General features: G+C 37.5%; 4 protein-coding genes, 1 long non-coding RNA gene and 1 pseudogene across 16 annotated transcripts; 2 read left to right on the top strand and 4 right to left on the bottom strand.

The window, feature by feature from the left end:
* Positions 1–25,110: 25,110 nt before the first annotated feature.
* On the bottom strand, positions 25,111–173,500 carry PLSCR4 (phospholipid scramblase 4). Of its 7 annotated transcripts, none has more exons than XM_047727206.1 (11): positions 173,385–173,500; positions 70,158–70,206; positions 46,289–46,525; positions 45,684–45,711; positions 44,280–44,390; positions 34,884–35,119; positions 32,146–32,188; positions 30,939–31,165; positions 28,141–28,302; positions 26,665–26,823; positions 25,111–25,794 (listed from the first exon to the last, which is right to left on the bottom strand). In XM_047727206.1, the coding sequence occupies exons 4-11, from the start codon at positions 45,688–45,690 to the stop codon at positions 25,747–25,749; spliced, it is 993 nt and encodes a 330-aa protein (XP_047583162.1). In that variant the 5' UTR covers positions 45,691–45,711; positions 46,289–46,525; positions 70,158–70,206; positions 173,385–173,500; the 3' UTR covers positions 25,111–25,746. The 7 variants fall into 7 exon arrangements, with proteins under 7 accessions (XP_047583162.1, XP_047583119.1, XP_047583129.1 ...); XM_047727163.1 differs by lacking the exon at positions 173,385–173,500 and adding an exon at positions 70,666–70,795; XM_047727173.1 differs by lacking the exon at positions 173,385–173,500 and adding an exon at positions 70,666–70,795 and having other exon boundaries at positions 46,289–46,536.
* LOC125098418 (uncharacterized) lies at positions 70,911–106,575 on the top strand. 2 transcript variants are annotated; one of them, XR_007126820.1, is made up of 5 exons: positions 70,911–71,041; positions 80,870–80,912; positions 94,716–94,837; positions 101,943–102,063; positions 106,381–106,575. It is a non-coding gene; the product is annotated as an uncharacterized LOC125098418 (long non-coding RNA). The 2 variants fall into 2 exon arrangements; XR_007126822.1 differs by lacking the exon at positions 80,870–80,912 and having other exon boundaries at positions 70,935–71,041.
* LOC125098410 (phospholipid scramblase 4-like) lies at positions 122,926–173,465 on the bottom strand (annotated as a pseudogene).
* A 33,237-nt stretch (positions 173,501–206,737) lies between the features above and the next one.
* LOC125098425 (serine/arginine repetitive matrix protein 1-like) lies at positions 206,738–210,470 on the bottom strand. The gene is given in 3 exon segments (XM_047727251.1): positions 206,738–208,417; positions 208,420–209,694; positions 209,697–210,470. Coding segments are annotated over 3 exon segments (2,754 nt in total). The 5' UTR covers positions 210,442–210,470; the 3' UTR covers positions 206,738–207,683.
* A 40,869-nt stretch (positions 210,471–251,339) lies between these two features.
* Positions 251,340–252,421, top strand: LOC125097706 (protein FAM3D-like). The gene is made up of 2 exons (XM_047725671.1): positions 251,340–251,699; positions 251,923–252,421. The coding sequence occupies exons 1-2, from the start codon at positions 251,340–251,342 to the stop codon at positions 252,190–252,192; spliced, it is 630 nt and encodes a 209-aa protein (XP_047581627.1). The 3' UTR covers positions 252,193–252,421.
* Positions 252,422–252,483: 62 nt separating this feature from the next.
* LOC125098434 (phospholipid scramblase 1-like) lies at positions 252,484–281,005 on the bottom strand. Of its 5 annotated transcripts, none has more exons than XM_047727262.1 (9): positions 280,874–280,988; positions 277,407–277,433; positions 274,536–274,616; positions 269,652–270,022; positions 268,003–268,045; positions 265,947–266,167; positions 264,384–264,545; positions 255,958–256,119; positions 252,484–253,647 (listed from the first exon to the last, which is right to left on the bottom strand). In XM_047727262.1, exons 2-9 carry the CDS (start codon positions 277,417–277,419, stop codon positions 253,609–253,611), a joined length of 1,092 nt encoding a protein of 363 aa, XP_047583218.1. In that variant the 5' UTR covers positions 277,420–277,433; positions 280,874–280,988; the 3' UTR covers positions 252,484–253,608. The 5 variants fall into 5 exon arrangements, with proteins under 5 accessions (XP_047583218.1, XP_047583226.1, XP_047583234.1 ...); XM_047727270.1 differs by lacking the exon at positions 280,874–280,988 and adding an exon at positions 280,577–280,717; XM_047727278.1 differs by lacking the exon at positions 280,874–280,988 and adding an exon at positions 278,547–278,600.
* Positions 281,006–288,358: the final 7,353 nt, after the last annotated feature.

Raw genomic sequence — 288,358 nt, forward strand, 5'->3', positions numbered from 1 at the left:
GTTCTGACCATGCAGGTGGGTCAGGGGATGTGAGGCCTACAGACTTTGTATACAGACCTTTAACCAAACCTTTTGTTTGTACCACTCAGTCTCGCATTCCGAGGTACTTGGCAGCTCCAAATTATGAGCCTTTTCTCCAGCGAGAACTGTTTTCTTTCTTGTCTGCAGGCACTCAGGTTTCAGCTTTCTCCACTCTGCTAAGAGAGTTGCTAGGGATCTATCTGCTTTACACGTTCCCATAATGTACTGATATCACTTACTCTCATCCTACTCATATTATCTTTTGGGTTTACCCACTTTGTTTTTATACCTTCCTTTATATTTTAGCTGGACTTTTGGAGAAAGTAGACAGGAATCCATGTGTTTGATCTACTATATTTGACTAGGTATTTTTTAAGCTGCATTAAGCCTCAATTTCGCCATCAATAAAATGAAAATGTTAACAGTACCTATCTCATGATATGTTTGATGAATTAAAGGAGCAAAGCATTAAAATTGTTAGTATATTGCCTAACATAATAAGCAGCAAATGAATATTTATTATTATTACAGTTATAAAACAAATATACACATAATCTTTATATGCAAAAAATAATTCACAAGAAAATGTGTTCCATTCTCTTTATTTTATGTTAAAAATTCCATAAGAATAGAAATGTTGCCTGTTCTGTTTATTGATTACTACCTATTTCTAATTAAGTTGGATTGAATTTTTCATACTTGCATTCAAGAACTTACTAATTAAATAAAACATCTTTGTAGTTAAAATCATGCATTTCACAGATGAAGACATGTAGGCCTACTATGCTGAAATCATCAAAATGTGAACTTAGTGAACCCATTGTCAAAGATATATAGTGATGACTTCCCTGTCCCCCATCCCAACAAATAATTATCTCTTTGTTTTGGTTATACACAATGATATTTTTGTAATCATTTCCTATGGGCAAACTATTGGTGTGACTAAGATGATTTAGGGGAGAGGGGGGTGAGTGAGACTTTAAAATGGATTTATAAATATTTCTAATATTTCTAATTGTCAAACTTCTGTTAACCAAATCTGAGGGACTTCCATATGTTACCTGATAGAAACTGTCATCACTACAGACTACATAAAGTCCAAGTGATCAAAATATTAGAGGTCTGTTCTTTAAAAAACTATCATCGGGGTGCCTGGGTGGCTCAGTCATTAGGCTTCTGCCTTCAGCTCAGGTCATGATCCCAGGGTCCTGGTATCAAACCCCACCTCTGGCGTCCTGCTCAGCAAGAAGCCTGATTCTCCCTATCCCACTCCCCCGGCTTGGTTCCCTCTCTTGCTGTCTCTCTGTCAAGTACATAAATAAAATATTTAAAAATAAAATATAAAAAAAATAAAATAAAAACTGTATCATCAGGGTGGACCTAGTCACTAAGAATAAATTTAATAGTGTCTGGACATTCTATAAAAAAAAGAAAGCAGCTAATCATTTTATCACTAAAGGACCTTGGTCCATGTTGCTGCAAGTACCCCACCTTCTCTGCCTGTCTGGCATTTTGCCTGTATCCTTCATCACACTTGCCAACTCAGAGTATTTACTTCCTCACACATGGGTTGTATTTTCCTTCGAGACAGGGCTGTACCTGATTCATGTTTGTATTCCCCAAAGCTTTGAAAATTGCAGGCATGCCATAAGTATCTGAAGAATGAATGAGTGCCTTTACTATTTTCCCCCTTTCTGTCGTAATATAAAGACCCAATTCATTGTTTTCTTTTTCTAACCAGTATTTCAATAATGGATATATACTTATTTTACTTACTATACTGAGATTAATAAAACAGGGTATCAACCCCTCTTATATAATTGTATACCACAGCCCACTCTATAAACTATTACAGTTGTACTTCCTTGTTTTTAATTGCTTTACTCTTTTGCATCATTATACCTGAATCTCCACTTCTTCACCTCTTTTTGATTCAGACGTTAGGAAGCTGGTGTTAAGTTTACTAGCATGTGCTCTCAGTTTGGGAAGAGCGACTGTTGAACATGGTACTTTTTCAGACCACTGAGAGATGTTCAATTGAGCCATAATGTTTTTTCATGTCAGACTGTAAAGTTACATCATAAATGAAACATCATCTTAGTTAGCTGTCTCATATTGTGACCTACTGTGAATATTATCAGAATTTACCTGAAAACTGGCATTTAAAAATATTTAAAAACTAGTGTGATATATTATCAGATTTGAAATGATAATAATAATGTGATAAGAACAAAATGTTTTCTATAGGAGTTCCTCTTCCATCAGAAGTCCAAAGGAAAACAAGAAGCAACTTACAGACAAGAAAACTAGAAAACTGTAACTAGTCAATAAAACTTTTTCTGATTTTTTTTATTGTACATTTTTTTTTTGAGAGAGAGTGCACAAGAGGGCAGGTGTCAGGGGTGAACAGAGGAACAGGGAGAGAGAGAATCTTAAGCAGTCTTCATGCCCAGCATGGAGCCCAAAACCAGCTCTTAGGACCCTGAGATCATGACCTGAGTAGAAATTGAGTCAGACACTTAACCAACTGAGCCACCAAGGTGTCCCCAAACCATTTCTGATTTAAAAAAAAGTATTTACTAGTATTTTGCAAGGTCAGTCAATCTAGACTGGAAATCACTAATAACATGGTGTCACATTGGTTTCTTCAGAAAATACTCATTTTTATAACAACTGTTCGCTATAATATATTTGTCATTTCTCCAAAGTGTTTAATTGTGGAATTTTTAAAAGACAATAAGTGTTTTGAGGACTAAGCAAAGTTTTATTTGAGGCCATGTAAATTTGTTTAAACATACGCTTTCTTTCCTATTGTATAGACAACTAGGTCTGGTGTAACTCTACCAATCTTTGCATATATGATCATCTAATTGATTGCTTTATAGAGTTAGAAATTCCAAAAAAATCAGTACAGAATTGTCTGTTGGATGAAATCTGAAAGAATAAAACATATTTGGAGACATAATTTTTAAATTAACAATATTTCTTGTATTTTTAAAATAATATTTTCCCATGTACATGTCTCCAAAGCCTGAGGGCTAGCATTTGCTGAGTGTCATGATGGGGGTGGGACTCTAAAGGCTGAGGTGAAAATTTGGCTTTTTGTCTTTGATCATTGTCAAGATGATCCAAACTAATATTGTCCCCTTCTTGTCAGTTGTTGCTGAGACTTTCATATTTCCCTCTATAAAAGAAATCCATGTGTCTTTTTGCTGCATCATTTGAAGAAAGTTTGGTTTTGATCACATGGCGGTGTGAAGAGGTTGTCACTGAAATTGAGACATAGATTTAACATTTCCCTGAGTCATCTCAAGGCTCTGCTAATACAATTTCACATCATGGATGGTGTCACTAATCTTCTTGTGTACTTAAGCAATAAAATATTTGCCTTTCAGAGGGATTATTAAAAGTAGGATTTTTTAAAATAATTTTTTATTAAAAGTAGGATTTTAAAAAAAGGGATAATGCCATAATGATTCTTCACACGAGCTAAGCACAGTATGAATGATTAATATTCAATAACAACAAAAACATTCGTTAAATTCTTCCATGGAAAGTTTCTGGAATTTGACAGTTTATCTGTGAGCATTTGCCAGCATAAGACTAAATGTTCCTGGAAAACTTTCTCCCCTATTCCTGTAATAGTTTGTAAAGTTCTTCACTTCTTTCCTAAGATCCTCCATACAATCTCAATTTTTAAAAAAGACTTTATTTATTTGACAGAGAGAGTGAGCACAGGCAGGTAGAGGGGCAGAGGGAGAGGGAGAAGCAGGCTCCCCACTGAGCAGGGAATCCCTATGCAAGGCTCAATCCCAGGACCCTGACCCTGACCCATGACCTGAGCTGAAGGTAGATAGATGCTTAACTGATTGAGCTACCCAAGCACCCCTACAATCTCAGTCTTAAAAGAACCATTTGCCTTCTGCTTAATAGAAAAAGTGGAAGCCATCAGTATAAACGGTATGAACTACCTTCCCTCCCTATTCCCATTGCTGACTCTTGATCTTGAACTTCCCAGCCTTCAAAACTGAGAGAAATAAATATTTGCTGGTTAAGTCACCCAGTCTAACATATTTTGTTAAGGCAGCCTCAACTGCCTAGGACAGGTCCCAAAGATGTTTTGTTTGTATGGGTTGTATTCATTGATATTTACCATAACCAAAATCAAAACAGACTTTTAAATAATATTTATTTAATTTTATTTAATTGATTATTATTTAAATAATATTTAATTTTGTATATTTTATTATTTAATTTGCTTATTCATTACATGTTGTAGTCACTATGTGTTAACGTAATAACATATTTTTATGAAAAATATATTTCCATAGGAAGAGTGGTAAATTTTTAAAATATTTGCTTAACAGAAAAAAGCTGGATTCTCTTATCTTCTACATTCAACTGGTTGTAATGTTTTGGTTTTTGTTTGAAGTATATGAACAATACCTAGTATCATACAAATATGTAGACAGAAAAGACAAGATTATTGTAATAGACTTTTTAGACAATTGTGGGTATTCTTCTTTGATGCCACATCAAAATTTGCATCTGAAAGATTAGTTGCAAAGTGAATCATGTCAATGAAGGTTTGGCATTCTGTTACATTAAAATTCACTGGTTTATTTTGCACTTTGAATGGATCTTTCGCTTCTGTATGATGTTGTAACTTCTGTATGATGTTTCGCTTCTGTATGATGTTGTAACACGCTTCTGTATGATGTTGTAACACTGTGCATTAAAAATGTGAAATATATTGGCTCATTGAATTATGCAGTTCTTCCAAATACACACACATGAGATAATAGGAGTACAAAAAGTCAAATAAACTCAATATTACTGTGAAAATAGTTTTGACTATTTCTAGACAGTATGGTCTAGTGGTTAAGAGGAGCAGGATCCAGTTTTAAACTCCCAACTGACTCCTGGGTATGATTATCAGCCATACTGTGGAAAATCTGTGCATCCATTTATTATAGGACTAATAAAAATACCTTCATCGGGGCGCCTGGGTGGCTCAGTGGGTTAAAGCCTCTGCCTTCGGCTCAGGTCGTGATCCCAGGGTCCTGGGATCGAGCCCCGCATTGGGCTCTCTGCTCAGCAGGAGCCTGCTTCCTCCTCTCTCTCTGCCTGCCTCTCTGTCTACTTGTGATCTCTGTCTGTCAAATGAATAAATAAAATCTTAAAAAAAAATACCTTCATCATTAGGACTGCTGTTATACTGAAGTGGCATAACAGGTGTAACTACTGGTGCACAGTCAACAACCAAGAATGACAGTTCTTTTTATATTTCTTTCTGTTCCTAATTTCATCCTGTGCTTCCAGCTGATATCTGTGTTCTATACTTTGACTTCATTTCCTCTTCTTATCTCTGACATTCAAGGTATATGTGACCCAGGTCAAGGCTGAAAAATTTTTTCAGAGATTAGAATCTTCAGCTAAATCCAAACTGGAAGGCAAGGAGACAGGTGAGGGCATGTTTTTTAGGAAGAGAGAAGATTTCTAGAATTTTAAGAGGTATAGAAAATGAGTCCTTAAATCCCAAGGATCCAAAAGTTGCACAGGTGAAGGATATAATTTATTAAGGATATTTCCTTATTAAGGAAAGGATATGATTTTTAAGAGGAGTTGCTATTCCTAGAGCCTCCTTGGGCTTCTCTATAATAGGAAGTGGAGCTTCTCCTTCAGGCTGCTTGAGTTGTTAAAACATTTGGGAAAAGCATTATGTCAACCTAAAAACAAGGGTTTGTACTCAGCTCCTGGACCATGGAAAAATAGCTGACTTCAGCTCTTTGTCAGAAGTCTGACTCAAGTTGGGTTCAAGTTTCCTGCTTTGGTTACTATTGCTGTGTAACAAATTACCCCAAATGGCAGTGTAGTTTAAAACAACCATTTTATGAAACTCACAGATTTTACCATCAGTAATTCAGACAGGGCATAGTATGAAAGGCATGACTCTGCTTCTCCGTGTCTGGGGCCTCAGCTGGGAAGATGCAAAACCCTCCAGAGCTGAGATCATCTGAAGTCTCATTCACTCTCATTGCTGGGCTCAGCAAACCTAAACATGGTCTAGCCATGGGGCTGAGGCTAACTCATAACATGGTAGCTTCAAGGTAATCAGAAGTTACACAGTGGTTTAGGTCTCCAAATGTGAGTATTCCAGAAAACAAGTTAGAAACTGCATTGCCTTTCATTATCCAGCTGCATAAGTCACATAGTTTCACATAGTATCATTCAACCAAATTAAATTGGTTGAAACAACGTCACAAAACATATATAGTAGGATGGAAATGCTTCACATGCATGCTCACACAAACACACAGATGTGCATGTGTGCATATACACACACACATACACTCACTCACTCACTCACTCACTGAAATTGTGAAATTCTCACTCCCATACACGCAGATAACAACACTGAAAGAAACACATCAAAATGTAAACTCTAGTTCCTTCTGGGTGGTGAGTAATTTTATTTTCTTTATTTCTACTTTATTTTCCCATTTTCCTTGCCAAGCTTTCTCTTTCAATCTCTTCATGCCAAGCTCTGCTACCAAAGAAAACTTGATCCTTCTCAAGCTCAGACCAGCCAAGCCCCAAATTATCCAAGTCTACTTCTGACTCACTGGACTCTGAAGCCTTTTGTTTATTCTCCTATTCATTCTTTATCACTGGGTCTATGCTCACAGCGTAAGACAATTCTTTACTTTAAGCTCCAGAGAATAGTTTCATTGTCTGGAACTCGGGTAGTTTAAAATGTGGCCACAACATTCTTTGACATTACTCCTCTCCTCTTGAATATAGGCCCTCAAATCAAGGTTTACTTTTCATTGTCATCTTGCTCTGAAAAGATTTATATTTCAGCTTTATTCGCTTCTACTGAGTCAGCCAAGTGAACCTTGATCGAGTTCCCTGGTGCCTAGGTTTCTGTGCCCAGGTGCCAGTAGTCTGGCACTGAGTTTTTGTTGTTATTGTTGTTTTTCAAGTATTTACCAATTTGAAGAAGATTTCCCAACCTAGAAATGAATAAAGTCACTAACTACTCCTGTCTATAATAAATATAAAGGTCTAGGCTCAGATACAAGAAATCTTCTGCCCTATAAACAAGCCCTTGTTATCTTTTATTAATATGCCATTCCTGATACAACAGCAAAGAAGATAAGAAGTTCTATTAACAACCATCCCTCCTCCCTTCCAGAAACTATTGACAGAGCCTCAGGTCGACCATTGACCAACTGGGGTGTCCTTGTTTTCTCTTTGTAACAAATGTCCAAAACCATACAGTAAACTCCTATCTCCTCGACTGGTAATCATCTACTAGCAGTCAGTTGTTCTGAGATGGAAATGAGTCCAACTAACATCTCCCAGGCTCCCAGGCCTACTTCTGAGACATCTGTTGGATTCCTAACCATAGCCTCCAGACAGGGCTAGCCAGGAAAGCCCTCTCCAAAAAAAAAAAAAAAAAAAAAAAAATGGTGAAGAGAAAATTATTCTTGGATTTATATCCCAAGAAAATCACCAGAAGTTAAATATCTCTTGCTAAAGGCTTAGAAGACCATAAGAGCAAGGAGTCAAGCTGAATATATATAATTTGCTATATTCTTTTTTTTTTAAGATTTTATTTATTTATTTGTCAGAGAGAGAGCACAAGCAGGCAGAATGGCAGGCAGAGGCAGAGAGAGAAGCAGGCTCCCTGCTGGGCAAGGAGCCTGATGTGGGATTCGATTCCAGGACCCTGGGGTCATGACCTGAGCCGAAGGCAGTGGCTTAACCGACTGAGCCACCCAGGCGTCCCAATTTTGCTGTATTCTTAAAGAAAAATCTTCTTTTTTTGTCTTATGGTTAATGGATATTTCTGAATAAATAATAAACTTCCTTCAAAGTAGCCATCAGGGCTAGGGACACAATTATTCTAATGATGCTATTCTAATCCATACCTTTTAAAATTCCTCTTTTGGAATTATCTTTATAGAGGCCATGTTATTTTGCCTATATTCAATGCCTCTAGTTAATATTTATTTAGTCCCTGCTTCTTGCTAGACACTGTTACACACAAGGAAGATATAGTGGTAAACATGAAACACAAAATCCCTGCCTTCTCTGAAACTATTATAAACAAATAAACAAACAATATTTCTGATGGTGTTAAGTGCTGACAAGAAGGAGAAAGTGGAACTTTCATCAAAGCCATCTATGAAAAACCCACAGCGAATATCATTCTTAATGGGGAAAAACTGAGAGCTTTTTCCCTAAGGTCAGGAACACGGCAGGGATGTCCACTATCACCACTGCTATTCAACATTGTAGTAGAAGTCCTAGCTTCAGCAAGCAGACAACAGAAAGAAATAAAAGGCATCCGAATCAGCAAAGAAGTCAAACTCTCGCAGATGATATGATACTTTATATGGAAAACCCAAAAGACTCCACTCCAAAACTGCTAGAACTCATACAGGAGTTCAGTAAAGTGTTAGGATATAAAATCAATGCAACAGAAATCAGGTGTATTTCTATACACCAACAGCAAAACAGAAGAAAGAGAAATTAAGGAGTCAATCCCATTTACAATTGCACCCAAAACCACAAGATACCTAGGAATAAACCTAACCAAAGAGGCAAAGAATCTGTACTCAGAAAACTCTAAAGTACTCATGAAAAAAATTGTGGAAGACAAAAAGAAATGGAAAACCTTCCATGCTTATGTATTGGAAGAACAAATATTGTGAAAATGTCTATGCTTTCTAAAGCAATCTACACATTTAACACAATCTTTATCAAAATAACAACAATTCTTTTTCAAAGAAATGGAACAAATAATCTTAAAATTTATATGGAACCAGAAAAGACCCTGAATAGCCAAAGGAATGTTAAAAAAAGAAAGCAAAGTTGGTGGCATCACAATTCCAGACTTCAGCTCTATTACAAAGCTGTAATCATCAAGACAGTACGGTACTGGCACAAAAACAGACACATAGATCAATGGAACAGAATAGAGAGCCCAGAAATAGATCCTCAACTCTGTGGTCAATGAATCTTTGACAAAGCGGGAAAGAATGTCCAAGTAAAAAGACAGTCTCTTTAACAAAGGGTGTTGGGAAAATTGGACAGCCACATGCAGAAGAATGAAACTGAACTACTTCCTTACATCACACACAAAAATAGCCTCACAATGGATGAAAGACCTCAATGTGAGACAGGAACCCATCAAAATCCTTGAGGAGAACACAGGCAGCAACCTCTTCGACTTCAGCGGCAGCAACTTCTTCCTAGAAACATCACCAAAGGCAAGGGAAGCAAGGCAAAAACGAACTATTGTGACTTCACCAAGATCAAAAGCTTTTCCACAGCAAAAGAAAGAGTCAACAAAACCAAAAGACCACTAACGGAATGGGAGAAGATATTTGCAAATGACATATCAAATAAAGGGCTGGTATCCAAAATCTCTAAAGAACTTATCAAACTCAACACCCAAAGAACAAATAATCCAATCAAGAAATGGGCAGAAGACATGAACAGATATTTCTGCAAAGAAGACACCTAGATGGCCAATAGACACATGGAAAAGTGCTCAACATCACTTAGCATCAGGGAAATACAAATCAAAACCACAATGAGATACCACCTCACACCAGTCAGAATGGCTAAAATTAACAAGTCAGGAAATGCCAGATGTTGATGAGGATGCAGAGAAAGGGGAACCCTCCTACACTGTTGGTGGGAATGCAAGCTGGCGCAACCACTCTGGAAAACAGCATGGAGGTTCCTCAAAAAGTTGAAAATAGAGCTACCCTATGACCCAGCAATCGCACTACTGGGTGTTTACCCTAAAGATAACAAATGTAGTGATCCAAAGGGGCATGTACACCCGAATGTTTATAGCAGCAATGTCCATAATAGCCAAACTATGGAAAGAACCTAGATGTCCATCAACAGATGAATGGATAAAGAAGATATGGTATATGTATATGTGTGTATAAATATATATATGTATATATATAAATATATATATATATGGAATACTATCCAGCCATCAAAAGAAATGAAATCTTGCCATTTGACATGATATGGATGGAACTAGAGGGTATTATGCTAAGCGAAATAAGTCAATCAGAGAAAGGCAATTATCATATGATCTCACTGATATGAGTAATTTGAGAGGCAGAGCAGGGGGTTGTGGGGGGTAGGGAAGGAGAAAAAGAAACAAGATGGGATCAAGAGGGAGACAAAGCATAAGGGACTCAATCTCACAAAACAAACTGAGGGTTGCTGGGGGGTGGGGGGTAGGGATAGGGTGGCTGAGTCATGGACATTGAGGAGGGTATGTGCTATGGTGAGTGCTGTGAAATGTGTAAGCCTGATGATTCACAGACCTGTACCCCTGGGGCAAATAATATATTATATGTTAATAAAATAAATAAAATAAAATAAAATAAAGAAGGAGATAGTGATTTGGGAGACTGGAAATATTTTAGACAGAGGGGTCAAGCCATGCCTTTCTGAGCAGGTGAAATGTGAAGAAAAGGAATAAGCTTCCTTAAGATCTGGGAAGAATGATCTAGGGCCCTGAGAGAAAACTGAGATTGCTTCGTAACATATGGATAAATGGAAAGCTACTGGAGGATTTTCAGAAGGGGCGTAACTTAATTTGGTTAATCTTTGAAAATGGATTTGAGATAAGTGGGTGAGTTGGTGAGCCATTCAACTGAGTCATAGAATTTATGGTACAGACTGAATTTTGTGGCTGGGGAGTCATTTTTAAAATATGATTTCCAAAACTGTTGTTAGCAACAGAGGAAGACCTTAGAAGATTCTCCACACTAACCCTACCCTAAGTCCTTATGAAGAATAAATATCTTGTTAACAATGAATATGTATATAAGGGCAGTTAAGTTTGTAAAGAATTTGTCTAAGAATTGAACATATGAATTATATAAAATAGATAATAGAGCTACTTAAGTTTTTTGTTTGTTTGTTTTTTAGGAGGGTTAAATGTGCTGTTTGATTTTTTTTTTTTTTTTAAAGATTCATTTATTTCAAGAGAGCACACGCCTGAGCAGAGGGAGGGGCAGAGGGAGAGAAGCTCAAGCTGACTCCCCGCTGAGCATGGAGCACTACTAGGGGCTTGATCTCACAACCGTGAGATCATGACCTAAGCTGAAACCAAGAGTCAGATGCTCAACCAACTGAACCACCAAGGCCCCCTTATGCTGTTTCATTTTTTAAAATTTTTTCATGAAACTGTAATAGTACACTTGAATCTAGAGCTTGTCTGAATAAACACATACTCAAAATTAGAAGAGCCTAACATAATGCAGTCTCCTTGAACCCTAAAAACAGAATTTGGTCTGGTTCATAAGGGGAACTTATATTAAATAGCTAATCTCTCTAGACATATGGAAATATGACATCCATACACATTTTTTTTCCATTTCACTTACTTTACCACTCAGACTTTGGGAATCTTCCCGTAAGTTGTCTATGACTCATCCTTGCATCAGATGACTTAATGCTTCCATCTGACTAAGAGAAGGGAACATGATTATTTAAGAAATCCACCATCCCCACTCAGGATGCCAGGAGCCTCTATGGGGCCTAATCTTGTGGCTTGGCCCTTTTCATCTTTTCTTTTTCCTTAGAAAATCAGTGCTTACAGTTGGCCTGCTAACTGGCATTTCTTTTATCCCTTGAGGGTATTTCTGGGTCAGTATGCTTTGATAGTGTATAAAAGACTATAGAAGAGTCCAGCTAGATTTCTTTGTGCAGAGCAAAACAAACCCTGTTCCTCCTCTTCCTTCTTTTCTTTTCCCTAGTAAAATTGCTAATGTTTGGAGTAGTCCAGTCCTAGCCACATAATTATCTCACTGGAATTTTCACAAAAACACTTATCAAAAAAGAAAAAAAAAACACTTATCAAAACAAGTCAGGCACTGTCGTTTCAATTTTACAGATGGAAAAGTGGAGACGCACAAAAGCTTCATTTCAAGCCTCAGGTCACTTAATTATCAAGGGCAGCTGCTAAGCTCAAAGCAAAGTCTGGGCCCCAGAACGTCCTGTCCACTCTTTCTGAAACACATCTCTCCAGAAAACATCTAATACTTGCTGGAGACTTGCTTCCTCACCCCAACTGAATATTGGACACGGATATGGTGTAAGCCTTCATTGTTCCTGTATACTTGTTATCTATAGTGGTGATTTGCGTGGTTAATAACCAATTCTAGGCATTAGAGTTCTCAAGTTGGTAAAGAAAAGAGTACTTCTTGATCTTTTTCAATAGACCATTTACTGAAGGAAAGTCTGTGGTTTATGTTTGAAACTGACACTGAAAGCAGCAATTAGAAGACACATTTACCTAAATTCCTAGTTTAACACTGAGAGGATATACCCCGAAGTTTACATTCCCACATGAATAAAAGCAGGATGATACCTTTAAGAAAAAAGAAGGTCTTAAGAGCACACACACACACACACACACACACCCACCCACACAAGGCAATCCAACTCTACATTTCCTTGGTTTAGAATCTTCTCTGTCTGGTTCAGAAAAAAAGATGATCAAAATCTTAAAGTAGGTTGCTTTAGTTGGCTAGAAGGAAAGATTAAGGGTGGAATGGGAGAGATAAGAGCAGGGTTGGGGAGTTACTTGCTTATTCATTGAGCTGGGCAGGGGAAATTGGCAAAGGAATTGAGCCAGTTATAAAATCTAGGAATACTGGGGAAGAGAGAGAAGGAATGACAATTTGTAGATTGTTTTACTGGGCATTTGTGAGGGGATCTCTCTTCGCATCTTCCTTAAGTATTCAGTCTTCTTCTTCTTCTTCTCCTTCTTTTTTTTTTTTAAAGAATTTAATTTTTTATTTGAGAGAGAGAGAGAGAGAGAGCATGAGCAGAGGGAGGGACAGAGGGAGAAGCAGACTCCCTGCTAAGCAAGGAGCCCAGTGAGGACTCTGGATCCCGGGACCCTGGAATCATGACCCAGGCCCAAGGCAGCCGCTTAACCGACAGAGCCACCCAGGGACCCCAAGTATTCAATCTTCTTAAAGCTCCTTTACATATAGAGAAGTCTATAGTATCCTTCAGTGATTTTTGGAGTACTGTTTTTACTTTGCTTGTAAGGTTGCCAGATTTCACAAGTAAAAACACAGGTAGCCCAATTAAATGTGATTTTCTTATAAGCAATGAATATTTTTTTATGGGTGCAAGTCAAACATTGCATGGGATGATCTTCTACTAAAAATTAATATTTGCAATTTGAATTTAACCAGGCATCCTGTATTTCACCTAAAAACTCGATTCATTTGGCTAAGACATAGATAAACAACAAAGCTTATTTTATCAGCTTGCTTACAAATTGGAAAGAAGTTTCCAAGAGGTTTTTGGGCAGTAACAGCTGTTTCCAAACTTAGCTGCACCTTGCAACCATCTGAGGAACTCCAGATTCTGGTGATTTTGCTCGGAAATATAATCAGGGCATAAGATTTTTCAAAGCATTCCAGGTGACACTAATGTGCCCTGGTGAGGAGTTGGTGACTGATGTCCAATGGTTCTCACCCTGCACTACACACAACAAAGACCTAAGAGACTTTTGGAAAGTACCCATACCCAGATCTGACCCAGCAAATAAATCGGGGGGAACAGGGAAGAGGGATGGGTTCCCTATGATGAGATTTAGGAAAAGCTCCCAATGAATGCTGTTCCTTCAAAAGTGAGAAAGTCCTAAATTAGAGACTAAAATATGGCATGCAAGAGAGTACAAATATAGGAAACAGTTAAAAGTTTATGTTTAGTATTTTACATTATGAAATTAATATTTATTATAATAAATTCAAGCAATAAAGGAGCATGTAAAATAAAGATGACTCACCCAATTCTACTTTCCAGAGGTATCCACTGTCAAAGCCTTGATCTGATTTTCTTAGGTCAAGCATAAAGGGAGGAGGAGAGGATCAATGAGAAACAAATGATATGTGTCAATTATTTCACTTTTAATGGACTAGAACTTTGTCATGTCACCACTTCAGGGAAATGCTGTGTTTCTTCCAGGCTTCACTGTGAATCACTGAAATTGGGAGCTATATAACATAAGGGGAGAAGGGGAAGAGAGATAGGAGAGGACCAGACAACCTCTACCACAATTATATTCCCGTCTGGACATCCCCATGTAATGGCAGTGGCCTTAGCACTCCTGGCTGTTCCATCCTCTCATGCACTGGCCTCAGAGAGTAGGAACAACTAACCCAGCCACTGAGTTGGAAAAAGGAACTGGGTCGAAGTGTCTCAGTCTACTCTTTTTGGGTCTCTTTGGGGAGGCAGCTTATCTTGCAGAAGGCACACATTCCTAGCTCCTCTTTGGGGTATGTTTTACAGGGACAAGCTTCTACCAGGGATCACTCTGGTTTTCTAGCTCTGCCTGAGACAGAGAGGGGTAATTCTGATTCTACACCATTCTGTAAACCTTTGCTGCAGAGAACACCACATGTCCTTAAAATAGCCTTATCAGAATAAAAATACTTTGTATTTCCTTTCTGTGTCTATCTTGCAAGTGGTTTCATTCACAAAGTAATCTCTCAAAACACCAGCAATATATAGTTTCCCTTTGAAAGTTACAGAGCTATCAGTAAAGAAAACAGTGTAAGTTCTCCCTGATTTTCATGTCGGGCAGGTCTCATGACCACATCTCAAACCAGTGGCATGAACATGTCATAAACAGAAAATCACAAAACCAAATAGAATGGGGAGAGATATGCAAACATATGAAATGCAGAGAAAAACAAAATTTTTACTAGTAGAGAAAATAATAGCAAAGCAATCGAAGGGAATAAAATAGACACTGAAATCTGACAGGAATATAGCTGACTGTCAACTTGTATGCCTGATTCCTGAATAAAATATTCCCCATCAAACCATGTCATCTGTATGCCACCTGTCAGGCCAACATGAAGCTACATTAGGTCCCATCTAGGCAAGCGTGTGCTCAATTTCCCATTAGCTGTATTAGGTTTCCCTACTTAGGGTAATGGCCTCATTGTCTTTGCTGGACTGACACTCCTTTTGAACTGACAATAACAGTTCTTCAAAGCAGGAAAATCTAGCAAACAAATAATAGCCTTTTACAAGTACATATATACACAAATAAATGTGCATATACACATGTCCATCATTGTATCAATGGATGAATACATAAACTTTTATGTTCCCCACGACGTAAACAATTTAAGTATTTCTGTTGCTGTTGTAAGACGGTAATTTAGTTTCCTCTTTATAGTTAGACTGTGAAATTACTCTGGTTTATTGAGGTAGACTATAAGTATGTGCTTAAAACCGCGTTGGAACATTAGAACACAGAGGGCAGCGGCCGCCAGATCCGCACCATGGTTCCAAGCCCGAGGCTCGCGCTGTTCCTGCAGCTCCTGGTGCTGGGACTGGAGCGGGCGCTCCTGAGCGCCTCCGCCCAGGAGCAGGTGCCAGGCACCAGCCCAGCCCTCGGGACAGCTCCTGGAGTGCAGACCTACGCAAGTTCACGGACTGCACGTCATGCCCCGCCAGCGACTTCACAGTGCCTTCTGCCTGGGCTTCTCCGCAGCCCCTCCAGCTTCCTGTGGAGTTATTCTTAAGAAAATACATTGCAAGCCCTAAGGAGTAACTGTGCAAGCAGCTGAAACGTAAGCCGCATTCCTGTTCTCGGGCTATTGAACGCAATGGCCGGGTTGGGGCAGGATCCCACCATCTCCATGACACACGATGCCCAGGGACGGGGCATAAGCTAGGAGCTATGAAAGGATGTGACCCTCAGTCCCTCCTTTCTGCACCTGGAGACTGCTAGCCCAAACATCCTGCTCTTCCCTTATCCCAAGACTAACTCCCTGCGTTCCTACGCGTAGGGGAGAATGCAAACCTGCTTTAAAGATATTGCCGTCCTGTGTACTCCTTTGCCACGCTTTGAGGCATCTGTCCTTGCTTTTCTGACACACACACACACACACACACACACACACACACACACACACACACACACGCAGCTATGTGCAGGATTCAGCTGCTGCTGCTCTTGATCGAAGAAGCAGCGTTGCACGGCCGCTCGGATTGGTGTAGGAGAACTTTCAGTGCGCGACTACACTTCCATCCCGCTGCTGTGGCCCATCTTGTAGCGGGAGAGGTGGGGTGGGAGGTAGCCTAGCCCTCCCGCTGGGTGGGACTGCTTTCTGGCTTCTTGGTCTGGAGTTGGTGCTGCAGGAAAGTGAAGTTTACTACTCCATCCAGGAGGCCGGTGGGAGTGCCTTACAGAAAGGACAGGGACTGTCCCTCCGCGCAGGCCAGCAGGAGGCCCCACCCATTTCATCATTCATCCAGTCATTCTTTCATCTAGGAGCCAGCCCCTGCCCCTCAGTCTGCCCTCCAGACAGCCAAAGCCAGACTCTACCAAACAGCGGTGTGGAAGGATGGGGGCGGATATAACCTTTGTGAGGCCTGGGTCTCTGCTCAGAGGAGCCTTAGAGGGTCTGCGACTACCCTGTCTCTGGTTCCAGCATAGAAAAGGAGACTTGCGCTGGCTCACACCAGACAGTTGACACTAAGAAACCTCAGCATTCGCACAAGGCCTCCACCTCCAACACCACGCCCAAGGTTTGAGGGCCAGGTTGACACAAGGGACAGGCACACCGCCAGGCCCCACCCTCTCAGATGTGCCGAAATTCCACCCCAGCCCCTCAGCCTGAGGGATTAGGCACCAGTTCCTAACGCTAGGGGACTGGCCCTTAGATGCCCCCCCACCCCTTCAAATGAGGGGATATTTATTTGGGGGACAAAGTTTGGAGGGGAGAGAGAACATATTAATAAAATCAATTTCAACTTTAAAAAATGATTTAGAACATTAGAACAATTTGAAACAGTTTTTTTTTTATTGCTAAGATTCCAATGTTATGAAAGATGTTGCATCACAATGTTTTTAAATCACTGTTAAATTTTTGGTGCGGTGGAAGGAAACTGGAATATAAGTGGAGATCTGTACTTTTACTTTTGGTTCTAAGTATGAATTCATGGTGTAACTTTGGGCACTATCTGGGCCTCTCTCAGTTTCTTCATTTATACCATAGAGTGTAGACAGTCCTTAGTGCCCCTTTAACTCCAAAATCCCTTGATTCTATTTATTAAAAGTTCTAGATTAGTACCAATATATTCTTGGCTGAAGAAAAAAACAATGAGCAGAGTTTACTGAAGAGCCCATGAGCTGGTGCTGCTCCCTATAGTAGACTGACAAGGGTTGGGGGGCGAAATCAGAGAAATATTTTGTCATTCAAATTGCTTCTCTCAGTCTCTCTCTACGGGCCTATTCCTTCATAGTCAAGAATTCTAAAACAAAACAAAACAAAACTCAAAACCCAAAAAACCAATTTCTATTTGTTTCTAACAGTTATAATGAAAAGAATTAAAACTCAAATAAATTATGTTGGATAACTATTAGCTAAGACAATTTGAGCAAATGTGTTAAAACTACTCAAGGCGAGGATTGTTTCTATAATTTTCCAAAATAAATTTATCTGAGCCTGGATTGCAGGAGAGATGGCACCATTTTAGGAGAATCTCTTTTTATCTAACAACAGTATTAGAAACATTAAACATTATGGATATTGGGGAGGGTATGTGCTATGGTGAGTGCTGTGAAGTGTGTAAACCTGGCGATTCGCAGACCTGAATCCCTGGGGATAAAAATATATGTTTATAAAAAATAAAATAAATAAATAAATAAATAAATAAATAAATAAAAATTAAAAAAAAAGAAAAAAAAGAAACATTAAACATATTTTAAGAGAATCTGGAATTCGATAATATGATAGAAAAATAATTAATATACATAATTTCAAATAGAAAACAAACATTTAGTTGTAGATTAGGTCTACACAAATACTAATAATATGAAAGTTCAAATTGTTTTAAATTTTGTGTTTACATTAAAGCATTATCCCCTGAATATTTTATTTTATAATAAAATTATGTGTTGTTAAAAAATAGATCAGTTCCATTGCTGGCAATATTGCAAGATCATCTTAAAACCTAGCATGCATACAAAGTCTAGCTAAAGTATAACCAAAAGCTATGGAAATGGAAAGTGAAGCTCCTAAGAGAGTAAGAAGATTTAGTAGAGGTCAAAATCAGGCACAATCTGAAATTTCTGACTATTAAACACAGGCTGACACTTGCTCTGGCATCCCAGAGAAGAGTTACCAATCCTTATTTGCCGTGGCTCAGATTTCAGCTGCTAGGATGAGACAGGAGATGAGCCATGGGCTGAAGCAAAGATGTAGTACTGGAACAGAGATTAACAATAAAATGGGAACTTTCAAAGAGATACACTTCAGTATAAAGTGTGAGCTAGAAAAAAAAATTCCACTGGCAAATAGAGCTCAAGAGAAAGTTTGACTGTTCAGGCTTGTGCTACAGGTAAAGAAAAAAAAAATTGCTCACTGAGAATTTGTAACTTTGTAAATTTGTAACAAAGACTTATCCTCATTGTTTTGGTTTTCCTATTTAAAATGCATACATCCATTGGGAAGCAGCATAAAAGTGGTCTTCGGTCAGAAACACCACTGGGATACTAGCAGAAGCAAAAGCACATCTCTAGGAGAGAGCATACCCTTAGACAAAACCCCTCGAAGCTGTGTGGGCGTCCCATCATAAACCTCAACTTGAGAGAACACATGAGGTAACATACCACCATCTTCCTTTATTTCTGTTTCCTATATTTCTGAGTTAACACACAATGACAAACCACATATCGCACAGAGATGAAAGAAGCACAAGGCATAGTGGTTTAGAATGTAGCCTCTGGAGCCACGTCAAATAATGGTTTTGTGGACATAAGCTAGTTGGGTTCCTTGGTGTAAGATACTTAAACCTCCCCTTTTTAAAAATTTCATCTGTAAAATTGGGGTTTTTATAGTAATCTTATCTCACAGGATCATGAGAATTGAATGAGTCAGTACATAGGAAGTCCATGCAATCAGAATGGTACCTGCAGTATAGGAGCACTAGAAAGAGCTGGCTGCTACCACCACCACCACCACCACCACCACCACCACCATCATCATAGTTCGTTAGTTGCTCACATTATACCACCTGTCTCATGATTAGGCTCTTTTTCCTCCACAGGTGCCTGGATTCTTATTCATCTATGCTGGAATTGAATCTTGAGGTAAACCCAGCAACTGCACATCTCAAAATTGTATGAGTTCCTATGACTGGCTCCCTTGTGGAGAAGCAGCAGAACTAAGAACCGTAAGAAAGTTTAATGGGCAACCACTAAGCAAGGTAATTACAGAATATTTTAGAATCCACTGCTTACTTTTTGTTTAGATAGTATGTGAAGAGGCACCACCACCACCACCTCAACCTTAGCACCCACCCCATCTCTGCCACAACCTCCAGTGAAGACGCACCACCACGCCATTCTGGACCATTGGAAAATGGAGTGAGGAGATTAGACTGCCTGATTAGATTTCTAGCGGGACTTTGAGACTGGGCACCTCTCCATGCTCTTCCATGAGCTGTGCTGTCTTCCAGGAGCTGTCATGTGAGAAACCTTTTATCCAACATTTCAATTTTCCTTCATTGCAATTACAACAGGGAGGGGGAAATTCCTTAGCATCCCATCTTTTACCATTACCTCTTGATGAAGTTTCTTCCTCTGAAAAAGTGGTATTGATGTTTATCTCATGATGCAGATGTGAGAATCAAGTAAAATATATTTTCAAACAGAATAACTTTTATCTTATGTAATAATTCTTTAAATCTGTGCTGTAATTGCATACTTACTGGCTTTATCCTTGCTGAGGGATAGAGGACTACCCTTCATTTCTGTCTCCTTTAACACCTGGCATAGTGTCATGCATGCATTAGAACTATTTTCACTCATTTGACAAATATTTGTTGAAGATCTCAGATGCACCACTCTCTTGGGTTCTGTGTTTAACTGTAATAAACAATCAACTCCTGCTTTGCTTGATGAAAATTTGCTAAATTGATCTTTTCAGTTGTACTGACCATGTATTCAACTTATAGACAAGACTGTAAAATGCATCTTATTCACCTCCAGCAGTGCCAGGAAGTGTACCTGGGCAAACGACACAACCAGCCAGCCTAAACCTTCTGATTGAAGGAGACAGAGATACATTAGATGGCACCTGAGATGGTGCGAGGGACACGGTCTTTACTGAATGTGCCAACATACCATTGAACACATGTCCATGTGGTGCTCAAAGATGGGTATTTTCTTTAAAAGTCTGTCTCATCCATAAGGGTAGTATTTGTGTATTTTTTACCTTTGCATTACCCTCTGCCTTCAGAAATAGTTCAATGCCTGAATTTAGGAGGTGCTCAATAGAGTAATTATAAATAGAATGAAATAGTGGAGAGAGGGTATATTTTTTAAACAGTAAAACTTTTTACTGGTTACTATAACAAATATTTAAAAAATATAGCCACTGACTGCTTTGTTATTCATTGCGCAGATACTGAATGAATGCCTAAGAGGTACTATTCTTAACCATGCTAAGTGTTATCATGGATAATACTGTGCTATCTCACTGATACATACTACATTGGAATGTATTATTCTGTTTTTCTCTTTTCTGGGGTTTCTAAGACATCTAGAGGCAAATAAATGGGAAACAGGTTCTGTGAAGATCAACCAAATTATGGGAAAGATTCACTTTCAGTGTTTGTTATCACTAGCCAAAAAGTTGTATTTGGTTTAGTTTATTAAATCCATACCTATGGATTTTCCAAGTTTGCATCTTCCAATATAAGTTAAATTAAACCTTAAACACTGGGGCAGGGGGCAGCAGGTCCTAAAAAGCAGCCAGCTGTCCCAGCAGAGCAGGCTGCTATCCCTGAAATCACTGCTCATTCTATACTTGAACTTAATTTAACATCCAGCTGGTTGAAAAAATTAGACTGGTAACCAGCTTATTGTATACTTTTTGGGAAATCTTGTCATTAAAAATTGTTTTAAATGCATCCTTTACTGACAGTTATAAATTCCGGCAGCTTTCCTGCATGACACACTACTGCTGAAACCATACCTAAATTTTAATGTGTCTTAAGTAAATGGATTAGGAATAAGCATTTATAAATAACTTGGTTATATCAGAAAGCTAGTTACTACTATAAAACACTACAAAAATGACTTTATTGGAATTAAACATATAAGAAAACAAGGATCCTGAAGGAACTGATATATATAAGAATTCCTTAAAAAATCCCTTGAAGAAAAGTGTTTAAAAAAATAACTGTCTTAGTCCATTTTGGCTGCTATAACAAAATATTATAGACTGGATGCTTATAACAGCAAATTTATTTATTGCAGTTCTAAAGAAGTCCAAGATCAAGGCCCAGCAGATACTGTCTGTGTCTGGTAAGAGCCAACTTCCTGGTTCACAGATGGCTATCTTCCTCACTGTGTCCTCATGTGGCGGAAGGGGCAAGGGAGCTTCCTTACCTTCTCCTTCATAAAGATACTAATCCATTCATAAGGGCTCCACCCTCACATTCTGATCATCCCCAAGTCTCACCTCTAATACATCACATTAGGGGATTAGATTCCAACATACTAATTTTAGGGGACACAGACATTCAGTCGATGGCATTCACCCCTGGTCAGGACAAAATTCATTCATTTCATCCTAACAGCCAAAAAGTCTTAACTTGCTCCAAACTCAAAAGTCTGAAAGTCCAAAGTTGCATCTAAATCAGATAGGGGTAAGAATCAAGGTATGAGTCATCCTGAGGCAAAGTCCTCTCCATCTAGGAACCTGCAAGACCAAACAAATTATGTGTTTCCAAGATAAAATGGTGGCACAGGCACAGGACAGACATTCCCATTCCTAAAAGGAGAAATAGGAAAGAAGAAAGGAGTGACAGGTCCCAGGTAAGTCCGAGACCACACAGCACAAACAACATTAAATCTTAGGGCTTAAGAATAATCTTTGACTTAAAGCTCTGTGTTTTGGGCCCATTGGGATGGCCTTGCACTCACAGGGCTCAGCAGAATGGCCTTCCCTGCAGAGACTCTCTACCTGGGCCCCGTGGATCTCCAGGACTGGGGTTCAAAGCCCAAGTTTTGCCCAGATGGCCCTTTTTGAAACCAAGGTGAAGGCAGCCATACCCCCTTGACCTATGCACCATGAGATAAGGCCACATGGACCTGCACTCTCTGGACAGGTGACCAATGAAGTCCACGCCATACCAGGGCACACAAGAGCCACAGCTGGGGTGGCAGAAGCGCATGGCAAGAGAGTGCAGAGAGCAAGGGCCGCCCATGTGAAGTAGTGCCAGGTACTGTGCAGAAAGTTCCCATTGGTATTGAAGGCCCTTCCTTTGAACCACTCAGCCCCCTAAGCCCTTGCATTACAGGCCTGTCATGGGAGAGGTGGCTCTGTTGACCACTGATGTGCCATCAGGGTCATTCTTCCACTGTCCTGGAGAAGAGTTCCCCGGCTTCTGTTCAGAAGGCTCACTCACACTGATCTTCTTATCAGTACTTTGGCCATACCCTCAGTGTTCTCATTTTTTGCTATATGGATCGGCTGAAAATTTTCCAAGTCTTTACATTCTGCTTCCTTTTGCTTGACAATTCTGCCTGTAAGTCATTTCTCACTGCTTGCATTTTACTGTAAGTCAGAGGAACTAACTGCAACTTCAACACCCTACTTAGAACTCGCTTCAGCTAAACATCCAGTTTCATCACTTGCCAGTTCTGTGTTCCACAAAACATGAGAACATGAACATAATTCAGCCAAGCTCTTTGCCACTTTAAAGAGGGCCTCTCCTCAGGAACAAGTTCCTCATTTCCACCTGAGGCCTCATCAGAATGGCCTTAACCGTTCACGTTTCTACCAACATCCTGTTCAGGATTACTTAGCTATAAGAACACTGAGGCTTCCTCTACAGCTCTCTTTTCTATCGGAGCTCTCACCAGAATCATCTTTAAAGTTCTGTTAAGATATCTAGGCTTTCTGCCATTCTGTCCGCCTGTGCTCGCTCTCTCTCCCTCTCTCTCTGACAAATAAATAAAATCTTTAAAAAAAAAAAGATATCTAGGCTTTTTTTTTTTTTTAGAATGCAACTCAAAATGCTTCCAGCTTCTCTCCATGACCCAGTTCAGTGCTGCTTCCACATTTTTAGGTATTTTGGACAGCAGCACCTCCAATTTCTGACTGAATACATTTGGGTAACTGTATGGAAATACTGTGGACTGGGTGGCTTAAACAACAAGTATTTCTCTCTGACTGTTCTGGAAGCTGGGAAATCTAAGATCAAGGTGCTGGCAGGTTATAAGGACACTCTTCCTCCTGCATGACCCAACACTGCCCCAACATCATACACTGGGGTAAATTCTTAAGTTTGGGGTGTGGGGAGGGATACAAGCATTCTGTCTACAACAAAGACTCAATCCCAAGTCAAAAAATAGAACAGTATTCTACTATAAACCAGATTATATTTATTTAAAAGCCAAAAACAATATGAAGCACGAAAACATACAAATTTCAGAGAAGTTTTTGTTTTTAGTCAATCTGATCAATTTTACACAATGAAATACCATTAAGATATACATAGAAACCATAGTATAAAAATATAAGACACATTGTATTACCTTTTTTTTTTTTTTTAAAGATTTTATCGATCTATTTGGGAGAGTGAATGACCACAAGCAGGGGGAACAGCAGAGGGAAGGGGGAAGTAGGCTCCCTGGTGAGTAGGGAGCCCCATGCAGGGCTCGATCCTAGGACCCTCAGAATCATGACCCGAGCCAAAAGCAGATGCTTAACCAGCTAAGCCACCCGGGCACCCCAAGATACATAATACTACTTTTAAAGAAAGTGGAATTATAACTGTAAGAGACAACTTAATACCACAAAAACTTTAAGCAGAAATTTAAAATGTAATATGTTAAAAATAATTTTTTTTTTTTTTTTTTTTTAGTATTATGCAGCAGGTCTTGGGATGTAGGGATATGGGCAAGTAAAAAGAAGGTTTATAGAGATAAACTTTCTCAGTACTATTTGTCTGATTTCATACATAAAATGTAAAACATTATTATAAGAAATAATATATATGTCTAAGACTGCAATTATACTTTCAAATATAATTATTTTTTTAGAAAGCAGCAATTTTACTTTTTTTTAAGAAAAAGCTAGTAGTAGCACCTAAAAATAAAAATGACCAGAAACTGAGTAAAACAACTTTACTATGAAAAGATAAATATAATTTAAAAATGAAGCACCTTTCTTTGACTTCAAGAGGAACTATGGGCAAACGCCCTCATCTCTGAATAATCCCACTGGAGAACACTCAGGCTTGTTTTACTTAACAAGAAGAATACATTTCATTCAAAATACTGGCTGTGTTGAAAGAACACAGTCCATGTCCAGATAGGAAGGTAGAATGCAAAAGAGGCAGGTTGACTCATTAGAGTTTATTCACTAATACACTATGCTTTTAAATAGATAATAAAACAAGTACATACTTTAACTATGGTGATCCTACATAATTTTACCAGTCAGCTACAGTTCACAGAGAAGCAGCATGTTTGCTGTGTTTTATTCTTTTCTTTGCATAGATACAGATTTATCATCTAAATAAAAAGCAGCTAAGAAATATTAAACAACATCAAGATTTAGAGGTTTTGCTTTTCCAAAGTGCTACACGGAATGTCACATTTCAAAATTTAGGAACAAAACCCTAACTCTTGCTATTAAAAAAACATAGTGGTTATCAGGGATCTTTTTGGAAGGTTAAAAAAGAAAAAAACAATTATCTTCTCTGTGTCACATCAAATGAGAAACAAAGGTTCAAAAGGCAATCTTAGAGATTTGGCCAAACATATTTTATATATAAGGCATTTGTGACCAAGAGTAATGAAACAGATTACATGCAACCTCCTTATAAGGGTGCTCATATCTCTAAGATGCTCAGAGATCTAGACTAGCTGTAGCCCTTGTCACACCTCTTTTCCTGAGAGTCTGACCCTGACTCCATATACAGGCAGGTACTGACTGACCATGCTGATGAATGAGGGAGTATGCATGGAAAATACAAATCTTATGATTTAAAAAAAAAAAGTTTTATTTGTTAAAAAAATGAAAATTTCCAAGGAAACTTAGAAACTTGCAAAACAGGGTTTTGACACATATGCACAAGTAAATGTTTCCTTGTACAATAAACACATAGTGTTTCTGTCTGTCTTCCTTTTTGTTTTTAAAGATCAAGAGTATCATTCTTTTCACCTGGAACCAAATTTGTCTCCCGTAACAGGACAAGAGGTAGGAGAGGGAGGACAGGGTTAGGGATAAAAGCTTTATTACTCTATCTCAAAGATTGCTCTAAAAAGCTCACCATTTCATGACCTATTAATGTGAGAGCTCTGGGATTCGTTTTCCCTTATGTCATGGTAAAGTGTTTTTAAGCTTACTGTAATGTGTTTACCTGGTTACTGAGTCATAGCTTTTTCAAGGTGAACGCCTAGTCTACCAAGAGGACAAATGGGCAGATAAAATCAATTGAAACATGTTTAGATTGTATTCTTGCTCTTACACTCTTAGCCTGTTAGAGCTAATACCCAGTGGAAAAAACCTGCAGAAGCAGACACATATAATTACAAATAATTCAGGGGATTATAAGCCCGATCCAATTTTCTACTTTTTTTATTAGCCATAATTGCTGATTTGCTGTGTCCATTTATCTTGATGAATGTTGTGGTGGAGACCTTTCAAAATACATGAAGTCCTGAAATTGGAAAAATAATTATAGATACATATATTTATATATATCTTATATATAGAGAAAGATAACTGTATGTATATAGATACATACATAATTAGATGCAAAGCATGAAGTATTATCCTCATAATTTATCAGGTGACCCCGATTCTAATTAAGAATAAATAAATCTAATAAAACCTTTATGAAAAGGACCTAATATGAAGACCAGCAATTACAGACTTGGAACTGTTGGTAGCCAATAATATCTCCCTTTGGGGATTCCGATTAACAAAATCTTCATTGTTAAAAGGAAGAAAAACTGGACAATCAATATTAAATACGTTAAATATACTAACTGCAATATGTTAGCTACATTTTGAAGGTAAATATATCCATTTTATTTCCACGTAACCACTGATCAGTCAGGGTTACAGCAAGGGAATTGTACCTAAATAAATCGAAGGAAGATACAATACCAAGGAGCCCACTGACAGAGAGGTAGCGGGGTGGGGGGAAGGGACATTAGCTTTGGGTTATTTATTTCATTAAGAAGTCATTGGCTAGGCATCTTTAAGTAATGGAAAAGACAAACAACATGCAATGAGGACAAGTATACCCATTGGATGCCCCATATTCTCCAAGTACTCTTCTGGCCCCCCTACTCCTATGATAGCTCATGTTCAGTGCCCTGAACAACGTAAGTATTTTTATCTCCATTTTATAGGTAAGGCAAATGAGGCCTGAAAGTGCTAACCGCTTTGCAAAATACACAACTAGTCAGCGGTAGAGACAGACACTGTCCTAGTTTCAAAGTTTATTGCCTTTCTCTTACACTATAACTGCATCTCATCATAAAGAGTGATTCTCTCAAGACAACTCAAAAGCAAGACTTACAATGAGGAAGCAAGCTCCAAAAATCATGGCTTTCATCTTCACATCCAGGTCTAACGGGAAGTGAATTTCAAAGTGGTCAGCGTCCCCCATTGCTGATAAGAGACCGTTCCACTTCCTAATAATACTGCCGATGCTGGACATGCCATCAAGGGATTTGACCTAGAAAGATAAGAATGTGACTTTAGGATGACTGAAAAATATTATAATATATATTTCACTCTTCTACTTAGAAGCAGCTTGCACTGCCATAGCATAAATACAGGACAGGAAGTAATAAATTACTGTAAAGTAATAGGGAATCATGGCCAAGAAGGCTTAAGTGTCTTGCAACTGGTTAATAACTGAGCTGGGGTATATCTGACAGTTTTGGGGCTGGTGATCTTTCTTCATCCTCAAATGAGGCATGATTTGAATTGATTCTGAAGTTCTTTTTCAAACAGTAAAGGGTGGGAATTGGGAAGGAGTCCCTACAGTCTAGGGAAACACATAAGCAAAAGTAAGGAAGCACGGTTCTATGTACTTCACAAACTTCAAATGATCATTCAAGTTTCTGTGTGCCAAATCCACCCTGTCTTCTTAAAGCATGTAAGAATTCCGAGGGGCTTCAGCTTCCAGAAGGGGGATTCTGACTCTTGCCAGAGGGACAATACCCAAATACTAACTTTGGGTGATCAAAATGACCCTATACACCTGTCCCTAAAATCTGGCTTATCTATATTTTCTATTTCTCTACAATGGTCTTTTAATAAATAAGCAATACGTAAATAAAAAAAGAGTTTATTGGTTGTCATAGGAAATATATGAATGAGCAAATTTAGATAATGAGGCTTGCCGAAATTGCAAGGCATTCAAGAAGGATTCTCTAAGAAGCTCAGGAAATATTTCTAGGAATCTCCTTTGTCAGATTTGTAAGATAATAGGCACTCATTTTGGAGTCACTGGGATACAGGCAAAACAAGAGGATTTTTCATTTTCCTGAGAAAATATAACCTATTATGAGTTTTATCCTTGTTATCAATGTTATCCTATCTCATAAGGACACAGACAATTTCTACCATGCAAATAAACAATGTGTACAATCTTGGGGTACTCCAAATGTCCTGTGATATGTGGGGTACTTTCATCACTCAGGACCTACATCCCAATCCTGCAAATCGTTGATAAAAATGGTTAATTAAATCTAACCAAGAAGAAAGAAATGGATTCAGTTGGGCTATTTACTTTCAGGTTTAGTGTTTTAAATGGTTTCTTCTTATCTTTATCAAACACTGAAATCATAAAAAAAGTAGCTCACACTTTGGAAAACTGTAAGCAATCCACGAACAATACATTGAAAATGATTTGATGTCAACCAATAACCCTTTCCTCATTCTGTTTTATTCATTCACATGAAAACATAATCTGAAACCAACTCATTCCCAGGTCTGTTAGTACATGTAGAAAAATAGTAAAATTGTCATTTTTACATTTGTTTACCTCAAAAACCGAATCCGAACCACAGCCGTAGGTTGAACATGGCCCACGCACTCTCATCACATTGTCTTTCTTCTCATTCTGGATGCTGTAAACTGCCCTACACAGGTTCCAGTGTTCCGCAACAAAGCCAATGGTGACACCGGGAGGACACTGCACCTCCAGCTGCAAGTGAGGAAGTGACAGAGGGGAGGAAGCTATGCACCAACGTATACGTGGACACACCACCTAGATGTGCTCTGAAGTCTTTCAAGGACTAGAAACAATGTTACTGGTAGAGAGTCTTCCATTTTACCCAGGCTCGCTCTTATGGCTGTAGGTGAGAATAGCCTTGAGAGCTGAGGTCACCTTTCCCATGGGAACAAAAGGACTGCTTGCCATAAAGGACAGTTCTCGAAGCTCAGTTCGTATGCTCAGCTGTATGCAGCACCTGCTTGGGCTCCTCTGATTCAACCCTATAGACCTTGGGAGCAAGGGGACTGACCCCACATACTGCTCATGGCACTCATGCTGTTTACTGTGCTGTAGTAACGTTCTTTGTCTCGGCTCTAGGTGTCTCACGTCTTCTGGCACAATTCATGACAAAGTAGCAAGGTAACGTCTTAGATTTGAATCTCAGACAAGACAATTATAAGAGAAAACAGAAAGAGGCATTCTGAAAACTGAATATTGTGAAAACAACAGAATGTGTGAGTGAATATATAAAGCCATTTTATTTGTTTATTTATTTGACAGACAGAGAGTACAGCAGAGCGAGAGGGAGAAGCAGGCTCCTCACTGAGCAGAGAGCTTGATATGGGACTGGATCCCAGACCCCAGGATCATGACCTGAGCCGAACACAGACATCTAACCTACTGAGCCACCCAGGAGCCCCTATAAAGCCATTTTAAAAAGAGTTTCAAAATTGTTCATGGCTCTGTTTTAGCTAAACATCTTTACAATATTCCTTTGTGAAGAACTAAGATCTTCATATTTATTAATAACAAGAGTCACAAAATTAAATTATTTAGTAAAAGCCCAGAGTTAAAGTTCTACTGGTAGCTTTTCTGGTGTCATATATAGTTTTCTAAGAGTTTTGAGTCCACTAGATCTCAGCATGGGGCAGGACTACATAGCTTCATGAACTGTCAAGTCAAGATATAATGTTTTTAAAAAGTGGGGCGCCTAGGTGGCTCAGTGGGTTAAAGCCTCTGCCTTTGGCTCAGGTCATGATCCCAGGGTCCTGGGATCGAGCCCCACATCGGGCTCTCTGCTCAATGGGGAGCCTGCTTCCTCCTCTCTCTCTGCCTGCTTCTCTGCCTACTTGTGATCTCTGTCTGTCAAATAAATAAATAAATCTTTAAAAAAAAATAAAAAATAAAAAAGATATAACAGTTCATATATATACATTCACACATATACATAAGCATACACATTTGATAGCTGCCTAGCATTAAGATCTTATACAAGTATAGGCCTAAGAGCTAAAAAAAAAAAAAAAAACCCACAAAACTGTATACAAATAAATTACTTAAAAGATTTATTTGAAGGACGCTTGGGTGACTCAGTCTATTAAGCATCTGCCTTCGACTCAGGTCATGATCCCAGGGTCCCAGGATGGAGCCCTGTGTCAGGCTCTGGCTCAGCGGTAAGCCTGCTTCCCCCTCTCTCACTCCCCCTGCTTGCATTCCCTTTCTCACTATGTCTCTCTTTGTCAAATAAATAAATAAAATCTTTAAAAAAATTTCATTTGAGAAGAAAACCCAACTCATGAATATGAAGAATTCCTAGTATATCCCAAAGGACTAAGAATTAAAGGTGAAGATTCATCTCAACTATCAGGCCATTATTACAAAAACAGTAATGATAGAGGAGGAAGACACCTGGGAACAACGTTCCCTGAGCACTGTACTATCTGCCAGGTACTGTAATGAACAGTTAACATTTATTTACTACTTAATCCTCAAAGCAATCCTGTTTACAGGTGCTATTATTACCTCCATCTTACAGGAAATCAAAACACAGAAAAGGTTGTAAATAAATTAACATTTAGTATGTGCTGGCACTTACTATGTCTTTTAAATATCCCAGGAATCCTATGGGGTATGTCGTGCATATTTATGTACCAGAGCACTGAGGCCCAAAGAAGTTAAGTAAATTGCACAATTTAAGTAGGTGACATATCTGGAATTCAAAATTCTGGTGGACCTCTCACTAAAGCTGCTTCTTTCCCTGCAGCAAACAGCCTTCTTGAGCCACATGGGTTGTAGACAAGGAACCCAACTGTAACTCAGAACGCCTGCTCTGTAGGTCCGGCCCTCAGGGGACTGTAACCTCACCAGGCACTTCATCTTTCTGAGCCACCCCTTCTTTATCTATGGCAAGTGTGGACTGGGATGGGGAGTATAAAATCATCCAAGGTCTCTTCCAATTCTAAAAGTATTCGATGATGTCTAGCGACATCTTATCTGCAGATACGTAGCTACATTTAAACAAATGTGTGTGACTTCTGTTTTAGGTCATAAATACATTTCCAATTCATTAGACACAACTGACAGAATTATGGTCACTGAATAAATAACCCTAATTTGTGCTTGACCCCCCCAACTAGCACTGGAAGGCAGGAATCCACAAGAAAAAGCCCTCTGCGCTTTTCCTTGGGTGAGACAATGTGGCCTGCCTCCCTGCCCCCACTCTCTTCTTTCATTCTGATCATCAGAGCCAGTGAAAATCCCCTCCTGTGTCATTCTGGAAGGAGCACAAGCATGCTGTGAAGACTTGGATCAGGAAGAAACCAGGGATAAGACCTGCATTCTCTGACCTCTTGCCTGGCAGAGGGACAACAGAGGCAACAGCAGGTGCATCTGAAAGGTCTCTGCATTGTCATGATTTCTCGGCCCATACAGTCGGTGACCCGGAGGACGAAGGGCCTTAGAGTCCGATAAGCATTTCTGGTAAAGTCGTCTGTGTCTTCAGTTACGATGTAAACCATTTGGTCCAGATTGTTTTTAATATCATATCTATTATTGGTTTCAAAAGATGTCATCACTAAAAATAATAAAATGAGAAAGACACTTTAAATTAGAAGCAGTTAAAATGGGCCTCAAGAAGTCCTTCTGTAGTATTTCTTAGGGGATTAAAGCAAAATAGCTTTTTAAAAATTTAAAGTGAAATATTACAACTGATTAGGTCACCAAAATAATTCAGACACCCAATACGTATTTAGTAATTTTGATTACGTATTTAGTACGTATCTAAATACGTATTTAGTAATTTTAGTAATCTAAAACATTTCTTTTAAGGAGGCAGTATAAAATGATTTTTAAATTTTTCCACATAAATGCAAAGACTAAAACTATATTCCTGGAGTACCCGAATTTAGAAGACTTTAATTATAAAGCCATTTAAATGAAATTATACATTTTACCATCAAGTAGTCAGCTCAAGAAATATACTGAGACTGTCAGAGTCATTCCTAATTGCAAATAAGAAAATGAACCAAGGAAGCTCTGAGGCTCTGTGTGGTGGTCAAATGAATGTGCAGATCTGGTGGCAAAGTGAAGGTCAGGAATCCAGTGACGACGAACTGAGATCAAACAGTATGTTTACTGTGATTTCTTTTTATTTCTAAACCAAGGGCAGTGGACCAGAATTTAGCAAATTTAGATTCTATTTCCAGCTCTACCACTGATTAGCTGACTGTTGTGCCCCTGGCTAACTCATTTAGTCTCTTGGCTCCTTCTTTTCCTTTTCCATGAAAGATGAATATGCAGAACAGAGTGTTGGGGGAGGGGAGTGACCAGATAAAACGTCTTTTCAAGCCTAAGAACTTATTAGGTATGATACATAAATAGATACAATTATACAAAATAATTCCCTTTATACTTTCTTGAAGAAAGAGTAAAAGAAGATAGTCTTTTCTCTTTGAACCATTAATAAATGATCTATATTAATAAGGAACTAGATATGGGGTGATGCAAATTTCCACCTGATTCAAATACTGCTGAACATTATGAAATTATACATACTTTCCAGAGGCTCAAAATGCTGAAGGACGTGTATGTTGTCCAACTGTTGGGATAGAACAAAGAAATTAGGAAAAATAGAAATAACATAACTAAATCCAATCAGTGTTAGAAAAGAAGCTGATGAGATAGGTACAAGAATGTATTAATTGATACCAAGATATCTTTTTGAAATTGAATGGAATAAAAAAAGTTATCGAGTGAAATTAGTCTATCTGTATACCTGGTCAGCAGAGCTGTCCAAATAGGAATACCACTTTTCTCCAGTTCTATTTCAAAAGGTAAACAGTTGCAAAAAAAAAAAAAAAAAAAAAAAAAAAAAGAAGATAAGGTTGCCTGGTACATCAACTGTATGGAAGAAAATCATCTTCCTGCTACAGTAACAGCATCTAGAACAAGCTGTGTTGGCACAGATTGTTTCTAGCTCAGCCCCTACTCACTGATCTTGGACATGTCTGTCACTCACACTCACAGCCTGGAGGTGCTCAGGAAGTTCGGGACTGTTTAACATGGACCAGCCACAGAAGCAGCTTTTTCTCAGAGGCTTACAGAGAGCAAATTCGCCAGCCAGGGACCTCACACAGGAGTATCCAGTTTTATTTTCACAGGTACCTCTGGAAGATGTTCACACACTGATTTCCATTCACTTGAGCTACTAATGCCAGGGTCTTCCCTAGGTGCATACTTTAATAAGGAGAGGGTCCATAATGCTGGAAGCATGTGATTAGGATTAGGATAAGGGAGAGGAAACATTTTGGGATGGGATCTCTTAAAAAGGGTGTCGGGAACACCACTAGACACACTAGTATTTTACCTTCACTTAGGAATCACTCTAAAGAGAATTTGATGGGCTCATTACCTGACATTCTTGAGAATATTCTAGCAGACAAGAATAAGCCTCTTTGAGGACAGAGTAATTGTATCTATATAATTTTAGATGATATAGATCATTTGTAATCCCTGAGCCCAGAATATTGTCTGAAATGTCATATTTCACCAAATATTCATTGACTACATTAACTAAAAAAGTACACGAATAATAAAGAAATAAAGAAAGTAAAAAATAGCTAGACATAAATATTTTGTGGTGTAACTGACTACAAGAGGGTATGGGGAAGATACAATCCTTCCTTCATTAAAAACGTTTTCTTACATGAAAATACAATCAGGTGAGGAGGTCTAAATATGTCTTATAAAATTCCAAAACTGGCCACTAAGGTGGTTTATAGTTCCTTTAAAAATCCAGAATGTTGAAATCTAGAACTCAAAGCAAAAATATTAAAAAAATATTCAAAAAAATATGCTGATAAAAGCATCCACTGCTGAGCAAAATATTCTAACGAAAAAAGACCTGTTAATGCCAAAGAAGTTCATCCAATCAGATACTATGGCTACTATGACAAACTGACAGAGTCACTGGCCAAGCCAGTACTCTAGAAATAATAGAATCCTACTACTTTGAACGCTCCAGGATCTTGACAGTCCTGATAATGATGCATGGAATCTACACCAGAGATTGAAAAAAGACTAGGATAAGGAAAATGATAAAGCAAACGACTGGTTCTGTCTTCTGTTGGCATACAACGTGTTTCACCTAATAACATCCACAAGCTACCACCCACGGATGGACCCTGTGTGCCCAAAATAGTAGGCACACTATAAAGCTTAGCTCTTGAGAAATTCTCCTAACAACCCAGTAAGGTATGTATCGCTAGTACTACTTTATTGTTGAGGAAACTGAAGCACCAACAGGTTATGAAAGTTACTGAAGTCTGCTGAGTGAGGAGGGAGTACAGCTAGAATTTAAAACCAAGTTTGTCTGCCTCCATGCCTATTGGTTTTGTTTCATTTTTCACTTTTTTTTAAAATTCAAAACATCCCTGAAAGAGAAAACAGAATTCATAAAATATCTTCATTTAACTCCCATTAAGAGTAAGAGAAGAAATTTAAAAACTAGGCAAATTAAGAAAACTGACAAGTCCCTTGCTTATAATGTATTTCAACATCTCCTTTTTCTAAAACCAAACATGATTCAATAGGTTCTAAGGGACTTTCAGAACTAGCTTCATCTTATTTTCATTAAGCAATCCTTTCGGAGTCTCTGACATGTGGTTTTCAGCAATACCATTTGGTACATGGATCTGACATACTGCCCCAGTTTCTGACCCAGATTTCCTGGTGCCTTCAGAATGTCTATATAAATGGAAAGTAAGAATCCACTGTGTTATGGGAAGGGGGTCCCTGGAAATTGGCCTGAAGCAAAGCCCTTGGTAGTTCTCCTCTTTTTATTTACATTTTATGTTGGAGGGTGGCAGGAGTGGTTAATGAAAAGTGTGTGTAATGAGAAAAAGGGATGGGCAGAGGCACTCAGTGACTCACAGTCTACTGTTCTGTTCTTCGTGTTGTTGTTCTTGGTGTTAACTCTTTACTTCTATGCAAACGACACCTCAACGAGCATCTTCAATAGTTTCTCCTCTGTTCCTGTTCTTTAAACTGCCTTCCACAGGACACCTTGCATATCTTAAAATTCAACATATATTCTTTAGACAGCCGTACCAATCCCTGCACTCATCTTCCCTTCACATTTCTAAAATCAGGACCACCACTCCTACGGTCTCATAAACAGGACCTCTGTCATCACTGACCCATCACCTTCATCCACTCTGTCCAGCTGTGGATCTCTTTCTGTCAGATCCCCAGTGATACTTCATCAGAAAATTATTTGGACTTGTGTGGAGTACCTGGGTTAAGTATTCCAGACCAGGAGGACAGTTCGGCATAAGAGCAGGGCCTGGCATCCATGTGATTGGAACAGGCTGATTTGGCATATGATATTTGCCAGGCTGGTACTGGATAGGATGGATACCAGCTGGTAGCTGGTATGAGGGGAAGGCACAGGGCTGCTGCGGGCTGTAGTATCCCACAGGCAAGCCTCCTGGGTAGCCTGCAGGTACAGGGATAGCTGGTCCAGGGGGTCCTGTATCCAAGAACAATGAAAGCGTTAGACACTATTAACACTACAACACATTGGAAGTTAGAATGACCTTTTACATGAAAAATGTATGTGTCACACAACATCCACTATAACATGACCCATTTTCGGAAAGTGTACCATGCACCAACAACGTACTAAGGAAGGGGCTTTACATATTAACTCATTTAATCCTCTGAAACCTTATTTCTGAAGGTTTGAAACATCGAATAACATGTTGGCTTCTCTGTATTAGGTTTCTCCCTTGGAGATAATAGTATACCCACCCACTGCACTAGGTTGTAGTGGGATCAGCACAAGACTTAGCAAACAATTAGCACTGTACACTGATGTCATTATATTCATGTTTATTGTTATTATTGTTTAAGGTCACAAAGACAGTAACTTCAAAGGGATGTTTTTAATGATGGCTATGAAATTCCAGACCAGTTTTATCACTCCAGAAAGAAAGCCCATATCCATTAGCAGTCATTTCCTATCATCTTCCCTGGCCCCTGGAAACCACTGTCACTGCAGAGTTCCCTAACCTGGACATTTCCTATAAATGAAATCATGTAACATATAGCCTTTGTGCCTGGTTTCTTTGATTTAGCATAATATTTTCAAGGTTCATCTGTGTTGTAGCAAGTACTAGTATCTCATTTCTTTTTATGGCTGAGTAATATTTCATTGCATGGACATATCATATCACATTTTATGTATCCATTTCTCAGTTGATGGGCATTTGGGTTGTATCTACCTTTTTGCTATTATTTATAATAACACCGCTGTGAAATTAGTGTACCAGTTTTGGTGTGAACATAAGTTTTCAACTCTCGAGTACGTACTTAGGTATATAGATTTTTTTTTTAAAGATTTTATTTATTTATTTGACAGACAGAGATCACAAGCAGGCAGAGAGGCAGGCAGAGTGAGAGGAGAAAGCAGGCTCCCCGCTGAGCACAGAGCCCGATGTGGGGGCTCGATCCCAGGATCCTGAGATCATGACCAGAGCCAAAGGCAGAGGCTTAACCCACTGAGCCACCCGGGCGCCCCTCGAGTACTTACTTAGGAATGGAATTAGCCTTAATGTTTTAAGGGAATGCCAAATTGTTTTCCAGAGTGGCTTCTCTGTTTTACACTCCTACTGCTGAACTCATTTATGAGGGCTAGTTGTTTGTACGTGTGTGTATTCCTTAGGGTTTTCTACATATAAGATGATGTCATCTGCAAGCAGAGATAGCTTTGCTTCTTCCTTTCCAATCTGGATGACTTTTATTACTTTTCCTTGCCAAATTTTCCCGGCTAAAACCTCTAGCACAATGTTGAACAGAAATGGCATGAAGAGATATCCTGTCTTGTTCTTGACTTTAGGGGGAATGCTTTTGGCTTTTGCTATTGAGAATGATGTTTTTCATAGATGCCTTTTATTAGGTTGAGGAAGTTCCCTCCTAATAGTTTGTTAAGTGTTCTGAATCATGTGGGATGTTTCACTTGGCCAAATACTTTTTCACTTGATCAAATATGATCAATAATATGATCATATGATTTTTGTACTAATCCCATTAATATGGTACATACATTGACTGATTTTCATATGATAAACAGACCTCTCACACTTGGGACAAACTGCACTTGGTCATGGTGTATAATTCCTGTTATATGTTGCTGGATTTGGTTACTACACTGCTGGTATTTTGTGAGCATTTTTGTCTCTGTATTTATAAGGAATATTGCTTTATAATTTTCATTTCTTGTGATGTCTTTGTCTGATTTTACTAGTAGGGTAATACTGGCCTCACAGAATGGGTTGGGAAGTAAGTGTTCACTGTTCTTACATTTCTTATAAAGGACTGGTATTAAAATCTTCATTAAGCACTTGGCAGAATTCACTAATGAAGCCATCCAGACCTGGGCTTTACTTTGTCAGAAATTTTTAAATGACTAATTCAAGCTCTTTGTTTGCTATATAGCTCTCTTCAGAGTTTCTTCCTGGAGTCAGTTTCAGCTGTTTCAGTCAGTTTCAGCTGTTTGTGTTTTTCTAGGAATTTGTCTATTTCACCTAGGTTTTCCAGTTTGTTGGTATACAACTGTTTATTGTATTCTCTTGTGATACATTTTAATTTCTGTAAGCTTGTTAGTAATGTCTCCATTTTCACTCATGATTTTAATACATTGAGTCTATTTTTTTCTTGGTCAGTCTGGCTTAAGATTTCTCAATTTTGTTGACATTTTCAAAAACCAACTTTTGGTTTTGTCAGTTTGGCTTATTTCTTTTCTTTTCTCTATTTCATTTACTCCTACTTTAAATTCTGTTATTTCCTCCTACTTGCTTAGGATTTGACTTCTTTCTAAGGTGGAAAGTTGGGTTACTGATTTGCAGTCTTTCTTCTTTTTTAATGTGGGTGTTGATAGCTATAAATTTCTCTTTTGCTTCTTTTTAGATTTATTTATTTGTGAAAGTGAGGGGAGAGGCGGTGTGGGGAAGGGGAGAGAATCTTAAGCAGACTCCCTGGTGAGAGCAGAGCCTGAGTGGAGCTCATAGCCAACTGAGTCACCCAGATGCCGCTCTCTATGCTCTGTTTTAATGATTTTTTATTTATTTATTTGACAGAGAGAGATCACAAGTAGACAGAGAGGCAAGCAGAGAGAGAGAGGAGGAAGCAGGCTCCCTGCTGAGCAGAGAGCCCCATGCGGGACTCGATCCCAGGACCCTGAGATCATGACCTGAGCCGAAGGCAGCGGCTTAACCCACTGAGCCACCCAAGCGCCCCTCTATGCTCTGTTTTAGCTGTATCCCATAAGCTTTGGTATACTGAGATTTTTATTTACCTCGAAAGTATTTTCCAATTTTTCTGTTGTGATTTCTCTCTGCCCTTTTGGTTATTTAAGGGTGGGTTAATTTCCTCAGATTTCCCAACTTTTCTTCTATTTTTATTGATTACTAATTGTATTCCATTGTGAAATATATCTGATTTTACTTGTTTTAAGTTTATAAGACTTGTTTTATGGCTTAATCAGTAATCTATCTTGGAGAATGTCCTATGTGCACTTGAGAAGAAGGTGTATTCCACTGTGGTTGGGTAGAGTGATCTGTGCGTGTCTATGTTTAGTTTGGTATTTGGAGTATGGTGTTGCTTACGGCTTCTATTTCCCTTTCGACCTTCTGCTTAGTTGTTCTATCCATTACTTCTGCTTAGTTGTTCTATCCATTACTATCCATTACCAATTTCCAATTCTTATTTACTGAATTGTCTATTTAACCACTGAATTCGGTATTATATATAATTGTTATGTCTTCTTGATGAATTGACACTTCTATTATTGTAAAATGTTCTTCATCTCTAATAACAATTTTTGCCTTAAGGTATATTTTGTCTGATGTAAGCATAGCTATTTCACTAATTCTTATCAACAACGAAGTTTGAGAAACATTATTCTAATATAGTGTTTTACAATCTGTACATACATTAGTGGTTTATGAAATCAATTTAATGATTCACAATTAAAATTTCTTAAAATTTACTACACTAGAATAAATAGAAAAAAAAATCAAACTGTATTGCCCATATGCTGTTTACTCACTATGCTGAGTATTACTTGATGAAATATTACATTTAGTATACATATCATAAATATATATGAATATTGTTTTATATAAATATATACATACATATATATATTGTTCACTGTGGGTCATAGTAGATTGTCATTAAGAATGTTTAGGGGGTCATCTGGCTGGTTTAGTCAATACAGCACATGAATCTTGATCTTGGGGTTGTGAGTTTGAGCCCTACACTGGGTGTAGAGTTTACTTTAAAAAAAAAAAAAGAAAGAAAAAAATTAAATAAAAAAAGAAGTTTGAAAGTCGGGGACTTAAAGAGCCTTTTGTTTAGCCAATGTAAAAAAGAAAAGATCCTATTTTAAAATGGAAAAGATGGAGAAAAGGTCACAAAACTGTGATGCATAATCACACAGGAGTTTGTTTTCACCATAGTTGTAAACAGTTTTATTGGAAACAAATCTTACCTAAATATAGGTTAAACTGAGTTTCTTTCTAAAAATTGCTATTTGTTCATAAAATTACTGTTTATAATGTGCGTATGTGCATGTATCTATGTTTTCTTATACTGGGATGTTGGTCCAGAAGACAGCAAGGGGGGTCAAAAGCGGAGATTCACCTCCTGTCTAAGTAAGTGCACGGAAGGGAGCAGCGGGGATGGCTGTAGCATGGGCTGTGATGCTGAAGCTCCACAGAGGGGTCCTACTTCCTGAAGCAACCCAGGCTCTGGGCCTGCAGCTCTACAGTCTGGGAATCTGGTCTCTTTTTATAATCGAAAAGCAATGCCACACAGCTGTGTAGGGTGGGGACTGACACTTCCTGACAAATGTGAACAGTCCAGTGGTGGCTGTTTTTTGAAAATGTCACTCCTGCAGAATGGAAAAAGACCTGAGACAGGGGGTAAGGTGGAGACAATGCTCTCTCTTGGAAAACCCAAAGAACTGGATCCCAGACACCGTGCAGAGCAGGAAGGAGCTCCTATTAAAGAAAGCTAGGTTTACTATATATGACAAAAAAGGTGAGAGTTAATACTTGCTGAGCTGTTAATATGTTTTAGGCACTGTTGTAACTACTTTACAGATATTAAATCTTGTTAACTAAGTATAAAACTCATGTGGTAGGGACTATTATCATTATTATCCTTAACTTACAGTGGGAAAAAACGGAGGCACAGGAGGATAAGTAACTTGCTAAAGAATCAATAGTATCAATATGTGACAGAGTCAGAATTAAAACTCAAGCATTCTGACTGCGGGGGCACGTTTAATTAAATTAGGCTAATACTGCCTTTAGATCAGAGGCTAGGAACATCTAAAATAGGACTCTGTGGATGGTGCTGAAACTATAGACTAGAAGAGCAGCTCTAGCTGGCAACTCTTTTTGTAAGGCGTTAAGTTTTGTGTGCACACACACGCACGCGCGCACACACACACACCTCCTATAGGATGTCACGGTACAGAAAAAATGGCTCAGCAGATAGAAAGCTGGCTTTGGAAAGAGAAAGCAGTTACCAGCATACAGGTAAAGCAGTGGTCTGGGGTCGGCCAATGCTGAGGAAACCAGCCACTACCAGGAAGGGATATTCTCTAAGACTTCCAGAAGTTGTCTGGGATGAGAAATAAAGACAGACAGCACTTCCTTTAAGGCAAGCTGGACGGAGGGTCAGATTCCAGTGATTTGGGCATTAAAGGTAAGAGTGGCTTTTGACGCTCATGAAGTCTGGGACATTTTGGTTACTGGTTACATTTTGGTTTTCAAAATCTCACTCAGGAGCATATGAATTGTGGAACCCTTTCTTCTAATACTGTCTGAGAACAAGGACAGGAAATAAATCAAACATCTGTCTATTTGGAAAACATTCCACAATGCCATTTCAAGGACCAGCTACTGTGTTTGATGCTAGACACAGAAAGATGTAGAAAGATATGTCTGAGGACATTCAGTTCTGCAGAAAATACACAGATTTTTTTTTTTATTAAGTGAATGGCTATCATGAGGCAAGTAACTCGTGGGATCAGCGGTAGATTCATAGTGTGAGAAGAGATTAGAGAGGAAGGGTGCCCAACCCAGGCAGAGGAGGATGTTAGTGCTAACACATTAGACCCAGCCAGTGCCCCCACAACAGGCAAAGGTTTTACAGGGAGAGCAAGTGCTCAGTATTGCAAGCGGCAAGGCTATGTACTGAGATTTAGCAGACAGGCCAGAAAGGAAGATGGGGAGGGACTGAAGGTTAGGAAAGATCTATACTTTGTGCAAAGAGTAAGCTGCATGCCAGTAAAATAGAAAGTGAAGCAACTGGACTTACACTTAGACCCTTTATGAATGAGGTTCAATTAGGAAAGTTAATTACAGGAGTAGAGATGGAAGACAAGTTAATCTATAATGTAAGGAGTAGTAAGAGGAGCAATAAGAAGGAATATTGAAGAGACGGTCCTGTCTCAGTAATAGACTGGATATGAGGAAAAATTCTCAAGTTCTGAGACAGATCCCTGAAACCTCCAGAGGAGGGAAAGAGTAGAGGGTATGTGTTCTGGTGCAACAGGCCAAAGTTGAATTGCAGACCAATGAATTTGATGTCCAGGGCCCTTCTGGGAGAAGTGGTCTATAGGCAGTTGGAAATGCAAGTTCAGAGCACAGGAAATTGATATGGGTGAGTGCTAATAGATCCTTAAATGGTTAAAAGTAGTAAGTGATCTTACAAAGATCACTCAGGAGAGTGTGTGAAAGGTTAGATGAGTGAATAGGTGGAACAGGGAGACAAGGCAGGGCAGGGGAGTGACTCAACCGTGGGAAATACTAGTTCCTGAGGACAGAGGACATACAGGTTTTGATAGAGACTGAGTCAGGAGAGACTAAAGGAAACATAACAGTAACTAGAAACAATGTCAAATTAGAGCTACATGAGAAAAAACAAAAACAAAAAACCCTAATGTCCTTAGAACAAATGGAAGAAATTCCATGTTTCAGTTTGTCATGAAGAATATACTTCAGTTCCTTTAAGAACTGTGTTTAAGAGCACCCAAATTAGACTGGAAATCAGATATCCCTGCCCCCTTTTTCTGAACTACTAAAAACAATGCAACTAAAAGTCCTATAAATAATCTTAAAAATACTGTTTTATCACTTCAGTGAGTTGCTTAATTCTTAAAATATTAGCCACATGATTTTAAATATAAAAGTACCTCATGTAATAAAAATTGGGGATCATAAATTAGAAAATTATAATTTAGATTATGGGGTTATTCAGTATAGATTATATTTCTAAGAAAAATTATATATATGTTTATGTAATCAAATGATTTCAATTTCCTTCTTGTGCATTACAGGGCCACAACTGGCACCAATCATCATAAATAAATATATAGTTCAGCCACTAGGTGGCGATCATAGTGAATTTTTTGTTAAAGGTATTTTTTTTTTTTTTTAAGATTTTATTTATTTATTTGACAGATAGAGATCCCAGGTAGGCAGAGAGGCAGGCAGAGAGAGAGAGGAGGAAGCAGGCTCCCTGCTGAGCAGAGAGCCCGATGTGGGGCTCGATCCCAGGACACTGGGACCATGACCTGAGCTGAAGGCAGAGGCTTTAACCCACTGAGCCACCCAGGTGCCCCTGTTAAAGGTATTTCTAACTGAAAATTCAGTTCTATGCTCTGCACCATGATGTTTTTCAACTTATATAATAATTTGATTTGAATGATACATCCTATGCTCTTGCTAATTTTTTGAAACGAGAGGAATAGACACTGTCCCAGACAAACAGAACATGACTTATAACCAATGTTACTTAGAAACCTCTGTTCTAGGGACACCTGGGTGGTTCAGTTGGTTAAGCTAAGCGGCTGCCTCTGGCTCAGGTCATGATTCCAGAGTCCTAGGATCGAGCCCCATATTGGGCTCCCTGCTCAGTGGAGAGCCTGCTTCCACCCCCCCGCCTGCTGCTCTGCTTACTTGTGCGTGTGCATGCTCTCTGTCAAATAAATAAATAAAATCTTTAAACAAAATTTCTGGTCTAGTGGAATCTAGATTCTTGTATATAGGTGATCCATGAATATAAGATAGATTATGTGGATCATGTTGACAGTCACTGAAGTAAATTTAGAAAAATGGTCAAATACAGTGTGATTATAATTTAGGACTGTTAAGACCTTGGATTTAGCAGGAGTTGAGCCAATAATGAGGGGTTATATTGGACCAGAAATGCATATGTATGGGGAAAAGGGGGAAAGGAAGCCCTGCTGTTTTCAGAAAACACTGCAAAGGCAGAGGTTAACTGAGTTCTGCGGATCTTATGTCTAGAGCCAAAACAACATTTTTACCATTATCCTGTGAGTACTGGGGCTTTTTCTCCTCTTTCCAGACTAACTCATTGGTTTCCACCTCTAAATATACACTTAACTACCTATTTAGAGAAATGTTGCTACACCTTATCTATCATTTTCTAGGCCACTAAAATGTACTTGCAAACAACCCTGATTATTTCCTTCCTTACTTCAAGTCAGTGTATTTCTAATTTTAAAAAATTTTACACATTGCCTACTTTTTAAAAAGACAATAACTCAAATTTCCACTACCTTTATGAGTATCCATTTCACTGCATCACCACCAGTAGTGCATTCAGACTTATAAAAATATTTGTATAACTCCTTAATCAGCACTCAAGGCCATTCACCTCCATTTCTCCCATGAATGTCTCCTATCAGACTTTCATGACCTTGGGATTTTTTCTTCTTTTTTTTTTTTTTAGTTTAAATTCAATTAATTAACAGATAGTGTATTATTAGTTTCAGAGGTAGAGGTCAGTGATTCATCAGTCTTATATATTACCCACTGCCCAAAACATCACATGCCCTCCCCAATGTCCATCAATGAGTTACCCCTCATTTCCCCACCAAACCTGTGGTTTTGTGTATACAACTCCTTCTGCCAGGGGTGAGGGGTTGTTGGAGGGAAGGGGGCGGGGTGGGGGTGGTGCTTGAGGGGTAGAGAAGGGAAAAAAATGAAACAAGATGGGATTGGGAGGGAGACAAACCGTAAGAGACTCTTAATCTCAGGAAACCAACTGAGGGTTGCTGGGAAGTGGGGGAGAGGGATAGGGTGGTTGGGTGATGGACAGTGGGGAGGGGATGTGCTATGGTGAGTGCTGTGAAGTGTGTAAGCCTGATGATTCACAGACCTGTACCCCTGGGACAAATAATACATTATATGTTAATAAAAATAATTTAAAAAAATACAGTTTCTTCTGCCAGAAAGAAGTCCCTTCCTCCTTTTCTTTGAGTGAGAAACTCCTTATCAAGCCAGAAAAATCTGACTTCCTCAGTTATATCTTCTCTCAAATCCCTGGTGGAGTCAGTTACTGTCATGTTGGCCCTACAACATTCTTTTCATATTTTCATTATAGTGAAGAGAATGCCATCAGTGTTTAACTTCCTTCCTCAGTAGCCTACAAATATATTCTAATGGATTTCTAGTAAATTATTTGGCATCCTATAGGCATTCAATATTTATTTACTAAATCATTCAATTACACTAACTTTTAAAAGCAATCTTAACTATTAGTATGGTTTTCTGAAGAGGAGAAATAATCTTTCTGATTATTCAACCCACCTGGTATAAAATGGGAATTGTAGTCAGGAGGAGCATCAGGGCTTGGATCAGGAGATTTTATTTGATTCTCCGTTTCATCTGTAGGTTGTTCCGGGGCTGTGGGGACCACGCCTTGGGAGGACAGGTAAAGGGACATAATTCACAATGGAAGTGATAATGTGATAAGAGAATATATTCATTTTTTTCTTATCAAGGAATACAAGTAATATGAAATACACATATTTTTAAAAGACACATAATTCATCATGTATATGGGCTAATTATATTAGCCTATTAATATATATTGATGAATTTTCAGGCTGAATATAGGCTTAAAAAAAAAACTAAGCAATTATTTATATTGTGCTATGATCAAAGCAATACACTTTCATGCTAGTGGTTCAGATGACTTCATGCTGATTCCTACCTACATAAACTCCTGGCACATTTGCAAAAATTATTTTCCCCACTATATAATATGGAGAACATAGTCATATGTAGAGTGAATCTTATTTTTTCCCTAATCCTTTTTGTAAAATGACTGTCTTTAAATAAATTCAAAACATCACACAATAAATATGTAATGGCTTAAAACACAGTGGTGCCGGGGCACCTGGGTGACTCAGTCATTAAGCGTCTGCCTTCAGCTCAGGTCATGATCCCAGAGTCCTGGTATCAAGCCCCGCATCAGGCTCCCTGCTCAGTGGAAAGCCTGCTTCTCCCTCTCCCTCTCCCACTCCTCCTGCTTGTGTTCCCCCTCTCTCTGAGTCTCTGTCAAATAAATAAATAAAATATTTAAAACAAACAAACAAAGAAAAACACAGTGGTGCCACAAAGAACTCAGAGGCAGTTTAATCTAGCTCTCCAGTGAAAGTGATCTCGGTCACTGTAATTGCTGCAAGAAAGGGACTGAACTCACTTTGCATGATGCTATCTCGCCCCCTTGTTGAGATCAGAGACATGTCTCCGTGTACTCACTATAAGGAAAAATTCTGATTCTCTTAACTGATTTTTATCTCTGAAAAACACAGATCCCACAAATGTGGTGTTTCTCTCCTATCATCTCTTGCACTGCTTGAAAATGCAAGACCTGATTCTGAGCCCTTCTCTCAGTGAGCAGGCTGTCATCACAGGCTTCTTACTACTCCTGTCCCTCTTTGCAAACTTACTTTCTTACTTTTTCCTTTATTTAATTCTCCCCACATACTTTAGAGATCTTTTAGTACATATGTGCCAATATAATTCCCTTTTAATCCTTTTCCGTTAAAGATAGAAATGTTCATATATATAAATAAATACATATATGGTTTCTCAAATGCTAAACAATAAAAAATAACTTCAAAAGGAAATAAAACTCCAATTTTTACAGAAAATATCACAAAATTCATAAATAAAGCCTACTGAAATTTATTCATAAAATCTTACCTGACATTTTGGAGAATTCCACCTAGTCCTGAAAAATAAAACATTTTAATACCTTGAGATAGATATATATGGTTACTATTATTACTTAGTGATACATGTAAGATTCTGTAATCTTTTTAGCTGCTAGTTGCCTTTCATTCATTCCCGCATTATGTCAATAAATACTTACTGAGCACTTATTAGGTATCAGGCACCAACACAGATGTTGAAAATACAGTAATAAACCAGAAAAACAAGTGCCCATCAAGCTGGAGATTTTAATTTAGAGGCATGAGATTAAAAACACATTAACAAATATTTAAGATTAAATCTACATTCTACAGTTATAAAGGAAACAAAGTAAAAAGTTGAGGAAAGACATGGATGGGGTCCAGGAGGCTCAGGGAAAGTCTCTCTGGGTCATAAACTTTGAGCTGTTTGAACCAGGAGAGGAGGCACTATACTACAGATGCAGGAAGGGAGTTCTAGGAAAACAGGCAATATGTGCAAAGGTCCTGAGATAGCACTGAGCTTGGGGTACTCAAGGGTGAGGAAAAGGTCAGATGTGACTGGGACCCACAGACTGAAGAGAAGAGAGTGAAGAGATGGAGAAAAGTTGATCATACCTGAAGACCAAGGCAAAATGTCTGGGATTGGCTGTAATTGCAGCTGGGAAGTCTTCGGAGGACTTGAATCAGTGGGGAGATGAGAGCTGAGTTATACTTTCTCTTGAGGGGGCACAAGTGGAAGTACACAGTGAGGATGGGATGGCAGCCGTAATCCCGGTGAGACCGAAGCTGGCTTAGACTGGGGAGGTCCCCCTGGAGAGGTCCGGGTGTGGTCAGGAGCAGAAGCTACAGGAGCTGCCGATGGACTGAGGGAAAGAGAGGAGTCAAGGATGAGGGTTGGGTTTTCAGGCCAGTGTATTGGAGTTGATGATAGTGCTGGAGAGGAAGATGGTGGGGAAATGGTAGGGACTGGGGAGGGTGGGAATCAAAAGCTCAAACTAGGCATGTTTTATTTAAGAAGAGGCCAGAAGAAGTATATTTTATTTTATTTAAATAGACAGTATATATACGTAAATATTATGAGTGTAACTCAAGAGAAGTAAACCAGAGGTTGAGATGAGATTTGAAACAAGGGGTGGGGGAGAGATTTCATTCAAGACTGAAAAAAAAAGTTATTATCGAGAAAGGAATTTTAGGATTTCTGAGTTCTGGATGATAACAATGAGCAACATCAACAAAGGCTATAATTTAGTGGATGCTTATCTAATGTCAGGCAACAGGTTGAATACTTTCCATACCTTAAATTACATTATCTCTCTCATATATAAATAGCCAAGCTTGCTAAAATCAAGTAATTCTAAATTCAAAGTTTCTTTCAGATTTTCTTTCCACTGTGTCATCCTGCTTATCAGATTACAAAATAGGGTCACTTGTGTAGTCTGAGCGAGTAGAAAGTCACCAATATGGATGAGGTGTGTCAAAGAAACTTCAGATTACCATATAAGATAGTAGTCAATATGGATACTGAGTTGACTCAATGACCATCACCACGACATAAGCCAGTATGTAGATTTCCAGCTAAAATGACTGTCTTGCCAAGCACCGATCAGAACCCCACCAGTCCGGCAACATTTCCACTCATTTCTGGAACTCGAGCTAGTTGTACAAAGTCCTATGTGTCTTAAAGGTTAAAAAAGTATTCTGGGGTGGGAGTGCTCCTGGGTGGCTCAGATGGTTAACCCTCTGCCTTGGGCTCACGTCATGACCTCCAAGTTTGAGATGGAGCCTCATGTCGAGCTCCCTGCTCAGTGGGGAGTCTGCTTCTCCCTCTCCCTCTGCTTGTGCTCTCTCTGTCTCTCTCTCTCTGAAATGAATGAATAAAATCTTAAAAAACAAAAAAAGTATTCTGGGGCACATCAAAAAGTTGGATCAAACTGCAAGTCAATCAAAGGAGTAGTACAAGGAATGGATCCTACTCCTTCAAGATGGTAATCTCTAGTGTTTAGAAATGAATGTTTCTAGAACCTTAAATCCTGGACACTCTTAGGAATACACCCTCAAGTGACTCTTGTACATGTATACAGAAGATACGCCGACACACTGTTCATATTAAAAGACTCCAGGAAACAAACTGAGGGTTACAGAAGGGAGGGGGATGGGGAAGGGTTGGGGTAAATGGGTGATGGGTATTAAGAAGGGCACATGTTGTGATGAGCACTGGGTGTTACATGCCACTGATGAATTGTTGAACACTACAGCAAAAACCTATGATGTATTATATACTGACTAACTGAACATAATTAAAAACATTTTAAAAAATTAAAAAAAAAAAGAAACTGAAAATATTCCCAATGTCCATCAATGGTACATTGAACAAGTAAATTCTGGTACATACCTATGATGCCAGTGAATACCGTAGTGAAAACAAATTATAGCCATGCACATCAAGAGAGATGAATCTCAAAATTACAACACTAAACAAAAAGGTAAAAACAAGTCATTGGAGAACACATATTATCCTTTAAGAATGTCCAAATGCAGGAAAATGAAACAGAACATTTTTTTCTGATATATACATGGGGGAAACTTTTAAAAAAATTAGGGAATAACACAAAATTCAGGAAAATGGGTACATGTGGAGATAGGGTGTGGGGCAAGTGTTTTGTCATGGCCCACAAGAGCTTGAAGTTTCTCCTAATGTATAGTTTACAGGGTGGTGGGTTCTCACTAGTCTTTAAAAGGTACATATATGTTAAAGATGCATATTTATGTGCCTGACATGATTTCACGATACAAAAGAACTGTTTGACAATTCCATGTTATGTATAACTTTCTAACTAATAAATATCTGTTATTCTTCTCTACATTAATCCTGGGAACAATGAAGAAACCATGATGGAAACAGTTAGAACAGATGATCCAGTGCCTTCTTGAAGAGGAAATTTTCCACCCATGCACCCATCCTCTACTCAACTATCTACAGTGGCAAATGGTAGAGTATAATGCAAAAGTGGCACATGTGAACAACTGCTTTATTTAGGGAAAGATTATAGGTTTGAATATTTTTATGTTCAAGGTAAACACTTGAAGAAGTACAGATTTCTGGACCCTAAATGTGAGGTAGTACATCTGGGGTCCAAGCCTGGAAATCTGTACTTTCAATATAACCCGAGTTCAGGCATGTTTGAGGCTGATCTCATGTAGAGAAAAATAACAGTCCTCAACCACGCCAGGCAAAGCTTTTCAAATCTGATTTAAGTGATTGAGTAACAACTTGAAAAAATATACCAAACTTTAAATTTAAAAAAATTATAAAAATGTTTTAAAAAGCAATTAACATCAAAGTAAAATATACCTACACATTGCCACACAGGCTGCAGGTGTTTGCAGGATTTGTTTCCCTCCCCCTCTCCTTTGAGGTAATGGTTTCTTTTCCTTTCCCACCTCAAATTCTCTTCCCTTGGTTATAAAATTTTACCATATAGTTTTATCCAAAACGTTACATAAGGCAGGATAATTTCCAGCTGGTACAGCATGAATGTTGTAACTTAATCCTCCCTTCGAATCCAGTAGATTGTTTTCAGATTTCCCAATCATTCAGCAAGGACAGAAAGTGCCATAGGTTGAAAAGGGACTGGGTTTTGGCTTTACAACAGATGGAATTCAGATTAGAAAACTGAACTGAGTCTCCACAACAAGTTAGCATGGTATGGTTCCAAGAGCTCTTAATTTCAAAAGTCTTCTGCATTTTTAGGGCTTAATAAGCTGCACAGGGGAATCTAAGCCAACTGGAACCTAATAAAGAGGGAAAGGAGACATGGGCTGGAGAGGATGAGGTTGGTGAAGCTGCGGTCTGCTGCTTGGCAAGGCAGCCCCAACACCGTAAATTGCATTCCACAGCAAGAGAGCATTTACATGGGACACCCCTGGCTGCTTCCAACCTTGCAGCTGTGCTGTATCTTGCTCTTCAATTCCACTCCTGTAAACAGTGACATGCTAGCAAAGTTCAGTGAAACCAGACTCTGGAGCCACACCATGGATATTTGAAACTTCAATCACAAAACTGAGAATGGTCAGTTTTTTGCAGTTGAGTATTTACTGGAATGTGTCCTGGCCTCTTGGCAAGGGGGCTTTTGGACATGTGATAATCTTGAAATTCTCTAGGCAGAAGTCTTGGAGATCTGCATTTGCAAACTAAAACCTTGGGCTTTGCCTGTTTCCAGTGCCTTCCAACAGTGAGAGGACAGAAAAGAAAGCAGGAGGTCACTGTACAATTCCTCTGCTTCTGACCAAGGGCAGGAAAAACAGCTAGGTCCTGTAAAGTCCTAGTCCATCTACCACAACTGGCCATTTGGGCTTAACATGGAACTGCTAGGAGATGATATCCTTTGTACAGAAGGTGGAATACTTGGAGGAGGGCAGACTTGGTGGCTGCTAGGTGATGTATGCCAGCACACTTCAGGTAGTATGAATAGTGGCTCAGATACACGGATCCCAGGTATCCCTAATGGCTGTGTGACTTGGGAGAGACTGTTCTGCTACTGGGTTATCTGTTGTGTCATGGGCAGCATAATTCACATTCTGGATCATGACAGACCACAGGACAACATACTTTACATACTTCATAGAACTGTTGTAAAGATTGACATGGTACACTCAGATAGCACTTTCATTTTTTAAAATTTTAATTTAATTTTATTTTAAAGAATTTATTTTATTTATTTGACAGAGAGAGAGAGAGAGAAAGCACAAGCAGGCAGAGCGGCAGGCAGAGGCAGAGGGAGAAGCAGACTCACTGCTTCTCTTTGAGCAGAGAGCCCAAAGTGGGGCTTGATCCCAAGACTCCGGGATCATGACCTGAGCCAAAGGCAGACGCTTAACTGACTGAGCCACCCAGGCGCCCCTAAACCCCCACAGCACTTTTAAAACAGTGCCTGGCACCCAGCAAAACCTGAACAAGCACGCACTATTACTATAATTTCACTAGGTAAAATAAACCAGCTGGTGAAGAGACCAAGAATAAATGTCTGTCTTCAAGTGTCGCATAAAAAAGAGCTATTTGCCGTTCAGCCATTTAACAGTCATCACTAAGCATCCCTGTGAAGACTTCATCCTGGGGTTTCAAGCTGACATCAATAACTCCTCATTGTCTACCAGCAGTGAGTATCGTTCTAGCAGACATGATTTTAGAAGTGCTGTTGGTAAAGAGTTTTAAACTGGAAAGAAATAGGAGAAAGAAAATGGAGGCATTGCTGGAGGGCTTTTTCCTATTCATAGCTAAATGAAAGACACATGAGTTAGAGCATTTCTTACATGTCTACAGGATTTGCTTTTAGATTTTAGTAGGAGTGATATTAATTATGTTATTCAGATGAATGGATTTATCTAGTAATGGACTTTAAAAATTGCAGACAATTATAGCTACATTAAAGATACCTCCTAAAAATTACAATATTCATTACCTCTCCAAGATATAAATATTGAGGTTTTTTTTTTAATTATCCTGCATTATGAAACATTGAGTACTTATATTAGTGTAGTACTTCATGGCATATATTCAAATGAGATAATATATAGGTAATATTACATTTGGTTTATTTGAAAGCCTTGATGAAACTCTTAATAAATGTAAATGGTATTTTTCAAGCACATTTTATAAACCTCTTATTTCACAAGAATCCATGCTAGGTAAATATAAGTTAATGTGCTAATAGTCCCGGGATTGTATACAGGCCTTGCTTAAATTAAAAAATACTTATTAGGTAGGATTTTATTAATCTCACATGTATTAATCATTTCTTCCATTTCCATAGGAAGCGATGGGTACTCAATTTCAGTGGTTACATGTAACTTAGTGTTAGTGTATATGGAAGATTTTGTCTAGCCTTTGTCCCAGGCTTTGGGGAGAAACTTCTGAACCCTTGGGATTTTCCAAGTGATGGGAGTGTCTTTACTAATCATGGTGGGCCCTTGGATCACCCCTCAATTTATGCTAAGGAGATGTCACAGGTTGGGGGCTGATCACGCCAAAAGATCACCATGTGAATTAAGAGGGTGATATTTTGGGGCACCTGGGTGGCTCAGTGGGTTAAAGCCTCTGCCTTCGGCTCAGGTCATGATCCCAGGGTCCTGGGATCAAGCCCCGCATTGGGCTCTCTGCTCAGCAGGGAGCCTGCTTCTCCTGCTCTCTCTCTGTCTGCCTCTCTGCCTACTCGTGATCTCTGTCTGTCAAATAAATAAATAAAATCTTAAAAAAAAAAAAGAGGGTGATATTTTGAGCTATGTTATATTTTACTTATCTCTTATCCTCTGGGGAGATGAGAGTGGCTGGAGACTTAGTTCAGCCACTTGGTTAAAGAATCAAGGAACCATGCCTCGGTAGTGAGACCCCAATAAAAACTCTGGCCAATGAAGCTTGGGTGAGCTTCTGGATGGTGAACACATCAGTATGTTGGGAAGGGAAGTTTTCTGACTCCACAGAAAAGAGGCATGAAAGTTTCAAATCTGAAACCCTACCAGATCTTACCCAATATGTCTCTTTCCTTGGCTGGCCCTGATTTTAACATAATAAAACCTGCGATGTAAATGTAGTACTTAGAATTCTTTGAGTCATTCTAGTGAATGAGAGCATGATGAGAACCCCCACATTTGTAGCCAGTTGCTCAGAAGTGTGGGTGACCTGGGGATCCCTGAAACTTACGGCTGGTGTCTTCAGTGGAGGCAGTCTTACTGGGGACTGAATCTTTAAACTTGTGGAGTCTGTGCTAATTTTGGGTGGTTAGTGCTTAGATTTTTGAAAGAGTTGCTAAACTATTACAAATAGAGGTAAAGATATATATTTCTCATCACAACAGTAAAACATCGTCATTTGTAAAACCTTGGTGAGTATAAAGAAATGAACATAACTCTTAAACCAACTTCCAAAAATAAGTGTTCTTAAAATATTGGTGTCCTGTGTGTGTATATGTGTGCATGACTTTATGTTTCTGCGTGAATGCATGGGGGGTTTTATAATAAATATTAGAAATACTGTGAACTAACAAATGTACGTGTTTAAATGCAAGGTACCAAAGACTATCTTCACTTATTCAAACTATTCCATTTTTATTGTTCACACCTTTCTAGTACTGTGACTAATATTATAAAATTTCCATTTACATAAATGTTGGTACACACACCTTATAATTAAATAATTTAAGAAGGATTTGTGTTCTATAGGTGAATGTTTTTAAAACTTAGGGAACACTCTGCCAAATTATTTTCTTTCTAGCAAGGCTCCTTCAGTTTAAACCCAAATCATGTGATTGACCATCTCTGTGTTAATACATATTACCTCCCTTTAAACTTTGCCAATTTGCTAAGTGAAAAGTTTCTTTTGTATTACCATGCCATTAAACATAATTCTTAATTCAATAAATATTAAAAATACTGTGTTTCCTCAAAGAGAAATTTTAACTGATATGGTGCCTTACAGATTTTAGAGAATCACTCATGTGAAAATATTACAAAATAGCAGGTACTCACACCTGTATGGAAGGAACTTTTATTTACACATTCAAAAGGATTGTTGATTCTTCCTTTTTTAAGTGACCCTTTAAATATCTCTTGGTAATTAAAACATAAAACTTTTATTCACTTCTTTGAATGAGGCAAGACAAAGACAAATGGAAATTTGAAGGATGCCCAGAGAAAGAGCCCCCCAAATTGGAGGTTTAAAGGCAACAGGTGCATTGTGTTTCTATTTCGCTTGCTTATGGATTCTGGATTGAATATTAAAATAGCTCTACCCTTCTGAAAGAAAATCCAAATTAACACACATGTTCAGGGGTCGCCTCTGGGAAATCACTGCTGGTGAACAGACTAATTCAAATCAGATTTGACTGGACTATCCAAAAACATGGCTGCTAAGTCTCCCTAAATCTTACACATTTAGAGTTTAGCTATATTTTTTGCAGTAAATTCACTAAACTTATTATGTGTTCCTTTGCTTTTTTTTTTTTTTTAACCTTTTTAAATCTCCCATTAATGGATGAAAAAGGCTGGGATGTCCAAGAACTGATTATTATTTTTATGGCTAATATACCAAATCAAAATCTGATCTATTATTGATGATCTCTTTTTTCTTTAAATTGTATTTAATGAAAACACTTTAAAGATATCTTCACAGGCAGTATACAGATAGTAATTTCATAAAAAGCTTTCTAAAAGAGGTACTATAACAGAGGTGGAAACTGAGGCACAGAAAAGCTTTTCCCCAAGGTTGCACAGCCATTAAGAAGTACTGTCAGCAACTGGCCAGTAATCCAGTTCCTCCCAGGCTACAGCATGTTGCTGCTACACCCGTGCCTTCCTCTTATCCATACCTGCAGCCACACCAGAACTCTTCTGGTGAACCCCACCTCTGCAGTAGGGTGGAGTGAAGAAACAAGAGAAAAAGAAATAAAATCTAATGAGCTACTTTTCCCTGTTTCTGGTGATAGACAGTAGAATTAACAGGCAGAAACAACTAGTTCAAATATGCTTCTTCTTGAATATGAAATTCATTTCATAAATAGGTGGGTGTGATCTTTGAAATGTTCTTACAGTAATGGTGGTACATTTATATTAATCCATCTATTTTGGCTCAGCTAAAGTTTTGTGGATTATAAATACACTAATGCATATGTGTGATTTCCAAGGATAATGTTAGCTATAAATGTGAAACTCAGTCTACTTATTTAACTGAATATGATAAGTGAAGAATTCATTTCACACAAAAAATTCAGCAGTAAGATGTCTCATGACATAAATACAGCCAAGGAAGATAATGCTCCCTGCGAAACTGGCCCAAGGGGAGATCATGTTTCTAAAAGGAAGTACTGGGGTCTCAGCTATTCTACTGTGGCCCAAGAGACTTGATGGACCAAAAAGAAAACACTTTCTGTTTTGGAGGTGGTGGCATGTGGTGGAGAGTGAAGAAAAGCAGGTAGGCTAGTTGAGAGTGAGCCTCCTGGTAAGGAAGCTTAGAGAGAACACAGAGAGAAAGTTAGCAGGAATCACAAGCATAAACAGTTTTGGAAAGATAAGGGCTTTAAAGAGGATTAAATTTTGGTGGAAGCCCTAACTAGAAGGTAAGTTTCCTAAAGGAAGAAATTTCTGCTTATATTAATTCCCTACATATTCTGGATCATGACAGATCACAGGGTAACATACTTTACATACATCAGTTCCTCTGGATTAAAAAGAACAGGCTGTTGTGTATTCTAAATAAATTTAGAATTAAATTAAATTTCTTTATGTAAGGGCTTTTTGAATGTTAGCTGACCCACATGGAGATAGTTCCCTTAATATGCACGTTTTTGTCACTTTTGCATTAGTCTATATTATTACATTGTTCTCATAAATTATAAAATGTAATTCTCTTGACCACATATGACATCTACAACCCTGCTACATAGAAACAACTGAAAATGGTAAGTTTTCATACTACTTACCTACACTGTATATATATTGTATACTCTCATCTATTTATATGTTATTTATATACTTAAATATATCATAATACTAAACCACAGAGCTGGAAATAAGCAAACCAGTCATGTTTCCAAATTCTCAAACAGATAAGCCATCATTACATTCCAATGTAAAACAAACTGGAATGAGGCCAAATAGAAAATATGATTCTTTTTAATTGAAAAATTTTTATACTTTTTAGAGGAAATTTAAGGTACTATTAAAGAAGCAGTTAGCTGTAGAGAACTGAGAGGTTACCACTGATTAATTAAGACCCCAAATAAACCAATATAATATATTTAAAACAGTTTCACTAGGTTACAATTTTAGATATCATTTACTAATTATCGAGGAGGTGCCAGGAACTTTGTATATTTTGAGTGAAGTGGATATTATGACTTTCATTACACAGGTAAGGAAAGAGAATCTCAGAGTTTAAATAACCTGTTCAAGGTCAGTTTTATGACCTGGGGAAACTATGGTTTCAAATACCCTCATCAGAGGCCGGATTACTTTTCTAAATCCCATTGAAAATTGCCTTTTGTATTCTTGCTGCGCTGTCTCTCCTATCCCACCACCCTCACATTGCTTTCAAATTGCCCAATTCTCCTATTACTGCATTCTATAATATGAAAATAGGCCCTTCTACTGAGCTCCCTCTCACCTCCCATTTTGTAAGGTTTGGGGAATATATGTATAATTTAGAAAGAAATTCTGAACCCAGAGAAAAAAATTCATAACAGATCACCTGTTTCAGGTCTGGGTAAGATCTAGTAAACCTACAGTATCCTGTCTCTCCCAATGGATGCCATGACTTTAGCCGAGACAGAAGGATTAGGTAGCTATTTGAAGACTCTAGAAATGCCATGCAAGAGCATGGCAGAAGGCCGGAAATGGAAGAACCATAAACCAGAATCAGGTTCCTAATCTTCTTCTGGTATCCCTGCCCTGACAGGTTTTAAGGCAGTCTAAAACACAGTAGGTATGGTAAGCACCAGGGGCAGAGAAAACTCCAGAGGAAGCAGAGGGTAGGGGAATTTCTCAATATTTTTTTTCTTTTTTCACTTTCTCATGTCCCAGATCCTGGCAATTCCACCGTGGAGAAAGGAGTGATTGTATCCAAGGAGGCTCACAGATGCCTAGCAGAATCTTCCTCTGGATACAAGGAGCTGTGGTCCCAAAAGGATGGGGAGAAACTCTTTCCTTTGTTTCTTTTTTCTCTCTGTCCTCCTATAACTGGGTCTCGTATACAAATTAATTTGTGGGAAGTACACAGCAACAAAAAAGTAAATAAAACATTTTTTTCTGGCCCAAGAATTGAAATGGAGAGGCCCAGAAAGCTAATAAGGAGATTGGAGTGAAGAAGCAGCTCCAGAAAGTGTCCTAGTAAAGTTATTTATAAACTTCTGGGTTCATCCCTAAGTGATGCATGCATGGATCTGATCTTTTTTTTTTTTTTCCCAAAGATTTTATTTATTTGACAGACAGAGATCACAAGTAGGCAGAGCAGCAGGCAGAGAGAGAGGGGGAAGCAGGCTCCCTGCTGAGCAGAGAGCCCGATGTGGGACTCAATCCCAGACCCTGGGATCATGACCTGAGCCAAAGGCAGAGGCTTAACCCACTGAGCCACCCAGGCGCCCCCATGGATCTGATCTTAACAAAAACTTTGAGAACTGAAGAGAGACTGCAGTCCAGGTGTCAGGTTGGCTGCTGGACTGCAAAAGAGATCTAAATAGCATGACCAACGTTTCATAAAAATGAAAACTGACATTCAAATCACAACATACAGAAGTCTGGCAGAACCTATGACCTGAACCCAAAGGAGTCAACTGCCTGCCAATACAATGAGAAAATCAATTTCCTGCATAGCTTCTAAATAAGACTCTGAATCTTTTAACATAATATTCAAAATACAATATCCAGGATACAGTACATATGTACAAAAGACCAGAAAGGTCTCAACTCATGTGTTGAGAGCCACCACTAAAAGCACTACTCAAAAGATATAATCCAGAACATAATAACAGATTAAATACTATAAAAAGATTGAATTGCTAAAAAAAAAGACAGGAAATGAGACGCAGAAGACTGAGAAAGAAAACAAGCAAGTATAAATTCAAATACAGCAATAGTTACATTAAATATAATGTACTAAACATACTGAAAAAGAGACATATATTATCAAAATTGATAAATGGATTTTTTAAATGATCCAATAACATGCTCTCTAAAAGAAATTTATTCAAATGTAACGACAAAGTAGACTAAAAGGAAAAAGACAAGACATACCAAGCAAACATGTAAAAGAAAGATGGAATGTTAAGACAAACTGAAAACAAGTAACAGCTGAGTTTCCATCAGTAGATGAATGGATGGAGAAGATGTGATATGTGTGTGCGTACATGCGCGAGTGTACACACATGTGTGGTACCAGAATATTATGCAGCCATAAAAAAGGATGAGCTCTTGCCATTTGCAACAACATGGATGAACCTGGAAGGTATGATGCTAAGTGAAATATGTCAGACTGAGAAAAATGAAAACCATATGATTTCACTCATATGTAAAATCTAAAAAACAGAACAAATTAACAAAAAGCAAAATCATACCTATAAATACAGAGAACTGATGGCTGCCAGAGGGAAGGGGGATGGAGGATGGGCAGAAATGGGTGTGGTGGAGGGGGAAATACAGGCTTCCAGTTATGGAATGCATAGGTCACAGGAATAAAAGGCACAGCATAAGGATATATAGCTAGTGATACTGCAGTAGAGGTGTGTGGTGACAGACTGTTGCTACATTTTTGGTGAGCATAACATAACTCATAGAGATGTTGAATCACTGTGCTGTACACCCAAAACTAGTGTAACACTGTGTGTTAATTATACTCAAATTAAAAAATTTAAAGAATATGTCTGACATAAATCCTACCTTAATAGGCATGGGTTAAACAATTCAATCAAAGGCAAAGATTGGCAGGATGGGTATAAAAGGAAAAAAAAAATGGCCCAACTATATGTAGCATATAAGAGGCACAGTTTAGATTAAAAAAAAAAACAAACAGGTTGAAAGTAAAAGAATCAAAAGGTAAATACCATGTGAGCAAGTGCTAACCCAAAAGTACAGTGGCTATAGACTTTAAGACAAAAACTATTACGGGAGACAAAGAAGATATCTCACACTAACAAAAAGATCAATTCACCAGGAAAATGGAACAATTATATATACATGTGTACATAACAAGAGGGCCACAAAATACAAAAGCAAAACTGGTCAGAAGTGAAGGAAGAAACAGGTAATTCAATGAAAATAGTTTGAGACTTCAATATCCCATTTTCAATAATGAATGGACCAATTGGGCAGAAAATCAATAAGGAAACAGAAGACCTGAACATTTTTATGAACTAAACCTAATACTCATTGACAGAACACTGCATCCAACAATACCAGATGACATACTTCTCAAGTGTACATGGATCATTCTCCAAGAAAGATCATGCATCACTCCATGAAACAAATGTCAATAAACCTTAAAAGACTGAAATCATATAAAATCTTCTCTGAAAACAATGACATTAAATTTAGAAATAAAAAACAGAACAAAATTTGGCAAGTTCACAATACATGGAAATTAAACAATACGCTTCTCAATAAGCAACAAATTAGCAAAAAATTCACAAGGAAAATTAGAAAATGCCTTGAGATCAATGAAAATGAAAATAAAAAATGCCAAAGACTTATAAAATGCAGCTAGCTCCATGCTTAGACCCAAATTTATACTAGTTAATGCACATGTTTTTAAAACAATGTTTTAATAACCCAATCTTCCACTTTAAGAAAATAAAAAACAATTAACAGATTAAAACCAAAACAAGCAGAAGGAAAAGAAATAGTAAAAATTCAAGTAGAAAGAAAAAAATAGAAAATAGAAAAAAAGGTGAACAAAAACCATTTTTGCTTTGAGAAGATCAACAACACTGATAAACGTTTAGCTGAACTAATGAATACAAAAAGAAAGACTCAAATTACTAAAACCATAAACAAAAGGAGGCATATTGCTATCAACTATACAGTGAAAAAGGAATTATAAAGAAATAATATGGGGTGCCTGGGTGGCTCAGCGGGTTAAGCCTCTGCCTTCAGCTCAGGTCATGATCTCAGGGTCCTGGGATCAAGCGCTGCATTGGGCTCTCTACTCAGCAGGGAGCCTGCTTCCCCCTCTCTCTCTGCCTGCCTCTCTGCCTACTTGTGATCTCTCTCTGTCAAATAAATAAACGAATAAAATCTTGGAAAAAAAACCTGCTAAAAAAAAAGAAAGAATATGAACTACCATATATCAAAAACTTAAATACACTAGATAAAATGGACAAATTATTAGAAAGATATAATCTACCAAAACTAACTGAAGAAGAAAAAGAAAACCTGAATAGAATCATAACAAGAGATTGAATTAGTAATCAAATTTCAACACAGAGATCTCAGGAACAGATTCACTTTGGTGAATTCTACCAAATGTTTAATAATAAATATTAATCCTTCATAAACTCTCCTAAGAAATAAAAGTGAACATATTCCACCTCATTCTACGAGTCACTATGACCATGATATGAAAGTCAAAGACCTCACAAGAAAAGAAAGCTTACTAAAATCCCTTATGACTATAGATACAAAAATTCTCAACACTAGGAAACCAAATACTGAAACATATAAAAAGATTTCTATACCATGACCAAGTGGGAGTTATAACAGTAATAAGACACTGGTTTAACATACAAAAATCAAGGAATGATTAAATAATAAAAAATAAAAAAAAAACACAATCAGCTCAATAGATGCAGAAAAGTATTTGACAGAATTCAGTATCTCTTCTTTACCAAACAAACACCACCAGTGGACAACCTAGAAATGGAACGAACCTTCTTTAATCTGATAAAAAGCATCTATTAAGTGCCTCATGATTAAGATTATACTCCATGGAGAAAGACTGAATGTGCTCCCCCTAAGACCAAAGAATAAGACTAGAACGTCCACTATCACCTCTTTAATTCAATTGTACCAGAACTTCTATTTTTTTTTTTTTTAAGATTTTATTTATTTGGGAAAAAGAGAGAGAGGGAGAAGTAGACTTCTCAATGAGCAGGGAGCCTGGACACAGGGCTCCAACCCAAAACCACAGGATCATGACCTGAGTGGAAGGCAGATGCTTAACTGACTTAACTGACTGATGTACCCAAGTGCCCCTGTACTAGAACTTCTAGCCAGTTAGGTTAGAAAAAAATAATAACAAAAGGTATTGAGATTGGGAATGAAGAAAGTGACCGATCTTACACATAGACATTTGCAAGGAACTGCTAAAAATTATTAGAAGAAAGAAACAAATTCAACAATGTGGCAGGACATAAAATCAATAGGCAAAAATCAGATGTCTTCTATTCACTGGCAATGAATCAAACAAATAAACCAATTCCATTTACAAAAGTATCAAAAAATAACATGCAGGAATAAATTCAATGAAAAAGTATAAAATCTGTGTATTGAAAACTAAAAAATAATGTTGAAATAAATCAGATTTAAATAAAAGTACAAAGTTGAGATGGCAATACTCCACAAATTCAACTATACATTTAACATAATCTCTATAAAAATCAAAGTTGTCTTTTTTAAGGAATTGACAAGCTAAACATAAAATTCATATGAAAACAAAAGACAACTATAACAAGCCAAAATAATCTCAAAAACAAAGAACAAAGATGGAGGATTCACACTTCTTGATTTTAAAACTTACTACAGTTTTTCCAAAGAGACATCCAGATGGTTAAGACACATGAAAAGATGCTCAACATCACTCATCATCAAGGAAATACAAATCGAAACCACAACAGATACCACCTCACTCCTGTCAGAATGGCTGAAATTAGCACAAGAAGCAATAGATGCTGATGAGGATGTAGAGAAAGGGGAACCCTCTTACACTGTTGGTGGGAATGTGAACTGGTGCAGCCACTCTGGACAGTGTGGAGGATCCTCAAAAAGTTAAAAATAAAGCTACCCTATGACCCGGCAATTGCACTACTATTTACCCAAAGGATACAAAAATACTAATTTGAAGGGGCACATGTGCCCAGATGTTTATAGCAGCATTATCAACAATGACCAAATTATGGAAAGAGCCCAAATGTCCATTGACTGATGAATGGATAAAGAAGGTGTGGTATGTATATATGTGTGTGTGTGTATAAAATTACTCAGCCATCAAAAAATGATTATCTTGCCATTTACAATGATGTGGATGGAGCTAGACTGTATTACACTAAGCAAAATAAGTCAGTCAGAGAAAGACAAATATCATATTATTTCACTCACATGTGAAATTTCAGAAATAAAACAGATGAACATAGAGGAAGGGGTAAAAAAGACAGGCAAGCAAATCATAAAAGACTCTTAACTATGGAGAACAAACTGAGGGTTGATGGATGGGAGGTAGGCAGGGAATGGGCTAAATGGGTGATGAGTATTAAGGAGGGCAATTGTGTTGAGCACTGTGTGTTATATGTAAGTGAAGAATCACTAAATTCTACTCCTGAAACCAATATTACACTGTATGTTAACGAAATAGAATTTAAATAAAAATTTGAAAAAAAAATTAAAAACAAACAAACAAATAAATAAATAAAACTTACTACAAAGCTACAGTAATCCAAATAGTGTGGTACTGGCCTATGTTAGACATGCACACCAGTGAAACAGAATTGGGTGCCAAGACTATTCAATGAGGAAGGAATAGTCTTTTCAACAAACTGCTGGGAAAACTGTGTACCTATATAGAAAGATCAGATTTGGATCCCTACAACATACCACACAAAATAATTAAGCCAAAATGGACCATAAACCTAAGTGTAAAGGTAACTAAGAAATTTTAGAAGAAAAATGGGAGCAAATCATCATCACTTTGAGTTAGGCAATGGTTTCACAGATATGACACCAACAGCACAGGCAACAGCAAAAAAGAAATAAGTAAACTGGACTTCATCAAAATTTTACAAGTTTATGGTTCAAAGAATACCATCAGGAAAATAAAAAAAAAAATCCACAGAATGAGATAAAATATTTGTATATCTGGTAAGGGACTTTTATCTAGAATATAGGGAGAACACTCAGAACTCAATTAATAAAGACAAATAACCCAACTAAAAATAGGATTTGGACACTTTTCCAGGGAAGATACATGAATGCCAATAAGGAAATAAGAAGATCCTCAACATCATTAGCCATCAAAGGCATGCAAATCAAAACTACCATCAACTTCTCACATCTACTACGATAGCTATAATAAAAAAGACAGACAATAACAAGTGTCAGTAAATACGGGGAGATACTGGAAAACCCTCATTCACTGATGGGGGAAATGCAAAATGGTGCAGTTGCTCCAGAAAACAGTCTGGCAGTTCCTTGAAAGATTAAACATAGAGTTTAATATGGTTAATACAATTAAACACATGATAGCAATTCTATTCATACTCAAGAGAAATAAAAACAAACATTTTCGCAAAATGTGTACATAGCAGCATTATTTGAAATAGCCCCAAAATGGAAAGAACCCAAATGTCCATAAACTGCTGAAGGAATAAACTTTGAAAAGTGGTATATCCTGACAATGGGATATTGTTCAGCCGTAAATGGTAATAAAATCTAATACATACAACTTGAATGAACCTTGAAAACATTAACCGAGTAAAAGAAGTCCATCACAAAACACCACATACTGTCTGATTCCTTTTACATGAACTGTTCAGAATAGCAAGTCTATAAAGACAGAAAGGAGATTAGTGGTTCCCAGGGGCTGGAGGAGTAGTGACAGGAATGAGGAGTGACTGCTATTGGGCATGAGTTTCTTTCTGGAATTATGAAAATCTTCTAATATTAGACTGTGGTGAGGGCTGCGAAACTCTGTGAGTACAGTAAAAAGCAATAAACTTCAGGTAAGTGAATTGTATGATATGTAAACTATATCTCAGTAAGGTCAATAAAAGAAAAAAAGCTGATTAATATCCCACAAGTAGATTTCAGAGCAAATAAAATGATCAGAGGGCCAGCATTTAAAAATAGGAGTCAAACCAACAAGATACAGTGATCCTAAACATCACTGCACCTGAAAGTATGGCTTCAAAATCCATGAAGCTAACACTGACAACACTGAAAGGAGAAACAGACAAGTCCCCAGTTATAGCAGGAGACTTGAACACTTATTTCCTTCTTCAGTAATCTATAGCACCAGTGGAGAGATAATCAGCAATGATACTGAAGAACTAAAACATCAACCAACAGCAATATTGATATAACACTCCACTCAACCACATCAGAATACCCGTTCTCTTCAACACATGGGAACTTCACCCAGACAGACTATATTCTGGGTCATAAAACAAACCTCTAAAAATTACAAAGAATTTTTTTTAAAAATTACAAGGTGGGGGCACCTAGGTGGCTCTGTGGGTTAAGCCTCTGCCTTCGGCTCAGGTCATGATGTCAGGGTCCTGGGATCAAGCCCCGCACTGGGCTCTCTGCTTAGCGGGGAACCTGCTTCTCCTTCTCCTTCTGCCTGCCTCTCTGCCTACTTGTGATCTCTTTCTGTCAAATAAATAAATAAAATCTTAAAAAAAAAAATTACAAGGCGGGCGCCTGGGTGGCTCAGTGGGTTAAGCCGCTGCCTTCGGCTCAGGTCATGATCTCAGGGTCCTGGGATCGAGTCCCACATCGGGCTCTCTGCTCAGCGGGGAGCCTGCTTCCCTCTCTCTCTCTCTCTCTCTCTCTGCCTGCCTCTCTGTCTACTTGTGATCTCTCTCTGTCAAATAAACAAATAAAATCTTAAAAAAAAAAAAAAATTACAAGGCACCTGGGTGGCTCAGTTGGTTAAGTGGTTGCCTTTGGCTCAGGTCATGATCTCAGGGTCCTGGGATCAAAACCCAGTGTGGGCTCTGTGCTCAGAAGGGAGTCTGCTTCTCCCTTACCCTTTGCCCCTTCCCCCCACTCTGCAGCGTGTGCTCGCTCACTCTCTCTCAAATAAATTAAATCTTAAAAAAAATTACAAAAGATTAAAATCAATCAAAGTGTGTTTTCTGACGAAACTATAATGTATCCGGAAATCACTAACTGAAGAGTAATGGGAAAATTTCCAACCGCCTAGAAATAAAAACAATACACTCCTAAATAATCCATACTAAAAAAAGACATCTCAAGGGAAATAAGAAAATATTTCGAACTGAATGATAACAATAGGTCATGAATGTGGTGAACTCCCAGAAGTATATATATTTTCCAAGGATTTTATAAACTGAAAGTTATTCATATAGCAATTTCCCCAAAGAACGACCTCATGTGTGGGTTTCAACTACAGTTAATACAACTTCCTCAGGTAGCTGAAATACTACTGATAACATATTTTATTATCTACTTGCAAACTGACTGATTTACATTTACATTTGGAGAACCACTTCACAATATTAACAATTTCCTTCTCCCCTTAAAAATGTGATTGTCCCATGGTAAATTTATCAAAGTCAATAGCTTTCTGGGATTTAGCTATTGCAATGATCATATATTAGATTATGTGTGGGGTCAATTCTTCTCACATTAATGAAATATTCTGTAAAAACACTGCATACATAGTTTAGGTTAAGGACTTTCCATATGCATCACAATGCAAACAGTATCCTGAATCCAGCAAAATCCGCCTCATCGTGCCTCAATAAAGTCATCACCTGTTTAAAAATATCTTATTATCCTTCCTTGGATAAAGGCCTAACACTGCCATCAGAAAGAAAAAAAAAATTAAGTAAAGGGATAAAATACATTTCTACCAGGAATATTTAATTATTCAAATATAGAAACATAGAATGCATATGCACATATTACAAACAACTAAGAAAATGATTCCAAAAATCTGGGACATAATCAAATTTGCATATCCTTTATTTTTTTTCTACTGGGAAACCTTTTCAAAACTTTTATGAGCACATAAACCTCCAACATTAAAACAGTAGAAAAACAACTGAGATAATAAAATTGAAATAAAATTAACACTTTCTACAATTGAATACAATAGTGGTGTTTTGAGCAGATTTTTTTAGCTGGATTGAGTTGCTAAGGGTATTTTTAAAGTAAATATTCTTAGATTATGACATTAAATAAAGTTTTTTTAACTTTTGCTAAAATGCTACTCAAAGTTACTTGACATAGTAGAAATTTTTTTTTTTTTAAGATTTTATTTATTTGTCAGAGAGAGAGGAGAGCGAGCGAGCACAGGCAGACAGAATGGCAGGCAGAGGCAGAGGGAGAAGCAGGCTCCCCGCCAAGCAAGGAGCCCGATGTGGGACTTGATCCCAGGACGCTGGGATTATGACCTGAGCCGAAGGCAGCTGCTTAACCCACTGAGCCACCCAGGCGTCCCGACATAGTAGAAATTTTTAAAAGATTATATGATATGCAATTTTCCTACAAAAATTTTCCAAATACTAAGTCATCATTTGATGTTAACATTTCCAAAATAAATGTAGAATTTCTCTGCCTTCTTAATCCAATATTAACAATATTTAAGAAGGTCAAATTTGCTATATATGTTATTAAATAATATGGTCCAGTGTGTTCTCGTGAATGTAAATATTATAAAATTTTCATCACTTTGAAACTGAAAAAACTATGCAAATATTTTTTTTTTAAGATTTTATTTATTTATTTGAGAGAGAGACAATGAGAGAGAGCATGAGCTAGGAGAAGGTCAGAGGGAGAAGCAGACTCCCCATGGAGCTGGGAGCCTGATGTGGGACTCGATCCCGGGATTCCGGGATCATGACCTGAGCCGAAGGCAGTCGTCCAACCAACTGAGCCACCCAGGCGTCCCATATGCAAATATTTTATAAAGAGAACTTTAGTCACATAGAACACATACAAATAAATAAAAATGTGCTAGATATACAAGCATGAAGGTTTGAGCAAACTGATTTCCAAAGTTCTTTCCCACACAAAAATCTGTAGCTTAGCAATCAAGTACAATATTCTTAAGGAGGAAGGAGGGGGTGATGCCTGTGTAGCTTAGAGGGTTAAGCATCTGCCTTTGGCTCAAGTCATGATCTCAGGGTCCTGGGGAGGAGCCCTGCATTGGGCTCTCTGCTCAGTGGGGAGTCGGCTTCTCTCTCTGTACTCTCCCTCTCTTTCTCTCAAATAAATAAATAAAATCTTTAAAAAGAAAAAAAGGAGGAATGAGCAGGTGTATAAAAGAAATTTGGAACCATTCCAAATATGCCATATAGCATATCAGACCAGGTGATGCTGACATTGCTAATTTAGTATCACACTCTGAGAACCAAAAAGCTAGGGGACTTCTTTCTCTAAGTATATGAGGCTTGAAACCACTTCCCAAGTGATTCTGATACATCCCTCACCACACTTCCACCCATCTATAACTACAGATCTATGCCCTCTCTTTCCCAAGTAAAAATCCATCTTCGAAAGGAATCATATCTTAATAAACTAAATTAAATCTTCAATTTACTAATGCAATACCTACCTAAATTTTTTCTCAAACCTCATTGGTAAACCTAATTAAATCTCTTCTGAAGTTCAAAAGAAATCCAAAATACGCTGTAAAATTTTTAAGTGATACATTCTCCTTCTTGTATAAGGAATATAATCTAATAGATTTTATAATCTGAACTGAAAAAGAATAAAAATAAAACTGACAACATACTCTCTTGTAATGTATCTGTAACTATTTAGTTCACCAAAGTTGAAATATTTTACACACACTGCCAAGTCTTTATAGACTTTAAGCCAAAATCTTGGCTCTTGTAAGTATGTATAATTGTGTTGATTAATTTTTTTGGGTTTCTTGGTTACTAGGGAACTGGATAGTTGAGTGGGCTCAGTATGAATGAATTAAAGTCCAATGACTGTGAAGAATTTAGTCACTTTCTGTTCCACACTGTGGCAACTTAATAGGTTGCTGTCACACAGCTAGAGTTAAGAAAACTATCCTACTCAAAAAGCTACTACAGAGGTACTTACTTCTTGTAGTCCAATTTTATTTTTCCTTTTAAGCATCTCTCATCCTGAAGTACTGTAAAGGTTAATTTTCATTTTAGTACACTGCGGCTGAAATACATAACGAACATGAACACTCCTGCATTTTTTTGTTTGTAAGAAAGTTAACAGACTGTGAAATCCCTCAGGCAAAAGTTTTCAGTTGTGTGTCTCTAAGAAACATCATAGCACTCAATATTAAGGAAGGAGATAAAGGAAGAGATTTTCAAAGGCAGAAGCTGAAAGAGGACATTAAAAAATAAAGTAAATAAAGAGAACAATATGGAAAGCTTTATGAAAGAAAAAATATTTTTTCTACATTGAATGACAACTAATATATCCAGAAAGGAATTATTCTATATAAATTACTATATACTTCCAGGATCTTTATTATTTATTATTTTATTATTTTTCCTATTATAATAACATCACTTTTTCCTTAGACACATATATATTATAGAAGAACATGGAAACATAATATAATTCAGTCTAGTTCTACATTATTATTTACAAAAATGTTGTTACTATATATATTCTATTTTTATATATACTGTTTCAGCTTGTTTTTTATGTTCCAACGAATATTAAAATTTGGACATATTTCCACTTTAGAACATTTAGAGCTATCAAATGTTTTAAACTATACATTTAACCACCTTTGGATGTACCATAAATTATGTAACCAAATCCCAACCAATGGTTATGAAACTGTTTCCAAGTTCTCTGTATTACCAACAATACTACTGTGAACATCTTTGACACAGATTTTTACTTGCATGCTTAAGAGAATGATAAATTCCAATAACTGAGTATTTGAAAAGTTTAATAGTTATCACCATAAAAAAGCTTTATCAATACATTTCCACTGAGAGTTTGTTAGACTGTATTTGTCTTATCACATTATCAACAATACTGAATATTATCAGACTTTTAAAATCAGTAACATACGCACAAACTCTTACTTTAATTGCACTTAGGATAATTAACCTGGCTACTGCTTCCCATTTGCATTTCTCTTGCTTTGAACTGACTCTTTATGTCCTCAAATTGACTGTTGATTTAAAAAATCTTGATTAGAGTTCTAGGCATACTAATATAATTAGCTCTTTTTCTGTTAACAATTCCCCTATTTGTATGTTTTCTGAATAAGAATTGTTAGTAAGAATCATGTCCCTAAATAGGCTGTAGGTTTTTTATCAACCTCATTACCCACATGCCATGTTCACAAATACTCATTTAGGTTTTCCTCTTTTACTTTTAGGTTTCAGACCTTTAGATTAAAATTAATAAGTCATCTAGACTACATTTGTGTGCTAAGAGTAAGAAAGTTCCAGTTCTATTATTAGTTTTCTCAAATAAATACCTGATTATTTAAGCATGATCAATTACATGTCATTTCTTCCCCACCACATGATTTGAAATGTTTATACAAGATGGGATTGGGAGGGAGACAAACCGTAAGAGACTCTTAATCTCAGGAAACCAACTGAGGGTTGCTGGGAAGTGGGGGAGAGGGATAGGGTGGTTGCGTGATGGACACTGGGAAGGGGATGTGCTATGGTGAGTGCTGTGAAATGTGTAAGACTGATGATTCACAAACCTGTACCCCTGGAGCAAATAACACATTGTATGTTAACAAAAATAATTTAAAAAAATAAAATGTATGTTTATAAAATGACAGCATTCCTTTATTCTTAAATCTATCTCTTCAATTTCATTGTCTTGTCTGTTCTATTCCTTATTCCATTGTCTTTTAATCACTATACCTTGATAATACCCTTTATTATGCAGTAAAACATACTACTGTTTTTCCACATGGCCTAAACAGTTGACTTAGAAACAAAAAAAATTCAATTAGGAATCTATTTAATTTATATATTCTCTTAAAGAATTATATCTTTACAAAAATATATTTTATTGCATTTTTACTTACACATTCATTGTATTTTCACCATCTAGTTTAACCTTTTTCTAAATACGTTTTCAATTTCGTGTTGTTTCAGGATAAATTAAATGTTTAATTTTGTTCTATTGTACTTTTTTATGTAACATCTATTGATATCTGTTAGATGCAACTGGGCACTTGACTGAATTCTTTTTCCAGGATATTTTTAATTGCTTCCTATAAACATTCAAGATACATAAACACATTATGTGTAAAAAGAGATAATTTCGTTTCTTTTTTTCCTAGTCAGAATGTTAATGTGTTCCCTTGCGTGATACCACTGCCCTATACAATTAACAACAACATCACAGAATGTCATGAGGGGCATTCTTGGCTTTTCCAATCTAATGGAAATGACGCTAGTATTTCAAAATTAACCAAGACCATGGAGTAAAATATTAAATTCATACTTTTTAAAAACATTTTTTAAAATTTTTATTTATTTGAGAGAGGGACAGATCACAAGTAGGCATAGAGGCAGGCAGAGAGAGAGAAAGGGAAGCAGGCTCCCTGCTGAGTAGAGAGCCCGATGCAGGGCTCGATCCCAGGACCCTAAGATCATGACCTGAGCTGAAGGCAGAGGCTTAACCCACTGAGCCACCCAGGCGCCCCAAATTCATACTCTTAAGTAGGTGGGAAATCAATCTTTTATATATGTGTAAATCAATCTTAATGCCTAATAGCCTCACCTGTACTCGTTTTAGTAGCTACATTTTAAATATATAGAATAAAGTATAGAATAAAGAACTCAACTGAACTGTAGATCCTAAGATAAGAATACCGGAAAATAAATGAAAGAAAAATCCAAGTCTTGAAACACAAACGTTTAATTTTTACAGAAACATCATAAGTACACCTCAGAATAAATTACACCTCCCCAGTTTGTCTGCATTTTTTGAATGAGAGCAGGGTTCTCTCCCGTAACCCCCGCACCCCCGCCCGCCAAATTCGTAAAGTAACCGCAAACACTCTTACCTGCGAATCCACCTGGAGGGAGTACCTGAGTGCAGCGCCGAGGGAATGCCTGCGAGAGATGCAATGGGAGTCGGATCAAGCAGGACCCGGCCTGCCGGACAGAGACTCTCGGGTGGGGAGGGCGGACCCCAGCAACCCGCTAGAAAGAAGACGGGGAGGGCTGGGAAGCGCAGCCAACTCTTCCAGAGCTCATTTTTGCTTTTGCAGAACGATCTTTCCAACAGCTTTCACTCCGGGGCCGCAGCCGCTCACGTCCAGGGGGCCCCGACCCCCAACCCAGGGCTGGAAAGAGGCTCTGTCTGTCCCGCTGCGTCTCCCTGCAGACGCGCGCCTGGAGCCCGGCAACTCCCGCACCACCTGAGGATGCACCGCGCGGCGCAGGGGGCGGACGAGCGCCAGCCCAGGACGCCACGCGCCCCCGCGTCCGTCAGCTCCGGCCTCCCCTCACCACCCAGGCGGCCTCCAGCCTCCCGGACCCCTTTCCTCGCCCGCCCCCGGCTCCACTCACCGCGGGCCCGATGCCCTCTCTGCACCCGCGACGCCAGGCCGGGAGTCTAACTTTCCCGGTAGAGCGGAGTAGAGAGGAGGGGTGGGGGAGGAGGGAAGGAAGAGGAGGCCTTTTCAAAGGGAAAACAAACGAGAGCCCCGAGGGGAGGGGGCGGTGCGGGGCTCAGGGGCGTGGTCCGGCTCGCCTGGACCCTCCCCCGGGGCGAGTGGCCGCGCGGGCCTCGGACCCCGCCCCCCGCGCTTGGCCCTAGGCCGCCGCGGGTCGGTTGTCCGGGAGGCGCGGGGCGCCACCTCTGTGGGCGTCCAAATGAGAAAGGACGGAGAGGAGGACACGGAGAGAAAAGTTGTCAGAGCTCTAGTGTGAGGTGAAGAGAAAGGTAAGGGCCTGTCGACGTTTGCCTCTAATCAGGGAGGCAGGTTCCACAGCCTGTGACAGAGATTACTGTGTGCGGAAAGGAAGAGAAGAAACCACTGTTTCGCAAGAGCCCGGTTAATTTGCATCCGCTCCCACCCCTCAGCCCCTTGGCTTGGAGAATTGGCCTTGGCAATGCAATGCTCCTGGAAACACTCAGGCGCGGGCCCAGGCATTCTGTTTGCTTTTCCACTGGGCTGGAGGAGGCCGATTTGATGTTGGAGGGAGGGAGTCCAGGAAAAAGAGAAAGGGAGAAGTGTTGCCTAGTTTTTTGACCTTGGTAGAAAACTGTCATTCGTTAATACCATTGTTGAGCACAAATGCTTTTTTTTTTTTCAAACTCTTGGGGTTCAGCTAGCGTGGTCCATGGGGAGAAGCACAGTCCACTGACTGGAGCTGGGGAGTCTAAAAAGGTCCCTGACGTTATAAAAAAAATCAGAGCTGGGCAGAAATAAATTAGATGAAGCTCTGAAGAGTACTTGGCAGTGCTCCACTATGGGAGAAGTTTGGATAGGGGAAGGCATATGGGAATGGAGTTCTGGAATTTTCCATTTTTCTTTGTATGTATGCTATTTGTTAGTATGCATGTAAGAATAGGTTTTAAAAATTCATATTGTATTTCTCAGTAATAATTGTATTACATACATACAGAAAGAAAGTTATATGGAAAGCATAAAAGAAGCTGGTGCCAAAACTGCAGCAAAATAATAATACTTTTTATTAGCTTTGTTCTGAATTCATGAATGATCAAGAGATTGAGCTTATGAATGCAAACATTCACAATGGCCACATGAAAGATGGCAAAAAAATTCAAAAGCAAAATATGTCTTGTGAAACATACTGCTTTGAGGGGGACAGGAAAAGACATTAATGGCAGTGCCTTTTATGCCCAAATCAGAAGTTTTGAGGGGAATAAAAATTATTCAAACCCATGTCTTTCTGAGATTCCTGATTTGATGACAGTTCTACTTGAATAATTCAAGGGATGACAAATTCATTATTTCTTTGTACTAGTCCTATTTTAGTTGCTTTGCTTCTTAGCTACATCTCTTTGTATTTTGTTTTTACTGGGTGTGCTTACATTACCACAGTCTGCTTAGAGTTAATACTGTATTTCTTCATATAAAATGAAAAGATTTGCAACAGGACTTTTTGGTTCCTCAGTACTATGTGCCATTGCTCTCATGCTTTACATGCATTCAAATTATAAACTACGTAGTAAAATAATGTTTTGATAAAGCAGTTGGTTGTCTTTTACAGATATTAAGAGAAGAAAAAAGGTAACTTTTATATTTACCCCCATATACATAATGGTTGCTCTTCATTTTTTCTTGTAGATACTTATCTCACTTCACTTCAGGCTGGAGAATTTCCTTTAGTATTTCTTATAGTCCAGAACAGCTACAGATAAATTCTCTTCGCTTTTTAAATCTAAAAATATTTTTATTTTATATGCATTTTAATGATAACTTCTTCACTGGATATAGAATTTTGGGTGCACAGATTTTTTTTTCTTTCCCTATAATTTTAACTTCTATTTTTATCTTATGGGATTCATATTATTGATTTTGAGATAAAATTTTTTAGCTTTGGTTTTCTGTGGTTAGTTTATGATGTGTGGTTTTCTTTGTATTTCTCCTACTTAGCGTCCTTTAAGTGTCATAGATATATGTACGTTGATCATGGTAAACATGTGGTAAACAGTGGTAAACATTCAGCCACTATTTTTAAATTACTTCCCAAGCCCATTCTTGCTCTTTCCTTTCCTTCTGTGAATACAATTAAATGTTTCTTAGACTACTTAATGTTGCCTCATAGATCACCAAGACTTTGCTTACTTTTTTCTAATTTTTTTCTCTTTAGGTTGAATAATCTCTTTGGATAGCTCTTCATAATATACTGGCCTTATTTCAATCTGCCGTTAGGCCCATTACCAATATTACACTTTCAATTCTAGTATTTCTGTTTGGTTCTTTTTCACAGCTTCTGTTTACCTGTTGATTTCGCATACCTGTTCATTCATGTTGACCATCATTTTCTTTACATTATTAAGCATATTTATAATACCTGCTTACTACCCTATTCCAATATGTGATTCACCTTGGGATCTGTTTCTGTAGGTTGTTTTTTTGTTTTGTTTTGTTTTGACAGAGTACAGACACCCACAATTTTCTGTTTCTTAGGGTATAGATTAATTTTGTACTGTCTATAAGATGTTAAGGATAATATATTACAGAGTTTCTGATTTTTGTCTTCTTCCTCTGACAAGAATTAATCATTCTCTGACATGTAGTTAAAGGCAAATCATCTTTAACTTCTGGAGCCTTTGGTTTATACTTTAAGACCCGTCGGTCAAATGCCTGAGGGTTTTACCAAGCCCTTCTATCCTTGGCAGTACTCATATTCCAAATTCTATTTCCTTGCCACGAACAGCAACTGAAATTTCTGTCTAGTCCTTTCAGCTGCTACTTGCTGCTGGCATCACTGGAGTTTCTCCAGCCCATCTGTAGTTCAATGGTCAGTCAAGGATTTTAGAGCTTTTTATAGGCAGATACTAGTGTTCTTCCCTCTGTGTCACCTACTCTCTCTTCTTACCCTCAATATGCTGCCTGAAATCTCTTCACTGACATCACAAATCAGTGGAACTAAAGTATTCTACTTGAGGTCTGGCTGGCCTGCACCTGAGGACTGGGGAATGTCTGCAGGGAAAAGGCTGTATAAACATGTGTCTCACTAAGTTATTATGATTCCCTTCTTTTGCTGGTCAAATCCCCTAGTTTTGGTCAGCTTTTGATAGCTCTCCAATATCTTCAAATAGTTGTGAGGCTTTTTTTTTTCCAGATTTATTATTCTTATCAATGGAAGAGTTATCCCAGTACAAGCTAACTTATCATTATTGACATTTTAATTCTCACAGACTCAACATTTTTTTTTTTAAAGATTTTATTTCTTTGACAGACAGAGATCACAAGTAGGCAGAGAGGCAGGCAGGGAGAGAGGAGGAAGCAGGCTTCCCACCGAGCAGAGAGCCCGATGCGGGGCTCGATCCCAGGACCCTGGGACCATACCTGAGCCGAGGGCAGAGGCTTTAACCCACTGAGCCACCCAGGCACCCCCAGACTCAACATTTTTAAGCCGTTCATTACTAGATAAACCAAACTGTTAGAAAGCTCTTTTTATTAAACAAAATCTATATCCAGAAGACAGTCTTTGTTTTTTCTTGAGTCTATAGTTTGTTCCAAAAGAGAATATATTTCTAACTTTAATAGCTTTTAAGTTTTCATAAGTTGCTATCCACTTTTCCTTAAATATTTTCTTCCTGAGATTGAACACCTTCTTTCTGCTATTTCTGTTTGTCATGATTACAGATTCCCTACATTGAGATAACCTTCCTTGGAGTTATTAATTGCTTTCTAACAATTGGTCTGATACTTATGTAACACAATGAATTATCAATAGGGCTCTATTAATGAGCCCAGTTACATTAGCTTTATTAGTATATTAACCATTTCTAGTATATTTGTGGTGATTAAACCCCAACATTAGTTACTCTGCAGTTAGTCTGTCTTTTCACTGATACTAGAGAAATTTTATTTATTAGTATTTAGTAGATAACCTCAGTTCTTTGGTAAGGTCTGTATAGAAGGGATAAGGGAAATGGAGCCCAAAGAATTTTAACAAAAAAGTAAACAAAGATAACAAGAAGTGAGAGTAGGCTGAAGCTGAGGGTGGAGGGAGATGAGTATGGGAGTGCAGCTCTTCCCAGCAACTAGAGTAATAGCTTCGTGGTTTTGCCAGCAAACATAAGGTGAACTGCCCAGTTTTCGACAATAACCCTTGCTACTCTCAAAATTTTTGGAGTTGAAGTATTCCATGGCTCTCACAGTCTTCATATATTATAATATTGACCCAGAAAATAAACTTTCCTTCCAACTAATGAGTGTATTTTCAACAATGGGAAATATTTCTATTTGCGTGCAGCATTAGATATGAACAGGATGCCAGCAACAGTATGCTTCAGGGTAAAGTTCTTCATTGTCAGCTTTCTCCTTATGGATGGACTTGACATAAATGTTGTCTTTCAAACTAATTTCTCTGGCACATTAACCAGGAAAAGTCAGTAAAAACAGAAATCCCTGTGATGAAATCGTTTCTCTCCAGACCACATGTAATGGAAGTTTTTGGAATTTTACTGGCTCACTTAGGGCTAATTTAGGGAGGTCTCACCCAGAAACCCATTTAAAAAAAAAGAATTTATTTACTTATTTAAGAGAGAGAAAAAGAGAGCAAGCGCAAAAGTGGAGAGGGAGAAGCAGATTCCTCACTGAGCAGTGAACAGGGAGTCCTATGCAGGGCTCTATCCCAGAACCCTGAGATCATGACCTGAGCTTAACCAAGTGAGCCACGCAGGTGCCCCATCATTTAATGACAATTAAAGAACACAATCTGGTTAGCCATTTATAGGTGATATCATCAAACCACCTCTTTAAAGCTATAGATATGGTGTCTATATAGGCAACTGAATTTTTATTTTAGAAACAAACTCATATTTTGCTTATATAATTTCATCTCCTTCATTAAACCCATTTGGCTCCTCAGCCTTGTGACTAAGATTAGATGTAGCTTATCAAGGTTAATTGAATTTGTATTCTGTTAGCCTATCATGTTAGATTTTTTTTAGATTTTGTTATTAAAATTTGACTTTTTATGTTTGTTCTTTTTATGTCTACATTCATATCATATATACAAATGCTGAGATAAAGAATCTGGTAGTCATTACTAGAAGCTAATCTCAGGATAACAGTAATCAGTAATCAATACTGAATTTCTGTAATTGTTCAATCGGCTAAAAATCCACTTGGACTGTCCTGTTATGTAATCACTTTTTTTTCCTTGCCCAAAGCAATTAAAATGAAAATTTCTGCTACATGTATTTAAAAACAATGTTCATCATGGTGTTCTCACGATCTCTTTACAGTAAAGAGCAGGAAAGGGAAATGTGTCCATTTTATGAGTTTTGACATTTGAGAACACAAAATGGTTAATGTGGTTCACCACTCCTTTTGCTAAGTGCTTGCATACCACTATTTTAAAAAAGTACTATAAATCTGCCTGAAATTGACATTGCAGTATATTATGGGTTGAATTAAATACCGTAAAAGATCACCTACTACCCTCACCCTTGGTACCGTGCATGTGATTGGTCTTATTTGGACACAGGGCCTTTACAGATGTAATTAAATTAGAATGAAACCATATTAAATTGGGGTGTTCCTAATCCAATGACTAGTGTCTTATAAGAACAGGGAAATTGGAACACAGAGGCAGACAAAGAGAAGTACCATGTGACAATGCAGGCAGATATTTGAGTGAGGTATGTATAAAGCCAAGGAGCACCAAAGATTACTAACAACTACCAGAAGCTAGGAGAGGGGCATAGAAATGATTCTTCCTGAGTCCGCAAGAACGAATCAACCTTAATCACATCTTTTCTTCAGATTTCTAGCCCCCAGAACTATGACAGAGTAGAATCCTGTTATCTAATGTGATCTAGCTGGTGGTAATTTGTTAAAGCAACCATAGAAAATTAAAATAGAATATGTGTGCATGTGTGTGTGGGGGGGGCGTGCTCATGTGTGATTTCTACAAGTCAATATTTTTTCTTTTTTTTTTCTCCTGGAAAATTGGATTTCCAGAATTGGAAGACTTTGCCATTAACTAGTTTTCTGGGTCTTCACATATTCTATGATGTTGAAAATATAATTTATAGTGGTTTCAAAGGTACATTTTCATGTTATTTTGTGCCCATGGATGGAGTTTATATGATTTTAAAAGCTTAAATTCATTTATACCATTTGGATCAAATTGCCTTTGATACACGAAGTAGAAAGTGAGTTGTATCTCCAAGAATATAGGAATAAAAAATTAAAAAAGAGTAACTGAGTGTTTGGGGAACACATAGAACCCTAATCAAAATGATTTCAATATCATCTCAAGGAGGCATAAATAGGTATGGTTGATCAAGAAGAAAAATTCTTTCTGAAGTAAAATTATACTAAAAAACATGGGGTGATTCTTTGCTAAAAAGATATCTTTGCTAAAAAGATATCTTTGCTAAAAAGATGTGTATATATGGACATATGTATATACATCATGCATAGATGTATGCATATACTAGATATGCTCATGTATGATTTATGAGCATGGAGAAAAAAATAGAAGAACAACACACTGTTATAAACTTGGGCTCTCTGGGAATGTGGAGTGGTGGAAAGATGGAAGGAATGAGAAAACTGTGGCTTAGAGACGATAAAGTAACTGGTCCAGCAGGTAATAGGATTGAGACCTGAATCAAAACCTATCTTGAGGGCGCCTGGGTGGCTCAGTTGGTTAACCAACAGCCTTTGGCTCAGGTCACGATCCTGGCGTCCCAGGATCAAGTCCCACATCAGGCTCCCTGCTCGGCAGGGAGTCAGCTTCTTCTGCTGACCTTTCTCCTCTCATGCTCTCTCTCTCTCATTTTCTCTCTCTCTCTCTCTCAAGTAAATAAATAAAATCTTTAAAAAAATCTATCTTGAATCTTAAGACTATTGTCATAGCTTTGTTCTAAATGTTATGACATTCACTTCAATGTAGAAAGGGACATTAGAATACCTTTTTTTAAAAAAGTGTGTTCTGTTCTTTAAATCTAATTTTATTATATTTTGTTATTTTACCTTTCATAGAACATATTAAATAATTTTTCTGTTCATTCATATAGGTATATTTAAAACTTACTCTTTTTTTTAATCTAACACTTATTATTATTATTATTTTTAAAGATTTTATTTATTTATTTGACAGAGAGAGATCACAAGTAGGCAGAGAGGCAGGCAGAGAGAGAGAGGGAAGCAGACTCCCTGCTGAGCAGAGAGCCCGATGCGGGTCTCGATCCCAGGACCCTGAGATCATGACCTGAGCGGAAGGCAGCGGCTTAACCCACTGAGCCACCCAGGCGCCCCAAATCTAACACTTTTTAAAAATGTTAGGTCCACTTCAGACTGATTCTTATGTATATGTGTGTCTATGAAAGGTATAAAGATATTTTTTAATGAAAGTATATTTCTTAGAAACTATCAACTAGGTCATGTGATCATCATATATTTGTGCATGTTTGCAAAATTCCAAAATGCCCAAAGCACTTCAATAAAAATTTAAAGAACTAGGAAACTTTAGAGGTCAGCACTCCCAAAAGCAAAAAGGAGAGAAGGAAATACTTCTTAAGCTCGGAAAAATATTTAACTATATGTGGATGACAATGATATTTCAAATTCAGTTTTTTACACATGGCAGTCCCAAATGCCACAATTTCACAATTATTATGACATAAGGGTTTCGGACTCAATGAAATGAGTGTTTATGTTGTGACTAAAGACTGAAGTATTGGCCTTTGTCCTTAAATGTAGACAGATAATTCATTAACTTATTAAGAGAGCATCTTTTTGTATAGTATTTATAAGCAAGGTGAATTATTTACTGATTTAAAAGTTTTTGGCTGAATCAGAGCTACTGATATTTTATAAATATATTCAGAAATGTGAATTCTTAGGGTAAGCTGCATACCTCTTTTGAGAAATAAGACTTTTTTTTTTTTAAGAGCAGTTTTAGGTTTAGAACAAAATTGAGAGGGAGGTACAGATATTCCTTGTATTTTCTCTGAAGCCACACATGCGTAGGTTTCCCACTTTTTTTTTTTTTAAAGATTTTATTTATTTATTTGACAGAGAGAGATCACAAGTAGACGGAGAGGCAGGCAGAGAGAGAGAGAGAGAGAGGGAAGCAGGCTCCCTGCTGAGCAGAGAGCCCGATGCGGTACTCGATCCCAGGACCCTGAGATCATGACCTGAGCCGAAGGCAGCGGCTTAAACCACTGAGCCACCCAGGCGCCCAGGTTTCCCACTTTCAATATCACTCACCAGAATGGTACTTTTTTTTTTTTTTTTTTTTTTTTTTTTTACCAAGGATGAACCTACACTTGCACATTATAATATCCCAGATTCATGGGTTACTTTAGGGTCACTCGTGGTGTACACTGTTGAGTTTGGATAAATGTATATTGACATGTGTCTATCATTATGATATATTTTTACTGCCCTAAAAATCCTCTCTACTATGTTTATTCTTATCCCCCTTTGCCCCGTACCCTGTCCTAGGCAACTACTCATGTTTTTACTGTCCCCCATAGTTTTTCCTTTTCTAGAATGTTACAGAGTTAAAATCATGTAGTATGTCGCTTTTTCAGATTGGCTTCTGTCACTTACTAGTAGGCATTCAGGATTCCTCCATGTCTTTTTATGGCTTGACAACTCTTTTCTTTTCATCATCGAATAATTTCATTGTCTCGATGCATCACAGTTTGTTTATTTACCTACTGAAGAGCATCTTGGTTGCTTCCAAGTTTTGGCAATTCTGAATAAAACTGCTATTAACATCCAGGTGCAGGTTGTTGTAAGTACATAATTTTTTGACTCATTTGTGCAAATACCAAGGAGCCCATGTCCTGGGTTCTAAGACTATGTCTAGTTTCATAAGAAACCAACAAACTGTCTTCTGAAGTGTCTGTACTTGTTTCCATCCCCATCAACAATGTATGACAGTTCTTGTTGCTCTTCATCTTTGCCAAGAATTTGCTGTTTGTTTAAAAAAAGCGGGGGGGGGGGGGGGCGCCTGGGTGGCTCAGTGGGTTAAGCCTCTGCTTTCAGCTCAGGTCATGATCTCAGGGTCCTGGGATCGAGCCCCGCATCAGGCTCTCTGCTCAGCAGGGAGCCTGCTTCCCCTCTTCTCTCTGCCTGTAGCTCTGCCTACTTGTGATCTCTGTCTGTCAAATAAATAGATAAAATCTTTAAAAAAAAAATTTTGTTGTTTGTGTCCTGGGTTTTGGCCATTCCAGAATGTGGTGGTATCTTATTGTTTTAATTTGCATTTCTCTGATGGCATATGATGTGGAACATCTTTTCATGTGCTTATTTGCCATCTGTCTTTCTTTTTTAGGTGAGGTGTCTGTTACCGTCTGTGGCGCATTTTAAAATTCGGTTATTTTTTATATTGTTGAATTTTAAGAGTTCTTTGTATACTTTACATAACAATTCTTTATCAAAAGTCTTTTTCAAGTATTTTCTCCCCATATTTTGCTTGCCTTCTCATTCTCTTAACAATGTCTTTCACAGAGCAGAAGTTTTTAATTTAAGGAAACTTGGCTTATCAACAATTTCTTCATGGAATGTTTTTGATCTTGTATCTAGAAGGACATCACCATACCCTAAGTCATCTAGGTTTCTCCCTAGGTTTTATTCAAGGAGTTTTATATTCTTTTCCATTTATATTTAGGTCTGTGATTCCTGCTTAACATAAAACAAATTATCAGCATTGAAATTCTCACAGTGATATTATATCCTGCAGATTTCTTTTGTGATTATGGTCTATGGTGTGAATATGTGATGTTTTAAATTTGATATATATTTCAACCAGCTGTATTCTGAAATGTTATCATGGTTATACATAGCAATGCACATGATACAATTATAAAAGATGCCATAATTTCAACTGACTCTGCAGGGTGTTTTGCAAGAAGGTAGAATCTAGAATCAGAAAACTAAAAACGTGGCATAAGTTTTGAAGTTGAATTTATACGGTGAAGAAAATAAGCCCATATTTGTACATAATTTGGAAAGCTAATAAATTCAGCCTTTAGCGCTCTAATGAAACAAAAGAAGCACACATCAAATTGTTACTGTGTTATCATTTCATTCAACAGATATCTATCCTGAACAATCTGTATGGGTTCCTTGGGAATCAAGGTAAGGGACAAATAGTGGAATAACCCTTCCATTTGAAAGCATCAAACTTAAATTTAAAAAAGAAACATTTTTTGAATGTTTAAAGGATTTTATTTATATTTATTTGACACAGAGAGAGATCACAAGTAGGCAGAGAGGCGGGCGGGGGGGGGGGGTGGGGGAAGCAGGCTCCCTGCTGAGCAGAGAGCCCGATGCAGGGCTCAATCCCAGGACCCTGAGATCATGACCTGAGCCGAAGGCAGAGGCTTAACCCTCTGAGCCACCCAGGCACCCCCATTTTTTGAATGTTTTTAAAAAAAGGAATAACAAAACCGATTCAGAAATGTGATCTCTGTCTTACACTTAGGAAAGCACGGGCAAAAGAGACTCTGGGTTGGGTACAGGTGATAAAAATTTGCCTTGTGATCCCAATAATGCAATCATTACTGCCTGCTTCCTAACTAGCCACCACTTGCTCCCACCACACCTCTATTGTGGGATGCTATTCACTCTCATTATCAGTTCCTAGTTTCACATCTCTTCCATATTAATACTTTTCCACCTCTCTACAAAGCTTCAGGGATTAGGTAAATATACCATATCTACAAATAAAAAGAAAAAAATAAAAGAGAAATCCTTGACCTGTAAAAGAAAAAAAATTAAAGAATTGAGATTACTGTTATCTTTCATTTTCTAACAATACCTCAATCCTACTACACTTTCTGGTAGAGAAGGGCAGAAGAAGGACAAGGAACTGAGAAGCGATGTGACTCAAGGTAGCCTAAATAATGTTTGTCCAGGAGTATATAGTTGCTAAGTGTCTACAGTGGCAAAGAGTATATAGTTGCAAAGTGTTTCAATATAAATGAAAATCTACAATACAATTTGAAGAAGCAAGTCTTATTAAGTTAGTACATTGATGTGTTCATTGGATTGCATATGAAAAACTTTGGAAAGAGTAGTCTATTATATTACAGTGGAGTGGAGATAAAACATGCATGTTAGGCCAAAGAATTAAGATTTTTTAATGCATGAGAAGTAGGTTGAACAACACCACAGAAGGAGGAACACTATAGCCTCATAAATGTAGAGCCAAAAGACTTCGTGACTTTCAGTTTAATTCGTACAGAGTGTACCTGTCAGATGTACCAGAAGATGAAAACAAGTTTTAGTGGAAGTTTTAGTGGAAAGAATATGCAGAATATGCAGCTGGGCTGCAGAACATCTGTGCTGATTCTCTCATTAATTTGGAAAAAGTCTGAGCAGAGCCAAGTGTAGTGCTTGACACATAAATAGCACTAAATTATTTGCAGAACAAAGGAATGAATCCAAGTAAGGAAGTAAGGAGGGTCACCCATTGCTAAAATGTCTCAGTTTCTTGCTTGGGGAAGAGTTTATGAAATAAGCCACCAAGTTATATTAATTCAAACTGTAAATTATTCAAGCTAAAAAGAACAGAATCTGAATTGCATCAGTTAAAAATGCTTTTTCCTGCTTTAAATTTCATTTACTATCTTGACAATACATTTTTAAAAATTACAACAAATTACATTATTATAGTTTGGGGGGGCACCAAAAAAAAAGGGATACAGGTATTTAAGTTTCAGTTTGATCTATGACAAACCATTAAATCTTTGTCCTTATTATTAACATATTAATTTCAACCCTCCTATATCAAAGCATCTTTCGATGATTTAAAGAGGTAAGAGTGCAAGTCCATCAGTACAGTTTCTTTACTTCTGAATCTCTAAGAATCAGTACAGTCCCAGCACAGTAGCCAGTTAATAAGTACTTGCTGAACATTTCACAGTTTAATAGCAATTCAAATGAGACTTTCTAGCAACACTGAGAACACTTCTCTTTTAGCTCTTCCTAGCTTCCTGGTTTGATTAATTCTTTGTTTTACTTTTTCAGATTACCTGGCCATCATTTCTGAGCTGATAGGATAAAACATGTCTGCCAAATTTGCAAAACAATATTTTCTCCCAGTGGGACAGTACATTAAAACATTCCTTGCTATATACTTTGGATATGTTCCTCTCCTAGGCTGTTTGGAAACAGTGTATCTGTCCACCTATAAGAAAATGAAAGAATTCTCTACCTTTTTAATCAAAGAGTTCTCTATCTCCTAGGAAACAAAAACAAAAATGAAAGGTTTGCAGATAACCATAAATTTTTTTTTTTTTTTTAAGATTTTATTTATTTATTTGACAGAGAGAGATCACAAGTAGACGGAGAGGCAGGCAGAGAGAGAGAGAGAGGGAAGCAGGCTCCCTGCCGAGCAGAGAGCCCGATGCGGGACTCGATCCCAGGACCCCGAGATCATGACCTGAGCCGAAGGCAGCGGCTTAACCCACTGAGCCACCCAGGCGCCCAAATAACCATAAATTTTTGACTCATTGAATAGTACCAAGAGAAATTTCAGCCAATGGAACAGTAGGACACAGTGAAGAGAGAGGTAAGAGAAAATGAGATTAATTCTGAGGTATGAATAATTAGGATGTGTCAATTAAACACAATGATAGAACAACTAAAAGGCAGTTATGCTAAAAGAACATTTTGGTAAAAGAAGTAAAATTTGTTATGACCCCACTTGTTGAATTCTAAAAAAAAATCTTAAGAACTTAGTGAACAAATTTTGATTGCTCTATTTTAGGACAGATCCAGAGAACTGGAATATCCTGTACAAAAACAACTAACCAAACAAGTATGACGTACAAAAGCAATGCTTCAGGCAGGGAACCACTAACCGTGATCTAAACCACTCTGATGTCTAGGGACACAGAACCACTAAACCACTCTGATGTCTAGGGAAATGTTGGTAAGTCATGAAGATGGTCAGAAACACAGTCACAGCGGGCCTTGAAGGAAGTAAGGTGAGTGGCCCCTGCGTGTCAACCCAAGAAAAATGAACACCATCATCCTAGAATGAACACATGGTGATTTTTTTTATTGTTTTCATTAAGGGAAATATTTGGATTCACAATACTTATGTTTACTTTATGACGAACAAATTGCTGGACATTAATAGGCAGAATCTAAATTATGTGAAGATACCCTTTATGAATATAAATCTTTATCTCCCTCAGGGATAGATCAGGAGACATTACGGTAACAAAACTGAGTGATGCAAACACTGCTTCTTCTTAATTTGGATGTAGAGAATTAGGTACCAAGTTAAAGAGAAGGGTTTATAGAAATTAAAAAAGAAAATATGTCTCAGTCAGGTTGAATCTTCTAGTACATGAAGTGCATATCAAAAATCTAGAACAAAAACCAGAAGAAATATGTGAAAAACTAATCAAAAAGCAATAAAAATTTGGCCTCAGTTCTGAAAGGGGGAAAATAAGGGACCAAAAGAAGTTTTTAAGAAAATCTCACAAAATCAACACTTTGAAGATTTTACTTTTTATGTAAAAAAGATAAAAATTTCATTAATTTTGGGTCTACTTTTCTACAGAAAAACTTACATGTTTCCTATTTAAAAGGTAGGTAGAGATGATGAAACATTTTCATGAACATCTGCAAAAGCTGTTAACACTTAGGGAGTAAACTGTAGGCGTTTATCTCTGGATGAAGGAATCTGGGAAATACCGCAGTTCTTACACTCGGTGTTGAAAAGCATGAAGGTGAGACTCCTACTAAACCAATGCAATTACATATATTTTGCTTTTAACACTGAAACTGCAGACCTTTACTTTTTTTTTTTTGTCCTCTGGTCAAAAGAATGACAATTCAGGGGCGCCTGGGTGTCTCAGTGGGTTACAGCCTCTGCTTTGGCTCAGGTCATGATCCCAGGGTCCTGGGATCGAGCCCCACATCGGGCTCTCTGCTCAGCAGGGAGCCTGCTTCCTCCTCTCTCTCTCTCTCTGCCTGCCTCTCTGCCTACTTGTGATCTCTGTCTGTCGAATAAATAAATAAAATCTTAAAAAAAAAAAAACCATAATCTGGTTTTCTTTTCTACCTTGGGCACTTAAGCCTACACATCTGCTTTCATTACTCTGCTGCTGGGCTTATGGCAATGCAGGGAGGGGGGTCGGCAGTGTCACAGCCTTCCATGAACATTAGAAAAGCACTCATTTTGGCCCATGCCAATCATAGTGGTAGCCATTGGAGTTAGCACCCTCAACAAGTCCCTACCTGGGAGTTGTTCCCAAAACAACTTGGTTTTGCTATGATAAACAAAATGTACTGGTAAGAAGAACGGCAGCCCTTCGAACACAACTACAATGTGCTGAGACCTTAAGGGAGTCTAATTATCCTGACTTGAAGTAACTAGCAAACTAAGAGCATCACCCCGTCTTCCTTCTCCCCATCTTTGTTTAAGAAACATTAACTGACTTTGAAGCATTTCTGTTTAAAAAGTCAGCCACTCATCTTACCCCCAAATCAGAAAAATTGTTCTCTTCCCCAACTGAGGTTGAAATAAATATCATTACAGTTTATAAAAAACCAATTTTACTTCTTTATAAGCAAAATACCAGTTGCTACTATTTTGTTTTATATATCTGTAATATAATTGCTGACCCCATTTCTTGTCAAAAGTCTTTCAGCAATAAAACAGTTGGGCAAAAATCACATGAAGGAATGAAAAGGAATAAATGAAAAGCCTCTCATACTAAGTTTTTAAAAAGCAATAATAATCACAAGGCCTTTAAAAAAAAAGTTTTATTTATTTAGTGGAGAGAGAGAGAGAGCACAAGCAGAGGGAGTGGCAGAAGGAGAGAGAGAAGGAGGCTCCCCATTGATGAGGGAGCCCAACTTTGCAGGACTCGATCCCAGGATTCCAGGATCAGACCCTGAGCCAAAGGCAGATGCTTAAACAACTGAGCCACCTAGGTGCCCCCACACAGATCTTTACAAACTCCTTTTGTATACTTTATCTTCTTTTATTTTATTTTATTTTTTATTTTTTTTAAAGATTTTATTTATTTATTTGACAGAGAGAAATCACAAGTAGGCAGAGAGGCAAGCAGAGAGAGAGAGGAGGAAGCAGGCTCCCCGCCAAGCAGAGAGCCCGATACGGGGCTCGATCCCAGGACCCTGGGATCATGACCTGAGCCAAAGGCAGAGGCTTTAACCCACTGAGCCACCCAGGCGCCCCATATACTCTATCTTCAATATTTATCAAGCTCAATATAAATATGAGAAAACAAATTGAGCGGTAAAAAAGTAATTTTATGAGTTTATTGTATATCATTGAATGAGTTCACGAATCTTGTTGTAGGGATTCAGTCCAAATACTCTGACTTCAAGTCCAGTGCCCTTTTTACTATATCATGTGACATCCATTTAGAAACAAACAAACTAAACCCAATTTGTAAGCCACCAACATTTATGCAAAATAAGCAAAAATCTAAATGATTCGGTAGACTCTGTGCTCAGTATGATTCAGTCATCTCAAGTGGGTGGATGGGAATTTAATCTACATTAGCAGATGTCCAGTGTCCAAGCAAGGAAGGTCACACAGAGTTTTACTGTTTTCTGCAATGCGAGGAACACATCTGAAATATCATTTAGTGCCTGGGGCCTCGTGTCAAATAGAGTTGCAGAACTGAAGGTGTCTTAAAGAAGAGTGAGAGTTCAGCTGGTTATAGCTTCATTTGAAAAGCAACTAAAACTGGAAATATTTAGTCCAGAAAAATAAGGATTTAGGAAGAGGGAAGTGTGGGCTGGTAGTTTTGAAGTATTTGAACGATGTAAAAGTAATTTTGCATCTCAGTGTGTTAGAGCTAAAAACAAGGAATAGGGGGACAAACGATTTTCATTTAATGTATCACTTTCTAGTCATTACAGCTCTCCAGAAGCTTGAACACTTTACAAAGGGAACCTGGCCAGCACATTGTACAGAAGATTCCAGACTGCATGGCTCCTACCCAGCCCCAAGCAGTTTAACCCAAGAAGGAAAGACTAGAGTGGTTCACTTTTTAGTGCAAGAGTGCATATCCAACACTTTGAACATGGAAAGTGTTTGTCTACAAATACTTATAATGATGATTATAATAATGCTGTTGCTGATGATAAAGATGATAGTATATTACACCAATCATGTTTTTTCACATTTGAGAAGCTGAGTATAGCACGTTTACTCTCTTGCTCTTTATCATTTTTTTTTTCCCCCAAAGTAATACCCTTCCAGGTTCAGGAGACAGACTGAAAAGCAGAGGCTCAGCTAATGTGCTCAATTTAGAACTGCATCTCCAAGACAGAGTGCCCTTGAGCTAAACATGTAATTCTTGGCCTGCAGCATCCTGGCAGAGATTAGAGCAGACAGCTGTGCCTGCACACTGCTCTCTGTTGAAAGCTGTGTGATGCTCGCCGAAACAAGTCTTGAACTGCTCTGCTTCCCTGTCTCAACAGGTTAAGTGGAACTGAGGATTTTTTTTTAAAAGATTTTATTTATTTATTTGACAGAGATCACAAGTAGGCAGAGAGGCAGGCAGAGAGAGAGGTGGAGGCAGACTCCCTGCTGAGCAGAGAGCCCGCTGTGGGGCTCGATCCCAGGACCCCGGGATCATGACCCGAGCCGAAGGCAGAGGCCCAACCCACTGAGCCACCCAGGTGCCCCAGAACTGAGGATTTTGTAATACAGCTTTAGGTCTTTGCAAATGCTGGGTGTCCTTTAAGTTAGATTAGCTTTGTAAATAGGGACATACCAGTAATGCTTCCCACACTGGCTTGTTTGGAGGAATCATATGCATAAAGGATTTAGCATAATCTATAACAAATAATAAGAGCTTAAAAGATATTAGTTGTTTTAATTATATTCATACTCATTTCAAGCAAGAATGATTCCACAGTTGTAGATAGTTCTGTGAAGAGTCCAACTACAGTCCTGTTGTACTGCTCAGACTTTCTGTCTGTTGCTTACAATAAAGTATGGTTTGGTGAACAATATCATCTGTTACACAAAAGTCATTGTAAGAAATCAAATAAATACTTATAATAAATTGTATGTATTGGGACATAGATATAACTTCATGTTAACTTGTCACTTTTTAAATTTTATTATTTTCCGTGAAATATGGGAAGATGAGAATGAAGAGGCAATGTGGAATTGGACCAAGATGAATCTAGTTTTGGATTCCGAAGCAGGAGATTCTGGGAGGGTGATGACTGGCAAAGAGCTCTCTTCCCTCTACCACCAAATCCTCTGGGTCTATTCCTCCTGAGTCCAGCGGATGCTAATGTCTGCGGATGTCTGTGTGCCAGTGAGGCACTGTGTTCCATGGTGGCCACGGTGTGGACCGCTAACGCACAATCATAACTCTTGCACTGCATGAGTCCCTGAAGCGGGGTTCATTTAGTAAAGCCACGAAGAAACTGAATCATGCACAGATCCCTCCTGCTTCGTGTGGAGGAAAATAGGAAGAGAATGGGTCATCAAGAGGTTTACTTGAGGTGCTTCAGGAAAGAGAGGTTGACCTGCTTGCTTGTATTCTAGCAGTCTTCTCAGAGTAGAAGCCATAGACCTCACATGACCCGTATGATCCAGCAACTGTGTTCTCATCTCCCATTCCTCTCTCTCACTTGCTTTCACTCCAGTCACGCTAGCCTCTTTCTGACCCTTAAATGTCAGAGTCACACTCCTGCTCCAGGATCTTTGCAATTATTATACTCTCTGTCTTTCTCCAATACTATGCAATATACTTATTTTAAATTATTGTATTTATGAATGCATTTATTACATTTATTTTCTGCCTCTCCCAAGCCATATTATCTTTATCAATCCTAGGGAAAGAAAGAGTTTTAAAAAAATGAAATTCCATGCACAATAGAGACAACTTTGGAATTTAAGGATAAACTTAACAAGAAATGGATGGAGCCTTCATGAAGAAGACTCAATCTTCTTCAGTGACTTATCACTGAAGTTGTAATTTCAGTGGTTGTTATAAAATAAAGGAAATGAGTAAACAATGCTTTTGAGTGGAAACACTCAAGATTTTAAAAATCAATACATTCAAGATTCAGACATTAATTAAATACAAAAGTCCTAAATTTAAAAAAACTGGCTAAAATGATCTTCAATTATATGAGGAAAAAACTAAATGCTCAAGAATAGCCAGGGAACATGTTGGATATGTAATTTAAGAGTTTATAGTTATAAGCTATTGAATATCTTTTTACATGACTCGATAAAAAATGATTTTGTAGACCATGTCTCTTAGCCTTCAGAATCAAAGTTATTTGTGCAACTCACTTGTATGTACTCATAAAGATATGACAACTATTAAAAGTTTGTTAATCTATTTTCTACTCTGCTGCTGTTCAGTCCCCATAATATATTTCTTCCTATCATAATTACACTGTGATGAGTTTTAAATCTGGGGGACATTAGACTACCAAAAGTGGGTTTGTTTATAGCCTCTAAAAATAAATAATACAAAATAATAGAGCATTTAAAAATGTCTGGTTACTTCCAGTGAATATGTAGAACTTGTTTGCTTTCAATGTTTGTGTATATATTTCTGTTTAAGTGTATGTTATCTGTGGATTTAAAGCCTTCCAATATTACAAGAGAGAAACTGTCCATTCCCATTCTAACCCACTGAACTTAGATTTTTTTTTGAACTTCTATGTCTCCAGTCCATTGATTCTTGTTAGGTTCATATAGGAAATATTTTCAATGTTTTTCTGATTGTGAAAATGATCCATATATATTATAAAGATAGAAACAACAGAGAAGAGAGGGAACTGGTCTGTCACATGAAAACACACACTTAAAAAACACATACAAATGAAGGACAGAGGAGCAATTCAAGTCATTCTTAATTTCAAGGGTGTATTTACCACACACAAAACAAATAAATCCAGGCTGGAAATATGTGAAATTCAGATGTGGCAGCCTGGTCTGGTTGACTGCATTTCAATTAACCAACCTGTGCCGATATACTGTGTCAACGTCTGGACCCCAGGCCTATATATATTTCCTTTTTGGATTGAGAACATGCACCAGACACCATCTATCTTCCTTTTACCTCCTTTCTCTTCTGTCTGCTCCCATCGTTTTGAAATGACCATGCTGGTATCTTTAACTTCTTTATTTTTATTTCTGCTTAGCCACAGTTTGGGCTTATCCCCCTGATCCAAAAAAAGTAATCTCTTTTTTCCATTTCTCCCATACACCACGGAGATTCTTCTCTTCTCTCCTCAACGGAAAAGCATTTCTATCTTATTTTCCATTTATTTCTCAACTGCTTGCAATCTGGCTTACTTTCTTAATTCTCCATGGAAATGATTCTGGCACAGTTCACCAATGACCTCTGTATTTCCAAATTCAATGGAAACAATTAAGTCTTTATTTACTGACCTTTCATGGCTCTCTACTCCCTGACATCACACCCTCCTGGTTCTCATACTTCTGTAGTTCTTTACCTCTTTCACAACTTTTTTTTCCACATAACCCCTAAATGTCCATGTTACTGGGTATGTTACTAGGACATGTTACTGGGTATGTTACTGGACAAATCCTTATTGGATAATCTCACCTTTTAATTGTTTTCGATGACTACCCATGTATTGAAATTCCCAAACCTCTTGATCGCACAGAGAATTCTGTCCTTAGCTATAGATTCACATATCCTGTCGCTTCCTCAACATATCCATCTGGGCCTGAAAGTGGTATCTCAAACTCAACAGATTCAAAATAAAATTGGTATTACTTCAGGCATGTTTTTGGTACATTCCCTTTTTTGACACGGTGGCACTATAATGCACTTAGCGAGAAATCAGTTTTCCTTGAAACATCTTTATCTTCCATGAACTTATTTATTTATTTATTTATTTATTTATTTAAATCTATTTCGAGAGAGCAAGTGAGGGGAGGGGCAGAGGGATAGAGAATGTCCAGCAGACTCCATGCTGAGCATGGAGCCTGATGTGGAGCTCAATCCCACGACCCTGAGATAATGATCTGAGCCAAAATCCAGAGTTGAATGCTCAACTGACTGAGCCACCCGGGCACCCCCACTAACTCACTTCTAAGCAGTTGCTCTATGTGTGTAGATCTTGCCTTTCAAGTGACTTTTTTCTTTTTTCCCCTTTAATACCACAAAGGTATTCAAACCATCTCCACTGTATACATAGTCCTAATTATGTAACCAAAATACATTTCAAACCACATTAGTCCCCTGTGTAAATCCTTCAGTGCCTCACTCACACATGCAGAATAATGGCCAACCTCCTCCTAGAAGGCCTCTCTGTCATCCCTTCTCCCATCACTTTCACTGCTGTGTTCATCAGAACCCATTGCTAGCAAACTCCTCATATACTGTGCTATTTGTCATTCCTCTTCCTCCTTTCACATCATCTCCTTTTTCTGGATCTTCTTCTACTCATCCATCTTCTATTTCTTTTGTTTACCTGGGCAACTCCTATATAAGACTTGGTTCAGGCCTTATTCCAAAAGCCTTTCTAACCCTTCTCTTTGCTAGTCTTCCTTCATCTCATTAGTTTAAATACTTTTTATGGATTCTCCAGTGCCTCTCCTTATCATCATCCTCCACACAGTAAATACAATTAGGTTTGCAGGCTCACAGGCAGACTGTGTCCAAGTTGGCACCCATAGAATCCTTGTTCTCGGCACAGTGGCTGGCACATGGTTGGATTCAATGCATATCTTGAATGGACAAATGCTGGTATCTTTTACTAGATTTCTTGAATGGAAAGTAGCATAGGCATTGTGGTCAAGGACATACTGTTCCATTTTTCTGATTTTCACCTCTTTTCAATTATATTAAGATCCAAGAACATTTGAAAATGTTCTGAGAACAGATCAACGATACACTGAAAACAAATTAACAATACACTGAAGACATATTTGTTAAGTTAAATGTTTGTATGTCAGTTGGTGGTAATTTTTTCCTCCATTACTTTGGTACAAATCCAAATAAGAGGTTAAAACCATTGTTTTATTTAACCGTGTTTACACATTCCTGTTCCTTTACCTTGCAGAGATTTTCAACAAACTTAGAATGTTCTTGGACATGCAACTATGATACAATCTACCACAAAATTAGCTATGAGCTGGACATGGTCTAGTAATATCCATTACATGTTTATTTTACATTTTAATATATATCTGTGCTCTGCTAGGCCTGAGCCAAGTCCTTAATAATTTGCTTAAATGATTGCCTTGAGTAAATTGAGTCATGACTGAGCTTCATACTGGTAAGGAAAAAAAATCAGAATGTATTGTCAACTACATCTCACATGTCTTTAAAATTAGCTGTAGAACAAAACCATTTTAGATGATTTAAAGAAAGCACTTCATGTAAATCTTATCATTAAATTCAGAAAAATATAATTTTTTGGAATATGCCTTTGATATTCCTGATAACTCTGAATTCCTCAGACTAGAAAATAAACTCACTTTCTCATACCAGCGGGTGCTAACATCATGCTTTTCAGATGGAGAGAACTACATAATCCCTCCGCTGCTCCCTTGTGCTCCCTTGGATCTATAGTGTCTTAATAATATCATCATTTGTGATTATGCTGGAAGCCAAGGCTGGGAGATGCAATTTCATTTTCAGTTCTCTATATCCACAAAAATTTTGTGTTAACATCTAAGGAGCTTAGGTATACCGGTTCCTGTCACATACTTTCTCCTTGATTTTTTAATGTATCCCAACATACATTTTAAAAAACAGACTTATCTAGGTAGATTTTACATACCATAAAAATCACTCTTCCAAAGAGTCCTGTTCAATAGTTTTTGGTATATTCAGAGAGTTGTGCAACCATCACCACCGAGAGGTAATAATAAGCCCCAAACACACACTTTGGTTGTCATCTCAGACCATCCCTATTCCTATGTTCCTGGCTTGCTAACTCTTAAATTCCATCTCCATCTGTTTCCTGACCTTTGATCCTTTCTCTCATTTAACACTTGCTTCTGCCCTGGGGACTTGGCATTTATATTTCCTCTCTGATTTCTGACAGTCATTAAAGATTTCAACTTAGAATTGCTTACCAGATTTCTCTCACCAGTTACTCCTGGGAGTTCTGCGGCCTTAGCTGTTCCTTAAAAATCTATCCATGCATACAACGCACCCGAACCACTCCAGACAGTTAACTGTTTCCCATTAGAGGGTCATTGAAACATTTTGCTTCCAAGTTTTGTTTTTGTGGACTTCAGTCCTTGATGAAGCTATAGCAACATGAATAAACTCAGATCTCTCTTACATGGCTTGTGAATCAAGAGGTGAGGGAATAAAATAAGGATCTTGATTAGAAGAAATCTAGAGCATGACTTCGGAAACTGGGAATTGCTTCAAAACCAAGCACATAAAGATATGAGGTACACCCAAGTGAGGCACAGATGAATTGTCTGTGGGTCCTAATTTTAGATTATCCTTCAAGACTTTGCATAGATACATACAGAATGAACCACATCTCAGTGTTCATATTGGAAATAGGTGTGGGTGTTTAGGGAGAGTTCATGATTGTCACCTTGAGAGAAACAATTACTTTGTGTTTTTTATTGGTAAAATGAGGTGAATAATTCTTGCCTCTCTTATCCAACAATGACTTAAGTGTTATCTTGTAAAGATTGGGGGCACACAGCAGCAAGCATCACATAATGCATGTGGGAATTCACAGAGTGTCAGCAGCAGCACGAGTGTTCCATTTTTGCAATTTCCTAGAGAGGTGGGTTGGACAGTGGGTCTGGGTACTGACCCCTCTGCTGCTCTCTATTTAATGGAGATAACGTAACAGTGATCTTGCTCAGGAAATAGATACTTTGAGCCTCGGAGCCAGTTTTTTAATGATGTACCAGAAAATCCAGCTTTCTAGTACCTGGAGACAGTGCTAGGAAGTTGCCATCCTACCCAGAGAGAGGTCCACAGGCAGGAACCAGTACTGTTATTTTATAGGGGAGTGACAGATAAAAGGTAAGCGAAAGGATGTTTAGAATTGCTAAACACTATGTACATTAAAATCATCTGTCTATGAATACCAAAAGTAATGGTGAAAGATTACTATGAATATGATATGTGGAATATATGAAGTCCATGATATTATGTTCTTTAATTCTAAATATATAACTTTTGTTTAAATAATAAATGGTTCTGATCTTAAAATGATCTGTATGGTTAGTTTCACTTGTGATTGGCAGCTCACAACTGGGATGAGGAATGAAACTGATGGCCAAGAAGGGAGGAAAAAAAAGAAAAGCAAAAAATTGTTTCAGTTCTGTAATTCTTGTTGTAAAACTATTAGCAAGATTTAAAATCAATACTTTTTATAATTCTTACTTAATAATACATGCAGTTAAATAACTGTAAATTCACCAGAATAAAATTCCCATGTGTAATTCATGAGATGCTGGACCTTGCAATGGAAGTATAATTTGCATGGCTACATTTCAGTGAGGAAACTGAAAAAAACTTGCCCCAAATCCAAAAGCTGATGAGCAATGGGGCCAGGACTCAGATCTGCATTTATTACCATCTGTGATTTCCTATACCAGACAGAAATGTGGACTATTTAGCTTACTTCAGTATTTAAAGTGACACTGGCCAGGACGGGCTTCCAGAGCTCCAGAATAAGTATAAATGCACAGGACACCACATGTAGTTTAGAGTCTGCTGTTTTCTTCCTGAAATTCTTCATACTTTTTAACAAGGGACCTAGCACTTCAGGTTTTCCCTGGACCCAGAATTATGTAGCTGGTCCTGCTTCTGGAGAAGTTCTGGATAGCTCTTTTTAAAGAGTCTTCATGTTTATAATGGGTGTCATAAACTTTAGACTTATCAACTAGCAAAATTGTTCCTGGATACCTTTGGGACTGATTCATTTCTTTTCATTTTGGTAAAACAGCTTCACCTCTCAGATATCAGTTTTCTCTTTACGGAGAATTCTACTCATAGACCCTGAGTGTGCTCACTTATTGCTGAAGTGTTACCACCTATGATGATGCTTCTGGAGTTCTCCAAAGGAAGGTACATCCCTGGTTCTTTCTTTCTTTTTTTTTTTTTTTAAATATTTTATTTATTTATTTGACTGACAGAGATCACAAATAGGCAGAGAGGCAGGCAGAGAGAGAGAGAGAGAGAAGAAGGGAAGCAGGCTCCCTGGTGAGCAGAGAGCCCGATGTGGGGCTCGATCCCAGGACCCTGGAATCATGACCTGAGCCAAAGGCAGAGGCTTTAACCCACTGAGCCACCCAGGCGCCCCTCCCTGGTTCTTTCTATAGTTACCTAGAATGGCCTTCTTTGGGCCTTGCGGAAACCACAGGACTTGGGACAGATATAACTTCCTCTAGTTTCCTGAAAGGATAATTTGACCCTTTTTAGCAGTTATCTTCAAAATACAAAAGCTGAGAGATAGGGGGAGAGAAAAACTACAACACTATTTCTGAACTGCGTTCTACCTAGAAAGAGTGCATTGATCTCTCACTGCGGTCCTACAGCACCCGATAGAAACATCCTTAATTGCTGTTAGGGTGACCTGTGATGCTGGACACAAAGAATTGCACCAAGAAGGGAGCAACACGCAGGACAGAGTTTATTCAATCTCCAAGGAAGGAGAGGGGCCAGACATTCTAGAGAAATGCTGCCTCAAGTTTTCTGTTAGGCTGGGCATTTTAAGGGGTTTTGAAGGATGTGAAAAGGTTGCAGTTGCCCCCATGGGAGTGGAGGGAGAGTTATGAAGTGGGGGGGGGGCAACTCTTGGCCAGGGATAGCAGGAGGTGGCAGGTTTCTTGAGGAGCTTGTCTGGGATATGGATTGTGGTCAGCCTAAAGAAGAATATGTTTTGTAATTGGGGTCTGTTTACTAGGAATGTAGGGTCGCATAACCTAGGAGAATGAAGCATTAGGGCCACATGCAGACACCTGTGAGTTTTGTGTGTAAGCTTGGTTGGGCAGGGGGTGGGGGATGGAGGGTTTGAATGGATTCCTTTCTATTGCCCTTATCACCTGGAAGATGTGTAAATGTGTTTCTCCTCTACCAGACTTCTTTAAATAGTAGAATATTACCTTGTTCATTTTTTTTTAATCTTTGGAGTTCCAATATTTAAAAACATTTTGATGAAGTATGGTGAAATGGAATGAATTGCCAAAGTCCCCTCCCCTGCCATATTCCATGACTTTGGCAATTACATATTTTAATCCCAATTATTTGTTTTTCAGGTAAGTTATGTGAAAACTTTGCCCAACCCCAAATAAAACTTAATGAATCCCCAAAATGGGTGTGTAAGTGCTTCATTACCTAAAAGCAATGTTTCCAATTAGTTTCTGCTTCTGGGTTTTATTTTTCTCAACGTGATTTAGCTAATGTTTTAGCTAAAGAGAAAATGAGCCACTGATTAAATTAATGTCTTAGCATAAGACAAAGTCAATCACTATTAGCATAAACTCTTCTTCAACAGCATTTGACAAAAAGGACTGCTTTTTGTACTGCTGACAAAAAAGTACTGCTAATTATCTAGTCAACTATAGATACAGGTATATTCCAACTACAGTTGGAATATGGCACTCATATTAAATAAGAGTGTCTCTTGAAAGATAATGTGATTAAGGCCATCTTCTTATAGAAGAGGAAGATTTTTCTAGATGAGACTATGTAATTTTCAAAAGTGGTAGGATCAGGATCCAAACTCATCAGTCAAAATCCTGTGACTACTTAAAAAATTTAAGAGGAAATAGTAATACCAATCTTAGAGCATTCTATCAGGTAACAAAGCATGATTTCTCTTTTACTCTGCCAGGGCTGCTATCACAAAATACCACAGACTGGATGAAGCAACAGAAACTTGGGGTGCCTGGGTGGCTCAGTGGCTTAAACCTCTGCCTTCGGCTCAGGTCATGATCTCAGGGTCCTGGGATCGAGCCCCGCATCGAGCTCTGCATCGGGCTCTCTGCTCAGCAGAGTGCCTGCTTCCTCCTCTCTCTCTCTCTCTCTGCCTGCCTCTCTGCCTACTTGTGATCTCTGTCAAATAAATACATAAAATCTTAAAAAAAAAAAAAAGCAACAGAAACTTATTTTCTTGCAGTTTTGGAGTCTAGTTCTTGGTGTTCTCAGCTGCCGGTTTCTGGTGAGAACTTTCTTCCTGGCTCACAGATGGCTGCCTTCTCCCTTTGTCCTCACCTGGGCTTTCTTCTGAGCACATGTGCAGAGAGAAAGCTCTCTCACATATCTCTTTCTTTTTGTAAGGACATACCAGTCCTATTGGATTAGGGCTCCACCCCTTTGGCTTCATTAACCATAATTATCTTCCGAAAGGCCCTATCTCCAAGCACAGTTACACAGGGCTGAGGGTGGGAGGTAGGACTTTAACATGAATTTTGCAGGGGCCTAATTTGGTCCATAAAAATCTCTAACTTGTTTGATGAGGTCAGAACAGAGGTATTTTGGAGCCTTCTTGCACTGGCTCACAGGAACCAACCGTGAGCCTCTCTTCCCAACTCTGCATTCAGTGACTTAAAATCAGCTTCAATGGGAGTACTGACATGTTCAAAATCACCAACTACTATCATTCAGTGGCATCTAACATATATTATCACTGAGTCCATATGAATGTGATTATAAATCCATAATCACATATAATAATCACCACTGTATAACAAATAAAAGTAAATAAATAATAATGTTAACAAATGTTGCATATATATATATATCAGTGAAACATTAAAGATTTGGAAATCATAAGAAAAATGAAATCTCATTTGCATTTTCTCTTTGATTAAATTTATCTCGAAGATTGTGTTCAACTTGATCAGTGAAATGGGTTTTGCAAAAAAATAACTAATAAGAGATATGCATTGGCTTTTCCCAATATTTAGTTATAAAAATTTTCAAATATACAGAAAAGATGAAATACATTACAGCAAACACCCATATACCCATTATTTACACTTTATAATGATCATTTTACTACAGTTGCTTCACCATATACCCATCCATCTATCCCTCTACCCATCAATCAAAGGTTCTTAATTTTTTAATGCATTTCATAGTAAGTTGAAAACACCAGTACACTTCCACTAGATACTTCAGAATGCCTGTGATTAACTATCTGATATTTGTATTGGGCTCCTTTTTTTTTCTTAAAAAGTAAAATTCCCACATGGTAAAATGTATAAATCTTAAGTGTACCATGTGATGAGTTCTTACAAATATATACTTGCATAACCTAGACCATTATCAAGATATTGAACATTAGCCTCAGCACTGAAATCTTCCTCATGCCTCTTCCAAGTAAATTCCTACCCCACCCTTTATAGGCATCACAACTGTTCTGATTTTTTTTCTTACTGTAGAAAATTGCTGCCTCCTTATTGATTCTATGAATGGAAACAATACACTATGTACTTTAAGTATGGAGCTTTTTTCATTCAGCAGATTATTTTGAGATTAGTCCATGCCGTTGTATGTACCAATAGTTCATTCTTTTCATTAATATGAAGTGTTCCACTGTATGGATATAGGACAATTTCTTGATCCATTGTCCTCTCATGGAACCCCAAGCTATTTCCAGGCTTTAGCTGTTACAAATAAAGCTCTATAAACATTTTTGTCAAGTGTTTTTGTGGACATATGCTTTCACTTCTCTTAGATAAATACTTAGGAATTGAATTACTGTGTCAAAAAATAAACATATGCTTAGTTTCATAAAAAATTGCCAAAGTTTTTTCCAGTGTCGTTGTACCATATTGCATTCCCATCAATAATGTATGAGAGTTACAACTACTCCACATTCTCTCCAACAGTTAGGTCATTTGTTAACTCATTTTTTGTTTGTTTTAACCATTCTGATGAGATGTGTGGGTATCTTTTTGTGATTTTAATAGCCATGTTCCTGCCACAAAGCAATACTGAACATATGTACATATGTTCAGTATTGAACTTGGATCTCTTCCTTTGCCAAACATCTATTGAAATATTTTGCTCACTTCAATTTATTTCTTTTTGTCTTTTAATTAAGTTTTAAGAGGTCTTAAAATATATTATGGCTAGCAGGGGCGCCTGGGTGGCTCAGTGGGTTAAACCTCTGCCTTCGGCTCAGGTCATGATCTCAGGGTCGTGGGATCGAGCCCCGCGTCGGGCTCTCTGCTCGGCAGTAAGGCTGCTTCCTCCTCTCTCTGCCTGCCTCTCTGCCTACTTGTGATCTCTCTCTCTCTGTCAAATAAATAAATAAAATCTTTAAAAAAATTATATATATATATATATATAAAATGGCTAGCAGTCTTCTCTCAGACACATGTTTGTAAATATTTCTTTGAGTGACCTGTTCATTTTTTAAAACATCTTTTGATGACAGAACTTTTTACTTTTCATGAGGTCTAATTTATCATCTTTTACTTATATGGTTATTGCCTTCTTATTTCTGTCTACAAAATCCTTGCTTAGACCTGAATTATAAAGATATTATACTGTCCTTATGTTTTAAGCTTTATAGATTTAGCTAATATATTTTAGTTTATGATCTACCTTAATTTTTGTGTATAGTATTAGATAGTCTTTGAAGTTAATTATTCCCATATGGATATCTGGTTGTTCCAGACCATTTGTTGAAAAGATTTTCTTAATTGCCTTTGAATTCTTTTGGCACCTTTGTCAAAACTTAATTTACCACCCAGGTATGATTGTATATTTGGACTCCCCATTCTTTAGACTGATCTGTTTATTAATCCTATGCTAGAGTCACCTGTGTGGCTCCGTGGGTTAAGCCTCCAACCCTTGATTTCGGCTCAGGTCATGATCTCAGTGTCCTGGGATTGAGCCCTGTGTGGGCCTCTGTGCTGGCTACAGAGCCTACTTGTCCCTCTCCCTCTGCTCCTTCCCCAACTTGCTCTCTCTCTCTAATAAATAAACAAAATCTTAAAAAAAAAAATCCTATACCAGTTTCACATCATCTTGATAACTATAGGTTTACAGCAAGTCTTGAGTTTAGCAAGTGTAAGGTCTCCAAATCTGTTCTTTTTAAAGATTGGTTTAGATATTCTAGGTCACTTATGCTTCCATATAAGCATTAGAATCAATTTCTACCAAAACGCCTCTTGGGATTGTGTTGGATTGAACTGAACCTATAGACCAATTTGAAGTGAATTGATATCTTAATGGCTCTGGGCCTTCAAAATCAATGAACTCCATTAAATGGACTCCAATCATGTAGGTCTCTTTTATTAACTTCCATCAGCGTATTATAGTTTCCAGGGTAAATGTATTTTATATCTTTTGATAAATTTATCTCCAAATATTTTGTTTTTTGATCCTATTCTAAATAGAAATATTTCTGTAATTTCATTTTCCATTTTTTTTGGTATTAATGTATATAAATGCAGTTGATTTTTAATTGTATCCTGTGACCTTGCCAGCTCATTTATTATTTTTGGTATCTTTATTATAATGTCCTTAGTTTTTTTTTTTATGTTAAAAATTTTGTCATATTGAGATAGTGAGATGTTTGTTTATTTTTGAATTTTAGGCCTCCTAAATATTTTATTGCCTTACAGTAATTAGTTAGGACCTTTAGTACAAGGTTCAGTAAAAGTGGTGGAAGAGGGTATTCTGGTTTTTCTCAGATCATAGTGGAAAAGCATTAAATATTTCAACATTAAGTAGCTTCTTCAATACCATTTGTCAGGTTGAGAAAGTTTTATTATTCTTAGTTGGCTGAGAGTTGCCATGAATACATGTTGAATTTTGTCAAATTTTTTTTTTTGTAATCTGTTGAAATGATCTTACTGACTTTATCTTTTATTGTTAGTATGGTGAATTACATTGGTTGATTTATGATTGTCAAACCAGCCTTATATTCTTAGGATGAAATCCCTTGATCAAGATGTATTCTCTGTGTATCACTGGAGTTGATTTGTTAATAGCTCATTAAAAATCTTTTGTGACTTTAAGAGAAATATTGGTTTAGAGTGGTTTTGGTAATATTTTTTATCAGGTTTCAATATAACAATTATATTGGCTTTATAAAATCAATTGTAAAGTGTTTCTTTCCTCTGTATTTTCTCAATAATAGTGGTGTGATTTCTTTCTCAAATGTTTGATAGAATTAATCAGGGAACCATCTTGACCTGGAAATTTCCTTGTGGAAGGATTTCAATAAGAAATTCAATTCCTGTGTTAGATACAGGATCATATACATTTTCCATTATATCTTGCATTAGTGTTTTTTTTTTTTTGAAGATTTTATTTATTATTTGACAGAGAGAAACAGTGAGAGAGGGAACACAAGAAGGAGGAGTGTGAGAGTGAGAAGCAGGCATTCCACTGAGCAGGGAGCCAGACACGGGGCTTGATCCAAGTACCCTGGGATCATGACCTGAGCTGAAGGCAGACACTTAACAACTGAACCACCCAGGAGCCCTTTGCATTAGTTTTTGTAAATTGTATTCTTAAGACATTCAAATATAGCTGTATTTTCAATACATTGATCTATTTTATCTTGTTTGTTCAATTCCTGATAATAATAATTTATTTTTTTCTTTTTCTTTGTGGTAAGTCTAGTTAGGTTTATTAATTTTGTTGATGGTTTCCATTGTTAATATTTCACTGAATGCCAACATATTTATTTTCTTCCTTATGTATACTTTAAGTTTTTACTTCCTTAGATGGGGTCTTAAATGATTCTCTCTAAAGAAATGTTTCTAATATAAATAGTTGAAAATATAAATTTTCCTGAAAGTATGACTTGAGATGCACTGTGCAAATTTTGGCATGTTGTATTGTTATCATTCATTATAATTTCCTTCTTGATGTCTTCTTTTATCCACAGATTATTTAGAAATGTGTTATTTAAATTTTCAAATATTACCAGTATAAAGATATTTTATTACTAATTTATAAGTTAATTCAACAATGGTTAGAGGGTATACTCTGTATGATTTCAATTCTTTTAAGTTTATTGAGACTTGTTTTATTGCTGGCATATGATATATCTTAGTGAATGTATTATTTGTAATAAAAAAAGAGCATGGATCTTGTAGTTCTTGGGTATAATGTTCTATAAATATCAATTAGGTTAAGTTAGTTAATATTATTGTTCAGATCTTGGCTATCTGTCTATCATCTCTCTATTTATTGTTCCTAGTGTTCTATCAATTGCTGAGAAGCTTCTTCAATCTTCAACTGTGATTGTGGAATTGTCAATTTCTTCTTTTAATTCTTTCAAGTCTCTTCTTGAATGTGGAGTTCTGTTTTTGAAGATTGGTGTAAGTTTTTATATTTATATTCTTATTCAAGATAAAGTGAAATATTTTATTATAACATGTCCTTATTTATCTTTGATAATATCTTTTTCTTGAAAACAACTTTACGTGATATTGATTATTACCTCTCCAGCCTTCTTACGCTTACTGTTTGCTTGGTATATATTTTCATCCATTAATTTGTCTTTCTGTATCTTTAAGTTTTCATCGAGTGTAATAATAGTTTCAGGTGTACACTATAGTGATACAACACTTCCATACATCACCTAGTACTCATGACAAGTGCAGTCCTTAATACTCATCACCTATTTAACCCATCCCTCTCTAACCTCCCTTCTGGTAACCATCAGCATGTTTTCTGCAGTTAAGAGTGTATTTCTTGATTTACCTCCCTCTCTCTTTTTTTATTCCTTTGTTCATTCGTTTTGTTTCTTAAATTCAAGTGTGAGTGAAATCATATATTTGTCTTTTTCTGACTGACTAATAATTTGGCTATTGTAGATAACAGTGCTATAAACATTGACATGCATGTATCCCTTTGAATTAGTATTTCTGTATTCTTTGAATAAACATCTAGTAGTGCTATTACTGGATCATAGGGTAGTTCTATTTTTAACTTTTTTTTTAAAGATTTTATTTATTTATTTGACAGACAGAATTCACAAGTAGGCAGAGAGAGAGGAGGAAGCAGGCTCCCCACTGAGCAGAGAGCCCAATGTGGGGCTCGATCCCAGGACCCTGGGATCATGACCTGAAGGCAGAGGACCCTGGGATCATGACCGAAGGCAGAGGCTGTAACCCACTGAGCCATCCAGGCGCCCCCTATTTTTAACTTTTGAGGGACCTCCATATTCTTTTCCAGAGCAGCTGCCCTAGTTTGCATTCCCACCAACAGTGTAAGAAGGTTCCCCTTTCTTCCCATCCTTGCCAACACCTGTTGTTTCTTGTGTTGTTGGTTTTAGCCATTCTACCAGGTATGAGGTGATATATCATTGTAGTTTTGATTTGCATTTCCCTGATGATGAGTGATGTTGAGCATCTTTTCATGTGTATATTGGCCATCTGTATCTCTTCTTTGGAGAAATGTCTGTTTATGTCTTCTGCCCATTTTTTAGTTGGATTAGTTGATTTTTTGGGGTATTGAGTTTCATAAGTTCTTTACAGATTTTGGATACTAAACCTTCATCAGCTATGTCATTTGCAAATATCATCTCCCATTCTTTAAGTTGCCTTTTACTTTTGTTGATTATTTCCTTTGCTGTGCTGAAGCTTTTTATTTTGATGTAACCCCAATAGTTCATTTTTGCTTTTGTTTCCCTTGCCTCAGGAGACCTATCTAGAAAGAAGTTGCTGTAGCTGATGTCAAAGAAGTTACTGCCTGTGTTCTCTTCTAGAATTTTTATGGTTTCAGGTCTCACAGTTAGGTCTTTCATCTATCTTGAATGTATTTTTGTGTATGGTGCAAGAAAATGGTCCAGTTTTATTCTTCTGCAGGTTGCTGTCCAGGTTTCTCAACACCATTTGTTGAAAAGGCATTCTTTTTCTCATTGGATGTTCTTTCCTGCTTTATTGAAGATTAGTGGACCATATAGTTGTAGGTTCATTTCTGTGTTTTTCATTCTGTTCCATTGATCTATGTGTCTATTTTTGTGCTAGTATCATGCTGTTTTGATCACTACAGCTTTGTATTGTAACTTAAGTCTGGAATTGTGATGCCTCCACCTTTTTCTTTTTCAGGGTTGCTTTGGCTATTCAGGTTCTTCTGTGGTATCTGTATTTCTATTTAATTCATTCATTTTTAAAAAGATTTATTTATTTATTTGAGGTGGGGCAAGGCAGAGGGAGAGGGAGAGAGAAGTTTAAGCAGGCTCCATGTCCAGCGTTCTGGCATGAGGTTTGATCTCCCGATCCTGAGATCATGACCTGAGCTGAAACTAAGAGTTGGATGCTTAACTGACTGTGCCACATAGGCATCCCTCTGTATCTTTACTTTAGGGTGTAATATCTATATGTAGTATATAATCAGCTCTTATTTTTTTTTATCCATACTGAAAATTTCTGGCTTTTAATAAATCTATTGAATGTTTAGTTATAATCACTTACATAACTTTTAGTGGGTTTTCCCTTCTGGATTATAGTACATATTCTTAACTTTTTACAACATAGTAGAGCTAATATTATACCACTTCATATTAATGTAGAAACACTGAAAACATGTGGGTCCATTTACTCTACTCTCATCCTTATTGCTACAGTTGTCACATGTAGTAGCTCTTCTGTATGTTATAAACTCCTTAGGGGCTATAATTTTTGGCTAAATCATTCCTAAGTATCTAAAGGAATTAAGAGAAAAGAGTCTTTTCATTTGCCCATTCCATGAACTTCATTCCTCATCAACATACAAGTTTTCAGTTGGTGTAATTTCCTGTTAACCTGAAAAACTTTCCTTAGCATTTCTTATAGTTCAGGTGTGGTGGTGACAGATTTTACTTTACCTTAAAATATCTTAATTCTGCCTTCATTTTTGAAGAATATTTTCATTTGACATAGAATTCTAGGTTAATAGTTTATCTTTCACTTCTGAGTTTTGAGAATTCTTAATATATTCTAGATATTTGCCCATTTGGGCATATATAATTAGCAAAATTTTCTCCCAATCTGTAGTTTGTCTTTTTACTCTCTTCATATCTTTTGCAGACCAATAGTTTTCAATTTTGATGATGTCCAGTTTATCATTGTTTTCTCTTATGGATTGTGATATTATTGTCAAGTTTAAGAACTCTTTGCCTAGTCCTAGATCCTAAATATTTTCTCCCTGTTTTCCTAAAACTTTATAGTTCTATATTTTACATTTAAAATATCCGAGGCATTTTGAGGTATTTTTGTGTAACATATGAAGTTTAGCTTGAGATTTATATTTTTACCTGTGTATGTCCAATTGCCCCAGCACCATTTGTTGAAAAAGCTATATTTTCTCTATTGATTTTTTTTGACATTTGTAAAAAAAAAAATCATTTGAACAAACTTGTGTAGATCTATTTTTTGACTTCTTATTCTGTTCCATTGATCTATGTGACTATGCCTCTACCAATACCACACAGTCCTCATTATTGTAGCAGTATATTAGGCCTTAATATTAGGTAGAGGGATTTCTACCTCTTTTTTTTCATAAGTGTCTTATCCTACAATGCTGTAGGCAAGGTGTTGTTAGTCTGGCTGCATTATCCTCTGGAGGCTTGACTGGGTGTATGTGTTTCCAAGCTTTATCAGCTTGTTGGCATAATTTACTTTCTTGCCGCTGTATGATTAAAGTGTCTGTCTTACTGCTTGCTGTCAGCTGAAGTCTGTCTGTTGTCCTCTGCCACCTGGACCTCTTCCTGAGTTCACTTACAATGTGGTAGCTTACTTTGTCAAGTCAGCAATAGAAAAAAAATCTTTCTCCGTTCAGCTAAGGTAAAAGTGACATCCCATAATCTTTGTCATATAATGTGACTTCACTAAGGGGGAGACATCCTAATCTCATTTTCATATCCTATTGTTTTAGAAGCAAGTCAGGAGTCCTGCCTATCTTCATGTTATGATAAGTGTTGTCATCAACTCATGTAATTTGAATGTGCTAGAAATTATTCAGTAAAATTATATAATCACCTAGGTTAATGATAAGATTATACATGATACAATAAAGAATCCCATGATGGCACATAAAATGGTTTAAGAGCATTGCATGCTCTTGTCTGTTGTACTGGTTCACTTTTTTACACTTTGTGTGAGGGCAGGTTATTGAGAAGTAGAGGCCTCAAGGACATATATATGAGAGAAAGAGAGACAGACAGACTACCTGGAATGTGAATCAGAACATCCTCTTTTGTGCCAGGCTCTGGGTAAAAGAAAAAGGAAGACTATAGTGATTCAAAACAGGAGTGAAAATGATATGAAAATAGAGGAGAGATAGAGAGACCATGACTACAGATGTGGTAGGGATTCCATGGATGAGCTACCCTGGTGCATAAGCCCCTCCGCCAACTTCCTGCACAGACTTATGAATAATGCAACATTCCGGAATGTTTTAAGTCCCCTTGAGCAGAGGGAAAGGACCAGGGCATCTGTGAAAGTCTGTGGGTATAAAGAGAATGTCATACCTGTCCATGATGTCAATGAACATTAATTAACTAATACTTGGAACCTCAGTTTTCTTATGAATAAAATAAATAATATGAAATAATACTATTTGTGGGGCATCTGGGTTGCTCAGTTGTTAAGCGTCTGCCTTCCGCTCATGTCTCGCATGGTATCAATAGTCTAGTCCCCTCCCTTCCCCAGCCCCCAGGATCCAGAACACTATCTACCTCATCACTTGGCAGAATTCTACAAGATTTTTTCCACAAGTTGATGAAATGAGAAGCTCTGCGACATTATATACATTGATGAAGAGTAAGAAAAGTGAAGTGCCTGCTTAACTAATTCACATCCACATTTTCAGTAAGAAAAAATGTAATAAATTATTACTGGTTCAAATCTGTGTTTCTATTGCACAAAGCTCCCATTTTTTCACTCTGCCAGTCGTTATTTCCTTCTTACATTCTTAAATAGTGTGTTACATATTGCTCATAAAAATACCATGTATGATAAAACTGGAGAGTCAGTCCCTATATAACGATTTTATAACAGAGGGAAGAACAAAAGAGTCTTGTCTATATTGACCTGCATTTTCATTTATACACAACTTAGATAATTTAAAATAGAAGATACAAGCTTAATACTGTTGTTTTTTTTTTTTTTAAGACTTATTTTGTTTATTTATTTTGAGACGGGTGGGAACAGGAGGGCAGGCAGAGGGAGAAGAGCTCAAGCAGACTCCACTCTGAGCTCAGAGCCGGAGGTGGGGTTCCATCTCGCAACTCTGAAATCACTACCTGAGCTGAAATCAAGAGTCAGCCACTCAACCGACTGAGCCACTCAGGCACCCCCAAGCTCACTACTGTTTGGACTGGCCTTCCTTGTCTTTATTTAGCATTACTGTGCAACTAATACTTATTACAAATGCAATGCCACATAGCTTTTAAAGAACTTCATAATTATATCTTGCCAAATGATTACATCTCATCAATGTAATCTCTCCCCAACCCCCCACAAACACAGAAAAGCAGATGCAAGAAGAGATTTGTTTGCTTAGTTTTTAGCAGAGTTTTACCTTGAGGTTGGTAGCATAAAGAACATGTGAGAAGTCTTTTTTTTGGTTTTGTTTTTAGATTTCATTTATTTATTTGAAGGGGGGCAGAGGGAGAGGGAGGAAGAGTCTTCAGCAGACTCTCTGCTGAGTGTGGAGCCCGTGGGGCTCGAACCCAGGACCCTGAGATCATGGCCTGAGTTAAAAGTAGGAGTCAGCTGCTCAACTGACTGTGCTACCCAGGTGCCCCATGAGAAGTCTTCTTGCCTTAAATAAGCAGTACTCATGTAGAAATCCCGCAGACAATAAAAGGATGAGTAACTAATTGTTTTGAAAAAAAAAAAGAATTCTTAGCAAGAAAAATGCCATAGTTCTGAAACAAAATTTTCCAAATAATGGCAACTGATTTAGAAATGTTACATAAACTTCCTAAATATTTGTTTTTATGTGATTTTTATTTGGCAAGATTTACCTATTTAACTATATGGAAAATGTTATATTAATAATTTCATACATCTTTTACATAGTTACTATATATACACATAGATGCATATATACACAAAGAAAGAGAATAAACTTCCTTATACATTTCCAAAATTCTTTCTCCAAAAAACATTAGATTTTGTTCACTAAGACAATAGTTCTCAAGTGTGGTCCGTAGACCAGCAGCATTATATTGAAACTGCTAAAATATGCAAAACCTCAGACTCTACCCTAAACCTACTGAAGGAGAAGCTATGGAGATGGGCCCAGCAATCTGCAATTTAACAAGGCCTCGAGGGGATTCTGATGTGCGATTAAGTTTGAGAACCCCTGCTCTAAGAAATCCTTAGCTTAAGGGTAGTTGTAATGAATGCACTTCTTCTAACGCTGTTCATCCAAAATTGAAGAGAAAAAAAAATTTTAAGTATTTTTTAAAAGGGAAAGCAATTAAATACTTCTAAAAAACTAAACTATACAGGTGTGATAGAAATGTCATCTTATCAAGCTAACAAGAAAATTTTCTTTGAAAAGTAAAAGTTAGTAAGGAAATAATAGCTAATGCCTTGGCAGTGCTTACTATCTGGGCGCCAGGCATGGTCGTAGCACTTTATACACAATAAGACAATCCTCAAAACAACTCATAAAGGTAAGTATTATTATTCTGCTCATTTTAAAGATAGGGAAACTGAGGCATGGAGAGGTTAAATATGACTTGCCCAAAGCATGGAGCTGGTAAGAGGAAAGTGAGGCACAGAGTAGCGAGTGGCAGAGCTGGGACGCTAATTCTAATTGGATGCTTCTGTAGCACCTGATCTTAATTATGAGGAAATTTCTTATAAGTACGTTTATTACAAGCTTATAATAATTAAGAACTTAATTTTTATTAATAGACCATTTGTTTATTTCTGAAAAGTAGCGCATTGGTATAAAGACACTATTTGTAGACAGGTGAAAACAGAGACCTTTGGGCTTCATCAGACCAATCCACATGTTATGATTTGGCCAGCAGAGTAGCTTGCTTATTTATTTGTCTATTGATATTTCATTTTGAGACAGTAGGTGGAGTGACACTCCCTTCCCTCATTCTCTGATGTCTTGTACTTATAGCACAAAAGTTCTGGACCAGGAAAACAAAAGTCATATCTGAATCATAAAAATAGAGGGGTCACAGCCCCTCAATCAATTCCTAGATTTAAGCCATTTATACACTCAAAACCCCATGAACGAAACAGGGACCAGGTCCCCCTGAGGAAGGACCCTGAGACATTACCAAAAATTGTTACTATTACTATTCCCCACAGCCTTCCCCAAAGGGATCTATGGCCTTTTATCAGTGTAACTGTGCATTGAGGAAAATGAAATATTCAGACCTTTCTGGGATTACTGCCTCTGAACTAATTCCAAGAGAACCAAAATATCACTGGGGCCACAGGTCAGAGCAGAGGCTTAAAAAGCTCAGGTGATCAATGGAGTTGCAACTCGGATCTGTCTCACAATGGGACCAGTGGGTCCTGGAGCCCATCCTGTGGTTATTCTCCAGCTGCAAAATGCACAATTGGAAGGTATATTCAGCTGCTAGTACAGTTTCCACATAGGTTCCCTGACCTGTGGAATGAAGGCTACTGTGGTAGAAAAGGCCAAGTGAAGCTGCTATGGCCTCCTCTCTCTAGCAAAATAGTAAACCAAAAGCAATACTGCATTCCTGGAGGTATCACAGAGATTAGTGCCACCAAGAGTGGTGATTATCACCATATCCTCATTCAATTTTATATATTTGGCCTGTGCAGAAGACAGATGAATCTTAGAGAATGACAGTGCATTATCATAAGCTTTACCAGGTGGTGACTCCAACTGCCGATGCTGTACCAGATGTAGTTTCACTGCTTGAGCAAATCAGCCTATCTTTGTGTACCTGGGATGCAGCTATTGATGTGGCAAATGTCTTCTTCTCTATCCCTGTCCATATGGTCCACCAGAAGCAGTTTGCTTTCATTTAGTAAGTCCAGTGATATACTTTCATTGTACTACCTCAGGGGCATATCAGCTTTCTAGCTCTGTGTCATATTTTAGTTCATGGGGATCTTTATCACTGTTTCTTTCTGTAAGACATCATGCTGGTGTATTACATTGATGACATCATACTGGTTGGACCTAGTGAGCTAGAAGTAGAAACTATTCTAGACTTACTGGTAAGACATTTGCTTATCAGAGGATATGAAATAAATCCAACAAAAATTCAGGGGTCTTTTACTTCAGTGAAATTTCTAGTGGTTCGGTGGCATAGGGCATATTAAGATATCCCCTCAAAAGGGAAAGATAACTTGTTGCATCTGGCCACTCCTACAACAACAACAAAAAGGTACACAATGTCTAATGGGACTCTGGATTTTAGAGGCCACATATCCCTTATTTGGGTCTATTATTCCAGCCCATTTACCAAGTGACCTGAAATGCTGCTGGTTTTGAGCAGGGCCCAGCACAAGAGAACACTCTACAATGGGTCCAGGCTGCTGTAAAAGCTACTCTGCCCCTTGGGTCCTATGATCCAGCACATCCAGTGGAACCTGAGCAGTCAGGGGCAGATGGGGTGCTGTTTGGAATCTTTGGCAGTCCCTACAGGTGAATTTTAATGCAGACCCTTAGAATTTCAGAATAAAATCCTGCCATCCATTGCAGAAAACCATTCTCCTTTGAGAAATATCTCTTGGCTTGCAATGGGCATTAGCAGAGACCAAACACCTGAGCAGGGGCACCTGGTCACCTATAACCTAAATTACCCATCATGAACTAGATGACATCTGACCGTCCAAGCCATCAAGCTGGATGTGCACTGCAGGACACTGTCATCAAATGGAAGTAGCATACATGCAGTGGGGCCTGAGCAGGTCCTGAAGGCATGAGTTACATGAAAAAGTGGCCCAAATGTCCACAGTCCCCTCTCCCGCTACACTTCCTTCACTTTCATCATGCACTTGTGGACTCATAAGGAGTTCCCTTCCAACAGTTGACAGAGGAAGAAAAGACTCAGGCTTGGGTTACAGATGGTTCTGCACTGTATGCCTGCACCCTTTGAAAGCGGACAGCCACAGCACTATCCCTTCCTGAGATATCCCTGAAGGCCAGTGGTCAAAAATGGGTTGCATTTTTAATGGTAAATAGTGTAGTTGTATGAGGTTATATGACATTATGACCTTGTTATTTACATTTGGAGATTAAGTATGGTTTAAAGAGATGTGTATGGGTGCCAATTTGACAAGGAGTGAACTTGTGATGGTTAATTTATGTGTCAACTTGACTGGCCCAAGGGATGCCAGATACTTAGTTAAACATTCTGAGTATGTCTGTGAGGGTGTTTCTGGATGAGATTAATATTTGAATTGGTAGACTGAGTGAAGAACATTGCCCTCCCAATGTGGTTGGTCCTCATCCAATCAGCTGGATGCCTGAACAGAACAAAAAGGTAGGGTAAGGGGGAATTTTTTCTCTCTGTCTCCCTGAGCTGGGACATTAGTCTTCTGCTGCATTCAGGCTTGGAATTGGACTGGACTATACCATTAGCTCTTCCTGGTCTCTAGTTTGCCAGCTGCAGACTATGGGACTCCTTAGTGTCCATAACCGTGTATAAATATATGAATATGAATATGAATATGAATATAAATATAAATAGTTTCCTTGGAGAGTCCAAATACAGATAATTTCTGAGATTTATTCATCATTCCTATTGTGCTGTACATCAGTAGTTTCTCCTTTTTATCACTGTGTGGCATTCCATTGTGTGAATATAACACTTTATCTATTCTCCTATTGATGTACATCTTGGGATCTTTGCATTTGGGGCTACGAATATAGCCACTAGAAACACTGTTGTACCTGACCTTTGGTAAACATTTGTACTTAATTTTTTTCATACCTAAAGTTAGAGAGCTGAATCACAGAATGATTATATGTCTAGTTTTATTAGATTCTTACAAATGGCTTTCCAAAGTGGTTGAAATAATTTATGAGAGTTCCATTTGCTCCACATTCTCACCAACACTTGGTTTTGTCAGACTTTTTAATTTTAACCAGTCGGGCAGGCAAACTGTGAGGCAGGTAAAAGTGTATCTTTGATACTCCTGCCTATGTCCAATCAAGCAACTCCTCTGTATGTCTTCCATATCCTTTTTTCTTAGGGCCTTTAACTGCCTTTACTGAACTGCCAGATTTACCCTAATTTCTACTAAGATGTTAGTTGATAAAAGTGAAATGATAAACTAGAAGCCAGCAAGCATCATCAACCTGCAGATTCTGTTACAAAAATGTAACTAGTTGCCCACATGTACGTATCGGTCAATTTCACATACCACATACTACTCTATATGCAGGCTATTTGGAAGAAAAAGAAAACAAAAACAAAAAACCAGAACACTTGGGAGGTAGTTATTAGTGCTATTTATGAACTCTTTTCTTTCCCTCTTTAGAGATTTTTAAATCTGGTAAAATTGCATTTTTCTGCTCATTTGAAGTTGGTTGTGTCTATACAGCTTGCACTGACCAAGGAATTGTGACTGTAAGTAAGATGTTCCACTTCTGGGCAAAAATTTAAGAACCAGTCTGTAAGTTGCCCTGTGCACTTCCCTATATCCTAACAGTTTTGTAAGACTGGATTTAAGATGGTCCTTACTAGCCTGGGTCCTTGAGAGACTGTGATGAGCAGAGGTGTTCTAATAACTGGCATTGGACACATAGGGTAAGTAAGGAAAACATTTTTTTTTTTTTCTTATAAGCCACTAAGACTTTGGAGCTGTCACTACAGCATAACCTAGTGTACCCTGCCTAGCAGTCTGTCCATGTAAATCTCACTCCAGTGACTCAGTGTGTTGATGCCCTCTGCAGTCTCCAGTTTGCAGCAGTCCCTGGTATATTCATGTTTGTCTATTTCCAGGCTCTCTGTTCCATTCCACTGATCACTCTGTCTAGTCTTTCACTGATACCATGCTGTCTTGACTACTGTAGCTTTGTGATAGCCTTGAATTGGGTAGTGTCAGCCTTCTAGCTTTGTTCTTCTCTTTCAATATTCTGTTGGGTATTCTGGGTCTTTTGCCTCTCCATATAAACTTTAGAATCAGCTTGTCTGTATCTACAAAGAAAACTTGCTGGGATTTTGACTGGGACTGCACTGACTCTACAGACAAGTTGGGAAAAACTGACATCTTGATGATACTGAGTCTTCCTATCCATATACTTTGGAATAGGTTTGTTTAATTATTTTTTATTTCTTTTGTTAGAGTTTTATAGTTTTCCCCATATAGCTCTTGTACATATTTGGTAAGATTGATACCTAATTATTTCATGTTGGGGGATGTTAATGTAAATGGTAATGTGCTTTTAATTTAAAATTCTACTTGTTTATTAAAAAGTGATTGACTTTTGCATATTAGCCTTGTATCCTACAACTTTGCTATAATTGCATATTAGTTCCAAGACTTTTTGTTTTTGTTGTTGATTCTTTCAAGTTTTCTACATAGGTGATCATGTCACTTGTGAATAAAGAGAGTTTTATTTTTTCTTTCCCAATCTGTATTACTTTTATTTCCTATCTTATTGCGTTAGCTAGGCCTTCCATGATAATGCTGAAAAGCAGTGATGAGAGGGGACATCTTGCCTTCTTCCTGAATCTATAAAATTTTTAGTTTAGATGTGACAATATGTTCTCTACTCAGGATAATTGTATTTTGTCGGGAACATATGGAAAACTGAAAATCCTGGTAGATTCAGATAAATGAACTTAAAGTTATGCAGTCTTTTCATCAATGTCTTTCAAGCCAGTTAAAAACATTCCACACCTTTTAATTTATTAAGTTTGATCATAGTGCTCAGGAAATTTTCTTATATTTTGGAAAAATAGTAAAATACTTGTTTTGTTTAAGGGTCAAGACAGGGAGAGAAATGGAAGGTTAGGAACTACCAGTGTAAAGACAGTCCTTCCTATTTATAGTCAAGTATAACAACCTGCTACATTATAGGAAGCCATTTGCAAGTAACCTAGTCTGCTTCTACTCTGAGAAGAAACACCCCTAGAGAGAAAAGCTCAAAAAATCAATTAGGTTATTCTATTTTAAATAAATTGCTCAGTTAAGTTCACCAACTCAAATATATTTTTAAAAAATAATAGTTTGGCCCATGATTAATGTATTATTTTTTTTGTCATCTCTTGTCCTTTTTTTTTTAAATTTTATTTTTTATAAACATATATTTTTATCCCCAGGGGTACAGGTCTGTGAATCCCCAGGTCCACACACTTCACAGCACTTACCATAGCACATACCCTCCCAAATGTCCATAATCCCAACCCCCCTCCCAACCTCCCTCCACCCATCAACGCTCAGTTTGTTTTGTGAGATTAAGAGTCACTTATGGTTTGTATCCCTCCCAATTCCATCTTGTTTCATTTACTCTTCTCCTACCCCCTTAACCCCCCATGTTGCATCTCCTCTCCCTCATATCAGAGAGATCATATGATAGTTGTCTTTCTCCGATTGACTTATTTCGCTAAGCATGATACCCTCTAGTTCCATCCACGTCGTCACAAATGGCAAGATTTCATTTCTTTTGATGGCTGCATAGTATTCCATTGTATATATACACCACATCTTCTTTATCCACTCATCTGTTGATGGACATCTAGGTTCTTTCCATAGTTTGGCTATTGTAGACATTGCTGCTATAAACATTCGGGTGCACGTGCCCCTTCGGATCACTACGTTTGTATCTTTAGGGTAAATACCCAGCAGTGCAATTGCTGGGTCATAGGGTAGTTCTATTTTCAACATTTTGAGGAACCTCCATGCTGTTTTCCAGAGTGGTTGCACCAGCTTGCATTCCCACCAACAGTGTAGGAGGGTTCCCCTTTCTCCGCATCCTCGCCAGCATCTGTCATTTCCTGATTTGCTAATTTTAGCCATTTTGACTGGTGTGAGGTGATATCTCATTGTGGTTTTGATTTGTATTTCCCTCATGCCAAGTGATATGGAGCACTTTTTCATGTGTCTGTTGGCCATCTGGATGTCATCTTTGCAGAAATGTCTGTTCATGTCCTCTGCCCATTTCTTGATTGGATTATTTGTTCTTTGGGTGTTGAGTTTGCTAAGTTCTTTATAGATTTTGGACACTAGCCCTTTATCTGATATGGCATTTGCAAATATCTTCTCCCATTCTGTCAGTTGTCTTTTGGTTTTGTTAACTGTTTCCTTTGCTGTGCAAAAACTTTTGATCTTGATGAAGTCCCAATAGTTCATTTTTGCCCTTGCTTCCCTTGCTTTTGGCGATGTTCCTAGGAAGATGTTGCTGCGGCTGAGGTCGAAGAGGTTGCTGCCTGTGTTCTCCTCAAGGATTTTGATGGATTCCTTTCTCACATTGAGGTCCTTCATCCATTTTGAGTCTATTTTCGTGTGTGGTGTAAGGAAATGATCCAATTTCATTTTTCTGCATGTGGCTGTCCAATTTTCCCAACACCATTTATTGAAGAGGCTGTCTTTTTTCCACTGGACATTCTTTCCTGCTTTGTCGAAGATGAGTTGACCATAGAGTTGAGGGTCTATTTCTGGGCTCTCTATTCTGTTCCATTGATCTATGTGTCTGTTTTTGTGCCAGTACCATGCTGTCTTGATGATGACAGCTTTGTAATAGAGCTTGAAGTCCAGAATTGTGATGCCACCAACTTTGGCTTTCTTTTTCAATATTCCTTTGGCTATTCGAGGTCTTTTCTGGTTCCATATAAATTTTAGGATTATTTGTTCCATTTCTTTGAAAAAAATGGATGGTACTTTGATAGGAATTGCATTAAATGTGTAGATTGCTTTAGGTAGCATAGACATTTTCACAATATTTATTCTTCCAATCCAGGAGCATGGAACATTTTTCCATTTCTTTGTGTCTTCCTCAATTTCTTTCATGAGTACTTTATAGTTTTCTAAGTATAGATTCGTAGTCTCTTTGGTTAGGTTTATTCCTAGGTATCTTATAGTTTTGGGTGCAATTGTAAATGGGATTGACTCCTTAATTTCTCTTTCTTCTGTCTTGTTGTTGGTGTAGAGAAATGCAACTGATTTCTGGGCATTGATTTTATATCCTGACACTTTACTGAATTCCTGTACAAGTTCTAGCAGTTTTGGAGTGGAGTCTTTTGGGTTTTCCACATAGAGTATCATATCATCTGCAAAGACTGATAGTTTGACTTCTTCTTTGCCGATTTGGATGCCTTTAATTTCCTTTTGTTGTCTGATTGCTGAGGCTAGGACTTCTAGTACTATGTTGAATAGCAGTGGTGATAACGGACATCCCTGCCGTGTTCCTGACCTTAGCGGAAAAGCTTTCAGTTTTTCTCCATTGAAAATGATATTTGCCGTGGGTTTTTCATAGATGGCTTTGACAATATTGAGGTATGTGCCCTCTATCCCTACACTTTGAAGAGTTTTGATCAGGAAGGGATGCTGTACTTTGTCAAATGCTTTTTCAGCATCTATGGAGAGTATCATATGGTTCTTGTTCTTTCTTTTATTAATGTGTTGTATCACATTGATTGATTTGCGGATGTTGAACCAGCCTTGCAGCCCTGGAATAAATCCCACTTGGTCGTGGTGAATAATCCTTTTAATGTACTGTTGAATCCTATTGGCTAGTATTTTGGTGAGAATTTTTGCATCTGTGTTCATCAAGGATTTGGTCTGTAGTTCTCTTTTTTGATGGGATCCTTGTCTGGTTTTGGGATCAAGGTGATGCTGGTCTCATAAAATGAGTTTGGAAGTTTTCCTTCCATTTCTATTTTTTGGAACAGTTTCAGAAGAATAGGAATTAGTTCTTCTTTAAATTTTGGTAGAATTCCCCTGGGAAGCCATCTGGCCCCAGGCTTTTGTTTGTTTGGAGATTTTTGATGACTGTTTCAATCTCCTTACTGGTTATAGGTCTGTTCAGGCTTTCTATTTCTTCCTGGTTCAGTTGTGGTAGTTTATATGTCTCTAGGAATGCATCCATTTCTTCCAGATTGTCAAATTTGTTGGCGTAGAGTTGCTCATAGTATGTTCTTATAATTGTCTGTATTTCTTTGGTGTTCGTTGTGACCTCTCCTCTTTCATTCATGATTTTATTTATTTGGGTCCTTTCTCTTTTCTTTTTGATAAGTCTGGCCAGTGGTTTATCGATCTTATTAATTCTTTCAAAGAACCAGCTCCTAGTTTCGTTGATTTGTTCTATTGTTTTTTTGGTTTCTATTTCATTGATTTCTGCTCTGATCTTTATGATTTCTCTTCTCCTGCTGGGTTTAGGCTTTCTTTCTTGTTCTTTCTCCAGCTCCTTTAGGTGTAGGGTTAGGTTGTGTACCTGAGACCTTTCTTGTTTCTTGAGAAAGGCTTATACCGCTATATATTTTCCTCTCAGGACTGCCTTTGTTGTGTCCCACAGATTTTGAACCATTGTGTTTTCATTATCATTTGTTTCCATGAATTTTTTCAATTCTTCTTTAATTTCCTGGTTGACCCATTCATTCTTTAGAAGGATGCAGTTTAGCCTCCATGTATTTGGGTTTTTTCCAAATTTCCTCTTGTGATTGAGTTCTAGCTTCAGAGCATTGTAGTCTGAAAATATGCAGGGAATGATTCCAATCTTTTGATAACGGTTGAGACCTGATTAGGACCAAGAATGTGATCTATTCTGGAGAATGTTCCATGTGCACTAGAGAAGAATGTGTATTCTGTTGTTTTGGGTTGAAATGTTATGAATATATCTGTGATGTCCATCTGGTCCAGTGTGTCATTTAAGGCCTTTATTTCCTTGTTGATCTTTTGCCTGGATGATCTGTCCATTTCAGTGAGGGGAGTGTTAAAATCCCCTACTATTATTGTATTATTGTCGATGTGTTTCTTTGATTTTGTTATTAATTGGTTTATATAGTGGGCTGCTCCCACGTTAGGGGCATAGATATTTAAAATTGTTAGATCTTCTTGTTGGACAGTTCCTTTGAGTATGATATAGTGTCCTTCCTCATCTCTTATGATAGTCTTTGGCTTAAAATCTAATTGATCTGATATAAGGATTGCCACTCCTGCTTTCTTCTGAATGTCCATTAGCATGGTAAATTCTTTTCCACCCCCTCACTTTAAATCTGGAGGTGTCTTCGGGTTTAAGATGAGTTTCTTGTAGGCAACATATAGATGGGTTTTGTTTTTTGATCCATTCTGATACCCTGTGTCTTTTGATTGGGGGCATTTAGCCCATTAACATTCAGGGTAAGTATTGAGAGATATGAATTTAGTGCCATGTATTGCCTGTAAGGTGACTGTTATTGTATATTGTCTCTGTTTCTTTCTGATCTACTACTTTTAGGGTCTCTCTTTGCTTAGAGGACCCCTTTCAATATTTCCTGTAGAGCTGGTTTGGTATTTGCAAATTCTTTCAGTTTTTGTTTGTCCTGGAAGCTTTTAATCTCTCCTTCTATTTTCAATGATAGCCTAGCTGGATATAGTATTCTTGGCTGCATGTTTTTCTCGTTTAGTACTCTGAATATATCATGCCAGCTCTTTCTGGCCTGCCAGGTCTCTGTGGATAAGTCTGCTGCCAATCGAATATTTTTACCATTGTACGTTACAGACTTCTTTTCCCGGGCTGCTTTCAGGATATTCTCTTTGTCACTAAGACTTGTCAATTTTACTATTAGGTGACGGGGTGTGGACCTATTCTTATTGATCTTGAGGGGGGTTCTCTGAACCTCCTGGATTTTGATGCTTGTTCCCTTTGCCATATTGGGGAAATTCTCTCCAATAATTCTCTCCAATATACCTTCTGCTCCCCTCTCCGTTTCCTCTTCTTCTGGAATCCCAATTATTCTAATGTTGTTTCGTCTTATGGTGTCACTTATCTCTCGAATTCTCCCCTCGTGGTCCAGTAGCTGTTTGTCCCTCTTTTGCTCAGCTTCTTTATTTTCTGTCATTTGGTCTTCTATATCGCTAATTCTTTCTTCTGCCTCATTTATCCTAGCAGTGAGAGCCTCCATTTTTGATTGCATCTCATTAATAGCTTTTTTTATTTCAACTTGGTTCGATTTTAGTTCTTTTATTTCTCCAGAAAGGGCTTTTATATCTCCCGAGAGGGTTTCTCTAATATCTTCCATGCCTTTTTCGAGCCTTTTTCAGAACATGTCTTAACTTTTTAGGGCAAAATTACTCACACACTGAAAGTTCTAGCTTAAGTGTTGGCACTTTTGTGGGAAAAAAAAATCACTTTTGAAACTCAGACTTCAGTGTATACCCAGTAATTTTAAATTATGTGAAGTGTTTTAAATTAGTGAACTCGTAATTACTGTTTTGGTGATTCAGTTTCTTGAGAATGGTAAGTGTATAAAATTACTATTGCAGCTTTATTTTCAATATGTGCCTGTAAACCATGGATTTTTCTCCCTTTGTAAAAAGTTATTTGTAGATAATTGAATGTTTGATTATAGAAAGGTCATTAGTTTTTTGTTAACACATTTTGTTAGTCTGGTTTTGTTGCTTATCGGGTTTAATATTGTTCTTGAAAATAGTTGATGCTATGTTATGTATAACTTTTCTAATAAAAGTTGTGGTATAAGCTGTAAAAAAAAAAAAAGGCTAGAACCTTGAGAATCGTCATTCTGAACTCTAGATCTGACATATTACCAATGTCTGTATTGATTAGGTCGTAGCCTTTGGTACTGCCTCTCGTTCTTTTTTTTGTGGTGAATTTTCCCGCCTTGTCATTTTGTACAGATAAGAGTATATGAAGGAGCAAGTAAAATACTAAAAGGGTGGCAACAACCCCAGGAAAATATGCTTTAGCCAAATCGGAAGAGATCCCAAGTCGTGAGGGGGGAGAAAGGGTATAAAAAGAGGTTCAGAAAGAAAAAAAAAAGAAAAAAAAAGAAGCAATTAAAAAACAAAAACCAATAAAGAAAAAATATAAAAAGGAAAAAATATATATATATTAGATAAACTAGTTAGAAAACGTTAAAAAAGAAAGGGTAAAAGTTAAAAAAATTTAGCAGAAGAAGAAAAAAAAATTGAAAAACAAAAGAAAAAAAAATTAATTGCAAGGCTAAAGAATCATGGGGAGAAAGCCAGGAGTTCCGTGCTTTGCTTTCTCCTTCTTTGGAACTCTGATGCTCTCCTTGGTATTGAAACTGTACTCCTTGGTAGGTGAACTTGGTCCTAGCTGGGTTTCTTGTTGCTCTTCTGGGGGAGGGGCCTGTTGTAGTGATTCTCAAGTGTCTTTGCCCCAGGCGGAGTTGCACCGCCCTTACCCGGGGCGGGCTGAGTAATCCGCTCGGGTTTGCCGGGTTTGCTTTCGGGAGCTTTTGTTCCCTGAGCGCTTTCCGTAGAGTTCCGGAGGACGGGAATGAAGATGGCAGCCTCCCGGTCTCCAGCCCGGAGGAGCCGAGAGCCCGGGGCCCCACTCCTCAGTGCACCCTCAGAGAACAGCACCCAATTACTCCCGTCACCCTGGCCTCGGCCGCACTCCGAGCTGACCGAGCCTGCGACCGGTTCAAGGTAACCCCGAGCTTAGAGCTTACTCCTTGGCTCTGTCTCTGTAGCCGGCTTCCCCGTTCTAATACCTGTAAGCTCTGCGACACTCAGACACCCCCGATCCTTCTGTGACCCTGCGGGACCTGAGGCCATGCTGACCCGCGTCAGCTTCACCCCGGTTAAGCCTCTGGAGCGGTGTCCCTCAGTGGAACAGACTTTTAAAAGTCCTGATTTTGTGCTCCGTTGCTCTGCTGCTCGCAGGGAGTCGCCCCCCCCCCCCCCCCCCCCCCCGCGGTCTATCATCCCGTAGCTCTGGATTCACTTCTCCGCCAGTCCTACCTTTCAGAGAGTGGTTGATTTTCTGTTTCTAGAGTTGCTGTTCTTCTTCTCTTCGATCTCCCGTTGGATTTGTAGGTGTTTGCAATCTTTAGATGAGCTATCTAGCTGATCTCCCGCTACCTGATGTAGTCTCAGCCTGCTACTTCTCCGCCATCTTGACTCCTCCATCTGTATTTTTTTTAAAGTGTGTTAAGAGATACATCTTTTCATATTATGCTTAGGTGCAAGGAACAGGGACCTGGAATAAGACCTTTTATTTCTTTCTTCCATAAAAGTCTGCGATTGGGTAGCCTAGAAATCACAAGATATCTCTCTGCTAGCTCTATTAGCTCTAAGGAGTCCTTAAGAACCCAGACTTTTCCTACCGTTTGCTCTACTGTTCATAGTTTTCATTTCCCAGATCAGCTTATATCACCTCTCCTGAGATATCTCTAGTTGGAATGAGGAGAAAATTAAGGAGAGGCAAATAGTGTGTATCACTTAGCTTCTAAAGTAGTTCCTACAGTTCACTTCTAATAGACCAAAACTTTGCTACATGAACACACCTAGCTGCATGGGAGGGTAGCAAATATTCTCTTTATTCCAGGTTTCATGTGGAGTCCGTGAAAACACAGGTTATAATATTATGGATGAAGAGGAGAGACTTAAGGGACTAGCTCACTTCTACCACAATTCCTCTCCACTCCTGAAATGTCCAGATAGAGACACTGTCTTTAGAAAACACACTTGACCTTTTTCTGTCCCCTTATTTGCTTGCCCCAGAGAGCAGGGATGAACTGCTGGCCTGGTGGGTTGGGAAGAAGACACTGGATCTGAGTAGTTCAGCCCTCTTTATCTTTGACTCCTTTCGGAGAGGCAGCCTCTCTGCGGAGAGCACACATTCCTAGCCCCTCCACAGAACAGTTTGCGGTGTCAGGCCTCCACAAGAAAGGATTAGGGTTGTTTGCCTCTGCCTGAGACTGGGAAGTAACTCTCAATCTGTACCTTTTCTGCAAAGCTATGGTTGTCAGAGAGTGTAGCCATGTCCTTTAAACAGCTCTGTCAGTACAAAAATGATGTGTTTCTCACTCCTGTGTCTATCTCTCAGGGATTTTACTCACAGCTGAAGAGCAGCAGTAGTATAAAGTGGTCCCTCAAAATGCCAAAACTATGAACACATTTTTTTTTCTTAGAAAATTAAAAAGCTATCAGTGAAGAAAAGAGCACAGTCTCACCTTGATTTCCCTGTTCAGGCAGGTCCCACGGCCGTATCTTAAACAAGTGGCACAAATTACATGTAGGAAGAAATATACGACCAAATACAGAACAGAAAGAAATATGCAGATAACAGAAAACACAGAGAAGAGTGGAAACGTTATATTTGATGGAAAAATTTAAAAATGAACTCAAGGAAGGAGGAAATTAAGGAACAGTACCCAGAAGAATTTTCATAGTTGGCTGTGAATCTGCCAGACCCCTGAATAAAATATTCCACTTTAGCCATGACTTCTCCCAGGACAACAGTCAGGCCAGGCTGTATCTGGGAAGAATTGTATCCAACTGCCCATTAGACATATTGCCTTTCCCTAAATCAAGGTAATGACTGGGTTCTATCTCTGCTCATTTGACATTCCTTGTGCTACCAGCAATTACATTTCCTGAAGACAAGTGAATATATCAAATGCTGAATACATTTTAACCAAAAAAAAAATCTAAGAACCGATACAATAAGAGAACTTAAACTTAAATGTGAATGACATCTATGAAAAGAACAATCTAAGTGTATCAGTGTTCAAAATAAAATAAACATTTATGTCATCCATGATTTAGACATTTTATTTTATTTTTTTTTTAAAGATTTTTTTTTAAAGATTTTGTTTATTTATTTGACAGAGAGAAATCACAAGTAGGCAGAGAGGCAGGCAGAGAGAGAGGAGGAAGCAGGCTCCCTGCTGAGCAGAAAGCCCGATGTGGGGCTTGAACCCAGGACCTGGGATCATGACCTGAGCCGAAGGCAGCAGCTTAACCCACTGAGCCACCCAGGCGCCCTGATTTAGACATTTTAAATGTTTTAATTTTTGTAACATGGCAATTTAGTTCTTCCTTCATGGTTAGAAGATTGTGGTGGTATCAGTCTGAAGTACTGAGATGAACTCTGTTAGCATGTGCTTAAAAACAATTTAGAGTATTAGAAAAATTTGAGACAGTTTAAATTTTTTTTTCAATTGAAAGGTCATTGTTAGAAAAGATAGTACAGGGGCACTTGGGTGGCTCAGTTGGTTAAGCGACTGCCTTCAGCTCAGGTTATGATCCCGGAGTCCTGGGATCGAGTCCCACATCAGGCTCCCGGCTCCATGGGAAGTCTGCTTCTCCCTTTGACCTCCCTTCTCATGCTCTCTCTCACTCTCTCTCAAATAAATAAATAAATAAATAAATAAAATTAAAAAAGAAAGAAAAGATAGTACATTGAAATGTTTTAAATCTCTTAAATTTGAGATGTGGTTGCAAGAATACTGGACAAAAAAGGGGGATTTGAAATCATAGTTCTGGATTTCTAGTATAACTCTGCATACATGAACTAGGTCTTTACAGTTTTCTCATCTTATATTAGAATATAGAGCAGAGTCCTTCATTTCCCTCTAGCTCTGAAATCTTTTGGTTCTATTCATTAAAATGTATTGATTAGTGATGTAATAAATTTGGCTAAGAAATGAGCATATTTTAATAAAGAAAGCTATAAGCTAGTACCTCCCCCCTTAAAGGCTTGTTTTCCTCAGTTTTATGGTGAGGGCAAAAGGCAGCCAGCAGCAATTAATTTAAAAAACTAGATAAGGATTTTGTCATTTTAATTATTCTCTACAGCATTCCTCATATCTCCCTATCCTTGCATAAACAAGAGTTTCTAAAATTGTTTATATTCTAAATCTGTTTTATTTTTAACAAAACAAACAGCATTCAAATACTATTACCTAAGACAACTGAGCAAACATGCTCTTGAAACTTTCATGAAAAACATGGTTTCAGCATTTTTTCCAAGATAAATTTTCCTGTCCCTTGGATTATAAAACAGTTGCTATAATATTAATTGAATGATGTTTTACCTCATAAAACAAACATTTTCAGAGGATCTCGAATTCCATATGAGTTCCATATGGCAAAAACATCATATCTGTCATCTTAAATAGAAAACAAAGGAGTATCTTTTTAGTTATTGCCAACCACTAATCACAAGAAAAATTATTTTAATTGTTATACTGATGTTTGAACATTCTTATGCCTTTGACCCTAAAATCTGTGAACCCTTTTAACAATTTTGTCCCTTCCATTTTTGGCAATGTTGCAAAGTGCATAATGTGAAAACCTAAAAGTGCTGACTAAAGTATATATTAAGGCCTATTTACATGCAAAGCCAAGCTCCTAAGAGAGAGAAATCTGTGGAGCAAAAGGGAAAAGTCTGAAAATCCCGAGTGTTACACAGAGGCTGAAACTTTCTTTGGCTTCTCTGGGGTGCCAATCTTCCTTGGCAAGGGGATTTGATTTCCCCAATCAGGCAAGGCAGTAGTGGGGCTTTGGGCCTGAGCAATGAATGTTCTATATTATAGATCCTCAATAAGGTGGGAACTCTCAAAGGGAGACAACCCAGTATAAGGGTAGACTACACAACAAGGACTAAAAGAAAGCTTGAGCACTGGGTGTTATATGCAACTAATGTATTGTTGAATACTAGATCAAAAACTAATGATGTACTATATGTTGGCTAATAAAACATACTAAGAAAAAAAGTAAAAAATATAGACTCCAAAAAAAAAAAAAAAAAAAAAAGCAAGCAAGCAAGCAAGCTTGACTCTTTTGGCCTGTATTAGAGGTAGGGAAAATTTTGTCCACTGAGAATTCATAATCAAGATTTGTACTCAATATTTAAAATATACACATGACTTGGGAAACACCAAACTGACAGAATAACATTAAAAAATGGTCTTCTGTTTGTTACATCACTGGGACCCAACAGAAGAAAAATCAAGCCTCTCAGGAGAGCACGCCCTCAGGCAAGATGTCCTTGGAGCCTTCTTGGCTCCTCAGCCATGATCCTAAACTTGAGAGCACATGAAGTAACCCACCACCATTCACTCTATTTCTGTTCTCCTATGTTCACACACAAAGAGATGAAACATCACAGAAATGAAAGAGGCACAGGGCATAGTGATTTAGGGCATAGACTCTGGAACCACTTTCAAATAATGGCTTCGTGACTAACTTTGCACAAGATCTCTAACCTCAGTTTTCTGAAAGGAAAATTATCATAGCATCTGTCTTACAGGTTGTTTATAAGAATTAAATGAGTTCATATGTGGGAAGCAGATAGGACCAGAACCACACCTGAAGACAGGGAGCCCTGAAAAGGACAGCTGCTCTTATCATCATTAGTGTCACTGCAGTTGTGGGTCACTGATTACAGTATCCCAGCTCTTCCATGGTTAGGCTGATTCTTCTCCAAATTTACCCAGATGCCTATCCTTCTGGCCTAGAATTAAATCTTGAGGTAAACCTAGAAACCATATGTAACAAAATTATATCATTTCACATGACTGGCTTCCTGGTTGAGAGGCAGCAGAACTAAGAACTGAAAGAAAATTTAATGGGCAACCATAATGCTACATAATTACAGAACATGTGTTTAGAACTTGCTATTTATTTTTTGTTTCTGTTTAAAACTATTCTTTTTTTGGGGGCACCTGGGTGGCTCAGTGGGTTAAAGCCTCTGCCTTCAGCTCAGGTCATGATCCCAGGGTCCTGGGATCGAGCCCCTTATCGGGCTCTCTGTTCAGTGGGGAGCCTGCTTCTTCCTCTCTCTCTCTCTCTCTGCCTGCCTCTCTGCCTACTTGTGATCTCTCTCTCCCTGTCAAATAAATAAAATCTTAAAAAAAAAAATTAAAAAAAAAACTATACTTTTTTGTAAATTTCCGGTGTAAATCATTTTTTGTGATTTGTAAATGTTATGTTAACTACACTTAACTATAAATTAACTATAAATATTATGTTAACATACACATATTTTGGTTCTTCAAACTCCAGAAAATTTTACACATTAAACTCCTCTAAGACACACACATGGTTGAGTACATTGAAGATGGCTTTTACCTCAAGAGTGTATGTGCCAGGAGTTCCTCGGTGGCTCAGTCGGTTGAGCATCTGCCTTCAGCTCAGGTCATGATGCCAGGGTCAGGGTCCTGGGATCAAGCCCCACATTGGGCTCCCTGCTCAGCGGGGAGTCTACTTCTCCCTCTCCCCCTGCTTGTGCTCTCTCTTTCTCGTTCTCCCTAATAAATAAAATTTTAAAAAAGAAAAAAGAGTGGATGCTTCACAGTCATCCCAGCCCCAGCACCTTCCCCTACTGCCACCACACACACAAGTGTACACTGACCACCAGCCTTATTCAGAACCCGGGAGAACAGGGTTAGGACCCTAGGCTTCTGCTGGGCCTTTGAGACCCATCAGCTCTTCAAGTGCTCGTGTTAGCTAGTTCCACCTGTTCTGCTTCCCCTCCTCCAGGAGCTCTCATGTCTCTCCCTTTCTTTCCAGCTCCCTTCATTACAATTACACCAGAGGGAAGAAGTTCCTCAGCACCCTGTCTTCTTACTATTAACTCCTGATGAATTTCAGCTTTGTCTCTCAACAATAATATTGACACCTAGCTCGTGGTGTGGTAGTGAGAACCATGTGATACGTACGTGCAAACTGATAAACTGCATTTATTTTATACCAAGAATTCTTGTTGAGCTTCATACTATAATTATATATTGACTTGTTTTACACTTGCTGAGGACAGAGGACTATTCTGTACATCTTTGCATTTCCTTAATACCTAGCATAGTAACTTACAATTATTTCATCATACTTGCTCTATTTATTTTATAAGTGATGTTGTAAACCTCATTTCAATTACATGGAAAAGTACACTGTAACAGGATCATTCTGAAGTTGGTCAGTCCATGGAGGAAAAAAGCTCTAAAAACATTATTTTACCATTAGGTTACCTCAAACCGAATCTGAACCACAGCCGTAGGTTGAACATGGCCCGCGCACTCTCATCACATTTTCTTTCTTCTCATTCTGGATGCTGTAAACTGCCCTGCACAGGTTCCAGTGTTCTGCCACAAAGCCAATGGTGACACCGGGAGGACACGGTACCTTCAGCTGCAAATGAGGAAGTGAGAGAGGGGAGGAAGCTATGCATCGATGTATATATGGACACACCACCTAGATGTGCTCTGAAAACTTTTAAGGAGTAAGGAAATTGTTGAGAGAGAGAGAGTCCTCCACAGGCCTCTCATACTTCTAAAGTTCTCGCTGTGTGTGGAAGCAAAGCAAGGTCCTGACTGCTCTTTCCCTTGGCCACTTCTTGGGGTTGTCATTGGAGGGAGCAACCTCGAGGGATGAAGTCACATTTTTCTTCAGGACACAGGGGAGACTTGCTTGTCCCTTGCTATGGAACAGCCAATTCCTTCTCTAAGTCTATGGTGGGCATGGTTATGAAAGGGATTTTTGTGGTGATGAAATTATCAGGTATCTGCACTGTGTGGTGGACACAGGAATCAACACAGGTGATCAAACCTCAGAGGACTGAATAACACACACACACACACACACACACACACACACACACACAGGAATACAAGTAAAATTGGAGAAATGAGAAAAAAATCTATCATGAAATAAGTGTTCTATAAATTGAGTACATTTATAATTTTGATTAGCTTTACTACATCATGGCTTACTTTAATCATGGGAGGTTGCATTTATACAATTTGAGAAGAAAACCCAACTCATGAATATGAATCCAAAAGGATTAAGGATTAAAAGTGAAGATTCATCTCAAATATCAGGCTATAATTACAAAAACAGTAATGATGGAGTAAGATACCTGGGAACAACGTTCTCTGAGCACTGTACTATCTGCCAGGTACTGTAATGAACAGTTAACATTTATTTACTATTTTATCCTCAAAGCAATCCTGTGTACAGATACTATTATTACCTCCATCTTATAAGAAATCAAAACACAGAAAAGGTTGTAAATAAATTAACATTTAGTATGTGCTGGCACTTACTATGTCTTTTAAATATCCCAGGAATCCTATGGGGTATGTCGTGCATATTTATGTACCAGAGCACTGAGGCCCAAAGAAGTTAAGTAAATTGCACAATTTAAGTAGGTGACATATCTGGAATTCAAAATTCTGGTGGACCTCTCACTAAAGCTGCTTCTTTCCCTGCAGCAAACAGCCTTCCTAGAGCCACATGGGTTGTAGACAAGGAACCCAACTGTAACTCAGAACGCCTGCTCTGTAGGTCCGGCCCTCAGGGGACTGTAACCTCACCAGGCACTTCATCTTTCTGAGCCACCCCTTCTTTATCTATGGCAAGTGTGGACTGGGATGGGGAGTATAAAATCATCCAAGGTCTCTTCCAATTCTAAAAGTATTCGATGATGTCTAGCGACATCTTATCTGCAGATACGTAGCTACATTTAAACAAATGTGTGTGACTTCTGTTTTAGGTCATAAATACATTTCCAATTCATTAGACACAACTGACAGAATTATGGTCACTGAATAAATAACCCTAATTTGTGCTTGACCCCCCCAACTAGCACTGGAAGGCAAGAATCCACAAGAAAAAGCCCTCTGCGCTTTTCCTTGGGTGAGACAATGTGGCCTGCCTCCCCTACCCCACTCTCTTCTTTCATTCTGATCATCAGAGCCAGTGAAAATCCCCTCCTGTGTCATTCTGGAAGGAGCACAAGCATGCTGTGAAGACTTGGATCAGGAAGAAACCAGGGATAAGACCTGCATTCTCTGACCTCTTGCCTGGCAGAGGGACAACAGAGGCAACAGCAGGTGCATCTGAAAGGTCTCTGCATTGTCATGATTTCTCGGCCCATACAGTCGGTGACCCGGAGGACGAAGGGCCTTAGAGTCCGATAAGCATTTCTGGTAAAGTCGTCTGTGTCTTCAGTTACGATGTAAACATTTGGTCCAGATTGTTTTTAATATCTATTATTGGTTTCAAAAGATGTCATCACTAAAAAAAATAAAATGAGAAAGACACTTTAAATTAGAAGCAGTTAAGATGGGCCTTGAGTATTCGTATTGCATTTCTTTTTTTTTTTTTTAAAGATTTTATTTATTTATTCGACAGACAGAGATCACAAGTAGGGAGAAAGGCAGGCAGAGAGAGAGAGGAGGAAGCAGGCTCCCTGCTGAGCAGAGAGCCCGATGCGGGGCTCCATCCCAGGACCCTGGGATCATGACCTGAGCCAAAGGCAGAGGCTTTAACCCACTGAGCCACCCAGGCGCCCCCGTATAGCATTTCTTAGTGTGTAAAGAAAAAAAAACTTTTTCAAAATTTCACTGAAGCATATGCAATTGCTTGGAACATCAAAATATTTTATAATCCTTATAAGCATTGGGACTTAAAACATTTATTTTAAGCTCAGAGCAAGATGATTTTAAAATGTTTATTCATGTAACAGGAAAGATTGAAAACATCTTTTATAAGATGATCATGTCTTATATAATACCTGTATTCAGAAAACTTTAGTTTTAAAAATATTTTAATGAAATTACAGATTGCATCACAAGTGAGTCAGCTCATGAAATATGGTAAGATGGTCATTACAAACTGCAAACAGAAAAAGGAACCAAGAAGAGCTGGAGGCCTTACATACAGACAAAGGAATGTGTAAAATTGTTGCTTTACGGGTCAGGAATAATTTCCTATGAACAGAGGACAAGCTTCATGTTTACCATGCTCATTTCTTCCTTCTTCCAGCAAATCTAGATTCTGCTGGTCCCTCACTAAGTCCTTTATTTTCTATGCTCTTTTTTCCCCTCATCTATAAAATGTGAATAAGGGGGGTGGAAAAAGGGAATAAGTGTAATGGCGTTGACCAGATAATATAGAAGATCTTTTTCAATCTAAGATCCAATATTCTATGATTTATAAATTAATAAAATTGTACAAAAAATTCCCTCTTTAAGTTTCTAGGACAGTCTTTCCTCTTCGAACCACTAAAAAATGATCAGTATGAATAAAGAACTGGGTATCAAATAATATTGATTCTAAAATTGCTGATCACCACTGAAGTACACATATTTTCCAGGGGTTCAAAATGCTGAAGAATGTGTATGTTGTCCAACTAGTGGGATAGAAAGAAGTAATTAGGGAAGATAGAAATAACAGAATTAAAACAAGTTAGCACTAGAAAAGAAATTGATAGAACTTATTGCCATGTATCAATTTATTTTTAAAATATCTTTAATGTAAATTAATTATAATATAATACATTTTATCAAGTGAAATTAACCTATCTGTACCTGATCATATATAAGGAGAAATGTCTAGTTAGGAAAAACCCTTTCCTCCAGTTATACTCTAGAAGACTAAAAAATTTAATAATGTTTTTGATAAACTATCAGAAAATCACCTTCAGCTATAGTAACAGTATCTAGAAGCTGTGTTGACATAGATTGTTTCTAGCTCAGTCCCTACTCACTGGCCTCAATGACCTACAGACGTGTTGCTCAGGAATCTCAGGATGGTTTAACATGGACCAGCCACAGAGAAGGCAATGTCTCAGTGTCTTAGGGAGAGGGAGTCAGCCAGGGTAAACCTCACACAGAACTGTCCAATTTTATATTATTTCACAGGTACCTCTGACAGATTAACATACTGATTCCATTCACTTGGTTTACTAAACACCATGCTCTTCCCTAGGTGTTCACTTTTAATTAGGGGAGGGTCCAAGAGGGCAGGAAGCTCATAAATAGGATTAGGGCAAAGGACAGGAAACATTCTGGGATATGATCCCTTGAAAACGGAAATTGGAAATACCATTAGATACAATTTTTATCTTAGTTTTACTTTGGGATTACTCCCAAGATGCTTGAATCTTTCTAGCGGAGAAAAAAAAACTCCTCCAGGACGGACTGATCCTATCTTACACAATTTCCTGTCATTCCTAACATCTGAGCTTGGAACATTGGCTGAAATGTCATATTTCCTTAAATATTTGTTGAATAAGTTAATGAATAGATTTTGAAATGAATAAAATTGAAAGTGACTTAACTGGACATGAATGTTTAATCATGTGCTTAATTATAAAATGTCAGGTTTGGCCAGCAAACCCTGAGATGGTGAATGAACAGATTACTCCAGACACCTTAGTAGGAGAAAGGAGAGGCCTGGGGCCTGACGCTCTAGTTGCAAAAGGCCTCAAGCCAAGATTTGTCTACACTTTTATTGGGGTCTTATCAATGCAGCAGGTATAAGTGCAAAGCCAGGAGGAAAGTGTAACTAACTTTAATGGTCAGGATAATAATATATGGGGCGGCATATGATAAGGGCGAGGAGGCAAGGAGTTTGTGAAGTTCGTGATCACCAAAGGTGCCTGTTTTTCTTCAAAATTTCAACATTTACTCCCTAGATGAGAACCTTGAGCAACAGTAAGAATCTGGCTGCTTTCAGCCAAGAAACTTCCAAGAAGGCGCAAAGTTCGGGGCATCCTCCTTTGCTTTTCTATTAGTCCCATCCAGGGAGGCAGATAAAAGTCAGATTTTGTCTGTCCGGACACTGTGAATTCCCACAATGAGAGAGTGGAGAACTCAGTCCATACTTAATTCAAGACTTTTTCTTGTATGAAAACACAGCCGGGTGAGGGGGTCTACACATCTCTTAGAACTTTTCAAACGTGCCCCCCAAAATGGTTCACAGTCCTATTTAAAAAATTCTAGGATTTTAAACTCTAGGATTAAAAGACAAAAAAACTCAGTTTCATAAAGTGCCCACCACTAGGCAAAATAGCCTAAAGAAATGAAGCCCTTAAACATGGGAGAAGTTTGGGGTGCCTGGATAGTTCAGTGGGTTAAAGCCTCTGCCTTCGTTGGGTCATGATCACGGGGTCCTGGGATCGAGCCTCACATCGAGCTCTCTGCTCAGCAGGGGACCTGCTTCCCCCTCTCTCTCTGCTGCCTCTCTGCCTACTTGTGATCTCTGTCAAATAAATAAATAAAATCTTAAAAAAAATGGGAGAAGTTTACCTTATAAGACACAGTGGCCATTTAAGGAGCAATTCTTTAAGGAGCTAGTGGAGCTGCTGGCAAAGTCAAAGTTCAGAAACCATGTAATCCTGCTGTGTTGGACAGAATTCCTCTGAGGAGTCGTGATATCCTTCAAATGGGATCTCAAAAGTCTGGAGAAGCAGGAGGAAAGTGACTGGGTATGTGCCTTCCACTCATACCTAAGCAGGCATTTCAACTAAGTAGCCTCATTACAGTATCCCATCCATGCAGTGGTTCCTGGGTGCCAGGAATTGTATCAGACATTGATAATTCTCAGAACTGCCCAGTAGGGTACAGATAGTTAATACTATTTTGTAGATGAAGAAATTGAAACATCAAATATTTAAGAAATTTGTTCAAGGTTATAGAACTAGTAGGGAATAAAGACAGAATTAAAAACTACATTGTCTAGCTCTAAACCCGGTTTTATTTTTTATCTGTTTCTAGTTTTGTTTCTTAATTCATCCAATTTGGAAAGGGAACAGTGAATCCATCATATCTATCATTTAACCTCTATCAGGATAATAGAAGAAGTTGAGCAATTTTGTTTTTTATTTTAATAAACAATTTTAAAGCTGTACAATTTTAAAAAGATGGGGAAATGGTCTAGGAGACTCCAGACTTAGAAGGAGAAATTATTATTATTGTGCAAGTATAAAAAGATTTCCTAAAATTTATTAACTATAAGCATCCTGTAAGCTTCTAAAATAATGAAGGGGTTTACTCTAGCACTTCAATGACTTCATGTGTATTTTATAGTTATTTTACAAAGGGACAGTTTAGTAAAATTTTTGGCTCCTACAAATTCCAGTTTCTTCATCCAATTGTACTGCATTTCACACATCATTTTGACAGTGGTGTATTGATAGTTTTCAATGCACAAGATTAATATACTGAATTGCAAAAGGAACTTGTCAACTTCAAGGAATATTTTATTAATTATGTGGGGAGTGAAGTATTGAATCAGAGTCCCTTGCTTATAATGAACTTAAAAACCTCCTGTTTCCAAGACAAAGAGGGTCAGGCTTACAGAAGAATGCTAGCTATATCTCAGTTTCACTAGGTAAATTTTTTGAGTTTCTACCATTTGAATTTACAACCAAATCTGCCTATACCTCAACTGTATGACCTAGGTTTCAGAGTAATTGCATAATTTTTTTAAAAGATTTTATTTATTTATTTGACAGACAGAGATCACAAGTAGGCAGAGAGGCAGGCAGAGAGAGAGAGAGAGGAGGAAGCAGGCCTCCCGCAGAGCAGAAAGCCCGACGTGGGGCTCGATCCCAGGACCTGGGATTATGACCTGAGCCAAAGGCAGAGGCTTAACCCACTGAGCCACCCAGGCGCCCCAATTGCATAATTTTTATACAGAAGGGATTTAGGGGACCACCACTTTGTGGGAAGAGGCCTCACAGACTTGGCTTGAAGCTATGTGTGCTTGGTAGGCACCTTATGTTTACTTGGTAATAGGTTTTTATGTAGGCTAGAGTAGCTGGTGAAATTATGGCAGGGGAAAGCAAGGGGCCAAGTCACCTGATGAGTTTGTCACTAAGTGTTCTGTTCCTTCATGTTGTCTTTTTAAAAATGATTTTATTTATTCATGAGGGAGGGAGAGAGCAGGAGGAGGAGCAGCAGAAGGAGAGAGGCCAGCAAACTCCACGCTGAGTGCAGAGCCCCATGCAAGGCTTCATCTCATGACCCTGAGATCATGACCAAAGCCTAACCGACTGAGCCACCCAGGCACCCTATGTTCTCTTTCTTGATGTTTACTCTTACTTCCAAGTAAATGACACTCCAGTTGGCATCTATGATAGCTTTTTTTTCTAACCCTATTTTTCTAATTTCCTTTAGGAGGACATCTTGAATATCTTACAACTCAGTTTGAATCCTTTATGAAAGTCATACTCTTCCTACTGAAAATATTCTTATACTTTTGCTCCCCCTTCACATATCTGAAATCAGTATCACTGCTCCTGTAGTCTCACAAGTGGACCTCTGTCATCACTGACCTACCACCTTTACCTGCTGTATCCAGCCTGTGTCTCTTTTTATTGGGTCCCCAAGGTCATATTTCATAAGAAAATAATTTGGAGTTGTACAGAGTACCTGAGCCAATAAGTATTCCAGACCATGAGGGCAGTTTGGCACAGGAATTGACTCTGGCATCCATGCTGTTGGAGCAGACTGACTGAACAATGGACATCTGCCAGGCCAGTACTATATAAGATGAGGGCCACCAGTTGGCTGGTATGAGGGGAAGGTACTGAGCTGATGTGGACTGTAGTATCCCATAAGCAAGCTTCCTGGGTAGTATGCAAGTGCAAGGGCAGTAGCTACTGGGGACTCTGTGTCCAAAATCAAATGCAAAAATTACACATGTTTGAAACTACATTGTATTGAAACTTAGCACAAATTTTTATTTATTTATTTATTTATTTATTTATTTATTTGACAGAGAGAAATCACAAGTAGGCAGAGAGGCAGGCAGAGAGAGAGGAGGAAGCAGGCTCCCTGCTGAGCAGAAAGCCCGATGTGGGGCTTGAACCCAGGACCTGGGATCATGACCTGAGCCGAAGGCAGCAGCTTAACCCACTGAGCCACCCAGCGCCCCTTAGCACAAATTTTTACATGGAAATTACATGGGTCACATGACAGCTTCTTGAAAATAGTAGGAGGTTTCATTTTCTGAGGGAAGGACATGCCATGTACCAAAAATGTAGTAGAGATTATTAACTCATTTAATCCTCTTAAACTTTATGAAATAGTTATGCTCACCTCACAAATGCAAAAACTAAGGTTGAAGAGATGAAGTATAATTTGATAGCCTCTCTATGCCAATCTCATAAGGTTGCTGCAGAGTTAGCCCAGGGACTGAAATAAGTTTAGCACTATGTAAATTTCTATTTTTTTTCACATTAAAAATATTTTTATTGAAGGGGGCACCTGGGTGGCTCAGTGGGTTAAAGCCTCTGCCCTTCAGCTCAGGTCATGATCCCAGGCTCCTGGGATTGGGACTCTGTCTTGGCAGGGAGCCTGCTTCCCCACCCACCGCCATTCTGCCTGCCTCTCTGCCTACTTGTGATCTCTGTCTGTCAAATAAATAAATAAAATCTTTAAAAAAATATTTTTATTGAAATATAATTAACATACAATATCATGTTAGTTTCAGGTGTGCAAATTTCTGTTTTTATATTCTTTATACTATTGTTAAGTTTATATAAATAGCAAGTGGTAACACTGGAATTTGAATTCACATCTCACCTTCAAAATGGTGACTCGAAGACTGCTATATTGTTGCTGCCCAGTCACTTCTTTGTATCCTCATCTGTTTCCACACTGTTCTCTTTCAACCAGGGGTCAGTTTAATTTCAGCTTGGTCAATGTAAATAAGACCACAGTCAAGAAAGTCAGATTTCTTTAAAGAATCACAAAATTTAAAAAGAGAAGCACTCAAATCATGAATTAGTATGAAGGTACCACTAATGTATGACTTCAGATTTTGCTTCTTTTATCAAATGTCAAATGTCTCAAAAGAAGCGTGCTTAGAATCAGCCAGGATGGATCAGAGCAGGCTTAGTAAGGAGCTTGAACTCCTGCCCAGCAGTAACAAGGAGCACTTCACCCCCTTTTCTGTGAAAGGAAGCCTGGTCCCCTGCCATCCACTGGAGAAGCAGGGATTTCACAAGCATTTTACATGGATTGCTAACAATGTGGAGAATTAACAGCATTTAGATATGAGATTATCCATACTACTGAGATGTAGCTATAGTGTTAAAAAAGTAAAATCTGGATACTTTTACCACCAGATTTGGCGTGTTTTGTTTTACTTTCTTGGATTTAAAATAATTTATTTATTTATTTATTTACATAAGTAACTGGGCTCTGATTGATTACAAGGGGGTACCTGATAAATTTCTAAGTTATTCCTAGCATTGGAAAGCCTTTACTGAAATCATTTGAGGGAGAGAACCCCAGTTGCCTTTCTCTGAACTTCTAGGAAAGGCCAGAACAAAAAGTAAAGAAAAGCCAAGCCTACAGCAAAAAAGAACCTCTCTTCCTGATCCCAGAAAAAAGAGAGTTTTTTAAAAAAGTAATGTGGTTGAAAACTAAATACATGAGATAAGGCCAATAATTTATTTTTCAGATTTCATTACAGGTTGATTTTAGCTAAAATGAAATAAAACCAACTCTATGTTAGCAGAAGAGTTCAGCTGAGACCTGACGTAAACTGGCTGAAGCTTTGACTATATTTGTATCTTCTTATTTTGAATATTCTTATCATTTTTGTTTCAAGAACTTATTGTGAATCACTAGCTTAATTTTATAGCCTACTGATGGATCTGCAGTTTGGAAAACACATTATTAAAAGTGTTTCTCAAACTTAGCTGTTGATAAGAACCAACCAGATAGGATATTTTTCTTTTTCAGGATCTGTCTTGGAGATTCTGATTCAATAGATGGCCAGGACCTGCATTTTTATATTAGCAAAAGAAATTCGCATTATTTTGATGGACCTAGTATATTAAGCTACACTTTAAGAAACAACAGTTTAGAATTTTTTCTAAAATTTAAGATATAATCTGCCATCAAAAGTCAATGTATGGGTGCCTGGGTGGCTCAGTGAGTTAAGCCTCTGCCTTCAGCTCAGATCATGATCTCAGGGTCCTGGGATTGAGTCCCATGTCGGGCTCTCTGCTCAGCAGGGAGCCTGCTTCCCACCCCCTCTCTCTGCCTGCCTCTCTGCCTACTTGTGATCTCTCTCTGTCTGTCAAATAAATAAATAAAATCTTAAAAAAAAAAGTCAATGTATGTAGCAGCATTACTCATAATGGTCAAAAAGTAGAAAGAATTAAAATATCCATGAAGTAATAAATGCATAAACAAGGTGTTCATACAATAAAATACGATTCAGCACACCTGCTACAACACAGATAAACCTTGACAATATTCTGAGTGAAAAAAGCCAGATGCAAAAGGCTATACATGTTATGATTCCACTTATATGAAATATCAGAATAGGCAAAACTATACAGCTATAAATAGATTAGTGGTTGCCAGGGGCTAGGGAAAGAACAAAATGTGGAGTGATTGATAATGGATATGACTTATCTGGGACATGATGGAAATAATCTGGATTAAATAGTAGTGATGATATGAGTTTGCAGCAAACTTTAAATTAGGATTTTCTGGAGCGACTGGGTGGCTCAGATGGTTGAGCACCTATCTGCCTTTGGCAAGGGTCACGACCTCCAGGTGCTGGGATTGAGCCCCATATTGGGCTCCCAGCTCAGTGGGGGAGTCTACTTGTCCCTCTCCATTTCCCTCTGCCTCTCCCCCTGCTTGTGAAATCTCTGTCTCTGTGTCTCTCTCAAATGAATAAATAAAAAATCTAAAAAAAAAAAAATTAGGATTTTTCTGAAGAATCTCAGATCAGGAATTGAGTTTAATATGGCCCCAAAGGTTACACAAGATTGTCATCTAGTAACATTGCTCACAAGGATTGGAGAATTTCCAAGGTCCTTTTATACCATTTGAATTTTGAAATATCTGCATTATAATTTTTTTAATTGAAAAATAAAGTGGTCCGGTGGGGGATAGTATGATGGCAACCCTGTGGATATACTAAAAAACACTGAATTATACACTTTCAAGTGGTGAATTTTATGTATGTGAGTTATACCTCCATTTAAAAAAAAGGAAGATAAATCACCTGAAAGACATAGAAATAAGACACTGAATGAAGTAAAATACTGAGAAAGGGCCAGATGGAACTTGGCCATAATACAGGATTGTCAAGACCCTGGATTTAGCAGGTACTGAGCCAGTACTGAGTGTTTATACTGGATTATAGCTATACAACATATACACAGAGAAAAAAGGAAAAGGAAACTCTACTGTTTTGAGAAAACGCTGCAGGGGCAGAGGCTACCTGAGCTCCACGGATCTTATTTCTAGAATGAAATAACATCTCTGTAATCATCTCATTGATGATTTTTTTCCAAACTGTGAGCTTTTTGCCTCTTCTTTACACTCATTCTTTCTAAGCATCATCCAGATGGGACGATTGCAGTAACTTCTTAACTAGCTTTCCCTCTGTTCCAGTGATTCCTTTACACTGGCTCCAAGAGCTATCTTTCTTTCTTTTTTTTTTTTTTAAAGATTTTATTTATTCGTTTGAGAAAGAGAGAGAGCACAAGCATGAGCAGGGGGAGGGGCAGAGGGAATGGAAGAAGCAGACTCCTTGCTGAGCAGGGAGCACAATGCAGGACTTGATCCCGGGACCCCAAGATCATAACCTGAGCTGAAGGCAGATGCTCAATGGACTGAGCCACCCACGTGCCACCTCCTCCCCCCACAAGAGCTATCTTATTTAGACATCCAATCAGTTACTCACTGGACATTTACTGAGCACCTGTTATGTACCAGACCCTGTGCCCGAAGCTGGGAAGAAAGTGATGAAAGACAAACTCAAGTATCTGATTTGAAGTGTTGATGTCCTGTCAAAAAGCTTCTACAGCCCACACAGGCTCCAGGATAAGAGGCAAACTCCTTCATCAGCAGAAGACTCCGTTGTTATCTCCCATGCTCTGCCCTTCTGTCTTTTGATCCAAGCAGAACTTTATCTAAAGTCCCAGTCATACCACCAGGCCTTCAAGACCTCCTGTTTTTGGACCTGTTTTCTTTCCCCCAGACATTCTTCCTTCCCCACCCATTATTTGATTGAGAAACTCCTTATCATGTCAGCAAAACCTGACTTCCTCAGTTAGGCCTTCCCTTTAATCCCACAGTCAGTTATTCTGCTGTCTATGTCCCTACCACATTCTTTTCATATTTCCACAGAACTTCCTACTCCAGGAGATGGTAAATTCTTTGAGGATAGGAATGTTCTACTTGACATTCAGTAAACTACTTGGCATCTAGTAGGTACTCAATATTTATTTATTGAAACAATAAAGTAATTAGTTAAACAAGCAACTTAACCCTTAGTGTCATTTTCTGCAGTGGTGAAAAGATTCTGAAGATTTAACTTACCGGATATAAAATGGGGATTATGCTCTGGAGGGTCATCAGATTTGGATCTGCTGAACTTAAATGGCAGTGTAGTCAGGAGGAGCATCAGGTATTGGATCCAAGGACTTTGTTTTATTTTCAATGTCATCCACAGGTTGATCGGCACTTGTGGGGACGAGCCTTGGAGGAAATGGAGGTGCACAACTGAGAAATGGAATGATTTATTACTGAAGATATTAATTTTTTCCTTATTAGTTTGCTGCAACATCAGTGTATGTAATCATTATGAAATACACTACTATATTTCTAATGACACCCATAATACACGCATATATTAGACATTAATTCATGCATATGATAAATTGTTAGGCTGAACATAGAGTAAAAAACTAAAGCTGACTAATTACACTGTGCTTGGAATTAAAGCAATGAGCTCCCAGGCTGGTGGTTCAGTGGATCTGATACTGACTCTTATTTACACAGATAAATTTCTTTCAAGATAATAGAAATTCTTTGTCGGCGATGTAATATGGAGAAACTGGCATATATGGAGTGAATCTGATTTTTCCCCACACGCTTTTTTGAAAAGTGGTTGTGTCAAAGTAAATTCAAAACAAAACAACATAAATACTTAATGGTTTAAAAAGCAGTGTGCCACACACACACCACTTAGAGGTGATTTAGTGTGCTTACCAGTGACTCCTATGTTGACTTATTCTTCCTAAAGCAACCTAGGTCACTACAATTACTGAAAGGAAGGTGTTGTGGTCACGTTTCATGTTATACCCTGCCCCTTCACTGAGATTGGAGACATTTTCCCTGACCTCACTATGAGGAACAGTTTAGTGCTCCTGAAAAAACTGGTTGCTTTTATCTCATAGAGAACACAAGTCCCTTAAATGTGATATTTCTCTCCTTGAATCAGTTGCAAGAAAACTCAGGACCCACTTTTCAGACCTCCTCTATCAAGGAAAGCTTTTCATTGCTATCACCTCTTTTGTTAGACTTATTTTCCTACTCTTACTTTTCTTTACCTCATTTTTCTCATGTATTTTAAGTATCTTTGTCTAGATGCAACCAATATAAGTCTCCTTTAGTCCTTTCTATGCCAAATGGTAAACAACAAAAAAAAAAACAATTTCCAAGTGAAATAAACTCAAACTATTATTAAGGAAAACAGTCATATAATTCACATTTAAAATGAAGCATAATAAAATTTGTTCACAAAAGACTGCTAACTTTTTGAAGAATTCTAATGAATACTAAAAAATAAAATGCTTTGGGAGGAGTCAAGATGGCAGAGAAATAACAGGCTGAGACTACATCAGGTAGCAGGAGATCAGCTAGATAGCTTATCTAAAGATTTCAAACACCTACAAATCCAATGGGAGATCAAAGAGAAGAAGAACATCAATTCTAGAAACAGAAAATCAACCACTTTCTGAAAGGTAGGACTGGCGGAGAAATGAAACCAAAGCGATGGGAAGATAGACTGCACTGGGGAGGGGCTGGCTCCCGGCAAGTGGCGGAGCAACGGAGCACAAAATCAGGACTTTTAAAAGTCTGTTCTGCTGAGGGACATCGCTCCAGAAGCTAAACCAGGGTGAAGCCCATGTGGGGTCAGTGTGGCCTCAGGTCCCACAGAGTCACAGAAGGATCGGGGGTGTCTGGGTGTTGCAGAGCTTGCAGGTATTAGAATGGAGAAGCTGGCTACAGAGACAGAGCTGAGGAGTGAGCTCTCAGCTCGGGGTTACCTTGAACCGGTCGCAGGCTCATGAGCTCGGAGCGCGGCCAGAGGCCAGGGAGACAGGAGTAATTGGGCGCTTTTCTCTGAGGGCACGCTGAGGAGCCAGACCCCGAGCTCTGGACTCCTCCGGGCCAGAGACTGGGAGGCCGCCATTTTCATTCCTGTCCTCCAGAACTCTACGTAAAGCATTTAGGAAACAAAAGCTCCTGAAAGCAAACCCGAGCTGATAACTCAGCCCGGCCCCTGGTAAGGGCAGTACAATTCTGCCTGGAGCAAAGACACTTGAGAATCACTAAAACAGGCCCCTCCCCCACAATATCAACAAGAAATCCAGCCAGGACCAAGTTCACCTACCAAGGAGTGCAGTTTCAATACCAAGGAGAGCAGTGGAATTCCAGAGGAGGAGAAAGCAAAGCATGGAATTCATGGCTTTCTCCTCATGATTCTTTAGTCTGGCAGTTAATTTAATTTTTTTTAAATTTTTTTCTTTTTTTCTTCTTCTGCTAAATTTTTTTAAACTTTTACCCTTTTCTTTTTTAACGTTTTTAAACTAGTTTATCTAATATATATATATTTCTTTCTTTTTTATATCTTTTCTTTACTTATTTTCTTTTTTAAATGTTTCTTTTTTTTTTTTTCTGAACCTCTTTTTATCCCCTTTCTCCCCACCCTGATATGGGATCTCTTCTGATTTGGTTAAAGCGTATTTTCCTGGAGTCTTTGCCACCCTTTTAGTATTTTACTTGCTCCTTCATATATTCTTATCTGGACAAAATGACAAGGTGGAAAAATTCACCACAAAAAAAAGAACAAGAGGCAGTACCAAAGGCTACGGACCTAATCCATACAGACATTGGTAATATGTCAGATCTAGAGTTCAGAATGATGATTCTCAAGGTTCTAGCTGGGCTCGAAAAAGGCATGGAAGATATTAGAGAAAACCTCTTGGGAGATATAAAAGCCCTTTCTGGAGAAATTAAAGAACTAAAATCTAACCAAGTTGAAATAAAAAAAGCTATTAATGAGGTGCAATCAAAAATGGAGGCTCTCACTGCCAGGATAAATGAGGCAGAAGAAAGAATTAGCGATATAGAAGACCAAATGACAGAGAATAAAGAAGCTGAGCAAAAGAGGGACAAACAGTTACTGGATCACGAGGGGAGAATTCGAGAGATAAGTGACACCATAAGACGAAACAACATTAGAATAATTGGGATTCCAGAAGAAGAGGAAACAGAGAGGGGAGCAGAAGGTATATTGGAGAGAATTGTTAGAGAGAATTTCCCCAATATGGCAAAGGGAACAAGCATCAAAATCCATGAAGTACAGAGAACCCCCCTCAAGATCAATAAGAATAGGTCCACACCCCGTCACCTAATAGTAAAATTGACAAGTCTTAGTGACAAAGAGAATATCCTGAAAGCAGCCCGGGAAAAGAAGTCTGTAACATATAATGGTAAAAATATTCTATTGGCAGCAGACTTATCCACAGAGACCTGGCAGGCCAGAAAGAGCTGGCATGATATATTCAGAGTACTAAATGAGAAAAACATGCAGCCAAGAATACTATATCCAGCTAGGCTATCATTGAAAATAGAAGGAGAGATTAAAAGCTTCCAGGACAAACAAAAACTGAAAGAATTTGCAAATACCAAACCAGCTCTACAGGAAATATTGAAAGGGTCCTCTAAGCAAAGAGAGACCCTAAAAGTAGTAGATCAGAAAGGAACAGAGACAATATACAATAACAGTCACCTTACAGGCAATACAATGGCACTAAATTCATATGTCTCAATACTTACCCTAAATGTTAATGGGCTAAATGCCCCAACCAAAAGACACAGTGTATCAGAATGGATATAAAAACAAAACCCATCTATATGCTGCCTACAAGAAACTCATTATAGACCTGAAGACACCTCCAGATTTAAAGTGAGGGGGTGGAAAACAATTTACCATGCTAATGGACATCAGAAGAAAGCTGGGGTGGCAATCCTTATATCAGATCAATTAGATTTTAAGCCAAAGACTACAATAAGAGATGAGGAAGGACACTATATCATACTCAAAGGAACTGTCCAACAAGAAGATCTAACAATTTTAAATATCTATGCCCCTAACGTGGGAGCAGCCCACTATATAAACCAATTAATAACAAAATCAAAGAAACACATCGACAATAATACAATAATAGTAGGGGATTTTAACACTCCCCTCACTGAAATGGACAGATCATCCAGGCAAAAGATCAACAAGGAAATAAAGGCCTTAAATGACACACTGGACCAGATGGACATCACAGATATATTCAGAACATTTCATCCCAAAGCAACAGAATACACATTCTTCTCCAGTGCACATGGAACATTCTCAGAATAGATCACATCCTGGATCATAAATCAGGTCTCAACCGGTAATAAAAGATTGGGATCATTCCATGCATATTTTCAGACCACAATGCTCTGAAGCTAGAACTCAAACACAAGAGGAAATTTGGAAAGAACCCAAATACATGGAGACTAAACAGCATCCTTCTAAGAATGAAGGGTCAACCAGGAAATTAAAGAAGAATTGAAAAAATTCATGGAAACAAATGATAATGAAAACACAACGGTTCAAAATCTGTGGGACACAACAAAGGCAGTCCTGAGAGGAAAATATATAGCAGTACAAGCCTTTCTCAAGAAATAAGAAAGATCTCAAGTACACAACCTAACCCTACACCTAAAGGAGCTGGAGAAAGAACAAGAAAGAAACCCTAAACCCAGCAGGAGAAGAGAAATCATAAAGATCAGAGCAGAAATCAATGAAATAGAAACCAAAAAAAAAACAATAGAGCAAATCAACAAAACTAGTTCTTTGAAACTAGTTCTTTGAAACTGGTTCTTGAAAGAATTAATAAGATTGATAAACCACTGGCCAGACTTATCAAAAAGAAAAGAGAAAGGACCCAAATAAATAAAATCATGAATGAAAGAGGAGAGATCACAACGAACACCAAAGAAATACAGACAATTATAAGAACATACTATGAGCAACTCTACGCCAACAAATTTGACAATCTGGAAGAAATGGATGCATTCCTAGAGACATATAAACTACCACAACTGAACCAGGAAGAAACAGAAAACCTGAACAGACCCAGACCCATAATCAGTAAGGAGATTGAAACAGTCATCAAAAATCTCCAAACAAAAAAAAGCCCGGGGCCAAATGGCTTCCCAGGGAAATTGTACCAAACATTTAAAGAAGAACTAATTCCTATTCTCCTGAAACTGTTCCAAAAAATAGAAATGGAAGGAAAACTTCCAAACTCATTTTATGAGGCCAGCATCACCTTGATCCCAAAACCAGACAAGGATCCCATCAAAAAAGAGAACTACAGACCGATATCCTTGATGAACACAGATGCAAAAATTCTCACCAAAATACTAGCCAATATGATTCAACAGTACATTAAAAGGATTATTCACCACGACCAAGTGGGATTTATTCCAGGGCTGCAAGGTTGGTTCAACATCCACAAATCAATCCATGTGATACAACACATTAATAAAAGAAAGAACAAGAACCATAAGTACTCTCAATAGATGCTGAAAAAGCATTTGACAAAGTACAGCATCCCTTCCTGATCAAAACTCTTCAAAATGTAGGGATAGAGGGCACATACCTCAATATTATCAAAGCCATCTATGAAAAACCCACTGCAAATATCATCCATCCTCAATGGAGAAAAACTGAAAGCTTTTCCGCTAAGGTCAGGAACACGGCAGGGATGTCCGTTATCACCACTGCTATTCAACATAGTACTAGAAGTCCTAGCCTCAGCAATCAGACAACAAAAGGAAATTAAAGGCATCCAAATCGGCAAAGAAGAAGTCAAACTATCACTCTTCACAGATGATATGATACTATACATGGAAAACCCAAAAGACTCCACTCCAAAACTGCTAGAACTTGTGCAGGAATTCAGTAAAGTGTCAGGATATAAAATCAATGCCCAGAAATCAGTTGCATTTCTCTACACCAACAACAAGACAGAAGAAAGAGAAATTAAGGAGTCTATCCCATTTACAATTGCACCCAAAACTAAAAGATAACTAGGAATAAACCTAACCAAAGAGACTAAGAATCTATACTCAGAAAACTATAAAGTACTCATGAAAGAAATTGAGGAAGACACAAAGAAATGGAAAAACGTTCCATGCTCCTGGATTGGAAGAACAAATATTATGAAAATGTCTATGCTACCTAAAGCAATCTACACATTTAATGCAATTCCTATCAAAATACCATCCATTTTTTTCAAAGAAATGGAACAAATAATCCTAAAATTTATATGGAACCAGAAAAGACCTCGAATTGCCAAAGGAATATTGAAAAAGAAAGCCAAAGTTGGTGGCATCACAATTCCAGACTTCAAGCTCTATTACAAAGCTGTCATCATCAAGACAGCATGGTACTGGCACAAAAACAAACACATAGATCAATGGAACAGAATAGAGAGCCCAGAAATGGACCCTCAACTCTATGGTCAACTCATCTTTGACAAAGCAGGAAAGAATGTCCAATGGAACAAAGACAGCCTCTTCAATAAATGGTGTTGGGAAAATTGGATAGCCACATGCAGAAAAATGAAATTGGATCATTTCCTTACACCACACACGAAAATAGACTCAAAATGGATGAAGGACCTCAATGTGAGAAAGGAATCCATCAAAATCCTTGAGGAGAACACAGGCAGCAACCTCTTCGACCTCAGCCGCAGCAACATCTTCCTAGGAACTTCGCCAAAAGCAAGGGAAGCAAGGGCAAAAATGAACTATTGGGATTTCATCAAGATCAAAAGCTTTTGCACAGCAAAGGAAACAGTTAACAAAACCAAAAGACAACTGACAGAATGGGAGAAGATATTTGCAAATGACATATCAGATAAAGGGCTAGTGTCCAAAATCTATAAAGAACTTAGCAAACTCAACACCCAAAGAACAAATAATCCAATCAAGAAATGGGCAGAGGACATGAACAGACATTTCTGCAAAGAAGACATCCAGATGGCCAACAGACACATGAAAAAGTGCTCCATATCACTTGGCATCAGGGAAATACAAATCAAAACCACCATGAGATATCACCTCACACCAGTCAGAATGGCTAAAATTAACAAGTCAGGAAATGACAGATGCTGGCGAGGATGCGGAGAAAGGGGAACCCTCCTACACTGTTGGTGGGAATGCAAGCTGGTGCAACCACTCTGGAAAACAGCATGGAGGTTCCTCAAAATGTTGAAAATAGAACTACCCTATGACCCAGCAATTGCACTGCTGGGTATTTACCCTAAAGATACAAACGTAGTGATCCGAAGGGGCACGTGCACCTGAATGTTTATAGCAGCAATGTCTACAATAGCCAAACTATGGAAAGAACCTAGATGTCCATCAACAGACGAACGGATAAAGAAGATGTGGTATATATACACAATGGAATACTATGCAGCCATCAAAAGAAATGAAATCTTGCCATTTGTGACGACGTGGATGGAACTAGAGGGTATCATGCTTAGCGAAATAAGTCACTCGGAGAGAGACAACTATCATATGATCTCCCTGATATGAGGGAGAGGAGATGCAACATGGGGGGTTAAGGGGGTAGGAGAAGAGTAAATGAAACAAGATGGAATTGGGAGGGAGACAAACAATAAGTGACTCTCAATCTCACAAAACAAGCTGAGGGTTGATGGGGGGAGGGGATTCGGGTGAGGGGGGTGGGGTTATGGACATTGGGGAGGCTATGTGCTATGGTAAGTGCTGTGAAGTGTGTGGACCTGGCGATTCACAGACCTGTACCCCTGGGGATAAAAATATATGTTTATAATAAATAAAAAATTAAGAAAAAAATAAATTCTTTAATGCTCTAATATATTTATACATATTTATATATGTAATACATATTATTAATAGTGATATATGTAATAAGTTTCATGATTTTTTGGTCTCCAGTTACATTTCATTCATATTTTTATTAATTCAACAAATACTTACTGAGCATTTTTTATATATCAGGCACTAACATGGAAGTTGAAAATATAGTAATAAACCAGAAAACCAGATGCCCATCATGCTGGAGATTTTATTTTAGAGGCATGAGATTAAAAACACATTAACAAATATTTAAGATTAAATCTACATTCTACAGTTATACAGAAAACAAAGTAAAAATTTGAGGAAAGACATGGATGGGGTCCCAGGAGGTTCAGGGAAAGCCTCTCTTGGGGGTAAACTTTGAGCTCTTTGAACCAGGAGAAGAGGCACTATACTATAGATGTTTGAAGCAATTTCTAGGACAACAGGCAATAAGTGCAAAGGCCCTGAGATGGCACTGAGCTTGGGATACTCAAGTGTGAGAAAGAGGTCAGATGTGACTGGAACCCAAGGACCGAAGAGATGGAGACAAGTTGATCATATCTAAAGACCGAGGCAAAATGTTTGGGATTTGCTGTAATTGCCGCTGGGCAGTCTTTGGAGGACTTGAATCAGTGGGGAGATGAGAGCTGATTTATACTTTCTCTTGAGGGGGCACAAGTGGAAGTACACAGTGAGGATGGGATGGCAGCCATAATCCCAGTGAGACTGTGGCTGGCTTAGACCAGGGAGGTCCCCCTGGAGAGGTCCGGGTGTGTTCAGGAGCAGAAGATACAGGAGCTGCTGATGGACCAAGAGAAAGAGAGGAGTCAAGGATGAGGGTCGGGTTTTTAGGCCAGTGTACTGGAGTTGATGATAGTGCTAGAGAGGAAGATGGGGGGAAAAGGTAGGGACTGGGGAGGGTGGGAATCAAAAGCTCAAAATAGGCATGTTTCGTTTAAGAAGAGACCAAAAGAAGACAAATAATTAACAGAAAATATTGTTTGTGTTTGTGTGTATTTATTAATTTTCTATTATGAACGATGTCTTTTCATCTTAAAAACATAAACTTTCCTGGCTGGGAAAGACTACCCCTCAGGGCTAGCCAGTTCTTAGAAATAGCAAAGAGCTCTGACCAGAGCATGCCTTTGATATGCAAACTAACTGCTCCAGAGCCCTACACCCGAGGGATAATTTCCTTTATCTGGGAAAGGAAATTTCCCTTTGTCGGGGCTCTACACCCCAGGAGATAATTTCCTTTGCCTTAATCTTCCCCTGGCCAGGTACCAGGTAACTAGGAGCTATTTCTATGGCCTAGAAGCATGTCACAATTATTCAAACCAGCCAATCCTCAGTGGTTTGCCCTGCCTTGCCTTCATCCCTCCACCATGCCCCCCCAAACCTCAATAAAGACCATGATCTAAGAACTCTTTTAACTTCTGCTTCTTCCTGATCAAAATGTGGTATTCCTCCTGTAGCCCTTTTGTGCCATGCCTCTCATTTCTAGGGGAACTGTCTCATTGCTTTTCTTTCAAAGGAATTAACCTTTCTATGTTGTCAGTCATCTTTATAAATTAAGACTGGCATCAACCTTTTGCTGATGAAGGGTCCTGCCTTGCTGTTGACCTCTGCTAACTGATTAGGGTGCCTGTTGCTGAAGGTTGGAGTGGCTGTGGCAATTTCTTAAGATAATGAAGTTTGACCTGTCAATTGACTCTTCCTTTCACAAATGATTTCTCTATATCATATGATGCTGTTTGGTAGCATTTTACACACAGTAGAATTTCTTTCAAAATTATAGTCAATTCTCTCAAATCCTGCCACTGCTTTATCAACTAAGTTATATATATATATACATATATATGTATATATATATATATTTTTTTTTTTTAAGTTCACTTATTTTTAGTAATCTCTACACCCAATGTGGGGCTTGAACTCATGATCCTGAGATCAAGAGTTACATGTTCTACCAACTGAGCCAGTACCCTACGTGATATTTTAAATCCTTTGTCATCTCAGCAGTCTTCATAGTATCTTCACCAGGAGGAGATTCTATCTTAAGGAACAAGTTTCTTTGCTTATCCGTAAGAAGCAACTCCTCACCTGTTAAAATTTTATCATGAGATTGCAGCAATTCACATATAATATTAAAAAAGTTTAAATATTATGAGAATTACCAAAATATGGCACAGAGACATAAAGTGAGCAAATACCGAAAAATGGCAAAAGTAGACTTGTTCAACATAGGACTGCCAAAAATCTTCAATTTGTCAAAAAAAAAAAGCAGTATCTGCAAAGCACAATAAAATGAAGTATGTCTATATATGATCCTGTTCTTCAAAAAAAATTTAAGAACAAAGCACAAAACATATTTATATGTGAACATTATGAGAATAACTCAGGGTAGGAAACTAGAAGTTGAGACGAAATTTTTAAGGGGGTTATGGATTTAATTGATACCATTAGGCAGGGAAAAAATGAGGTTATCAATTAAAAAAAGGAATTATAGTTATTTCCAGATTTCTGAGGGTGATGACAAATAATGAGGACAGTATCAACCAAGACTATATTTTAGTGAATGGATATCAAGGGTCAGGTAAAGGGCCAAGCAATTTGCATATTATAACTAATTATAATAGCATGTGTCTAAGATACAAACTATTATCCCAACTTTACAGATGAGAAAACAGGCTTAGAGAAATAAAGCAACTTAACTATATGCTTATTAAATGATCAAGCCCATGAAAGTCACTTATTTCTAAATCCAAAGCCCATGTTCTTTCCACTAGGCCATCCCGTTGATCAGAATCTAAAGTGTGGTCATTTGTCTTGTTCATGTGCAGTAGAAAGCCACTCATGCAAGGTTGGTGAAGGGAGCATTAGAAGAGAATGTGAGGGATCATTATGAATATTGAGCTGACCCAAGAATATTGTTGTAAGATAAGCCAGTATACAGATTCCCAGCCCAAATGTTTGTCTACTAAGTGTAGGGCAAAGAGACCAACTACAGTTCTAGGCTCAGATCATCTCCACAATGTCCGTTAAGCCTGAGTTACTAGTACAATGTCTCAAGAGGTATAAAAATATTCTAGAGCCCAACAAAAAAACTGGTGTGTGCAACTGTTGGCCAGCTAAAGGAGTTCAGGAAATCGGTCCTACCCTCCAAGGATAAGAATCCCTGGTATTTAGAAAAACATTGATACCTTTCTAGAACCTTCAATCCCAGGCAACTATAGGTACATACTTTTGAGCGACTCTGGTACATGTACACAGAGGACATACACAAGAATGTTCTTGACACCACTATTCATATGAAGGAAAACTAAAAACATTTTTATTATCCATCAGTGGTAGATGAAATAAATCTTGGTATAATCATATAACAGTATACTGTAGTGGAAACAAATCAGAACCATATCCATCATCAGAGATGAATCTCAAAATACAATATTGAGCAAAAAAAATAAGTCACTGGGGGTACCTGGGTAGCTCAGTCGGTTGAACATCTGACTCTTGGTTTCAGCTCACATCATGATCTCATGGGTCCTGAGGTTGAGCCCCATGTTGGGCTCCTCACTCAGCAGTGACTCTTCTGCTTGAAAATTCTCTCCCTCTCCCCTTTTCCCCACTCATGCTTGCATGCTTTCTCTAAAATAAATATGTAAATTTTAAAAAAGAGTCATTGAAGAATATGGTATGATTTTATTTTTATGTTCAAAGGCAGGAAAACTAAATACTTTCTTTCAGATATATACATGAAAATAAAACTCTGAAGAAAAACTAGGGAATTAATAACACAATATCTAGTCAGTGGTTACGTGTGGAGGAAAAAGGGACTCTAATTTCCTGCTAACATTCTAATGACTAAGGACAGGGAAGATGGGTTTTTATTCTTTAAATGATATGTATATGTTTAAACTCATGTTTTCGGACGTATGACATTACTTTACATTGAACAAGACCTTTTGACAGCTACATGTTGAGAGTACTGTTTTACTGACTAAAGGTTTGATGTTACTTTCTAGATTAAGTCTCAGAATTTCAAACTGTTAAGAACTCATAATGAAATTTACTAGAACAATTTATTAGGGCCTATTTCTATCTATCTATCCATCCGTACATCCAGTAACTCGCCATTATTTTAATGACTGGTGAATTTAGATAAAAATACATATCTGAAATTTTCTCAAAATAAATATTAAGAAAAAATGCAGAATTTTGGACTCTCTTAGGTAGCATCTCTAGGGAAAAGCCCAGAAATGTGTGTTTTTAATAAGAGACCCATGTGAGTCTTATAATCAGGCATGTTTTATAGTGATAAAGAAAATTAGTTCTCATAAATTAACAGTCCTCAATTATATCAGTCAGAAATTAGAATTTAAATCTGATTCAAATGAAAAATCAATCTATAAAGATGTTTTAAAAAGCAGTTAGTATCAATGAATTTAATAAAGTGAAATACAGCTGCACACTGCCTCATATGCTGCAAATGTTCTTAGTTTGTTTAACTTCCCTCTCCTTTGAGATGCTAATTTTTTCCCTACCACCCAGTATCCTCCATTCTTTCTTTACAATATTATTTTCCTTTACAATCTAGGAGTTTGTATATTTCTCTAATTATAACAACATGTCTCTACTTCGTTAGCATGTATTATGAGGCAGAATAATTTCCAGTTGGTATAAGCATGGATATTGTTAACATAATTGTTCCTTAACATTCAGTGGATTGTTTTCTGATTTCCCTATTATTTAGCAAGCATAAAAAGTGCCATAGGTTGAAAAGAGGTGGAGGAGCTAAGATGGTGGAGTAGCAGAAGGACCTTAGGCCTGCCTCATCCCTCAAGCACAGCTAGATAAATGACAAATCACTCTGAATACCCAAGAAATCAATACAAGGTCTAACCAAACTGCACAACTAGAGGAAGAGAAGAGGCCACACTGTGGAAGGTAGGAGGTGCAGAGACATGGTCTGGGGGAAAGAACAGATTGTGTGTGCAGTGGAGGGGAGGGAGCCTTGATCAGAGAGAGAGAGAGACAGAGAGAGAAGTGCACAGGGAATCCTAAAGCCAGTGACTGGGAAACTGAGAGGGGCTGACTTTTATGAGTATTTGCAACCAGCAGGATTCAAAGACTGGATTTTTAGAGGTCTGCTGGTATGGATCCCTGAGAGCACTCTAGTGCTCCTATGGAGAAGGAGGGCAGATAGCCCAGAGGCAAATAACCCCTGGGAATGCACTGGGAGAGACAAAATAGTCCTCCTTCTTGGAGGGCATCTGGGAGAGGTGGTATTGCCTCTCCTGGAACAAAAGAGCTACCAGGCACCATATCCCTCTCCCACACCTCAGCATAGGCACAAAGAACCTTGCCGAGGGTGGCTAATGTGGACACCTGCTCTTTGCTGTGCTTTACTCCAAACTCCATGCCCCTGTGCTTTGGTGTGATTGCCCTTCTGGGACAACATGCATCAATCCCAACATGGGGACACTCTCTTCCAGAGAACCAACACAGGTCCCCAAAGTTTGGAGTTTTAAAACTCAGCCAGCCTGCTTGGGATAGGACACAGGTGCACTACACTGTTGGGTGGGTACACAGCCCAGACACTGACATGGTGAATGTAGTGATCTGAGAGTCCTCTGGACACATGAGGGGGAGATTGTTCACTCTTCTGGGAGGGCTTGCCAGACAGTAGCAGGTGGGAACTCTCCTCTCCAGTCTCCAGGGACTAGGTAGTACCAAACATCTTAGTAAAGAATGAATGGATCACCCAGGAAATTAAAGAAGAAATTAAAAAAAATACATGGAAGTAAATGAAAATGAAAACATGGCAGTCCAAAACCTTTGGGATGCAGCAAAAGCAGTCAAAAGAGGGAAGTATATAGCAATACAGGCCTACCTTAAAAAGCAACAAAAATTTCAAATATGCAACCTAACCTTACACCTAAAGGAGCTAGAAGAAGAATAACAAATGAAGCCTAAAGCCAGCAGAAGGGAAACAATAAACATTAGGGCAGAAATAAATTATATAAAAACAAACAAACAACCCAGTAGAACAGATCAGTAAAACCAGGAGCTAGTTCTTTGAAAAAAATTAATAAAATTGATAAGCCCTTAGCCAGACTTATCCAAAAGAAAAGAGAAATGACCCAAATAAATAAAATCATGACAAAGGGGAGATCACAACCAACACCACAGAAATACAAACAATTATAAGAGAATATTATGAAAAACTACATGCCAACAATCAGGAAGATGGTTTCACAATGATCTAGGCAGTCTGAAAAAGATGGATAAATTCCTAGAAACATATAAAACTACTAAAATTGAAATAAGAAGAAATAGAAAACTTGAGCAGACCAATAACCAGCAAAGAAATTGAATCAGAAATCAAAACTGTCCCAATAAACAAAAGTCCAGGGCCAGATGGTTTCTCAGCAGAATTCTACCAAACAGTTAAAGATTAGTTAATATCTATTCTTCTGAAACATTTCCAAAAAATAGAAATGGAAGGAGAGCTTCTAAATTCATTCCATGAGGTCAGCATTACCTTGATTCCAAAACCAAACAACTGCTCCCCTCCCAAAAAAAGAGAATTATGGACCAATACCCTTGATGAACATGGATGCAAAAATTCTCAACAAAATACTAGCAAATAAATCCAATAGTACATTAAAAGAATCATTCACCATGATCAAGTAGGATTTACTCCTGGGTTGCAAGGATGGTTCAATATTCATAAATCAATCAACAGCAATAACATTAATAAAAGAAAGGATAAGAACCATATGATCCTCTTAATAGATGCAGAAAAAGCACTTGACAAAGTCCAGCATCAATTTGTTAAAACCAACAAAGCGGGGCACCTGGGTGGCTCAGTGGATTAAAGCATCTGCCTTCGGCTCAGGTCATGATCTCAGGGTCCTGGGATCGAGCCCCGCACCGGGCTCTCTGCTCAGCGGGGAGCCTGCTTCCCCCGACTCCCACTTCTCTCTGCCTGCCTCTCTTGTCTACTTGTGATCTTTGTCTGTCAAATAAATAAATAAAATCTTTAAAAAAAAAAAAACAACAAAGCAGGTATAGAGGGAACAACCCTCAACAAAGTAGGTATAGAGGGAACATACCTCAACATCATAAAGGCCAGATATGAAAGACCCACAGCTAATATCAACCTCAATGGGGAAAAACTGAGAGCTTGTCCTCTATGGTCAGGAACAAAACAGGGAAGTCCACACTCACCACTGCTATTTAACATAGTACTGGTAGTCCTAGCCTCAGTAATCAAACAACAAAAAGAAATAAAAGGCATCCGAATCAGCAAGGAAGAACTCAAACTTCCAGTCTTCACAGATGACATGATATTCTATGTAGAAAACCCAAAAGACTCTAACAAAAAATTGCTAGAACCGACCCACAAAATCAGTAAAGTCACAGGACACAAAATCAACATAAAGAAATTTCTTACATTTCTAAACAACAATAATGAAGCAGTAGAAAGAAAAATCAAGGAATCAATCCCATTTACAATTGCACCAAAACCCATAAGATACCCAGGAATAAGCCTAATCACACAGGTAAAAAAGCTGCACTCTGAAAACTAAAGAATACTTATGAAAGCAATTGAAAATGACATAAAGAAATGGAAAAACATCCCATGCTCATAGATTGGAAGAATAAATATTGTTAAAATGTCTATACTACCCAAAACAATCTATGCACTTAATGTAATTCCTATTAAAATACCAACAGTATTTTTCACAGAGCTGGAACATAAAATCCTAAAATTTGTATGGAGCCAGAGAAGACTCTGTATAGCCAAAGCAGTCTTGAAAAAGAAAAGCAAAGCTGGAGGCATCACAATTCCAGACTTCAAATTATATTACAAAGCTGTATGGATCAAGACAGTATGGTACTGGAACAAAAACAGACACATGGACCAATGGAACAGAATAGAGAACCCAGAAATGAACCCTCATCTCTATGGTCAACTAATCTCCAACAAAGCAGGAAAGAATATCCAAGGGGAAAAAGAATGCCTCTTCAAAAACTGATGTTGGGAAAAGAGGATAGCCACATGCAGAAGAATGAAACTGATCCACTTCTTTACACCATACACAAAAATAAATTCAAAATGTATGAAAGACCTAAGTGTGAGTTAGGAAAACATCAAGAGGCAGTAACCTCTTCGACATTGGCTGCAGCAACTTCTTACTAGATACATCTCCTGAAGCAAGGAAAATAAAAGCAAAAATGAACTACTAGGATTTCATCAAGATAAAAAGCTTCTGCACAGCAAAGGAAGCAATCAAGGAAACTAAAAGGCAACCTTTGGAATGGGAGAAGACATTTGCAAATTGCATATCTTTGTATTTAAAATTTATAAAGAACTTACCAAACTCAGCACCCAAAAACAAATAATCCAGTTAAGAAATGGGCAGAAGACATAAATAGACATTTTCCCAAAAAAAGATATCCAGATGACTGACAGACATGAAAAGATGCTCAACATCACTGGTCATAAAGGAAATACAAACCAAAACTATAATGAGATATCACCTACACCCATAAGAATGAATAAAATTAACACAGGAAACAAAAGATGTTGATGAGGATGCAGAGAAAGGGGAACACTCTTATGCTATTGGTGGGAATGCAAACTGGTACAACCACTCTGAAAAACAGTATGGAGGTTCCTCAAAAAGTTAAAAATAGAACACCCTATGATCCAGCAATTGCACTACTAAGTATTTACCCTAAGAATACAAAAATACTGATTTGAAGGGATACATGCACCCTGGTGGTTATAGCTTCATTATCAACAATAGCCAAATAATGGAAAAAGCCCAAATGTCCATTGACTGATGAATGGATAAAGAAAATGGTGATGGTGGTGATGCGTGTGTGTGGTGGAATATTATTCAGCCATAAAAATGAACTCTTGCCATTTGCAATGACATGGATAGACCCAGAGAGTATTATGCTAAGTGAAATAAGTCACAGAAAGACAAATATCATATAATTTCATTCATATGTGGAATTTAAGAAATAAAGTAGATGAACATGGGGGAGAAAAAGAGAGAGGCAAACCATAAAACAGACTCATAATTATAGAAAACAAACTGAGGGTTGCAGGAAGAGAGATAGGCAGGGGGGAAAGGGCTAAATGGGTGATGGGTATTAATGAGGACACTTGTGATGAGCACTGGGGTTCTATGTAAGTTATGAATCACTAAATTCTACTCCTGAAACTAATGTTACACTACATTAATCTTTAATAAAATGTGCCATAGGTTGCAAAGAGACTGGATTGGGCTTTATGTGAGATGGAATTCAGATTAGAAAACTAAACTAAGCTCTATTTCATAATGTGTTAGCTTTATATGGTCCCCAAAGATCTTCATTGCAGAGGTCTTTTGCATTTTTAGGGCTTAAACTGCGTACAGGCAAATCTAAGCTAACTGGTACCTAATAAATACGGAAAGGAGATATGGGCTGCAGAGTATGAGGTTGGTGAAGCCATGGTCTGCCTCTTTGCAAGGCAGCCCCGACACCATAAATTGCATTACACAGCAAGAGAGCATTTACATGGGACATCCCTGGCTGCTTCCAATCTTGCAGCTGTGCTGTATCTTGTTCTTCAACTCCACTCCTATAAACAGTGACATGCTAGCAAAGCTCAGTGAAACCAGACTCTAGAGCCACACCATGGGCATCTAAAACATCAATTACAAAACCAGAAGAATGGCCAGATCTTTGCAACTGTGTATGTACTAGACAGTATCCTATCCTCTAGGCAGAGAAGCCACTGGACATGTGGAACCTTGCAGTTCTCGAGGCGTAAGGCTTGGAAACCTGCACACGCCATCTAAAACCCTGTCTCCAGGGCTTTCAGCTGTGAGAGGGGAGAAAAGAAAGCAGAGTGTCACTGTCTGGACAATTCCTTCTGATTCTTATCGGGGACAGGAGAAATCATTTCATCAAATCTTTTGCAGCTATTAAAATCCCTCATCTTGGGATGGCTGAGTGGCTCAGTTGGGTAAACATCTGCCTTTGGCTCAGGTCATGATCCCAGGGCCTTGGGATCAAGCCCCACATTGGGCTCTGCTCAGCAGGGAGGCTGCTTCTCCCTCTCCCTCTGCGTGCTGCTCCCCGTGCTTGTGGTCTCTCGCTCTCTTTGACAAATAAATAAAATCTTTAAAAAAATATAAAATCACAATAAATCCCTCATCTCCTCTATGGGTTTAACTTGCAACTATTAGACGATGTTATCCTTTGTAAAGTGGATGGGTTATGTGGAGTAGGAGAGAAGAGTTGGTGGCTGAGAAGCAGCTGGTGGCCCATTTCAGATGAGATCAGGCGCGTTCAGGGTGGTATGGCCGTAGACTGGTGGCCCATTTCAGACCGCATGGACAGTGGTCCAGAGGATGGGTTCAAATTCCAGAGATGTCCTTAACGGGGTTGAACCAGGTGACTTCATTGTTCTTGGGTTATCCTATATAACATGAGTGTGATCTTGGTTGGATCCACCTGACAGAACTCCTGCTGTGAAGACGAAAACTATACCACTTGGAAAGCACTGAAAATGGTGCCTGGTGTAGACCATGCCTTCAGTAAATTTTCATTGTTATTATTATTTCAAAAGATAAAATACACAAACTAATGAAGAGACCAAGAATAAATATCTAGATTCAAGTATAATATTAAAAAAGCTGTCAGCCTTTCAGCCATTTAACATGTATTCCTGAGCACCCATGCCTACGATTTTAGGCTGTGCTTCCAGCTGACATCACTAACTTCTTCCTCCACTGTTGACGATTCCTGCAGGTAACATTTCATGAACAATGTCTATACTCTGCTTAATGCTGGAGTGGACTAGAAATGGAGACACTGCTGAGCGGGCCTTTACTTCTAGCTACATGAAAGACAAAGTGAGACAGAGTCCAGCTTAAGTGTCTGCAGCGTTTGCTTTTAGCTTGGTATAGTTTCATCATGTCATATCATTCAGATTTATTTAGCAATAGACTTAAAAGAGCAAGTAATGCAGTGTTAAGACCATCTGAAAATTAGGAAAATATAATATATTATAAAAAATATAATATCCATTAAATTATTAACATAAATATTCAGGTCTTTTTTTTTTGCAATCCTACTATATAAAATATGGAGTATTTTTACTCTGTTACTATAGTGCTGTATGGTATAAAATGAGATACTATTTATAAAATTATGTTTGTTTATTTGAGACCCCTGATAACGCTCTTAGCAAATAGGAACAATACTTTTGAAGTGTTCAGATTTCATAAACCTTATATTTCACAACAGGGAAAAAGGCTGGGTTCATCCAAGTAAATGTGCTAATAATCCTAAGAAAATATGCTGTGCTTAACAATGAATCATTTATTAGTCTTTGCAGTAAAAGACTAATATGTTATTTTTCTATATCCATAAAAGTCTATTCCACTTTAGTTGTTACAGGTAAATTAGATGTTAGTTCACAACTTTGGTAGGTTCCCCAGTGGAATCTGAAACCAGTCTCCCTAGAGAGATAACAGAGGAGACTGACAGAGAAGCAGACCACTCCCGGTTGGTAGGTGGCAAGTTTAACAAGGGGACTTACATACAAGGCTTGTCTTGGGCAGCTGTAGGCTATGAGTAGATCTCCATAATAGCCACCAGAATCTTAAAGTTTATACAGAGGCCTTACCTGGGCTGTGACATACAACATCTGTAAGGTTTCAACACCATATTACTATCTCAAGCCTATGTCCTTGGGCATCTTTCAGCCTGGTGAGGGCAAGTAGAGTGCATATTCCAAGGACAGGGGAGAAGATGGAGCTATAATTGTTGGGGTCCAGCTCATAGGTCAGTTGGTGATCACAGGCTCTCGATGACCTCTTCCAACATGAGCATGCTGAAAATTTTAGAAGATCATTATAACATGCACACACAATAACACATTCTTTTTTTATTATCAAAATCATGTTATTTTTAGAAAATAAAGAAATGCAAAAAGTCATAAAAAGGAAAAGAGTTACATTTTTGTTCTTAGTTTCCCAAAATAACCATCCTTAAAATGTTAGCATAATCCATTTGTGTGTGTGTGAATTTCTGTGTGAATGTATGAGGAATGAGTTATAATATATATTACAATAAAATTAAGATCCAGTATATTATAGTCATACATTAATGAATACAGTTTGGATATAACAAATATTTTTTTAAACCACAATTTTAGTGACTACAAAGCTATCTATTATTGGTTGTGCCTACCTAATTCAAACTATTTTATTATCATTGTTTTAATTTTTTTGGCATTATGATTAATACTATAAAATATACTTTTACATGAGTGTCTGCATGTACAAATGGTTAGTGTCTATTGCCTTAGTACAACATAATTTATGTTAAGGTTTTGGGTCGACAAAGTTTTCACAGTTTGGGATCATTTTGCCTAGACATTTTCTTTCTAATAACGGTCCTTCTGTTTAAGCCCAAATCACATATGAATGACCATCTTGGCACTAAATATTATTTTCCTTTATTCACTCCCTATTTATTACATGGAAACTATGGCTATTATTTTATGATACCATTATATAAAATAATTCTCTTCTAGTACTGAAAATATTAGTTATGCACTGCTTAGAACAGAATAGTTAATTTATAATGGCTTAATAAGTTTTAAAAAATTAAATGCAGAAATGTTGCAGAATAGCAGATATATGTACTGTATGTAATTTTAACCTCACATTCTAAAAGATCTGATCTTGTAAGACACTTTAAATCATCTCTTGCTAGCTTAAAACTATATAACTTTTTATTAATTTCTTCAAATGAGGCAAGATAAACACAAAAAGAAATATAATAGGTCCCTAGGCAAGCAGTCTCCCCAACTGGAAGTTTAAAATAACAAATGCAATGTATTTCCATTGAGTTTGCTTATGGATTCTGTACTGAACATTAATGTAGTTGAGTTACTAGCATCCTATAAGATAATAATCAAAAGTAAAGTACATTTTCCAGTATAGGTGCAGTGAAATTGTTAATAAGAAAAAATTTAAATCAGATTTGATAGGGGTATCCGGATATACGGACTCTGCTCCTTCCCAATTTTATACATTGATGGTGTAACTGGATCCTTGTGGTGAATTCCCCAAACTTACTATGTGTTCTATAGTTTACCTTCTTTTTTGAATATTTCTTAAGTTCACTTCGGTGTATAGAGAAGGCTAAGGTGCCTGCGATATATAAGAACTGATTATTATTTTTATGGCCAGCCAGTATAGCAACTCAGAATTTGGTCGCTTCATTGACCCTCTTTACCTTTAAATTGTCGCTTCCCCAACATCTTCCTAGACAATCTAGAAATACTGATCCATTTCACTTTGTGAAAAGTTCTATAGAACAGAACAGGGGTGGAAACTGTAGCACAGAGGAGTTTAAGAGCATTTCTCCAGGGTTGCACAGCTAGCGAGAAGTACTGGCAGGATTAGAGCCCAGGCAGTTTAGTTCCTGCCAAGCCACAGCTCTACATGTCTCATCTGCTGCAGCCTATACTTCTTAATCCTCTTCACCTATGTTTTACCATCCCCCTGGCTAGAAGTGGGATTTCTGGATCATATGGTAGTTCTATTTTTTAATTTTTTGAGGAGATTCCACACTGCCTTATTGGTGACTGAAACAATTTCTATTCTCAACAGTGCACAAACCTTCCCTTTTCTTCACATCCTTGTCACCTACTTGTTATTTCTGATCTTTTCAGTAACAGCCATTCTGACAGGTGTGAATATCTCATTGTGATTTTGATTTGCATTTTCCAGGTGGTTAGTGATGCTGTTCGTCTTTTCATGGGCCAGTTGGCTGTCTGTATGTCTTCTCCAGAAAAATGTCTCTTCACATCCTCTGACCATTTTTAGTCAGATTTTTTTTTTCATCTTGAATTACAGGAGGTCTTTATATATTTTGGCTGTTAGCGCCTTATCAGATATATCATTGCAAATATCTTCTACCATTCAATAGGCTGTCTTTTCATTTTGTTGATGGTTTTCTCAACTGTGCAAAAGTTTTTCAGTTTTAGTCCCATCTGTTTATTTTAGCTTTTGTTGTCCTTGTCTGCTGAGACAGATGCAAAAGTATCATTAAGACTGATGTCAAAAAGTTTATTGCCTGTTTTCTTCTAGCACTTGTATGACTTCAGGTCTTACATTTAAGTATTTAATCAATTTTTAAGTTTATTTTTATGTATTATAAGGAAGTGGTCCATTCCCTCTACCCACTTTGTTGAGAGTTTTTCATCATAAATCGGTGTTTTTCTCCCATTTGTCAAATGATTTTTCTCCATCTATTAAGATAATCATGATTTTCACCCTTCATCTTGTTAATGTGTTATATCGCATTGATTTGCAACCATCCTCACATCCTTGGAATAAATACCACTTGATAATAGTATATGGTCCCTTTAATATATTTTGAATTGGGATTGCCAACATTTTGTTAAGGATTTTTGCCCCTATGTTCATCAGAGATGTTGGCCTATGATTTTTTTTTTCTTTTCTTTTCTTTCTTCTTTCTTTCTCCTTGTGTGGGTCTGTATTGTTACCAGCTTCCTTCTTAGAGCTGCTTTTGCTGCATTCCATGAATTTTGGAGCATAGTGTCTTCATTTTCATTTGTTAATATGTTTTTCATTTCACTTTTTATTTTTTCAATGACCCAGTGGTTGTTGAGCAAGCACATGGTATAGCCTCCCCATCTGTGTTTTTTTTCCAGTTTTCTTCTTAAAATTTATTTCTAATTTCATACCATCATGGTTGGGAAAAATGCTGGATACAATTTCAATCTTCTTAAGTTTATTTAGATTGTCTTGTAGCCTAACATTATCTATCTTGAAAAATGATCCATGTGCCCTTGAGAAGAAAGTGTATTCTGCTTTTTTTAGTTGGAATGTTCTGTATATATCTGGTTAAATCCATCTGGTCTAATGTGCCATTTAAGGCCAATGTTTCTTTATTACTTTTCTGGCTTATATATCCACTGATATGGATAGTGGGGTGTTAAGGTCCCCTACTATTATTGTTTTACTGTGAGCCCCCCCCAGTCTGTTAATACTTGCTTTACATATTTAGGTGCCTCTACGTTGTGTGCATAAATATGTACAAGTGTTATATCTTCTTGTTAGATTGATTCCCTTATCATTATGTAATGCTTTTGTCTCTTTACAGCCTTTGTTTTGGAGTTCTATTTTGTATGATGTATTGCTACCCCAGCTTTCTTTTCACTTCCATTTACATGGAATATCTTTTTCTATTGCTTCACTCTCAGTTTGTGTGTCTTTAGAGCTGAAATGAGTCTCTTTTGGACAGCATATAGATGGGTCTAGCTATTTTATCCATTCAGCCATCCTATATCTTTTGATTGGAGATTTTAGTCCATTTATATTTAAAGTAATTGTTGATGGGTATGTTTTTATTGCCATTTTGTTCATTTCTTTTTTCCTGGTTGCTTTTGTAGTTCTTCTCTGTTCTCTTGCTCTCTTCCCTTGTGATTTGAGGATATTCTTTAGTATTATGTTTCAATTCCTTTCTATTTTTTTGTGTATCTATTATAGGGTTTGGTTTGTGTTTACCATGAGGTTCATCTATATCTAGCTAGGTATGCAGTCTGTTTTAAGTTGGTGGTTGCTGAAGTTTGAATGCTTTCTAAAAACACTACCTTTTTACTCAACTCCTGTTTTATGTTTTGGATGTCATATTTTACATCTTTTGTGTATCCCTTAACTAATTATTGCAAATATAGTTGATTTTACTACTTTTTATCTTTTAACTTTCATGCCAGATTAGCAAGTGATTGACCCACTACTTTTACTATATTACTTTACCAGTGAGATTTTTTCTTTCATTTTTTTTTTCTAGTATTGGTCTTTTCTTTATGTTTAAAGAAATTCGTCTAATATTCTTAGTAAGCTGGTTTAGTGGTATTGAACACCTTTATCTTTTGCTTGTCTGGCAAAATTCTTTATCTCCCCTTCAATAGCGAATGATAACCTTATCAGGTATTCTTGGTTGCCATTTTTTCCTTTTAGCACCTTGAATGTATCATGCCACTCCCTTCTGGTCTATAAAGTTTATGCTGAATGACCATAATCTATGGAACCTTCCATTACATATAACCATTTGCTTCTGGCTTGTTGCTTTTAAGATGTTCTCTTTAGTTTTTGACATTTTAATTACAATGTACCTTAGTTTGGATACTTTTGGGTTCATCTTCTTTAGGAGTATATATACTTCCTCAACCTGGATGTCTGTTTTCTTCCCCAGGTTGGAAAAGTTTTCAGCTATTATTTCTTCAAATAAGTTTTCTTCTCCATTCTCTCTCTCTTTTCCTTCTGGAACTCCTGCAATGCAAATGTTGGTATGCTGGATGTTGTCCTGGAGGTCTTTTAAACTAGTTAATTTTTCTTTTACATTTATAATTACTTCATTCCATACTGAAATATATATAACATAAGCATGATGAAAACCAAATTTCACTATAAGCATTTTTATGTGGAGATGAGTATGCATACTCACTTTAAGTTCCACCTTCTATTTCCTGAAATTCCAATATATAACACTCATGCAAGCACACTGAGATAAAGAATAAATATCTGAAGACTGAAGTTTTTTACCTATAGAAATATGATCAATCAGATTCATACTTCCATTTGCCACTAGAATATTTAGAGATCTACTAACCAACTATCCTCATTTTCTTTCCTTTCTTTTTTTAAAAGACTTTATTTATTTGAGAGAGAGAGAGTGAGAGTGAAAGCATGAGCTGGAGGGAGGGGCAGAAGGAGAGAGAGAAGCAGACTCCCCACTGAGCAGGAAGCCCGACCTGGATCTCAATTCCAGGATTATGGGATCATGACCTGAGCAGAATGTAGATACTTAACCAACTAAGCCACCCAAGGACCCTCATCCTCATTTTCTTAAATTCTTCTTCTTTTTTTTTTTTTTTCTATTCAGTGTGGGTCATTTCCACTATTGAGTCTTTCACATATGTTCTATATCCTCTAATCTACTGTTTATTCTCTCATGTATTTTTCATTTCTGTTATTGTATGCTTCGGTTCTGATTGGTACTTTTTTATACTTTCTCTTTATTGAAGTTTCTTAGTGTGTTTATATATTTTTCTCTTGAATTTGGTAAGCATATTTATGACCATTACTTTGAAGACTTTATTGGGTAGACTTCTTATCTCCCTTTCATTTAGCTCTTTTTCTGTGGGTTTTGTCTTGTTCTTTTGTTATTTCTCTATTTCTTCATTTTGCCTGGCTCTTTGTCTTTCTTTATATGTATTAGATAGTTACATCTTTGGTATACCTTCCAGTCTTATTGGAGCGGCCTTATGTAGGAGATGTCCAGTGGTGCTCAGAAGCACAATTCCCTCTGGCAACCAGAGCCAGGTGTTCAGAGATGTCCCCTCTGGGGGCTGCATGCTCCCTCCTGTTGGGGCAGGACTGTGACTACTGCTAGCATGCTGCTATATGGGCTGGTTTGCAGCCCAGCTGGCTGCAAGGCCTGACCATTAGAGCTGTTGGCCCATTGGTAGGTGGGTTTATCATCATGATGGCTATTATGCCCAGTCAAGGTGCAGGGCTGTACAGGGCTCTTAGTGGGGAATGCATCCTGGCACAGGCAGTGTAGAGAGAGCATTCCAAAAGAGCACCCACAAGCACCAGGATCAGCTACTGAATGAGATAGTAGAAATGGCTACTATGAATGTCAGTCCCTGTGGAGAGGCCCAGATGCCTCTTGCCTTTCTGGCAGGTGCTCCAAGATTAGCAAGTGAGTTCCTTTACTATGTGCTTTTTGATCTGGTCTTTTTGTGATGGATACCAAATTAAGTGAGTCTGTGTCTGAGACCTTTAAGAGAAGATTTACCTTTCCCTACAGTTCTGTAGTTTTTCTGGATGTATTCCCTATTACTTTTCAAAGCCAGGTGTTTTAAGGGCTCATCTTTCCTGTGCAGAATCTAAGAGTTCAGATCCTGAAGTGTGAATCTCTTGCTCTTCAGAAAGAAGTTCTGTACCTTTGTGATTCCTTCTGACCATAAAAGGCCACCCTTGTGTTGTGTTTTTTTTTCCTTATCAAGAATATATCTCGGGGCACCTGGGTGGCTCAGTGGGTTAAAGCCTCTGCCTTCGGCTCAGGTCATGGTCCCAGGGTCCTGGGATCAAGCCCCGAGTCGGGCTCCCTGCTCAGCGGGGAGTCTGCTTCCTCCTCTCTCTCTCTCTCTCTGCCTGCCTCTCTGCCTACTTGTAATCTGTCAAACAAACAAATAAAAAATTAAAAAAAAAGAATATATCTGCTTCTTCTACCCATCTCAGTGCTATTCTTGGTTGTAGAGGCTCTGTTCATCCAGTTTTTAGGTCCCCTGCTGAGGGAATTATTCCATATAAATTTGTAGATTTGGTGTGTCTGTGAGAAGTGAGCTCAGGATCTTCTTCTTTTTTTCTTTTTTCTTTTAAAGATGTTATTTATTTATTTGACAGAAAGTGACAGGTAAGACAAGCGGGGTAAGTGGGAGAGGGAGAAGCAGGCTTCCCACTGAGCAGGGAGCCCCAAGTGGGGCTTGATCCTAGAACCCTGGGATCATCACCTGAGCCAAAGGCAGACACTTAATGGCTGCACCATCCAGGCACCCTGAGCTCAAGATCTTCTTATACCACCATCTCACACTGGTGTTTGGATTATTTCATTTATTTTTTGCTTAGGAAAAATTCTGTGAGTTATAAACAGCCAATTCAAGTGTGACATTGCCATATTAAAAATATTATCTCTAGATATAGGGGAGTCAAGATGGCAGAGAAGTAGCAGGCTGAGACTACTTCAGGTAGCGGGAGATCAGCTAGATAGCTTATCTAAAGATTACAAACACCTACAAATCCAACGGGAGATCGAAGAGAAGAAGAACAGCAACTCTAGAAACAGAAAATCAACCACTCTCTGAAAGGTAGGACTGGTGGAGAAGTGAATCCAAAGCTACGGGAAGATAGACCGCGGGGGGAGGGGCCGGCTCCCGGCGAGCGGCGGAGCAACGGAGCACAAAATCGGGACTTTTAAAAGTCTGTTCCGCTGAGGGACATCGCTCCAAAGGCTTAACTGGGGTGAAGCCCAGGCGGGGTCAGCGCGGCCTCAGGTCCCACAGGGTCACAGAAGGATCGGGGGAGTCTGAGTGTCACAGAGCTTACTGGTATTAGAACAGGGAAGCCGGCTACAGAGACAGAGCCGAGGAGTGAGCTCTAAACTCGGGGTTACCTTGAACCGGTTGCAGGCTTGGTCAGCTCAGAGCGCTGCCGGAGGCCAGGGTGATGGGAGTCATTGGGCGCTGTTCTCTGAGGGCGCACTGAGGAGTGGGGCCCCGGGCTCTCGGCTCCTCCGGGCCAGAGACCGGGAGGCCGCCATCTTCACTTCCGTCCTCTGGAACTCTACGGAAAGCGCTCAGGGAACAATAGCTCCCGAAAGCAAACCCAGCAAACCCGAGCGGATTACTCAGCCCGGCCCCGGGTAAGGGCGGTGCAACTCTGCCTGGGGCAAAGACACTTGAGAATCACTACAACAGTCCCTTCCCCCAGAAGATCAACGAGAAACCCAGCCAGGACCAAGTTCACCTACCAAGGAGTGCAGTTTCAATACCAAGGAGAGCATCAGAATTCCAGAGGACAAGAAAGCAAAGCATGGAACTCATGGCTTTCTCCACATGATTCTTTAGCCTTGCAGTTAATTTAATTTTTTTTTCTCTTTTTCAATTTTTTTCTCTTCTTCTGCTAAATTTTTTAAACTTTTACCGTTTTCTTTTTTAACATGTTTTAACTAGTTTATCTAATATATATATATTTTTTTCCTTTTTATACTTTTTCTTTATTGGTTTTCTTTTTTTAATTTTTTTTTCTTTCTTTCTGAACCTCTTTTTACCCCCTTTCTCCCCCCCTTACGATTTGGGATCTCTTCTGATTTGGCTAAAGCATATTTTCCTGGGGTTGTTGCCACCCTTTTAGTATTTTACTTGCTCCTTCATATACTCTTATCTGGACAAAATGACAAGGTGGAAAAAATCACCACACAAAAAAAAAAAAAAACAAGAGGCAGTACCAAAGGCTAGAGACCTAATCAATACAGACATTGGTAATATGTCAGATCCAGAGTTCAGAATGACGATTCTCAAGGTTCTAGCTGGGCTCAAAAAAGGCATGGAAGATATTAGAGAAACCATCTCGGGAGATATAAAAGTCCTTTCTGGAGAAATAAAAGAACTAAAATCTAACCAAGTTGAAATAAAAAAAGCTATTAATGAGGTGCAATCAAAAATGGAGGCTCTCACTGCCAGGATAAATGAGGCAGAAGAAAGAATTAGCGATATAGAAGACCAAATGACAGAGAATAAAGAAGCTGAGCAAAAGAGGGACAAACAGCTATTGGACCACGAGGGGAGAATTCGAGAGATAAGTGACACCATAAGACGAAACAACATTAGAATAATTGGGATTCCAGAAGAAGAGGAAACAGAGAGGGGAGCAGAAGGTATATTGGAGAGAATTATTGGAGAGAATTTCCCCAATATGGCAAAGGGAACAAGCATCAAAATCCAGGAGGTTCAGAGAACCCCCCTCAAGATCAATAAGAATAGGTCCACACCCCGTCACCTAATAGTAAAATTGACAAGTCTTAGTGACAAAGAGAATATCCTGAAAGCAGCCCGGGAAAAGAAGTCTGTAACGTACAATGGTAAAAATATTCGATTGGCAGCAGACTTATCCACAGAGACCTGGCAGGCCAGAAAGAGCTGGCATGATATATTCAGAGTACTAAATGAGAAAAACATGCAGCCAAGAATACTATATCCAGCTAGGCTATCATTGAAAATAGAAGGAGAGATTAAAAGCTTCCAGGACAAACAAAAACTGAAAGAATTTGCAAATACCAAACCAGCTCTACAGGAAATATTGAAAGGGGCCCTCTAAGCAAAGAGAGACCCTAAAAGAAGTAGATCAAAGAAACAGAGACAATATACAATAACAGTCACCTTACAGGCAATACAATGGGACTAAATTCATATCTCTCAATACTTACCCTGAATGTTAATGGGCTAAATGCCCCAATCAAAAGACACAGGGTATCAGAATGGATAAAAAAACAAAACCCATCTATATGTTGCCTACAAGAAACTCATTTTAAACCCAAAGACACCTCCAGATTTAAAGTGAGGGGGTGGAAAAGAATCTACCATGCTAATGGACATCAGAAGAAAGCAGGAGTGGCAATCCTTATATCAGATCAATTAGATTTTAAGCCAAAGACTACAATAAGAGATGAGGAAGGACACTATATCATACTCAAAGGAACTATCCAACAAGAAGATCTAACAATTTTAAATATCTATGCCCCTAACGTGGGAGCAGCCCACTATATAAACCAATTAATAACAAAATCAAAGAAACATATCGACAATAATACAATAATAGTAGGGGACTTTAACACTCCCCTCACTGAAATGGACAGATCATCCAAGCAAAAGATCAACAAGGAAATAAAGGCCTTAAATGACACACTGGACCAGATGGACATCACAGATATATTCAGAACTTTTCATCCCAAAGCAACAGAATACACATTCTCCTCTAGTGCACATGGAACATGCTCCAGAATAGATCACATTCTTGGTCCTAAATCAGGTCTCAACCGTTATCAAAAGATTGGAATCATTCCCTGCATATTTTCAGACCACAATGCTCTGAAGCTAGAACTCAATCATAAGAGGAAATTTGGAAAGAACCCAAATACACGGAGACTAAACAGCATCCTTCTAAAGAATGAATGGGTCAACCAGGAAATTAAAGAAGAATTGAAAAAATTCATGGAAACAAATGATAATGAAAACACAACGGTTCAGAATCTGTGGGACACAACAAAGGCAGTCCTGAGAGGAAAATATATAGCAGTACAAGCCTTTCTCAAGAAACAAGAAAGGTCTCAGGTACACAACCTAACCCTACACCTAAAGGAGCTGGAGAAAGAACAAGAAAGAACCCTAAACCCAGCAGGAGAAGAGAAATCATAAAGATCAGAGCAGAAATCAATGAAATAGAAACCAAAAAAACAATAGAACAAATCAACGAAACTAGGAGCTGGTTCTTTGAAAGAATTAATAAGATTGACAAACCCCTGGCCAGACTTTTCAAAAAGAAAAGAGAGAGGACCCAAATAAATAAAATCATGAATGAAAGAGGAGAGATCACAATGAACACCAAAGAAATACAGACAATTATAAGAACATACTATGAGCAACTCTACGCCAACAAATTTGACAATCTGGAAGAAATGGATGCATTCCTAGAGACATATAAACTACCACAACTGAACCAGGAAAAAATAGAAAGCCTCAACAGACCCATAAGCAGTAAGGAGATTGAAATAGTCATCAAAAATCTCCAAACAAACAAAAGCCCAGGGCCAGATGGCTTCCCGGGGAAATTCTACCAAACATTTAAAGAAGAACTAATTCCTATTCTCCTGAAACTGTTCCAAAAAATAGAAACGGAAGGAAAACTTCCAAACTCATTTTATGAGGCCAGCATCACCTTGATCCCAAAACCAGACAAGGATCCCATCAAAAAAGAGAACTACAGACCGATATCCTTGATGAACACAGATGCAAAAATTCTCACCAAAATACTAGCCAATATGATTCAACAGTACATTAAAAGGATTATTCACTACGACCAAGTGGGATTTATTCCAGGGCTGCAAGGCTGGTTCAACATCCGCAAATCAATCAATGTGATACAACACATTAATAAAAGAAAGAACAAGAACCATATGATACTCTCCATAGATGCTGAAAAAGCATTTGACAAAGTACAGCATCCCTTCCTGATCAAAACTCTTCAAAGTGTAGGGATAGAGGGCACATACCTCAATATTATCAAAGCCATCTATGAAAAACCCACCGCGAATATCATTTTCAATGGAGAAAAACTGAAAGCTTTTCCGCTAAGGTCAGGAACACGGCAGGGATGTCCGTTATCACCACTGCTATTCAACATAGTACTAGAAGTCCTAGCCTCAGCAATCAGACAACAAAAGGAAATTAAAGGCATCCAAATCGGCAAAGAAGAAGTCAAACTATCACTCTTTGCAGATGATATGATACTATATGTGGAAAACCCAAAGGACTCCACTCCAAAACTGCTAGAACTTGTCCAGGAATTCAGTAAAGTGTCAGGATATAAAATCAATGCCCAGAAATCAGTTGCATTTCTCTACACCAACAACAAGACAGAAGAAAGAGAAATTAAGGAGTCCATCCCATTTACAATTGCACCCAAAACTATAAGATAACTAGAAATAAACCTAACCAAAGAGACTTAGAATCTATACACAGAAAACTATAAAGTACTCATGAAAGAAATTGAGGAAGACACAAAGAAATGGAAAAATGTTCCATGCTCCTGGATTGGAAGAATAAATATTGTGAAAATGTCTATGTTACCTAAAGCAATCTACACATTTAATGCAATTCCTATCAAAGTACCATCCATTTTTTTCAAAGAAATGGAAGAAATAATCCTAAAATTTATATGGAACCAGAAAAGACCTCGAATCACCAAAGGAATATTGAAAAAGAAAGCCAAAGTTGGTGGCATCACAATTCTGGACTTCAAGCTCTATTACAAAGCTGTCATCATCAAGACAGCATGGTACTGGCACAAAAACAGACACATAGATCAATGGAACAGAATAGAGAGCCCAGAAATAGACCCTCAACTCTATGGTCAACTCATCTTCGACAAAGCAGGAAAGAATGTCCAGTGGAAAAAAGACAGCCTCTTCAATAAATGGTGTTGGGAAAATTGGATAGCCACATGCAGAAAAATGAAATTGGATAATTTCCTTAACCATACACGAAAATAGACTCAAAATGGATGAAGGATCTCAATGTGAGAAAGGAATCCATCAAAATCCTTGAGGAGAACACAGGCAACAACCTCTTCGACCTCAGCCGCAGCAACATCTTCCTAGGAACATCGCCAAAAGCAAGGGAAGCAAGGGCAAAAATGAACTATTGGGATTTCATCAAGATCAAAAGCTTTTGCACAGCAAAGGAAACAGTGAACAAAACCAAAAGACAACTGACAGAATGGGAGAAGATATTTGCAAATGCCATATCAGATAAAGGGCTAGTGTCCAAAATCTATAAAGAACTTAGCAAACTCAACACCCAAAGAACAAATAATCCAATCAAGAAATGGGCAGAGGACATGAACAGACATTTCTGCAAAGAAGACATCCAGATGGCCAACAGACACATGAAAAAGTGCTCCATATCACTTGGCATCAGGGAAATACAAATCAAAACCACCATGAGATATCACCTCACACCAGTCAGAATGGCTAAAATTAACAAGTCAGGAAATGACAGATGCTGGCGAGGATGCGGAGAAAGGGGAACCCTCCTACACTGTTGGTGGGAATGCAAGCTGGTGCAACCACTCTGGAAAACAGCATGGAGGTTCCTCAAAATGTTGAAAATAGAACTACCCTATGACCCAGCAATTGCACTGCTGGGTATTTACCCTAAAGATACAAACGTAGTGATCCGAAGGGGCACGTGCACCCGAATGTTTATAGCAGCAATGTCTACAATAGCCAAACTATGGAAAGAACCTAGATGTCCATCAACAGACGAACGGATAAAGAAGATGTGGTATATATACACAATGGAATACTATGCTGCCATCAAAAGAAATGAAATCTTGCCATTTGTGACGACGTGGATGGAACTAGAGGGTATCATGCTTAGCGAAATAAGTCAATCGGAGAAAGACAACTATCATATGATCTCCCTGATATGAGGGATAGGAGATGCAACATGGGGGGTTACGGGGATAGGAGAAGAGTAAATGAAACAAGATGGAATTGGGAGGGAGACAAACCATAAGTGACTCTTAATCTCACAAAACAAACTGAGGGTTGATGGGGGGAGGGGGGTTGGGAGGGGTGTGGGATTATGGACACTGGGGAGGGTATGTGCTAGGTGAGTGCTGTGAAGTGTGTAAACCTGGTGATTCACAGACCTATACCCCTGGGGATAAAAATATATTATATGTTTATAAAAAATAAAATTAATAAAAATTTAAAAAATATATTAACTCTAATTTTAAACTCTCAGTTTACATATTTTAGAACATATATTGAGGTAGGTAAATATTTCACAAAAAATTCTGCAGCAAAAATTCTCGTGATATAATCACAGAACAAAATGCTTTTCACAGGCTTCTCCAGCTTTCCTTCCTGGGAAACCGAACCAAGGGGAGATCATGTTTATGAAAGGAAGTGTTGGAATCTCTGCCATCCTCCTATTGTCCAACAGACCTGCTGGACCAAAAAGAAAACACATCTGCCCCTTTCTGGCTGGCAAGTGGTATTGTATAGTTCAACAGGCAATAAGGTGGGGCAGTAATGGATACAGCCTGCTGATGCTAATAGAACTTTGTGAGAGAACAGGACACAAACATTATCTATAGCATCTTTTTTTTTTAAAAAGATTTTATTTATTTATTTGACAGAGAGAGATCACAAGCAGGCAGAGAGGCAGGCAGAGAGAGGAGAAAGAAGGCTCCCTGCTGAGCAGAGAGCCCGATGCAGGGCTCGATCCCAGGACCCTGAGATCATGACCTGAGCGGAAGGCAGCGGCTTAAGCCACTGAGCCACCCAGGCGCCCCTATCTATAGCATCTTATAATACAAACGACAGTCTTCCATATGAGTTTGTGTACCTTTTTTTTTTTTAAGATTTTATTTATTTATTTGACAGAGAGAGACACAGTGAGAGAGGGAATACAAGCAGGGGGAGTGGGAGAGGGAAATGGAGGCTTCTCTCTGAGTAGGGAGCCTGATGCCTGGCTCCACCCCAGGACCCAGGGATCACGACTTGAGCCCAAGGCAGACCCTTAACAACTGAGCCGCCCAGGTGCCCCTTGTGTATCTGTTTTTAAACTTACTAGTCTTCTTATATCATTTCAATTGATATAAACCTTTTTTTCTTTTTATGACTGCAACACATTTTCTTTAACTGGCCAGTTAATGAAAATTTAAATTCTTTCAAAATTTCAGCTATTTCAAAAAATGTGCATATATATATTTCTGTGGGATATACTCCTAGAAGTAGAACAGCTGCATCAAAGTCTCATGCTATTTGCTTTGATAGCTATAGTTGAATTACATAACAAAAAAGAAAAATCTGTTTTGATAGCTACCGTCGAGTTTGCACCCGTGGCAATAATGTAGATCTTTCCAACAGAGTTTCTATCAAAATTTTGTCACTATTAAATCTCATAGTCAAAGAATAATAATTTCTCGTTGAGGGATTGAGTAATTTTTTGTTTGAAGATCATTTGTATCTCCTTTTATACAAACTTTCATTTGTCCATTCTTATCTATTAGTTTTTCTTCTTTTCAACTTGGGTTCTTTATATGAAGTTTAGTAGAACTTTGTTATATTTGAAATATTTTTGAAAAGTGTCATTGGTCCTTACATATTGGAATTCTCCATGCAATATTTTATTTCGTGTAGTCAAATTTTAGCTCCTTTTGTTTTTGTCATCTCTCCTTAATCCTGAAAAATAAGAACTATAAAGTTAAACGTTCATTATGACATGCAAGAGGAGTCTGGCCAGGTTAGAAACCCTCTTGCGGAACAGAGCCTAGGAGGTGGCCCAGAGCCGCCCCCAAGCGCCTTCTTCCTACAGGAGGCGCTAGAAAGCCGGGCAGGAAAGGTCGGGAAGCACAGCCAGTTCTCCCAGGACGCACACCTCCCTACTAGTCCTACTGAGTCTCCCGACGAAGGCGCGCCCCGAGCCCCGAAACTCCCGAACCACCCGAGGACGCAGCGCGCCGCATAGGCGGCGGGCGAGCGCCAGCCCAGGACGCCACGCGCCCCCGCATCCGCCAGCTCCCGCCTCCCCTCACCACCCAGGCGGCCCTTCAGCCTTCCGGACCCCTTTCCTCGCCCGCCCCCCGCTCCACTCACCGCGGGCCCGATGCCCTCTGTGCACCCGCGACGCCAGGCCCGGGGTCTAACTTTCCCGGTAGAGCGGAGTAGAGAGGAGGGGTGGGGGAGGAGGGAAGGAAGAGGAGGCCTTTTCAAATGGAAAACAAACGAGAGACCCGAGGGGAGCGGGCGGTGCGGGGCTCAGGGGCGTGGTCCGGCTCGCCTGGACCCTCCCCGGGGGCGAGCGGCCGCTTGGGCCTCGGACCCCGTCCCCCGCGCTTGGCCCTCGGCCGCCGCGCGTGGGTTGTCCCGGAGGCGCGGGGCGCCACCTCTGTGGACGTCCAAATGAGAAAGGACGGAGAGGGGGACATTGAGAGAAAAGTTGTCAGAGCTCTAGTGTGAGGTGAAGAGAGAGGTAAGGGCCTGTTGAAGGTTGCCTCTAATGGGAGACGCAGGTTTTTGAGGAGTTTTGCTGACAGAGATTACTGTGCGCGGAAAGGAAGAGAAGAAACCACTGTTTCGCAAGAGCCCGGTTAATTTGCATCCGCTCCCACCCCTCAGCCCCTTGGCTTGGAGAATTGGCCTTGGCAATGCAATGCTCCTGGAAACACTCAGGCGCGGGCCCAGGCATTTTTTGTTTTGTTTTGTTTTTTTTTTTTTTTTCCCCCTCACAGGATTGGAAGAGGCCAGTTTGATTTTGGGGGCAGGAAGGCGGGGACTCCGGAGCGTGGGAGAGGAGCCTGTGTTTTCGGACACGGGGGGAGAAATGCCTTTTGTTAATTACCATTGCTGAGCACAAATGCTCCTCCCCCCGCCCCCTGCATCCCCAGACTCCAGGGATTTAGCTCTGGGCTGGCCCGTGGGGAGAAGCACAATTTATTGACTTGAGCTGGGGGAGTCTAAAAAAGTCCCTGACGTTATTAAAAACAAACAAAAAAAATCCCCCGAATACCCAGAGCTGAGTAGAGATAGATTAAGCGCTGAAGAGTACTTGGCGGTGCTCCACTATGGGAGAAGTTTGGTTGGGGAAGGCATATAGGAGTGGAGTTCTGGAATTTTCCATTTTTCTTTGCATGCCATTTTTAGTATGTATGTGAAAATACATTTAAAAAATCCTATTGTATATATCATTAGCACAGGACATTTCTCAACTGTAGAAATAACGTGTTAAAGCATAAAACTAAGAAATCACCACCAAAGCTATGGTGATCCACATTCAAGTCTTAAAGACACGATGCAATGATGTTCCAACTTGAATAAGTTATGTGATAACAACTGCACCGCTTTAAAAAATTTTTTACTTGATGCTTTTTAGCTACATCTTTTCCTGTTTGTTATTTTTAACTGATTGATTTTATGTTGCCACAAACCACTTGAAATTAATATTATATCAGTACAAAATTAAGAAATTTGCAGTATACGTCAGTTCTTCAGTCCTTTGTGTCAGTATTCACAAGTTTGTAAGATATAATCTCCATATACATTGTTAAAATTTTGTCTTACACATTTGACAAAATACAGCATCCTTTTTTGATTAAAACTCCACAGTGTAGGGAAAGAGGGAACATACCGCAATATCATAAAAGCCCAGTGAATTTCATTCTCAATGGCGGAAAAACTGATAACTCTTTCCCCTAAAGTCAGGAACATGACAGGGATGCTCACTCTCACTTCTGTTCAACATTGTGCTAGAAGTCCTAGCCTCAGCGATCAGACAACAAAAAGAAATAAAAGGCATTCAAATTGGCCAAGAAGTCAAACTCTCCCTCTTTGCTGAAGGCATGATACTTTACATGGGAAACTCAAAAGATTCCACCCCGAAATTGCTAGAACTGGTACAGGAATTAAGGAATGTGGCAGGATACAAAATCAATGCACAGAAATCAGTTGCATTTCTATACATTAACAATGTAACTGAAGAAAGAGAAATTAAGGAATTGATTCCAATTACAATTGCACCAAAACCCATAAAATACGTAGGAATAAACCTAACCAAAGAGGTGAAGGATCAGTACTCTAAAAACTACGGAACACTTATGAAAGAAATGGCAGAAGACACAAAAAAATGGAAAAACATTCCATGCTCATTGATTGGCTGAACATGCATTGTTAAAATGTCTATGCTGCCCAGAGCAATCTACACATTCAATGCAACCCCTATTAAATTACCTATTAAAATATTGACATATTTTACAGAGCTGGAACAAATAATTCTGAAATTTGTAGGGAACTGGAGAAGACTCTGAATTGCCAAAGGAATGTTGAAAAAGAAAACCAGAGCCGGTGGCATCATAATCCCAGACTTAAGCTCTATTACAAAGCTGTGATTATCAACACAATATGGTGTTGGCACAAAAACAGACACATAGATCAATGGAACAGAATAGAGAACCTAGAAATGGACCCTCAATTCTATGGTCAACTAATCTTTAACAAAGCAGGAAAAGAATATCCAATGGAAGAAGAACAGTCTCTTCAATAAGTGGTGCTAGGAATATTGGACAACCACATGCAGAAGACTGAAACTGGGCCATTCTCTTATACCATACGCAAAATGACTCAAAATGAATGAATGATGTAAATGTGAGACAAGAATCCATCAAAATCCTAGAGGAGAATATAGGCAGCAACCTTTTTGATCTTGGCCAAAGCAATTTCTTGATAGACACATCTCCAAAGGTGAGGGAAGTAAAAGCAATAATGAACTATTGGGATTTCATCAAGATAAAAACTTCTGCATGGCAAAGGAAACAGTTGACAAAACCAAAAGACAACCTACAGAATGGGAGAAGATATTTGCTAGTGACGTATCAGATAAAGGGCTAGTATACAAAATCCCTAAAGAACTTATCAAACTTGGGATCCCTGGGTGGCTTAGTCAGCTAAGCTACCTTTGGCTCAGGTCATGATTCCAGGGTCCTGGGATGGAGTCCTGCATTGGGCTCCTTGCTCCGCCCCTGCCTGCCTCTCTGCCTGCTTGTGCGCATGCTCTCTCTTTGTCTCTCTCTGACAAATAAGTAAATAAAATCTTAAAAAAAGAGAGAGAGAGAGAGAGAGAACTTATCAAACTCAACAACCAAAGAACAAATAATCCAATCAAGAAATGGGCAGAAGACATTTCTGCAACAATATGCAACTGGCCAAAAGACACGTGGAAAATGCTCAATGTCACTTGTCATCAGGGAACTACAAATCAAAACTACAATGAGCTATCACTTTACACCAGTCAGAATGGCTAAAATTAACAAGTAGGGAAAAGATAGGTATTGGCAAGGATTTGAAGAAAGGGTAACTCTCTTACACTGTTGGTGGGAATAGAGGCTGGTACAGCCACTCTGGAAAACAGTATGGAGGTTTCTCAAAAAGTTGAAAATAGAGCTACCCTATGACCCAGCAATTGCACTACTGGGTATTTACTCTAAATATACAGATGTGAAATGAAGGGGCACCTGCACCCCAATGTTCATAGCAGCAATGTCCACAATAACCAGACTGGAAGCAGCCGAGATGTCCTTTGACAGATGAATGGATAAAGAAGATGTGGTATGTATATACACACGCACACACACATACAATGGAATAGTACTCGGCCATCAGAAAGGATGAATATTTACCGTTTACATCCATGTGGAATGAACTGGAGGGTATTATGTTAAGTGAAGTAAGTCAATCAGAGACAATTATATGGTTTCACTCATAAGTGGAGTATAAGAAACTGCAGAGGATCATAAGGGGAGGGAAAAGTCATGAATGGGAAGTAATCAGAGAGGGAGAGAAACCATGAAATACTCTTAACTATGGGGAAAAAACAGGGTTGGTGAAGGGAAAGTGGGTAGAGTGATGGGGTAACTGGGTGATGGGCATTAAGGAGGACACGTGGTATTATGAGCACTGGGTGTTATTGGCAACTGAGGGATTATTTAACACTACATCTGAAACTAATGATGTATTATTTTTTGGCTAATTGAATTTAAATAAAATAAAATTTTGGCTTACAGAGTTAGTTGTCTTTTACAGATATTAAGACAAAGGGGAAAATATAACTTTTATATTTACCCCTACGTTCACAATTCCATGTGACTTCATTCTTTCTTGGACATTAGAGTTTTATACAGTGTCACTTCCCATCAGGGTGAAGAGTTTCCTTTTGGATTTCTCAAAGTGCAGATTTGCTGGCAATAAATTCTTTCAGCTTCTATTAATCCGAAAATATATTTATTTTGCCTTCATTTTTTAAAAATTCTTTTTTTTAAAGATCTTATTCATTTATTTGACACAGAGAGATCACAGGTAGGCAGAGCAGCAGGCAGAGAGAAGGGGAAGCAGGCTCCCTGCTAAGCAGAGAGCCCGATGTGGCGCTTGATCCCAGGACCCTGAGACCATGATCTGAGCTGAAGGCAGAGGCCTAACCCTCTGAGCCACCCAGGCACCCCTGCCTTCATTTTTAAAGGTCATCTTACTGAATATAGAATTGTGGATTGGCAATATTTTGTTTTAATTCCTAACACATTAAAGACATCATACCTTTTATCTCCCTTTTTGTCTGATGATAGTAAGCTATGACGATACCTTTTTGTCTTTGGTTTTCTACACTTAGTCTATTCTACTCGGTTTTCTTTGTTTTTTTTTTTTTTTCTATCTTGAGGTTCTCTGAGTTTCGTTGATATGTCAGTCCACATTTCCCCCCAAATTTGGTTATATTTCAGCCATTTTTCTTTTAAATTTCTCCCCTTCTCTATTTCCCCCCATCCTCCCTTGTATCTAGGAATCCAACTGAATATATGCTGGAACTCTAGGCATTGCCCAACAGATCACTGAGCTTTGTTTGTGTTTCCATTCTTTTACTCTTTTCTTTGAATTGGATAAATTCTATGGCTCTCTCTTCAAGTTATTGACTTTTAAGTTAATCTGCTATTAAGCCTGTCCAGTGATTTTTTCCATTTTAGGTATTACATTTTCAGTTCTAATATTTCTATTTGGTCCTCCACTTGTTCACCCTCCCCAAATTTATAATACAATATGATAGACTATAGTTACCATGCTTTATATTACATATGCAGGACTTACTTATTTTATAACTAGGAAGTTTGTACTTCTTGATCCCTTTCACCGATTCGTCCCACCTCCCAACCCCTTACCTCTGGCAAACACCAATCTGTTTTTTATATCTATGTTTTTCTTTTTTGTTTGTTCATTTGTTTTCTACTTTTAGATTCCACATATAAATGATATCATATGGTGTTTGCCTTTCTTTGACTTATTTCACTTAACGATACCCACTAGATCTATCCATGTTGTCACAAATGGAAGAATTCATTTTTTATATAGCTGAATAATGTTCCATTGTGTATATATACTGCATCTTCTTTATCCATTTATCTATCAATGGATACAGGTTGTTTCTGTATCTTGCATATTGTAAATAATGGTTCAATGAACATGGGGTGCATATATATTTTCAAAGTACTGTTTTGGTTTTCTTCAGATAGGTGCTCAGAAGTGGAATTGTTGGATTCTATGGTAGTTTTATTTTTAATTTTTTGAGGAACCTCCTCACTGTTTTTCATTGTGGCTGTACCAATGTACATTCTCATCAACAGTGCACAAGGGTTCGCTTTTCTCCACATCCTTGCCAACACTTGTTATTTCTTGTTTTTTGATAATGGCCATTCTGACAGGTGTGAGGTGATATCACAGTGTGGGGTTGAATTGCATTTCTGTGGTGATTAGTGATGAGCATCTTTCCATGTACCTGTTGGCTATTTGTATGTCTTTGGTGGGAAAATGTCAATATAGATCCTCTGTTTATTTTGTAATTGGAGTTGTTATTGTTATTGAGTAGTGTAAGTTCTTTATATATTTTGGATATTAACCCCTTAAAAGTTATATGATTTATAAATATCTTCTCTTATTCAGCAAGAGAATTAATTATTTTAATTAGTTGATCATTTCCTTTTTGTGCAGAAGCTTTTTAGTTTGTTGTAGTCCCATTTGTTTATTTTGCTTCTGTTGCCATTGCCTTTGGTGTCAGATCCTACACACACACACACACACACACACACTCCACCAAGAGAGATGTTAAGAGATGTTTTCTTCCAGGAATTTTATGGTTTCTGCTTTTATATCCTTCAATGCATCCTGAGTTAATTTTTGTGTATGGTATGAGATAGTGATCTAGTTTCATCCTTTCCGTGTGAATGTCCAGTTTTCCCTACACCATTTGTTGAAGAGACTGTCTCTTCCCCGTAGTATATTCTTGCCTCTTTGTCATAAATTAATTGACCATATATGTTTGGGTTAGTTTCTGGACTTTCTGTTCTGTTTTATTGATCAATATGTCTGTTTTTATGCCAATACGACACTGTTTTGAATACTATGGCTTTGTAATGTAGTTTAATCAAGGAATGTGATGCTTCCAGCTTTATTCTTCTTTCTCAAGATTGTTTTGGTTATTTGAAAATTTTTTGGTTCCAAACACACTTTAGAATGTTTGTTCTATTTCTGTGAAAAATGCCACTGGAATTTTGATAGGAATTGCATTGAATTTATATATTACTTAGGGTGGTATGGACATTTTAATGATATTAAAAGTTCCTATCCACGAGCACAATATATGTTTTCATTTACTTGAGTCTTCAATTTCTTTCACCAATGTCTTATAGTTTTCAGAATATATGCCTCTGACAGTCTTGGTTAAATTTACAACAACTATAATTTTTTGATGCAACTATAATTGGGATTGTTTTCTTAATTTCTCTTTCTTATAGCTTGTTGTTAGTCTATAAAAATGCAATAGATTTTTGTATATTGATTTTGTACCCTGAAAATTTTCTAAATCTGTTTTTTATTTTTTTTAAAGCTCTACCAGGTTTTATTTGGTGAGGTTTTAAGCATTCTCTTTCTATATGATCATGTCATCCACAAATAGTAATAATTTGCTTCTTTCTTCCAATATGGAGACATTTCTTTTTCTGTTTAATTGCTCTGACAAGGATTGCACTACTCTTTTAATAAAAGTGACAAGAGTGGACATCCTTGTCTTGTTCCTGATTGTAAGGGAAAAGCTTTTAGGTTTTTGCCATTGAGTATGATGTTAGCTGTGGATTAGTCATATATGGCCTTTCTTATGTTGGGGTATGTCCCATCTATACCCACTTTTTTGGACAATTTTTATCATAAATGGATGTCAGATTTCACTAAATGCTTTCTGTGCATCTATTGAGATGACCCTATGATTTTTATTCTTCATTTTGCTAATGTGGCATTGATATGCAGATGTTGAACCATCCAGGCATCCCTGGAATAAATCCCACTTGATCATGGTGTATAATCCTTTAAATGTATTATTGAATTTGGTTTGCTAATATTTTGTTGAAGATTTTTACATCTGTGTTCATCAGGGATATGGGCCTGTAATTTTTGTGTGTGTGTGTTGTCCTTGACTGGTTTTGGTATCAAGTTAATGCTGACTTTGGAAAATGAGTTTGGGAGTGTTCCCTTACCTTCAATTTTTGGAAGAGTTGAGAAAGATTGACATTAATTCTTAGATGTTTGTTAGAATTTACCAGTGACCTATTTGGTCCTGGGCTTTTCTGTGTTGGAAGGGTTTGATTACTAATTCAATCTCTTTATTCTTTATTGGTTTGTTTAGATTTTCTGTTTCTTCGTGATTTAGTGTTGGTAGGTTGGATTTTTTAAGAAATGTAACCATTTCTTCCAGGTTGTATAATTTGTTGGTTTATAACTGTTCATAGCTGTTTCTTATGATTCTTTGTATTTCTATGGCATTGGTTCTACTTCTCAGTTTTCATTTTGACTTTATTCATTTAGGCTTTTTCTTTTTCTCTTGATCTGTCTAGCTAAATATTTAGCAATTTTGTCTATCTTTTCAAATAAACAGTCTTAGTTTCATTGATCTTCTTTATTGTCTTTTAAATGTATTTTACTTATTTCTTCTCTAATATTTATTATTTCCTTCCTTCTACTGACTTTGGGCTTTGCTTTTTTAATTCCTTTTCTAGTTCCTTTAGGTATAAATGTAGGTTTTTTGAGATTTGTCTTATTTCTTGAGAGAGAACTTTGTTGCTCTAAACTTCGCTCTTAGTACTGATTTGCTGCACCCCATGCATTTTGGTATGTTCTCTCTGTCTCAAGGTATTTTTTGGTTTCTTTTTTGATCCATTGGTTTGCAGTAGTATGTTGTTTTATCTCCTCACATTTGTGATTTTTCATTTTCTTCTTATGATTGATTTGTAAATGTATACTATTGCAGTTGAAATGATTCTTGATTGATTTCAGTCTTCTCAGGCTTACTGAGGCTTGTTTTGTGGCTTAACATATGATCTATCCTAGAGAATGTTCTATGTGTTCTTGAGAAGAATATGTAGTCTGCTACTTTTGGATGGAATATTCTGTACACATCTATTCTGTCTATCTGGTCTAACATGTCATTTAAGACCCATAACTCATATCTTTTTTTTTTTTAAAGATCTTATTTATTTGAGAGAAAGAATGAGAGAGGGAGAACATAAGAGGAGGGAGGGTCAGAGGGAGAAGCAGACTCACTGTTGAGCAGGGAGCCTGATGCTGGACTCAACCCAGAGACTCTGGGATCATGACCCAAGCCCAAGGCAGTCACCTAACCAACTGAACCACCCAGGCACCCTAAGACCCATAACTCTTAATTGGTTTTCTGTGTGGATGAACTATCAATTGAAGTAAATGTTGTATTGAAGCCCCCTAATATTATTGTATTCCCTTCAGTTTATTTCTTTTATTTCTGTTAATATCTGCTTTTATATTTAGGCGTCTTTGTTGGGTACATAAATATTTACAAATGTTATGTTTTCTTATTGGATTGACTCCTATATAATTCTATAATGCCCATCTTTGTCTTTTATTACAGTCTTTGCTTTAAAGTCTATCTTTTTCTAAGTTTCTCTACTAAGTCTCTACTAACTCTTCTAAGTTTCTCTTTTCATTTCCATTTGCATGAATTGTCTTTTTCCTTTCCGTCTCTTTCAGTAAGTATTTGTCCTTAAATCTGAAGTGACTCTTTTGTAGGCAACATATAGATGGGTCTTGTTTTTATAAATTTAGCCACACTGCACCTTTTGATTGTAAAGTTTTATCTATTCACACTTAATTATTTTTAGGTAGGTACTCATTGACATTTTATTGTTTTCTGGATGTTTTGTACTTTCTTCCGTTCTTTTATTCTTCTCTTGCTTTTTACCCTTATGGTTTGATATCTCTAATATTATGCTTAGATTCTTTTTCTCACTGTCCTTTTGGTATTTTTTTTTCTTTTTGTACTTTTTATAGGTGTTTGTTTTATGGTTACCTATGGTTTTGATGTCACATTTTACCTCTTTATTATGTGTATCCCTTAGAAAATTATTGTACGTATAGCTATTTCCACTATTTTTGTCTTTTTAGTCTTCCTACTAGATTTAAAAATGATTAATCTACTTCCTTTATTATATATTTACCTTTACCAGTGAGTTTTTTGCTTACATTATATTTTCTTGTTGCTAATTATTACCTCATCTTTTCAACTTAAAATAGTCCCTTTAACATGTTTTTGTAGGGCTGTTATTTTTTTTTTTTCCCTATGGCAAACTCCTTTAGTTTGTATTTGTCTGAAAAACTATTTTTTTCCAGCTCTGTAATGATAATCTTGCTAGGCAGAGTATTCTTGTTTGGAAAGGTTTTTTTTTGTTTGTTTGTTTGTTTTTCTTTTTTCCTTTTAGTATTTTGAATATCATTCCACTTTCTCTAACCTGCAAAATTTCTACTTAGAAATCAGCTGATAGTCTTATGGGGGTTCCTTTATATGTAACAAGTAATTTTTTTTTCTTATTGCTTTTAAGATTCTCTTTTTATCTTTAACTTTTTTTAAAATCACATTTTATTTAAGTTGAAATAAACTGCACAAAATTGATTTTTTCACCAAAAATAATAATAGTATATTCTATGTTATTCCTAGATAAATCACAAAACACTTATTTTTGTAAGCTTTCCATATTGTGTTTATAAATCAAGATGAGGCAGTAGATATAGTCATGGAAAAAGACAGAGGAAAACAGACAAATCAGTTGTCAGTATCCATGGCCTCTGATCCTGTCTTGACCATGAACAGAGGTGTTCAATATATAATGGCTAAAATGCTTATGAAGGTGTAGGTATTCAGTGTATATTTGCTAAAGAACTTATGAAGATGTAGGCTCAACAAAGGAATATAAACAGCAACAACACAGTGTGGTACAATAATGGCAGGCTCTCCATTCAAACTTTAACTGTAACTTGTTATTTTAAGTTCATTTGATAAAGACAAAAATCTACATGCAATCCTTGCTTTGCAAGCTCACACATTTCTCCTTCCTTTGTCTGGTGACTTCCTTAACTGTTCATTATAGATTTTTAAAAAAATTTTTAAAAGATTTTATTTATTTATTTGACAGAGATCACAAGTAGGCAGAGAGGCAGGCAGAGAGAGTGAGAGGGAAGCAGGCTCCCTGCCGAGCAGAGAGCCCAATGCGGGACTCAGTGCCAGGACTCTGAGATCATGACCTGAGCCAAAGGCAGCAGCTTAAACCACTGAGCCACCCAGGCACCCCATTATAGATTTTTAACATACTGACACTCCTACTATTCAAAGGTCACTCGTGAGCTTCATTGTAACATTTTATAAAATGTATTCTTTCCTTCCACACCTCTCAAAATCTATATCTTCCAAGAACTGATAATTCAACACCTGACACCTGTGGCTTGTTCAAACCAAAACTCATGAGAAACTTCAGTATTTTCTACCACTTCATTTAGTGAATGCAGCACTGCAGTCAAGCTACTGGCTGCTAAGAAGACATTTGAGGTTTGCCCTTGGAGATTTTTCCCAAAAGCTCGTGTGAAAGGTAGAACATTTTTAAGATCAATAATAGTAATGATGAAATCAATGTAACCGCACTACAGAGTATAAAAGTTCAACCAGCTGTATAGTCATTTCATCTAATATTTGTATCACTGTTTATATCATCCAAACATAAAACAAGTGCTTGTTGGTGCACTAAAATTTGAAAAGCATCATGCTTGCCTGTCCACGGAGAATGGCAGATTTCCTTCAGTTCTTTACCCTTTTCCTCATTGTTCTGAAAGAGGACAGCAATTACATTGTCAAGCTCCAAAAGCAGTTGTGGAGATGGATGGAAGAAAGAACAAGCTTCCTCAGTCATTCCTAATGCAACAAATACTCCCACAACAGGCACTGATTTTGCCAACCTCATATTTAAGGCTGTACAGACAGCTTGGGGATATTTCATTCATAACTGATTCATTTTTTTTTTAAATTCTCTTTTTCTTTTGCTGCTTTGTTTGGGTAAGTTCTGCCATCCTGTGTTCCAGACCACTGATTTGTTCTTCTGCTTCAGCTAATCTGCTGTTGGATCCCCTTAGTGTATTCTTCAGTTTAGTTATTAATCTTCAGCTCTGTTATTTCTGTTTGGCAATTTCTTATATTTTTGTCCTCTTTGTTGAAGTTCTTGCTGTGTTCATACAATCTCTCCCTGAGTTTGGTGAGCATTCTTATGACAATTACTTTGAACTCTTTGTCAGGTAAATTACTTCTCTCCATTTTATTTTATTTTTTTTCCTCCCTAGGCTTTTATCTTGTACTATCATTTGAGACATAGTTCTGTTTCCTCATTTTGCGTGTCCCTCTACATTTGTTTCTATGGGTTAATCAAAACAGCTATTTCTTCCAGTTTTAAAGGGGTGACCCTATATGGGAGGTGAACCTTACTATTTAACAATGCCTTAGCTCTTGGTTATCTCTCAAATTGTCTCTCTGATTGTTTTGGGCCCCTGAACCCCAGAAATGCATTCCTTCCCTTCACCAAAGCATGGCACTCAGGGTAATCCCCTGTGTGGGCTTCATGTGTCCTCTGGCTTTGGGGTGGTTGGTGTAAAGGGCAGGGTGTTTACCTGCTATTTCTGGTGTGGCCGCGGCAGTGGTGTGGGTAGATGGGACACTCACCTGCCACCTCTGGTGGGGCTGCAGCTATGGCACAGGGAGGCAGGGCACTTGCCCACTGCCTCTGACATGACAGCATTAGTGGTGTGGGGGGTATGTTTGAGCCAAGGAAGCTGCTAGGTGGGGTGAATGTTTCCCTGCCACACCTGACAGCAGTGCAGGGGGGCAGCACTAGCTGGTTAGAGTTAGAGTACAAAAGTAGTTGCCACCAGCCTTGGTGCTAAAAAGGTAGTGGGAACATGTAAAAAAAAGATGCCCACCATATTTTTTGTCCCTGGGGAGACTCCCTGTAGGATTTTGCCCTCTCGTAGATGTTTTTAAGACTAACAACTGAATTTCCTTCACATGTGGCCTTGACTTTTCAAACTGTTGTTTTGCACTGGATCCCAGGATGACTGATTCTGCATATGAGCCCTTTAAGAGTGGACTTTCTATTCTGTTCAACTCTGGTTCTCTTGGATACAATCCTGTTAATTTTCAAAACCAGACATTTTGGAAGCTCATCCCTCCAGTGCAGGTCCCAAGGGTTGGTTGGGGTGCCTGAAGTGGAGCAGAAATCCCTCACTCCTCATGGAGAAGTTCTGTGCTTGTAAGATCCCTCATGCTTGTGGTTCACCATGACCAGTGTGGGTTTTGAGGAGATTGCATGTGTGCCTCTCCTATCTGTTTTAATATGGCCCTTTTATCTTTTGCTGTGGAGGAGCTGTTCAACTAGTTCCCAGGGTTTTTTCCCCTCCATTTATTTATTTTTCTTAAATTAACATATAATGTATTATTTGTTTCAGGGGTACAGGTCTGTGATTCATCAGTCTTATGCAACACCCAGCACACACCACAACACATACCCTCCCCAATGTCCATCACCCAGCCACACCATCCCTCTTACCTGCCTCCACTCCAGCAACACTCAGTTTGTTTTCTGAGATTAAGTGTCTCTTATGGTTTGTCTCCCTCTCTGGTTTTATCTTGTTTCATTTTTTCCTCTCTTCCTCTATGATCCTCTACCTTGTTTCTCAAATTCCACATGAAGTGAGATCATGTGATAATTGTCTTTCTCTGATTGACTTATTTTGCTCAGCATAATACCCTCTAGTTCCATCCACGTCACTGTACATCACAAAATTTCAGTTTAAAAATTTTAAAAAATATATGTTATTTATTTCATAGAAAGAGAGACAGCCAGAGAAGGAACACAAGCAGGGGGAAAGGGAAAGAGAGAAGCAGGCTTCTTGTGGAGCAGGGAGCCCAATGTGGGGCTTGATCCCAGGACCCTGGAATCATGAGCTAAGCCGAAGGCAGACGCTTAATGACTGAGCCACCCAGGCACCCCAAGATTTCACCTTTTTTGATGACTGAGTAGTATTCCATTGGGTGTCTTCTTTATCTATTCATCTGTTGAATGACATCTGGGCTCTTTCCATAGTTTGGCTGTTGTGGACATTGCTGCTGTAAACACTGGGGTGTATGTGCTCCTTTGGATTACTGCATTTGTATCTTTGGGGTAAATACCCAGTAGTGCAATTGGTGGGCTATCATAGCGTAGCTAGCTCTAATTCTAACTTTTTGAGGAATCTTCATACTGTTTTCCAGAGTGGCTGCACCAGCTTGCATTCCTACCAACAGTGTAGGAGGGTTCCCTTTTCTCCACATCCTTGCCAACATCTGTCATTTCCCGACTTGTTACTTTTAGCCATTCTGACTGGTGTACGGTGGTATCTCATTGTGGGTTTGATCTGTATTTCCCTGAAGGTAAGTAATTTTGAACATTTTTTCATGTGTCTGTTGGGCATCTGGATGTCTTCTTTGCAGAAATGTCTGTTCATATCTTCTGCTCAATCATTTCTTGATTGGATTATTTGTTCCTTGGGGGTTGAGTTTGATAAGTTCTTTAGAGATTTTGGATACTAACCCTTTATCTGATATGTCATTTGCAAGTATCTTCTCCCATTCTGTCAGTTGTCTTTTGGTTTGTTGACTGTTTCCTTTGCTGTGAAAAGCTTTTGATCTTGATGAAGTCCCAATAGTTCATTTTTTCCTCTTGCTTTCCTTGTCTTTGGCAATGTTTCTAGGAGGAAGATGCTGCAGCTGAGGTTGAGGAGGTTGTTGTCTGCATTCTCTCAAGGATTTTGATGGATTCCTGCCTCACATTTAGATCTTTCATCCATTTTGAGTTTATCTTTGTGTGTGGTGTTAAGAGAATGGTCCAGTTTCATTCTGCATGTGGCTGTCCAATTTTCCCAGCACCATTTGTTGAAGAGACTGTTCTTTTTCCATTGGCTATTCTTTCCTGTTTTGTCGAAGATTAATTGACCATAGAGTTGATGATCCATTTCTGTGTTCTCTGTTCTGTTCCATCGATCTACGTGTCTGTTTTTGTGCCAGCACCATATTGTGTTGATGGTCACAGCTTTGTAATAGAGCTTGAGTTCAGACATTGTGATGCCTCCAGCTTTGGTTTTGTTTTTCAACATTCCTCTGGCTATTAGGGTTCCTTTCTTGTTCCATACAAATTTTAGGATTATTTGTTTCAGCTCTGCAAAAAAAGTTGATGGTATTTTGATAGAGATTACACTGAATGTATAGATCACTCTAGGTAGCACAGACATTTTTTTAAAATTTAATTTAATTTTTTATAAAGATATATTTTTATCCCCAGAGGTACAGGTCTGTGAATCACCAGCTTTATACACTTCACAGCACTCACCATAGCACATACCCTCCCCCATGCCCATAACCCCCCACCCCCTCCCAACCCCCCTCCCCCCATCAACCCTCAGTTTGTTTTGTGAGATTAAGAGTCACTTATGGTTTGTCTCCCTCCCAATCCCATCTTGTTTCATTTACTCTTCTCCTACCCCCTTAACCCCCCATGTTGCATCTCCTCTCCCTCATATCAGGGAGATCATATGATAGTTGTCTTTCTCCGATTGACTTATTTCGGGTAGCACAGACATTTAACAATATTTGTTCTTCCAATCCATTTTTTGGTTTATTCTTAATATCTTGATAGCATTACTTTTTAAAAATGATGAAAAAAATCACACTTTTGTATATGAAAAAGTGCCCAAAAGGAATATGGATGTTTGAGCTTCCATTTTGCCATGGATAAGACACTGAGTCTTTATTCTTATGTATTATTGGCATAATAATGCCAAATTTCATATTTCAAAGAATCTACGTGAAGATTGAAAGAGAAAGGCTGCAAACCCCATAAGGACAGCTTCCTCCAATCTGTGTCTGGGGAATTGTACAGTTCTGGCACAGTAGATGATTAATAAGCACTTGATGAATATTTCACAGTTGAATAAAGGCCTTTTTAAAGCATATTGGAAAGAACACTTTTCTTTTGCAATTTTCTAGCTTGCTTAGTTTGATTACTTTTGTGTTCTGTTTAGATTACTTGGTGATTATTTCTGAGCTAATAGTATAAACAATTTCTGCAATTTTAACACAATACTTTTCCTCCAGTAGAAGAGTACATTAAAATCTTTCTTGTCTACAAATTTTGGGCAAGTTTTAAGCAGTTTGAAAACAGTAAGTCTGGGGTACACCTGGGTGGCTCAGTCGTTAAGTGTCTGCTTTTGGCTCAGATCATGATCCTAGGGTCCTGGGATTGAGCCTGACTTAGAGCTCCCTGCTTGGCGGGAAGCCTGCTTCTCCCTCTCCCACTCCCCCTGCTTTTATTCCCTCTCTCACTGTACTTCTCTCTCTGTGTCAAATAAATAAAATCTAAACAAAAATAAAAAAAAACAGTGAATCTGTCTATAAGAAGATGAAAGAATTCCCCATCTGTCAATGTTTATTTCTCTAGGTCTTGAAAAATAAACAAATAAAGGTTAGCAGAAAACCATAAAGCTACAGACACATTAAAATTTCATCAAAAGAGAAATTTTAACTCTTGGAAAAACAGGACAGAAACAAGTGGTATTTATTTGGGGTATAAACCATTAGAATGAGGCAATGAAACAAAATAATAGCAAAACCCAAAAACCTTACGTGGTCTATGCTAAAGAGTTTTTCACAAGAAAAGTAAAGTGGTGCATAAGCCCACTCACTATAGAGTTCTAAACAACCTTGAGAACTGAGAAAAAAAATTTCCTTTGCTGTTTTTCATGGCAGATTCAAGAGAATTGAAATGTACTATAAAAAAATAACAATGACCAACTAAACAAAATGTGTAACAACCATGTAACAACCATATTTCAGGAAAGAACTACTAACTGGTGATTCTGATTTCAAGGTAAAGCATGTCTGTTGTGAAAGATGTTAAGTTATGCAGATGAACTGATAAACACAGAGGACCTTAAAGGAGAAAGTAACTGGTTTCTCTGTTAACATGAGAAAAATTAGTAAACTCATTAAAGAATGGAGGCATGGTGATACTCTTTATTGTTTATATTAAAGAAATGTTAGATTGACTGTAGTCAGTATGATTATCTTCCTGACCAAGCAAATTGGGGGACATAGGCACAGTCTGAACCATGTGAAGATACTCTTTGCACGTATAACTATAATTCTTCCTCAGTTGGGAAAAAAGAGTAGTGATTTATAACAAACCTGAGTGATGCAATACTGCACCTTCCTACCTGGGATTTAGAGAATTCTGGAACAAGTTAAATAGAAGTTTATAAAAATAAAAAGAAATCATGTCAAAACTGGTTAAATCCTCTAGTGTATTAAAAAACTACAGCAAATGCCAGAAGAAATATAAGAAGCTCATCAAAGAAAGAAAAAGATAAAACTTTGGCCTAAGGTTTGAAAGGGAAAAAAGAAGCCAAAAGAAATTTTCAAGTAAATCAACACTTGGAAGATAATTCTTGTCAGAAAAAAAGGTACATTTAAAAATAAATTTTTAATGTTCGTTTTCCCATAAAATGAATCCTATGAGAGTGCACATGGTTCCCATATATAGGGTAGGTAGATTTGATGAAAACATGAGTTTCATTAACATCTGGGAAACCTAAATCACACTTAGGAAGCAACAGTTGGCATTGGTCTCTAGAGGACAAATTCTGGGAAATGTATTATCTTATACTCATGGAGAAAGCCGAAATAAATTGTTGGGGGAAGAGTCTCAAACTCTGTTATCTATGTTGAAGTCCCCTGGCAACAGATGCTCAGAGGAAAAGAGAAAGAAGTTATTTGAAACTGCAACTAGACAAGGATGATACAAAGGGTGGAAATGAAAGGAAAAATAGATTTAGAATTCCATATATTGCAAATATGTTTAAATGAAGACATATACAAACAGTTTGTTATTAAAGCATTTGAATCAGATGAAAAAGTATCTGTGAATGTATTTTGAAAATCTACTGAGCCAAGACAAATTTGGACTCCTTGTAGTATAATCTGAAGCTGAATTCCTTGTTGCACTAATAAGGACCAAAGAAAATGTTTATTTCTCCTTTATTACCCTGTTAGTTCTTTCTCTCCTCATTTAATATTATCTCTAAGATAATGTGGCTAGTGAATAAAAATGTAGATTAAAATGTAGGTGAAAAATAATGTGACACTTTCCCCAGCTACTTACATGCTACAGTAGCCCAGTATGGTAAAAGGGTTTTGTTTGGACTCTGCCATTAACTTATGTTATATAAACAAGGTTTTGTTTTGTTTATAAAAATGAAGTATAGCACCCATTGGGTCTGAAACTTAGACTCCTCCACAAATTCAGTTATATGTATTTTATATATTCATATAGAACTACAATGTCTTTTCCCTTATTTTTTAAAAGTTCTGGTCAAAAGAATCACAGTGTAAGTATATGACAAATTTCTTTTTGAACTAGCTTATTAAAATGTAATGTTGCATTACAGTGGTATATATTTGCTGTTTGCTTTGCTATCTCTCTCTGCAGTACTCATGATGTATTCTAAAATTTTCGCAAAGAAACTATATTAGTTAAGAGTAATTTATTGGATGGATACTGGGGTATCTTCCAAGCTCCACATGGAAATGCATTTGAGCCTCAACGTCCGTCTAGAATCATGATTTTCTAACCTAGCTGCCCCTTACCTTTAGTCTGATTATTTTTTTTTTAAATATAGGCTCTAACCAAAGAGACTCTGATTTGATTATTCTGGTGTAGGGCCTAGAAATTAAGTACTGTAGTAACTTCTAGATGAACTGTGGTCCATATTCATGAGTAGATATGCAGTTTCTAGAAAAAGGGCAGTGGGGCAGATAATAGTATAGCATCTAGATATAGAGGGATTACCTAGGGCTTTTACCTCTCTTTTCCATGCTGATACATGAAATAATTGGACATTTCAACAAAACTCGTCTAACTATATTTTTAGTAATATTTTTGAATGAATTTTTTACCTTGATAATGAAATTATTTTTTCTTTTAAACTTACTTAATTCTGTGTTTATCACTTTTCATGAAGACTTTTTTCTTCTTTTGTGCAGATGTATGCATCTGCCACTTGGTGGCACCCATCTTGTTTTTGAACCTTAGTTTATCTGAGGGAAGGGGCTGAGAGAGGGGGATGGAAGGATAGAGAAGAAAAGGTGTGGGTGTTAGATGTATGTGATAGATTTTTCTAACTATGTAGTAGAGAGCTACAAGAACTACAGGAGTGATAGAGCCTCTCTAAAACTAGATTCACTGATTATTAAGCAAGAATTTCATCACCTTCGATGTTGATGCTTCTGTGACTTAAAGTATTATCACCTGTTTCCTTCTGTTCTTGAAACTAGTCATTTATGACTCCCCCCCCAATCATTAAAAATATATTCATGTTTAGCTTTTCAAAGCATCTGAAGCTACCAATTGTCCAATCAGGAAGAAACAGACAAATATAATGTCCTGGTGGAAGTTCTGTGTTGCTTATTTGTTTGCTAGAGGTGTGTTTTATCCCCTGTGTCTCTGCCTTTATCACTCAGATACTGGGGCTTTGCCGAAGAGGAGGGTTTTGTCTCTTAAAAAAAAAAAAAAATTGGCAAATAGCTCATTTTGACTTTAGTTTGGTCTGTGCCAATTCATAGTAAAAATCATCATATCACAGGAGATTAGCACTCCCTACAATGCCCCTACTTCTCAAAACCACTGGATTTTTGTTATGATAAACAGTCCATGCTGGTTAGAACTGCAGCCTTTTGTAGACAACTTCAATGCACTGAAACCTTTTGGGAATCTGGATGGGAATCTGACACACCTTGACTAATAGGTCTAATTATCATAATTTGGGGCAACTGTTAAACTAAGAGAATTACCACCACCATTAGGAGCCCATTGACACACACACACACACACACACACACACACACACACACCCCTTTATTTAAGAAACATTAACAGGATTTGAAGCATTTACATAAAAGGCGCACATATTTTCTACAGTCTTAGTCTACTAAAATTAAAATTAATTAAGAAAATAACATGAGAATAGTAAACAGTGTCTGTCCCTATGAAATCCAGAGTGATGTTAATGCTGCTTGTATAAGGATGCAGTATTGTGTAGTTAGATAACAGACTTTGTGTTTAGATGGTTCCAGGTTCAGATTTCAACTCTATACCCAGGCAACGTTGGGAAAGGTACATAATGTTTCTGAAACTCAATTCTTTCATTGAAGAATGGTGTAACGGTTTTTCATAAGATTGTTGTATAGTTTAGATGGGCTACAGAATGTGGCTAGGAGGTAGCACTGGGCTGGGAGACTTTTTATATCATATTTCTCTAGCAGCAGTCTGATGCCTAATCTGACCTCAAAGTTCCTCTGTATAGTCTCTAGGAGAGATAGTTACAGGAATCATTTTTAAATGAATTTTGTTGAGATAATAGTAGATACACATGCAGTTGTAAAAAAATAATTTAGATAAATCCTTAAATACTTCACTCGTTTTTTAAAAAGTAATATAATACCACATCCGGGATATTGACATTGATACAATTTATCTTACTTAAATTTCTCCAGCTTTACTTACAGGTGTGTGTGTGTGTGTGTGTGTGTGTTGTGTGGGGGATTAGGTATATAATTTTATCAGCATTGTAGGTGTGTATATCCAGTAACACAGTCTTGATACTGAACATTCCATTATCACAAGTATCCCTCATATTGCCCCTGTATAACCCTGCCCACCTCCTTCCAGTTGAACCATATACCTTTTACCCCCTCACAAACACTAGAAGCCAGGGATCTAATGTCCATTTCTAAAACTTCATTTTTTGAAAAGTGTTGTAAAAATGGAATCATGCAGTGTGTGTTCTTTGGGGATATTGGCTTTTGGGGACCTTTATTTACTCAATCTAATTCCCTGGAAATACATCAAAGGCACATGCATCCATGGTTCTTTTTATTGCTGAGTAATATTACATGTTCTGCATGTACCACACCATTTGCTCTTAACTACTCATCTATTTTTTTAGTCTTTTTTCCCTTAAAGATTTTATTGATTTATTTGGGAACATATGCGTGTGCATCGAGAGAGAGAAAGAGAGAGAGAGAGAGAGAACACACAGAGCGAGAGGGAGAAGCAGGCTCCCTGCTGAGCAAGGAGCCCCATGTGGGGCTCAATCCAAGGATCCTGGGATCACACCCTAAACCTAAGGCAGACACTTAATTGACTGAGCCACCCAGGCGCCCCAACTATTCATCTGTTGAAGGACATCTGAGCTAGTTTCAGTTTTTGGCTGTTATGAATAAAGATTCTATGACTTTTGTGTGAACATACTTTTGTTTCTTTGTCATAAATGCCCTAGATGCTGTGGTAGTTGTATGTTTTGTTCTGAGAAACTGCCAAGTTTTTCCAGAGTGTCTATATCATTTTATATACAGTGTAAATTTATCAGTGATACAGTTTCTCCTGATCTCCGCCAACATTTCTTTTTTCTTTTCTTTTTTCTTTTTTTAAAGATTTTATATATTTATTTGAGAGAGAGGAAGCCAGAGACAGAGCATGAGCAGAGGGAGAGGGGGAAGGAGGAGAGGAAGTAGCAGATTACCTGTTGAGTAGGGAGCCTGACATGGGACTTTATCCCAGGACCCCAGGATCATGATCTGAGCTGAAGGTGGATGCTTAATTGACTGAGCCACCCAGGTGCTCCCTTTGCCAACATTTCATGTGATAACCATTTTTATTTTGGGCATTCTAATAGGTATATAATAATATCTTATGGTAGTTTTAATTTGCATTTCCTAGTGCTAATGATGTCGAACATCTATCTTTTCATAAGTTTACTTGCCATCTGTATATCTTCAGTGAAGTATCTGCTCATGTCTTTTATCATTTTCTGATTGTATTCTTTTTCTACTGTTGAGTTTTGAAACTTCTTTATGTATTCTATGGTTCTTTGTTGAATATGTGGTTTGCAAATATTTTCTGTCTGTACTTGTCTTTTTATCCTCTTCCTTCTGCTTACCATTGGGCTAATTTTGCCCCTTTTTATCTAATTTCTTATCAGATATATGATTTTTAAATATTTTCTCCCATTCAGTAGGTTACCTTTTCATTTTGTTAATGGTTTCCTTTGCTGTGCAGAAGCTCTATAGTTTGATGTAGTCCCACCTATTTATTTTTATTTATTTATGTTTAAAGGTCTATTTATTTATTTATTTGACAGAGAGAAAGAATGACAGTGAGAGAGGGAAACAAGCAGGAGGAGTGGGAGAGGGAGAAGCAGGCTTCCCGCTGAGCAGGGAGCCCTAAGCGGCTCAATCCCAGGACCCTGGGATCAAGACCTGAGCAGAGGCAGCCACTTAACAACTGAGCCACTCAGGCGGCCCCTCCCCCACCACTTGTTTGTTTGCTTGTTTGTTTTCTTTTGGTGTCAAAGGATAACCAAGACGAATGTCAAAAGCTTGCCACTAATGTTTTCTTCTAGGAGTTTTACAGTTTCAGGTCTTACATTCGAGACATTAATCTATCTTCAGTTAATTTTTGTATATGGTGTAATACTGTGGTTCAATTTTATTCTTTTTTTATGTAGCTGTCCAGTTTTCCTAGCATCATTTATTGCAGAAACTGTCCATTTTTATTCTTGGCTTCCTTGCATAAATTAATTGACCTTATTTGTGTGAGTGTGTTTCTTGGCTCTGTATTTTGTACCATTGATCTATGTGTCTCTTTTTATGACAATACCATAGTATTTTAGCAAGTGATTTTTTAAATTATTGAATGCAATGTAAATTAAATTAATCTATGAGTACCTAAAATAATGGTGAGGTATTATAATAAAGAATATAATATGCAGAATATATAGAATTCACATGCTATTACGTTCTTAATCCTAACTCTATAACTTTAATTTAAATATTTAAAAACCTGATCTTTAAATGATTTTTCTAATGATCTAACTTGTGATTGGTAGCTCACAACTAAAATGAAGGATGTCATCAATGGACAAGTAAATTTAAAAAAATAATGGATTGTTTTAATTTAACATAATTATTTTTCTAAAACTAACAGCAATATTGTGAAGCCACTAATTTGCACAAACTATTTTTTATAATACTTTTAATTATTTGTAAACTCACTAGAGAAAAATGCACATATGTATTCATGTATATTATTGGAACTTGCAATGGAAGTTTTAATTTGTATGGCCACATTTTAGTGAGGAATATGGAAAATTTCATAACTTACCTAACATCCAGTATGTAACATGTGATTGAAGTGGTATTCAGACGTGCATTTGCTACATTTCAAAGCTTGTGGTTTCCCATTCTAGACCAAATGACAAAGATTTAGCTTGCTCCAATGTGTAAAGTGATATTGCCCTGTGTTCAGGACTGGCTTCATGGGCCTGGGAACTATGCAGTAATAAAGGGCCCTGTGCTTGGTTTAATGTACTGCTACTGCCATCTTGAAATTTTACTGGCATTTGAATAAGTGACACTGCATTTTGGTTTGCATTGGGCCCAGCAAATTATGCAGCTGGTCCTGCTCCTGGAAAATATCTCAACTTTTAACACTCTTCATGTTTGAAGACACAATAAAACCAATCCTAATCAATAAGCAAGATCATTTTGGACAATTTTGAGACTGATTTCTTCTCATGATTAGTAAAATAGCTTCATCTCTCAGATATCAGTTATCTCTTTCCTATGAGAATGGTACTCATTGACCTTGAATGTGCAGTACTCACTTGTGGCTGAAGTGCTCTTCACCAATAATGATGTTTCTGGAGTTCTTCAAAGAAAGATATCCTGGGGTGCCTGGGTGGCTCAGTGGGTTAAGCCCCTGCCTTCGGCTCAGGTCATGATCTCAGAGTCCTGGGATAGAGCCCGCATCGGGCTCTCTGCTCAGCGGGGAGCCTGCTTCCTCCTCTCTCTCTGCCTGCCTCTCTGCCTGCTTGTGATCTCTCTGTCAAATAAATAAATAAAATCTTAAAAAAAAAAAAAAAGAAAGAAAGATATCCTGCTGGGAATGGATATCCCTTCATTTGGCTTAAGCAAACTTCCTAGCAAACTGTAGGTTTTGGAACAAAAGTAACTTCCTCTGGTTTACTGAAGGGATACTTTGACCCTTCTTTAAATTGATCTTCAAAATACTAAATCTGTGGATGTGGGGAGTAGGGGAGAGAAAGAGAGTGAGATAGACAATAACACTGTGGATAGACTTTGTCTCCCACCTGGAAAGAATATATTGTTCTCTCATTGTGTTCCTATAGAACTTTATGTAAATCTTATTAATTTCCCTTAGTACCTGTTAGGAGTTGTTATTGGTTTAAATGTGTTTGTCCTTAAGTAGTGAAATACAGTCTTGTTCATCTTTTTTTTATTTTTGGACCCCTACAATTTAGTAAAATTTTAATGAAATTTTTGAAGAAATGAAGTGCCAAATTTCCCTTGTAGTCATATTTTGGCAATTATATATCTCAATTGTAATTATGCAATTTTCAGGTGAGGGAAAACTTCCCCAAACTAAAACTTAATGCCCCAGATGGATACATATATGCTTCATTACCTAAAAGCAGTATTTCCAATTAGTTTCTACCTCTGGGTTTTATTTTCCCAATGTGATTTAGCTAATGTTTTAGCTAAAGAGAAAGTGAGCCTCTGATTAAACCAGTGTCCTAGCATAAGACAAAGTGAACCATTATTAACATAAATCTTTCTCCAATAGCATTTGACAAAATTCACTGCTAATTATTTAGCCAGCTACAGAAGTACTTGTCAAGTAGTGGGATCATAAAGATTCTTTTTGTCTTTTTCTTCATTTGATTTTCTTTTTCCTGAAATATGGCAATATGGCATTTACATATTAATTATGAGCTTCTATTGATACTGTGCAACTCAGGATATGCTTTTTGTAGAAAAGAGCAATTTCTTTTACATTAAAAAAAGAAAAAAGTATATATATATTTCAGGAATCATAAGGTCATACCAATTACTCAAAACCTAGTGACTGCTAATAAAGATTTAAAGCAAGTATAGAAATGCCAATATTACCCCAATTACTTCAGAGTATAAAGTATGATAGAACAAGTCCCAACTTATTTATTTATTTATTTTTTTAAGGTCATAACAGACACATGTTGAAGCCAGCATACAAAGGCTAAGAAGAGCCAGTTGCGAGCATCTCTTTCCAACTCTGCATTCCGTGACATCACATTGATAGACTGAAATCAGCTCTCATGGGAATATGTTCACCAAAGTAATCATCAATCACTATAAACAAAGGTCTTTTATTTTCCTGAAAAGCCAATGATTGGACATTTATCAGCAGACTGCTGATTTTGGTCCCGATTCCATAATAGGAATATTATAAGAAGAGAAAATTACAGACTAAAATCACTCGTGAACACAGGTGTAAATATCTTTAACAGAACTAATATAACTAAGCAAAAACAAACCAAACATTATGATTGTCATCCCAAGTCAATCAATGTGGCTCACTACCCTATCATAATAAGGAGAAAATCACATTACCTTATCACCAGATGCATAAAAGTCATATATAATTAAATTTAAGTTGGTAAAAATCTCAGCAATTTAGAAATAGAGTTAAACTTTTTCAGTCTCACTAAGAGTAGCTGCCAAGAACCTAGAGCTAACTATATATGAATGAAATACAAAAAAAATTTCCCTTAAGGAAAGTTGGGAACAAAGCAAAGAAGTCTACTGCCAATACTTTTATTTGCCATAATATGGGAGGCCCTATCCAATTCAAAAAAGCAAGAAAAAAACGCAAATCCATAGATTGGGAACTGTAAAGTATAATTATTTTTATTGACTAATGACAATTATATGTATAAAAAACTCAAAAGACTACAAAGAAACTATTAAAACTAATAAGTAAATTTATCAAGATGATAGTATACAAATTAATATACACAAAATGATTTGTATTTCCATATACTAGAAACAAAGATTAGAAAATTTAATTTAAAAGATGCCATGTACAACAGCACCAAAACAATTATCACCGAAAATCAAATATCTAATAAAACAAGGAAATGAAAAATACATAAAATCTCTGCTCTGGTAAATATAAAACCTACGTGAGAGAAATAAAGACCTACATAAAAGACAGATATACCATGTTCCCAGACTGGATGTTCTAATATTGTTAAAGTATCATTTCTCCTCAAATTGATCTGTGGGTTCAATGAAATTCCAAACAAAAATCCCAACTCTTGGGGTCCATTATCAAAGGAATGAGACTGAGACAAAGTGAAAGTTATGCAAAGCTTTATTCTATGCCAAGCATTAGAAGTCAGACTGACCGGCCAGGGCTGCCTCCGAAGAGAGCGACCCTGTCCTGACCTCACAGGCTGGTTTTATAGAGCATAACTGCAGACCTCAAGGTACGTGGCTTCTATTCTTAGGGTGTTTACTCCCAGAATTGAAACCCGGAACTATACCAGGAACTACTGGCTCATTTATTCCTGGAATGAAGTCCATGGATATAAACAACGATATGGCTACCTAGGCAATATGGAGTCACTCTGGCTAAGCAGGCCCTAATAGTTAAACAGGTTTTAACATTAAATCGGCCCTAACACCAACGAGTTATTTTTGTTTGTTTTTGTGGAAAATGCAGCATAGCCAGAAACCTCTAAGTCTTTATCTGTGACTTTTTAGACTATTCACATGCTATTCATTAATACATTAAATGTTAATTTTTAAAAATTCTCTGTATAACCCCAATTTTCTTGCCATGTGGCAACTAGATAGTCCAGAAGAGAGCCTGAGGTGTAAACTTGAGGAACATCAGCTTTTAAGGGATAGACACAGGAGGAAGTCTAAGAGACAGAATAAATGAGAGGTGGGGAATCAACTCCAGATATTGGGTTATCTGGAAACCAAATGAAAGGGAAGAGTTCAAAAATTAGCACCAAATGCCCAGAGCAGTCAAGTAAGGTAAGGTCTAAAAGTATCTTTTGCTTTTTCCACCATAAGAAAATGGTGGAAATGAAGGAGAATCACAGTGAACTGGGTTGTAAATAGAAGGTAAGGAAGTGGAGAAAGAGAATATTCAAGTTTATATATGAAAGAACAACAAAATTTTAGAGGTAGATATATGATTGAAGGGAATTTGAGGAAAATAAGAAATGCTATTTAAATACTGATAAAAAGTATTTTTGAGAGTAGTTCCTAAACTTGACTATACATGAAAATCACCTGGAGAACTTTGAAAAATTCCTGTATGTGGGGGCAGAAGGCAGATGGGAAATTTCTATGCCATGAACTTAAAATTGCTCTTAAGAAAAATCTATTTAAAAAAAAGTCCAGAACCCAGGCTGTATCTTCAATGAATGAAATAAATCTCTGGAGATAGATCCAAAGCATCAACAGCTTCTTAAGCTCTCAAGGGATTCCAATGTGTAGATAAGTCTGAGAGCCACTGCACTATTTTCTCATACTTGAGTGACAAAATTACCTGAGAATTTTTAAAAACAGATAGTCTAGAGTAGAACCTATGAATTTGTCTTGTTAAGAAACTCCCAGATTACATTAATGTTGCTGATTCAAAGACCACACTTTGAATAACATTCTGCTCTAGAGAGGGAGATTGAAGATAAAGGAGAGAAAGGAGTCATTGAGTGGGTAGGACGATTTGAGAGGGTGAAAGCATCCAGAACACCAGTTGTTTGGTTGCCTTTTTGATGGGAAAGAAAAGTAGGTGCCTCTTCTTTTGTAACCAGACCAAAACAAAAAAGTATGACTTTGAATTCAAATAAATTTGTTGATGGAAAAGTAGGGAGTTAAGGAAGGTCTGCTTTGATGACTTCAAGCATTTTACACTAGTACTAGTGGTATAGGATGGTCACATGTACCTGATACATATATAGTCATGAAGTGACCATCTACAACAATTTCTGATGCTGTGTCCAAATTAAATTCCAGACACTGACATCCAGGTTATATTGGTATACGTAACTAGGATGTATTAGGCCAAGAAGTATGTGCAGTTATAACCATATTGATTCTAGCATTTGTTTTTCTCACATAAAAACCAAGAAAGCAGTGGTATACTACCAGTGTGTTCCATATCTGCACAAAAACAAAGGTGACTCTTTTGCCTAGACAAAGGATAGTCATTCAGTAGACTCTTGGTTATAAATGTATGGAATCCACACTAGGCTAAACTAATCCAAAACCCAACTTCTCTAGTCATCTAGGAGTTTCAGTACCGATAATTGTCCAAAATTATCCTGAAAAATTTGCTCATGGAACAGATGCCTACTGATCCAATTGCATAGCTAGGAATGATGATTCCTACATGATGGTTGTGGAACAGTTCTGAGAACACAGTCATTCAAAGATAGAAATGGCCAGCAAAGTTGACATCTCAGATGCACATTCAAAGGCAATAAATATCGAAGTTCTTGGTAGAGATGGAAAGGTTTCCAGTGATGATTCCTGTGAGCTGACATAATTGCTATGGTTTTATTAAATCAATGATGCATTCTATAGGATATACCTGAAGACCCCCAGCCATGATGCTTGAAGATAGTGCCATTTGGATGATTCCAGTGATCCTCTAAAATGTTCAGTAGGCCTTCATAATCTTCTCAACTTGGTCCCTTCAGCAGGTCAGAGAAATCTAGCTGAAATTTTTTCTAATGCAAAATTTTTCGAAGTCCCCCTCAGCAGTGGCAGTAGCTTCACCTGGGAACTTGTTAGAAATGCAAATTATTACCAAGACTTATGGAATCAGATACTTTGGGGTTGGGGTGCAGCACTCTGAGTTTTAATAATCCCTCCAGATGATTCTGATGCATGCTAAATTTTGAGGACCACTATTGTAATGAATGGCCAGAAGTTAATAACCAGGAGCACTGGGGTTTCCCAAAAATGGTAGCATTCACCTCTCCATGAATTATTATGGTGGATGACTTGGAAGATATTTTCTAGCATCATCTACTTTTCTCAGAAAGTGATAGGGTGTCATATCTACATACATAGTTGGTGAGACTAACAGGTAATATATTTTTATGTACAATAACATCTTATTTTGAAGTATAATTTTAAATTCTTGTCAGCTTGTTCTCAAACTCTATTGGACTGGTTCTGTAAGGCAATTAAAAATCTCATTTGTTCCCTATCAAATGTATTCATTGGTTGATAATTTTGTGAGTATATGTGAGTCCCACATATTTACATATTCAACAGTTGAGAAAAATGAGGCACCCAGTTAATGCTGCTTCTCAGCAGTTTCACATTCAAAAAACAAATACAACAACAAACCCACTCTAGTTCACATAGCTGTTATTTTCAATAACTGATAGAAATAAAATACTCTTTAAAGTATCAATAACAATAATACTTAACTCAAATACCTGCTGGTTCAGTAGCTTCCTACCAGGTATTAGCAGAATGTCCCTATTTTCCCAGCCACTCCTCGTAATGTTATCGAGTCATGCCAGACAATACTCCATGTGTTTTCAGAAGCAGTCTTTCCCTGTTAGTTCCCCCAGTGTATGCTGTTCTCTGATTCTTGTGCTCTTGCTTCCATTTCTATCTCTAAAATCATCTGAGGAAACTTCAGCTATGCCATAACCTGTTATAGGAATGTCGATGTTCATACCAAGGACACTCACTGGGTGTAGGTGCTGTCAGAGCTCCTAGTCCTCACGGTGCTAGAAGAGCATCACATCATCTATAAAAGTAGAGCTAAACTTTGTTCCCCAAACAATTTCACCTGTGTCAGAATGCCTACATTGTCTCTTCTAGATCAATTTTACCAGCTTCTGACCCCTAATAATTACCATTATTATTAATGGTCAAATTAATTGTGACATTATACAACATTCAATTGTAGGGGGGTGGAATAAAAAAAAAGACTATAGTATTTTGCAGTGACTCCCATAAGGAAGCTGAGTCTATTTTTCTATTCCTTGAATTTGGACTTGGCTATGTGACTTGCTTTGGCTAATGGGATGTTAGTAAGTAAAACTGAAGCATAGGCTTGAAATGAGCTTGAACGTTTAAGTTTGTTTTCTTTTTTTTTTTAATTTTATTTATTTATTTGACAGAGATCACAAGTAGGCAGAGAGGCAGGCAGAGAGAAAGAGGAGGAACCAGGCTCCCCGCTAAGCAGAGAGCCCGATGCGGGGCTCGATCCCAGGACCCCGAGATCATGACCTGAGCTGGCAGAGGCTTAACCCCCTGAGCCACCCAGGTGCCCCTAAGTTTGTTTTCTTGATGCTTTTGTAACATGGTATGTGTAGAAGCTTTGGCTAGCCTCCTAGACAAAGAAAAATATACGTATTTTTCTTTGTACTTGTTTCTCCTATTGCCTCTGACAACAGCTAAGCAACTTTCACTGAGAATATTCAAATAAAGTTTTATTTCACTAAAATTATTTGTATAATTTTTTCTGCATAATAAACCACAACAAAATTTAGGAACTTAAAGTGGTATCTTATTTACCCTAGGATTCTGCTGTACAGTTCCCCAGGTCAAGACCTGGCTCACACTCTTGCATGTGCAGTTAACAGATTGGCTGGGGACTGCATCATCCCAGATGGCTTCATTCATATGCTTAGCTGTTGTTTAATTTTGCTGAAAGCTTGCAAAATTTATGACCAGAGTTCAAAGTACACGTAATCCTAGAATGAAAATGAAAAATAAATGTAATTAGGTTGGTTTAATAGTAAAAACAGGTGCAGATATGAGGCATGAGAGTGATTTTAGGATCCTGTGTTATAATAACATGATTATAAAACATATTAAAGCAGAATTCTGAGGATCAGACCTATGAGGAACTCCCAACTTCTAAGGGAATAAGAATGAATGACTACTCCCAAACACACCAAAATAATAAAGTTGAATATAAAGGCCCTTAGAGAACAGCAACTAATTCTACTTCATTTTATTTATATATTTTTCATCATATATACTCAATATAAAAAATTATAAGGATAGGGAAGAGAAAAAGTTATATTTTCAATCCCCATACAATCTACTGTTAATATTTTGATTCCAATTCTTTCCAGACATACAGAATTGGTATTAAAATGTGCTTATATCCTATTATTTTTACTGCATAATATGTCCTGAGTACTCATGCAATTAAAGTTCATTACTCAACATTTAGTTTGAATCTTTAATGCTCTGTTTTAGAGCTAGCTCCTAATGTGTTTAATAAGTCTCATACTTTAAATTTTAGATTGTTTTAGCTTTTTTGAATTTATTAGAGTGATGTTTGCTACCTAGAGTATACATTGCTATTTATTAGAGCATGCATAATTATTTGTCTGCCTCTGTATTAGTTTTTCAGAAGAGATTAATGTATATGAAATAATATACACATTAAAATAAATAAAGAATATAATGGATATTTTCAGTTTGGTCCCCGCAAATTGTACCTGTAACTCATGACTGTTTGATTTACTAAACTTTCATGAACATTGAGAGTTTGTCATTGGAGAAAGAAAAGGGATATTTCATTTTTCTTTCTTTTTGCTTCCTTTCATATGTTTTTGAAAATATTTTTTATGGTTATGGGTTATTTGTATTTCCTCTTTTATGGTAGTATGAATTTTTTTATATTCATTTTTCATTTTGGTTGGGAATTTAATATTTTTCTTCTCATTTAAATAAAATTTATACTAATATAAGGATATTATTCTTTGTCATACCTGGAGCGTATATTTCCTTACTTTGTTGTTTGCTATTGAATATTTAATATTATAATTTGTTTTAGGGTACAGAAGTTTAAGATATTCTAATTTAGTAGTCTGTTACTTTGTGATTTACTTACTTTAAAAATTCTTTTCCATGGGTGCTGTTTGTTCATTTATCTTTGGTCAGTAATTCAGTATCTCCTTCCTTATAGTTCCTTTGGGTTTGTTCTGTTCTTTCACTTTTTAGAGATGAATACTTAGCTCATTAATTTTCTACTCTTCTTCTTTTCTTCATAAGTATTTATAGTTACACATTGCTGCTTAACTTTACTTGCATTCCAAAAGTTTTTATATCATATTTTAGTTATTACATAATTTGACATATTTTAAATTTTATTATATATTACTTTTTAATCCCTGAATTATATATACAAAATATTTTATTTTGTATATTTGTACAAAAATATTTTATTTGTATATATATATATAAAATATTTTAAAATATCTTTCTTTTTTAATATAATTTATTATTTTTTATTCACATATAATGTATTATTAGCCCCAGGGGTATAGGTCTGTGAATCGTCAGGTTTACACACTTCATAGCACATACCTACCCCAATGTCCACAGCCCCACCACCCTTTCCCTCACCCCTCCCCCCGGCAACCCTCAGTTTGTTTTGTGAGATTAAGAGTCTCTTATGGTTTGTCTCCCTCCTGATCCCATCTTGTTTCATTTATTCTTTTCCTACCCCCAAACTCCTCACATTTCCTCTCAACTTCCTCATATCAGGGAGATCATAGTTGTCTTTCTCTGATTGACTTACTTAGCTAAGCATAATACCTTCTAGTTCCATCCATGTCATTGCAAGTGGCAATATTTCATTTCTTTTGATGTCTGCATAGTATTCCATTGTATGTATATACCACATCTTTTTTTTTTTAAGATTTATTTATTTATTCGACAGAGAGAGATCACAAGCAGGCAGAGAGGCAGGCAGAGAAAGAGAGGAGGAAGCAGGCTCCCTGCTGAGCAGAGAGCCCGACGTGGGGCTCGATCCCAGGACCCTGAGATCATGACCCAAGCGGAAGGTAGTGGCTTAACCCACTGAGCCACCCAGGCGCCCCTGTATATACCACATCTTTATCCATTCATCTGTTGATGGACATCTAGGTTCTTTCCATAGTTTGGCTATTGTGGACATTGCTGCTATAAACATTCAGGTGCACATGCCCCTTCGGATCACTACATTTGTATCTTTAGGGTAAATACTCAGTAGTGCAATTGCTGGGTCGTAGGGTAGCTCTATTTTCAATGTTTTGAGGATAAAATATGTTTCTTTATCAATTTCTAATTTAATGTTATTTGCTCTGACACCAAGGTCCAAGTGATACCAATTCCTGAAATTTGTTGAGACTTGTTTCTTGGATCCATAATGAAAATAATTATTTTAAAAACATTTGTTTGAGAACAACTTATATTATCTACTTGTTTATTGCAAAGTTCTACATGCATCCATTAAATCAACCTTGTTAATTTTTTGGTTCAAATTCTGGATAATTTTACTGAAATTTCTGTCTCTTACACCAAGTAAAAATTGAAAGGGATGCATAAATTTCCCACTATGATAATGAATTTACCATTCTCTAACTATATAACATTTTTCTCTATATTTTGAGCTTGATCTTAAGTGCATGAAATTTAAGAATTATTATTTCTTTTGAATAGAACTTTTATTGTTATTTACTTGTTTTCCTCCCTACTAAGTTTTTTTGACTTAAAATCAAAATTTTTTGGTATTAATTTAGTTTTACTAGCTCTTGTGGTTAGTATTTTTCTGTTATACTTTAAGCCATCTTTTCTTACTTCTAATTTTTTGTCATTATTTTAGATTAATTTCCTATTAAGAGCCTATGGATAGTTTAAAAATCTAATTTTACCATTTTTTTAACTTGCAAGTTTTCCCCATTTACATTTATTGTGGTTATTGTAAAAAACATATAGAATATATTTAATTGACATCTTGATATAACTGAATAGATATTTTCTACCATTTTATTTTTTTAAGGTTTATTTATTTGAGAGAGAGAGAGAAAAGACTAGTGGGGGGAGGGGCAGAGGGAAAGAATCTCAAGCAGACTTCCTGCCAAGCCTAGAGCCTGATGTGGGGCTCAGTCTCAGGACCCACGAACTGATGACCTGAGCTGAAACCAAGAGTTGGGTGTTCAACTGACTGAGCCACTGAGGTACTATTTTCTACCATTTTAATTTTCTATTTCTGTTCGCCCCACTTTCTCTATGATTTTTTCTCCTTCCCCCGCCAATGACTTTTATTTTTTTTAATTTAGAAATTTATTCTGTTTAATCCACAAGCTTTATATAGCTTTAGTTTAAAAAAAAAAACAAAAACAAAAAATAAAACAAAAACAGTGAAAACAAGACACTATTTCAAAGTCTGGGCCCTTCCAGCCTTCCAAATATGAGAGCTCTGAAAGTTGTATATACCAATTGGAAGAACAAGACAAAATTATGAATGGAGCCATGACATTTCATAAAACAAACTTTTATATAACTGAAGGATCCTTCCTGGGACTAGTTAATTGCCTTTACAAAAAAAAAAAAAAAAAAAAAAAACAACACAACAGAATAGAATGAACTTCCAGTGTTCCAAATCAACTTGTTACACATCAATATAAACCCACAGTGTCCTGGCAAACAACATGCTTTCATTTTCGGTCTCATCCTAGAGTTCAAATCCCGATTCGTTTCAGCAGAGACTCCACAGGCAACAGGAAAGATTGTGGCATTAAAATATTCATTTATACTTTTGTGGCAGTTCGACAGTGGTCTTGTTTCTGGGCAAGCTCGCAAACCATCCAAGGTTGGAAGCATCATAACTTAAATGGGTGCTAAGACTCAAATGAGAAAAAAATAAAGAAAAAAAATGAGAAGAAAGGAAAACCTCTGGGAATAGCCAAGGCCTTTAAAAAGAAACCATAAGAATGCCAACAATATTGAAACCCCCTTTTTTAAAAAGGGGATTTTTTTTGGCTTAAAATATTTCACTCTAAATGAATTTATGTCAGCTGTCAATGAAAGAATGTCACTAATACACTGTGGACACCTTTTGCAATGTAAATCCATGCCCTTTTTTTTTACATGGTGAACTTCAACCTAGCAATTATTACAACAAATGTTATAGTCTAAAGCTCAAACACATTTTAGCAATTTTGAAATTGAATTGCGTACAAACCAAATAAAATGTACATCGTGACACACATTCCCGCCTAAGACTGTGGGGACACTTGAGCCTTCCGCATCGATCTCAGCGCCTTTTCACGCAGGTGCTTTTCTAAGTCGTCGAGGTTGTCTTCAGGCTCGCTTTCGGTCTCCTTCTTAGGCTCGGGCTCTGCCTCCGGTTCCTCCTGTGCTGATGTGGTCGTGGGGGCAGTGGGGGCCGCAGGGGTTACAGCTGCTGCTGCTGCTGCTGCGGCTGCCGCCACGGCCTTTTCCTTCTTGTGTTTTTTGTGTTTCTTGTGCTTCTTATCCTTTTTGTGTTTCTTGTCCTTCTTTTTCTTCTTCTTCTTTCCACCTCCTTCTGGGTCTGAGTTCCTTGCTGGAGATGGGCTTGGTGTTGGGCTTTTAGCCTTTTTGACCGGTACCGCTGGTGACCAGTTGGTTGAGGGGGACTGGGACTGGACAGGAGACTGAGGTGCTGGGGGCTTTTTAGCTGCTGGCTCAGGAGATCCTGAGACAGATCGGGAGGACGAGACCCTCCTTACAGACTGAGGGCTTGGTGAGGCAGCCTTTTTTGTCTTTTTGGGTTCCGGAGTCCTGGAGACTCTCCTAATGGGCCTAGTACTTGGAGAAGGGGACTGCCTTCTTTGGGGTGATGACGACGCTCCTCTTCGAACAGGTGGGGGGCTTGAGGAGGTTTGAGGAGCTCGAGGCCGTGGTGAGGGCGAATGCCTTTTGTCTGGTTGTGGTGACCGGGGCTCACGCGTAGACCAGCTCGGGGAAGACCCTTCCTATGCTTTGATGATAATGAAGGTGAACGTCTCTTGGTGACTGGGGAGCTTCTTTGTTTGGGAGGTGGAGAATGGGAGACCCGACGCTTTGGTGGTGGAGATGGTGATGCCCTTCGTTTAGGAGGGGGAGGGGGAGAAGCTGTTCTTCTCTTCGGAGGTGGGGAAGGAGAGTATCTCCTCTGTATTGGAGGAGAGTATCTTCTTGGAGAAGGTGAGCGCCGGCGGGGTGGAGGAGAAGGAGTCCTTCGTCGTGGTGGCGGCGTGGGAGACCTGCGCCTACGAGGAGGAGGGGCAGGAGAAGGAGAACGTCGCCTTCTGGTGGGTGGTGGAGAGGGACTCCTCCTCCGTCTACCACTTTTAGTCACTGGCGATTGCCATCGCTTTCCCATTTGCATCCGAGGGGAAGTCTCCTTCTGGCGCTTTCGAGGTGATGGAGAGGCACTCCGGGAAGGAGAATGTCTCCGCCGCCTGCCTACCTCACCATTCTTCACATGGGACCTCTTGGGTCGCTCATCTTCTGAGGAAGAAGAGGAGCCAGAATCAGATGAAGACTGCTGGTTCTGTCGTCTGTATTGACGTCTCTGCTGCACAGAATCTGCCGCAGCCATTTTGCCACCTTTATCTTCTTCTGATTCAGATAACTCTACTTTTCTAGGCTTAGGTGCTGGTGAAGGGGACTCTCTTTTCTCAGTACCTTTATGTTTTGTCACTGAAGTTCTCCCTGGAGAGACAGAAACACGACTTTTTCTTGTACGGTTTGACTGCTGGGGTGTTGGGGAATGACGAGTTTTTGGCGGTGGAGTTGCTGGAGGTGATGGCCTATGCCTTCGCCTGGGAGGACTCGCTGAAGGAGATAACCTACGAGTTTTTCGAGGGGGGCTGAATGTCCTCTTAGGAGGCTTCTTTGGCGGTGACCGGGAACGAGACGAAGAGGACGATGAGCTACTTCCAGACAAGGATGCTGATGAACGCCTTCTTCGTCTCACTGGAGATCTACTCCTTCTATGCCTGGGTGGAGGTGGCATTCGTCTTGGTGGGGTTCTTCTTCGAGGAGATGGCCGCCTTCTCGGACTTGGCCTCCTTCTAGGTGAGTATGATCTTGATCGGGATCTATGACGTCGTCTAGGTCGAGTATGAGAAGGAGAGCGAGACCGTGTCCTGGATCTTGATTTGGAACGTGACCGAGATCTTGGTCGGGTCTTCTCCTTCTCCTTTTCTTTTTTGGAATTTTTCTCTGGAGAAGGTTCTTTAGGCTCTGGTACAGGTTCAGTTTGGGAACTTTCAGGATGTCACTAGTAGAAGTGGCCTCTTGTACTGAAGGTTCTTTTACTTTCACTGATGGTTCTGGGAGCTCTGGAGTTTTTTCCTTCTTTTCTGGAGCAGGGGAAGGACTCCGGCTTTTGGTTCTGTGACGGGGAGATCGAGAATGACTGCGCTTTCTCTCTCTCCTGACAGGGGAAGATCGTCTTCTAGGGGAAGGAGATCTGGATTTGCGTCTTCTTGGGCTTCGAGACCTCTCCCTTTTTTCTCTGCTGCTTTCTTTTTCTTCCTTATCCCTCTTATCCTTGTCTTCATCTTGCTTTTTCATAGAAGCCAACTTTTCTTGTTCAATTTGTCTCTGTTTTATTTCTTCTTTCTTCAGTTCTAGAAAAGCAGAAGGGATTCCAGCGATGTTTTCTTGTGCACTTAAGAGGAGGGGCCACAGTTCTCCCATAAATTCTCTAGCATTTTTTCCATTCAAAAACCCAGTCAGGTTGATTTGCATCATTTTGGAGTCTGGATTCTTCACTTCCAGCTGGTTGAATATAAACTCAATCACAACATCATCTTCAAACCCAAGGATTTCCGTTACTCGTTTTGTTATCCAAGGCTTTATAACCTCCAAATTTACTTTGCTCATGTCCACCTTTTTTTCTAGGCATTCTGCAAATTTCAGCTGCTTCAGTAGCTTCTTCTGTTTATTGCTGAACCGATTATCCTGTTCTGCACTTGTTCCGCGGAAGAATCCCGCGTCCATCTTGCTGCCTCGCTCGGAGATCGCTCCCTATCCCCCGCCAATGACTTTTTAATTTGCTTACATTTTCTGTAATTTCATACTATTTATAGAATGAAGGTAATTTCTTATGTTCATCTTTCCTCTAAGAACCAATTATAATCAAGAGCAATATTTTTCTTTTCAAAATGTCTACATATCTGTAGTTTCCAAATTAAGAATAATTACTTTTTAAATGAAATGTACAAAAAGATACTTATAAAATTTTAAATTGTAGGAAATAACTAAGTTACAATGAACAAGCCATTTTGTTCTAGTTTTCAGCAATTTAGTCCTGTTTTTCATCAACTCAAAGGATTTCAACTTCAGTGGTCACATTTATAGGACACTCTAGTTTTTACATCCTTTGCAATGTGAACACTGAATCCATGATATGATTTTGGGGGCTTAGAACTAGACCCAAAAAGGACAATTTGCAGTTGATCTAGATGATTCTAGGAAAAATATTAGCAAAGGTGCAGTGGTAATCTCAGAAAATTCCCTTTTAAGCTAAATAGAATAAAAATAGACTCACAATGAGGAAACTTGGTCCAGGCATCAGTGCTTTTATCTTAACATCAAGATCAAATGGAAACTGGATTCCAAATTTAATAGCACTGGTAGATAATTCCCTAATAAATCCAGCCCATCCTTTTGAAATCTTACCAATAACTACTTCTTCATCCAGAGACAATAACTGAAAGAAAAAAATATACAATCTTAGATAAAATCTCTAAAATAAAAAAACAGGTATTCCTATATCAATTTTAGTAATTAAATACGACCCATATAAGTTATAATCATGCTGATTGTATCCTGTAATAAATAGAATGTGCAATTTAGACACATAATAGCTTGGAAAAACACTATAGACAATATCTACCTAAAAGGAGATTTTCAAATTGATTGTATACAACTGATTATATAGCTCACCCCTGAATAACACAGGGGTTAGGAGTGCTGACACCCCTGTACAGTTAAAAACCTGTGTATAGCTGTTGATTTCTCCAAAACTTAACTAATAGCCTACTGTTGACCAGAATGTCTTACTGATAACATAAAGTCTGTTAATTGATATCTTATATGTTATATATATTATATGCTGTATTTTTATAATAAAGCAAACTAGAGAAAAGAAAATGTTAAGAAAATCATAAGAAAAAAATCTTTATGGTGCTGCACATATATTTATTAGAAAGAATCTGCATGCAAATGGACCTATGCAGTTCAAACCTGTGGTGTTCAAAGGCCAACTATATATGATTTATATGGTATTTTATATATGATAGCATATATAAATTATATTAACATATATGCTTAATAAATGTAATTTCCTTAAATTTGATCTGAAAATCAACTTTACAAATGAAAACCACTAGCTTTTCAGCTCTTTTATACAGTTAACTCTTAAGAGATTTTAATTTTCTCTCTACTCATCTAAATTCCCTAGAACATCACTTCTCATACCAACTATATTTATTTCTCAACATAAGGAACACTCATGTAAGTAGAAGACAGTAAATATATGATAATCCTACTGCCTGTCTGGTAATGAATGCCATGAGGGAAAAGGTAGGGTGATGTAATGGAATACAGTAGGGAGATAACAGGCAGACTAAAAAAATTAGGGGAGGTGATTTTAGAGGAAGTCTCTTAGGCAAAGCACCATTTAATGAGATGTAGAGGATCAGTAGAAATTAGTGAACACAGGAGTAGGCAGAGTGACAGCATCCTAGAGTCAGCAACAGGTCCTGAAAAAGGCCCTGAGTTGGGAATGGAGGGTGGGAGCTAGTGCCTGAGAATGAGTGCGAGAAGAGAGGTGTGCAGAGATGGATCATACATAGCCTTGTAAGTAAAGTTAAGGAATTTGGGTAAAGAAAAACATGGAAGAGCTTGGTGTAACTTTGTCAAAATTTCCTCCGTGTTTTCATACCTGACAATACCATTCCCCCTCATCCATAGGAAAATATCTTATATTTTACATTGCAGAGAAAATAGAAGCTACTGGACAGGAACTTACTAAACTTCCAGAAGCTAACCCTAGAAATTTATCATATCTAATAACATAAACAGTCAATTAACGCTGTATTTTGTATGTTATATGTACCATATAGTATATTTTTATAATAAAGTGAGAGAAAAGAAAATGTTAAGGAAGTCATAAGAGAAAATACATTTATATTAGTATATGCATATTTATTGACAAAAATATAAATATAAGTGGACCTGTGTGGTATTGTATTTTGTCAACACTCCCTACTTCTTTCCTGTTATGATGAATGGACTATTTCGGTGCCCATATGAGGCTTTCCTACATGTGTGCTAGGTCCTATACCAAGCAAGAAAGAGGATTCATCAAATATTTAACTTCTGCTGTTTCTCCACACTTTCCCACCCGTTTGGTTCCTTTTCTTTAAAATCAAAACATGCTAAGGACATATCTTTCATAAAAATACCTTCCATACCTGTGCCCCCTTCAGCCAGGGAAAGGAGTAGGGTAAAGCAGTGAGGCAAGTCATATAAGTGTAAGTCAGTTTCTGTTGTTGTTTTTTCTTTTTTTTAAAGATTTTATTTATTTACTTGACAGAGAGAGATCACAAGCAGGCAGAGAGTCAGGCAGAGAGAGAGGGGGAAGCAGGCTCCCTGCTGAGCAGAGAGCCCAATGCCGTGCTCCATCCCAGGACCCTGACAACATGACTTGAGCCGAAGGCAGAGGCTTAACCCACTGAGCCACCCAGGCACCCTGTCAGTTTCTGTTTGAACTTAAATTTTTTTTTATAAATTTTGTTCATAAAGGATTTGCATTAATTTTGATTTAAAAGGATTACATTCAAGTATCATTTACCTTAATTACTAAGTTTTTTGGTGCTTTCTTAAATTTTGTACTTGAGATGATTGGCTTATTTCCTTTACCATAGTTTACCTGTAACTAGCTACTCCTTTATGTCTTTCTTCTTCTTCATAACCAAAAGTGTTGAAAGCATTGTCCACATTCCTGCCCAAGATGAATTTTTCACAGAATTGTGACCCTCCCTTCTTATCCTTAGAGCTTACCCAAGAATGCCCACTATAACATGACCTTGCTTCAAACTTAGAAGAAAGAGGAAGTATTTCATGCACCTCAGAGAAAGTTCTGAAGATACCTGAATAAAGTAGAATTTATTATAGTGTGAGATATGAAACAATGCACCGAAAGCATTTTATTTTTTGATGTCATTAATAATGAGCCAAGGTAGCTTTGGCTTCTAGAGTTTTATGCATAGATCACTCTGTTACATTGGTTTTCAACTTCAAATAAAGACTAGAGTCCTGTGGGCTTAGTTTATTCAAGTTTTTTTTTTTTTAATTTATTTGACAGATCACAAGTAGGCAGAGAGGCAGGCAGAGAGAGACAGGAGGAGGCAGGCTCCCTGCTGAGCAGAGAGCCCGATGCGGGACTCGATCCCAGGACCCTGGGATCATGACCTGAGCCGAAGGCAGAGGCTTTAACCACTGAGCCACCCAGGCGCCCATTTATTCAAGTTTTTCAAACTAACCATATTATTGTTGTAATTCATTTGCTTAAATATGTTTGCTTAATCACATATGCAGGTGCCAATCAGAATCAGTTTCACTAAACTGAATTAACATAATTTTAGAGAAGGAAAAAATCAGGTAGACATCATTTCAGATATTTAAAAAACAAGAAACCTTTCTTTAATAAAAGACTGAGAAACAGAACTTTTTTCAAATCAAAAGTGTTATCAAACCAAGACAATATTTTTTGCTGTTTAAGAATCCAGATTTAACTAAGTGTAGTGGGTTTTTTATTTTATTAACTGTATTTAGTATTTTTAGTAGTTAACTTCCCAAATTATTATCTGAATGTTGGCTATAATCTGAGAAATATATAAGTAAACACATAAAAATCTAAGAAAATTGGGAGCACCTAGGTGACTTAGTCAGTTAAGCATTTGTCTTTGGCTCAACTCATGATCCCAGGACCCTGGGATTGAGCTTCCCCATCAGGCTCCCTGCTCATGGGGAGTCTGCTTCTCCCTCTCCTTCTGCCCCTTCCTCCCTTTGTGCTCTTTCCCTTTCTCTCAAATAAGTAAATAAAATATTTTTTAAAAAATTGAACGAAATTGTATCATAACAGTTTCAGAATTTTACAAAAATTAACATTAATATATTATTTATAATTAATGCCCAATTATGTCATTGTTCATTGCCATAAAGTTTATTTTTCTCTTCCAATATTCCTTGAAGTATTAAATATAAAATTTGTTGTTTGATAATTATATACCTGAAATATAGCTTAAAAAGATGTCTTAAAAGCTGCATAAACATGTAGGGCTTCATGATGCAAGGAAACCATGTATTAGAAATTCAATTTAAAAAATAGTCAAATAGTTATAACATCATGATAACATGTTTTTATATTATCTTAATTAAATTTAATAATGTATTGCAAAATAACCAAATAACTAATTTGAACATGATTATCTTAAAACATAACTACTCACCGTAAAATTTAGATCCTGGAGACAGTTGGAAACCACAAACGTCCCTCTTATTTTCATTATATCCTTCTTATTCTCATTTTTTATTTTAAGCATTGGCAAAAATGGGTGAAAGTATTGGTATACATATCCAATTTTTCACCAGGAGGAGCCTCAACTTGTAGCTACAAAAGATTGAGAAATGTAGTATTGATCAAAGGAGATTTGATTTGTGAGCAACAAATTAGTTATGCTACCTCTTACCATATTTTACATAGATGACAAGAACTTCCTGTGTTTAAGGCATGTCCTATATTTGGGCATGGATGTGGAAGTGAAAAATCCTCAGGATTTAGATACTGAGACCCTTGAGGTGAGGCTTGATGCTACAGGTCGCTCACTATGTGAAATGTGGACAGGATACGAAACTCACTGATAATTCACTGTCTATTTGCAAATGGGGGATAATTTTTAGGTGGTTATGAAGATCACTTTTTAATCGCCATGTCCATAAGACATGACTTAAAATATAGTCACACCCCAAATTTTTTTTATTACCAGTATGCCAAGAACTTTTGTCCCTCTATGCAAATGTAAATATGATTTCACTGAAATACTTCGTTTATTGTGATTCAAAGCCCAGCTCAGAGATTGATTGTTTAAATTATAGTATACCATACACATGATGGGTTACTATCCAGCCATTTGTAAGAATGGAAGAAGCCCTATATATACTGATATAATCTTTAAGTTATAGTCTATGTGTTAGAAAATTGTAGAAGTGGAGCACCTGAGGGTGTCTGGGTGGCTCAGTAGGTGAAGCTTCTGTCTTTGGCTCAGGTCATGATCCCGAGGTCTGGGGATTGAGCCCCACATCATTGAGCCCCTGCTCAGCGGGGAGCCTCTTCTCCTCTTTCTCTGCCACTCCCCCTGCCTGTGCTTTCTCTCTCTCTGTGTGCTTGTCAAATAAATAAAATCTTAAAAGAAAAAAAGAAGAAGAAGAAGAAGTAGTGGGGCACCTGGGTGACTCAGTTGGTTTAGTTTCGAGGCTTGGTTTCAGCTTAGGACAAGATCTCTGAATTGTGAGATCAAGCCCAGAGTCAGGCTCCATGCCCAGCTTAAGATTCTCTCTCTCTCTTCCTCTGCCCGCCCCCCCAAATTGTAGAAAAATATCTGCCATTTATGTTAAAAAGACACATGTATGCCATACATATGTATGCACTACACAAATATTCATAGAATAATTCTGGGAGAATATTTAGACTCATAAAAGTGGTTTCCTCTGAGGAGGAATATAAGAGGAATATAGGAGGTGTAAGAAACAAGAGTTTGAGAGGCATTGTTTCCCCAGAATATTTTTCTTTTTTTCTCGCTCTTCTTTCTTTTTCCCTTCTTTTCTTCCCTTTTCCCTTCCTTCCTTCTTTCCTTTCTTCCTTCCACCATATATAAGTATTATTCACTTCAAATATAAATGAAGATGCTAAGTCAAGAAGGTGGCAGTGGTGATGTAGTTTGTGAATCTTCTCAAACCTCTCTGAAAAGAACAGAACAAGTATGATAGCTGAACAAAACCAAACCACTATCAAACTCTATCAAAAGTAGATGGAAAAAATTATAGCTCCACATCTCAAAATAGAAGTAGATGTAGTGAAACAAAATGACAACAACAAGACATTCCTGAGATCCAAGGAATCCAGATATCACTAACAAGAAAGGAAAGAATGGGATCCCACTCAGGGAAAGCTAAAAGGACCAGTCTGAGAACACAGCTGAAAATGGGATGGGACTTCCCAGCCCCTGATTTGCTGCACTCCATTCAATACCTAAGAAGCACATGCAAAGGGGTGCCTGGGTGGCTCAGTGGGTTAAGCCGCTGCCTTTGGCTCAGGTCATGATCTCAGAGTCCTGGGATCGAGCCCCGCATCGGGCTCTCTGCTCAGCGGGGAGCCTGCTTCCGCTTCTCTCTCTGCCTGCCTCTCTGCCTGCTTGTGATCTCTCTGTCAAATAAATAAATAAAATCTTAAAAAAAAAAAGCACATGCAAAGAAATGCAAATAAAAAACAGTAGTTTGGATAGAAGACTTCTAAAAATCTAAAAATCTTGTGATGGTGACTGCCTGAAAAATATTTACAGTGTTGTATATTATTTTTACTCTGCAGGTATGTGGTACAAATATATAATTTTCCCTCTAATATGCTTCATTCCAGAAAATTCTTCATAGCCAAACCCAGTGTTTTAACAGACTGCTCAGTTTTGAGGCTTTTCTGAAGGAACTCAAATACATTCTAAATCATATAGAAATAATATTTACTGACCTTTTTTAGGTAGCAGTTTCTTAAAGCTTTATGCACAGTAATGACATCACAGCCTAAATTATCATAAATTGTCATGGTAAAATCCTGAAGATCCACAGAGGTATTGGAGGAAGCAATTACTTCTCTCTTCTGCAAAATAAATTCTTTGTCCTTGATTGTTTATGACTTCATAATTTTTACTAGTTTCAAAACAACTGAGAACTAAAGAGTGAAGCAATGTGGGATTTATTAGTGGTGTGAGACTTATATAAATTGCCTATCAAATTACCTTCATATATTGAATGTACATTTGATAATAAACTACTAGGTTTTAAGTCATTTATCTTCACTGGTATCTTAGTTTCTCCTTACAGAAAAATAAAATAGATATGCTTGCTACTCTCTGGTTACATTTACTGCTAAAATTCTGTGCATAGCTTTTTTTTTGGATCATTTTTGAATTTCTGAGAAATTAACCCATTTCGTTATTAATGTTTTGAGTTATGTTAAATTTTACTTCTCTTCGTCTTTTTCTTCTAGGACATGAAAACGACATTAGGTGTTTAATATGGATAGTAGAATATGTGCTGCCTAAGCAAGCACTAATCTGGATAGTAGAAAAGTATTTTATTGATGCTAAATTGAGGGAGACAATAAGCACTCATAAGATAATAATCAAATTCATCTCTTTTTTTTTTTTTTTTTTAAAGATTTTATTTATTTATTTGACAGAGAGAGATCACAAGTAGACAGAGAGGCAGGCAGAGAGAGAGACAGAGGGAAGCAGGCTCCCTGCTGAGCAGAGAGCCCGATGCGGGACTCGATCCCAGGACCCTGAAATCATGACCTGAGCCGAAGGCAGCGGCTTAACCCACTGAGCCACCCAGGCGCCCCTCAAATTCATCTCTTTTACAACCAAAGAGAAATATTATATTTTATCCTAATAATTTTACTTCTGTGATCATGCAAATGAAACAATCCTACATTTTTAAAAAATGCTTTCTACACCAAATGTTCATTACTGCACAACTTAAAAAAGGAAAAGTAAAATGGAAGCAAAGTAAATATCCAACAAGTGGCAATATGTAGTATCCCCTTTGAGGATTATTTTATTGCTATTTAAATTGTTTGGTTTAAGATAAATAAAGATAACAAAAACAACAAAACACCTTAAGTGAATAAATATAAAAAATTATATGGACAATGATTAAAAGTGATTTTTAAAAATTAATCAAAAGAATATTTTTTAAAAGCCTTCAGAGAAAATGTATCAGTAGTGGTGCATAGATGATATTTTTCTCCTATTTTTTAAAACTTCAGGTGTTCTTGAATGAGTATGTTTAATGAGTATATGTTATTCTAATACACATTTAGCATTTTGTTTTAATGTTAACCTTTAACACAGGTAGTTAAAGAATTTCCTCATTTTTAAGTGATTTTTGAGCATATGAACATAATTATGTTTTTGTATTATATAAACATATTTGAAAGATATTCATCTTTTTAAAAGATTTATTTATTTATTTGAGAGAGAGTGTGTGCTTTCAGGTTGGAAGGGGAGGGAGAGGGAGAGAGATAATCCCAGGCAGAGTCCCCGCTGAGCATGGAGTCCAATGCAGGGCTCTATCTCATTATCTCAAGATCATGACCTGAATGGAAATTAAGAGTCAGACTCTCAACTGGCTGAGCCCCCCCAGGTGCCCTGAAAGATATCCATTTTTATTTAATATTCAAAAGTAAATAATGATTCAATATTTATGAAAAAAATGTTTTCTGCCTTTTTAATTAATTTTTATGACTAGAATTTACATAAGCATGGCACAAATTTAAAAATGCAAAAGAGGGTATAAAATTAAAAATAATTCTTTCTCTGGGCCTATTCTATTTCCTCTTCCAATTTTATATGTATCCTTCTTGAGATATCTCAAACATATGCAAAGCCTAAATATATTTTATATAACATAGACAAGCACATAAACACATATATTTCTGACAATTCTACAGAGCTGTCTCATTCTTTGAAATAAATGCTCAATATTAAGTTATGTGAAAGTATCATAGAGCAGTAGTTCTCAAATTTTTAGCCTGCATCAGAACCATCTGGAGGGCTCGATAAAGTACAGACAGTTGAACCCCACCGCTGGATTTTATGATTTAGTGGGTCTGTGATGAAGCCTAGGAATTTGATTTCCAAAATGTTCTCAGATGATGTTCAACCTGGCAGTCTGGCAACCATACTTGGAGAATAACTAGTTATCCCTATAACACGGATGGCTAGATTTTTCTCAATATTTTTGCTATTTTACTTCTCTCTTAACTTTTATGACTTCAGACTGTACATTTTATTTAAGTATATTCACCTATATTTCAGGGAAAGCCCAGGTCTGACTCTTCTTTGATTTTCTCAAAATAGCTAGCATATGTCTTGTTCATTATAGGTTCTCAATGGGAATTCTGGAATAAATGGTTATTCAAAAAATAAATTGTTCAGTGTAGGGCAGCAGAAAAAAAAAACAACAAAGAAAATGTTCATTTATAATATGCCTAAAATGAAAAGCTTTTATGAATTAAATCGAACCATAAATGTCTATTTTAGTCTTAGATCCTCTAATGTATATATAAAATGTCACAATAGTGATAACCATTATTTTTAACTAGGCACTGATTTCATTTTATTTGTGTGTATTATAGCTTTGTATATGTGAAAGAAATACTTGTACTAAATTGAGTAGATAAAGATAAACAGTTGCATTCTAAAGAACAATTTCTTAGACTTGGCAGTGGCATTGGACTGCATAGAAACTTACTTGGATTCTGCTTCTACTAGTAGAATTCCTGAAGGATATGGAATCGCTGCTTCTCTGAAATACGTGTATTTGAGGAATTTAGGATGGGAAAACCCTTTCAGGAAATAGACCTACTGTTGAGCAAGACTAACAGTGCATACTAGAATTTTCAGTAGTGATCTGGAGCCAATATGTTTGTCCTTTTCCATGAGAAAACTACTGTTGCATTTATCTTATCATCAACTATGAGTCCATATATTCTATGTCTATATATTCTGTTCATATTTCAAGATTTATTTTTCCCCAGACACATTAAGCACTTTAATTTATAGGAAGTGACTGAACTACAGCACAAGAAGTTACATATTCAAGAGTGAATATATCAGTGTGTTTGGCACATACCTTCCAGAAGATTAAAACGTTGACACACTAGTAGCTGATTTATCTAATAGAGTAGAAAATAAAGATAGATGGTATGAAGTAATTAAACTAAACCTAAACTTTAAACTTAAAGCACTTATCATATACACATATACATTAATACCTATATTTAGGATATTTAAAGTAATTGACCCTTATCAACATCTCTCATTTTTTCTGTTAAATGTCATATACTAGTCTAAGTGTGAAGTGTTTTTTTAGCTATCCATACATAGTATGCTCTAAAAATGTTTTTATTGAATTTTAAATAATTTACAAATACTGTTAGACATTTAGCCAGAGCAAAATTATAGGTTAAAAATAATTATAAAGATGACTTAAATAGAAACCCAAACCTATCATGCAAGGGGGTAAAATTGCTTGATACTCTCTTTTGAAAAGTAAAGGATGAGGGGGAAAAGGTCTTCTATTCCATGTGAAAGATATTGAGGACTACAAGAATTTATATGTTGTAAGTGATTTTCTGTGACCAAATTGATAACCCTTTGCCAGATTTAGTAATACAAAATAAAACAAAGAATTAAAAAAAACCAAAAAACAAAAAACCCAGGATGCTCAGTTAAATAATTGAATTTCAGTTAAATACTAAGTAATTATTACTGTAAATATATGCCAAATAATGCATGGAAAGTACTTAACCTAAAAAAAATATTTATTTATCTGAAATTCAAACGTAACTGTGTGTCTTGTATTTTATCTGACAATCCTATGAATAGACAAATGCAAAAAAGAAAAGAGGGATTTCAACCCCCTGCCACTTGGTGGACTGCAGAGATTAAAATTAAAAACAACAATATGTATGCAACCTTATGTTTGTTGAAGCATCATTTATAATAGCCAAGATATGGAAGTAACCTAAGTGTCCATCAATAGACAAATGAATAAGAAAAATGCAGTATATATACATGCAATGGAATATTATGCTCCCATAAAAAGGATGGAATTGTGCCATTTGAGACAACATGGATGGACCTAGAGGGTATTATGCTAAGTTGAATAAGTCATACTGAGCAAGATAAATACCATACGATTTGACTCATAAGTGGAATCTAAAAAACCCTATCAAATGAATAAACAAATGAAAAGCAGAGTCAGACCTACAAATATGAGAACTGTATTGGTTGCCTGATGGGACTCGGATATGAGAAGTTGGGAAAAATGGGTGAAAGAGAGTGGGAGGTACGGCTTCTTATACAATAACTAAATCACAGGAATATGGGCGCCTGGGTGGCTCAGTGGGTTAAGCCGCTGCCTTCGGCTCAGGTCATGATCTCAGGGTCCTGGGATCGAGTCCCACATCGGGTTCTCTGCTCAGCGGAGATCCTGCTTCCCTCTCTCTCTCTCTGCCTGCCTCTCCATCTACTTGTGATCTCTCTCTGTCAAATAAATAAATAAAATCTTTAAAAAAAAAATAAATCACAGGAATAAAAGGCACCACATAAGGAATATAGTCAATGATACAGTAATAGTGGTGGATGTAACAGGACAGTTTCACTTGATAGTTTCACTTGTGGTAAACATAGCACAAAGTATAACTTTGTCAAATCACTAAGTTATACAACTGAAATTCATATAACATTATATGTCAACCATACTAAAAACCAAAACCAAAACCAAACCAAACCAAACCAAAACAAAACAAAAACCCAAGCAGTAAGGAACTAAAGAATCACTACATTGGGGGCACCTGGTTGGCTCAGTGGGTTAAGCCTCTGCCTTCTGCTCAGGTCATGATGTCAGGGTCCTGGGATCGAGCCCTGCATTGGGCTCTCTGCTCAGCGGGGAGCCTGCTTCCCCCTCTCTCTGCCTGCCTCTCTGCCTACTTGTGATCTCTCTCTCTGTCAAATAAATAAATAAAATCTTTAAAAAAAAAAGAATCACTACATTAGTTATTTACACAGACCAATATCACAGTGAGAAAATATAATGACTAATCCAAATGTTGCTCTAAGGAACAATCTAGATTTTTTCAAAGCTAGTTTTATAAATGTATTTGAGAAACCTTATTGATAAAAGTACATTTTTAGTTTGTACCTGTCAAAGACAAACATGATTACCCCAAAGAAAGATGAGCTTGAAACAATGGATGTAGAAGCAGGTATTATGTGCGCATAAGGCGTTTAAATATTTTGTGTAATGAATACAATGGTTACAGAGTCAAGGTCATCTTCTAAGTTGAGACTATTAGCCTCAAAGTTTAGAGTTCCTTTCTATCTTTTACTATTGCATTTTCTAGCTTCTTCCTGAATATTGGGAGGGTTGTGGGAGTGTGGGAGTGATACCTCACTAGGAAAGTTTAACTATATGTCTCGTAAACACTCTGAATCAACAAAGGGCTTTCAGGGCTGCCTACAGATATGTGTGGACAGAGAAAAGATAACAAACAATCTGAATTCTGGAGCATGAGAAATCTGAAAAGATGGGTGGCATAGAGATGTGAAACTGTAAAGAAAACATGAACTGAGGGTCAGAATGCAATCATCTGAGCAGTGTTAATGTTACTTCAAAGGAGGCAGGACCCTCTGATGGATGTATAAAACTGGCTACACCATCGGGGATTTGGTCTTGTAAAGTGTTTAAAAGCTTTAGCTTCTGACTGCTTTTCACCTATTACCATGGCTTATATCTTAAAATAATTAAAAAATAGCTTGGGCAACACTCAGATCCTACATGGTGTCTTTATGAGTTGTTGCTCTGTCCCTGCATACCTAACACTTAAATAGGTTTTGAAATCATTCCAGCATTTCTTTAAACCAAAAGATCTGGTAGCTAAGGAATTTCAGACATAGAGAAATTGGGATGGATTGATTAGATCTCCTCCTTTGCATGTAAGGGAGCAATAATCATGAAATATACACCCACTAAATAAGCTTAATAAGTGTGAAATACATGGAGACATACCCAACTCACTGGTACCTGCCAAACACTAAGGAATGGAATTACGGCTTTTTATTTATTAGGATAGAAAATATTAAAAAGTTTCTGCCATAGTTAAGGCTTCCTTAAGAAGAAGCATTTCACTGCCTATTAATTTAAATGTGAAGTTTTAACATTTTTTTTTTTTACCATAAGAAAAGGCAGTGAAGGTGGTATAGATGATGGGGATTAAGGAGTACACTTGTTCTGATGAGCACAGGGTGATGTATGGAAGAGTTGAATCAGGAATATTGTACACTTGAAACTAATACAACACTGTTAACTAAGTGGAATTAAAAATGGAAAAAAGTAAGTGAAAAAATATTATGAGATAGTCTGCAAGGTGTATTTTTTGTTCTATTGTTAATATACTCAATATTTGGTTCATAAAAATTTTTAAAGACGTATTAATAAAAATAATTTTTTAATTCAGAGAGAAATATCTGTACTGTATTTTGAAGTAAAAAATTTAATGCAATTTTTATCCACATTTAAAATTGTATCTTCTTAGATTTATATCATTGTTTGTGATAAGTTTATAATTAAGCAATGAAAATGTAGATAAATTTTTAAAGAAGGAACATATATACTCCTTAGTTTTTTTTTTCAAATATTTTATATATTTGTTTGAGAAAGAGAGAGTGTGAGAGAGAGAGGTCATGAACAGAGGGAGGGCAGAGGGAGAGGGAGAAGCAGACTTCCCACTGAGCAGGAGCCTGACTCTGAGGGTTCCATCCCAGGGCCCTGGGATCACTACCCGAACTCAAGGCAGATAGATGCTTAACAGACTAATCCGCCAAGGGGCATCCTCCTTAGTTTTAAAGATTTGAAAAATGAGATGTGGCTAATGTTAATCATGTAAAAATGCCAAAGATAATTATTCATCAACAGCATTATAGGAAATTAAGTCAGAATTGATTGAATAAACAAAATAGTAATTCAGTGCCATTACGTTTGCAGGAGAACTGGAGACATCCTCCTAGTATTAGTGTGCACATGTCACATTTGCATACCAGGCTTCTAATACCTAAGCAGTTAGATGAACTGAAGATTCCTAAAGCCAGTTTTTACTTAGATTCTGCAAAATCCAATTTCCTATTTATTTTTAAATGGAAATACAGGAAATACATTTGTAAATCACAATGTTGTATTATTTACAATGTAAATTTAAAATCTCCATCAAAAGTTAAAATTAAATGTAAAAATCTTAATGTCAATGAATGTATAGTATTTTAATCTACAGTTGATATTTTTCCTATAACACAAATTATACTTTGAGATGATCAAATTCATATTATTTATATTCATATTATATATATTCACATGAATATGTTCATATTCACATTATTACTGCTCAAATAAGTTAAGAAACACATAACTATACCTGAGTCAAATATTCCAGTCCAGGTGGACAGTTGGTTATTGTCCCTGGTGCTTGCATACATTGCATCATGGGTGGAAGATTACAAAAAGCCATAACCAAGATTATATAAATACTCAAGAGTGTGACAGATTGAAGAGATCTCTCTTTGTATCTATAAAATCTAACATGAAAGAAACAGCCTGATTAGAGACAGGAATCAACTTCAATTTCAGGTTTATTTTTCTTTATTTTATTATTTTCAACTGAAATATTAAGCATTTTATTTATGGAGACTGCCTCTCAACTAAAACCAAAGAGGAACCTCAGGAATAAAGAAACCCCAGCTAATACCAGTATCATAAACTGGGTTATACACTGTGAAACACAGTGGCCCTTGATCTATTGAAATATTCTTGACTTTAGGTTCAGAATCTTTTGACAATGACTAGATGGACTCTTTCCCTCCAGTGTTGAGAACAATGTTATGGTAGACATAACATTTTGCTCTGGATAGAGATCAGATAAAAATTTTTTTACTGAGGTTTGGGGAAATACCTATGTCTAGTGTCATGATTCTAACAAACTTAGAACAAATATATATGGAGTCCAAATTTTCTTTTCAGCCCTGATTAAAGTCTCATTATTCTCTGTATTTCCTCAGGTTGTGTCAGAATTAAACTTATGAAATAAATGCACAAATCCATGCTTCCAACTCAAAGTTTAGGAGGATAATTCTAAGTGCTTATAAATATATTTAAGGTATTACAGAATGTATTACATTGTTTTGAGGCAAATATTATAAGATTTACTCTCATTTAGGTACATTAAAATAAAAAAAGAAACAAATAAGTGATAGCAATATAAATGCAAGAGATAAGCATCAGTTATGATAAGAGAAAGATGTGTTTTGGAAAAATACTTACTACAGAATGCAAGAGTGAGTTTTCAATAGATTGCATTCCAAATAATCAGAGGTGAGAGCTGAGATAAAGAGAAATGAAAAAAGGATGGCGGTAAAAAAGAGGAAAATGCAAACTGAAGAGATTTTTTTCTTTTTAGTTTTGCTATTTATTTAAATTTTTGTGATTAAATTTTCAAGGAACTGCAAAATATTTTCCAAAGTGGCCAGTACATTTTACATTACCTCTGGCAATGTATGAGCATTCTAATTTCTCAACATTCTTGCCAACACTTGTTATTGTCTATCTTTTTAATTATAGATACCCTAGTGGGTGTAAAGACATATCTCATTGTGGTTTTGATTTACATTTCCCTAATGGCTAATTCTGAATAATAATTTTTCACGTGTTATTGGCCACTTGTATATATTCTTTAGAGAACACTGTCTTCAAATCCTTTGCCCATTTTTACCTATATTATTTGTTTTTTTTTGGTGAATTATGAGAGATTTTATACATTTTAGATTAAGTCCTATTTTAAGACTTGCAGATATTTTTCTCCTATTGTGTGGGTTGTCTTTCCACTTTCTTGATGATGTTCACTAAAACACAAAAGTTTAAAATTTTTGATATAGTCCAATTATCTATTTTTATTATTTTTGTTTGTGCTGTGTCATATCTAAGAAACTGTTCCTTAGTCCAAAGTCACAATGATTTTATTCCTCTGATTTTCCTAATGGTGTCAGTGTTTTAGTTTTTAAATTTAGATCTTTGATTCCTTTCGAGTTAATATTTGAATATACTGTGAGTTAAGGTCCAACTTTACTCTTGTGCATATGGATATACAGTTGTTCCAGCACCATTTGTTGAAGAGATTGTTTTTTTTTTTTTTCATTGACTTATTTTGGCACCCTTGTTGGAAATCAATTGTGCTTAAATGTAAGGGTGTATTTCTGGACTTTCATTCTATTCTATTGATGTATATGTCTTTCTTTCCTAAGTACCGCAGTGTTTTTACTTTGTAGAAGTTTAAAAAGGGAGAAGAGTTAGTCCTCCAACTTTATTTTTTTTCAAGATCGTTTTGGATTATTTTTGTCCCTTGAGTTTCCACATAAATTTTGGAGTCACTTCATCAGTTTCTACAAAACTGCTTGTGATTCTGATAGAGATTAATTGAATCTGTAGATTACATCACATTAGGAAATATTGCCATCTTAACAGTATTGAGACTTCTAATTCACAAAGATCTATGAAATTTCATTTATTTAGATTTCCTTTAATTTCTTTCAACAATATTTGTTGATTTTCAGAATTTTATGCATCTTGTAAAATTTATTCTTAAGTATTTTATTCTTTTTGACACTGTTATAAAATAATTATTTTCTTATTATTTTGGAACAGTTCACTGCAAGTTTATAGAAATATAATTGATTTCATTTCATTTATTGTAAATATTGCAACTCTCCTGAACTCATTTTTTAAAATTCTGATGTTTTAGTGGAGCCCTTAGGGTTTTCTATATAAAGCTGTGCCATCTCCATGCAACATGGGGGGGTTAAGGGGGTAGGAGAAGAATAAATGAAACAAGATGGGATTGGGAGGGAGACAAACCATAAGTGACTGTTAATCTCACAAAACAAACTGAGGGTTGCTGGGGGGAGGGGGGTGGAGAGAGGGGGGTGGGGTTATGGACATTGAAGAGGGTATGTGCTATGGTGAGTGCTGTGAAGTGTGTAAACCTGGCGATTCACAGACCTGTATCCCTGGTGATAAAAATATATTATATGTTTATAAAAAAGTAAAAATTAGGGAGGAGTCAAGATGGCGGAGAAGTAGCAGGCTGAGACTACTTCAGATAGCGGGAGATCAGCTAAATAGCTTATCTAAAGATTGCAAACACCTATAAATCCAACGGGAGATTGAAGAGAAGAAGAACAGCAATTCCAGAAACAGAAAATCAACCACTTTCTGCAAGGTAGGACTGGCGGAGAAGTGAATCCAAAGCGACGGGAAGATACCGCGGGGGGAGGGGCCGGCTCCCGGCGAGCGGCGGAGCAACGGAGCACAAAATCAGGACTTTTAAAGGTCTGTTCCGCTGAGGGACATCGCTCCAGAAGCTTAACTGGGGTGAAGCCCAGGCGGGGTCAGCGCGGCCTCAGGTCCCACAGGGTCACAGAAGGATCGGGGGAGTCTGAGTGTCGCAGAGCTTACCGGTATTAGAACAGGGAAGCCGGCTACAGAGACAGAGCCGAGGAGTGAGCTCTAAACTTGGGGTTGCCTTGAACTGGTCGCAGGGTCGGTCGGCTCGGAGCACGGCCGGAGGCCAGGGTGACGGGAGTCATTGGGCTCTGTTCTCTGAAGGCGCACTGAGGAGTGGGGCTCCGGGCTCTCGGCTCCTCCAGGCCGGAGACCGGGAGGCCGCCATCTTCACTCCCGTCCTCTGGAACTCTACGGAAAGCGCTCAGGGAACAATAGCTCCCGAAAGCAAACCCGAGCGGATTACTCAGCCCGGCCCGGGGTAAGGGCGGTGCAACTCTGCCTGGGGCAAAGACGCTTGAGAATCACTACAACAGGCCCCTCCCCCAGAAGATCAACGAGAAACCCAGCCAGGACCAAGTTCACCTACCAAGGAGTACAGTTTCAATACCAAGGAGAGCGGCGGAATTCCAGAGGAGAAGAAAGCAAAGCATGGAACTCATGGCTTTCTCCCCATGATTCTTTAGCCTTGCAGTTAATTTAATTTTTTTCTCTTTTTCAATATTTTTTTCTCTTTTTCTGCTAAATTTTTTTAACTTTTACCGTTTTCTTTTTTTAACGTTTTTAAAATAGTTTATCTAATATATATATATATATATTTTTTTTCCTTTTTATATTTTTTATCGGCTTTCTTTTTTTAATAGTTTCTTTTTTTTTCTTTTTTTCTCTCTCTCTCTCTTTTTTTTTTCTTCTGAACCCCTTTTTATCCCCTTTCTCCCCCCTCACGACTTGGGATCTCTTCTGATTTGGCTAAAGCATATTTTCCTGGGGTTGTTGCCACCCTTTTAGTATTTTACTTGCTCCTTCATATACTCTTATCTGTACAAAATGACAAGGCGGGAAAATTCACCACCAAAAAAATAACGAGAGGCAGTACCAAAGGCTAGGGACCTAATCAATACAGACATTGGTAATATGTCAGATATAGAGTTCAGAATGATGATTCTCAAGGTTCTAGCCGGGCTTGAAAAAGGCATGGAAGATATTAAAGCAACCCTCTTGGGAGATATAAAAGCCCTTTCTGGAGAAATAAAAGAACTAAAATCTAACCAAGTTGAAATAAAAAAAGCTATTAATGAGGTGCAATCAAAAATGGAGGCTCTCACTGCTAGGATAAATGAGGCAGAAGAAAGAATTAGCGATATAGAAGACCAAATGACAGAGAATAAAGAAGCTGAGCAAAAGAGGGACAAACAGCTACTGGACCACGAGGGGAGAATTTGAGAGATAAGTGACACCATAAGACGAAACAACATTAGAATAATTGGGATTCCAGAAGAAGAGGAAACAGAGAGGGGAGCAGAAGGTATATTGGAGAGAATTATTGGAGAGAATTTCCCCAATATGGCAAAGGGAACAAGCATCAAAATCCAGGAGGTTCAGAGAACCCCCCTCAAGATCAATAAGAATAGGTCCACACCCTGTCACCTAATAGTAAAATGGACAAGTCTTAGTGACAAAGAGAAGATCCTGAAAGCAGCCCGGGAAAAGAAGTCTGTAACATACAATGGTAAAAATATTAGATTGGCAGCAGACTTATCCACAGAGACCTGGCAGGCCAGAAAGAGCTGGCATGATATATTCAGAGTACTAAATGAGAAAAACATGCAGCCAAGAATACTATATCCAGCTAGGCTATCATTGAAAATAGAAGGAGAGATTAAAAGCTTCCAGGACAAACAAAAACTGAAAGAATTTGCAAATACCAAACCAGCTCTACAGGAAATATTGAAAGGGGTCCTCTAAGCAAAGAGAGACCCTAAAAGAAGTAGATCAGAAAGAAACAGAGACAATATACAATAACAGTCACCTTACAGGCAATACAATGGCACTAAATTCATATTTCTCAATACTTACCCTGAATGTTAATGGGCTAAATGCCCCAATCAAAAGACACAGGGTATCAGAATGCATAAAAAAACAAAACCCATCTATATGTTGCCTACAAGAAACTCATCTTAAACCCGAAGACACCTCCAGGTTTAAAGTGAGGGGGTGGAAAAGAATTTACCATGCTAATGGACATCAGAAGAAAGCAGGAGTGGCAATCCTTATAGCAGATCAATTAAATTTTAAGCCAAAGACTATAATAAGAGATGAGGAAGGACACTATATCATACTCAAAGGATCTGTCCAACAAGAAGATCTAACAATTTTAAATATCTATGCCCCTAACGTGGGAGCAGCCAACTATATAAACCAATTAATAACAAAATCAAAGAAACACATCGACAATAATACAATAATAGTAGGGGATTTTAACACTCCCCTCACTGAAATGGACAGATCATCCAAGCAAAAGATCAACAAGGAAATAAAGGCCTTAAATGACACACTGGACCAGATGGACATCACAGATATATTCAGAACATTTCATCCCAAAGCAACGGAATACACATTCTTCTCTAGTGCACATGGAACATTCTCCAGAATAGATCACATCCTTGGTCCTAAATCAGGTCTCAACCGGTATCAAAAGATTGGGATCATTCCCTGCATATTTTCAGACCACAATGCTCTGAAGCTAGAACTCAATCACAAGAGGAAATTTGGAAAGAACCCAAATACATGGAGACTAAACAGCATCCTTCTAAAGAATGAATGGGTCAACCAGGAAATTAAAGAAGAATTGAAAAAATTCATGGAAACAAATGATAATGAAAACACAACGGTTCAAAATCTGTGGGACACAACAAAGGCAGTCCTGAGAGGAAAATATATAGCAGTACAAGCCTTTCTCAAGAAACAAGAAAGGTCTCAGGTACACAACCTAACCCTACACCTAAAGGAGCTGGAGAAAGAACAAGAAAGAAACCCTAAACCCAGCAGGAGAAGAGAAATCATAAAGATCAGAGCAGAAATCAATGAAATAGAAACCAAAAAAACAATAGAACAAAACAACGAAACTAGGAGCTGGTTCTTAGAAAGAATTAGTAAGATTGATAAACCCCTGGCCAGACTTATCAAAAAGAAAAGAGAAAGGACCCAAATAAATAAAATCATGAATGAAAGAGGAGAGATCACAACGAACACCAAAGAAATACAGACAATTATAAGAACATACTATGAGCAACTCTACGCCAACAAATTTGACAATCTGGAAGAAATGGATGCATTCCTAGAGACATATAAACTACCACAACTGAACCAGGAAGAAATGGAAAGCCTGAACAGACCCATAACCAGTAAGGAGATTGAAACAGTCATCAAAAATCTCCAAACAAACAAAAGCCCAGGGCCAGATGGCTTCCCGGGGGAATTCTACCAAACATTTAAAGAAGAACTAATTCCTATTCTCCTGAAAATGTTCCAAAAAATAGAAACGGAAGGAAAACTTCCAAACTCATTTTATGAGGCCAGCATCACCTTGATCCCAAAACCAGACAAAGATCCCATCAAAAAAGAGAACTACAGACCAATATCCTTGATGAACACAGATGCAAAAATTCTCGCCAAAATACTAGCCAATAGGATTCAACAGTACATTAAAAGGATTATTCACCACGACCAAGTGGGATTTATTCCAGGGCTGCAAGGTTGGTTCAACATCCGCAAATCAATCAATGTGATACAACACATTAATAAAAGAAAGAACAAGAACCATATGATACTCTCCATAGATGCTGAAAAAGCATTTGACAAAGTACAGCATCCCTTCCTGATCAAAACTCTTCAAAGTGTAGGGATAGACGGCACATACCTCAATATTATCAAAGCCATCTATGAAAACCCACCGCAAATATCATTCTCAATGGAGAAAAACTGAAAGCTTTTCCGCTAAGGTCAGGAACACGGCAGGGATGTCCGTTATCACCACTGCTATTCAACATAGTACTAGAAGTCCTAGCCTCAGCCATCAGACAACAAAAGGAAATTAAAGGCATCCAAATCGGCAAAGAAGAAGTCAAACTATCACTCTTTGCAGATGATATGATACTATATGTGGAAAACCCAAAAGACTCCACTCCAAAACTGCTAGAACTTGTCCAGGAATTCAGTAAAGTGTCAGGATATAAAATCAATGCCCAGAAATCAGTTGCATTTCTCTACACCAACAACAAGACAGAAGGAAGAGAAATTAAGGAGTCCATCCCATTTACAATTGCACCCAAAACTGTAAGATACCTAGGAATAAACCTAACCAAAGAGACTGAGAATCTATACACAGAAAACTATAAAGTACTCATGAAAGAAATTGAGGAAGACACAAAGAAATGGAAAAATGTTCCATGCTCCTGGATTGGAAGAATAAATATTGTGAAAATGTCTATGCTACCTAAAGCAATCTACACATTTAATGCAATTCCTATCAAAGTACCATCCATTTTTTTCAAAGAAATGGAACAAATAATCCTAAAATTTATATGGAACCAGAAAAGACCTCGAATAGCCAAAGGAATATTGAAAAAGAAAGCCAAAGTTGGTGGCATCACAATTCCGGACTTCAAGCTCTATTACAAAGCTGTCATCATCAAGACAGCATGGTACTGGCACAAAAACAGACACATAGATCAATGGAACAGAATAGAGAGCCCAGAAATGGACCCTCAACTCTATGGTCAACTCATCTTCGACAAAGCAGGAAAGAATGTCCAAAGGAAAAAAGACAGCCTCTTCAATAAATGGTGTTGGGAAAATTGGACAGCCACATGCAGAAAAATGAAATTGGATAATTTTCTTACACCACACACGAAAATAGACTCAAAATGGATGAAGGATCTCAATGTGAGAAAGGAGTCCATCAAAATCCTTGAGCAGAACACAGGCAGCAACCTCTTTGACGTCAGCCGCAGCAACACCTTCCTAGGAACATCACCAAAGGCAAGGGAAGCAAGGGCAAAAATGAACTTTTGGGATTTTATCAAGATCAAAAGCTTTTGCACAGCAAAGGAAACTGTGAACAAAACCAAAAGACAACTGACAGATTGGGAGAAGATATTTGCAAATGACATATCAGATAAAGGGCTAGTGTCCAAAATCTATAAAGAACTTAGCAAACTCAACACCCAAAGAACAAATAATCCAATCAAGAAATGGGCAGAGGACATGAACAGACATTTCTGCAAAAAAGACATCCAGATGGCCAACAGACACATGAAAAAGTGCTCCATATCACTCGGCATCAGGGAAATACAAATCAAAACCACCATGAGATATCACCTCACACCAGTCAGAATGGCTAAAATTAACAAGTCAGGAAATGACAGATGCTGGCGAGGATGCGGAGAAAGGGGAACCCTCCTACACTGTTGGTGGGAATGCAAGCTGGTGCAACCACTCTGGCAAACAGCATGGAGGTTCCTCAAAATGTTGAAAATAGAACTACCCTATGACCCAGCAATTGCACTGCTGGGTATTTACCCTAAAGATACAAACGTAGTGATCCGAAGGGGCACGTGCACCCGAATGTTTATAGCAGCAATGTCTACGATAGCCAAACTATGGAAAGAACCTAGATGTCCATCAACAGACGAATGGATAAAGAAGATGTGGTATATATACCCAATGGAATACTATGCAGCCATCAAAAGAAATGAAATCTTGCCATTTGTGACGACGTGGATGGAACTAGAGGGTATCATACTTAGCGAAATAAGTCAATTGGAGAAAGACAAGTATCATATGATCTCCCTGATATGAGGGAGAGGAGATGCAACATGGGGGGTTGAGGGGGTAGGAGAAGAATAAATGAAACAAGATGGGATTGGGAGGGAGACAAACCATAAGTGACTCTTAATCTCACAAAACAAACTGAGGGTTGATGGGGGGAGGGGGGTTGGGAGGGGGTGGGGTTATGGATATTGGGGAGGGTATGTGCTATGGTGAGTGCTGTGAAGTGTGTAAACCTGGCGATTCGCAGACCTGTACCCCTGGGGATAAAAATATATGTTTATTAAAAATAAAATTAAAAAAAATTTCTTAAAAAAAAAGTAAAATTAAACAAACAAACAAACAAAAGACTATGCCATCTCCAAATGGAAAAAAATTATTTTCCTTTTCCAATTTAGTTGATTTTATCTAATTTTCTTGCTTAATTGATGTGGCAAGAGCTTTTAATACAATGTTGAGTATATTTCATTTAATTGTGCTTTGTAGATATCACATTTTTTTACTAATTGAATGTTTGTGACAACCTTGCATCCAGCAAGTCTATCAATATCATTTTTTTAAGAACATTTGCTCACTTCATGTCTCTGTCACATTTTGGTAATTCTCACAATATTTCAAACTTTTAAAAATTATTATTACATTTATTAATGTGAAATGTGATTGGTGATCTTTAATGTGACTATTGTAATTGTTTTAGGGTGCTACAAACATTCATTGAGTAATGTTTTTTTGTGTTCTGATTGTTCCACCAACAAGCCATTCCCCCCTTTGTCTCCCTCTCTCTTGGTCTCCCTATTCTCTGATCCATAACAATATTGAAATTAGGACAATTAATAACCCTACCTCTAAGTGTTCAAATGAAAGGAAATGTTGCATGTGTCTCACTTCAAATCAAAAGCCAGGAATGATTAAGTTTAGTGAAGAAGGCATGTTGAAAACTAAGATAGGCCAGAAGGTAGTCCTCTTGCACCAAATAGCCAAGTTGTGAATGCAAAAGAAAAGTTCTTGAAGGAAATTCAAAGTGCTATTCCAGTGAAAACATGAATAAAAAAATCAAAACAGCCTTATTTCTGAAATGGAGAAAGTTTTAGTGGTCTAGATTGAAGATCAAACTAGCTACAAACATTCCCTTAAGCCAGAGCCTAATCCAGAGCAAGGTTCTAACTCTCCTTCATTCTAGGAAGGCTGAAAGAGGTAAGGAAGATGCAGAAGGAAAACTTGTAGCGACAAATGTTGGTTTATGAGGTTTAAGGGAAGAAGCTGTCTCCATAACTTAAGGTGAAATAAGTGCTGATATAGACGCTGCAGCAAGTTATCCAGAAGATCTAGCTAAGATAATTAATGAAGGTGACTGCACCAAACAAGAGGTTTTCAATGTAGATGAAACAACCTTCTATTGGAAGAGATGCCATCCAGAACTGATAGCTAGAGAGGAGAACAAATGCCTGGCTTCAAAGCTTCAAAAGATAGGATGATTCTCTTGTTAGGGGCTAATGCAGCTGGTGACTTGAAGCCAGTGCTCATAAAGCATTCTGAAAATCTTAGGGCCCTTAAAAATTATGTTAAATTTATTCTGTGCTCTATAAATAGGACAGTCAAGCCTGGACGACAGCATATCTGTTTACAACATAGTTTACTGAATATTTTAAGCCAACTGTGGAGATCTATAGCTCAGAAATATAGATTCCTTTCAAAATATTACTGCTTATTGACAAGGCTCCTGGTCACCCAAAAGCTCTGATGAAGGTGTACAATAAGATTAATGTCATTTTCATGCTTGCTAACATAACATTTGTGCTGCAGCCCATGGATCAAAGGAGTAATTTTGACTTTCAAGCCTTATTATTTAAGAACTAAACATTTTGTAGAGTTATAGCTGTTGTAGGTAGTGATACCTCTGATGGCTGTGGGAAAAGTAAACTGAAGACCTTCTGAGGAAGAATCACCATTTTAGATGCCATTAAGACATTTGGGATTCATGGGAAGAAGTCAAAATATAAGCATAAGCAAGAGTTTGGGAGAAGTTAGTTCCATCCCTGATGAATGACTTTGAAGGGGTTCACAACTTCAGTGGAGGAAGTAATTGTGATGTGAAAATAACACGAGAATAGAATTAGAAGTGGACCCTGAAGATGGGACTGAGTTGCTGCAACCTCATGATAAAACGTTAACAGATGAGGAGGTGCCTCTTATGGATGAACAAAGAAAGTGATTTCTTGAAATGGGATCTTCTCATGGTGAAGATGCTATGAAGATTGTTGAAATGAATATAAAGGATTTAGAATATTACATAAACTTAGTTGATATAGTTGAATAGATTGAGTCTAATTTTGAAAGTTCTACTATGGGTAAAAAGCTGTAAATAGCATCACATACCGTAGAGAAATTCACCTTTCCTGAAAGAAAGAGTTGGTTGATGCAGCAAACTATTGTCTTATTTTAAGAAATTGCCACATCCAGCCATCCCAACCTTCAGCAAGCACCACTCCAATTACTCAGCAATTGTTAACATTGAGGCAAGACCATCCACCAGCAAAAAGATCATGACTCACTAGAAAGCTCAGAAAATTAGAATTTTTTAGCAATAAGTATTTTTAAATTTAGATATGTACTTTTTTAAGATATGCTATTACACACTTAATAGACTATAGTATAGTGTAAAGAAAACTTTTATATGCACTGAGAAACCAAAAAACGTATTTGCCTTACTTTATTGTGACATTAGTTTTATTGTGGTCTTCTGAAACTAAACCTGCAATATCTCCAAGGTATGGAGACTATACAGACTCTCCTTTCACCATTGAGTATTCTTGGCTCCCTTATCAAAAATTAGTTGATCTTATCTGGATTTTATTTCTGGGCTCACAATTATTTGTCTATGTGTCATTTTTATGTCAGTACCAAACTTTTTTTTGAGATATAATTGGCCAATTAAAATGGAAGCTATTTAAGTATACAATGTGATTTTATACACACACACACACACACACACACACACACACACACACATACATATATACACACATACATACATAAAGGATTCCCCCCTTTGAGTTAGTTAACACATCCATCAGCCATATATTTACTTGTTTTTTTAAATAAGAACCCTTAAGTTCTATTCTTTTATCAAATTAAAATTATATAATGTTATCAACTATAGTCACACATTATACATTAGATTCTCAGAAATTATTCATCTTATAACAGAAAGTTGACACCTTTTTACCAAACTCTCTATTTTTCCTACTCCAGGGGCCCTGACAATCACTATTTTGCTACCCTCTATGAGTTCAATTTTTTTTTTTTTTAAAGATTCCACACACAAGAATACGATGCAATATTTGTATTTCTTTGTCTGGCTTATTTCACTTAGCATAACACCCTCTATGTTTAGGCGTGTTGTCACAAATGGAAGGATTTTCTTCATATTTAAGACTGAACAATCTTTTGTATATATACACCATATTTTCTCGACCCATTCATTCATTGACAGATAATTATATTTCTTCTAAACCTTGGCTGTTATGTATAATGCTGGAATTAATGTGGGAGTCTTCAAGATCATGGTTTCATTTCCTTTGCATATATACCCAAAAGGAAGATTGTTGGATCATATGGTAGTCCTATTTTTAATTTCTTGAGTATGATGTTAGCTTGTCATATATGGATTTTAAAATGTTGAAATACATTCCTTCTATACCCAATTAATTGAGAGTTTTTATCATGAAAGTACATCAGATTTTGTCAGATGCTTTTTCTGCATCTATTGACATTATCATATGGTTTTTCATTTTTATTTTACTAATGTGGTATATCACATTTATTGATTTGCACATGTTGAAACCCCCTTGCATCTCTGGGATGAATTCCATTTGATTATTTTAATATGTTGTTTCATTTGGTTTGTTGAATCTTGTTGAAGATTTTTGAATCTATATTCATCTGGGATATTGACCCATGATTTTCTTCTTTTTGTAGTGTCCTTGGCCCGGTTTTGGCATCAGGATAATGTTGGTCCTATAAAATGATTTTGGGAGTGTTTCCTGCTATTCCAAATTTTTGGAAGTTTGAGGAAGATTGCCATTAAGTTTTTAAATGCTTGGCAGAATTTACCAGTGAAACCATCTGATTCTGAGATTTCTTTGTTGGAATTTGTTTGATTACTGATTCAATCTCCTTACTAGAAATTGGCTAATTCAAATTTTCTATTTCATCATGATTCAGTCTCAGTAGGTGGCATGTTTCTAGGAATTAATCCATTTTAGGTTCTCTGATAGCATATCATCGTTCCTGGTAGTCTCTTATGAGTCTCTGTATTTATGTGGTATCAATTATAATGTTTCCTTCATTTCTGATTTGATGTATTTGTCTTCACTCTTTTTTTTTTCTTCTTAGTCTAGCTAAAGTTTTGTTGATTTGTTTATCCTTTCAAAAAATCAGCCCAGTTTTGTTGATACTTTCTATTGTTTTCTGGTTTCTATTTCCCTTATTTCTTTCTAATTTTTGTTATTTCTTTTCTTCTAACTTTGGGCTTGGTTTGTTCTATTTTTTTTTTTTATTAATTTCTTTATGTGTACAGTGGGGTTGTTTATTTGAGATTTTTCTTTTTTTCTAATGTAGCTGTTTTTTGCTATAAACTTCCTCGTAGGATGCTTTTGCTGCATCTCATGAATTTTAGTATGCTATATTTACAATTTCATTTATTTTAAGATTTTTTAAACTCTCTTATTTTTTTGACCTTTGGTTATAGAGGAGTGTTTTGTTTAATTTTCACGTATTTGTAAAACTTCTAGTTTTCCTCTTACTGATTTTTTTTTTTAAAGATTTTATTTATTTGTCAGAGAGAGAGGGAGAGAGAGCGAGCACAGGCAGACAGAAAGGCAGGCAGAGGCAGAGGGAGAAGCAGGTTCCCCGCCAAGCAAGGAGCCCGATGTGGGACTCGATCCCAGGACGCTAGGATCATGACCTGAGCCGAAGGCAGCTGCTTAACCAACTGAGCCAGCCCAGGCGTCCCTCCTCTTACTGATTTCTATTTTCATACTATTGTTATCAGAAAAGATATTTGGTATATTCTCAGTCTTCCTAAATTTGCTAAGAATTGTTTGTTCCTGACATATAATCCATCTTGGAGGATGTTCCATGTGTACTTGCCAAGAATGTGTAATCTGCTGCTGTTGGATGGAATGTTCTGTGTATGTTGGTTAGATCCATTTGATTATAGTTTTATTTATTTATTTATTTATTTTTTTTAACAACCTAGATTTGAATTTTGGTTTTGGCCTTTACTAGGTGCACAACTTCTTTTTTTAAATTTAATTTTATTTTTTTAGTGTTCCAAGATTCATTGTTTATGCACCACACCCAGTGCTCCATGCAATACATGCATGCCATCTTATTTTTTTCTATTTTATACTTCTCCTCTTGCTATTTCCTTTATGAATTGATGATGTTCCATAGTGCTATGCTTTGATTCCCTTTCTTTATCTTTTGTATTTCTACTATAGGTTTTTGCTTTGTTGTTACCAAGAGGCTTACATAAAACATCTTATAGCTATACCAGTCCTTTTAGAACAGATAACAACTTAACTTCAATTGCATACAAAAACTCCACACTCTCATTTCTCTCCCTCACATTTTATGTTTTTATATTGTGTATTCATTAGCAAATTAGTTATTTTTCATCCTATTGTCTTAACTTTTATACTTGAGTTAAGTGATTAACACACTATTACAGTATGAGAATATTGTGAATTTGATTATGTACTTATCTTTTCCAGTATGTTTTATATTTTCATAAGTTTTCATATTACTAATTAGGGTCCTTTCATTTCAGTTTGAAGAACTCCTTTCAACATTTCTTGTAAGGCAGGTGTACTGGTGATGAACTCCCTTAGTTTGTATTTTTTGAGAAAGTCTTTATTTCTCCTTCCTTTTTGAAGGATGACTTTTCCAGATAAAATATTCTAGGTTGGCAGTTTTTTCCCCTGCATTTTGAATAGATCATCCCATTCTCTCCTGGCTTGCAAAATTTCTGCTAAAAAAGCTGCTGATGGCCTTATGAGGGATTCCTTTGTATGTGAGGGTTTTTTCTCTCTTTTTAAAAAATAATTATCTTTAAAAATTTTAGACAGTTTTATTGTGGTGTGTCTTGGTGAAAATATTTGGAATTGAAATTTTGGTAGAACCTGTGAGCTTTATGAACCTTATGTCCAACTCTATCCTCAGATTTGGAAAGTTTTTGACCATTCTTACATTAAGTAAACACTGTGCACTCTTCTTCCTTTCTTATACTTCTGTCAGCCCAGTTAGGGATTCTGAGACTTTCTCAGACCTTTCTTATGGATGTGCTTGCTTCACATTCCTTGTTCCTTCTTTGTGGTAATCCTTAAGGTTATATGCTTTCTCTTGATGCTAGAGGCTATATACTGATGGCTTCCTATTTGCTTTCCCTAGGTCACTGCTGAATGCTCAAGTTTGTGTGATTTTTTTGTAGTTCCACATAATTGGGCCTGTTTTCTTTGTGCTCACTAGCTAACTGGAAAAGTTTGCTTTTGCCACTTTTGGGAGTATGCACAGGGAGATGTTCATGAGGAGGGGATGTGTGTGTGTGAGGCAGACAGAGTGTTGTGAGTGCCTGTGGGCCAGTTAGGAGGATCTGCTGGGGAGGCATCCCCAGTGGCTAGTGGATGGGTTATAGTTGGAGTTTGTGACAGAGTTGGTAGGATCCATGTCCTTTAATGCCCTCACATAGCCCTAGATGCAGTTGTCGAAGCTGCCTCCTCATTGTTCTACTCAGTATTCAGGATAGAGAAAGAAGTGGGTCTCTTTTGCACATATGGGGAAGCTGGGCACCCATCTATTTAACTTTCCCCTATGCAGAAATCATGAACCAAAATGGTCTTTCTTGGCAGTGAGCTCTGCTGCCTTGGGGGAAGTGTGATGTGGGTAAGGTGAAGGTATTTCTCTTACCCTCTTCAGTGTGTATAATCTCAGAGATTTGTCCTAAACCCAGGAACCCAGGAATCCTCTCCAAAAGGCAGCCAGCTTTTCACATATATCAGAAGAGCAGTAATAAAGCCTCTGCAAATTTTTAGATCTTTTTGCCTAAAGTTGATAGTTTCCTAATGTAAGTTTTAAAATCTCCATTAGATAGGCCACAAAGAGGTCCATAGGCCTAAAAAAGGGCAGAAGTAGTTTATGGTGACTGAGAGTTGGAATACATCATTCTCTGGAAGCTTCATGTGACATGGCTACCTGGTAGGTGAATTAGAAGAGGCTTGATCCTCTATCTGGCCCACATCCACAGCCTCTCAAAGTTGTGAGGAAGAGATAAGATGCCCAAGCAGCCATGGCAAAGAAACATTCCATTTAGAACTGTGAAGTTAATTCGTTCTATGAATACTTCCATGTGTATTTGGATATAAAGTTAATGATTCTCTGGCAGTCCTGGTCCCTACACTTCCAATATTGGTTTACTTTTTGCACCTTGTGCAAGGGAATGTTCTTGAGAAGTTCCCCTTCATAAGACTTCATCCAAATTAATACATTGAGAACTTCCCCATTTTCTGAACCAGGAAGGTGCAAATGAGCAATCCCAAGGACTATATACCCTGTTGGCCCTAGTAAACTTGCATCATGGGTTGGAGAAAACAGATATAAATAAGTGATTAAAAGAAACATAGAGATATTATGTCTAACTTAAATTCTAGTATTTCCAGAATTTTGAAAGAGACGTGTTACCTCTTCACAAACCTCTTTATCCAAAGTTGCCCTCTTAATTTCCTTTTCTCTTAGCCATTGAAAACAATAAGCTATGTTTCCTACTTATACAAAATTATAAGATATATAAGAACCTCAAAAATAAGAATTGTTTAAGGGTTATATTCATACCATGAGCTGTATCTTAACTATCTTAAAAACATTAGAGTCTCAATTTTCTTACCTTATATACTTTCATGTTTCATCTAGTTATATAATTTTCCAGTTGTGCATATACTCTCAAATAATCCTTTTTGAACACTAAAGGAAATTCAAGTATTTCTCTTTTGGTATGTAGAAATCAATCTGAATTAAAATTATGAGCACACAATTTAAGATAGAACTTTAAGAAAACTAAAATTGGAAAACAAAACTATAGAGTGTGTAAGTTGTTTAGTAAATAAATACACACACATATGTAATTATTATTGGAATCATATATCAAAACCTAAATTTAGGATGTCACAAATATGCATAGTAGTCTAGGAGAGGACTTCTTTCCTCAGTGCAGAAAACACCAGCTATATCCAGTGCTAGGAATGGATAAAATTATTCTTAAAAAAATTGTCTCTCAGAACATTTTTGGCAACATCTGAAAGTCATTTAAAAAAATGCTTGCAGTGTAACATCATTTGAGTTGAGAATTGATGGTGCATTAACAATAAACATAATAGTAATGGTAGTAAACAATGTTTATCTAATCCTAATAAAATCTTAAACCTTAAAATAAAAACCAATGTTTATCTAATCCTAATAAAAACCTTAAAAACCTTAATAATTAAATTATTAACTTAAATTATAGAAATACATCAAAGCATAGAGTGGTTCCATTAAGATTTTCATCCAAAATCACACAGCTAGAAAATTCAGGAGCTGAAATCAAATCCTGATCATATTTTGATTTGATAAGGAAAATGCTGTAGTTTTACCTATTTCTTACCTGCTCATTTGGTTGAATTTAATTATCTACCAGTTACTCTTAATTCCTTAAGGCTACATGAAGTCAGTTACTTAAAAGACTTTTATGAATAGAGTACGTCAACTAATCCTCTAAATATCAACTCCCATAAAACTTTGAAGAGTCACGGAGGTGAACCTGGCACAATTTCTCCAATTGAAAATTTGATCAGTTCCACCCTTCACAAATGGAGACTTGTGACGTATCCAATAACACAGAAGAGTGCTAGAAACCATGCATGAGAAAAAAAAAAGAGAGAGAGAGATAGAGATAGATACAGACTACTCCTTAAAATGGGTTTTACAGATCTTTGTTACTTTAAGACTGAGCCTCAAGTCTTGAGTGGTGTCACCTGAGCTGGGAGCAGGCTCTGATCTTTTGGCAAAATTCCAGAAGACTTTGTTCCATAATTTGACCACTAGAGAAGACCTATGTCATTTTTTGTCTTTCGACACTATATACATTAACAAAGAGTGATAAGACTCAACTCTTTCTCTTAAGCATGTGGTTGTTGTAGTAATGTACATCAACTTTTCAGCAAGATAAGAAAATGTAATAAAATCAGTTATCAGTTTAAATCTGTTCCTGTTGCTGGAAACATCCAGTTTTTCCTACTTCAAATCTATATGCCTCCTACATTCATGAAAAACTTAACAAATATGCCAAGTAAGGTGAAACTAGAGTCAATACCCTGCATATGCCACTCTTAACAAGAGTGGCAGAGCAAGGTTTTTCAGTGTTATCCTGAGAACATTGGCACAACTTTAAATAAACAAGACTCATTTACAAAATACAAGCTAACTCTGGTTTCGATTGGCATTCTTCTTCCTTAAATTATTACTACGATGCAATTAATACTTATTAAAAATTTAACATCACATAACCTAAAACACTTCATAATTATATTTTTTTCAAAAGGAATACCACTTTTCAAGAAATAATCCCAGAAAGTCTCATACATACAAACACAAATCACATGTGAAAACAAGAAAAAGTGTTTTTTATTTGTTGATTTTTTTTTTAATTGGAGATGTACCAAGAAAGGGGAAAATGGGCATAAAGGAGGACATTTAGGGTACTTACTTGCTCTAAATGAGCAGTGAAGACCTATGAGATAAGGACAAGTTGATTAGTTAGTCATTTTGAGAAACTAAAAATCCCATGTTAATAAAATAATATATTTAAACCATTTTTAAAAAGATTTTAATTTATTTATTTGGCAGAGAGAGTCAAATAAAACAGGGGGAGTGGCAGGCAGAGGAAAAGGGAGAAGCTCCCTGCTGAGCAGGGATTATGGGATCATGAGGACCCTGGGATCATGACCTGAGCCAAAGGTAGACGCTTAACTAACTGAGCCACACAGGCACCCCAATTTTGATTCATATTAAATGTTAAATATGTGTAATAAAATGGAAGATAATCGATGAAAGAACATCTTTGCTTCAGGTGCCTTGAAATAATATATTTAAAACACATTCTAATAATGGCAACTTAACAATGGTAGAAGTGTTAAATAAATGTTGGACATTCTAAATATGTGTACTTGCATATTTAATATGTGCAAGTCTGACCTTTGGGGCTTGAACTCATGACCCTGAGATCGAGACCTAAGTTGATTGAGACACCTGGGTGCCCCATTTCTCACTTTTAATCTTGAGAAAATGCTGATGTTTATAATAAATTGTTGAGATACCTAAATTTTATTTATGGACTATTTGCTTCTGAAAAGTAATGCATAGGTGTGACAACCCTATTGGTAAGTCAGTACAAATAGAGAACTTTGAACCTAATCAGGCCAGCCTGCAGGTGAGGATTTGGCCAGCAAAGTAGTTTGCTTGTTTGTTTTTAATTTGAGAAATACTGGGCTGGACTGCAATGCCAATTCCTGACTCCCCTACATTACCTTAATCCCTGATGTCTTACACCTGTAGCCCCATGAATTTTTTTTTTTTTAAAGATTTTATTTATTTATTTGACAGAGAGAGATCACAAGTAGACAGAGAGGCAGGCAGAGAGAGAGAGGGAAGCAGGCTTCTTGCTGAGCAGAGAGCCCGACGCGGGACTCGATCCCAGGACCCCGAGATCATGACCTGAGCCGAAGGCAGCGGCTCAACCCACTGAGCCACCCAGGCGCCCCTAGCCCCATGAATTTATCTTACTTGCCCAGAACTAGCAGGCAATTAAATAATAAGAGGTTCAGTTGACTAGTCAATATGAGTCCTAAGACAAAGCTCTCAAAGTCATAAGCTCATGGACGCCTGGGTGCCTCAGTTGGTTGAGCATCTGCCTTCCGCTGGGGTCTTGATCCTGGGGTCCTGGGATGTAGCCCCGTATCGGGTTTCCTGCCCAGGAGGAGAGTCTGCTTCTTCCCTTGCCTCTGCCCCTAACTCCTGCTCATTCTCATTCTCTCAAAAAAATAAATACAATCTTAAAAAAAAAAAAAGAAAAAAATCACAAACTCAGTTGATGGAGTGTTTACTCTTTATTCCTCATCTGGCATGAAGACTTCTTTGTCCGCATGAAGAGTTCCTCTGTGGCAATTTCATTCTATTCACCCTAGATGCCTGAGTGTGGTCTGGCATGAGTAACAATGAACAAGAAAACAAATGGGAATCAGCAGAAGCTGTTTGAACAGTCAAGTCCCCAGGGTATATATTTTCTATTTTGAGTCACAGATTGAAAACAATGAGTCAATGAACATAGCTGATGCAAATCACATTTTGTTCTTTTGTTTTTGGTGATGGATAAGTCAGTATTCATTAACTAATATTTGTCTTCTTTAGTTTCTTTTTTCTGCTTTACTGAGACATAGTTGACAACATTGTGAAGTTAAACATGTGCAATGTGATCACTGTGTGTGTGTGTGTGTGTGTGTGAGATTACAACAATATTAGTCAACACATCCATCATCTCACAGTTACCATTTTGTCTGTGTGCATGTGTGTGATAACATTTAAGGTCTACTCTCAGCAAATTTCAAGTATACAGTGCAGAATTGTTAATTAGAGTCACCGTGATGTACATTGGATCTCCCCCCCATTCTTTTTTAAAGTATTTATACTAATTGAGGCTCCCTGTTCTCCACCCACCAAATCCAAAGGTGGCTGAAACTCCTGGTAATTACGGAAAGACAAGGGCAGCGATCTAAATCAAGTCACAGCCTGCTGTGATTGCTCTTATCACAGTCATCAGGAAATACACATTTTTTTTTCCCAGCCTGGGTTCCCCCCCCTTTTAAAAAATTTTTATTTTATTTTTTATAAACATATATTTTTATCACCAGGGGTACAGGTCTGTGAATCGCCAGGTTTACACACTTCACAGCACTCACCATAGCACATACCCTCCCCCATGTCCATAACCCCACACCCCCTCCCAACCCCCCCTCCCCTCATCAACCCTCAGTTTGTTTTGTGAGATTAAGAGTCACTTATGGTTTGTCTCCCTCCCAATCCCATCTTGTTTCATTTACTCTTCTCCTACCCTCTTAACCCCCCATGTTGCAACTCCTCTCCCTCATATCAGGGAGATCATATGATAGTTGTCTTTCTCCGATTGACTTATTTCACTAAGTATCATACCCTCTAGTTCCATCCACATCATTGCAAATGGCAAGATTTCATTTCTTTTGATGGCTGCATAGTATTCCATTGTGTATATATACCACTTCTTCTTTATCCATTCGTCTGTTGATGGACATCTAGGTTCTTTCCATAGTTTGGCTATTGTAGACATTGCTGCTATAAACATTCGGGTGCACGTGCCCCTTCGGATCATTACGTTTGTATCTTTAGGGTAAATACCCAGTAGTGCAATTGCTGGGTCATGGGTAGTTCTATTTTCAACATTTTGAGGAACCTCCATGCTGTTTGCCAGAGTGGTTGCACCAGCTTGCATTCCGACCAACAGTGTAGGAGGGTTCCCCTTTCTCCGCATCCTCGCCAGCATCTGTCATTTCCTGACTTGTTAATTTTAGCCATTCTGACTGGTGTGAGGTGATATCTCATTGTGGTTTCGATTTGTATTTCTGGGTTTCCCCTTTTGGTAGAACAGACTAGACAGTATGTCCCCATTTATTGGAACAGGCCCATTCATGCCCTACACAATTTGTTAACCACACTGATTCTGACCTGAGTCAGCAGGGGAAACAAGAGGCTTGAGATCTTTAGAAACCTGTGAGCCTGCAAGTCAAGCCACTTTGCATACTTCAAATACTTTCTTTGTCTCTCCCTTAATTTCTGAAACAACTTCCTCCTAAGACATTCCCCTAGGAGGACACCAATAAGTCCACATGTGGTCTTAGTGCACACAGATTTCCCCTCTTATAATGCCACTGTTAAATAATGTGGTGAGTGCCCCATTGCCAGGGTCAGAGAGAGTGAAGCTTATGTAGATTTAACGTGACTGAGACCTTACCCCAGCATGGCCGGATTCCCACTACAGTCTTAACACTTCTGCAGACATTCTTGGTTCTGTCTCCTTTCTTTCCTTGTTCTGCCTCACTCTCTGGCTAATGACTATCCATTTTCATGCATAATGAACTTAATATTAACTTAGTTTAATTAATTTAATAATGTAACAGTAATTAAAATAGATAGCTGTCCCTACTTTTACACAAAAGCAGATTGTATAATCTGTATAGTACCATTTGCATTAATAATACTCTAAAACATTACTTATTTTTAAAAAATTACTTATTTAGGTTCTACTTATATGAGGTGTGACTATAAAATAAAAACTATTCTATAAGTCATAAAAAGCCATCATACATTAGGTCTACACACCATATACTTCAGCCTCAAAACTTCTACTTTCCATCATTTTTTTAATAAAAAGCTGCAATATCCAATGATTTAAAAATATGCACTGTGTATCCTAAAATATTTTACATAAAATTGATAATGTTGGTGTAGGTAACCTATTTAAATGACAAAATTCGACGAACTTCTAGTTTATTTTGACTACCATATTTCTTTCTTACTATGATTAACTTGCTTCCAAAATAAAACCAAGAAAAAACCAAGGTAAATAATAGATACCTGGTAAACTACTGGAGACTAATTCATTTTAACCAGACATTAAATATCCTGCTGTGGCATGCTCTTCCCCATTGCCTGCTCTATGGCCCATGGTTACAAGGTGGATATTCAAAGGGGCCAAATCAAAACAATATTCAAGAGAAAATATGCTGTCAAGGAAATTTGAAGGGAATTACTGATATAAAAGTAATGAGCATTTTTTCCACATATATATGGATCAGGAGAGGAGGAGAAGAAACTGATAAAAAAAAAAGTATGAAAATTGATTCCAGTAAAGGTAAGTACCAGAAACAAGGGAAGAGATAACAATTTATTGATATTGGAGTGCTTATTTATGTAAAATAAAATTAGGTATCTCTCACACTATACAAAAAAAAAAAAAAGTCAGTTCCAAGTGGATTAGTGACCTATGAAATATAAATCTGCCAAACAAAAACAAACACTTCAAAAATGCAAACCATGAAAAACAATAGATAAATATGGCTATTTAAATTTTTGCACAGGGGTGCCTGGGTGGCTCAGATGGTTAAGCGAATGCCTTCAGCTCAGGTCATGATCTCAGGGTCCTGGGATCAAGCCCTGCTGTCAGCTCTCTGCTCAGTGGGGAGTCTGCTTCTCCCTCTTCCCTGCTCCCCACCCTCGCTCACTCTCTCTTTCTCTCAGGTAAGTAAATAAAATCCTTAAAAAAATAAATTCATGCACACCCAAAAAAGACATCACAAATACTGTGAAAGAAATGCCACAATCTGGGAGAAAATATTTGCAATGCATAGAACTTACAAAAGATTGGTAATCTGAAAAAGTACTGCAAATCAATAGGAAAAAGGATTAGCAAACCAACAGAAAAAAAAGATCCAAGTGTGTAAAAAGGTAATTCATATTAGAGGAAATGTGAACATCCAACAAACAATTAAAAATGTGTTCAACCTCACTAGAAATCTCAGAAATGCAAATTAAAACAATGAGATTTCTTTTAAAAATATCAGTTGACAAAAACTGACAATATCAAGATGTGGTAGGTATATAAAGCAATAGCAATATTCATACACTACTGTTGAAACAATAAATTAGTATAACTGATTTGGAGAGCAATGTTACAATATCTCATGATAACGAAGGTGCTCATACTTTTAGAACTACCAATTCCAATAATAGGAATAGCTCCAGAGAACCTCTTCCATATGCATATAAGGAAATATGCATAGAAATATTCTGTTAAGATTGATGATAGAGAAAAGTTAATGTATTAGAATTCTCTAGAAAAAGAGAATGAGGGAGAGAGATGGCAGAAGGAGAAGGGGAGGGGAGGGAGGAGAGATTTTAAGGAAACTGGCTCACATGATTGTAGACACTGGCAAGTCCAAAATCTGTACGGTAGGCCAACAGAGTGGACACCCAGGGAAAAAATGATGCTGCAGTTTGAGTTTGAAAGGAGTATTTGGCAGAATTCTCTTTTCTTTGAGGGCGGTCAATCATTTTTAGTTAAGGTCTTCAACTGATAAGATGTGGCCCACCAATGTTATGGAGGGTAACTGGCTTTAGTCAAAGTCTACTTTAAATGTTAATCTCATCTTAAAAATACCTTCACAGAATCATAATTTTTGACCAAATATCTGGGTACCTCAGCCTACCCAAGTTAACATAATATTAACTGTCAGCCCATCCAGAACAGGATAGGTAAACTCATAGTATTATAGTCATAAAACAGAATACTATATATAACCATAAAAATTTGCAAACTAGAGATACACATATCAACATGGGCAAGGTACAAAAGAAAAAACAGTGAATGAAAAATTTCAATTGCTGAAGGTATATATAATATGGTGCCATTTATATTGTTTTTAAGCACACGAAAAGTAATGCTCTATGTTATTTATGGATATTTATATGGAAATATGTATGTATAAATATATATGTATATACATATCATAAATTTCCACACACACACTGGGAATAATAATGGCCCCACAAAAATATCCATATTCTAAACCCGTGTTATGTTATATAGCAAGGGAGAATTAAGTTGCAGATAGAATTAAAGTTAGTTATCAAGTAAAGTTAAAATAGGGAGTTTATCCCTGATTATCCAGGATGGCCCAATGTTATCCCCAGGGTCCTTTAAATGTGGGAGAGAATGCAGAATTGGAGTCAGAGATAGAAATGTTATAATGGAAGCATTTGCTAGTTTTAGCAATGGAAAGAAGCTATAAGTCAAGGAATATAGGTGGCCTGTGAAAATGGAAAAGGCAAGAAAAAGGATTGTACTCTAGTGCCTCCAGGAAGAACGAAACTCTTTCAATATCTTGATTTTAATTTGGTATATTAATTTGCTTAGGGTACCATAAGAAATACCACAAATTAGAAGGCTTAAACACAGAAATTTATTTTCTCACAGTCTGCAAATTTGGAAGTTCAAGATCCAGACACCAGCATGACTGGTTTCAGAAGAGAGCTCCCTTTCTGATTTTTAGATGCCCCTTTTGTATGTCCTCACAAGGTCTTTCCTTGGTTTATGTGCATGAAGAGAGGACCCTAATATTATCAGATCAGGGTCACATCCTTTATGCTCATTTAAACTTAATTAGTTCCTTAGAACGATTAAGTTACATTGGTGTTAGGGCTTCAACATATGAATTTTGCGGAAACATAAACATTTAATTAATGAGGCCTAGTAAGACTTATTTCAGACTTTTGACCTCCAGAACTATAAGAGTAAATTTGTATTGTGTAAAGCCACTAAGTTTGTAGTAGTTTGTTATAGCAGCAATAATAGACTGATACAACCTTCGGGATCTAGAAATGGGGTACTACTGCAACAATTCCTAAAAATGTAGGAGAAGTTTTGGGATTTGGAAATGGGTAGAAGCTGGAAGAATTTTGAGGAGCATGATAGAAAAAGCCAAGATTGCCTTAAGTAGACTGTTCACAGAAATATGGATAAAAGTGACTCTGCTGTCAGTACTCAGAAGGAAGTGAAGAACATGGTAGAGAAAAGATGTACTATTTTAGAGAACTTATACCTCATCGTGAACAGATTGATGGTAGAAATATGGAATATTTCTACTCAATCTACCCTTTGAATTTATCTGACTTCCTGGAGAATTTCTAAAATCCCTTTTACTTTATCATGTTATCCTACTTTGTGCAATCTACTATTCCAGTGTTTCCACCATATTTTAAAATGTGGCATCAAAATTTTCAACATTATTAAAATTTTGTCTCAACAGAATGTTCCTTTTTCTCTACCGTCTTTTCCAGAAATAAATATGCAGCGTTCCTTCAAGTCTCATTGAAATTATAAACTGTGAACAAATGTCAAGACACTTGCTGCAATTCCTGGTGATTTTCTTATTTAAATTTCTAACTTTTCATGTGTGATGATTTTTCACTTTATTAATTTTTCATGATAACATATTTTTCTAGTATTTGAACTTAAATGGGTTTTTCAGAGAGTGTGTGGGTTTCTGTTCAACTCCTCCTTGCATGTCCTTGAAGAAGGAAAAAGTTATTTAGATCAGTTGTAGTTTTACTTTGCTTAATCAGAGATCCTGAATCCTATGCAAAGAACAGGGAGAAGGAGTGGGAGAGCAGAGAGAAAATCAAAGTAAGATGTAGTTGTCACAGGAATAAGGCCAGCACCTCTAACCTCATTTGGGGTTGGTTGTGGTAACTGACATCTAGCTTGGGTAGCCTTCCCTTTCTCCACCAGGCACAAGTAGAGCCACCAGAAAACAGCCATGCAAGTACTTTCACTTTACCTGGCATGCTGTCTATACCAACTGCAAAGTTAACACGAGTGTTTTGGTTACACCTCATTAGTGGAATCTGGCATGGGGGAGCTGCTTGGGCTAATTAAAGGTGATCACTTTCCCTGTAGCTCCCTTGCCATCCCAGTGTTCTCAACATTAGGAGCTAGTGTTCGTGTTGGAGTTCTGCTAAAGATTAACAGGAGTCTTTCCCCCAAGTCCTTGTTTCCTAAACACACTTTTCCTTTGCCTGAGTTAAATTGTAGGTTAGACATCTCCTCTCACTCAATCCAGTCTTTCCTACAAAATAGAGTACATTCCTTTAAGTTTCTGATGGGTAGACATGTTAGTGTCTCAGCAGGGCCGCTCCCCTGCCACCTCCCGAGCTCCTTGCCACGCTGCGACCACCAAGGTTGGTCTGTTCTCTCCATAGAGGTCGTGAGGACCAAGTGTGGTCTCAGCAAGCCCTACCCGGACAACTTCTTTGCCTTTAAAATCAGCAGTGGAGCCGCTAATGTCGTGGGTCCCACCATGTGCTTTGAAAACCTTGTGATCATGAGTCCTGTGAAAAACAACGTGGGCAGAGGCCTGAACTTTGCCCTGCTGAACAGAACCACAGGAGTGGTGCTGACACAGAAATGTTTCGACATGTACTCTGGAGATGTTATGCTCCTGGTAAAGTTCCTTAAAGAAATCCCAGACGGGGGCGCCTGGGTGGCTCAGTGGGTTAAAGCCTCTGCCTTCAGCTCGGGTCATGGTCCCAGTGTCCTGGGATCGAGCCCCACATCGGGCTCTCTGTTCAGCCGGGAGCCTGCTTCCTCCTCTCTCTCTCTGCCTGCCTCTCTGCCTACTTGTGATCTCTATCTGTCAAATAAATAAATAAAATCTTTAAAACAAAAGCAAAAACAAAAAAGAAATCCCAGAGGGCACACTGGTGCTAGTGGCCTCCTATGATGACCCAGGAACCAAAATGAATGATGAGACCAGGAAGCTCCTCACCAACTTGGGCAGTTCCTATGCAAAGCAGCTGGGATTCAGAGATAGCTGGGTCTTCTTAGGGGCCAAAGACCTCAGGGATAAAAGCCCTTTTGAGCAGTTCTTAAAGAACAACCCAGACACAAACAAATACGAGGGCTGGCCGGAGCTGCTGGAGCTGGAGGGCTGTGTTCCCCAGAAGGTATCTTAGGGCAGCTGCAGGACTGAAGAAGCCCCCTCACTGTCCTAGAGTCAGCGCCAGCTGCGGCTGCAAGAAGGAAACCAGGTGGCCTGTGGAAAGTTCCCCCAGCGGGGAGGGGGTCTGTGCCCTCTGCACACCTCCCCTCTTCGGAAGCAGCGCCCTCCCAGGGGCTGCGGCGGCCCAGCCGGGGTGGCCTGCCATCAGGGGTCCTTCCGGAGCCCCTCTGCAGTTAGAAGGAACAGTGTGCTTTCTCTCAAGATGGCCGGCGGTCACTCCCAAGGAAGGACAGACTGCCACACCTGCGGCCCACCATTAAATTTTATTTTTGCTGATTTTGAAAAAAAAAATGGATTTTAATAAAGATCATCTATGCTTTTGCTCCTTTTAAAGGAGATCTGAAAGCAGAAAGGTGGTAAATGTGTAATGTTCAGAATACCACCTAAATTGACTATTCACAGTTTATTTAGAAAAATCAAATATGCAAATATATCAATAATTTTTAAATCAGTTATTTGATTGTTGGTGTAAATACTCCAACAGACCATTACTGAAGTTTCTACTCAGAGGAATATATATGTTCTATTTAACATCTGAGTGATCTCATAACTGTTATGCTCTATGAATGATAAAATAAATACAGGAGTTAACCATTTATTCCATGTGTAAATAATTACTTCAAAAATGATAACAATGTTTCAGTTTTATAGAGTCTTTGAATGTGTTCTTCTTTACCACATACCTTTTTCCTTGGAAATCATTAAAACATCAATAATTTATTGTCTTGTTAATATGAAAATCTTTTTATAGTAGTAGATTAACTTATAAATTATATATACTGTAATTTGCGAACAAAAACAAATACACATTTTATGTTCCTCGGTAATATGAATATTAAGTATTATTTTAACATAGTTGTAAAGGAAATTGAAATTATATCGATTTTCACTTATGTGATTATATAGTATTTGCAAAGTAACATTAGTTTTTACACATGTGAAGTAAACTGGAACTATATTTAATAAAACGTAACTTTTATATTAAATTACTTTAATAAGGCTTTAGTTAATTTTCTATAAAAATTGAAAATAAAAGAAATTACAGTTCAAAACAATTTACCATGGGAAGTTTCATGATTAAATGTAAAAATTCACATGTCCTTTCTCCAAAATACACAAAGAAAAAGAACATGTATGAAATAAAAGAAAATGCATAAAAACATTTATAAGTAAGTGATATAGAAAATAAATGCATAATTCCAAAAGTCATATATAACAGGAACTTCAGGTATCACAGTATAATTCACATATGCTATTAGTTATTTCAACAAAGAAAAAAAAACCAGCTTTTTTTTTACATAGTCCCAATCAATTCAGACTTCAAACTTTCTGAGGAGATTTTCATTAATTCACATTACCATGCTGCTTTTTATTCGTTGTTTCCATTCCTTTCAAAAAACATGAAGTCCTAGATAAGAACATAAATATGGAAATGAGTTTTCAGCAACAAAGCAGAGATCAGCATCTGGGAAAAGTTGATAGCTTTCCAATACAGTAGCAAGTACATCCTGTAATTCTGTTCATTTACTGATTGCCTGCATGAATTTAATTTATTCTCTGGTAATGTTTCTAAATTACACTTTTTCTCATGCCACTCAAAATATTTCTCTTTTTGATTTTTCTTTCTTAACTTTTTGTACTCTTTCTCTAGTAATACAACTTTTCTTAAGACTGGAATTCAAAGTACAACATTCAGATTTTTTCAGGAGAATGACAGCCATCTTAGAGGTAGCATGCATCTTAAGATTTTTTTGGCCCAGTTTTATGATTTCTCTTGCAAACTTGTCCACTGTGTTCCCCAAATTGTCTCACTATATCAGTGTCTAACCAGACCCTCTTCCCTATGACTTTTATCAAATCCTATGGATTTTCTGTCACATCTATCATTTTCATTATCTGTTCACAAAGAAATAATTTAATCCTTATCATAATTCACTTGCAACTGCAGTATGATAATTTTACCTCTCCTCAATCCATTTCTTACATAGTCATCAGGATTTATCTTTCTGAGATTTGGATTTATAACTATTTTATTTGTACCTGGTTTAAAACCAGCCAATTAACTAAATAATTTTCAGTATCTTCCCCACATATACAAGAAGTTGTCCAACCTTTAAAAGTCCTTTAGAAGAGGCCCAATGTACATCATAGTCATTTCCTAATAACCCCACCACAACTCCCAACCCTGTTTTTCATCTATCCAAACACCTCAGACTGTCCTTTCTCCCTTTTACACCCCATACCTTTGGTTATGGTGTGTGTATGTCTGGTCAAACAGTTTCCTAAGGTTAATTTTACTTTTCCCATGAAATAAACAGTGAAAACAGTTTTTAAACCGAACTGTGGTTATATTAAAACTTTATGTAGAAAATATCGGCCCTATCCCAAATTAGATAGAGTAGCAAAATAAAATCTCAATATCCACTCACCAAGCTTTAATAATTATTAACCTGACCAATCTTGGTTCATTAATCACTCTATCCCCTAGATCCCCCTGCCCTCAACCTCATTATTTAAAAGCAAATCTGTGGTATCATACCATTTTATACTGAAACACTTCAGTGTGTGCCCCTAAAAATTTGTACTCTTATGTTTTTATATAAACCTAGTATCACTAGCATATTTTTAAAAAATAATAATCTAGTAATATCATCAAATAGCCAGTTAGTGTTCAAATTTCTCTGAATTCCTTCTAAATGTCTTTTTATATTCATTTGTTCAAATCAGTATCTAAATATGGTCTACAAACTGCATAAGTTGAGGTCTCTTAAGTTTCTCTCTCTCTCTTTATATTATTCTTTATCTTTTTATTTTATGGACACTTATTTGTTGAAGCAACTGGATTCTTTTTCTGTATATTCGCTCACTTTTTAGTTTTTTGGGATTGCATCCCCATGTCATTGTTTAAGATGTTCATCTAGTGGCTCCAAACCCTGCTTGTTTATTGGAGTCACCTGACAGTTCTAAACAGCTTGTAGGCTTGGTCCCACCTCCAGAGATTTTCAACACTATCTGCATGCAGTCTTGACACAGGGAGTTTGAAAGCTATCCAGGTATTTCTATTGAGCAGCTTGGCTTGAAAACTATTGCTCTGTCCTGGGAGCCCTTGATTTTGGCTGTATAGTCACCTGGGGAGCTATACAAACTTCTAATTCTGAGCCTTTAATTTAGTTAAATTGGGGTACAGCCTGATACTTGGGGTTTTTTAAAGTTCCCTAGCTGATTAAATGTGAAGATAAGTTCAGAATCACTGCACTATCCCACATAATTCCTCTCAAATGGCAGTTCTATTTAATGGCTCAATGGGATGTTTACTCTTACTGCAGTTTGCACTCCTGTATAAGATGATTTAATTTAATAATGAAAGCTGGGCAAAATCTTGTTTGACTGAGTCTATTCCATGCAAGTCCAAATTCAAACTCTTTTTCACAGCACTGACTTCAATTTTTAAATAAAAACCCCAAAGACCAGGGCCCCTTCTTAACACATGAGGTCCTTCTGTTACCATATGAAATTTCATAGACTCTCTAGAGAAACTAGTTACCTGCGAACCCAGAATACCAGACAATAATGAAATTTCAGGGCTAGAATTAAATGGGCCCCTTGGAATAAAACCTATAAATTTCATAAGGTCATTTAAAAATGTACAGTTTACTCAGTCATTTCAGAATGATACTAGAGAAACCATCTAAACCCAAGATTAGCAGAATAGACTTACAATAAGGAAACATGCACCGAGCATCACAGCTTTCATTTTCACATCAAGGTCTAAAGGGAACTGGATACCAAAGTTATCAGCATCTGTAAATGCCTCTCTCACGAGACCAGTCCACTGCTTGGAAATCTTGCCAACCACATTTTCTTCATCAAGAGATTTAATCTAAAGTAAAAAAAAAAATTCAACCTTAAAGAATTCTAGAAAACTAGTAACAAACTAAAAGTTGAAATAAAATGAAATACTCTATCAAAATTATGTGTAATACTTAACTATGAACATTATATCACTATTAAATGCATATAGATTCTTGTATCTACTTTCAGATGCATGAAAAAATAAACCTGTTTCTTTGCTGCAGAGAACTTACATGAAAGTAGTTTTGCTTATTTAATATTTTCTGTTCTACGTTAAAATAATCATAAATAAGTTGATCTAAAACAAAATTTAAGCAGAAAAAGGTAAAAATACAAAATGTTTCTTTGGTGAAATTTCTAGAAGACCATCAGGTAGGTTCTAAATGAGTCCCCCATGCTGTAAGAGAAGCACAGAGAGTTTATATAAGCTGAGTGTTTAAATGTGATGGGAGGATTGGGGCACCTGGGTGGCTCAGTGGGTTTAAAGCCTCTGCCTTCAGCTCAGGTCATGATCCCAGGGTTCTGGGATCGAGCCCCGCATCCGGCTCTCTGCTCAGCGGGGAGCCTGCTTCCTCCTCTCTCTCTGCCTGCCTCTGCCTACTTGTCATCTCTGTCAAATAAATAAATAAAAATCTTAAAAAAAATGTGATGGGAGGGTTCATTACCACCATCTGTAGAAAATATGAAATGCAAAGAGCCTGGAAAAGAAGACTGGCAGTTTTGAGTAAAGAAAATAACCAATAAGTAACTTGATGGGATGCTGCAGGTCAAGGGTTGGGGTAAGACTGAACAATGGGGTGGATAGACAGTGAACAACAAAAAGAAGAAGGGTGGATGATAAAAAGGGCTCCAAAGTAAAATTTTTCTAATTTTACAATTCTGCCTGAGGGAAGCCCTGGGCCATTATAAAGAGTTGAACATTTCGTGGCTGGACAAATGCACTCACCAAGTAGGTATGTGGGGGGATGAATGTAACCCACACTTACCATGGTATTTGCATGTAGAGTTATGTCAAACGAGGAAAAGAAGTCCTTTTCAAATGTGCACAAGGTACCACAAGTGCTAGCAACACCCACTGAAGCCCTAGCTCAGGTTGAGAACAGCAAAATAAATATGGGGAAACTAGGTGCCCTGGGTGGCTCAGTCAGTTAAGTGTCTGCCTTTGGCTTAGGCCATGATCCCAGGGGTCCTCAGATGGGAGTCCAGCATTAGGCTCCCTGCTCAGCGGGGAGTCTGCTTCTCCCTCTCCCTCTGTTGCTCCCCCCTCCTTGTGCTGTCTCTCTCAGTCAAATAAATAAATAAAATCTGTTAAAAAACGTGGGAAACTAAAAACAGCTGACTCATTTTATTTTGGCTTGGGTTGATGGGTTCTTTACAAATCTGAAATAAACTTCTAATATGACTGTGATAGCATAGATTATTGTTCAGCAAATATTCATGCACTACCCTCCCCCACCAATTGTAAGCCCAGAATATGTCCCTGTACACTGACAGAGTTGCCCATATGACTTGCCTGACTAATGGAATGTTAGTAGATGTGACATGAGCAAAGGCCTTAAACATGGTTAAGTTGTTTGCCCTGGCTCTTGTTCTCCAGTGATCAGCCACTAGAAACACAGGATCCAGGTAGCTGCATTTGCTACAGCTCCAGAATGAATATACCTGGAGTAGACCTGAGGGCAACTTACATTCCAAATCAGAGCCATCTAGCTGAGCCTGGGTATACTCCCTGAGACACAACTGACCTGCATATTCATTAGCATGAGAATAAATACCTGTAGTTTTAACCTACTGAGTTTTAGGGGTTATTTGTTATGCAACATTATTGTGGCTAAACAGAATAAAACAAATTCCTCTTGCATACCTGTGTTTTTTGTTTGTTTGTTTTTAAAGATTTATTTATTTATTCAAAAGAGAGAGCATGAGCAGGAGGGGTTGAGGGAGAGAGAATCTCAAGCAGACTCCACACTGAGCAGGCAGCCTGACATGGGGCTGGATCTCAGGACCCTGAGATCATGACTTGAGCTGAAACCAAGAGTCAGATACTTAACCTACTGCACCACCCAGGTGCCTCTGCATACCTGTGTTTTATACATAAATAGCTGTCATTAGCATTTGAAGCTAGTAATAAAACCTTATATTTATTTTTAAATTTAGTCATTATTAATTTCAGAAGTGTTTTTATATACAAATATACAAATATATATATATTTATATACAAATATACAAAAGATAATTTATAAGCCACCATAATCCTACCACTAGATTTAACCAATATTGACTTTTCTCCTTTTAATTCCAATAGGAAGAAATTTAAAAATTTACTAAAATTTATGTAAGTAGAACATATAACTTTTTATGAAAAGGCTCAGAAATGTGGATAATGATTTATAACTGAAAAGTAAATAGGATTAGATAATTTTTAGCTAAATTCTAGGTATTTGAGAATGGAAAATCTATACAATAAAATGATTGTAACTTCTAGAAATAATAAACTAATATTATATACCTATACATATATACTGAGAACTGATAGTGGTATTCTAAAAAAAATCTATAGGCTCATCTTATAATATAAATGCAAAAAATTCAAATAGAACATTAGCACATAGAACCTAGGTTAAGTGTCAAAAGAATGCTGAAAATGTATTTTATTTATTTGCTAATTAAGCATTTATACAACATTTAGCATATGCATAACATATAAATGCTTTATAAGTATTAGGTGATTTTTTTCCCCTCACAATATCTTTACAAAATATGTACTATTTTTTATTATTTTTATTGACATATAATATATTATTTGCCCCAGGGGTACAGGTCTGTGAATCATCAGGCTTACACACTTCACAGCACTCACCATAGCACATACCTTCCCCAATGTCCATAACCCAACCACCCTCTCCCTCCTCCCCTACCCCCACCAACCCTCGGTCTGTTTTGTAAGATTAAGAGTCTCTTATGGTTTGTCTCCCTCCCGATCCCATCTTGTTTCATTTTTTCCTTCCCTACTCCCCAAACCCCCAATTCTGCCTCTCAAATTCCTCATATCAGAGAGATCATATAATTGTCTTTCTCTGATTGACTTCAAAATAGTACTATTATTAAACACAGTTTTCATATAGAAAACTGAGGCAAGAAGAGTTTAAATAATTTGTCTAAGTTCACACAGATAAGAAGTTGTGGGAAGGATTTCAAACCCAGGCACTCTGTTCCAGAGTCTATACTCATGACCATTGTGATACCCTGCTTTTAGACAGTTAGGTATCAATTCTAAGTAAAAATCTACAACAAGGGTCAGCAAACAATGATCAGTGGGCCAAATCTAGCCTACCCGCTTTTTTGTAAAAAAGTCATATTAGGACACAGTTATATGCTGTATTATATATTGTCTATAACTATCTTCATGCTACAATGACCGATTTGAAGAGTTGCACACAATGACCATATGGCCCATAAAGTCTAAAATGTTTTCTATCTTATCTTAAAAAAATTTTTTTTTTTTTTTGCTAATTCCTGCTCTAGGTAAAATAGGACTAGAAACACAACATGAAAAATAATAGCCAATGTCTTTCTAAATTGTGAAACATTGCTGCTATTTCAACTGAAGTCATCAACTTGGTAGGTATTCTCACAATTGGCATTACTATTCAGTTTTGCTGCTAGAATAGACTAGAAAAGAAAATGAGCTAATTGGTAAATAAACATGAGAACAGTTAAAATGATTTCACTTTGCTCTGTAATTTTTAAATAGAAAAATTAAGTATAAATGAGCAAAAATGTTTCTTCAGTTAAATACTTAGTCCAGTCAGAAGACTGGATAGAAGGTAAACAAATAAATAGCCTTTTTCAATAAGAATAAGTACTTAACATATCTCTATTTCTTCTTAATAGTGAAAATGCCTCTAAATTACTTAGGAAATTTTTAACAAAAAAAGAAGTTCTATGTAAAGAAACCCATATCTTATGAAGAATATAAAATTAGATATGAATGAATAAAAAGGCATAACATTTCTGGGATGAGAGGTTTAGCCTCATAAAAATGTTAATTTTTAAAAATGGTATACAGATTTAATACAATACTAATAGGATTCTAACTTCTGAAAAATTGCCTTGATATTCACAGGAAAGGAAAAATCTGATAGCAGCAAAAAAACACAATAAAGAAGACTAATAAGTGGCTCTTTGGCTATGACTTAATATAGAATACATAATTAAGTTGCCATAATTGAATCATAAGGCACTGTTGTAAGAACAGATAATTAGATCAATGAAACAAAAATCTAAAATAGATCCTATCATTTATGGGAATTTATTTATTTATTTGACAGAGATCTCAAGTAGGGGGGGGGAGGCAGGCAGAGAGAGAGAGGAAGAAGCCAGGCTCCCTGCTGAGCAGAGAGCCTGACGCAGGGCTCGATCCCAGGACATTGGGATCATGACCTGAGCCAAAGATAGAGGCTTTAACACACTGAGCCACCCAGGCACCCCATTATGGAAATTAATGTATAGTATTGCAATTCATTAAGGAATGAATACTTCACTTAATAAATTGTGATGACAGAGCTGTCTAGCCATCTGAAGGAAAAAGATGTTTGATCCTATCTTCTATAAGTAAAATTCCTGGTAAGTTAAAGATTTAAATATAAAAAAGATTAAAAAATGAGTAAATAAAATATAAAGTTGGGGGTAACTTCATAATCAAGACAGAAGAATGGCAAGATATTAAATAGATATATGTGCCTATATATGATATATATATGTGTGTGTATACACACACACATATATACATACACATACATAAATATGTAAGTTCCACAAAGGGTAGATTTGTGGAAACTATTTGCAGATCAGAGGACAGGGTTGATATCTTCAACATACAAATTATATTTACATACAAATTACATTTATAAATTGACAAGATAAAAATAAACAATCTAATAAAAATACAGACAATGGATATGAATATGCAATTCAAAGACCACAAACAAAAGTAGCCAGTAAACTTAGGATAAATTGTTCATAATTCCTAACAGTCAGGGAATTACATATTAGAGATAACCTTCCCCCTCCCACTTGCTGATTTTAGATTTCCTTTTTAGATTGAAGTTTGCAGTTCAAGTTGTATCTGGGTGTCATTCCTTCTTCTTACTCAGAACTCCTTGTACTTTTTGAGTCTGAGAAACCATGCATCAAGTCTGCATGATTTTTATTCATTTATCCCTTTGAATATTATTTTGGCACATTCTCTGTATTCTCTTTTTCCGTGACTCCTCTTTGGCACATGAAGAGTAGTTTATTCTAGTTTTCACATTCCTTTAAATTTTTTTGATCCTTTCAAATTTATCTTTTCCCACTCTCCCATTTATTTTCCTCATATAGATCATCCAGTTCATTATTTCCCTCTTCACCTGTATCTAATTTTCAGCTCAACCCAATGCAAGGTTTCAGCTCCACCCTCCCAATGAGATTTCATCAATGAATGTTCCTTATTTCTGGAATTTCTATCTGGTTTGTTTTCAGATCCTCCTGTCCTTTTTTATAATAGTCTCATTTTCTCCTTATGAACTTTTTTGCTGATTCTTTAGCCTCTTTAATGTTTATTTAGATATTTCTTATATAATTGATTGCAGACTGTTCTATTATATGCAGTTTGTTGGTGGTGAATTAATTCTTAGAACATTATGTAATTTTTTATCTTTTCATGTGAATATCAGCTTTTTCTATAGGAACAGAGAGTGTTTTGGTGATCAGTCTTTGGCAATCTCCTTCTAGTGTGCTTTTGCATTCAATTATGTCATCTGTATCACCACTCAGGATCAATTTCTATGTTATGATGTTCCTCATCCATAAGAGTGGTATGAATTGACTTCAGATACATAGAGGGAACTATAATGTATTAGCAGTTTCATGGGTTTTTTTCCCCCTACCAAAAGTCTTGGAAGGAAACAAATTCCCTTATTGCCTCCATGGGATAAAAAGTCTGCTTGTCTTTCTTCTACTCACCCTTCGGAGAATCTCATGGCTTCAACTACCATCTATATGCTGAAAACATCCCAAACTTTTTTTCTACATACCAAAAACCCAACATAACTGAAATACAAATTATGAGGTTCTCACAAATTAACTGTTTCTTCTCCAAGATTGTTAACCTGGCTAATGGCATCATTATCCATTCAGCTGCTGTTTTTTTTTTTTTTTTTTTTCTTTTTTTTTTGAGAGAGAGAGAGAGATTGGGATTGAGAGATTGGGGGTGGGCAGTTGCTGGCAAAGGGAGATGGAGAGAGAGAACCTTAAGCAGGCTCCATCCCCAGGCTCCATCTGTCAGTCTCACAACCCTGAGATCATGACCTGAGGCCAAATCAAGAGTTGGTTACTTAACCTACTGAGCCACCCAGGTGCCCTCAATTGAGCTTCTTAAACATCAGATATTAGAACAACATGAATCAGAATCATCTCCAAATTTTCTTTCATGCTCAGTTGACATCAAAGCCATGAATCAGTTCTATTTGGTATACTTATGAAATGTCTCTGAATTAGTTCTCCCTTTAGAATGGCTCCTGCTCTTGCTGTGTTCAGGCCATTCTTCTCTACTTTCTTTCCATACCATTAATACTATGATGGAGTTCATGTTCCACTGTGGTTCCTTACTGATAATTCCTGATTTCAAACTTTTCATTATACCTAGCCTACAGAAAATGATTCAAGGGACTACATTCTCAATTCTCTCAAAGATGCTACCTAGTTAGAACCATTCTAGATGCACAGGAGACTAGTTAATTCATTATATATAATGGATGCTTTAAGGCATCCACTGAGAAGGGTTGCTGGGAGATTTCTAAATTCCTTAGCATTATATATAAAAGTTTCACAATCCAATTTCACTTGTTGCACCAGTATTTTCACTCATTTTCTACAAATAAAGTCTATGTCAGCAAAAATTCTATTAATATTCCCTCAAAGAACAATTACCTCTCAGTCCTCTGGCTCTTTCATAGGAATGATAACCCCTACATAGAGAACTATTATTATACAAAAACTATAAGGTCTTTGCACATGCTTATCATATATCCCCTCAATTCCCCCCTTACACTATGTATATGCCTTTGTAAGAGTCTTTATAAAGTTTCTATTATATCACATGTTTTCTTAGAAGTGCCTGTCTCTCTCATTTGACTCTGAAGTCACTGAGGGGAAGAAGTCATTTTTATACAACCAGGGTCTAACAAAGGACTTGAAAATCATATGATTAGAGAAGCCAGGAAGATAATATAAAGAATGGAGCTGGAGAGTGGAAAACTGTAGGAAGTCAGGGGACAGTGTCAGATTGCATACATCTTATAAGGCAGCCCTGCTCGGTTTTAGATTTTTGCCCCTTTTTGTACAAATGGTCGTCCAGCTTAACATATTTTATGATTTTTCCAAGAGAATCATGGGATTAATATTAAGTTATAAAATCTCCCTATTTTTAAATATTTGCAACTAAATAATCTGGGCTACAAGACTAGGCCATCTATGGAAAAATTGCTGTAATGAAACTCCTTCACGTCATAAATACACAGATAAATTATGGTTTACAGTGATCAAATTTAAAAAAAAACATTTTATTTATTTATTTGGCAGACAGAGATCACAAGTTGGCAGAGAGGCAGGCAGAGAGAGAGAGGGAGAGAGAGAGCCCAATGTGGGGCTCGATCCCAGGACCCTGGGATCATGACCTGAGCCAAAGGCAGAGGATTTAACCCACTGAGCCATCCAGGCGCCCCTACAGTGATCAATTTAACACAAGGATAAAGAGAGGCATAACTGGGAAGTATATGTTCCACTATCTTTCTTAAAACTCTCTTTGCGTTAGTGAGCTTTTTGTGGAACTCAAAGATGTCAGAACTTCTGAAGAGGATCTAGAGCACTGGCAGCCTGTATTTCAGATTAGGGAAAGATTCATATGCTTTGGCAATCAGACTTAGATGATGAGGTTCACATTTTATTTTAAATGGATAATATACGGAGCATCCATATAGACACCACCATGTTCAAATGTTGGATGTTTTGCTTATATCTATTTGTTTATCTGACTACAAAGCTCTGCTTCTTTTTTTCCATTTAGTATAATCAACACTGATGCTTGATCACAGTATTAACCACCTTTCTGACCAAAGTTAAATATATAAGCACACTGTCTTCTTCTTGAAATATCAGGACACACACATTTATTTTATTTGTAACATCCTCCCAAATTATATTACCCTTTATGAGGAAATCAAGACCTATAAACATTATCACATCTCTTACCTCAAAATCAACATCTGCACAACAGCTGCATAGAACACATGGACCAGTAATTTTTAGTACATCCTCTCTCCTCTCATTTTGAACTGTAAACCTGGGCAGGCATGGATGCCAGTTCTGAATAACATAACCTATAGGTACACCAGGAGGAGCATGGATTGCTATCTACAAAAGCAAAAGAATATATATAAACATAATAATTATAATGTCTAGTAATCACTCATTTATTGAATACTTTTGAAGTGTAAGACACTGTTTTAAGCACCACTTAATTTCTAACACATCCCTACAAGGTTGGTACTATTATCCATATTATAGAGAAAGTAACTGAGGCACAGAGAGGTGAATTAACTTGTATCAGATTTCCAACCTCAAAGAAGAAAAATGAGGTAAAAACTTGGGCAGGTTGCATGCATCGTTTCCACTCTTAAGCTTTGTTCCACTCGCCTTTGTACATTATTCTCCATATTTATAAAAATGTCTAAATTGTTAAGGAACTCTTTTCTTAAACTTTTTAAAAAACAGTGTTTAGATGCAGGAACACAGCTCAGAACAGTGGGGCAATTTTTAAATATAAGTAGCAATGGTGCCAAAATGGAAAGAAAATGAAGCCTGGAACCCTGGCTCTGCTACTTAGCTAGGTGACCTTGAAAGTGCCTGAGTGTGGTCTTTTTTACAATAGTGCATTATATGTTAATATACGCTTTATGTTATAGAGCACATTCAATGAAACTCTTAGTTTTTCCTCAGATATTCCTTGATGAATATTACTATATATAACCTAAATGATATGGAAAATAAATAATTCAGCATGAACAACTTCAGTTATCTTTTTAAAATATGTACAGTATTAGATTTCAAATATTCATGTGTTTGTAACTGTGTCTGTCATGCTCGCACAGCTCCCTCTCTGGAATGACTGAGTGGCCCCAACAGGGCTGGTTTCAGGCCAATGGAGATAGATGCAAAAATCAACTTCCCTATAAACTCTCTGTGCCCCAGCATCTCCTCTGAGATCCACATTCTATATTAGTGGGCTCCCAAGTAAATAAAATGGATACCTGGTCTTTATGGAGTTAAAGGTATTCATAACTACCGTATACCTCTTATGGGGGCTCAAATACATTCATAATTTTTATAGATATATAAAAAAACAGGCTTTGAAATTTTTCAGAGAAGGCCCTTCTGTGAGGTTGGCCCACATTGTGAGATGAACACATACAAGATACTCTAGGATATTCTCTATGGTATCACTGTTCTGGCTTTGGCCAGGCTCTTCATGTTCATTGTAGGTAATGGATTTGACCAAGGTGCCCTACCTTCTCAGCTCTCCATGAAGATCAAGAAAGCCTGTCTCTGAGATTTCTGATCTCAACCACATGCGACACACTACTCATGGCCATGGGGCTAACTGTTCATTGTTTTTCACTGCCTTTCTTGGATAATTTACACTGAGAGCTTATGGACCAATTTTCCTTTAAATCTCATTTGACTACATAATCCAATGAAAGGGTAAAAATTCTTGCTGAACTACTTTACATATGACCCTGGTAATTGCTCACTGACCTCCTGAAGGCAGCAAGGGAAACAACAGCTGTCACACTTTAGTGGTCTCTCCAGAGTTATAACCTCTCGGCCCATATTATCAAGAATTCTCATGGTAAATGGCCTAGAAGCCCCACAGCAATTTCGGGTGCAGAAATCCGTATCCTCTGCTGCAAAGTAAATCCTCTGTCCAAAGCTGTTCTTAATTTCATATTTGTTATTAGTTTCAAAACCTGTTAAGACTACAAACATAAAAGGGGAATCATTATGACCATTATGCTAAAAGAATATTGAATCTATCCTAAGATACTATAATGTGTAGTTATGCCATTTTTAGATGATACTTCAAGTAACACAGGGAGAAAGAAAAGAAAAGGTGTTTAAAGATGATCTAGATGGAGGATAAATGGGAAAGGGAAAGAAGAAGGAAAAGGTTTTAAGGCATAGAGAAATTAAGAGTCCCTGTGTGAGCCATGGAAAAGAAAACAACTCATATATCTTTCTAATTCTGTAGACTCATGTCTGAAAGTCAGACTGCTGCTGAGGGATGGTGCAATGCTGTAGATGGTCTTAGTTATGCTAGGTGTATGCAGAAAATATCCACTTGCTTGGTATAATTTCCATATATTCAGTTATGTAGGAGAATGTAGGATGGTTGCTATGTTTATACTCTATGAAACATTCTATCAAATAAATTTTTTTATATATAATATTCATGGCTTATGTTTTTGCACTGTGTGAGGGAAGGTAGTGAGAAGGCTTATTCTTAATGCATACACGTAAAAAGGGAAGGTGAAAATGGAAGATGAATTAGAACATCGCATTAGGCCCAGAGCACCCTTGTTTAATTCAGCAGTAGTTGTTCAGAAATGGGAGATGGGTACTAGACAATGGGAAGAGGTCCTTAGCAACGAAGGCTGCAACTCATAGGTTATCTAGGCCACTGGCATCCTAAGTAAGCTCTGTACTCTAGAGGGGGCTATCTCTTCAAAGGGAGGCAGAGGTATGCTAAATGCTGATGCCCATGTGATAGCTTACCAATGGGGTTCCCATACTAAACCACACATTGCAAATGTCTCCTTGCTTAGAGCCAGAAAGGAACAATTAATGGTCCCACTAGTCTATAGTCCTTGTTAATGTGTGTCATGGGATGTCAGAGCCACCAAAATAATGAATGATTAAAAGATAAATACGGGACAAAAAACACTCCCTAATGTCTATCTGACTTTTAGTCAGGTAGAGATGTTCTTCATATATTCTATCACCATGACCTCCCTTAGGTACCTTTGCTCTGGCTCAAACAGGCTTTGGGCTTTTTCTTTAAAAGAACCACCCTTGACCTCAACATCTGACAGTCACATGTTTTGTGAGAAAAAAATTAAACTGATTCATAACATGGACTCTATTATCCATTAATTAAGTAGTTTAATCTCAAAATTCTTCAGCTGGTTTATCTGTAAAATGAGGTCAATGGTTTTATACAATCTCTAAGTTACCTTCTAGTTACTCAAAAAAATAAGAATAAAACAAAATAACTCTATGATTACCATAGTGCTGTTCTAAGAAGGTAGGCCTCCAGGCCTGCTGACCAGCATCCTCCAACACTGCATTAGTTCTGTACCCAAGGTGACAATCCATAGCCCACAGAACAAAGGTTTTACAGGGTTCATATGAACTCCAAAACATACTCATCCAAATTGAAGAAGTTTACTTGCTTTTTAAATAGACTAAGGTGACTGAACTAGTGCATTTGGTTCTGTGTCAATATCAAGATCATCATAGGCTGGGAAGAAAACAGCTGAAGTCATTTCTAGAGAGAACTCAGAGAAAAGTAAGTTTTGATCAGTTTCCTTCTAAGTCACAGTCTGTAGCATGAGGACAGATGCTCAGAGTAATAGTATTTTACTAGAAATGAGCTACTGATAATTACCACAATTTCATTATCATGGAGACATTTATAAATAATCAGACTTAACTCTTCCACATCAGTGAAAGTGTTACATTTGTGGTTGCTGATATGCCCTTATCTGTATAAATATCTCATTCTAGAAATATCATCAATACAATGAATACATACCTTCCAGAAGCTCAACTTGCTGATGAACCAGTATCTGATCTATCTATTACAGCAAAAACAAACAATTAAGCTATAAGTATATTGCCATGCTTTTTACACCAACCAAATTAATATTAGTGCTTTTATATTTTAAGGAATGTATATAATCAATTATCAGTATTTATCTGTATTTAATAATAGAATACCTTACTTCTAAACTTTCATACTTAAAAAAGTATAAAATTAAAGTTAATATTATCTTTAACTGAAAAACAATCTATTGAATGTGTTCACTATTAATGTGGGCAAACTCAGTGGGGCATCTGGGTGGCTCAGTGGATTCGGCCCAGGTCATGATCTCAGGGTCCTGGGATCGAGCCCCGCATCGGGCTCTCTGCCGGGCAGGGTGCCTGCTTCTCCCTCTCTCTCTGCCTGCCTCTCTGCCTACTTGTAATCTCTTTCTCTCTCTCAAATAAATAAATACAATTTTTTAAAAGATGTGGGCAAATTCAGGTCAAATAAAATTGACTCACACTAGAATCCCTCTAACAATTTTTTTTTTTAAATTTCCTTCTTGAAAAGACGTAGGAAATATTAAGACTCTATCCATTTGAAAAGCTTATTTCTGGATCTAAAAAATTTTTTTTCGAAGTGTGCTTGATACCATCTTTTGGTATCAACTTAATTTCCTCTATATATTCTGTAAGGCCTTGATTTTAAAAAGAATCTATTCAAGGTATTTGTCAGAGAATGTATGAACTACTAAAAGTTCTTACAATACATGCTGCCCAAGTGCACTGTGGGAAATTAGTACAGAGAGTACAAGAGAGCCAATTCATTTGCTGAAAGCTGGTTGGTTACCACAGGAATATATTTATTTGTTTATTGATCAGACACATAAAATTTCATATTCCTGCTCTACCTACCAGATTTCCAACACTGGGCAAATACTAACCCTCACATTGCTAGGATATGGTATCATGCAGTACACTAAAATCCAGGATTTTTTTTTTCTTACTGGTGGCATTAATAAAATTGGTTCTTCCAAAGAACAAAGCATTATAAAATACAGTTTTATTACTTATAATAAAAAGTATATCATGTTGTAAACAAAATATTAATTCTTTGCTTTTGATATCACTTATTGACACTCAACACCAAATTTAATGTTTATTTTCACCTTCCAGAAAGTTACTTGGTGCTGAGATTAAAGATACTGAGATCCAGCACCAAGGTTCCAGAAGTAAGAAGCCATTCCCACTTCCTTAGTGTTTTGTCTCCAAGTCAATTATACAACTTCTCTGGACCTCAGTTTCCTCTTCTGTAAAATGATGATAATTATAGCACCTATATATCATAAAGCTTCTAAAAGGATTAAATAAGTCAATACATGTGTTATACTTAGGAACAAAATCTGGAAATAGTGCTTAATAAAATTTTGTTATTGGCCATTACCACAGATTATAGTAAAAATTCAAAGAAAACACAATTTCTTAGGACATTTGCATTTTGCTTTAAAAGCAAACTTCACTTGGAAGAAGTATCGTAACTTGTTAGTATAAAATGTTTTACCATTTCAGATTTCTGTGAATTAGTCATTTCTTAATTTCATTAAGTAAACTATAAGTACGGTTTTATTTTTTATGAGTGTTTCATTTATTTGAAATTACCTGACTTAAATATTCCAATCCAGGTGGACAATCTATTGGAGGTGGTGGTGCTGGCATCCATGGTACCCCTGCAGGTCCACCTGGCTGACTGTACACTGGCTGGTGTTGGACAGGAAAGCCTACCTGGCCAGCACCTGAATAACCAGCTGGTGGAATTGAGTAGCCAGCCTGGGGGCCAGGGTAGCCAGCCTTGGGGCCAGGGTAACCAGGCTGGGGGCCAGGATAACCAGGCTGGGGGCCAGGATAGCCAGGTTGGGGGCCAGGGTAGCCAGGCTGGGGGCCAGGATAGCCAGGCTGGGGGCCAGGGAAGCCAGGCTGGGGGCCAGGGTAGCCAGGCTGGGGGCCAGGGTAGCCAGTGTGCTCTGGATGTCCTGAAATATAAACAGATGAAATAATTTATAACTGCACAGAAAATGAAACATGAATTCTTTGGGGATTACTCAACTGAAATTTCAGCCCAGAAATCCTGTTTCTATGAAGCTTAAAGTTTTTATTTTTATCTTCTATCAATTTTTCAATGAGATATTTGTGGTTTCATATCCCCTCCCATAGGGCTCGGGACTGTGAATAGAGTTGGCCCAAGCCTTATTCACTGTTCAAAACTCAGTTGAAATAGTCTTGAAACCTAAAAAAGTGATGAAAATCAACAACGATCTAGAGTCACCTACAAAAAGATTCTGGAATGCCTTAATAGAAAAGAGAGATGGCATTGTGTCAAAGGCCCAAAATAAAGGCTTTAAGTTTGCATTTCTAAAACCAAAGCACTTTATAGAAATATGATAATTCTGGAGTTGTGGAAATAGTACCTCCCTTATGTAAAGAACTAAGGGTGGTTTTGCCCCTCAGGGAATATCTGGCAAAGTCTGGAGACACTTTTGGTTGTTTTGGCTGGAACACAGGGTGATACTGGTATCTGGTAGACAGAGGCCAGTGATGATGCTAAATATTTCCTGAAATACCAGAACAGTACCCTGAAAATAAAGAATTGTAAATCCCAAAATATTATAGTGCTGCTGTAGAGAAACTCTGGTATAGAGGTAAAAACATGTTGTTACTTCCAGTATTGTCCAGGTGCTTATCTGGGTTAACAACTGGCCTGAACTTTAAACCCACATTACATTCCTATCCTAAGACCTCCTACGTGAAAAAAAATCCATTATGATAGATTACAAATTTAAATTTCAAAATTTACTGCTCTCAGCACTCTAAAAAAATACAATTTGAGCACCAAGGAAGGTAAAAAGTTACAACAGGCAATTTATAAATACTTTTAAAAAATTTATTTATAATAAATAATTTATAAATGCTTTTAAAAAATCATTGATAGCAAAATACACCATTACAAAAAGATTTAGAAGAGAGACTAAATCTCATATTAGTACTTTTTAAATATAGTTTTTATAGTTTATTCCTTCTTAGAATAAATAAATATTTACCAATGGTCTACAATGTGACTGGCTTTCTTCTAGAATCAGTGGACACAGCTATCAACAAGGTAACCCATCCTCAGGATGATTATAGGCAACTTTTGGGAAAACAAAAATAAATTATTTTTAAAATTATTTTTAAAAAAGATTTCAGATGGAACTCATAGAGAAAATGCATGGTGGAGAGGGAAAGGTACCAACCAGTTACTTTAGATAGGAAAAAAAAAAAAAAAGGTCTGTTGAGATCTAGAATATGAGAAAGGAAAAGCTTTGTATAAAGACAAAGAAAAGAGAAAAAAAAAAAAGAGAAAGGTTCAAGAGGAAGGAAAACCAAACGCAAAAATCTTAGACTTTAAGAATGAATTTGGGATGTTTGAGAAAGAGAGAAACATCATAAAGAAGAGGAAGAATAGAATCTGTTGTCAGTGAAGAAATAGGAGCAGTTCATCTAGAAAGCCCATTCATAAGAAGTTTCGATTTTATTCCAAGTGTGACTGACAGGACTTTGAGGATTTTAAACAGACAAGTGAGTTCCATAATCTCATTTATATCTTACAAAGTTTTTAGGAATGCTGAGCACTGGGATTTAAAATGAGAAATGCAGATGAAATCCCTGTCCTCATTGCCTAAGGGGAAGATAACCTTATATTTATCCTTTACTCTAGAGATCCATAAGACCAGTATGATCAATTGATTAATGAGAGTCGAAGGCAAGCTCCTTGAAAGAAGGGACCAGATTTTTATGACTATATATGCCAAAACAAAGTGTTGGGATGGGGAGAGAGAAAAGGAAGGAGTTGGGACATCATCCCTGAGGACTGCCTTTCAGCTGAGATCTAAAGGATACAAAGGAGTTGAGTAGATCAGGGGCACAGGGAAAAAGGTTTCACAGAGAAGCCCTGGGATAGTAACACATCTGTAAAAAGCCATGTTGGTTTGAATAGCAGAGAGTCGGGCTTAAGAGACAGTCAAAGAGAAGGCAGGGGAGCCCCTCAGGTCTAGTGAACCAAATTAAGCATTTTGGCCTCTATCATAAAAGCAACAACAAGCACCAACTTGCACATATGAGGAATTTGAAAGGCAACGTGGGGGAGATAAACCATAAGAGACTCTTAATCTCACAAAACAAACTGAGGGTTGGGGCAGGGGGAGGGAGAAAGTGGTTGGGTTATGGACACTGGGGATGATATGTGCTATGGTGAGTGTGTGAAGTGTGTAGGCCTGACGATTCGCAGACCTGTACCCTGAGGCTAATAATACATTAAATGTTAATTTAAAAAAAGCAACAAGCCAATGATGTACACATTGAATACAGTCCGTAAAATGAACAGATAAGCATTTTTAAAGATCACTGGCTACAGTGCAAAGATTAGACCACAGGCAAACCAAATGGGGATACATGAGTTAATAGGTTACATTATTAACATTATTTCAATCTTCTTGAGATTCTTGGAGAGGATAGCTGATTATTTCCCAAATCAATGAATTAAGCATACAGAATTACCTGAAATTTGGGTAATATTTTCATTTGTATGAAGTCCAATTGATTTAACATATTATTAGTACAATAGTCAACTAATATTAAATCACTCATTATTTGTAAATCTTTGTAATAGGTGTTTTACATATACTTTCATTCAATCTCCGAACAAAACTGAGTTGGAAAATATTAGACCCAGTTTATAGAGAAGAACTAAGGCTTAGAGGTTTAACAACTTGTTTGAACCACTGCACAACTATGAAGTATAGAAGCCAGAACTTGAAGGCTGAGACAGCCTCTCTATATCTTTTCCCCACCTGCATAAGGGGGGTGATTAATAACAAGTTTATAAGGTTGAGAATTAAATGAGTTACTCCACATTACACACAGTGAGCTCTCAATTTTAAACCATTACTACTGTTAGCATCATTGTCATATTAAGACCGGCACTATATGTGGCCTTAGGACTTGAGGAATAAAGTTAAGCTATTTTTCTTACAAACTCTTGTCTGATTATAACTGAATTTAATTATGTATCACCTACTTTTAATTAGCTGTGGGGTGGATTAAATCATTCTCTAAGTACCTTGGATACATACTGCAGCTTGCTAATAATTCTTCAAACAATCGCCATATAAGAATTTAGAGCAGTGGTTCTCAGCCCTGGCTGCACATTAGAATTACCTGGGGAATTAAAGAAATTACTAACCCTGGGTCCCACTACCTGAGCTTCTGCTTTAATTTTCCTGGGATAGTTCACTGGTAGAGTGTTTTTAAGAACTTCCATGTACAACTTAAGTGCAGGCACCCTTGAGAACTATATCTTAGAGATTTTCTAGCTCCCATTCTTAAAACTGCAAACATCTGGATGAGATCCAGGCCCTACTGGGAAATTTCTGGCTAGACAATTAAAAAGGCCATTTAATTCCCAAGCAGATTTATTTGCTCAGAGTAGAAAACAAAGGAGATACACCCTTCTGCCCAAACATGATCCCTTTTGATCCTAAATCCCCAGGATGGTCTCTCAAGATAGTAGTAGTCAGACTACTTGCAAATTTGGGTGCACCATGATCTTTGCCATTTAGTAAAGTTTTAATAATTTTGATAACTGTATTTGTCTAAACAAGAATCTCTGAAGTCTTCTATTTGTTGGTTCAAAGGGAAAAATGTACTTCCTAGTATGGAGTGATATGATTCAACTGCTTTTTTTAGGTGAAAAGCATGATTCAAGATGTGTACAAAAGCAAAGCTTTCATATGTTATGAGATGAAAACGAGAATTATCCCCATGCAGCTGCATTTTTATTACTTACAGCTTCCAGCTTTAAGTTCTTTTCTGTGACTCTCACTGTACACAAGTACTCTCAACTAATATCTGACTCAAAAATACCCAAGGATAAATCTCCTAAATGTGATTACATGATGAAAATTTTCAGAACAAATGAAGAATCAATTAAATCTCTCACTTAAAATGTGTATTTTGGGGTTTAATTTATGTGCAGACTTTATTTGCTAAATGTAACCTCTCTATTTTTTATTAACTCTATATCTTTACTATCCTGTATATGTAAAAATTACTTTGATGATATTTATGATACTACATAGTCAAGCAAAATGATCAAGAACTAGGCTGCCAATTTTATTATTGCACTTTTAGTAAAAGACACTACTAAAATATACATACAGAGATAGACACATAGATATATACATGCTTTGGGGAGTATCAGTAATTGAAAAATATGGGGTTTTTATTCTTTTTTTTTTAAGATTTTATTTATTTATTTGACAGATAGAGATCACAAGTAGGCAGAGAGGCAGGCAGAGAGAGAGGAGGAGGCAGGCTCCCTGCTGAGCAGAGAACCCAATGCAGGGCTCCATCCCAGGACCAGGGATCATGACCTGAGTTGAAGGCAGAGGCTTAACCCACTGAGCCACCCAGGCGCCCCTGGGGTTTTTATTCTTTAAACAAGTGTCTTACTTTGGAATGCTGCTGAAGGATATTCAGGGGGATGTCCAGGTGGTAAATTTGTTCCTGGATAAGGAGCCCTCATTTGCCCATCTACAATTTAGGGAGAGGTAAAACATATACCTTCTTTAATAAAATATATGTCAGAAAGAAAAATATATTGTCCTTAGGCAATTTTCATTTATATGATCCTGTGCTGTACTAAAATTGATAAAGTGAATTCTTCACTTAACTACAACAAGCTATGCTTGCTATCAGATTTAATTTGCAGTAGAATCCTGTTTCAAACAAATTCCTTTTTTGATAAAATGAGATGGCTGAGTTGCTGGGGCTGAATTTCTGGTTCTCAGATATGCCTGATGAATGTTCACGTCCATATTTTGATTCCATTAGTAGTAGGAAAACAGTGTTTTAAAACCACATGCAGACACTGAAGAAAGATGTAGGGATCATAATGGAAAGATTATGGATGATTTCAAAGATATCTAAATTACTGTTGGGACGCCTGGGTGGCTCAGTTGGTTAAGCGGCTGCCTTCGGCTCAGGTCATGATCCCAGTGTCCTGGGATCAAGTCCCATATCAGGCTCCTTGCTCGGCAGGGAACCTGCTTCTCCCTCTGCCTCTGCCTGCCTCTCTGTCTGCCTGTGCTCGCTCGCTCTCTCTCCCTCTGTCCCTGACAAATAAATAAATAAAATCTTAAAAAAAAAAAAAAAAGAAACCTGCTATAAAAAAAAATAAAAAAAAATAAATTACTGCTACAAGAATTATTTTTTAATTATGTAAAATAATGCATACATTTTAGTGTTTAAATATCCTTTTTACGCTTATTCTGCAACTCCCCCAATAAGGCTGAACCACAGAAAATTCCAAATATTTGACGGATTATGACCTATGAAAATCATAACTGACTGAATTACAAAAAACTAACATATTAAACTATGTTGAGAATTTTTAATCATTCTTCATATTTGTGTTTTCTAGTCACTTATTTAGTAGTGACCCCAATCAGACAAGAAATATTTGTTGAGCACCTCCTGTACAGCCTCTGAGTTGACCTCTGAGGCGATACTGCCTCTGTCTTCATGCAACTTATGGTCTATTGGACACTACACTTATACCATGTTTCATTATGGCTTGCTAACTATAAATTCAAAATAGTTTCTAACCAAATGATGAGGGCATGGCATTAATATAGGAGAAAAAGTAAGTCAAACTTTCAATCTGATATATTTCCTATATCCTTCTTTACCATAGGTCTTCAAAGACCACTCAACTCATATGGTTTCAGTAGGAAAGCTGGATTGTGAGCCACCCTTCTCCATTCAATTGGCTTCATAATAACTTTAGTAGAATGGACTCCATGGAGACTGTGCAAAATTCAGGTAACAAAGAATCCTCTACTTCCATCAGGGCTTTTCCCTGGACAGATAGTGGAATATAACCCGATTTATTATAGATCTCTGAAATACTGCAGGTCTTTCCATCCCAACCATTCCCTTGTTTGTTGGCTTCAAGGGTTGGCCTACCTCCTAGTTCTCTAGCTCTCAAGGCCCTGCCCACAGTCCCCACTCCCAACCCGAGTGAGATCACACTTACCAGATCTCAAGAAAACACACTGCAAGTGTGACTAACAGATCTACTCTTGAATTATATGTCACATTTTGGCACCTCTTAATAGGTAACATTGTTTGAACAAAAGTAAATATATATACATATCTAGGAGCAGAAATTCATATAAAGGGAAAACAAGCAAATGGGGAAGAGGTCAAGTAGACCAAAGGGAATATGACTGATGAATGGATTTCTGCATTTGGGAAATGGAACTTAAAATAACTTATAGATATCATGGGGCTGTCATGTTATCATAAAGAAATTTTATTTTTACTTCTATATATATTTACATATATACATACATACATTTTATTCCTATTATGCACACTTAAACACACACACAATTACATAGATGAAGAGTTAAAAGGTGACTATGACCTTGGCCAAAAGAATGCTTCTAAAATGATCTAAAGCATCCTAATGCTGCAGCAGATATGGCAGTGTAATACTGTATCAATTTACATTTAAAAAGCCTTGAGTTTTGTAAGTAAAATTAAATTAATATAGCAAACATTAAGAGAAGAAAAAAAACTTCATGAAGGAAAGCTGGGGTTTCTAGTCCTACAGAGTTTTTAATATATCTAGCAAGGTTGACATTGTGGTGAAAGATAAACGTCTCTTTGGTAGCTAAACAAAAATAAACAGAATATAAACCTTCTCACAAAGCAGGATTTTGTTTTTCATACTTTCCCCCACGCGGAGCTTGATCCCATGACCCTGAGATCATGAGCTGAGCTGAAATCCAGAGTTGGCTGTTTAACTGACTGAGCCACCCAGGTGCCCCTAGAATTTCCTTGATAGTAAAAAGCCATAACATAATGATTGTTATTTATTTAAACCTGCCCACATGTGTCTGTTATGAAACACAGAGCAAGGATATATAAGAAGATTTTATTACAATAGACTGATATATTAAATCTATTATCTGTTAATTTGAATTGAATGTTAATGCATATAAAATGCACATAAAAAGGCAAAAACTGATCTAGATGGAAGATAGTGTAAATTATATAACATATTTCCCAGTAAGACTAAAATTCCTTAGGCTTACCTAAGGTTTTTTAAAATATTTTTACAGGAAAAATTAGTGGTAGTGGATATATGTGTACTTTGTTTCTAGGTCAAAACAATGAACTAGACTCTGGGTTCTAAAGCATAAACAAAACAAAACAAATTATATCTTTTCAGAAACTGTATAAAACATTAGACAAAGAACATATTAACAACAGATTTAACATTATAAAATGAAAGTAAACACCTAAATTACTTACTTTGTTTTTCCATGATTTAGAAAAGTTCTGAAAAAGAAGACCTGATATTATTACATTGTTTACAAAATTTATAGGTCAAATATGACAGTTGAAACAAGATATTCTGAAACTAAACTTACACATAAGATATTCGTCTATTCATCTCGTCTACCAGAATGGTCATTTGAACCCTTTGGTCTTGATCCCATTCCCCACTGATGTGGTTCTGAGTACAACTTAAGAAGTTGTGGGTCACCCCAGGATGGTGGACATTTTCTACAAATCTTTGTGGGGAGAGGGTCTTATAAGGCAGAAAGCCAAAAGGAAAACACTATGATCTTAGGATCTCATATTGCATCCAAGTTAAACTCAAAAACTGGAGCCTTCCAATCTACACAAAAGAAATGTGTGATCTAGCACCCAGCCTTAGGGTTGGGCTCTAAACATGCTTCACCAGGACTGGTTAGCTATCAGATTACAGTACTGCAAGTATCTCTGGATTCCAAGTTCTGTGGATACTTTCTGCCCAACTTGAATAGTAAATTTGAAAAGGCCTGACCCTTTGTTCTATGTTTCAAGATACACTTTTAGCCAGAGAACCCACTCTCAAGGGTTGTCACAGTTGTAGCATCACAACAATACAACCAAAATTTTGTGTTTGGTTATTTCTACAGAAAATAATAATAATAATAATAATAATAATAATAATAATAATAATACAACACAATGCACTCAGTACTTCTACCTTCCAGTTCCTTGATTCCCCCTGATCTCTCCACTTAAAATCCCAATCCCCTTTCTGCCTGCTAATTACAATTAACACAAGGCAAAACCTCCTATCCAGAGATCCAAGGAAAGGAAAATAATAGACTCTAAAGCAGAACTTATTTGTCTGTATCTGTTCTTTTCTTTCCTACTTGGTTACATTATTTTGAGTCTTAAACTACAGATTTGTGAAAATGAGTCCCTGATGGCAAAACTACTATAGAACAAAATCTGGGTCCACACTATGCTGTAGGTTTTAGAATTTTTGCAATTACACAGTATCTCAAGCATGAAAAATGGTTATCATAAGTTCAGTTACAAAATGTTAAGTGACAAGTTGTAGCTGTATGTGTGCCAGGTAAAATAAAGAACTTGTGGAATAAGGATGATACTCATCATGTCACCCTGTCCACTCTTGTTTGCTTTTGATTTTCTCAAACTTAAGGGTCTATTAAAAAGAGGTAATGTCACTCAGTTTTGGAAACGACTAAGCTGAGTCCTGGGTGAATTAATTAATTAGTTAATTAACACAATAACTTTTAAATAATGTCCCCACTACCCTTACTAAGAAACAAATCCTTGAAAAACTTCCAAGAAAAAGAACACTGTATTCATCTTGTACTAAAAGACATAAAAGTTTCTAAGGAAGTCAAATATATTGTACCACTGGAATCTTAATCACCTCAGGACAAATATATAACTTCAAATTATAATCTGATTACTAAACACTTCTTCCTAATTCTGTTAAATGAGAGTTTCTGAGGAGATTAGTGCATCATATACTATAGTTATGTAAGTGTATCTATGGTAAAATAATTCTATCAGACACCATAAGACCCACTGCTGCTCTGGGCTATTTGAAAATTATAAACCTCTTCCATCAGGGAAGAGAAACAATGCAAGTGCCATCAGTCATGGCTCCATAACTCATACTACAGTGAAATCCTTGACCCATATCTTGGAGTCCTGAAATTTCTATCTTATTGCTTTAAAAAATATTAATGTACAATCTGGAATCCAAGGGAAGCATCCCTAATTTGGAAGATCTAAGACTACTATGCTTATAAACTAGGCATAAACTAGATTTGAATTATTTATTCATATTTGCTTCTTAATTGTTTAAGAACAAGGCAGTTAACATTTTTCTGAGTCCCAAGATGTGGATATATGTTCTGCATTATTTTAGCAAAACGTTACTGCTCTAAAGACAGTGACAGAATTCTATGTCCCTAACTTCCTTTGAATCTGAGAGCCAAAGGAAGTCTAAAATCAACCAGGCCATGGGTGGGCTTGGGGAAAAGTGAGGCATTATAGACAGAGAACAGTAGAAGTCCTGTGGCTAGAAGGAACTTTACTCACTTAAGGAAATGAAAGCTTTATGGATTACAGAAAAAAGAGAGGAAGAGATCATCAGACATTAGGATAGAGAAGTGTATGGGGACAGTTCGTAACCTTTAATATCTCTCTCCCTGAATTCTATGCTCTCAAAGGCCAGAAGATGGCCTATCTTGTACAGGACAAGGCACTTCACAGGTGCTTGTTGACTGAACAAGGTGTGTACAGTATTATTTCACTCCTTTTGGTCATAAGGAACAGCTCCCTTACAAATGTGAAAGGGTGCTTAGTCTCTGATCCAGCCACTTATTTTACATCCCACTTTTCTATCCAACTGCAGAAATCTGCTCATTTCCCTTTTCATTTATTCTTTATTCCTTGTGTCTACTCAGTGTTCAAAGCCTCACAGTTGCCATACTCTAGGACATGCTATTAAGAGAAAGTTCTGTGGTTAAGAAAGTTTAACAATGAAAAAGGAAATCATGAATCCCTTGACAATTCCACTAAATGACACTTGTACTAATGTTTCTCACATTCCTAAACTAGGAGAAACAAGGCCTGCCTGTTTGTGAAACTGGGAAGTAGCCATTGTAGGACCTCCAGGAATAACTGTATAAATAAAACCACATGGGAATCAGATAATAATCTTGGAGAAGCAGGGATTTTACTATTAAATATATTAAAAGCTAACCCTACTGAGTACTTGGGGCAGTGTAGACACAACTCCAACAGCTTTACACTAATATATATCACACTCCAACGCTTGTAACTCCTTTTGGATCTTTACACAATTTCAAAGACAAGGATGAAGATGAAGAAACTGATTCTGAGGCCACGGAAATTAAGTAGTAGAGGCAGGATTCAATCAGACAGGTGGACTCCAGAGCTAAAAGTTTTAACCTCTAAGCTGCAAACCACCGCTTTCTTTACAATTCATCTGGTGTTCTAGGGTGGCCAGCACAGTTTGGGGGGGGGGGTCCATCCATACACCTAATTAATACTTAGTGTTAAACGACAGCTAAGAGGGTCTATTATTCATCCCTTCTAATTCCACCCGTCCCCCCCCCTCCCAGTAAGTGGCGGATACCCACAGCTCAGGCTCTTGCCGGGCTCCTCAGCGCGGCGGAGAGGTGAACAGTACTAAGCGGTCGCTAAGCCTGCAAGGAAGTCTGGGCAGGAAACAAATGACGGGCCAGAGGGGTCCCACGCGAGTCGCCCTTCTGCTTCCGGGGTAGTTCCCTGGGGCCTCCGGGACCCTGACCGCCACTCACCCAGCCAGCACAAACCCAGCCCGCTAGCCCTCGTGCCCCGGCCCCCGCCAGCAGCCCCCCAGCGCCCCGCACCCTGCCCGGGAACCCGCGCGTCTCCCGCGCTCGGTGCGCGCCCACCTGTGGCTGTCGCCGCAGTGATGCCGCCGCCAGGCGAAGTACGGGAACCTCCGAGCTACCTCGGTGACGAGAAACTCTCCCGGTTTCGTTTCCTGGTTCCTACCCGGTCCCCGAGCGCCCGCGTGCCTGCTGGAGGGCGTGATTGCTGCGGGCGCCGGCTGCCGCGGCGATGCTGCCCCGCCTCCTCTCTTGTTCCCTACAGAGACTTCCAGGTTAGTTCTGCGGCGAACGGAGCTCAACAATGAACTGGGAGGTGGACGCCAGCTGGAACTTAAAAGTCATCATCAGGGATGTGGCCGCCCTCAGGGTGGGGTAGTGGGCACTAAATTCTCGGAAACTTCCGTTTTTCTGGCTTTAACCTCCGTCCCTTAGATTTCTCGCTCTCAAGTCTTGAGAGCAGTGGTGGTTCAGAGTACAAATGAGGGGGGGGTCAAGCTTGTTTTTCTTCACGGTGGTTTTTCTCTTTAGTTCTCTTAGTCTTTGCCTCCCTGTTTCTGTCACTTTCACTTTCTCATTCTGTCTCTGTCTTTCCCTCTCCTTCTCCCTCATTCTCCACCAAACGCTGTTAACAACTTTTAAAAGTCAAACTCACTAGACGTGCTTAGAATGTTTAATTTTTCTCACCGGACTGGAAAACACGCTCAGTAAATATTTGTTAGAGCGAACTGAAGGATTCACTGATTTTTTTTCCTTTAAAATATCTTTTTTATGAATGTAACACAGGATCTTCCAACCAATAAAGCTGAATACGGAAAAAGCAAAATGTGCCTTCTGCACCTCCCCTCCCCTTTTCTTACTATGACACTGGCCACAGTGAAGAAACATGTGAGAGGAAGGAAGAGGGGGTGGGAAGGGAGGAGAATAGAAAATGAAATTGAGAAAACAAGTAAAAAGGGAGGAGGAGGAAACCAGCCACTTAGGTTTGAATCCCTTCTCATCTCTGTGACTGCAAATTAAAATCCCTGTGCCTCTTTTTTTAATATGTCAAATGAGGGTATATTAGTAGTATCTATCTCATAAAATTAAAGTTAAAATATGTAAAAAGTTTAGAGTGATGGCTGCCATGGAGTAAGCACTCAATAAATATCATTATATATGCAAATATATATATACCCTGTACATAGTGTTTCTTTCCATAAAGAGGATTGTTTCACAAGGAGTGTTCTCTGGCGCATTTTTTTTCTCCTTTAGGATGCATCTTAGAAATCTCCTTACCTCTAATATAGAACAGTCTCATTGATCTGATCATCTGGGTGTAGTTTATTTCCTTTTTAATAATTAGAAATTTTGCTGTAGTCATCATCCTTGCACATATCCTTGTGTTTACTTCTGTTCTTCTGCCAATGAAGTATGAAAATGCCTGTGGTGGTGGATACTCCAGGGATATTTATTTTTGTTTGCTATCCAGTTTCATACTCAAAATAAGCAAGCTTCTTTCTTGCTGTCCTCTTCTTCATGGTAGTGTGTAGGATTTTTAAATTTTGCACCTTGGTTATGGCTCTTTGTGATCAGCCTTCTTATTTAAGCTATTTAAGGTTATTTTTAGCCAAAATCATTGTAGGGCTGAAGATCTTAAATGTATTCTTTCTAAAATTCTCCTCATTGCTCTAAACTCTGTTTTCTTTTCTAGACTAAGTGCTATAGACATTAGCTCTATGAGGCCTGAAGCCCCAAGGACAATTGATACAGTGGAAGCATCAGGAGAAGGTCCTGACATCTGGGTGCTTCAAGTTTATTTGTATTAGGACAAAACTTTATGTGTTGAAATATCAACCTTGGCAAAGATTTTTAGTTTTCCAGTTAGATTACCAAACACAAATTCTTTAGTTGTCAACATTGGGCCATACTATTTGGGAGAATGCTGGTGGCATTATCAACCTTCATCTCCAAACTTCAATGACACAACAGAAACTTTTTTTTTTTTTTCCTTTTTATATGATGGACCAACCAAATGGAAGTGTTCCCCTTTGGTGCGGTGGGGGCTCTGCTTTATAGCATGACTGAAGGACCCAGGCTAATGGCAGCACTGGCATCTTTAGTATATGGCTTCTGGGATTTTTCTGGGCTTTGATATTGAGTCTGCAGAGAGAAGAAAGGAGAAGTTGGTTGTACCTGGGAGGTCTTTATGGGCCAGGCCTGGAATTGACACATATCATAACATTTCCTTGGTTAGAACTTAGTTGAACCGCCACACTGAAATGAAAAACAAGCTGGGAAATGCTATCCAGTGTCTTCCCAGAAAGATAAGGAAATGAATCTGTTACTAAGCAAAAAACTTTTGTATCATTTTCTACAGATTCTTACTAAAGATAAAAACAACCCAAAAGTTCCTCCTTAACAAACCACATTGCCAGATGTATGGTCACAGCTGTTTATAAAATCTCAAGTTCTGTTACCTTACTAAGAATATTTTCAGAAATTTGTATTGAGAATCACTCCAAATGAGTCAGGTTTGATCATCAATACTCATATTTTTCCAGTCCCACTGAAAAGAGAAATGGGCATTTTAAAGGTATATGTATATGACTGAGTCTATCAAGATTTTCCAAGCAGCTCTTATAACAAAAATATAGAACATATAGAAAGGATATTCACCCAGAAATAAGAGTTCTGTAATGGCTTACTATACAAAAAGATGTTGCAGCTAGATTTTAAAAGAACAATAGAAGATAGCCATGAGCATAAGGCTGGGACATATGCAAAGTGAGGTCCTGGTGTCTTTCAGGAGTACAAGTTGTTAAGTACACTACATTGTAAGAGGGGACAGGTTACAGAGTTGAGCTCTTGATGTTGATGCAGAGACAATGAACTGTTCATCAAAATTTGCGTTTTCTTTTTCTTGGGATGGAATTGTTGCTGATAAGTGCTCAGCTAACATGTGGCCATGTGGCAGAATTGCAGCCAATAGCTGTGAGAAGAAACAAGTTTATTACTTCTAAGCCAAGGTTCTTAAGAAGTAGGTGAGCCTTCATCATGCTCTTTCCCTTCCATTGGCTTGATGCTAAAGATGATGAGACCCTGTGAAATGGTGGAGCCACAAAGCAGAAGGATCTTGTGGCCCTGAAACACCACATGAATAAAAGCTTCCCACAGACTAGAAACTCCCACCTTGAAAGGAAGTAAGGAAGTAAGGAAGTAAGAGTAAGGAAGAAGTAAGAGCCTTGTATTGAGAAAGGTATTGAAATTGGTTAGAGCAGTTATGATTATCTAAACTAATCAATCCTGGGGAAGGTAGGCAGGGACCACAAGTAAAAGCTCATACACTATGCTAAAGAAATTGGGTTTGATGTTGGAGAGTGGGTTGATAACATAACTTTAAGTATGAAAAGGACACTGTTAGTTTCTTGTTTTAGAAAAACTAAACTAGTGTGGATTTGTAGGATAGGAGAAACAAGGGTAGCATTTTAGTGACAATTCCAGACAAAATAATACAATACTGAGAAATATAGTGAGGTAGTGTTTACTGAAATTAGAAAGGAGGGAATGTATTCCAGGGATAGAAAGAAGGAAAAAAAAAAGGAAGAATAGTTTGTGCTTGGTGAGATTTTGGGTAGGGAAAGGGAAAAAAATTATTTTAAGAATGTTTTTGTGGTGCCTGGGTGGCACAGTTGGTTAACTGTCTGACTCTTGGCTTCAGCTCAGGTTGTGATCTCAGAGTTGTGAGATTGAGCCTCATGTCCACTTCTGTGCTCAGCATGGAGGCTGCTTAAGGCTCTCTCACCCTCTCCTGCCACCCTTCTCCTCAGTGCTCCCTCTCTTTTTCTCAAATAACTAAATCTTTTTTTTTTTTAAGCAAGAGTGTTTTAATCTTGAACAGTTGAATGGACAGTAGTACACACATATAGATAGGTACCACAGAATGAGATTAGGAGAGAGACCAGTTAAATTAGCTTAGTTTGAGATGCCTATGAGACAAAATGAGACAACTGAGAGATGATTAAGATATCTTTACTTACCTGTGAGAGAAACAGAAATATGCACAGTAATCAAATTATTGAAACCGGTAGACCCATACCATTGAAACTGCAGCGTGAGGAATGAGTCAGGCATGGAGATAAATGACACCAATATTTAAAGAGCATGGAGTTTTGATCCTTTCACTGACAAAAGAAAAAAAATGAAAGGGAAGACTAAGGGAAAACAGAAGGGTGGTATTTCCAAAACTGAAGTGGAAGAGACTTTTAGTGAAGAAGTAATCAAAGGTGTCACCAGCTGCAGGAAGGAAAAGAAGTTTCAGTTGTGGTGGCCAAGTGCTATGTGTAAGTCACAAGATCATGCTTTTTGGTTTGTACCCAATGACAAGAAAGTGTGCTTACACATACCTTGTGGTTAAACACAATGCCTAATCTATTGTGCCTTCCACCTTCCCAGTTCTAGATGGAAAGGGAGGTCATTAAACAGAAAATATATCCCATCATTTTATGCCACATCTGAAGCCTGGTTGGTGGATATAACCACAGTGGAAAGAAAATAGGATCTCACCCCATAGTTCCAGGTCCCTCAAATGTAGTAGTTCTCATTCTTTTTCAGGCAGAAAACAGAGAGAGACAGAGACTGGTGTGGGTGGGGATCCTGTGTTTTCAGTGGTCAGAGTGAGCGTGCCCACACTGCAGTATTCAGGTTGCCCTGGAAGGGTCACAGAGCCGAATCTTTTCACAAGTTTTACCACCTGTAGCTATGGTTTATCAGTTACCGTCTGATAAGCTTACCTCTCTTAGTATTTCACTTTGCACACATCAGACAATTTTCACTTACTCAAAATCCAAACCAACAAAACAAAACAAAACAAAATGATTGAATCGAAGGCCTAAAGTTTCTACTTGTTTAGCCAAAATCAAATGACTGTCTAAAGAGAGGACTTATTATCAGGTTTAAAAGGGAAAGCCAGAAAATCTAACCACAAAATAGGTTTTTTGTTTTGTTTTGGCTTTCAGTTAAAGATTTAATAGTTTTCATAGAGTCTAACATTTAAAAGGCCATTACCATTCTTAGCAAGGGCAACTTCATTGGAATGGTAGAAGTGGAAACCATATCTCAGTAATTTGCAGAGTAAAAGAGAAGACAATAAAATATAAACAATAAGTTTAGGGTTTAAAAAACAAAAACTACAATTACTGCTAACCATGCTTAAAAGTAATTGTGAGCAAATATCAAGATTATTAACTATGAGGATGTAATAAGAGACCTAAAGGAGAGTCAGGTTCATTGGACTAAACCTTTGTTAGTTGAAAGCGTAAACTTTCTTGGAGGTATCAGGAGCAAAAACAAGAGAAGAGACATTTTTATGAAACTCTAGGAACAATTTTTTTTTTTTTTTTTTTTTTTTAACAGAGAGATCACAAGCAGGCAGAGAGGCAGGCAGAGAGAGAGGAGGAAGCAGGCTCTCCGAGAGAGCAGAGAGCCCGATGCGGGGCTCGATCCCAGGACTCCGAGATCATGACCTGAGCCGAAGGCAGCGGCTTAACCCACTGAGCCACCCAGGCGCCCCTCTAGGAACAATTTGAAACCCTATTAACTGAAACCCTAAAATAATATTCAGATTATAAGGGTTCATGCTTATGAAGTACAAATATTTGGTTACTGAGTCAGAGGCTGAACTTGCATGTCATACTTTTTTATGAATGTCAAATGTAAACAAAACAAAGGAAGACATTACAAATAGAGACCCGCAGAAGGTCAACAATACCTTCAACTCCTCAGTAAATCGTTATAATAAGTCTATCCTATGTCAGCCTGAGTTTGGCTTATAGATTATATATTAAAAAGGTCAATGTGTAAAACCTCAATTACTTAATTACACTGCATCATGTTTGTCTTCTGCTTGGTCTCTCATGTCCCTTTACTACTTATTTGTACCACCTACAATCAAGTTGCCAGTGGAATCAACATTGACAAGTAGTAACAAGGCAACCACGTATCATGGTTTTTGTTGGAGATTAGTTTTACTTTCCCCAGCTCAGTACTGGCGGTGATTCAACATTTTAACTATATTTTTAAAAGAAGAACACTTTAAACTTGATCTTTCCAGCAATAATATGATGTTATGTCTTTTGTGGAAAAAAGAAGAAATTGTTTGTTATTTGATGTTCAGTGTAGGCTTGTAAATTCAGATGGTGAACTAAATTCAATTGCAAGGTAATGTTTTAAATTCATACCAGAGAAGGAATTACATTTATTTCTTTGGTCATATATTCATCTGTAAAGAGATAATAGTGAAGAAAATTTTTCATAAACATGTGTGATAACTTAAATATAGTGATATTTTAAGGAATGCAATTGCACTTATTAGCCTGGTAAAGAGATTCCAAACCATTCCTTCATTGAGTATTGAATTTCTAATTCATTCTTTAGACTTACAGGGTTAATGCACATTGGAGCATTAAGCAGGTGGGTTTAATCTGGGTTGTGTAGGTGAGGAATTCAAACAAACGAGGATAGATGTTAGATTTTTAAAAGCTAATATGGCAAGGAAATCTTTTAAATGGAGTTAAATATTCACTTATCCCCTTTTTCTTTCAAATAATTTTATGAAGCTAAATTATCAGGTAAATTTCAGGGTCAATGAGCTTGATAATTTTAATTCATCAATTAATACATCTTGCTAAAAAAACTTTTCAAAAGGATTGTATCAAATTTGCTTCCACCTGAACATTTGTTTGTATTTCTACTTACAGAATGAACTACTTTTTTAAAGAATAGATTTTCTAAGTTAAAACCGATATGCATAGAGTTATTAAGCTTTAAGTTAGATGCTAAAATATAATTTTAATGACATAAGATAGTTTTGATAGGGGCACCTTGGTGGCTCACTTGGTTAAGCATCTGACCCTTGATTTTAGTTCAGGGTCCTAGGATCCAGCTCCATGTTGGGCTCTGTGTTCAGCAGGGAGTCTGCTTATTCCTTTGCCCCTCCCTCAGTTCATGCTCTCTCCCCCTCAAATAAATAAATAAAATCTTTAAAAAAATAAAGAAAAAAAGTTTTGATAAATGTAGCATCCCTATATAATCATTTAAATAATTAATATAATCAGAAATTATTTCTTATGAACATATATACAAACCTTATTTTGTTATGCCAAATGTTATTATAAGGCAATGATAAAAGCACAAATGTTTTGAAAAGGAAAGTCGCAAACCATTTTATATGGTTGTCATATACATAAGGATTTTACTTAAAATAATATAAGGAAAAATTAAGATAACAATTTCCCAATGCTTTGTGTTCTTGTATTTACTTTTTTAAAAAAAAGATTTAATTTATTTATTTGAGACAGAGAGAGGGACAGAGTGAGCACAACCCCGGGGGAGGGGTAGAGGGAGAGGGAGAATCAGACTCCCCACTGAGCTGGAAACCCCAGGCAGAGCTCCATCCCAGAGATCATGACCTGAGCTTAAGGCAGATGCTTAACCGACTGAACTACCCAGGTGCCCTTTGTTTTTACTGTATTAACTGTCTTCAAAACTCGTGTAGGGGTAGGATGGAAA

This window comes from Lutra lutra, chromosome 1, assembly GCF_902655055.1.
Source record: "Lutra lutra chromosome 1, mLutLut1.2, whole genome shotgun sequence".
Classification (NCBI taxonomy): Eukaryota; Metazoa; Chordata; class Mammalia; order Carnivora; family Mustelidae; genus Lutra; species Lutra lutra.

Excerpts from the sequence above, each read along its gene's own strand:
- PLSCR4 (XM_047727206.1), bottom strand. Across the intron at positions 32,189-34,883 it reads GTCTGGAATACTTAACCCAG|TTGGACAACATACACGTCCT; the intron begins GTACTCCACACA and ends CTATCCCAACAG. Across the intron at positions 28,303-30,938 it reads GTCCCTCTGCCAGGCAAGAG|CTGGAGGTGCAGTGTCCTCC; the intron begins GTCAGAGAATGC and ends CCTCACTTGCAG.
- LOC125097706 (XM_047725671.1), top strand. The coding sequence starts at position 251,340 with ATGGGTAGACATGTTAGTGTCTCAGCAGGGCCGCTCCCCTGCCACCTC. Across the intron at positions 251,700-251,922 it reads TGGTAAAGTTCCTTAAAGAA|ATCCCAGAGGGCACACTGGT; the intron begins ATCCCAGACGGG and ends AACAAAAAAGAA.
- LOC125098434 (XM_047727262.1), bottom strand. Across the intron at positions 268,046-269,651 it reads GATTGGAATATTTAAGTCAG|ATAGATCAGATACTGGTTCA; the intron begins GTAATTTCAAAT and ends TTGCTGTAATAG. Across the intron at positions 266,168-268,002 it reads GCAAGTTGAGCTTCTGGAAG|TCTTAACAGGTTTTGAAACT; the intron begins GTATGTATTCAT and ends TTATGTTTGTAG.